This window comes from Mustela erminea, chromosome 7 (assembly GCF_009829155.1).
Source record: "Mustela erminea isolate mMusErm1 chromosome 7, mMusErm1.Pri, whole genome shotgun sequence".
NCBI lineage: Eukaryota > Metazoa > Chordata > Mammalia > Carnivora > Mustelidae > Mustela > Mustela erminea.
In genome coordinates, this window is record NC_045620.1 from 11,679,543 (window position 1) to 11,934,665 (window position 255,123).

Genomic DNA, 255,123 nt, shown 5'->3' on the forward strand with positions numbered 1-255,123 from the left:
GGAGAAGCAGGCCTCCTGCCAAACACAGAGCTCAGTGTGGGGCTTAATCCAGGACCCCGGGATCATGACCTGAGCTGAAGGCAGACACTCAAAGACTGAGCCACCCAGGTGCCCCTTAAAAATAAAATCTTTTTTTGTTTGTTTTTGTTTTTGTTTTTTTACGATTTATTTATTTGACAGACAGAGATCACAAGCAGGCAGAGAGGCAGGCAGAGAGAGAGGAGGAAGCAGGCTCCCCGCTGAGCAGAGAGCCCGATGTGGGGCTCCATCCCAGGATTCTGGGATCATGACCTGAGCCGAAGGCAGAGGCTTTAACCCACTGAGCCACCCAGGCGCCCCAAAAATAAAATCTTAAAAAAAAAATTCATATACCAATTTCCAGTGAGGTTTCATACTTTCTCAATTAGCCATCCTTCCTTCACCTCACAGTCTCCCTTATATTTATTTAATATGAATGGCATATACCACTTATCTGACACAAAAAAATCCTTTATGCACATGTGACAACATGCATAAAAAACTTTGTCGTGGTTTGTACGACTTAGAGCTCAGAAACCAGTACTGCTTAACTCAAGCAGGGAAAAGTATTGACTAGAAGGGCATGAGATATGTGGCTTGTTCTATTGGAAACAGCTCCTTCACTTAACAAATGTGTGTTCATCTTATGCAACCGGCTCAACCACTCTGTGCCTCAGTTTATGCATCCATAAAATGGAGGAAATTATAGTACCTACTGCATAAAATTGTTGTGGGGATTAAATTAATTAAAACATATAAAACACTTGCAACAGTGCCCGACACATCGTAAGTGCTTTGCAAACGTTATTTATTATCATTAACTGACTTGTCCAAAGAAGCTGATGAGTGGCCAGTGCAGGATTTGAATCCAAGTCCGTTGGAAACCAAAACCTGAGCTCCTACCGTGACCACCCTTCTCACAGTGTTAACTCAGCACGATTCTCCCCCTTTTCTCCTAAATGCTGGTCAAACCCAAGGGATGTTCCTTCTCCCATCCCACTAGCAATTACTTCCTTGTGCATCCTCCTGGGGTTTATAAACAAAAACTTGTCAAGCCGGCTGGTCCCTCTGAGAAGCAATTTAGGCTCACACCCTGCAAAAGCTTTTGCCTCACTGGTAGACTTTGTTTGCTTTGGGGAATGCTGTCCTTTTAAGTCGGGAGGACATTTAATCTAAGTAATAGTGTCCATGGTCTTTGATCTAGGCATGCGGCAGCTGCAGCTGGGAGGGAACGTGCTTGCCTCGTGCAATCTGTCTGCCTTGTTTCTAAGCATTAACCCTTCCTTCTCATGTTTGATATGAAAATATTAGGTCCATATCTGAAGGAGTAATGCAGTTCCCTGAAAGGTGTTGCATTAATCATTTTTTAAAATTTTCTGTGTTTTATAATGTTTTGACATCTTAAAAAGCTTGTCAGGGGAGAGCCTGTTCCTCCCAGGGCTACTCTGTTCTTAGAGACAGACAGCAGAGGGCTCAGCTGGGAGCACATCTTTCATATACAAGCCAACCCATCCCTAGTTTATAGCTCCAATAGTCCTCTAACTGGAACTCACTAAGCCAGTGCTTCCCCTGCCCAAAATCATCCCAGAGCCAGGCACCAGGGGACTAGAGAGCACCCTCTATAGCCCAGAGCCCACTGGCATTATTCAGACTAGCTAGTCCTAAATCCGGGCACTCCCCTCTCCTCTCTTCTGCCACCAGGTGACATCAATACTTGGTGCTTCCTCTGTGGCTTTGTATGGCATGGTTATCCCCACTCTAAGACCTGTGAGTACAATAAACTCCCTTGAAGATGAGCCTCGTCCTCATTTCTTCCTGTGGTTACACCAACTTTACCATATATCTCCAACATTTACACTCTCGGAACAAGTATTATAAATTGATAATTTTTCACAAAATATACACTTGATTTATATTTATTGTTAAAACACTATTAATGCATGTTAATTATACCTAAATAAAAACATATCATGCAGAACACTGTTAGACTCTAGTGAAAATTTAAAACGAAATATAATACATATATCATACCATTTCAGTTAAAACATCACTTTCCTTTTCAAGCCTGCCTTTCTAATTTTGTTCCATATACTTTCCTCTTTGTAAGATTAACAAGAAAATATGAATGATCTACACTAATTACAGTGCTCAGGTTTGTAAAAACACTTCCTTCTATGTCATTCTGAGACCTTACGAAGGAAAGGAGTGATCAGAGAAACAGGATGGAAACTAGAAGAGAGTCGTGTCCAGATGCCCAGGAAGGAGAATATTTCTAGAAGGAAGCGATGCGCCATGTCAAATGCTAGTGAAGGATCCAGCAACGAGAGATCTGAACATGCTTATGGGATTTAGCAACAGGTTTTAATAAAGTATTGGCAAACCTTTCAATCAGTCTGGCTATGAGAAGGGAAGGAAAATAAAGTGCTGGAGCTGGAGACACAGTGAGAATAAGAGATGTGTTTGTTTGTTTGTTTGTTTGTTTTTAGATAAGAAAAACTTAACGAATATTTAATTTTTACTTATTATTTATTTATTTATTTCTAAAGATTTTATTTATTTATTTTTGTGAGAAAGAGAGCATGAGTGGTGGGGGTGGCAGGGCAGAGAGAGAAGCAGACTTCCTGCAAAGCAGGGAGCCTGATGCGGGCAGCCCAACGCAGGGAGGACTTGATCCCAGCATGGTAGGATCATGACCTAAGCCAAAGGCAGACATTTTAACCAACTCATCTACGTAGGCACCCTGACTTACGAATGTTTAAATAAAGATTGGGGGCATCTAGTCGAGAGCAAATACCTAAATATCCAGAAGAAGAAATGAATCATTGGTAGAATAAGGTTTATATGAAGGAGAGGAGGAGATAAGGATTGGTTTCAATAAGAGGGACACCAACCACTCCACTGGCAACAGGAAGAAGATTGGTTCAGATGTAGGTGGGTTATTGTTTTTGTTTTGGGAAGATGCCTGAGTTTTTCAATATAGACATTGACAAAGCAGATAGCTGGAATTTTTTTTTTAAGATTTTATTTATTCACTTGACAGAGATCACAAGTAGGCAGAGAGGCAGGCAGAGAGAGAGAGGGGAGAAGCAGGCTCCCTGCTGAGCAGAGAGCCCGATGCAGGGCTCAATCCCAGGACCCTGGGATCATGACTTGAGCCAAAGGCAGAGGCCTCAACCCACTGAGCCACCCAGGCATAGCTGGAATAGCTGGAATTTTGATCAATAAGTACAATCAAAATGCAAATGGTCATCGGAGTTTACGGTATTGGAAAGAGTGTTCTTGAAAAGATGGACTATAATGTTTGCTGAGTATAGAAAGGCATGAAAGATGGAGAAGGTTGATGGAAGGGGAGAAACTAGATGGGTAAATAGATTGGAGTCCTGATGAGCTAGAAGAATAGTCTTCGTGAGTCATGAAATATGGAGGTTGGAAGGATTGTGGCCAGAATATAGAATGATGTTTTGTATATATTTATTTTTGATGTTGAGACCTAGTATATGGTCTTAAGGAGGCATGACTCGAGTAGGACAGAAGAGACAATCGCTAGAAATGAGAAGGTCCTACAGCTGAATGAACAGGATCTTGGATTGGTTGTGTGTATGAATGTTGAGGTCACCGGGATAATGAGTGGAAGAGAATATGTGAGCCAGGTGCTCAAATGTGGTGGATAAAGGCAGTGGGGAGGGAAAAATAGGGTCATGACTGAATGACCTCTCTCCTGAGCTCTATTCTTGATTTTCCAGATGTCTAACTAATATCCCCACTTAGATGTGTAACAGACATCTTCAATTTAACAATGTGGTCATACCAAGAAACAGGGGGACTAGAAAAGTCATTTTTATGGTCACATAATTAGCCTAAAAATAAAGTTGGGGTTCTATTGCAATAAAAAAAAAAAGCGGATATCATGAGACAACAAATAGTCTTTTCCACATGGTGTAACACTCCTATTATCAGATTTTTACAACAGGGAAAATTCAGATTGTCTCAAAAGATAAGGGGAGTATCCAGAAACTCCTACAATTCAAAACTAAAAAACAAACAACCCAATTTTAAAGTGAGGAAAGGACTTGAATAGACATTTCTCCAAAGAAGATATACAAATGATCAAAAAGTCATTGTATGAAAAGACACTTTACACCAATAGTTATTAGGGAAATGCAAAAAAAAAATAATGAGATACCACTTTACACTCACTAGTAGCTATAATTTTAAAAAAAGGAAAATAAGGGACGCCTGGGTGGCTCAGTTGGTTGGGCAGCTGCCTTCGGCTCAGGTCATGATCCCGGCGTCCTGGGATCGAGTCCCGCATCGGGCTCCTTGCTCCGCAGGGAGCCTGCTTCTCCCTCTGACTCTGCCTGCCACTCTGTCTGCCTGTGCTCGCTCTCGCTCGCTCTCTCTCTGACAAATAAATAAAATCTTTAAAAAAAAAAAAAAAAGGAAAATAACAATTGTTGGCAAAGATATAGAGAAATTAGAACACTTGTTCATCACCAGTGGGAATGTAAAACGGTTCAGCTGTGAAAGATAGCTTGGCAGTTCCTAAAAAAGATAAACATAGAGTAACCATGTGACTGAGTAATTCAACTCCTAAATATATACCCAAAAGAACTGAAAATAGGTTTTTTGAGGGAATTTAGAAACAAATTCTTTTTTTTTTTTTTTAAGATTTTATTTATTTGACAGGGAGAGACAGCGAGAGAGGGAACACAAGCTGTTGTGGGAGTGGGAGAGGGAGAAGCAGGCTTCCCACCAAGCAGAGAACCCAATGTGGGGCTCGATCCCAGGACCCTGGGATCACGACCTGAGCCAAAGGCAGACGCTTAACTGACTGAGCCACCCAGGCGCCCCTAAAAACAAATCCTTGTACATGAATGTTCATAGCAGCACTGTTCATAATAACCAAAGGTGAAGACAACCCAGACAGCCATAAGCAGATAAGTGGATAAACAATTGTGACATAGCCATACAATGGAACATTATTTGGCTATAAAAAGGAATGAAGTACTAATACATGCCAAATATGGGTGAACCTTAACATAAAAAATGATGTTAAGTGGATGAAGTCAAAGGTCCCATGTTGTATGATTCCATACAATATGTGAAATCCATAGAAACAGAAAGCAGATTGATGGCTGCCAGAGTTTTGGGAGAGAAGGGGGAGTGGGGAGCAACTGCTTAATGAAAACAAAGTTTCCTTTTGGAATAATGAAAATGTTTTGGAACTAGATAGAGGTAGGTAGTGATAGCTCAACTCTGTGAAAGTAGTAAATGCCACTGAATTGTTCACTGTTAAATGGTTAATTTTATGAGAATTTCACCTCAATTTTAATAAAAAGAAAAAATTATGTGGCCAAGTTTTAGTATTAGGAATGACAGAAAACTCATTTATCAAGATACAACAAATTTTTAATTGATTATGTGTGTTCTCACTATATATAGTAATTCAAACACAGCATGAAGTGCCAGTGCCAAATTTCTTTTCTGCTATATGTAACGACAACCATGTGTTGGAAAAACTGTTTTGTGCTTTTTGACAGTTGTGGAGTTTGAAAACCCAATGATAAAGAGTTTTTCTCAACCACCATCAAGAAGAAAGAGAAGGGGAACCTGGGTGGCTCAGTGGATTAAAGCCTCTGCCTTCAGCTCAGGTCATGATCTCAGGGTCCTGGGATCGAGCCCCACATCAGGCTCTCTGCTCAGCAAGGAGCCTGCTTCCTCCTCTCTCTCTGCCTGCTTCTCTGCCTACTTGTGATCTCCGTCTGTCAAATAAATAAATAAAATCTTAAAAAAAAAAAAAAAGGAGAAAGAGAAAGTGGAGAGAGAGAAGATTGAAGATGGTGGAGCACCTGGCTGGCGCAGTTGGAAGAGCATTTGACTCTTGATCTTGGAGTCATGAGTTCAAACCGATTACTTAGATAAAAAAGAAAACAATAAATAAATATTTATAATAATTGCCATAAATAAACAATAATTTTTTTAAAAAAGGAGGAGGAGACACAGAGGAAGTGAGGGAGTAATAGAAAAGTTGGTTTCCCATCTAAGCGTAAAGTACTAAGAAACAGATTTTCCCCCTGCTATGAGACAGAAAAACTGTGTTCTAAAAGATAATGATTTCTAACCTAGAATTCTATACCCAGCCAAATTATCCATGAAGCATGAAGACAGAATAAAGACAATTTCAGATAGGCAAGATCTTGAAAATTTCTCTTCTAGGCCACTTTCTCAGGAAGTGTGGAGCATGAAGGAGAAAACCATGAACCAGGACCTCAGGGAATCCAAGAAACAGTATATGCAGCCCAGGAAAGACGCAAGAGAAAGTGTTGCCGCCACAGCTGCCCAGCAGGCCTGGAGAGGAATCAGTCCCAAACGGAGGAGGAAAACAGAGAGCTGCAAGGGAAGAGGGGGGGAATGTCTCTAAGAAACGAAAATTGAAAATCAATTGAAAGGTTACCTGACATGTTCGAATCTCTTGAGAGGAAACTTCAGTTTCTTTCAGAGATTTTGTGGATGAGTTGGTGGTAAATACACAGAAAACTAAGTGTAGCCAATTTGTTGAACAGGTGGGAACTCTGGGGTGTAGGAAGAAAAGAAGTTTATTCTTGGATGCAAAGTTTATTCTTTGCATATTCAAATTGTTCTTCCCCTATCCCCTTGAGTGAAGTCTAGGGCCATTCTCATGGCTTTTTTAGTCACTCTCAGGTAATAAAATTCTCTTGGTCATTTAAAACCTCCAAACAACCTCAGTTCAGTAATTCAAAAGTCCACTCTCATGCATTAAGCTGAACCATATGAAGTTGCCATTTGTGTAAGTCAAAAAAGGTTGAGGGGCGCCTGGGTGGCTCAGTGGGTTAAAGCCTCTGCCTTCAGCTCAGGTCATGATCCCAGGGTCCTGGCATCGAGCCCTACATCGGACTTTCTGCTCAGCAGGGAGCCTGCTTCCTCCTCTCTCTCTGCCTGCCTCTCTGCCTACTTGTGATCTCTCTGTCAAATAAATAAATAAAATCTTTAAAAAAAAAAAAGGTTGAATATTGGCAGTTTTATCTGATTCACTCTAATAAGAGTCAAAACTCCCAAATTTATTTAAAATAAAATAATCTCTCCCTCTACCACACAGACATGTTTTAGATTGGTCATCTGAGGTAAAAAAGGGAGGCCTGGTGGACTTCTTCACTTTCCCACAAGCCCTTCCAGCATCATTCTCTACCAGGAGACTGTCTCTGGTTCCTCCTGGATAGAAGGGCCTTGTGTAGACAGGAGAGAAGAGGCAGTATGGCACTCTCTGACCTTGGCAGGGGTTCACAGTGGACTCTTACTCTTCCGGCGTGCTTTTGACTTGTATGATTCTTCCAGGACATTCCTCCAGCTCTGATGCCTGAGCTCTGATCTGCTCTGTGGGAGGGACCTTGTTCAACCAGAAGACCCCTTGATTTTATGACCACTTTTAATTCTGGCCTCAGCCATCAGACAAGCAGCCTCTTTAGACTGTGGTCGCCTCACTCCTTGGGAAAAACCTCTTAGACCAGATCCAAGCTAGTCTTTGCCTAGCACAGCCCAGTCTGGTCCTCAGGATACTTTCTAGCACCCTGAAACAGTGCCTCTGCTTTCCTCTGCCCTATCAGAGGAGCTAGCCAGCCACGGTCCCTTTCATATACTTCTTAAGCACGAGTCAGACACTACCTACCGTGTCACCTGAGCTTCAGGAGACACATCAAGCTCATTGGGATGTCCGAACGAAGTGCCTTCCTTGTCTCATTCCCACAAATGGGTGGAAGTGTACTCATAGCTCATCAGTGCTCTCCAAACATTTTCTTTGATCTTGGGAAATTTCAGCAGTCTTTTCATGCTCATGAATGGGTAGGGGACCAAAGTAACAAAACCAGTTTTTTTTTTTTAATTTTTAAAAAATTTAATTTATTTTTAAATTTTATTTATATATATATATATATATATTTAAAGATTTTATTTATTTATCAGATGGGGGGGAAGAGAGCGAGCACAGGCAGACAGAATGGCAGCAGAGGCAGAAGGAGAAGCAGGCTCCCTGCTGAGCAAGGAGCCCGATGTGGGACTCGATCCCAGGACGCTGGGATCATGACCTGAGCCGAAGGCAGCTGCCTAATCAACTGAGCCACCCAGGCGTCCCAAATTTTATTTATGTTTTAATTTATATTTTATTTACTTATTTATCATTTTATTTAACTTATTTTTAGTTTATTTTTTTAACTTAATAGACTTTATTTTTCAGGCAGTTTTAAGTTCACAGCAAAATTAGAATAGAGCAGAAAGTACAGAGAATTCTCAAAAACCCCTGCCCCCACACATGCATACTCCACTATCAACATCCTCCACCTGGGTATGTATGTTACCGTCCATGAACCTACACAGACATGTCATTATCACCCAAAGGGCGGTGTACATTTTACGGGTTTGGACAAAGACATAATGACATCTGTCCACCATTGTAGTATCATGTAGAGTAGTTTCATTGCCCTAAAAGTCTCTGTGCTCTGTTCATTCATCCCTTCACCTAAATCCCTGGGGACCACTGATCTTTAATTGTCTTCATCGTTTGGCCTTTTGTAGAATGTCATATAGCTGGAATGGCATGGTATGTAGCCTTTTCAGATTGGCTTTTGTCACTTAGTAACGTGCCTTTTAGTTTCCTCCATGTGTTTTCGTGACTCAATAGCTCATTTCTCTTTAGTGTTGAATTATATTCCACTGTCTGGATGTAGTACAGTTTATTTAACCCTTCACCCACTGAAGGCTCTCTTGGTTGCTTGCAGGTTTTGGCAATTATGAATAAAGCTGCTATAACCAGTTTTTAATCACCTCTTTTACGAGTCTCGCCTAGGCGGGACTTACTTTGGAATGGGGAAGCATCATCCGAAACTGAGACTGAAATAGTTCCCTATCTATATCCTGTGACACAAGAAAATGAGAAAACAAGGCAACTAATAACTTTTTTGGGGGGGAGTTATAGATGAAATGAAATGTAATCATAAAACTTTACATGGCTTAATGGTAAGCACTACTTCTGTAGGCTTAATAATGTAAATATTAAATACTGGTTGAATCAATAATTATGATAGGAAGATACTGGAACAACTAAGAAGGGGAAATTATTGTGTTGGAGTGGGTGGGAACAGGATTAAGAGAACTAATTCTTATCTTCCATGGTAGGCAGTCAACAGATCTAAATGGAAGAATCAAGAAATGTCAGTATAGGCATGTCCTTTAGAATATGAAGGAAAGGGGAGCCTGGGTGGCTCAGTTGGTAAAGTGACTGCCTTCGGCTCAGGTCATGATCCTGCAGTCCCGAGATCGAGTCCCACATTGGGCTCCCTGCTCAGCAGGGAGTCTGCTTCACCCTCTGACATTTCCCTTCTCATGCTCTCTCTCTCTCTCTCAAATGAATAAAATAAAATAAACCTTTAAAAAAAAAAAAAAGAATATGAAGGAAGAGGAATGCCTGGCTGGCTCAGTCAGAAGAACATATGACTCTTGATCTCAGGGTTGTGAGTTCGAGCCCCATGTTGGGTGTAGAGATTACTAAAAAAATTATAAATAAAGTATTGAAAAAAAGAAATCTAGGGGCACCTGGTGGCTCAGTCTGTTAAGCTTCTGCCTTTGGCTCGGGTCATGGTCTTGGGTGTCCTGGGATCAAGCCCCTTGTCAGGTTCTCTGTTCAGTGGGGAGTCTGTTTTTCCCTCTTTCTCTCTCTCCTTCTGTGTTCTCCCTCTCTCCCTCTCTCAAATGGATAAATATAATATTTTAAAAGAAAAGAGAAATATAAAGGAAGATACCTGGGGAAAATAGTTAAAAGTGAGTGGATGAAAGTGTTCTTTTTCATGATAAGCTTCTTAAAACTATTTGTCTTTTTAAATGATGGGTGCAAATTACATTAAGAAACTTAATATTTTTTAAAGCTTTATTTATTTGAGAGAGCGAGAGTGCAGGGGGTTGGGCAGAGGAAGAGGGGACAGAGACTCTCAAGCAGACTCCCCAGTGAGCATGGAGCCCCGACATGGGGCTCAATCCCATGACCCTGACACTTGACTGTGCCACCGAAGGGCCCCAAGAAACTTAATTTTTAAAACTATATAATAAAACATAGACATTATCTAGAGAGTAGATAGCACTTAAATGTAACAAGAGCACTTTCGCTCTTAATGAGAAATAATTTGCATGAAGCTAAAAGCTATTTCGAATGACTGAAAAACTTTCTAACGTTCCAGGGAAAATGACTCCCTGTAGCCTTCTGCCTCCAGTATGATACAAAAACATACCCTCCTATTTCCAATTAACCTTGAGATAAGCAATGGATTCTCCTATAGAATCAATTTAAACGTATTGTGAGGAATTTGTTTTTCCCACTTACTTAGCTGGTATTAAATTTGAGAGAGAACCACGTCAGCTAAGCCAATAGGAGCTACCTTGTGGACCTAGAACTAACTAACTCATAATCATACTTCTCACTTCATCCCGGAGTCCGTAGTATCCCTGTACTAAATCCTATCAAGATTTTTTAGGACAGTCAGTAAGAGAAAAGGGCCAGTAGAGAAAAGCAGAGATATGTTCTCTATGTGACCTCCATGAGGGCAGAGGCCATCTTGTTCATTTCAGTATTCTCAGTGTATGACACACAATTAATGCTTAGTAGATATCTAAGTGTCTGTTGCATAAATAAATCGAATGACTGTAACTCCCCACTTTGCTGAGGTCTGTGAGCATTAAAATAAAGTTATCATTAATTATATCTATAGTTCATAGATATATTAAAAAATCAGTAGGTGAGACAGCTCTTAGAAAAGGGTGCCTCACTGGGTATTTTGGGAAACAGTCCATTACAAATATAGGAAATGTAAAATCTACAAATTGCATGAGGAGATACGCAAGAATGCTGGTAGTGGCAGTGCCTACAACAGCAAGACATACCTCTGACCTAAATGTCCATCATCAGAAGACTGGGTAAGTACAAGAGGATACACCCATACGATGGTCTATACAGAAGTGAAAATGAGCAGACGAGAGCCACGTATGTAAATAAAGATGAACTCCCCCAAAATGTAACATTGAGGGGCAAAAAGCAAGGCACAGAAGAATCCAAATAGTATGATACCACTTGTGTAAAATTTTAAGGGACGCCTGGGTGGCTCAGATGGTTAAGTGTCTGCCTTCAGCTCAGGTCATGATCTCCCAAGTCCTGGGATCGAGCCCCACATCAGGCTTCTAGCTTCTTGGGGAGTCTGCTTCTCCCTCTCCACCTGCCACTCTCCCTGCTCATGCGCTCTCTCTCTCTCTCAAATGAATAAATAAAGTCTTTAAAAAATAAAAAAAATTAAAATTCACAAAGTAATATTGTTTTAGGAAGACTTCATTGCAATGTTAAGTAAAAAAATTCATGGAAATAATAAACATCACATATTGAATAAGTGAATGAATGAATGAATGAATGAATGAATGAATGAATATGCTTTTAAAAACCCCTCAGGGCACCCAGCTGGCTCAGTTGGAAAAGCATGTGACTCTTGACCTCAGGATCATGAGTTTGAGCTCCACATTGGGTACAGAGATTACTTAAATAAATTAAGAACTTTATAAAGCAATAAATAAAAACTTCCAGCCCTCAAATGAAGATGTTTTCTTTGAACTATAAAGCACTTTATTTTTGTTACTTTTTTTTTTTTTAACAATGATTTTGTATTTTTAAGTAATCTCTAGGCCCAGCATGGGGCTCAAACTTACAACTCTGAGATCAAGAGCAGAATGGCCTACTGACTAAGCCAGCCAGGAGGGCGCCCCTGTTTTTGAATATGTGATTACATATGTACATACACATATTTAAAAGAAAACTGAAACTGAAAGGTATTTCACCAAAAAGTCATTTTCCCACCTTATCCCCAGCCACTCAATCCTTCTCTTCAAAGGAAATACTCTTACCATATTTTTATCTTCATTCAGACCCCTGGAATCTAGAGGTGGTCTGTTCATTAACAAACACACATGTTTTCTGTATCTGCCACAAATTTTCTGGCTCTTTTTTCTTGATGAGTCTGGATAGAGGTTTATTAATTATGTTTAATTTTTTTTTCTTCAGAAGAATGAGCTTCTCTTTTCATAAATTTTTCTCTATTATTACTGCTTTCCATTTATTGGTATCTTTATTATTTCTGTAATTCTGCTTGCTTGGGATTTAATTTCTTTTTCTAGTTTAAGGAAGAGATGTACATTACTACTAGTTTGAGACTTTTTTTTTTGCTTTTCCAATGCAAATATTTCAATTTAAAAAAAAATTTTTTTTTGACAGAGAGAGCTCAAGCCAGTGGAGTAGTGGGCAGAGGGCAAAGGAGAAGCAGGCTCCCCACTGAGCAGGGAGCCAGACATGGGGTTCCATCCCAGGACCCTGGCATCCTGACCTGAGCCAAAGGCAGTGGCCCAACCAACTGAGTCACCCAGGTGCCCCTAATGCAAACTTTTTTTAAAAAATTTTATTTATTTATTTGACAGACAGAGATCACAAGTAGGCAGAAAGGCAGGCAGAGAGAGAGGAAAGGAAGCAGGCTCCCTGCTGAACAGAGAGCCCGATGCAGGGCTTGTTCCCAGGATCCTGGGATCATGACCCGAGCCAAAGGCAGAGGCTTTAACCCACTGAGTCACCCAGGAGCCCCCAATGCAAACATTTTAGCACTACAAATTTCCCTCTAAAGATTCCCTCATCCCCAAGTTTTTGGTATGTTGTAATTTCATTTTCATTCAGTTCACGGTATTTTATATTTATCATCCCTGTGAGAAACACACTTAGCAACTAGAAGACAGTGTCAACGTGCAGTTCTTTTTGTCTTTAGCTTTTACCATTTCCAGTCAAAGCACTTTTCCAAAATTAATTAGTGTCAGCTTCTTTTGTTCCCATTCCTGCCAGTGGATTCATTTGTCCTGGTCTTTAACTCCATCTTGGGAACCTTGGCCATCTTTACCGATCCCTAAACATTTGCATATAGTAAAGTTTGCTCTGTAAGGGTTTGGGAAAATGCAGTCATGTATCCACCACCTCAGGAGCATGAAGAACAGTTCAGTCACCTAAATACCTAAATATCAGGTGTAGGACTTTAGACGACTACCCCCACCCCCACCCCTCTGACAACCACTGATTTGTTTTCTGTCCCTCTAATTTTGCCTTCTCCAGAATGTTGTATAAATGGAAGCAAACAATTTGTAGCTTTTTGGGTTTCGTTTTTCTTACCCGCAGTGATGCAATTAAGATTCATTTATGTTGTTTCATGAACATTTTTTTTTTAAGATTTTATTTATTTATTTGACAGAGCGCGAGATCACAAGTAGGCAGAGAGGCCAGCAGAGAGTGAGAGAGGAGGAAGCAGGCTCCCCGCCGAGCAGAGAGCCCGACGTGGGGCTCGATCCCAGGACCCTGGGATCATGACCTGAGCCGAAGGTAGAGGCTTTAACCTACTGAGCCACCCAGGTGCCCCTCATGAACATTTCTATACTTGTCGCTCCATAGGGTCCCATTACATGGATGGACCACGGTTTGTTTATCTGTTCCCTTGTGGAAAGACATCTTGGTTGTTCCCAGGTTTGGCTGTTACGAGGAAAGCTACTATAAACATTAGTGCGAGGGCTTCATGTGAACATAAGTTGCTGGGTTGTATGGCAAATACATGCTTAACTTTATAAGAACTTGTCAAGTCCTTTCCAAGTGGTCTACTCTTTTACACTCCTCTCAGCAATGAATAAGCATTCCTAATGCTCTTCATTCTTCTTCTCTTTCTTTCTTTCTTTTTTTTTAATTTTATAGCAGGCAGAGACAGAAGCAGGCTCCCAGCCAAGCAAGGAGCCTAATGTAGGACTAGATCCCGGGACCCTGGGATCATGACCTGAACCTAAGGCAGCTGCTTAACCGACTGAGCCACCCAGGTGTCCCACTCTTCATTCTTCTATTTGGTGTTGTTGTTTTATTTTTATTATTTTTAGCTATTCTAATAGCTAAGTAATGATATCTCTTTGTGAGTGTATATGTGTGTGTGTTTTCTTTGCATTTCCCAAATGATATCTTTTCACATGTTTATTTGACACCCATATATCCCTAAAACTTCTTTGGTGAAGTGTCTGTTCAATTCTTTTTTCCATTTTTCCCTTGGGTTTTTTGTTTTCTTTTGTCGAGTCCTCCGGGTTCTTTATGTATTCTGGATACAAATCCTTTTTCAGATACATGATTTGCAAATACTATATCCCAAGTCTGTAGCTTGTTTCTCATTCTCTTGGCAATGTCTCATCTCATTTTTTTTTAACTGCTGATTATTATTCCCTTGTAAGAATTTGTCATAATTTATTTAGCCAGTCTTAGGTCCATAGACATTGATGCTATTTCCAAATTTTTGCTATTACAAACTGTATTTCCATTAATATCCTTGAATTTATGGTCTTTCTTTTTTCTTTTTTTTAAGAGAGGGAGAGAGTTGGGTAGGGAGTAGAGGGGGAGGGAGCCCAGCGAAGAGCCTGATGAGGGGCTCGATCTCAGAAACGTGGCATGAGCTAAAAAACCAAGGGTCAAAGAACAACTGATTGAGCCACCCAAGTGCCCCTCATGGTGTTATTTCTTTCTTTTTTATTTTATTTCATTTATTTATTTAACAGAGAGAGAGAGATCACAAGTAAGCAGAGAGGAGACAGAGAGAGAAAGGGAAGCAGATTCCCCGCTGAGCAGAGAGCTCGAAGCAGGGTTCGATCCCAGGACCCTGGGATCATGACCTGAGCTGAAGGCAGAGGCTTAACCCACTGAGCCACCCAGTCACTCCTCATGGTGTTATTTCTAAGAACAACTTGTATTTCCTTTCCCATGAACTGTCTGTTGCTACTTTTACCCATTTTTCTATTGGGTTTTAATCTTTTTGGAATTCATAGGACATGTTCTAAAATTTGTCTTTCTAGGGTGCCTGGCCGGCTCCATCAGAGGAGCCTGTGACTCTTGATCTTGGGATCATGAGTTTGAGCTCCACATTGAGTGTAGAGTTACTTAAATAAATAAAATAAACAAACTTTAAAAAATAAAATAAAGTTCGCCTCTCTGTGCTTGAGATGCAATTTCTTTTCAGTTTGTCATTTGTTTCTTTATGTCCCATGATTATACTTTCATGAAGTCAGAAGTGTTGATCTTTTAAGTCTTCTGAATTTTGTGTTGTAGTCAAAGGGTCTTTTCCCACTTCTCTCAGAAATTCTTTTGTTAATTTTATGGTTTCCCTCATTCCACTGAAATTGTTGATCCATCTGGTATTTTTCCAGGTGTAATATATGAAATATTTAACTCTTTTTACCCCACAGACACTTTGTAGTTGTCCCAAATCATTGACTGCACGAAATCTGTTTTATCTTCATCAATTTGAAATACCACCTTTATGGAATACTAAATCCCTACCCTTGTTTGGGTCTTTTTGGGAATTTTGCTTCTGCTGATTTGTGGAACTAATTAGACACTAGTACTTAACAGGTTGGTGTGGTTTTTTTGTTTGTTTGTTTTTTTGGGTTTTTTTGGGGTTTTTTAGATTTTATTCATTTATTTGATAGAGGGAGCACAAGTAGGCAGAGGGGTAGACAGAGAGAGAGAAGAAACAGGCTCACTGATGAGCTGGGAGCCCGATGCTGGGCTTGATCCCATGACCCTGAGATCATGACCCAAGCCGAAGGCAAATGCCCAACGACTGAGCAACTCGGGTTCCCCCACCCCACCCTTAAGGTAAACTTCAAGCTCATTGTTGGGCTTGCATTCATGACCCAAAGATCAAGAATCAGGTGCTCTACTGAGTGAGCCAGCCAGGCACCCCAGTGCCTGTAGCAGTTTTAACTGGTACGACATGATAATATGTTTATTACTTGGCCAGGCACTTTCAGAGAAGTTTACTTTTTAGTTTTTCCACAAGAATTTTACACTGAGCTCATCTAGTTCCAAAATAAAATCTTGCTTGTTTTTTAATTAGGATCTCAGTAGGGGCGCCTGGGTGGCTCAGTTGGTTAAGCATCTGCCTTCAGCTCAGGTCATGATCCCAGTGTCCTGGGGTTGAGTCCACATTAGGCTCCTTGCTCAGCGGGGAACCTGCTTTTGCCTTTCCCTCCGTAGCTCCCCCTGCTTGTGCTCACTCTAGCTCTCTCTCTCTCTCTGTCAAATAAATAAATAAAATTAAAAAAAAAAAAAGGATCTCATTAGATGTCTGATATCTTAATGATACAGAGTCTTGCTAGTCAAGAACATATATTTCTATTTGTTCAAATCTTTTTCTGCATCCTTCTGTAGAATTTAAGTCTTCTCTTCATATAGATTGTGTGTCGTTTTTGTAAAATTTATTCCTAGGAATTTTCTTTTCTTGTTGATTTGTAAATGATCTCTTTTTTGGATAAAAATTGTCGTGATATCAAGATGTCATCATGATGTCATAAAAAATATAAATGTCATAAAAAATATAATGATGTCATTCCATCTTCTAAGATACAGTGCTGTCCCTCTAAGATGCTGAAAGAGCCCCAGGAGAGCAGTTTACCTCAAATAATCTTGAGAATTACTCATCTGGATGAGCAAGTAGTTCTCAATCATATTTGCCCTTGCAACATATACTATGGGTGATTTTTTTTTTTAAGATTTTATTTATTTATTTGACAGAGAGAGATCACATGTAGGCAGACAGGCAGGCAGAGAGAGAGAGAGAGGAGGAAGCAGGCTCCCTGCTGAGCAGGGAGCCCGATGCGGGACTCGATCCTAGGACCCTGAGATCATGACCCGAGCCGAAGGCAGCGGCTTAACCCACTGAGCCACCCAGGCGCCCACTATGGGTGATTTTGACATACACTAATCAACCCTACAGGTGTTCCTTGTTTTTTTAGGGACTCCAGCAGAGATGAGAGGCTGTGGTTCTTCAGTAGCTGATGGAAATGGATGTGTACCAGGCACTGTCTTAGGGGCCAGGGGACACCATCATGATCAAGACAACTTGAGTTCCTGCCCTCATGGAAGGTGATCACATAGTCCCAGCCGAACAGAGCAAACTCAGCAGATAATCGAATACTTATAAGAGTGCAGAGTTCTGCTAAGGAGCCGTGAGAGTGGAGCAGAGGTAATTGATCAGGTGTTAACATCCACTAACACTCACCCTGAGGCTTCAGTTTACTCACAAGCTGCCCACTCCCACATTACGTTTCCAGTTCTGACTCTCCTCTGAGCTCCAGACCTGCCATTTTCACTTGCCCAACAGGAGGCAGAGTCTAATCCCGCTCCCTTTGGATTTGGACAGGCTTACATCTTACTTGTAGCCAGGACACTACAGCAGATGTGACTCTGTATGCTGTCTGAGGCTAGGTCCCATGAGGCAAACGCAGTTCTGCCTTGCTCTCTGGGACACTCCCTCTTGAGGACTTGAGGACTTCAGCTGCCGTGTGAACAGTCCGACAGGTCTGAGGCTGCCGTGCTGTGAGGAAGCCCATCGCAGGCCATGCAGAGACCCTGAGGACAGCCTCTGAGGCTCGGTGAAGAGGGAGAGGCCCAGCCAGCCCACAGGTGTTCTCTTCCCAGTAGTCCAGCTCTACGTTAGAAGCCCAAGTTAGAAGAGCCTACCCGAATCCTTTCCAAATTCCTGACCCGTAGATCTACAAGAGATGATAAAATAAGCCACTACATTTGGAAATGATTGGTTTTGTAGTGATAGTAACTAACATCTGGGCCATGTGGTTTTGTACATCTTTTCCTCCTACTGGGAACCCTTCCAGCACCCCTTTTGCCTAGTTATCCTGGACATACCCTTCAGATTTTTGCTGAAGCTACTACAATGCTTCAGCACGTACCATCCTTAAACCTTCAAACCTGGGTTCATAGTGCCCCCATAATACCATGTACCTTTTCTTCCTGTACCCGTCACAGTAGCATCTGGAGATGCTTTGACCAGGGTCTGTCTTCCTGACAAGTCTTCAGCTTCACAGAAAAGTATGCAGTTACACAGTAGGCCAGGCATGGCAAACTTGAACGTCACCAGGAACGAGGACATAACATAAACGAGATACCTGGGTATGGTGGGGACTGCAGTGACATGAGAAGTATGTGCCCACCTATAGGGTGTAGCTGCCACTCCACAGGCTCTGTGCAGCCAGATCTGCTCCATTTTTAAAGCAAGCTACAAAGCCACGTTATTATTACTATTATTATTTTTTTAAGATTTTATTAATTTATTTGACAGACAGAGATCACAGGTAGGCAGAGAGCCAGGCAGAGAGAGAGGGGAAGCAGGTTCCCTGCTGAGCAGAGAGTCCCATGTGGGGCTCAAACCCAGGACCTTGAGATCATGACCTGAGCTGAAGGCAGAGGCTTAACCCACTGAGCCAACCAGGCGCGCCCTATTATTTTTTAGAGATTTTATTTATTTATTTATTGGGGAGGGAGAGAGAGAGAGAGCGCTTGTGGGTGCATGCGTGCACACATGTGCAGGGGGGAGGGCAGAGGGAGAAGCAGACTCTCTACTGAGCAGGGAGTCTGAAGCGGGCCTGGATTCCATGACCCTGAGGTCGTGGCCTGAGCCAAAGGCAGATGCTTAACCAACTGAGCCACCGAGGCGCCCCCCAAACCCAGATTATTATGTAAGTGTTAGAATCGCAGTAACTAATTAAAACTAAAAACACAGAGGGGCACCTGGGTGGCTCAGTTGGTTAAGCGACTGCTTTCAGCTCAGGTCATGATCCTGGAGTCCCGGGATTAAGTCCCTCATCAGTCTCCCTGCTCAGCAGGAATCCTGCTTCTCCCTCTGACCTCTCCCCTTTCATGATCTCACGCGCTCTCTCTCTCTCTCAAATAAATAAAATATTTAAAATAAAATCACAGATGAAAGGAAGAAAAACAACAAGCTGAAGAGTTAATACTCCTTGGGCTTTGTTTTGAGGGGGGTTGTTTTTGTTTTTCCGTCAGGTCAGCACAGATCAGGCACGGGGGTACAGGTTGTTCAGACAATACGTATGACCCCTTCAGGTTCAGGTGGTCCCCAGCCACCTGACCACAGGGCTGTTCTCAACATTTTATTTTTTGAGAATGACTCTGAACTTGCTTTGTGTAGTCAAAGAGTTATATTGAACTGAGGCCTAGGTTAGCTGTGGGCCTAGCTAGATTCAGGAGTGGGTCACTTAGGTTTGTTTTCTCTTTGTACTGTGAGTTAAATTCCCTCCTACGGGCCTGCAGACTTCTTGACTCTTGCCAAATAATAAAGGAATTATTTATTTTTCTTAGAGATCAAGGTGGAAATAAGAAACTGGGACCATTAAGTAAATTACATTAAATTCTCTCTGTTCCTTCCTAGAAGGTAAATTATATGCATTTTTAACAAGGAATGGGAATATGCAAATCACATTAAAACCCTGTGAGAAGTTGATTTTTATCTAAAAATTATACTTTGTGTTACTATGTATCTGTTTAAAAAGGGAAAAGGAGGGATCAAGCCATGAAAAACATGGAGGAAACTTTGCATATTAGTAAGTGGAAGAAGCCAACCTGAAAAGGCTACAGACTGCATGACTCCAACTACATATCGTTTCTGGAAAAGACAAAATACGGAGTTGGTATAAAGACCAGTGACTGCTAGGAGTTGAGGGAAGGAAGGGGGAGGCAGTATCCTAAGAACATGTGACCCCTGGAACCACACCTGATTGGTCACGAGCAAGAGCAGCTCTAGTTTAGGCGGCTCACAGCTGCACACTTAGAACTTAACAATTTTTAAGAGTCCTGTCATTCTGCAGATGGGTAAGATGAGACAGGGTATCAAGCTCTACTAGTTCCCATGTCCACTGGGTAATACAGGAAATTGCTCTTTCTTAACTAAGGGGGAAAACTGAGGCCCAGCTGTATTAGGATCCAAACTGTGGAGTGGAGTAAAATCCAAATTGGGATTAGGGGGAAAAATGGATCTCTCCTTCAATATATGAAAGGAGGGAAATAAGTTGAGACTGGAAGTCATCTGCCCATCACTTGGGTCCCCACAGATGATAGTAAAATGGGTCAGAACATTCTTTGAAGAGATTGATTGTGCAGGGACCTCAGCTTCAAATTTAGAGAAACCCCTCTGTGTCTGCTCCTTTACCCAGTGAGCTATGGGGACCAGACTTCTTAAGAGTTAGAGAAAAGAATTCTTCTTTAGCAGAGGGCTGGACAATATCTGACTGGTGCTTTACCACTGTCTTGGACTGGCACTAACCGGACAGTGAAAGTCCTTTGACTGTTTTTCATGTCCTGAAATTCAATCTTATTGTATTTTACAAGAAGCAGAGTAAGGAGGCCTGGTCCAGAGAAAAATGTCATCTGGGCCAGGAGCAAGGTCCCAAGCCATGTTTGGAGAGGCCCCTTCAGCCACAAGACCTCATATCATGAACTTAGGCAAATTAAACTGCCTTTCCTTGGGGCGCCTGGGTGGCTCAGTGGTTAAGCCGCTCCCTTCGGCTCAGGTCATGATCTCAGGGTCCTGGGATCGAGTCCTGCATCGGGCTCTCTGCTCGGCAGGGAGCCTGCTTCCTCCTCTCTCTCTCTGCCTGCCTCTCTGCCTACTTGTGATTTCTCTCTGTCAAATAAATAAATAAAATCTTAACAAATAAATAAACTGCCTTGCCTTGGCAAGAAAGAGCAATAGCTAGTTGAAAGATACTGGGAAAAAAAAAAATATATATATATATATAGGCAGAGAGAGAGAGAAAAAAAAAACCCAACCATTTCTAAAGAGTGGGGAAGTAGTCCCAGAGTGAGCAGGAAAGGGAACGCCTGAGCATCTACAGCTCTTCCCGTCACTCACTGTTTCCTGGACCTCCCACAATGCGCGCATTTTTCTTTGCTGAGTGTGATTCTGGAGGTTCAAAATTCCCCACCATTAAAGCCCACCCCCCTATAAGCGTGCTGCTAAAACCACTGAGTTTATCCAGCGCTGGGTGAAAGAAACAGCAACCTGGCACTCCTCGCCCTTAAACTGACTGTAAAAATTACTGATTTTATTATGTGCTTCACCCTCACTAGAACATAAGCTCTATGAAGGCAGGGATTCTTTTTGTCTGTTCTCTTCTATATTCTCAACTCTCGGAGCAGTAGCGTGCACATAGCAGGCATTTAATAAACACGGAAGAAGAAACTAGGGGAAGGAGCGAAAGAAGGCACGGAGGCGGCAGAAAGGGAAGGACAGCGAGGAAAACGGGAAGAACGACGGGAGGGGGGCGGAGTTAAGAAGTCCCGCTCAGCCTCGTCGCTAGTCCCCGGGAAGCTTCCCAACTCCCAGCAGAACTACAATTCCCAGCAGGCCCCGGGGGCCAGGACGGGCCGACGCGACCTAGGCTAGACCGGGTTCCAGCCCGCCAGCCTCCCGGAGTGCCTTGCGAGAGCGGGCGCCATCGCAGCGCCCGCCGGGACTTGTGGTTCCGGCCGCGGGTAGGGGGTGGGGCCGGGTATGGAGGCGGGCGGGGGCCGGGGGCGGGCGCAGGCCCCTCCCCCGTCACTTCCTGCCGGGCTGCGGGCGCCGGAGCGGCTCTTCAGCGTTTGCGCCCGCGGCCGCCGCGTCTGGCTCGCCTCCCCCTTCCTCTGACCCCCTCCCCCCGGCCCGGCGGCGCCCGCCTCCTCAGCGGCCACTCCGCCTTTTCCCTCCGCCGTTCCCTTCCTCCTCTCCCTTCTTCCTTCCTCCTTCCCTTCTTCGCCGCCCCCGCCGTCGCCGCCCAGGACCGCCGGCCGGGGGACGAGCTCGGGGCAGCAGCCAGGTGAGGCGGCCGGGCCGGGCCCGGCCTGGCGGGGCCCGCGCGGGCGCCGCGGCCGTGGGGAGGGGGGCGGCGGGTGGGGCCTAGGCCTCGGCGGGCCCGCGCGCCTGGCCTTCTTCCCCGGGCCTCTGTCCCGCCCGCGGGGCCTTCCCGGAGGAGGCGGGTCCTCCCGCGCCCCCCGCCTCTGGCGCCCCGCGGCCTGGACCCCAGGAGCTCCAGCTCCTCCACCCCCTGCTGGGGCCGGAAACAGGTGCCACGGCGCCTTTCCTAATTCCTCCTCGTGCGGGGGGGATGCTGAAGTTATGCCTGGGGCGGGGGGTGGCGTGGGGGTCCCCGCTTCGAGTCCCTGATACCCGGAGCGTCTAAATCGCAGTCACATCTGGAGCGTAGTGGTTACGAACACAGCCCAGGTGTCCAGCACGGGTACAAATCCCCGCGCTACTCCCTTAAGCAAGTCACTTAAACTCTTTGTGTCTTGGTGGGAGAAAAAAAAAAAAGGGGGGGGGCTAATGCGGTTCCTGCCTCTTCAGGCTGTTAAGGTTCCGTGAAATGGGGCGTGTGAAGCGCTTATCAGAGTGCCAGACCCACAGCGTGTCCCAATAAACCGTCTGCATAATTTATTGGCGTGATATTAAGGTATAACTTAGTGGGTCAAGTGGGATAGAAGTTGACCTACCTACCCGTTTGGGTTTTCTTTGAGGCAGAAATGCGTAGCTCGCCCACCGCCAGCGCCGGGCTTTGTTTTGGGTTGTTAACATCTGAAAGGGGCGTCCGTTTAATTGGGACACTCTGGAAGTGGGCAGTCTGTAAAAGATGCTGTTATTTCCATCTCCTGCGCTGAGCCAGCTACAAGATTTTCACCAGCTCCCTCCGTGTGAGCAACCTGTCCATTTTTTTTTTTTTTTTAAATTTTTTCCCCTTCCCCTGCCATCATCCGGCTTCTTGTTGTCATTTCATTTCTGGGAAAGTTGCTGGCAGAAGCTTTCCTTGAGTTCAGCAAACCTTTCTGGAGCACTTGCTCGGTGTGTCAGGCTCTGGAGGGGGCGATGTACGAAGCTGGCAAAAAGTATGTGTGTCCTTTCTTGCGTTACATCTCTAACTTCTAACTTTTTTTCACTGCAGCTTTGCTTTTATTCCCTCCGTCCCTGTTGGCCGAGTTTCCTTTTAAGCCCTTGCCCCACCTCCGTGTTGCAGTATTGCTTATGTGGAAGTTTTCTTCTGTTCCGGCGAAGATGTGTGCTTCAGTCTGTTCTGCCTCTGTTCTCTGGCTGTGGGGACGTTTTTAAGGTCACTTTCCCTTCTGCTTGTAGCTTTAATTGTTTAGAGGGTGGTGGAAAGAGAGTTAATCCGGGTTTTTGATTGATCTTGGCCTTTCAGGAATCAGTGTGCTTACCAAATGTAAATTACGTTGCTGCTTGTTGAAGTAAAAACTAAAAATACAGTTGGATTGTAGAGGGAGCAGTTTCCGTTCTCCTGGTGACAGGTGGGATTTTTAAAACAGCAACTTTATTTAAAGAGACTGAATTTCTTTTAATTCTTTACTTAGTTGTGTGTACCTTTCCTTAAGGAAATGCAACTCATGGGGGACCAGATTTACAAAAAAGTACTGTGTGTGTGTGTGTGTGTGTGTGTGCGTGTGTGCGCGCGCGCGTGCGCAACTGAATGATCCTCTTGCATGGCAGAGTTGTTCCAGGTAGTAAATTTCTTTATGAATTTAAAGCTGGTTCGATTTACACCTCTCTCTCAGTAACATGTAATGTGAATTGGACTGTTTTTGACATTTCCCTATAATTTTCTGACAGTCTTACCGTCATTTCTAGTTTAAAATCTTTGTTTGGATGACTCTTCAAAAACGCCTAAGAAATAGCTGTACAACAGCATGTCTTCTGCCACACCGAAAATTGTAGTGTTGGGGAAATGATTTTTTAATATTGCAGTCGATAACTTTTTTAAAAAAAACCTTTATTATAGAAAACATGGAAAAATTGGATAACTGTAGAGAACCCCCATGGATTGGTCACTTAGCTTTGACAATAATTAACTTGTAGCCAAGGTCATCTTGTTTCATGAGGTACCTCCTACCCGAAACTGGGTTATTTTGAAATAAATCCTAAACATCGTATAATTTTACAAGGTTATCCCAGACTGTTAATAGGTCACAAAATTTACTTTTAGTGGAATCATAGTTCTCATTTTGTTTATTGGTCTTCTCATCTCTGTTTACACAGTTATTCTACAGCAGAAAAAAAAAATGAGCCGCCGCATTAGCTCTTGGTTCAGTGCTTATCCCACTCAGTCATGTCCAGAATATTGCCTTGCTTTTTTTGTGTACAAAAGCAACAGTTCTTGAGCTGTTAGTGGCTATAACCGAAAAGGAATCAGAAATACAGATGTCCCTAAGCCTGTTTTGGTGGAGACCTACCTGTTAAACCACTTATAATGGAGAATAACTGTGTGTCAAAGTTAAACTGCAGTTAATAGTTCTTAATGAAACCTTCCAAGTTTCTTTACGGTAGTTGTGTAAATATGCTGCTATCACGTTAGGTTAAGAATTAAGTAAAGGATGTTTGATTTCAAAACTCTTGTAGAATTATGTTCAGTAAGTATGAATGAATTTCAGAACCTAGATGCTCATGTTTTTCTGTCTTGTCTGAAAATAGATTTTTGCTAGAATTGAAGTTGAGAGGAGTATTACATTTGTCACTGTTACTTAATTTTCATATTGTTGGTCATGTACTGTTTACATCTTTTCGACAACTGTAATTTGCTTTTAGATTATTGTAATTTCAGTTGTAGGGTTACTTTTGTGCTTGATCAGGTGTAGTGAAAATGTATGTTGTGTTTTACTACAATCTGGGTGTTGGAGAGGGATGTGCATACCTCTTAAAATTAGAAAAAAAATCTGGTATCTAAGAAAGACCACAAAATGTGCTTTATTTAAAAAAATGCTTGGTGCTTCCCAAGAGGCTTAAAGTCAAACTTTTTTAAGTATTTGGAATTGTTACAATAAATACAGTTTGTTCAGACTAAATTGCTCTCTTTTAAGATCCAGCCAGAAAACCCATTTATATGCAGATTATTTTAAGTTTAGAAATGAGAATGACTCATAGAACTTTCCCCCCCCTCGTTTCTGAAGTCTTATCCATTAACATTATTCTGAGTGTAATCGTTAAACGGTGGCCTGTACTGTGCTGTTTCATCCAGTCTCCCCTCAGTAAGACAAGGAAGATATTTAATATAGGAAGCACAGAGTGGCTCTCAGTCTGCAGGGCAACTTTCTCTCTTTTGCCCTTTTACTGGATGGAGTGAAAGTGAAATTCACCAGCATAAAAATGAAACTTTCATGAAAAAGGCATCTTCTCGTTGGATGTCATAAGTCAATTCCAGGGACCTTGTTTTTATGAGCCTCCACACTGGATTGTCTTATTGGCTGTCATATTTAGTGGCACAGAAGTGCTCAGTTTGGGGAAATGTAAATTCTTCCCCCTCAAATGAGAGCTTTTGAGGTTGCCTTCTTTCTCTCAGAATGGGATTCTGGAGCGTTCAGAAATGTTTAGAGAATTTTTTTTTTTTTTAAGATTTTATTTATTTATTTGACAGACAGAGATCACAAGCAGGCAGAGAGGCAGGCAGAGAGAGAGAAGAGGAAGCAGGCTCCCGTGGAGCAGAAAGCCAGATGTGGAGCTCGATGTGGAGCTCCATCCCAGGACTCTGGGATCATGACCTGAGCCAAAGGCAGAGGCTTTAACCCACTGAGCCACCCAGGCGCCCCTAGAAAATTTTATGACAGATTTTTGTTTCACACTAGACCTTTTGGTTCACTCTAAACCTGTAACAGGTTGTTTTAAATTGTAAACTTTTGGTGACTGAGACCTTTTTAGCTAACATCCTTCTGGTATAATTTTCGCTAAGCTTTTCCTTAAATAAAACCTTATTAAAATCAAGATTAAGCATTTATTCCGTTCCTTAAAGTATAATTTACGAGTTAGAGATTGAGCTAGAAGACATGTTATTTGCTATCCTTATTTTTCTCTGACGTTTTATTAATGAAAATTTTCAAACATATAACAAAGTTTAAAGAATTTGACAATATGCCTTTTTATCTACCACCTGCTTTCTGCCGTTGACATTTGACTCTATTTGTTTTATCATGTCTGTTCCATTTGTCTGTTTCTTTGAATTCATTAATCCATTTTATTTTTCAGTACATTTTAAAATAAATTGCAGCATCAGCACACTAAATACTTGAGCATACATAGCCACCACAGTGAATTTTAAATTGAGGCAGCTCTGTAAGGTGTTTCTAGACCTTTAAAAGCCAAGGGCTTTGTGGATTTTTGTTTCCAATTTTGCTTTGACTCCAGAACTTTTTGATTTTTGAAGAAATGTTTAATGAATTTTTGCAACAGCGTGTGCTTATGTATAAATCAAGTATTGCAAAGCTGGAATAATGTTGGCCAAATCCTTTGTTCTCACCTACTAAAGAGATAATAGGATTACAAATATATAGCTATGTTGATCTTAACAAATACTACTGGATGGTTGGCTTGGAGATCTGTTTTGCTGACAGTTAAATGCTCTGAACTAGAAAACCTTACCAAAGAAAATTGTTACTTAAAAAATGGTAAAATGAGGAAATTACTGCAAAGAGCTTAATTTTTAAAATATGTACATTCCCAAAGTAGTGAATAAGGTTGATGTAAAAGTGATTTATATTCTCTAGATAAGAGGAAGTAGAAACAAATTCTCTGCAGACTTAATTTATATTTTCTGGAATGTTCATTTATTTGTTAAAGGAGTATTTTCAGGGGACTCCTTCAAAGTATATTTACTGAAAGCAAAAGTAGGAAAATCTATCCAAGAAGGTATTTGCTTTCGATTAAAAATTAGTCTTATGAATATTAAATTTGTAGCCCATCTGCTTCTGTTTAATCTGGAATCTAATTTAGAGGAAAAGTGTGATGACTTTGTGAGTTTATAACAGTAATGAAGCAAACCAGGCTATTTTATTATAATATGATACAGAGGTCATAACTGTTCTGAAGATTTTTGTTATGTCTACCAGACTACAAACTCTAAAAAAAAATTTAAGTGCCCTGGGGTCTTTGCCTAAATGGAAACTGTTCATTGGATTGTCTCTGTAGTTGATATAGCTTTGGAACTGGTTGCCCAGTGAGTGGGTTGGTTTTAGTCAGCATGTTCTCTGTTCCCATTTAAAATGTTTTTTACAAGTGGTGTGTAGCTATAAGTTTATATTTATAGATGTTTATGTGGCTGAGGACAGGATTAGTAAATTTGCTGGATAATAATACTCGGTACTATTTATTGAGCTCTTAACATGTGCTAGGTAGGTTAGGATTACAGGGTGAGGGTTACTTGATGCAGGAAAGGAATCTGAAGGGTCAGATTGAATTTATCTAATGATGTAAAAGCTGCTGTTCAGCGAGCTCTTCCTTGGTGTTAAGAGTTGAAGTAGACGCTTTATGTTGTGTTTCTGATACTGGAAAATGTCTCTGTCGATGTCAGTTCATAGTGGCCATGGATACTGAGGCGTGTCTGGGAGACCAGGTAACTGGAGTGGGGTCCTGAGCTCTTTCCACTGAACCATACTTCGTCTCTAATTATGCTCAAATGCTTTTTGTCTAGGGCATTTTTTTTCTGTGTGTCACCAGTGCTGCTTCTTAGCTAGGATAATTTTTTGTTTACTAGAACATCAGACCAATTTGGAAAAAAGTCTATTTCAGTAATATGTTTTTAAAATGAACTCTACTCATCATTCCCGTGAAATAGACTTAACAGTGTACTTTTGTTGTGATTGCTACAGCCGCATTAAAACTTGTAGGTCGATTCAAAGGTTTTTTGTGGGGGGGGGTACTATTTAGAAGTAAATGGGGCGGAGGATACTTCAATAGCCTGTGTGTTGTAGGAGGCTCTCCTCTAAATTATTGCTATAATTCTTAATGAAGTTTGTTAAAAATGATTTATGAACTATATACAAGGTTGTTAAGAAAATTAGTTTCTTCAGAATTTTAATATTCTGCTGTTGGATATGCATTCACTAAACTTCCAGTTAACTTTATAGGACTCCGTGGTTGTTGCCCTCTTTGCCTCCCAGCAGTGTCTAACACCCGTTTGCTGGCTGATGATATTGGAAATATTTCATGTAACTTTCAGTTTGGTATTAAACTGCCTCCTGAACATTTTCTTTTGTGCTTTCTTTGAATCAGTGTTCACCTGAATAGGAAGCCTCTTTGGTTCTCCACCCAGGCAGTAGTCCTCTCTTATGGCTAGTTTTAAAAGGCTGGATCAGTGCAGGTACCTGGGTCGTTCAGTCTTTAAGTGTCTGCCTTTGGCTCAGGTCGTGATCCAGGGTCCTGGGATCGAGCCCCATGTCGAGCTCCCTGCTCTGCCAGAAGTCTGCTTCTCCTTCTCCCACTCCCCCTGCTCGCGTTCCCTCTCCGGCTGTCTCTCTCTGTCAAATACATGAAAATCTTTTAAAAATTAAAATAAAATAAAAAACAAATAAAAGGGGTGCCTGGGTGGCTCAGTTGTTTGAGCGACTGCCTTCAGTTCAGGCCATGATCCTGGAGTCCTGGGATCGAGTCCCTTATCAGGCTCTTTGCTTGGCGGGGGGGGGGGGGTGGGGGGGTGGGGGGGGTTGGGGGGTGTCTGCTTCTCCCTCTGCCCCTCCCCCTCTCATGCCCATGAGTGCGCGCTCTCTCAAATAAATGAATAAAATCTTTAAAAAAACCAAACAAATAAAAGGTTAGATCAGTGAAATTAAGCCTGCCCATTGGATTTGTGGTTTTCATGAGATGGTGTGTAAGTTTCCATTCTGTGTTTTAACCTTAACGGAGGTGACTGTGTCGTCTGGAATGACATACATACATACATTTCATTAACCATGAAAAGGTGTCGGAAATATGTCTTTTCTGGGGGTGAAGTGAGCACATTCTGCTTCTTATTGTCTATATTGGCTGCCCTCAGGCACGAGCTTTTAGATCTAACCAGATCTTGGCTGATTCTCTCACAGTTTTACTTTTTGAAGTCCGTACTTTTTATAAATTAAAATTAACTGAGGCATGAATTTTCTAGTCTTGCAGATTCCACCCTGATACAAACAGGGCCATTGTCTGCTGATGCCATTGTGATTTTGTACAAAATGCTAGGCAGTCCTTTCCTCTGTCAGAAAGAAGATAATTTATATGTAATGATAAGTCTGATTGTGCCTGCAGGCTTATGTTCTTTGTTGCACAATTTAACCAACCTGCTCACTGAAGCTCTTTGACCCTTCACCTAGATGACAGTCAAATAGAATTAGGTAACTAAATTCCCTTTTTGTTTGTAGTATAGTGAACCTTTACAGTCTGGAACATTTAGAACATAACTACTGCTGGGTACTGATTTCCCTCTTAACAGAATTTACCTGTTTAAGCACCAAACATAAAAAAAGAATAAAGTAAACATTTTTTTGGATAAAGTTCTTCCTAATTTTGCTGTTTTTTTCTTTCTTAAATAGTGTGTTTTGGACATGATTTATGTTATTTTATAAAACCAGTTATAGTATACCCTAAGAAAGTGACATCTAACAGCGAACTTTGATATGAAATATTCTGCTTTGCAAGCATTTCACCTGTATTACCAGCTAATCCATTCAAGCAGTACAGTTAATATTTTATTAATCATATGAAATTGGTGGCAGTGACTCCATTTAATACAATAAAAGGTTGAAGCCTCTTAACATATTGAATAAAACATTTATTATTCAGCTCAGCACCAGAGTTGGACCCAAACTCAGATCTCCAGCCAAGGCTTTTCTCTACCATAACCAAACAGCCCTATGCTAGCTGGTTTGCCCTTATCCTAAATCAGCATTTTGCAGCCAAGGGGTCTTTCTGTTCTTATGTGTCTTCTTTAGTTATGTTACTATGAGTTAAAATGCCACTGTGAATTATTTACTTAAATTTGTGTTAGGTTCAAGGGTATTCTTGTATTAGCATGAATTCCGCAAGGACAGGGACTGTATCTTACTTGTGCACTGCATTCTCCCTAGTGTCTAAAATACTGCCTGCAAGTAGTAGGTGTTCAGAAATTATTTGTTGAATGAATACAGCAATGAATGCAATTCATCTTTTGCATTCTAGTATGTTTTCTTGAGTGGGAAACTAAAGGAGTTAGGCATAACCCCCAGTATGTCTTTACCACTGCTTGGAGAAAATAAGTGCTATGTAGCTACTCAGGTAATAATCATAATGGCTTTAGATTATCCTTTGAAAATGGTTGGGGGTTTCAGGAACTGCGTTGGGTCAGGGGAGGTGAATGTGTATATGAGTGTCAGCTATCCTTGTTTTGTGTGAAGATGTCTAAAATCCAGGTGGTTACAAGCTGCTGTATTTCTTCCCTCTCTTCCTTTTTCCTTTGCTGTAAAGTTGTTGGTGGTTGTTTCTTACTGTTGTCATTGTCTGACTCGAGCAGCTCCCTTTTTCCATTCTTAATTAATTAATTTATTATATTATAATTTTTTAAGCCTCTGGGTTGGGCTAAAAAAACGTAGATACCCAAACCTTCCATAATTGTTCAGCACAGAGGGACTTAAATTGACAGAAGCCCCTAAGAGTAGAAGGCATGAGCTGTCCTAGGTGGTCTTAGAAATGTCTTTGGGCTGCTCAGAGGCCTTTTCCATGTTCCATTCATGCTAGTCTTGTGAGTGGGTGAGATTATGGAGCAACAGACTTCTAGACTGGGAAGTTATTAGTATACTGTTTACAAGAAGGACTCGAGTTTAAAACACCGTGAAACAAATTAGAGTGTATTGTTTTATTTCTGAAATTGTTTGGACAACGAACAGCTACTTTTATCTTCTAAGTCACAGTAACAGTGAGAAATTGAAATAAGTGAAATTATGTTGTTAAAAATGCAAAAGGCATCTCAAGGTAACGAATCGTCTTTGTTACTGACTGCAGTTGACCTGTGAGCAACGTTGGTTTGAATTGCGTGTGTCCATTTATATGCGGATTTCTTTTATAAATACAGTACAGTATTGTATATGTGTTTTTCTCTTTGTGATTTTGTTAATATTTTCTTTTCTCTAGTTTTATTGAAAGAATATTGTATATAATACATATAACATAAAATGTGTGTTAATCGACTGTTTATGTTATTGATGAGGCTTCCGGTTGCCAGCTAGGCTATAGGTGATGAAGTCTTTGGGGAGTGAAAAGTTATACATGGATTTTTGACTGTGTGGGGTCGGGGGGTTAGCAGCTCTAACCCCTGCATTGTTCAAGGATCACCCGTACTACCCTTTGAAAAGGAAGATAACTCTAGATAAATCAGATCTGAGAGTTTGAGAATTAAACTCTAATGTCGCCTGAAATCCAGTTCTAAAGAATGATTATGGTTTGGATTTACTAGAGGTAATGTGCTTTTTGTATTTTGTAATTTAATATAAGAATGTTTGTGTATAAAGTACATTTTATACTGTAAATTTTATAAATATAAATGTGAATTTTATACTGTGTAAATTTTCCCATGCAGTTGTATTTGCATGACCAAGTATATGGTAAGGACATTTATGAATAAAATATTTAACTGGTAGTTAAATGAGGGAAAAACCATGTAAGTTTAAAAACCATTTGTGTGATCAGACCGTGTATGATGCCCAGTTTCTTTCTTTAAAATTAGTTTCAGGGTATTCATCTCTCTCTTGTGGTCGTATCTCCACAAGTACTCTACCCAGTTCCCAGGCATTTGTGTCTTATGTGGATCCTACACAGTGTGTTGCTTCAAGCCCTGACAGCGTGTTTTCAGAAACCTCCCTACTTGTAAAGCTTAGGTTTCCCCAAAACTTGAGCAGTATATATCTTCATTGTCAGAAATTATCTACTCTAGTAAATTATTGTTTCTTATTTTCTAGGAGTTTCCTAACCACATAACCTCTCAGAACTGAACCAAAACAGCATTATTCCTGGAGCACTTCTTTTTAAGGTACACATAATTTGGCTCTGTAATTTCAAACCTGTTCATAATCTGTTATTTTTTAATTCTTGAATGACTTGTATGGAAAATTACTTTTACTTCTGGCTGGAATGTTAGAGAAATAGAAGAAATTGTATGCAGTCTGAATTTCTTTTTACTCTTGGGATTTAATTAGAAAGTAAATGCAGGGAAGGAAGGTTGTTGGCAAGAATGTAAAACCCTTTAGCCAGCACTGCCGTGTACTTGAAATGTCGAGACGTGAAAATTGGCCACTAGAGTTGTCATTAGACATAACTTGGTTGGTAAGTATCTTGCTCACAGCAGCTTTTGTAGGTTGCCTTTGATTTCTCAGATTGTTTATGTGAAACTTGGTTTTCAAACTTGTGGAAATAATCCAACATTGTTTTTTGTCATAAGATAGGGGTATGAATCAGTTCCATTTACTGCTGGCTGCTTTTGATCATCTAGACCAAATGTTTTTTAAGAGTTGAGGGTTTTACAGTTTTACACAAGGCACTGCAGAATACACTGCATCTGCCATTACTGCCTTGTGTCGTAGCACATCCCCTCTGAGAGCTGAAAGCGCAGCACCATACCATCACGGAGGTAGTGAGTAGTGGACAGCTCAAACCCAACTTTCTTTGGGAATAAGGAAACCGAAGCATAAGGAATCAGAGAAGTTGTACCAGGCTCAATGAATGGGTTTACACTGGGTTTATTTAGTGCTTTTCTTTTCAAAGGAATAAACTGTTACCATACCAAGCCTCAGGATTTCTTCACTATTTTAGCTCTGCGACTGCTACAGCTGAGGCTTTGCCTTACAGCCTTTTACAGAGTGTTCTGGGGAAACTGAGGCACCAGGCAGTGGACTGCCAAGAATTGGATAGATAATTGCTGTCTGGTTTGGGAGTAGAACTAAAAGCCACAACTCAGAAGTTTAATCTGATTTAACATTGTTGGATGCTACTTAGCAGCAAGGCTGGTTTCTTAGAAACTGGGTCTTGGCTCTAGTCTGTTTTGCATGAAGATGATGGTAGATGCAGTTGTGTTTCTAGGTAGATGGCACATGGTTACAGAGTACAATTTCCCTTTTCTGAAAGGAAACGCCAGTTAACTGTTACGTTGAACTAAGCCCCTTATTTAAGAATCGGTTACACAGTGCTGCTATGAATAGTCACTCATTTTAGTTGGTTTAAGATATTTCTCTGTATTTTTATAAGTTTAGATTTTAAAAACACTTCCATGTTCACAAAAAATAATATGTGTTTGACTTTAGTTATTTTTAAGATTTCCTCCTAGGGAATGGAAGAAGAGAGCTTGGTAAGGTCGCAGTGCAAGAAAAGCAAGTAAGGTTTGCAGCTCATTAGGCTGCAGAGGTGAAGTTTTTTCACTTTAGTATACAGTTTGGTGTGATGGTTTTTCCAGGATGAACAATTAATAATGAATTCTCTTTTAGGAAGTTTTTCTTTAAATGGACCACCCAGTGGTTCCATTTGTGTGGAAAGAAAATCTCCCATTGCCCACTTGGCACTGAGCCAGGTGTGAGACAGGGGCCACATTCAGTCACTTGGATGCAAAGATCTCAAGCAGCCTGGGTTGTTTGCAGGCATTATTTTTGGATGATTTTATTGTCTTACAAGTGATTGTGCCTCCTCAGGGCTACTTGTCCCGTCTTTCTTTTGAACACCAAGTACATAGTAATCTTTTTGTTTTGCTTTTCCTTCTATCTTAAGAAGTTTGACCATATTTCTTTTTAAAAAACCTTTTTTATTTTTGGGTAATTTGATGTATGGGCTTGCTGTTGGATATTATTTGCTTGACATTGCCATTGTTATTTCGAAATGGTTATGTAGGAGTATAGTGATTGCCATGTTTCTGTATTTGTGGCTACCCCGCTTACGGGTGTTTAGATAATGTTTGGAGTCAATGAATTGCTGTTCTGGGGATCAGAGCCAGGATGATGGGTGCTGGGCGGGGATGAAGGTAGGGAGGTGTGGTGATTGTGGGCACGGGGTGAGTTTGATTGTAGAAAACATAAAACCACATTGCAACCAGAAAGATGTGTCCAAAAAGGGTCTTAGAAGTAACTGTTGAATGTAAAGGAATGATGTGGGTATTTTAGGTGTATTTCAAGGCTATTATAGGAAATATGGTTTATTCCTTAGCTTTTTTATTGTTGGTGACAAAGTTTCTCTGAGAGAGGAGCCTCTTGAAACCTAGAGAACAGATTAATAGCTTTACATTTGGTTGCTTACAGATCTCTTTTTGTGTCTTTGAGGAAAAGTTTAACAAATAGATTTTTTCTAGCACTTGAGAATGTACAACGTGCCATACGAGGTTTCACATGTAGTAGATGCTTAATAAATTTTTGTTGAATGTTGAATGAATATACTGTCCTGAAATTGCTTTTCATACAGCTGATGCTTTATACTGGCAAGGAACTAGAGTGCTCTTGTGTCTGTGTACCCAAGCTACGTAAGATTTGATGGAGGACAAGATTTGATGTGGCTGTCTTAGCTTGTCCAGAATTGGGGTGACTTCTTTTCTCCTTTTTTTCTCTTTCTTTCTTTCTTTCTAACATATCATCACTTACTGCAAAGGGGAATGATGTGTTGAACACAAAAGTATAGCTACTTCATTATAAGTCATGTATTACTCTAGTTACAAATTAGATACTAAAAATGATGTTTTTCTATAATTGCTGAAGTAGTTGTTTCATATTACAGAGATTTAACATCTGTTAGCTGAAAGTGAATAAGACTAAGCACTCTTGCAGATAGTTCTGTAAACTATTTCTAGAAGAATCTTTCTTTTTGTTTATTAAACAGATCACTCAAATGGTGCACTCAGTATGCCCTAGTCTTGGTAGATCACCGCTGAGTGAGAAATTTGCATTTTTGTCTCATCACTTTTGCAGATTATCTTTTCTGGAGAGAGAGGGAGACAGCAAGCCCTCTCAAGAGTGGGGAGAGGGAGAGAGCATCTCAATCTGGCTCCATGTCCAGTGCGGAGCCCACGTGGGGCTTGATCTCACGACCCTGAGATTATGACCTGAGCCAAAATCAAGAGTTAGACGCTTAGTCGACCAAGCCACCCAGACATGCCTGTGCCTGATCATTTCTTAACACATTATGTATAATTTTAAAAAATGCTTAGGGGTGCCTGGGTGGTTCATTTAGCTAAGCATTCAACTAGGTCTCAGCTCAGGTCTTGAACTCAGGGTCATGAGTTTGAGTCCCACACTGGACTCCATGCTAGGCATAGAAAATACCTTTAAAAAAAGTGCTTTTGTAGAATTCATGTGTCCGTATTCCCCTTCCCACAACCCATTAAAAAGTACGTGACGCTTGTGAAACAGAAGCTGCCAGCCAAAGTGAGACTATTTTTATGAGAAGATTTTTGTGTCAACAAGCCGAACTTGGGACTTGGAATTAGGAGTCTTTTTAAAAAAAATGTGTGTATACACACACACACACACACACACACACACACACATATATTTGTAACTCTGTCCTCTCACCTCTGTGTTCCAGTGCTTATATATGCTATGTAAATATGAGGATTTGAGAATAAGATGAACATGTTTTCCTAGGTCGGTTTCTAAAGCTCTAGAGATAAGAGAAACCAAAAGCCCTCTCGCCTGTGCTGGAGGCAGGAGGCAGGGAGATAGCAGCACGGCACAGGCTTAACAGTTCACGTTGTTTCCGCTGTGAAGGAAAGCTGGTCTTTGTGTTTTCAGTTTTCCACCTGATTTTACTGTGTGTAAAATACTGTTCATTTCTAAGAAGACTGATAAATCATTTTAATCTCTTTGGAGTCCCTAACTTATCTGGTGGCAAGTAGTCCTTAAAGATAGCCTCAGAAGAAAAGATACATTTTCAGGTAAGGATTTAATCTTCAGGACAGGGTAGTACTGTTAAGCAACAGGTGCTAAATTTGTACAGAAGTAGGATCTCCAGAATTCCCTGATTCCCCTGAATGTTGCTCTGCACTCTATAAATAGCAGTAGTGAGAAGCTTTATTTGTTATTCAAGTTACGTGGGTAAATAATATATTTTATCCCATTTATAACTATATTAACTGCCTGGCTTCTCTTTGTCTGTTTGGATGAAATAATAGCCCCAGTTTTTTACAGCCTTTTGAAATAAAAAGGGGATTTTCTTTTCCTAAGAATATAAGCTACTTACTAGTGAGATTTTATTTTGTGGGTTTGTATATGTGTACTCAAAATAGCATCCATAGCTCCTCTGTCCACTAGGTAGCAGTAACTCCTGCCTCCCATCCTCCAGTTGGCAACAACCAAGTAATGTATCCAGAGCAGTCTTTGAAGAACTGAATTGTTCCCTCTTGAGAACTACTGCAGTAGCTTCTCTTTTCAGGCTTAAAGACCATGGGAGCATTCATGTGCTAATGGGTACTGTTTGTTGAATTTTGGTATTGGTTTATGGTGAGCATTAGAAATTTAAAGACCTGTAAAGCCTTATTAGGGTTTTAGAAAATCTTTACTTGCAGTTTTGAACTACTTGTTTCAACTAGTTATACAGACATAACTCCAGGTGAACTGAAGGTAACATTTTTGGGCAGTCTTAATTAAAGGCCATTTGTTCCCTTTTCAGCTTCTGGAAAATCTGTGTATTTATGTCTGTGACTGGAAATGCTGGCTGTGGGCCTGCTGTAGGCAGCATTAGCCAAAAAAGATCTCTTTGAGCCCCACCCTTTCTAAATTTAGTTCATTCATTGAGTCTCATACTCTCAGAGGCGCCCAGGGCAAGATTGGGTTGCTGCTTTAGGGATGCAGGTAGGCCCTGGGGGCAGACACTTTATTTTTGGCTTATTTTTTGACTTGCGACTAGAGGTTGGTGATGTGAAATTGTGAGTACACTGTAAATGGTTTTTTTTTTTTTTTTTTTTTTTTGGTAGAAAAATGCCCTCAAGACAGTTTAGAAAGAGAGGGGAGGAGGAGTACAGGAAGTTTTGGGGGCCATTGAGAGAGAAATATTTCTATTTTGGCAGCTGAAGGACATCAAAACAATGAAACAAGGTCCTAGCTGATTTCTGGAGTTGTTTCCTGATGTTGGCAACTTGTCCACCAGGGCAGTTATCTAGTCTTTAGTGGATCTCCACTGTTCCTTTGTGTTGACTCCAGAAGTGAACAAGGAACAACTGAGGTGTGGGGGATTTTGCTGAATAAGGTGATGCTCTGTCTCTCTAACCAAAGTCATGTTTGAGCTGAGGTGTTTGGGTTGTTGTTGTTTTTAGTTTTGCAGTTCTTTTTGCTCTCAGCAAGAGAAAGTGTGCCAGAACTCCCCAAGCAGCTGAATTGCTCTGGTCGTTCATCTCTTTCTAAAGGTCCAGTTTTAATTAAAAATTATTCTGAGACTTTATCAAAAATTAAGTAACAATTACTCTGTCATAGAACTTTTTTTTTTTTTAAGGATTTTATTTATTTATTTGACAGGGAGAGAGACAGTGAGAGAGAGAGCACAAGCAGGGGGATTGGGAGAGGGAGAAGCAGGCTTCCCGCTGAGCAGAGAGCTTGCTGTGGGGCTTGATCCTAGGACCTTGAGACCATGACCCGAGCCGAAGGCAGACACTTAGCCAGTGAGCCACCCAGGTACCCCAAAGATTTTTTTTTATTTGACACAGAGAGACAGCCAGAGAGGGAACACAAGCAGGGGGATTGGGAGAGGGAGAAGCAGGCTTCCCGCTGAGCAGGGAGCCCAATGTGGGGTTCAATCCCAGGACCCTGGGATCATGACCTGAGCCGAAGGCAGGCACTTAATGCCTGAGCCACCCAGGCGCCCCTGTCATAGAGCTTCTGATTTGTTTGCTGGTTTCTGTTTTGGTTATCTTTCTCTACTCTTTGTTGCTATTGGTTATTTTGGGGCTACTCTTGACTTGCTTAAACATTTTCAGCTTTTTGAAGGATGACCCTGAACATAAGCAGAATTGTCCTTATTTTTGACTTATGGAGAAATTTAAGTGTATTTAGAAATAATGCCTTTGGAACTTAGAAGAAGTAAACTGTCTCCTCTTCTCCCTGGGTTCCACTCCCCAGCCACACCAGTGAAATTACCAGTCAGATCTGTTCCTCTCTTCTTCATCTTCTCCACTTTCGCTTTTAATCATGAAAACACTAGAATGTTCTTTACTATTCAAATAATTTCTCAGGATCCTGCATGTTGATGTAGATGCAAATTTTGTTTGGGGCGTGTAACTAATGAGAGCATCTCAACAAACCTCATAGGAAAAAGATCTTTTACTGTCATAAGGAAAAAGAAACAACAAAAGTGAGAAATTTCTGTCTTTCTTCAGTCAGTCTAAAGGAAAACTGTAAGGGTGCCCGTCTGAGCACATGGCCCTTTGGTGGAAACAGTGGTGACATTCACCCATTAATGGTCTCAGGAATCCAGTGCGCTTTCAGCTTATGATACTTTCGAGGCCAGCAATCTTTACTGTATCCCATGTAGTATGGAAAGCCTCTTCCTATTTTTTTAATTGGCCATTTTGAACATAGGCTGTAGTTTGTAATTCTTAATATTCAACCATGAATATCATTAAACTCTACTGATGCTCTTTTTAAAAGAAATAATGCAGAACAGATGGGTATTGCAAGTCATTTAAAAGCAGTATCAGAAAATCACAAGGCCAGAGACCTTACTGTGTACCGAGAGGAAACCCACCTCTAATACATCAGCGGAGCTACAAGCTCAATGGGACTATTTTCATTCTTGAGTAGGTGATGCCAGTTTTGACTGAATATTGGCAATTACATATCTCCTCTATAATTTACCTTTTTATTTTCTTTCCCTTACAACTTTTAGGTAGAACTTTAGACTTCATAGCACTGAATTAACCTGCACTGAAAGCTGTTTACCTGCAGTTGTTCACTTTTGTTGAAAGTGACCATGTCTCAAGTTCAAGTGCAAGTTCAGAACCCATCTGCTGCTCTCTCAGGGAGCCAAATACTGAACAAGAACCAGTCTCTTCTCTCCCAGCCTTTGATGAGTATTCCTTCTACTGCTAGCTCTCTGCCCTCTGAAAATGCAGGTAGACCTATTCAAAACTCTGCTTTACCCTCTGCATCTCTTACACCCACCAGTGCAGCTGCAGGTAAGCGTATGAATCCAAGTGTCTTCTTTTTCAAATGTTTTCTTACCCTGTTTTTTGATCTGATAAATAGATTGGAGATGTAGGGAGCTCTCACATTACCTTCACGAAGCAGAAGAAAATATTTACACCCATGCTGCTTTATTCCAGATGTAAAACATCGGTTGTATACTGGTTTGTTGGAAGCCCGAGTTGACAGATCATTTCAAAGTGTTAAGAAAGGGAATTGAAAACTGAACTATAAAACCTAGCTTATTATAAAGTGGTGGCCAGCAGAAAGGATTGAACAGTAAATACCACTTTGGATTTGTATTGTTGTATGGAAAAATTCTGCTTTTTAAATTATTTCCCAGAACTGACAAAGAATTCTTGTATGTTGCAGCCCTTGTTTTAAATGTCTGTAAGATTATATCCCAAGCAAGGGAACAGCCATATTTACCGGAAAGCAAGAGAGTGCATTAGCATTTGTTAATTTTTATTTTGAACAAGTAAGTTTAAGTTGTGATTTCAGAGGTAGTTCAGAAATCACAGTGAGGACCAATTAGAAATTGAACGAAGAAGCACAGATTTTTGAAGAGGAAATAAGTTCAGAAGCATTTAAATCTGACTCTTAGGAAAATAAAGATGAACTAAATGTGCTCGTTGATGGGGCTTGTGGCTGGCTCAGTCTGAAGAACATGCGACCCTTGATCTCGGGGTTGTAAGTTCAAGCCCCACATTGGGTGCAGAGATTAGTTTAGAAAAAAAAAGTTTATAAATAAATGTGCTCGTTGATGAGAAAAGACTTGAAACACCTGAAAAATAAATAATCCTGAATACAATATTCAGCTTCCCAACCCTTCCCCAGAGTGGCAAAACCGATTACATGGGGTGCCAGCATGGGTGTCTCCATAGTAGAGTCACCTTCTAACAAATTCTTTCAGCCCCTTGTGCCTGACAATTTCCCTTGCATTTCCTCCTCCATTTCTCATTTCCTTTACTTTGTAAACCTGTTCTTAGAGTGTTGGCTCTCCCCCTCTGACCTGCATGGCATCTCTCACCCTACCTCAAGGCTTCCTTGGACGGCTCACCAGAGAGCCATCTTGACTTGTCATAATACCCAGCACGTTCAGTTTTCCCCAAATTTGCTGTTGGAGACCATCTTCAAAGGAAATGTCACAGACTGTTTCAGTCCTTTGGGATTTATTGCGTTTTCTTCTAATGTATTCTTATATCCACATCCTACTCACTTTGTAAAACTCCTGCCTGCCAAGGCCATTTTATTTAACTTGTGTAAGTCTCAGAAGTAGATAAAGTCTGAGGATGGCAGCCTCTGGAGATAAGACTAGGGGATGCCCCAGGAACGAGAAGGTAGCCGTGTGGAACACGACAGTCGTTGTTTGAGAAATGGCATTGGCACGTTGCGCTTTGTGCAATAACCGACAGGGTCGGGCTGACGGCTCTTGTGGTAACGAGTGTGTCTTGGCTCACAAGACCTCCGTGTTGTTCCCGTGGTTGGTTATAATAACCGTGCTTCATCTGATTTCAAATCTTGCTTGCTGCCATGGTTCTCTCTCTTTGGAAGACACGCTCTCCTGGGGTCCCTGGCTTGGGCCGGTTCAGAGCAGACCCCAGCTATGCCTTCAGGCAGGCGGCCCAGCGCGGTTTGCAGCTGAGCGTCGCTGCTGCCCTGCCTCCTTAGACCGTTGTGTTCCCTCTTCTGATCCCCGGGAGAGCAGCAGTACTGTACACTGCTAGTTGACTTTATTGCTCTGACGTTATTTTTCAGTTCCTTCTAGCATGGCACACCCCAAAGAGAAAACCCCAATGTGTCTTGTGAATGAGTTAGCCCGTTTCAACAAGATTCAGCCTGAGTATAAGCTTTTGCGTGAGCAAGGTCCAGCTCACTGTAAGGTAAATATTGTCCATACTGCTTGTGCATTTATAACCCACCAGGAATGTTTTCTGTCTTTATGTTGCTCCAAGTGGTGCTGTGACTCAGAATATGTACTTTCCAACCACTGAGGCTGTCTTCCAGAGATGCAAAAGTCTAGATTTTTGGCAAGTCACTTCTCTTCATCCTTGCAGAATGGGTCAAAGGAAGGCATGCTTCTTTTTGGGATGTATGGCTTTTAAAATTCCAGTTATTGTGTGGTTGTGTTTAGGACTCTGAATAGAGAATTCCCAAGCACCTGTGAATGATTTCCTGTGAATTTTCCAGGCTCTGGGCCTCCTGGCTATAGCCTGCCTCTGACTCCTTTCCTGCTTGTTTGCACGTGTACCTTAGACCAGGCAGGGAGAGGAGGGGAACAGGAAATCCATTCCGCCACTTGTTAGCAGTCCAGGTAAAAGGTTTGAAGATGAGGGTTAGAAATTAGTCTCAGAGGGAGTCCTTTGGGTAGTCTCTGATTTCACTTATCCTTGCCTTTCCTCATACCTTAGAGAATGGAAGACTGACTGTAATTTAAATTTTTACTATTTTTTATTCAGGACCTCAGTCTTTGAAGCTTGTTTGATATCTCTGCTAATGTAAATCTTGGAACTTAAATGTGTGTATATCTGGCTTTATCTTTGCAGCTGCAGTGTGAGAGAGGGTATGGTATCAGAGAGAAGGAATCGGATCTCCTATTTCTGATCCTAGCTTTGCAGTAAAGATAATATAATTAAGGATGAGTTATTGGTCTCTTTATACCTCATTTTTCTTGACATGCAAACCTCAAGCCTTGAATCAAGTTTCCCATTTCGTGTGACTAAAAGTAACATCAGCCACAGTCCTAAGTAGGCACCAAAGTGTGGTTAGGTGAGTCCCCTTTGGTGTGAGACAGATCTGGGTGTAAATCTCAGCTTCTTGTAGCTATGTGACCTTGGGCAAGCTACTAATTTTTTTGGAACCTCAGTCTCTTCTGTAAAATGGGGATAATGCCTACCCAAATAGGCCTACTGTGAGAATTAAATGAGAGACTGTATGTTAAAAGTGTGGAGCACAGTGCCTGGCAGTTAGTGAGTGCTTCAGAAATGGTAGTCATTATCATTACGCATTTAAGAAACACAGAAATTTCTACTCAGGTGAAGTTAGTTTTAACATTCTAAAGCATGATCATATTTGAAATGTTTCTTTACTTTTGGAAGGCAATTAGTGATTTTCTATAACTGTTCTGTTTCTGCTGCAGGATTTTTTTTGCAGACCTTAACTTTGGGATTCCCTTTATTAACTGTTTTTGGTATTTTTTGAAATATGTACTTATCATTTAAACTTTAGTGGTACTGTAGGTAATTTGGCTGTGTGTTCAACCTGTAACTGGCCTCTCCCCCGTTTTTTTTTTTAACCTTCAAGTTACTGAAAGAGGAAAAGTGACTCCCTCCTAGGTGACTGTTAGACTCTTTAAAAAGTCAGTGGAGTGATATCTTTTAATTCTATTAAAACCTAGATTGTAACCTCGCTACCAACCCTCCACGTGGGAGGCAGCAGAGCGGCAACAGCGCGGATGGGGAAAGTGCTGGAGAAAGGCAAGACTGTTGATAAAATTAACTCTTTGTTTTTTTAGCTTTTTCCCCTCAGTGTCTTTCCATGAAAGGATCATGAACTGCCCGGGGGATAGCTCAGCGCTGTGGGCATCTGCTCTTTGGCTGCTCGGGCTAGCCGCGGGTTTGAGTCCGTGCTCTCAGTGCTAAATGAGTAACCTTGTGAACTGCAGCATTAATTCAGGGGACCCCCTAAGGGTTCAGTGGGATGAGGATTTTTTTAATTTTTCCCCTTTAGTGGAAGCTGTGTACTGGGGGAATCCTGAAGTTAAGACCTACAAGAAAAATCGGCTGTGAAGGCAAGTCGCACCCATCCCTTTAGGTGCCCAGTTTCAATGATCTGGACATTTTCAGATGATGTGGATGTATTCACATCAGCGTTTCTTACGTAGATTATTTGTAGATGCAACAGGGTGCTAGTCAGTGATAAAGAGAAACAGAAAAATAAAAGCTCCAGTTGGTTTTGCTAAATTCCACACTAGTGAGTCTCCAACTTCACGTACGTCGGAATGATGAGGGGAGTTTACTAAAGATACATTTGCTCCGGTCTCCCCTCTTACTCCTCAGTCAAAATCCCTGGGCATGTGTATTTTACCAGGCCTCCTGGATGAGCACCGAAGTTAGAGAACCACTGTGGTATGATGGGTCGTATTTTTTGACCGAGTATTAATTCAGTTCTGATAGGATTAACATAACCTAATTTTAAGAATGGAATATGTATTTGGGTTACCTTTATGCTTAAAAAGGAATAAAGAGACTTGCCATTGTCAGCATTTGCTGAAGACAGAATTTGCTGTGTCGGATGCCTCCTTGAGTTCAGAAACGTTTCTAGATCTTTGCTTGCTGTGGATCAGATTTTCTTCGGAAGGTGGAGGGAGTGTCTGAATAATAAAGTTAGGAAAGTAGAAGGCAGCGTTTTAAGAGCCTGGGTGATGTTCCCAAATTTATGCCAGTTTTTGTCCTTCTGGGATTGTGTTTTCACACAAGAGACCACACATTCATGAGAACATCAAAACAAATGTCTAAATTTATATGAGATACTACTATGTGTCTAAATCAAGTTTGCTGTATTTCTTCCATGAGAAATAGTTGGAAGACAGTTTCTATTTGGATGACTTCCAAATAATCAGTGTCTAATATTTAATATGTAGGGAAACATTTCTTAATCTCTGTGCTTACCCCCATTTTTCAAAGCATAGTTTTGTCATAGAATGCTATTCAATCCTGGTCAATGATGTATATGTGTGTGTATATATATAGGTGTTTATAAAAACAACAAAAAATGGGGATGAAGGGATAAATTGATGAAGGGATAATGATCAGGCCTTTTAAACCAAGGCCCTAAGAAATGTTCAAGGTCCAAGTGACATACTGTAGTCAACATCAGGTATCATGAATTGAGAGCTCACAATTTTCATTTGTAGGTGTTTACAGTACAGCTAACACTTGGAGATCAGCACTGGGAAGCTGAAGGAACTAGTATTAAAAAAGCCCAGCACACAGCTGCTGCCAAAGCTTTGGAAGGAACAAAATTTCCTAAACCTATAGTCCGCCCTTTTCGTAGCGAAGGAAGGAATCCAGGTATTATGCGTGGGCCAAGACAGGTTCCTTTCAAAAGTGTGTTTAGAGGTACCCGTACAGTATGTATATGAATTCTTTCTTAACTAACTTGTTGACTTTGAAAGCACAGTTTCTACACTACCAGTGGCAAACGCTTACCTTTTCAGAATCCTTAACCATACTCAAAATCTAAAGCATTGGTTCCCAATCTCTGGTCCCGTGACTCCTGAGGATCTGGAAAGAAGGTCCTGAGGTGGAGGGTGTTACCAAACAGTTTTCAAGGTTTCAGAAAAGCTTAGCGAAAATATCTTTTGTTCCTCGATAGGGTTGTACCGATTGCCAAGCATGTAGGCCTTAGCTGGAATCACTTCAACCCTGTGTGGAAATACCAGTTATAAGACGTTGATCAGAAACCCTGATTGTCAGTACATGTCTCCTGATCATTAAACAGAATGAGAAAATAACTTGAATATTTATTACTTAAATACTTTTAGTAGATAATATCTCTTCAAACAAGGGATCCAAGCTGGGAGAAGACGAATAGAGAAGAGCGTCTGATAAACGCTTGGGAACCACTGACGTACCTCGGTGGGTGGGAGCGGCTCTGACCTGTCAGGCACACCAAGCCGTCCCGGGCCCTTTGGACACAGGAAGAAATCCTAGGGCTCTTGGCCACACCTTTCTTGTTGCTTTTAATTTCTTTGTGGTGTTTCAGATTCATTCTCTACTGCAGGTAAATTTTCTGGGTCTGAACTGCTCTTAAGATGACTTAGGTTACATTAAAATGCAACTGTATGAATCATATAAAAAGTAAAATTCTTATGTTAGGAAGAGAGAAGCTGGTTACTTCTGTGACCCTCTGATTTTGCAAACCGAAAGATACCCTTATAGATTTGATTCATGTACTAAATTTAGTTGAACCAGTTATAGTACAGAATCAAGTCATTTTTTATTTTCCTCTACATACATCCTAAAGAGGCATATTAAAGTGGATTTTTGTGTGCATTTAAGTTGAACTTTGCCATTGCTAGTGTTGTTCTGTGTTTGATGTGAAAGTGTTGTTTTCAAATGTGATTGTGCACTGACACTACTCTTTCCAGCCTGGGTTTTCTTTTTTACATGTGTTTTATGGTTTATGAACTGGATGAACTGAGAGGAAAAAAAGTTAGAGTGAACAGTGTGCATTTTTACAGTTGATAATTCTGAGATAACTTTACTTGCTCTTGTTTATATGGCAACAGAACTCATTTTCCTACAAGTATTCTCACAGGTCAAATCCCAATGTAAATACTGAGATTGGAAATACCTGAATATTTTGCGACCCTCATCTGTCTTCTCTAGATACAATTTACTTGTCTCTTCCTCAGTGATTCCACATCTTTCCTTATAGCACACATATCCTGTTGTGTAGTAATTTTTGAGAGTGTTTGTGTTATTTGAATCCTCTTGGGCAAGAATTATATCCCCTTAAGCACAGTGCTTTGCATCCAGTTAGTATTTAATAACGCGCATCATTCTGTGAAATAGTGTGCACAAACCTACTTCTAAGTGTAAGGCAATAACCCAGCAAGTCAGTACAGTCAGAGTTTTATTGGCTAAGGATTCCCAAACAGTAAAATGATCTGGACAGTCATAAGGGATTTTTTTTAATCGTGGATTTTGATGTGCACTAGAACTGATTTCTAATAACTGGAATGAGTGGCTTTCACTGATAACATCTTGTGCTAGTTGTTGCCCCTCTGGTAGCCCTTACGGTGTATTTTGTGCTGTTGACTGTGTATTAATATCTAGAAATCGCAACAGATTCTTGGATTTCCTGACGTGATGCCTAGCAGTGAAGTACTTAGATCCTTTCATGAAATGCATTATGAGTCCAGTTAGTAGAAAGCATGCTGTTCTTTCTGATTTTAGTGACCGTCATTCTCATGTCAGAAAACAGCCAGTTCTCTGTGTTGATTCTGTGTTGCAGAAAGCATAACCCCTACGGTAGAGCTAAATGCACTGTGCATGAGACTGGGAAAAAAACCCATGTACAAGCCTGTCGACCCATACTCTCGGATGCAGTCCACCTACAACTACAACATGAGAGGAGGTGCTTATCCCCCGAGGTATGTATCTGTTTGTTTTAAATACAGGTGAAAATGTAGCTCATATTTGCCACGGAAGAATAAAATCTGTAGATTGTGGAGCACATCATGATTTGGTCGTCTGTAGGCTTGCCAAATGTTAAAGTCAGTCTTAATTGTGCTGGTACTTTTTACTAGGGGCGCCTAGGTGGCTCAGATTTTAAGCCTCTGCCTTCAGCTCAGGTCATGATTCCCAGGTCCTGGGATTGAGCCCCGTGTCAGGCTCCCAGCTCAGCAGGGAATTTGCTTTTCCCCCTCCCTCTGGCTCTCGCCTGCCTATGCTCTCTCTCTCTGTCTCCCTCTCTTGCAAATGAATAAATAAAATCCTTAAAAACAAAACTATCTCTAGCAAGGGCCTGAGCATATTCCTCACTAGCAGTGTGGCTCTGACCTGAGAAAATGTGGTTAAAGATCTCCTTTTTAAATGTTTTGTTAATTTGAGCATGATTCCTAAAACACTAATTTTCTGCACCCATAGATTTGCTTTTTTTTTTTTAAGATTTTATTTATTTATTTGACAGAGATCATAAGTAGGCAGAGAGGCAGGCCGGGCGGGGGAGGGGGGGAAGCAGGCTCCCGGCTGAGCATAGAGCCCTAGGCAGGGCTCAGTCCCAAGACCCTGGGATCATGACCTGAGCCGAAGGCAGAGGCTTTAACCCACTAAGCCACCCAGGCGCCCCTGGTTTTTTTGTTTTGTTTTTTTTTTTTTAAAGATTTTATTTATTTATTTGAGAGAGAGAACAGAAGAGGGGGATAGAGACAGGGGGAGGAGAAGCAGACTTCCCGCTGAGCAGGAAGTCTGATGCAGGACCCAGTCCCAGGACCCCAAGACTATGACCTGAGCCAAAGGCAGATGCCCAACCGACTGAGCCACCCAGGCACCCCTAAATTTGCTAATTATTGCTTATTGGGTACTTTTTGACTTTGAGCTTCTGTGCTTTGTAATAGCCTTGGAGTACAGGTGCAGTAAAATACTAATTGAAACCCTGAAAACTTCACGTATTAAAAACCTCCTGTTGGCAGTCCAGACTTTAGTGGATAGACTGATGATCGGAATGGAAGTCTTCTTTCCCTGCCTGACTTGGATGGAGGCAAAGCCATTTAAAAAGTACAAGCTCTGAAATGTGAGATGCCAGGCTCTGCCAGGCTTCAGAGACTGGTTGGGGTTTCCAGAAATGAGGGCCTTTCTAAAAAAAACAAGAAACCCCCCCCTTTTTTTTTTAAGATTTTATTTATTTATTTGACAGACAGAGATCACAAGTAGGCAGAGAGGCAGGCAGAAAGAGAGAGGAGGAAGCAGGCTCCCCGCCGAGCAGAGAGCCCGATGCGGGGCCCAACCCCAGGACTCCAGGATCATGACCCGAGCCGAAGGCAGAGGCCCCAACCCACTGAGCCACCCAGGCGCCCTCAAGAAACTTTTGTTAAAAAATTCCCAGCCTTTTCTGGAGACAGGCAACTGTGACTCTCAGATGTGAGAAAGAGCAAGTTAAGTTTTCTACCTCAGGCAAAGCCTAATTCATTTTAGATTTTGTAAATTTGGTTTAGCATTACAAATTGAACTCATGTAATCTGTAAGCTAGTCCATTCTGTGGAACATAAGGTTGTTGCCTAAGTAGTATTTGCTCATCCTGTGTGCCAGTTCTAATCCGGTGTAAGCCTACGAAATCTCCGTGTGTACTGAGGAGGAGTCCTTAACGGCAAGGAAGCCTGATGTGATTTAGGACCCGTGATGAGGGCAAGACGCAGAATTTACCAGGGAGGAACATACAGGTGACTTAACAATCTAAGGTTGTAACTCCGCTAACCCTCTTTTTACTTTCAGGTATTTTTACCCATTTCCAGTACCACCTTTACTTTATCAAGTTGAGCTTTCCGTGGGAGGACAGCAATTTAACGGGAAAGGCAAGACAAGACAGGCGGCAAAACATGACGCAGCTGCGAAAGCCTTGCGGACCCTGCAGAGTGAGCCGCCGCCCGAGAGGCCGGAGGGGAGGCGGCTGGGCGAGCAGGTGCGTGGGGAGAGGCATCCTCTTGGGGGCTTTTTCTGAGAAGATGCATTGAGAGCTGTCTGTAATGTTTGCTGTTTGGTAGCGTACATGATTTTGTGCTCTGTAGCTTTCTGGCCTCCCCCCACCCCCTTAAGAAAATGTTTTATCAAGAAAGATGCCTTTTTTCCTCCGTGGTATAGTTTTGAGTGAACATGGTAGAAAGATTGCGACTCAGTTGAATTGCGAAGCCCATGTGTGGATGAATTCTTCGGTGCAAAAGATCATGTGTGTCCGAATCTATTGCAGTTTACGGTACCAGCTCAGAGAATTTTCTACAGCCATTTTTTGACCAGCTGCTCTGTTACGTTCAAGTGCTAGTTACCTCTTGCTGCATAACAAACCATTACAAAACCTAGTGGCTTAACACCTCTTGGCATTTATTTTGCTCACATATCTGCAGTTTAGGCAGGGCTCTGCACGGGAGATGGTCTCTGCTCCCCATATCTTTGGCTGAGGTGGTTCCGCAGGCGCCAGAGCATCCGTTTTCAAGATGACTCCCTCACTCAGCTGGGCGTTGGTGCTGGCGTCAGCTGGGAGCTCAGCAGGGGCTCTGGCCCGAGTACCTCTGTTCCTGTTAACCTGAGCAGAGGCTGCTTCCCCATCCTCATGGTATGGTGTTGGCTTCTAAGAGCGAGTATCCTAGAAGACAGGAAAGGAAGCAGCTTCCAATTTCTTAAGGGCTAAGCCCAGAAATCCCCATAGCATTGCTTCTGCTATATTCTATAGGTCAAGGAAGCACAGAGTCCAGATTCAAAAGGTGGAAATACAGAAACCTCCCTTTTTATTAATTAGATGAAATTCACACTGCATAAATTCAGCAGTTTTAACTGTTTTAAATGTACAGATTCAGTTGCTTTTAGTACATCGACAGTGTTAAGAACCCTACTTCTGGATAAAAAGAGTGTCAAAGAATTTGGGGGCCAGGTTTTAAAAATCTGTAACGCCTTGTGACTGAATAGGAACATAGCCTTAGAAAGTCTGACTTTTTCTTTGTGGTGTGTCACACATTTTAAAACAGATGATCTGTTTCCAGGGTCTACTGAGGACCAAGTAAAAGAAGGAACTGTAATTTAGAAGAGGGTGATTTCATGGAGTTAAAGGGACAAGTTTCTCACTCGTGAGCTTTGTCAGAGGCAGTAGGTAGTATAATCTGAGTCATTTTGGAGGCTTTGCATTTTTTGACTTCACTTTGGTGCTAATGTAATTGGAGTCAGATGGGGTAGTTATTTCTCAGTTTTTCGTAGCCAGCAGTTGTTAAACGATCGCTGAACACTGGTATGTGGGCTGTCTGCTTCAGAACCACTTGAGAAGTTTAAAAAAAAAAAAAATTCCTTGGTCCAACCCACATGATTCTAATAGGAGTCTGTCTTTTGCTTTTCTTTCTTTTTTTCTTTTTTCTTTTCCTTTTTAAATGTGCTCTTGGAGTAGCTCTAAACCTCGATCAGGGTTTGGGAACCCCTGGTCCTAAGTATTCTCAATGCTTCCCCCTCAGCCGGCCACCCCACTTTGAATCCTGCTTAGAAGTTCTCCCTGTATTGTTGAAAAGGGCAGGTACCCGTTGGGTGTCTCCAGTCGGACCCCGTGGCCCTGGAGCAGCGTGGTCAGCTCCCGCCTGACGGGGCGGAGGGGAGGGACGCGCTCTCCTGAGCTGAGCTTCACGGGCTCATCTGGCATGTGGACAGAGCTTTGCTGAGAGAACTGGTAAATCTCCTCGAGCCCCTGTTCTAGTTCTCTGTGGTTTGAGATAGAGACAGTGCCCTTCAGAATGGCTGAGACTGGTGTAACCAGTGCTGCAGAAACTAGAATCACTGAGTCCGATGAGACTTCCTTTGTGCTGATTAATGAAACACTTAGCCTCAGTGATTTACCAGGCCTCCTGGGTGGGTAGTAGGACGTGAAGAGAGACATTTTTGTTTTTTATTTTAATTAATTAATTTTAAGAGAAAGAAAGCATACGCACAGGTGAGCTGGGAGGGGCAAAGGGAGACGGAGCGAGAGAGAGAAAATCCCAAGTAGGCTGCACACCTAGTACGGAGCCCAACTTGGGCATTGATCTCAGGACTCGATCTTAGGGTCCTAAGATCATGACCTGAGCTGAAATCAAGAGTTGGAGTCCCACGTGCCCCAAGGGGGATAATTTTAGAAGGTATCTTTAGGGGCACCTGGGCGCCTCAGTTCGTTAAGCATCTGCCTTCAGTTTGGGTTGTGATCCCAGGGTCCTGGGGTCAAACCCATGCCTGGCTCCCTGCCCCACAAGGGGCCTGCTTCTCCCTCTCACTTTGCCTGCTGCTCCCCCTGCTTGGGCTCTCTCTCTCAAATAAATAAAATATTTTTTTAAAAAGGTATCTTTAAGTTGGTTTACTTACAGTTAATGCATGTGACCATAAAAATTTAAAAGTTAAACATTTTGGTGGATGTCACTGCATATTTAAGTAAATACATGCATCTATTTAACAGAAGTGGGGTGATACTGTATGGTAACCACTTTTTTTCACAGAACTGCTTATCATGAATATACTGTCATGCCTGTTACTTATAATTCCTGGGAGGACGCAGACTCAGCTGGCATCTGAGCACTTTTTAATGGCTACAGAGTGTTAGAAAATAGGTAGTGAAGAACACTGTTGTAGTTAAATCTTTGTGCAAGTCTGAGACTGTTTTTATGAGCCACGGACCTGGAGTGGAAATGCATGGCAGTGTAGATGGCCCCATTCCCCACTAGAAAGATGGTATCATTTTCGACCTCTGCCAACAGCGTGTGAGCATTGTGTTTGCCCCCGGCCTGCCAGGGTTGGAAATTATAATCTTAAGGAAATTGTTCGTTTTGCTGTTGACGGTTTGTAGGGCATGTGATTGTGTGTTGGATCAATTCATGTTCTCTAGAACTTGGATAATAAAGACAGCAGTTTCTGTCTACAAGGCAGATACAGTCAGGTCCCTTGACGATAGGCATCGTGCTAGGCCCTGAGGGAAAAAACCACAGCCGTATCACTTCCCTGGTGGGGTTTCATTGAACAGCTGACAAATGTTAACATTAGAATCATCAGGGTGCAGTGAGTGCTAGGGTGGGAAGTAGCAAGTATTATGAGAGTGTCAGATGTCTTATTTATTTATTTATTATTTGAGAGAGAGAGAGAGAGAGAGAGAGCGTGCTCACATAAATCAGAGGGGCACAGAGAGAGGGAAAGAGCATTTCAAGTGGACTCTGTGCTGAGTGTAGAGTCCAATGTGGGGCTCTATCCTGTGACCCCGAGATCATGACCTAAGCTGAAACCAGGAGTCAGTCACCTAACGGACTACACCACCCAGGCACCCCAGATGTCTCTTTTAAATTGGAGTGACAGTGATGTGTTCAGAGACGTTCTCTCTGAGGAAGCGGCATTGAAGCAGAGACCAGACAGAAGCAGAAGAATGGCAGCAGCCTGTGTAAAGGTCTTGCGTTAGGAATATGCTTTTTGGTTTTTGTTTGTTCTTAAATCTAAGGTTTATGGTAATAAGGAATGACTTATTCAGTGTGTGAGCTGCTAGGATCAAGATGGCTAATACAGTATTTGTAATAGACAAAACAGGAGCTAGCTTCGTGTCGGCAGGGCGTGGTGGATCTGTACACATAGGCATGAAAGGAGGCCCACGCTCTCAGGGTGGGAAGGGGATTAAGAACCTTAGAGCTGTAATTTTGTAGATAGTGTGATCCTGTTTGTGTTTAAGTCAGTAGAAGTGCCTTCTGTGTGTATGTATGTGTGCCTGTGTGTATGTTTGGTTGCACATAGTTTCTGTCTTGAAGGCTGCATCAAGTTTTAAAAGTAGTTTCTCTTGGTGGTGGTGGTAGGAGACAGACTTCAAAAAAAAAATTGTACCTTTTTTAAAAAAATAGTACTTGTGTAAAAATAAATACACATAGCTCTTCTGGTTTTGAGTCTTATGTTCATTTGGGCCAGGGACGTATTTAGGTGGGGCTTAAACTAAAATTGAAAATTGGAGACTTTGATTTTTATTGTTCTTCCTGGTCTGTTGGACCCAATTTTCATTTTTGAGCTGTGTGACTTGTATTCTTTTCTGGAGATCTTACAGAGAACAAAGAGAGAAAGCATACGTACTTTTTAAAGTAGAATAAAATCCATTCTGTCTTAAACACTGACCACGTAGGTCCTTTGGACACTTTTGTAAATCTTCACCTTAGGGAATCTAAGTTTTCCTTTGTCTTGAGTGAGGCCTGCCGCTGTTTGTCCTCCTACGTATCATTTCAGCACTCTTCGTCGTCCATTCCTACCCATGCTGAGCAAGACTCAGATGCAAGGACATGGAGAGATGCCGCCGCACCGGGCTGGCCGCCGCGGCAGGGAGACACTCCTCACTGCATCGCCATTGCTGTGCCTGCTGCACTGCCCGCTGCGGCGCCTCCTTCCCAGAAGATGCTCAAGACCGGAGACCCCATCTTTTTCCTGTGCTCTTAGCTTTCCTTGAACTCAGGTGTGAAGGCAGAATTTTTCTTTGCCTCTAATGGCAAAAGGAAGAAAGATGACCGAGGAAGACCTTCCCATTATTAGACAAGTGAGAACGTGCCCTAGACTCCAGTGGTGATGGTGGGTTCGAGAGTTTAAGCAAATCTCAGACTGTGAATCTTCAGACGGCATCTTAGATAAGCTCTCCCAAACGGAAGGATCGGCAAGTGGACAGTATATTTTTATGATGTATGAAAAGGAGATGTGTATTCTCTTCTGCCATTCAATAGAAAGGACATTGTCACACATTATTTTGTGACAAGAATCGGGAACATCCTGTTTTGACTTTTTAAAAAGTATGTGTAACAGCATTCTTTCAATTTTTGTGATATTTGGCCACCAGAATTTATTTCTCACCACTTACTGTCCACAAAATAAGTGGACAAATGCAAAAGGAGGTGTGTGTACAAAGGTCATTGGGAGGAGATAGATGTTAAGACCATGAAAAAACTCATTAGATCCTCCTTTGAGGGTTCACAGATCTAAAAATGAAAGCATTTTTTAGTTAGGGAGCAAAGAAGATAGCTGGTCTCTCTTTGATACAGTCATGAGTCAGTTTCACAAGTAGTGTGTTCTGATGATACCACTACCAGAAGAGTCAGAAGTCATGATAAGCTAGAACTCACTGGGATTGGAAAATGGCATTGCTGCAAGTGGGGTGTGCTCTAGGTTCAGACGTGCTGGGTGATGAGCCATTAGCTGCATTTAAAGGACTGTGCCCATTTGGGGTACATAAATGCCTTCCAGACTACAAACCTAGAATAGAAACTTGGCTTTGCTATTTTAATTTCTTCTTCTTTTTCTTCTTCTTCTTCTTTGTACATTTATTTATTTATTTTACAGAGAACAAGTCGGGGTGTGAGGTGGGGGAGGGCAGAGGGAGAGAGAAAATCTCAGACTCCCTGCCCAGTGCAGTGCCCAATGTGGGCCTCTGTCCCTTGACCTGAGATCATGACCTGAGCCAGATTCAGAAGCCTTGTCCCTAACTGACTGAGCCACCCAGGTGTCCTGTTCCACCCAGGTGCCCTGCTGTTTTAATTTCTTGTTAAAATCTCTAAGGAAAAGATTCTTGTCCTTTTATTCTGTATATTATTTGTAGAATCACTAAATATAGAAAAATAAAGAGTCTGTTGGAGCCAGATAGTAAATGGTGAGATGACTATTTTTTTCTGGCATGCTGAGGGTTAAGCATGGTTCAGAGTGTTTTTTTCTTTTCTTAATGTTGCCTAGATTTTATTGCTGAACCATACATTATGGAATTGATGTTAACAGTAATTCCCACTTCATGAAGGTAAGACTAAGGCCCACTACACTTTCCCCATTTTACTGGGAATGCTATTTGTGGATTTGTTTTTGACTCATTTTGCTGCTTTTTCATTGCAACATGTTGTTCACTCCAGATAATATCAAAATTATGTAAAAAGAGCAGCATATTCTCACTTCCAAGTAAATGTATATCTTTGTTTCTTGTTTTGCATTTTTATTTTACTGGCCGCTTTGTCCCTATTGAAATCCCTTGAGAAACAATGGCTTAGAGCAGTGAATCTCCACTCTGTTGTAAAATCAGCTGGAGTCTTGGGGGGGGGGGGAGTATAAATAGAATGAATCTTTAAGCCCTACCTGAAAAAAATGTAAGTTCCTTCATCTGGAGTAGGAATCTAGTGAGCGTCTGTCTGTCTTTGCGGAGCCCCCAAGGGGTCCTGCTGCTGCTGCGGTTAAGAAACACTGGCTTACAGTTCAGGTTTGTGCGGTGGATTGTTGTTTTCCATCAGGCTTATGTGGAAGCTCAGTGTATAAAATAGGAGAGTAGCATTTGATTAGTATAAACTTCCAAGTTTGAATTTTATAATATTTGGGAAGGTAATCATAGTGATAATGATATATGTGAATTTTCAGAACACAGAATCATACCATATATTGTTTTCAGCCTTGAAAAAAACATGGCTGAGCGCAATATACCCATTTAAAAACCATGAGTAAGTCTATCGTGGAAAGGAGAGTGCGAGGAGCTTCATTGTTTTCCTTAAAAAAATTAAGATTTCATGTCAGTAGTTCTTAATGTTGGGACATTTGTTCAATCCAGCACAGTTGCCTGTTACATTATTATTATTATTTTTAAAGACTTTATTTATTTATTTGACAGAGATCACAAGTAGGCAGAGAGGCAGGCAGAGTGAGAGGAGGAAGCAGGCTCCTTGCTGAGCAGAGAGCCCGATGAGGGCCTTGATCCCAGGACTCTGGGGTCATGACCCGAGCCGAAGGCAGAGGCTTTAACCCACTGAGCCACCCAGGCGCCCCTGCCTGTTACATTATTTATCTTTTCTTTAACTTCTCTGAATGTTTGAAATAAGTCGTAATTAAAAGCGAAAACTAATTGGGCTGGTAAAATGAACAACAGATTTGAAAATCGGAGTACACGCACGGTGGCTGAAGTCTTATTTTAGCCTCAGCACCCAGTTTATTTCCAGTTTTTGTTCTGGTTTCATGAACAGTTACTCAGCATCCGAGTGCAACCTTTGTTTTAACAGCTTATCTGCTTAAAAACCTCTGGATATCCTTCGAGTAAACAGCTGTCCAAAACCTGAATTGTGCACAAAAATGACCCAACTTGTTAGCATAAGTTAATGTGTTGACAGTCTCTAGTGTGTTAATATTTGGTACGGGACATACTTTTTTTAGTTGCTTTTCAAAGATAAACATAAAGGTTGCCATTATAACCATTCTTGAAGTGCACAGTTCTGCGGCCCTGAATGTATTCTCAGTGATGCACAGCTGTCACTACTGCTCATTTCTAGAACTTTTTTTTATCATCTCACGTTGAAACTCTGTGTGCCTTAAACAGTAACTTTCCCTCCATCCCCCACACCCTGGAACATCTCTTCTTCTTCTGTCTCTGTGCGCTTGCCCATTCTAGATACCTAATATAAGTGGATATTCATCTTTTGTTGTCAGGCTTATTTCATTTATCATGTTTTCAAGGTCCGTCCATGTTGTAACATGTGTCAGCATTTCCTTTCTTTTTAAGGCTGAGTAATACTCCGTTGTGGGACCGTTCCACGTTTTGTGTATCCATTCATCTGTTGTTGGATGTTGGGTTGTTTTCACTTTTTGGCTACTTGAATAATGCTGCTAGAAACATAGGCGTCCCAATACCTATTTGTATCCCTACTTTTAGTTCTTTCGAGTACGTATCTGCTCATGTAATTGCTGGATTATTCTGTAAATCTATGTTTAACTTTTTGAGGAACCACCACAGTTTTGCACAGAGGCTGGGCCATTTTATATTCCCACTGGGAATGCCCTAGGATCCCCACTGCTCCATCGACTCGCTAATAACACTTGCTGTTTTCTGCGGCCGTACTTAAGGAGGGGGGTGCAGAGTGGTGTCTCATTGTGGTTTTGACTTGCATTTCCCTAATGACGAATGATGCTGAGCTCATGTACTCATTGGCTTTCTTCATGTACTCGTTTCTGCCTTCTTCAGAAAATGTTTATTCAAGTCCTTTCCCAACATTTTCAAACTGGATTGTTTGTCGTTGGGTTGTTGGTATATTCTGGATATTAATTTTTCATCAGATCTATGATTTGCACCTACTTTCTCCTATCTGGGGGTCGTCTTTACTTTCTTGAGAGTGTCTTTAGATGCACAAAAGTGTTTGATTTTGATACAATTCATTTTATCGCCTTTTTCTTTTGTTGCCTGTTTTCTGTCTGCTATCCAAGACGTCACTGCCACATCCAGCGTCATGAAGCTTTTTCTTGATATTTTCTTCCAAGAGTTTTATGATTTTAGTCCTTATGTTAGGCCTTCATCCATTTTGAGCTAATTTTTATATATGGTGTAAGGTGGTTTTTTTAAATTTTGTTTTTGTTGTTTGCATATGGAAATCCATTTTTCTAAGCACCATTTGTTGAAATACTAAAATACAGGGTGGTTTTTTTGTTTGCTTGTTTTAAGTTTAAAACTTGTTTAAAAAATAAATTTTAAATCAAACCTCCACGGAGCTCTAAGTCATCTTGCTTGAAGATTTCTGGCTTTAAAGATGTTCTTATAAAAAGTCAGGCCCTCTTTCTGCTTACGATTTAAACAAGAATAAAAGTATCTTTAAGTTAATAAAGACACCAGAAATGCTATGCAAATAGTTCTGACCAGGCAGAGGGCGAAGTAGAACCCAACTGGAAAGAGAATGCCACCATCATGGCGGGAGAGATAAGTAGAGAGTGTTTGGGATGAATTCACTGGTTTAGGATTATATTCTTGATGGTATTAATATTTTCAACTTAAGAGGCTTTCTTTTTTCATTATAGTGTGAATAATTGATCCATTGAGGTGTAAGATCTATCTGATGAAGGTATAGAAATGCACAACCAATAAAATCCTGGATAGTTCTGCATTTTGCCTATTCTGCAGTTTTAGCCATGGGTTCTTTCAGAAAGTTCTAGTTTTGGAAATAGGATTTTACAAATTCTTTGATAAAAGAATCGCAATAATATGAAGAAAAATGCAGCTCTCTTGCCACGATTTGCGGCGGCGGGGGGGGGGGGGGGGGGGGGGGCGGCGGCATTGCTATTCCTGAACTCATCTGGATTCTTGTTTTCGCTGCCGCCCTAGAGAGTGCAGTTCACAGCTTGCACCGAGGAGCACTCCGCCCTCCCTCATCCCAGCCCGGGCTGGAGGACTGTAAATGAACCTTGTTAGAGAGTCTCAGCCTTTGTTGAGCAGACTTGATTAGTTTGCAGTTGCATTTTTTTTAAAGATTTTATTTATTTATTTGAGAGAGAGAGAGAGCATGAGAGGGGAGAAGGTCAGAGGGAGGAGCAGACTCCCCTTGGACCTGGGAGCCCGATGCGGGACTTGATCCCAGGACTCCAGGATCATGACCTTAGCCGGAGGCAGTTGCTTAACCAACTGAGCCACCCAGGCGCCCTGCACTTGCATTTTTGCCAGCAGCAGTGAGGATAAGGTTTTGTACACAATTTCCTAATTTCCATCGCATCCTTTTTTTTTTTTTTTTTTTCCTTTTAAAAAGTGGGTTTCCAGGGACTTATGTCCAAATGAGAAACCTGCATGCTTAGATGGAGAGACTTCTATTTGAACTTGTCATGTCCTACACAGCTGTCTGTATTCTGACATTTTCCAAAATGTGGCTTGCCAGGCCTCAAGGAAGGCTTTGGGAGTCGCCACTCTTCCTGAGCAGCTGTGGGCAAGTGTGGTTGGACCACAGTGAGGCTGATTCATACCCCCAAGTCTGTTAGGTATGGGGTTGTTTACGGTGAATCTACGAGGTACCAGCTGACCCAAGTGTGAAATAATACTTTTTTTTTTTTTTTAAACCTTTAAATTCACTGCCACATGGCACACAGGTGGTCTCGCTCCCTGGGGTAGTGCTCACTTCGTGAAGCCATGGTTCAGTGCTTAAGGTTTATCATAGCTGGGATGTTGACAGTTTTTCATAAGGATTAACTACTAAACAGTTATTTTTTCTTTAGGTGAATGGAAGAGAATCAGAAGAAGAAAATCTCAATAAATCGGAAATAAGTCAAGTGTTTGAGATTGCACTTAAACGGAACTTGCCTGTGAATTTTGAGGTAAGCTTGCTTCAGATGTAGGACTCTACTGTAAAATACTGTTGGCATTCATCATTGGGATGATTTTTATCCTAAATAACATTGGGATTTTCATCACAAACCTGTGAACCTTCAGGTTTAAGACTCAGATTTTATATTTAGCAAAGCAGTATTCTCTTCTTCAGGGCTGCAGTCCCTGGATGGTCCTGTAGGTCTGCGAGCCTCCTAGCCTTCCAGCATGGTTTTGAAGAAGATTGTGTTTGTGTTCTCATGTGTTTTCTGGAGAGGGTCCATTATTCTCATAAAACTCTCAAAGACTCTGTTACCCCCAAAACGTTCATCTTCTTTAGTCCCTAGGAATTGCCGGAGGTAACAGGGCATCAGTTTCGTCCTTGTCCAGCATTTGCCCTATAAGTCACCTCTCTAATAACTTCATTTCGTGTTGGAGACCTTACAGTCTTAAAAACCATAACTAATGGGTTGTTAGTTCAAAGTGGAAAACAAAGATACATTTAGTACGTGTTTCCTTCAAAGACCCAGTGGGTCCAGTTACATGGGGCAGGTGAGGGAAGTTAGTAAGTTTTGCGTAATGGTCTGACACATGGCGAATTCTTTGCAGATCCTTTTGGTTTCCACACTTGGTTATGCAAGGTTGTGTTTCAGTGTACATGCAGATATCTTTATCAATTCTTTGGTCTTTCAGAGGTGGTTTTTTTTATTTGTTTTTTTTTTTTTTTTTGAGAGAGAGTGAGGGAGGGCGGGGACAGTGGGCGAGGGGCGGAGAGAGAAGGAGAAAGGGAGAGAATCTTGTGGAGCCTGATCTCATGACCCTGAGGTCATGACCTGGGCTGAAATCAAGAGTTGGATGCCTAGGGGCACCTGGGTGGCTCAGTCTGTTGAGCGGCTGCCTTCAGCTCAAGTCGTGATCTCAGGGTCCTGGGATTAAGCCCCACGTGGGACTCCCTGCTCAGTAGGGATCCTGCCACTCCCTCTTCCATTCCCACTGCTTATGGTCTCTCTCTCTCTGCGCTCTCTCTCTCTCAGATAAATAAATAAAATCTTAAAAAAAAAAAAAAAAGCATCTGCCTTTGGCTCAAGTCATGATCCTGGGATCCTGGAGCCTAGGATTGGGCTCCCTGCTCAGCGGGGAATCTGCTGCTCCCTCTCCCTCTGCTGCTCTGCCCCCAACTCATGCTCTTTCTTTCTCTTTCTGTCTCAAATAAAAAATCTTTGGGGAAAAAAAAAAACGCCTAACTGATTATGCCCCCCAGGTGCCCAGGTCTTTCAGAGTTCTTAAGACTCTATGTTTAGTCTTCCAGAATGCTTTATGCTTCTACTTTGTTACCTAGGCAAATGTAATTTGAGGTGGAGCATTTATTTAGAACAGTTTTAAGTCCTCCATAAATTTCTTTTGGCCTGTTTATTTTTTTAAAAGGTCCCCCTGTGGGGCACCTGGTTGGCTCAGTCAGTTAAAAAGTCCCCCTGAAGTTTATTATCCTGTAAAACACCAATTTCGTAGCATTTTTGCAGTTAAAAGTGACCCCCAGACTTCATGGATTTATACATTATAAAATGTCTACCTGCCCTTATTAACGTGCTGGTGCCCTGAACTGGCTCCTGGGTTCAGTCCTTAATCCGTCCGCTGCGTGCTGCTAGTTTCTGGTCTGTAGCTGCCAGTGCTTCCCTGCCTGCCATGGGGCACAGGTGGGGTGGGTCATTACACGTCCATCACGGGGCCACGCTCCATCCCCCAACACCCATCCCTGTCCCACCCTGGCAGACGGGACCAGGTTTATACTGTCCCCTCCTCCCAGAGGGCAGAGCCCTGGCCAGGCTAGGGCTGTATCTTCTCAGCTGGCTCTGCATCCCTTGCACCCCTTCCCCTTCTGTCTGGACTGAGGAGGGAGGCAGCGAGATAGGAGTTGCTAGGTGGGAACTTCATCTCAAAAACCACAAGGTGTCTTCCTGGGTACCTGTTGCAGGAAAGGGAAGAAGAATCCTTTTCTTCTCGTGCTGAGGGATTGGTGTAGAGCATGAGAAAGGATTTTTCGAGGTTGGAGGGGTGCCAAGATGGTGGGAGTGGGAGGTGCCTGGCTTCCAGGGTCACCTCAGGGTTACAGAGCTGACTGCTGGCACCAGGGTCCTGGAAAGCTTGCCACCTGTTCCTACTAGTTGTTGCCCTGAGAGTCACAGAGTTTTCTGGAACCTCAGTGAAGGAATGCCATTTTGATTTTGCTCTGTGGGATTTGGAGACCAGATTCTTCTGTCCCACTTCCACTTTGTTTAGATTTCGGATTTGGGTTTCAAACTTGTGTTCAGGAACACAGAGCAGGAAATTCGTCACATAAAGGAAGTTTTGGGAGCGCCCTCTGGTGGGTGAATATCTTTAAGGTAATCATTTAGGACGGTCCAGTTTGTGCCTTGGTGGTGGCCTTGAGTTTGTTAACGTGAGTACTTACGTGAAATAGCTCATCTATCAAAGGGTCATATTACTTCCATTATGAGCTTGAGCGGGGGCTTTTATTTTTCCTCCCACAGTTCTGTCTCTGGCACCTGGAAGATTACCTGGCACATAGTGGGTCCTCAGGAAATGTTTGTTGAATAAATGAATGGAAGTTACTTATTTTTTTACTGAATTTTTTTAAAGAGGCAGTCTGTTCCTTTCATAAAAAAGGGAAGATTCTGGCTTTCTGTTTTTGTTTTTTTTTTTAAAGAGGCAGTCCTGAATTTTTTTAATAGTAAAGTCCATCACATAGAAATCTGGATTAGAAGTGTTTAATGGGAGAAGACAGGAGCCTTTCCTGTGGTTCTGCAGAAAGAATGTATATAGCTTGACTTTTGATAAAATACATACTTTTAGTTTAAAAATGTGATGGTGCAGATTGGTAAGGTCACCGAGAGGCGGTTGTGATGCGTAAGCGACCTTGCACTAAATCCACCGTAGGTGGAAAGCCACGTTTAGATCGGCAGGGCTGTGATACAAGTAGAGGATGGGCTCCTCTCCCAGAGGCCGGATGGAGCTGTGAGTGTGCAGAAACCAGGCTGTCAGGGTGGGGAGTGGCGTGTGAGTGGCGCCAGGAGCCCCATGGTCCACGTGTGGGGGCCCGAGTCAGCCGGGGCCTCTTTCTGTGGGGGGCAGAGAAGGCTGCTCTCCCAGGGGCCACTGGTTCTCACCTGGGGAGCACAGCACTGCTGTCTTGGGGGTTGTTTGGTTTTCCTAGCCATTTTTTGAGTATTTTATTTTGAAAAATTTCAGACTTCCAGAAAGTTGGAAGAATAGGACAGTGAATTTCTCCTTCGGTGAGATTTACTAGTGATTAACGTTTTACATTTGCTTTTTCTCTCTGTGAATGCACATAGTATTTTCTGTCTCTTCTTACCCCTGCTGGGTCATTTGAGGCTAAGCAGCAGGTATGGGGATTTCTAGTATTTCAGCATGTATCTTTTGAGGACAGGACATTAAATAAGCACAACTTAATGATCAAATACAGGAAATTGAGCATCACTAATTCTCATGTACATCCTGTATCTGTCCCTCTTCTGTCCTTTATGGCCCATAGTGTCTCGATCTCATCCTGCATCTGGGAGAGGCATCTCTGCGCTCTCCTTCGTCTGTAACAGTTTGTAGCCTCTTTGGATATTTTTTAAAGGTACTACAATTTGTAGAATGGTCCTCAGTGTGGTCTGATCGTTTCCTCATGATTAGTTTCAGATGATGCAATTTTTCCCTCAGGAAACTGCAGAAGAGGTGTGGGTTCTTCTGGGCATCACACGAGGGGATCCCCCCTACCCCCGCCATGTGAGTGACGTTTGTTTTGTTGGCTTACCCCAGAGCTTCACCTAAAGGAGACTTTCTTTCTCTTTGCAGTTAACACATATGCTGCCAGGAGATGTTTGAAGGTTATGCTCTGAGAGATTTCCCCAGCAATTCTCGTAGTCATTGATAATTCTTCCCAGCATCAGTCACTACTGGTGCATTTTCTGCCTTTCCGAACTGACATTCCACAGGAAATACCCCACCTCCGTACATTACTTTTTATTAGCAGTTAAATTTTATTAAATTTTTATTAATTTTTATTAGCGTAGGTCCACAGCTTCTTTTTGTATTCAGAGTGTTACTTCGTTATTGTCGTTCATGGGGCGCTGCGCCTGACTGACTTAGCCGGTCAGTCTTGGTCTGGAGTTCAAGTCCCATCTTATGTAGAGCTTACATTAGAAAACAAAGGAAAGGAAAAGAATCATGGTTCTCTTATTACTGTCATTCATTTTTATATTCAGATTGCCATTCAGCTGACTCCTGTGTCCTTTGCTGTTACCCCTGTGGGGATGTTTTTTGGGAGGGGGTAGTTTTTTTGTGTGTGTGTGTTTTTTTAATTTGTTTTTTTTTTAAAGATTTTATTTATTATTTACTGGACAGACAGAGATCACAAGTAGGCAGAGAGGCAGGCAGAGAGAGAGGAGGAAGCAGGCTACCCGCTGAGCAGAGAGCCTGACTTGGGGCTCGATCCCAGATCCCGGGACCCTGAGATCATGACCTGAGCCGAAGGCAGAGGCTTCAACCCACTGAGCCACCCAGGTGCCCCGGGAGGGGGTAGTTTTTTTGAGGTATAATGTACATGCAGTAAAACCCACCCTGTTCGGGTCTATGATTTGATGCGTTTTGATGAGTGTGTTCAGTGGTGGAACCACCAGTGTCAAGACCTAGAAGCTCTTTCACCCCCTCAGGTTGCCCTGAGGCCCTTTGCAGCCAGTCCTTTCCTCCATCCGCAGCCTCGGGCAACCACCGATGCAGTTTCTGCCCCTGCAGTTTTTCTCTTTCCAGAACATTACATAAATGGAATTACAGAGTTTATTGCCTTTCGTCTGGCTTCTTTAACTTAATGTAATGCAGGGATGCAGGTGGTGAGTTGGCCATGTTGAGCAGAGCAGTAGTTCCTGTCTTTTTCTTTAAGATTTTATTTATTTGAGAGAGAGAGAGAGTGTGAGTGAGAGAGAGAGAAAGCACAGGTGGGGAGGGGGGCAGAAGGAGAAGCAGACTCCCCACTGAGCAAAGAGTCCGACAGGGGGGACTGGGGCGACTGGGGCTCGATCCCAGGACCCTGAGGTCATGACCTGAGCTGAAACCACCAGCTGGGGCCTAACTGCCTGAGCTGCCTGAGCTGCCCAGGTGCCCCAAGCGTCTTCGATGTGCGGCTTTACCATCTGTACACCCGCTCTCCGGGAGCGTCTGTTCACATCTGCAGTTTTTTTACGGAGTTGTTCCGTTACTGAGTTTTGAGGGTTATTTATATATTCTGAATACAGTCCTTTCATCAGATCTGTATTTTCTAAATATTTGCTCCCATTTTGTGGCTTATTTTTTCATTTTTAAATAGTATCTTTCAAAGAGCAGAGAGAGTTCAGGGGGGTTGAATTTGCCTAATTTTTCTGTTTCGTGGTTGTTGGATTAACCTAGGACACCTTTGTCTCATGTAGTTCAGTCTACTTTTCTTTTTTTTTCTCCTAGAAGCTTTATGATTTCATTTTGAGTCACAGTTTTTATATATGCTGTGAGGTGGGTTTTTTCCTCTTCTGTGTGTGTCCCTCATCCCTGTTCGCTCGCTTCTCACCTCCCCTCTTCAGATGTTGATTGACCTTCTTACTTCCTGGTACAATGAAATGTTTTAGCCTTACCTTTACTTTTAACTTTCCGGGCTCAAGTTTTGGCACCAGTAGAAATGGAAATTCTAACAGAAGTAGCCTTAGCCAGACCTGCAGGAGCCCTGGTTGCCCCTCCCTGAGAGCAGCGTGCGGAGACCACAATGGGACACCAGGCATGCTTGTTGCTGCTGGAGGGTCACTGCTTCTAGGCCTTGTAGGCAGGTAGCATTGGAAAATATCTGTATTTTCAGAATTAGCGGTTTATACCTCTGATTTCTTTTTTTTTTTTTTTTGTTAAGATTTTATTTATTTATTTGACAGACAGAGATCACAAGTAGGCAGAGAGGCAGGCAGAGAGTGAGAGAGGAGGAAGCAGGCTCCCCGCGGAGCAGAGAGCCCGACGCGGGGCTCGATCCCAGGACCCTGGGATCATGACCTGAGCCGAAGGCAGAGGCTTTAACCCACTGAGCCACCCAGGCGCCCCTATACCTCTGATTTCAATCTAGCTTCACAAGACTCTTTGTCTCTGTTCCTAATTCCATGCTTAGACTTCCTACTGTCCTGTCTGTTGAGATATGCTTCCGATGCAGGAAAATAGGCATGTCTTCAGGGCACAGCCCATTTAAGCCCATAGTTCACCACCCAGGTCCAGATCTAGAGCATTCCCATAACGTGCAGCAGTCCCTGGGCCTCTTCCAAGTTAACAGCCACCCAGAGGAAGCTGTTTTCTAAAACCACTATAGCTTTGTTTTTTTTATTCTTAGAGCTCACATAAATAGAATGATATAATATGGATTGTTTAGTGTCAAGTCTCTAATCCTCAGCAGAGTGTGTGTGAGTCTCCTCCATGTGTGTCAGGAGCTAATTGGTGTGTGATGTTTCACCGTATGAATGTAAAGCTGAGCTTTATCCATTGTCCTGTTGATGGACATGCAAGTTGTTTCCACTTTGGAAACTAATAAAAATTGTCAAGCTGGGGGTGCCTAGGTGGCTCAGTTGGTTAAGCAGCAGCCTTTGGCTTGGGTCATGATCTCACAGTCCTGGGATGCGATTGAGCCCCACGTCGGGCTCCCTGCTCAGAGGGAATCTGCTGCTCCTTCTGCCCCTCCCCACTTCTCATGCATGCGCCTGCTCTCTCTTTCTCTCTCTCTCTAATAAATAAATAAAATCTTTTTTCCTTTTTTAAAGATTTTATTTATTTATTTGACAGGCAGAGATCACAAGTAGGCAGAGAGGCAGGCAGAGAGAGAGGAGGAAGCAGGCTTCCCTCTGGGCAGAGAGCCTGAGGCGGGGCTCAATCCCAGGACCCTGGGACCTGAGCTGAAGGCAGAGGCTTTAACCCACTGAGCCACCCACGTGCCCCAATAAAATATTTTTTTAAAAAAATTGTCAAGCTGTTTCCCAAAGTGATTGTATTAGTTTATACTCTGGCCAGTTCCACATCCTTGGCAACACTTGATACTGTCAGTTTTAATTTTAGCCATTTTGGGGTATTGTATATATTGCAGTATTTCGTTGTAGTTTCAATTTGCATTTCCTTGATGACAAATAATGATTTTTTTTTAATATGCTTATTGGTCATTTAGAGATCCAGTTTGGTAAAGTACCTGTTCAAGTCTTCTTTTAATTGGGTAGTTGACTTACAGGGGTTCTTTCAGTATTCTGGATAAAAACCCTCAGATACATATATTGCGAGTATTCTCCTCTGTTCTGTAGACTCCCTGTCTTTTCTAATTGTTGTCTTCTGATGAGAGCAATTTTTAATTACGTGGAGCTCCAATTTTGTTTTCATAAAGAAAACAACTTGTGTTTTCAAGAGCTCTTTGCCACATGCATACTCTGGGCCTGTTCCTCTTATGTTTTCTTTTCTTTTCTTTTTTTTTTTTCCTGATGATTCCAAATTAGTACCTCTTCAGAACTTTTTTTTTCCCCCTAAGATTTTATTTATTTATTTCAGAGAGAGTGAGGGAGAGAGTGCATGAGAGGGGGTAGGGTCAAAGGAGGAAGCAGACTTCCCACTGAGCAGGGAGCCCGATGTGGAACTTGATGCAGGACTCCATCTGATCCCGGGACTCCAGGATCATGACCTGAGCCGAAGGCAGCCCCACAGCTGGCCGAGCCAGCCAGGCTCCCCACTCTTGTGTTTCTTCTGAGAGCACTAGAGTTTGGCTTTCACATTGAGTTCTGTATTCTGGCTCTAGTTACCTGCTGTTTGTGGTGGAGTTTGAGGCTGTGGTTAAGCTTTTCTTCCACGTGTGTAGCTAGTACTTTTTTTTCTTTTTTTAAGACTTTGGGTTTAAAAAAAAAAGTCTTTTGATGCGCTTTGATGTGTTTGCCAGAAATCACAAGAGCAAATGTGTGCGGGTCTGTTTCTGCATTCTGTTCTGATATAGCGCTCTCTTTGTTCACCTTGAAGCAGTGTCGTGAGGGCATCGTTGCTATAACTTTATAGGAAGTCTTGAACTCTGGTAGTGTAAGTCCTTGTAGTTGTTCAGGCGTGTCCTAGCTAACCTAAGTTGGGTTCAATTTTTATTTTCCTTCTGTGTGATCTAGTAAGAACTTTACTTAGGTTTCTGTTCATATTCAGTTTTAGTATTTTTTCCCATTTTTTTTATTTTTATATTTTTGATATGTAAAACCCTAAATGCTTCTAAAAGTCAAAACTATACAAAAAGAGGGGCGCCTGGGTGGCTCAGTGGGTTAAAGCCTCTGCCTTCGGCTCAGGTCATGATCTCAGGTCCTGGGATCGAGCCCCGCATCGGGCTCTCTGCTCAGCAGGGAGCCTGCTTCCTCCTCTCTCTCTGCCTGCCTCTCTGCCCGCTTATGATCTCTCTCTCTGTGTCAAATAAATAAATAAAATCTTAAAAAAAAAAACTATACAAAAAGATACATTCAAAAGCATTATCTTGTCCCTGCTCTACCCCTCCCTCCCACATGCTGTAGGGAACTAATTCTCTCGGTTTCTGCTTCATCCATTCTGTGTTTCATTTTGCAAAAATAAGCATATAAACAAACACGTGTGTGTCTATATGTGTGGATATATTTAAATCTTTTTTAACACAGAAGTTAGGGTACTGTATAAACTCTTACAGCTTGCTTTTTTTTTTTTTTTTTAAACTTAATATGTATTGGAAATCACTGTCTGTGCTTAGAAATTCTCATTCTTCTTCATAGCTGCATAGCATAGCATTTAACAAGCTCAGGCTTGGCTGGAGGCTCAGAGCAATATTAAACTTGAACTCTCTGTGTTGCAATTATTTCTGGACTTCGCTGGGGCAGCTTTCTTTCTGCCGTTTGCAGTGGATACCCCAGAATCAGGACACTCTGTGACTGGGGAGACAGGAACCATTCTGGGAGGGAGGAGGCAGAACTTGTTTCCCTCCTTTTTTTCTTCTTTTTCTTTTTCTTTTTTTTTTTTTAAAGATTTTATTTATTTATTTGACAGAGTTCACAAGTAGGCAGAGAGAGAGAGGAAGAGAAGCAGGCTCCCCGCTGAGCAGAGAGCCCGATGCGGGGCTCGATCCCAGGACCCTGATCTCATGACCTGAGCTGAAGGCAGAAGCTTTAACCCACTGAGCCACCCAGGCGCCCCAATTTCCCTCTTTACTCCATGCAAACTGTGTGAGGGACCAACCAGACCTGAGAACATGAACCAGTCTGAAAAAGAAGGAAGAAGGGAAGAAAAGCATCCAGGATTATCACTGTTTCCCTTTGCTGACCTTTATGCTGCCTGCATTGGTCAGGTCTTGTCCGTAACTCCCCCTTCCTTGTGGCTCCTGGGAGGTAGGGCACTGAGCAGTGTGTTCTACCCCTGGCAGAGAGTGTCTGTCACGCTTTCACTCAGTCTTTCCCTCTGAAACAGGTTGCCCGGGAGAGTGGCCCCCCCCATATGAAGAGCTTTGTGACCAAGGTGTCAGTTGGGGAGTTTGTGGGGGAAGGTGAAGGGAAGAGCAAGAAGATTTCAAAGAAAAACGCTGCTATCGCCGTCCTGGAGGAGCTGAAGAAGCTGCCGCCGCTGCCTGCGGTCGAGCGAGTGAAGCCCAGAATCAAAAAGAAAACAAAATCCATAGTCAGGGTAAGAACATCTCGATCAAAGAGGGTCTTTCCGTTGCCTTTAGATGAGGGGTTGGGGAGGGGGTGGGGGAAGACATGTTAAAAGGCTCACTAGGTTGCTGACCTTAGTGACAGGATGGCCGTTGACGTGCCACCTGCCGGCCTGGTGCGGGGACCACCTCGGTTAGTTCCTCCCCGGAGCCCCTCGTTAGGCAAAGATGCGGATGTCGAGCGGGATCGGCGGACGCGCCTGCAGCTGTGCGCGTGTCCGCATGAGGGGCTGATCACGGGAGCCGCGTGCATCGCAGTGCCTTTTGCAGAGGCTGGCGAAAGTGTCTCCCTCCGTCTCCCTCCGCGCTGCATTGCTCCCTCAGCTGGGAGCGTGAAGCAGATTTGCAGGAGGAAAGGCGTCTGGGGGCAGGTGTAGGAGTGAGACACTTCACCAAATACCTCCTTATTCTTTGGGATTTTTTAAGCCATGTCAGTGGACCTGTCAAAGCGCCCTGCTCCCTCAGCTAGAGAAGGTTCAGGAGTCCATTTGGGCATGTTGAGGAATATTAGGGTCTGTTCTGTTACGATTGTCTGTATACAGTTGTCATCCTTGAACAGCACGGCGGTTAGGGTTGCTGATCCCCACCCCCACCCCACAGTGGAAAGCCTGGATTTGACTTTTGACTCTGGAGACACTTAACCACTGACAGCCTACTGTTGACCAGAAGCTTTACCATTAAGAGAAACAATTAACGTTTTATGTATTATATATTGTATTATATGCATGTGTGTATTAAATGCTGTATTTGCACATAAAGTAATCTGGACGAAAACAAACATTAAGGAGGTCATAAGGAAGAGAAGATACACTTACCATAGTGTACTGTAGTTACCGGAAAAAATCACTTCTAGGTGGACCTGCACGGTTCCGAGCTCTGTTGTGCGGGGGCCAGCTGTAGTTTCATGCTGTCAAGACCCCGTGCCCAGGGGTGAGCACACTATATACCCCTGCAGCTTCTTTTTTCTCTAAGTAGATCCCAGAAACCACCCCACACTAGTCGGGGGCTGAGGGTTCCTTGGTGCTAAAGGTGGCCACTGGGAAGGAACTGTGGGATTCTTAGGTTCTTTCCACATGGTGTCAGCTTGAGGTTTTGTGGTTTTTTTGTATGTGTGCTTTTTAAAATAGTTTTTGGATCTTGAGTCCTTGTTAAGAAAGCTGGGGACCATCTTACATAACACAACTTTGGGGGCAATTTTAGGAATAGTGTTCTGTTTTTTTTTCTCTCCTCATTGTCAAGTTGAAGTTTACTGTTAAAAAGCAGACCTTTCCGGGTTGCTTGCCCACCCGTAGTGGGATATTGATGTTGGTTTGCCAGGAGAACTTTTTAATGTCCCCACAGAGCAATCCTAGAAAATCATTAAGCATCTTTTAATTTTAAGAAGGTTTAAAAAAAGGTCTTATTAATTCTGGGCACTTAAAGGACCAACATAAAGGGAATGTTGTGTCGCGTCCTGATGTCTGCACTGGAAAGGTCCTCTCTGCGGCTAACACGGCACATGGTTTCTGCATTCACTGTTCTCAGCTACAGAGCAGCACAGACAGCGGCCCGGGGATGAACCCCATCAGCAGACTGGCCCAGATCCAGCAGGCGAAAAAGGAGAAGGAGCCAGAGTACATGCTCCTCACGGAGCGAGGCCTCCCACGCCGCAGAGAGTTTGTGATGCAGGTGGGTCGGGGTGGGTGGTGGGTGGCCTTTCTGTGACCGTGTCCCCACCGCAGCTGGACGAGGTCCACGGGCCGCGTGCTTTCCTGAGGAGGCCGGGTGCAGTAACTTGGCCCAGCGGGCCCTGCTCTCCGCCATCGGACGTTCAGAATATTGAGACCACGTTGCTTGTAGTAATTTGATGCCTTACGACGTGTCCTTGCGTGCGCACCACGCGTGCGGCGGAGTCGGCAGGTGGGCGCTCGGACCGCGTCCTGGGTCACGAGTGCTGGGGTGTGGGACTGTGGGTGAACATTTTCTTCATCACGTCTCCTTGAAGGTTTGTATTGTTCTTTTCAGAAGGTAAGTGTTGTAAGTTCTGTCAGAGGCTCTGTTCCTGTTCCTCCTAATCCGTGCGGAGAGTCTGGAGTCTAGGATTGGTCCTCCTTCCACTGGGATTGTGCGTCGGATTAGCGCCGAGTGTTTTCCTTGTGTTTATGAGACGGTCCCTCCATGGGCAGCCTACTCTGTGATTTGAATTTAATGGTGTTTTCTGGTCATCAAGCCAGTACTTAACTCTGGTGTAGCAGTTCACGACTTGGGAAGCACCGCCACTTAGCTGGGTGTGTTCTGCCTCCCCCGTCAGAAGGCGAGAAAAGTCATGGTTCTTCCAGGCTACAAGGGAAGATGGCAGCGTGCTGAGAGGGCCAGGAATTTGGCCAAAATCAAAGCTGCTAGATGGCAAGGCCAGGATTCAAGCCCAGAGCCCTCTTCACTGGCGAGGGAAGGTTCCCTGGGCTCTCAGTTGTGGGACATGGGGCTTTTTGGTCTGCTCTGTGATCAAGACTGGCTTGGAAAGGGATTGAAAACAGTGGTATGTGCTGGGAAGTGTGTAACACTCAGCTCTCGGCCGGGGAGGGGGGGGCGGGGGCGGTGCGGCTGGTGGGAAGTAGGGGGTTGTGTGTATAGATTGTACATGTATCAAATGCATAATGTTCTTTACTGTCCAGGTTCTCCGTCTGTCCCGTCAGCGCGGCGGTCACCGACAGAGTCAGGAAAGGAGAGTGCGCACAGCTGCGTGCTGCCGTCTGCCGCAGGCGGCGAGGCTGCGCGTGCCTTGGGCAGCGGAGCCGAGTTCTAGCAAGAGAATTGGCAGGGGTTTTTGTTTACATAAACAAGATGAAAGTGAAACAGAGACACATTGGCACTTCAGTTGTGAACAATGAGTGACTTGGTTGAATCAGATCATTTTCAAAGTTTGGATGAATGTTCCCATTTTTTCGTGCAGTTGCAGGGCCCTGGGTGCAGACAGGACACACTCGTAAGCTTCGTTTGCATCTCTGCCTCCGCCATTAACCTTTCCTCCGTGTCATAAGTCTAGAGGTGGCGACAGCCACCGAAGGCAGCATGCTGCTTGGTTGGTGTCTGCAGGTTTCTGGGGGGTAAATGCTCCCCTGTGGCAAAGCAGGCGGCCCCTGGCCGGGCGGCACACTCGGCGCTAGGAGCACGGACCCTCAGGAGCACAGATGAGTGTCAGCGCGAGGTGCCTTAGGAAGCGGGGAGGTTTTGGAACTCCCTGCTGTAGTCTGTTAAAGTCATTCTGAGCCGCTGTCGTCTTTTTTTTTTTTTTTAATGACTTTATTCATTTATTTGACAGAGATCACAAATAGGCAGAGGGGAGGGGGAAGCAGGCTCCCCGCTGAGTAGAGAGCCCAACGCAGGGCTCGATCCCAGGACCCTGAGATCATGACCTGAGCTAAAGGCAGAGGCTTAACACACTGAGCCACCCAGGAGCCCCTGTCATCTCCTTTTTACCAGCAGCTGTGGCGGACAGCAGCTCGAAGGTGCTGAGCATTTGTGGCGGCTGCCATGGGTGCCCCGGGAAGCTTCTGGCTGCGGATGGGTTCTTTTGCCCACACTCCGCTGCCTGACCCGTCTTCACTCAGAAGGCGTAAGCACTGGTCTGAGTCCGGACTTCCTCCTCCTGCAGGTGAAGGTGGGAAACCATACGGCGGAAGGAACAGGCACCAATAAGAAGGTGGCCAAACGCAATGCAGCCGAGAACATGCTGGAGATCCTTGGTTTCAAAGTCCCGCAGGCTCAGCCCACCAAGCCGGCCCTCAAATCAGAGGAGAAGGTGACTGCTCGGGGCTCTGTGTACTTGCTCTCTAATGGCAAGATGACCTCCTCGCCTCATCCTAGGGGACTCTGGCCGCCTCCAGGGCCAAGCTTCAGAGCAAGGCTTCATCCTCCTGGCAGGAAAAGCGCCCCGCCAGCGGCGCCCCAGCCGTTCGGAGCATTAGCACGTGGTCAGAAGGGGGGTTGCATGTCCGTGGCTCCGAGTGTGGTTCTGGGTTAAGTCGTTCTTGTTTCCCTATCTGTGTGGTCGGGGACGCTTTGCTGGAGGGCAGCTCCCTCCTTTCCACTTGGACGCGGGCGGGCGCCGTGGCTGCTGACGAACGGGCCTGCGCTGCCCTGGTGCTCTCCCAGTGAGGCTCGAGGGAGAGACCCGCCGGCCTCCGGCTTCTGCTAGCTGGGAAGCAGCCTGTGGGTTTTCTGGGACACCGACACAGTGTGATTGATGGAACGAAATTCGTAGTTTAGATTTGGGATTCTTCCTTCCTTTATGAATTGAACACTAGCCAAAAATTGCTGAGTTTGGTAAGCGGTGCCCTCAAGCAAGTCCTTGACTGAGCTTATTTGCGCTGAGAGGTCCTGGCGGGCCGTGGCCTCTGCTGTGGCTGTGGACATTCCTCAGAGAATCGGCACAGAGCCTGGACTTGGTGTTTGGGTTTTTCATTCCAGAATCTGGTAGAGGATTCGTAACATCCTTACCTTCTCAGAAAGGAAACCCATGTTGACAAAAAATTTTTTTCATCACAGTCCCCCCACCTGTTTAACTTTGGAAATGTCACGTTTTCTTTGAATTGGCTATTAGTTCCAGAAGAGTCTGTTTAGCTTCTGTCTAAAAGCTTCCTTCCCCACCTTGGGCTCCACCAGTCCAGCAGCTCTGGTTCCCTCTGGTTAAACGTTCCCCTGTCCTCCTGTGAGTGCCGAGCAGAGTCCGGCCCCCAGTTCAGGGGGATTGGTAGCCTCCTCTGGTGGAGGACAGGCCGAGGGGGCAGGAGTGGCTGGGGGGAGGGTCAGGAGGCTGCAGGGGGGTGAGGAGGGGGTGGGGGCGGGCTTCTCTGCTGATGACCTCTTCATATTTCAAATGGTTATAAACCAAAATTAATACTGGTTGGAGTGTGTATAGTTTCAGGGAGTAGGAACTAATTTTGCAACAGTTTGATTTACACTCATGGCCTTTTTTTATTTTTTATTTTTATTTTTTTTTTAAGACACCAGTAAAAAAACCAGGGGATGGAAGAAAAGTAACCTTTTTTGAACCTGGCTCTGGGGATGAAAATGGGACTAGTAAGTGTGATGTTCATACTGTCTTGATCTGAATGTGATTCTGGGCTTGGCGTGGTTCCTGGAATGACCAGCGGTGTTGAGCTCTGCGTCCTCCCCGGGCCTTCGGGAGCTCCGAGGGAGGGCTGGTGGGTTGGAAGATGTCTCCCAGCGGCGCTTGTGGCCTTGTGCTGATCTGTCTGCGCGTCCCTCCCTAGGCAGTAAAGAGGACGAGTTCAGGATGCCTTATCTTAGTCATCAGCAGCTGCCCGCTGGGATTCTTCCCATGGTGCCCGAGGTTGCCCAGGCCGTAGGAGTCAGTCAAGGACACCACACCAAAGATTTCACCAGGGCAGCTCCGAATCCTGCCAAGGCCACGGTAACTGCCATGATAGCCCGTGAATTGTTGTATGGGGGCACCTCGCCCACGGCCGAGACCATTTTAAAGAATAACATCTCTTCAGGCCACGTACCCCATGGACCTCTTACAAGACCCTCTGAGCAGCTGGACTATCTCTCCAGAGTCCAGGGATTCCAGGTAACTACGAGGCTGGAGCTGTGTGGTCTAGACCTCAGTGCAGTCCTCTTTTTTGGGTTTCTCTCAGCAAATGAGCCTCGGACCTCCTTTATTAAATCCAGGTCTCCGTGTGGAGGAAGGGCAGAGGCCAGGTGGTCCTGAGGTGGGTGGAGGGAGTTCAGGGAAGCGTGGGATAAGCCCGGATGGTAACAGAATCGCCTTGTCCTGTAATAATAAACTTAAAAAAAAAAAAAAATGCAAGCTCACCGTAGTAACAAAGCTCCTCATCTTAGGCATAGTTACAGCAGGAATGGGTTCAGTGTGCTGACCCTTCCTGCCGGCAGAAAACGATGTGGCTTCTTTCAGACCACGTGTTTGGTGTCCCCTGCCCCCCAGACCAGGATTCTGGGGGACATCTAGGTTCCGGGCAGGTGTAGGGAGCTGGGGCAGCGCCTCGTGCCTCTAGCAGCGGGCCCCTCGGGCAGCCTCGCTGACTGAGCAGGAGGCGCTGGGGCCGTGTCCGGTGGCGAGGGGGAGGAGGAGGCGTCCTCTCCGGTTGCTGGGCCCCTGCCTGCTCGCCGCTGCCCCACCGGCCTCACAGTGTTCTTTTCCCCTCAGGTTGAATACAAAGACTTCCCCAAAAACAACAAGAACGAATTCGTGTCTCTTATCAATTGCTCCTCCCAGCCACCTCTGATTAGCCACGGTATTGGAAAGGATGTGGAGTCCTGCCATGACATGGTACGTTCCCCGGTGCTCCCGGCGCCTGCCCGTTGCTGGCCGTGGGAAGACAGAAGGGCTCTCCTGTCGACTTCTGTGGTTTTACAGATTGCATGTTTTTGAAGATTTCGTCCTTAGTTTATTGGATTGCTTTTTCATTGTTAATCAGAATGTATTGGCTTGAGACACTCCCTCCTGTTCTGTGCTTTTCGCCTCCCTTGCTGACCTGGGGGGTGGACTTGGGACTTGAACCGTGGGCCGCCTCCATGCGCTGTGTCCATTCATCTCCTCCCAGAACACAGACCACAGGCCCAGGTCGGGCAGCTGTAGAAAGCCCCTTATTCCGGCTGCTGTTCAGGTGAAACACCCTAACGAGAAGCACAAAACTGAGAAAAGGGATTGATTAAATTAATCTGGGTGAACTCTGGTATGTCTTCCTGATGGAATATAATGCATCCGTGAAATTAACGTCTTTAGGGATGATGTGTTCTAACAAGGGAACACAACAGGCATTTGTTTTATAGCAGGATACAGAATGTGTGGTCTAGTTACTATAAAGTTAAAAATACTAGAAGAAAATACAAAATTAGAGGTGGCGATTCAGTGAGGTAAACATGGATAATTTGTTTTGTAGTTTGTACTTCACATTGAAAGTTCAGATAGTAAGGGAACGTGTGGTTTAGTGGGACTCGCTCTTTTGTCCCTCACCTCCCTATTCAAACAGTGCCCTGTGCTGTGGCCCGGGGTGGCGGTCGTGCTCTGACTCTTCCTTTCATCCCTGCTAGGCTGCACTGAACATCTTAAAGTTGCTGTCTGAGCTGGACCAGCCGAGTACAGAAATGCCAAGAACAGGAAATGGACCAGTGTCTGTGTGAGTGAGCTGATTTACTCGGAAAGGCAGTTCTGTTCTTCATTTGCATTCATTCAGACCTCAGGAGTGAGAGTTGTGCTCAACTCAGTAGTGGGACCCTCCCCTCTGTCACCTTTGTCCCTTTCCCCGAAGGGTTTCCAAGTGGTGGCCAGAGCTCTACTTTTTAAAAAACAATTAGAATAGGTGATACATACACAGGGTCCAAACCCCACAGTGATTTTCAGAGATGCGGGTGCTCAGTCTTGCCCCCCGCATAGCCCCCACCCATCTTACTTTCCCTGCCCCCACCCAGAGATCACGTGTTTATTAGTTTCTTACGTATTTTTCCTGGTGTTTCTTCATGCAAGTACAATCCCGTATTTCTTGTATTTGCCTTTTCCCGCAGAGATCACATTCTGCGCACTCTCTCTCCTCGTTGCTTTCTTCGCTCGGCCATAGAGCCTAAGCAACGCGGCACACGGGGATCCCATAAACTGGGGCTTGTGCTGTTGGGCTTCAGTGTCTGCTGTGTTCTTCTCATTGTTAACATGGGTTAAGTTTTCTTACATTCCAAAACTGGCATCATTTTCATTTTCTTCTTCCTTGAAGGTGTGGGAGGTGCTGAACCTTTTCTGGCCACGAACCGTTGTAAAACCCCAACATACATACTGAAAATACTGAAACTGCTTTGAGAATTTGGAATTTCTGATACCTCCAGTGGGCTGAGAGACGTGCTGGGTAAAGAACCGAGGCGGCAGTGGTGACAAAGGCGGGAACACACGGAGGCGGCCGTGGCTGTGCGCACGGGTGCTGTTTTGTCCCCACACACAGGCAGCTGCTGGGGGGCACGGCAGGGTCTGCTGAGTGGCCTCGGGCCCCTCTGTGCTCGGCTGTGGCTGCTGCTGTTTGGGCCATGGGAAGGAAACCGGGAGGAGAGCACTTTCTTGGAGTGGCTCACTCAAACCCTTGGGACACACCCTGGACACCCACGCCGGGGAGCGGGGCCGTTGACCAGCCCCAGAGCCAAAAGCACCAGAGAAAATCAGATGCTTCCTACTCAGCGCCAACTAACCATTCTAGCGTGCTCTGGCCCCACCTCCCGTGGCTCCCACCTCCCCACCACTGCTTTCTCTCCCAAAAGAGATATTCTTAGTTTTATTATTTTCTTTTGATTGAAATGACACTATATAAATTTTCATCTGAGAGTTTCTCAATTGTATCTAGTTACATAGCACAGTTTAGAAACTTGTCTGAGACTGACTCTATCCGTAATCTAATCAGCAAAGATCATATCCATGTGTATGTGGTTATACGTTTTGACTTTATTGGACTAATCCAGGACCATTTCAGTGATGCAAATTGTGTGCCGTCTGGTTTAGCTGAGACAGTCCTGGTTTCTCAGTCCTTGAAGTCTCCCACGGTTGTATAAATTGGACAGTTTAGGAATTTTAAACTTTAATGATCATTTGGTTCCTTTTCTATTTTATTTTTGTTAATGCAACAGGACTTAAACAAATGAACTTTGATCTTTGTTTTAAAGATTATTAAAAAAAATTGTGTGTATATACATATGGCTCTTGAGGACACGTAGCTTTCACACACTACAGGATATGGTCTCCGTGTAGGACGTGTACACCCGCAGATGGATTTCCTTGAGTGCTTTTGTACTGTTGATTACATCTCCATGTAGGGCTGAAAAGAATGGAAGAATGACCCATGTTTATCTCTGAAACTGTGTTGCTTTTGACGTTGTGTTACTGTGCACAGACGCGTGTGCAGTTAAGGTCCTGCGTGTGGTCCGGATGAAAAGCGCCGTAGCCTTGCAAGTTAAGTACTGCTTCGATTCATTGTTTGCGCTGGGATTTTTCTCCCCATGGAATGTAAGTAAAACTTAGTGTTTGTCACCAATAAATGGTAATACTAAATTTTTTTTTTGGTTAATTTATTCTCAAATGCCACTACTGCTAGCTTGGCCCCCTCCCAACCTGCCTCCTACCCTTTTTAAAGAAGGAAAGAAAAAAAAAAACACTTTGTAATGCTTGTGACTTCTGTTTGGGCAAAATTCTGAAGATCTGAAATAACTTTATATCAAACCATTGATCAATAAACAGCTACTAATGAATTGTTGGTCCTTTCGAGCAGTAACTAAAGAAGTGAGGGAAGAGGCGAGTGAGGGTGCGGAAGTGGCGCGTGGGCGCCCGGGCGAGGGGAGGTGCCTCTTCTCTGGACTGGACACTGTCACCCAAAGACAGGCGCCCGAGGAGGACAGACTTCGACACTCCGAGTGTCCTCGCTTCGAGCAGATGTTCTCACACTCGGAGTCCAGGTGAGACGCTGCATTCAGGCCTGGCTGAGGAGTGGGCTGGTGGCTTTCTGGTTCGTTTTTGGAAGGTGCTCATAAAGGTGGTTCACACGGACGAACCGGCCTGTGGGTTGGACTCCCAGAATGACGATGTGGTCAGAAGGGTGTGGAAAAGTGCTCAGTGACAGAAGGGGGTTTGTCAACATTGCAAGGATGAAACCAGTGAAAGGAAAAACGTTTCCCCTTCTCCAGTCCTGGAGTCCGCCATTTCTCCAAGGGGCTGGTCCCTTTTGGTGACGGCAGCATCCGAAAACCAAGGTGTGGGGGGCGGGCGCCTGGCTGGGCTCAGTCTGTCAAGCGCAGTGCAGTGGATCTGGGCTCCACGCTGGGCATAAAAGATGATTTTAAAAAAAAAAGAAAAGAAAAGAAAAGAAAAGCCAGAGAAACAAAAACCACCAAGATGTGGGCACTCGGAGCACTCACTTTTATTGGGTGTTCTCTAGGCCTTCTGAGCAGACAGCAAGCAAATACTTGTGTGCGTAGGCGTGCACGTGTGCGTAGGCGTGCACATGTACGTGTTCACGCGTATACACATGCGTGTTCACGTGTACACGCGTTCAGCTGGTTCGTGTCCATGTGCTTGGAAGCTCTGCATTTGTACTGCTACCGGCACCCGGGGTTCTTCGCAGCCTCCTCTGTTCCTGGGACCTTCCCCCGGATCGAGACTGTAGCCAGTCTCCCGGCCTCGCCAGCTGCCGCCTCCCCTCTTGCCACCCGCCACTTCTCAGTGGCCTCGCAGGCCTGCGAGGAGCGTGCTGCGCGCCTCTGCCCAGCGCTGTCCCCTGCCTTCCGTCCTCCCACTGGCACCCGCCACGCTGCAGGACGATGGGAGAGGACAGTGCGGTCTCCAAAGTGAATCACGCCTTGTAGTTAGCTGCTCAGCCCTGACTGCCAAAGCTGCAGGAGGGGGAAATTTCCCCTTGACCTCAGCGGCGGTGCACGGATTTCCAGCCTTCTTGGAAAGGCTGGTTTTCAAGGGTGGCGCATCTTTGTTGTGGAGAGCTGTCCTTGAATGTTTCACAGATTGTAAACTCTCACCAGTCTGGCCGCTGCCTGCAGTAGGTCCCCCCTGCCCCGGCCCCAGTCTCGACAGGCCTGGACAGAGCTGCCTGGAAGGGGTGGTGCATGCTTTTAGGTCCGTGTGCTCTCTCAGAGCCACAAGAACCTTAGAGCCAAAACAAGGGGCTTCGGCCCTGGGGACAACCCGTGCGGTTCTGGTTTCCACACCGCAGGCACAAAATGAGACAGGAAGGCACCGGAGGGGCGCCGGAGGGGCAGGTCTGAGATAACCGCAGGTGCTGTGGGTCGGCCACGAGAAGACTGTGGGACTTGGGATTTGTGGAGCGTCGATCCTCAGAGGGGAGAGGCTCTTGTCGTCCTTGGGACAGACAAGTGTGGGTCTCTCGATCACCTGGACGTTAGGTCTTGACTTTGCAAGGTGCCTCTTGTCAAAGGGAGGTTTCCCCAGAGCTGCTGTTTTGTTGCTTTTCAGAGGCCTTCTTGAGCCACAGGAACATGACCTACAGTTCTTAGAAGTGTCCCTTCTGACACTGGGTTTCCTTCCCCTGCTCGCCGAGCTGACGTGTGTCGCTTTGCAGGGTGAATGTCTAGTGACAGCTGCCTTGGTCCGGACGCCAGGTCCTCCTAGAGGGGCTCCGGCGACTGGAGCGGCCCACGGGAAGGCCGCCCACGTTCCTAGCAGCGGGCCGCTGTCCGGGAGTGGCCGAGAGCTCAGAACAGGCCCCGGGCGGGATGGACAGCTCTTGCTTGCTCGCATGCAGTTTAACGTCGGAAACTTCCACCACTACCATCTCTGGCTTTAGGGCTTAAATAGTTCTGTGTGCCCTTAAATACAGAAAAATTATTACTTGAAATTTCCAAATCCATAAATGGATTTTTTAACCACTTGAACATTGCTGCATCGGCAGGGAGAAGGTAGCCGGTTTTCCGTTTTTGTTTTTAATTAATTTATTTATTTGACATAGTGCACTAGTAGGCAGAGAGGCAGGCCGGCGGGGGTGGGGGCGGGGAGGAGCAGGCTCCCTGCCGAAGCAGAGAGCCCGATGCAGGACTCGATCCCAGGATCCTGGGATCACGACCTGAGCCGAAGGCAGCAGATTAACCCACTGAGCCACCCAGGCGCCCTCCTCAATAGGTTTTTAAAAGAAATGCGGGTTCTAAGTGGCAGTGGCTAACTCAGGGGTAGGGGGGGCAAGGGGATTTCGATTCACGAAAGCAGCGCAACTGTTTTCTTGGAACTTCTTGCTCCTCTCTCTATTTGCTGTGCTGCATTTAGTGAATACAGAGCATGTGTATATAGAGAGAGAATATGTGAAACTAAATGTAAAAGCAACTTACTCTAATTTGTAATTTCAGTGACATCCATGTTTTATTAGCAAAATTATATATAATTTAGGAAATTTGTACTAGTTTGCTTAAGAGTCCGAATTTTTTTTTTTAAGAGTGAGCACACGTGCACACATGCAGGGGCAGAGGGAGGCTCTGCAAGCAGACTCCCTCCTGAACGCCGAACCTGACTCCTGACACTGAGGCTGTGGCAGGAGCAGCTCTGAGTCTCCCCTGATCTGACGCTGCTGAGCGTGGACGGGTGAGCGAGCAGCTGGTCCCCTTCTGGAATGAGGACCCGACCAAATCTTGTCATTCAGACTGTGTTCTTCTGTGCTGTCTGCCTTTTTAATCATGTACTTCCTCTGGCTGCCAGAAAGGCCTCCCCGAGAAACGGCCAGAGATTTTTTAGGGTCTGGAAGCTGCATAGGCCTCTGTTGTTCTGTGCAACTGTCCCCTGCAGGTCTGAGCCTCCATGTCCTGGGTGCTGAGCAGGGGCTCTGCGGCTTGGGAGGGCGGGCCTGAACCTGCTCTGGGCCCTAGCGGGACCCTCCTGTCTGGTTGGCTCCTTGGACTCGACAACAACAATGAAAATGGGGTTGGAGGGCGCCTGGGTGGCTCAAGCTGCCTCCTTCGGCTCAGGTCATGATCTCAGGGTCCTGGGATCGAGCCCCGCATCGGGCTCTCTGCTCGGCAGGGAGCCTGCTTCCTCCTCTCTCTCTGCCTGCCTGTCTACTTGGGATCTCTGTCAAATAAATAGAATCTTAAAAAAAAAAAAAGAAAAGAAAATGGGGTTGGAGGGTGAGCCAGACCCCACCTCAGGAAACCAGAATGGTACAGACCTCCATTAACCTAGGGCAGGGGATATGCTGGTTTGGGGCTGAGTTTGGGAGTTAGGCCTAGAGGATTTGTTGGCAAGTCTGTCCCCTGAAAGTCCCAACTCTTTCAATGGTGTGACCACCTTTGTCATTGCTCGCCTTGGCCAGGTACGTTTCCAAGGGCCTGCCCGAGGAAACTTGGTAGAGGGCAGACAGCCTGGGGGGAGGCGTCTGTGCTGTGAGGACGTCGCCTCCCGAAGGAGCAGGGTTGCCACGCAGGGGGACGAGAACTTGCATTCGGCAGAGGAGCTGGTTGGTCTGCGCCTTCTGAGGGGGCAAGGCCGTGTGCTGAATCGTGAACTAGACCGTGAGAGCTCGTGACAGGCACAGCTACCGGCTGGGCATCAATCCTGACCTGTCACCGCTTTGCTGAGACCTCAGAGGATTTCACCTGAGTGAGGAGGTCCCTTCTCTCACCCCATTAAGACAATACACGTCAGTGGCTCCTCGTAGCACCTGTGCTGGAAGTGCCTCGTACCTCCCTCCTGCGTCTCTTCCTCCGGACACTAGCCCGCGGCTCCTGGTCCGCCGGCTGGCAACCACTCGGGGCTGGTGGAGAGGACTTTGCCCAATTCTGTGCCCGAGTTGTGGAGTCCGAATCATGCTCGTTCTGGGCTCTCCAGCTCTCACGTCTTCCACGGGGATCCAGGCCCCGGGCTACCGCAGTTTTCCCAAGAAAAGCTGTAGTGATCGATTCCGTGAGAGCAAGACTTTGTCTCTTTCTCCGCTGGAACTGTAGCGAGTGGGTGAGTTTTGGGAGATCCATGGAGACCCATGACTCCTCCTATCCTTCTGTCTCCCTTTGTGCAAAACCAGAGCTGTTCGTTTCGCACCTGTTAGTTCTGAGGCCAGCAGGCGTCCGGGTGCCACTCCCCAGCACAGCACACAGCTTTACCAGGCGCACGTCTCCGGTCGATTCACTTTTACTTCCCTTTATCCTCCTCACTGCCCACCAACTTAAGCACGGAGCATCCTCTGACATGGGGGAGGGCTGTTAAAAGGTTGCTGGTCCCATTCCATAGTTTTGTGTTTTTTTAAGAATTTATTTATTTGGGGCGCCTGGGTGGCTCAGTGGGTTAGGCCGCTGCCTTCGGCTAAGGTCATGATCTCGGGGTCCTGGGATCGAGTCCCGCATCAGGCTCTCTGCTCAGCAGGGAGCCTGCTTCCTCCTCTCTCTCTCTCTGCCTGCCTCTCTGCCTACTTGTGATGTCTCTCTGTCAAATAAATAAAAACCTTTAAAAAAAAAAAGAATTTATTTATTTGACAGAGATCACAAGTAGGCAGAGAGAGAGAAGAAAGCAGACTCCCCACTGAGCAGAGAGCCTAACGTGGGGCTCAATCTCAGGACCCTGGGATCATGACCTGAGCCGAAAGCAGAGGCTTTAACCCACTGAGCCACCCAGGCACCCACTCGTGGGTTTTTTCTAATGTAGACTACAGAGCTATAGTCCTGATAGTAATAATGATAGCTGTTCCTTTCGATAGCATCACAAATGCTTTGGATCATGTTGAGAAATGCTGCCTTTGAACTAAAGAGAGGGCACCTCCGGCCCCGCCATTACAGATATACCCTTCTCCCCTGGCGCTGGAGTCTAAGTTCAGAGCCAGTCTGTCCTTGGGACTGAAGGCAGTTTCCTGTGAAGCCTGTTAAGGCCACTGGGAGGACTGGTGCGGCGGAGGATCAGAGCGGAGGGTGAGGTGTTCGTGTGGCTGGGGGTTTGGGACGCACAGCCCGTGGCGGACGGCTCCGGTCTGCCACCCCCGGCCCTGCTGCTCCTCGGGAGGCTCGTGCAGCCTCCGCCGACCAGGATGCTCAGCAGGCACCGGAGCAGCGATTCTTCCCTCCTCTTGGGGGGCTGCCGGCCTTCCTAGGACACTAAGCCTGCTCTAAGGGGCAGGGCTGGTGGATGCTGGGCCTTTGCCCTGTGGACTCACCTGGGAGACGCCATCGGGAGGTCCTGTCAGCTAATGTTCGCTATAGAAAGCCAGCTCCCTGGAAGCGGTCATCCCATGCCCTCTAGACCCAGAAAGAGTGACCCTAACTTCTCGCAAGGAGATGGACCTTTTTCTGATGCGAGGTAAATTCGCTGCTTTTCTCCTCAGCTTTCCCACTTCCCCATTAGATGGACTCCTTTATGTAGCACCGACCGGCCGTTGGGGCTCGCTCTTCGCGTGGACCATGCTTTCCTGTTGCCCCATTTTTCTCTCTCGTCTAATTGAGAAGGGAGGAAACCCAGAAATAGGTAAATGACTTCATACAGTTTATAGTTTATGACTCCCTTCTCCAGCCACATGTGAGCATTTCAAAACAGCCTTTACCACCTGTCACGCAGCAACCCCACAGCAGGTGGGTGGCCGGGGGAGCTGGCCCCCAGGGCAGTGTGTTCCTGTAGCTGTAACCAGGGCTCCTTAGCTCTTGTGGAGAATCCACTGGAAATGACCTCAACGGGTCATTTTCTCAACGGGTCCATGAAGCTTCTTTGCCCTACAAAAGGCCACCCCTCACCATACCCCAGAGCGGCCCCAGGCTCAAGTACCGTTTCTCATTTTTCCCCCCTTTAAAAGAGACATACAGATAAAGCCCAGGGGACAAGGGACTACTGCACGTAACGGGAGTGCCCTCTCCTGCGACAGCGTGACAGTCACGGGAAAGTGGCCGCATCAGAGTGTCCTTATAATCAATACTGAGGAGCCAAGAAACAGCGGCCAAAGTTGAAGATAGAATTAAAAAAGTGTCATTACTGGGATTAAAAAAAAGGATACTAGAAGTGTGGCTTAGACACTCTTCTCAGCAGGGAGGGTGATCTGTTGATTGAGATAGGGAAAAACTAACGGCCCCAGGAGCTGAAAGCTGCTGCCTCAGAAAGTGGAAGGTGGGAAGCTGTTGCTCCACGCGCACGCGTGTGTAACAGCTGGATTAAAGCCCAACTGGTTGTGGCACACAAGAGACAGAGGGACCAGTGTGGGTCGGGCTGTGCTACAGGAACTGGCATGGATCTTTCCACAGGACAACTGCTTTGTAAATTCCACCATCGGGAAATGGACTGACGTAAATGTTCACTTAAATAATTATAGGCTGTTAGAAATGATAAATTAGTCTTTGAATTTGGTAATATTTACCAAAGTAAATATTAAGTGTTTGTTATCATAAATGATCTCACCTCTGTTGGGGGGGGACCAAGATTTTTAAAGGTAGGAATATGATTTTTTAAATTTTTTTCTGTATTTACCAAGTTTCCAACAAAGAAAATACGTTTATAGTCAGAAACGTTATTTTAAAAAATCAAGCTGTTGAAAGGGGAGATGCACGCAAACAAAGAATCCATGGGCCCAGCAAGAGATTCTCATGATGAACTTTGCAGGTTAGATACATTTCCCCGTTATCTCCAGCTACCCTGGGAGTGAGTGCCTTACCGGGGCCAGGACTCTTCCGGAAAGTCTTTCCACCTCTGCCCTCCCAGGACGACAACACTGGGCAACACTGCCAGTAAGACAGGGCAGTGTCCTGCAGTGCTCAGTAAAAACACTTCCTCCAAGGCAGCCCCACTTGCCCCCAAGCTCACCCTAAACAAACACTGCTTTTACTTATTAATACGCACTGTGGGGGCACCTGGGTGGCTCGGTGGGTTAAGCCTCTGCCTTCGGCCCAGGTCATGATCTCAGGGTCCTGGGATCGAGCCCCGCATCCAGCTCTCTGCCCAGCAGGGAGCCTGCTTCCCCCTCTCTCTGCCTGCAATCTCTGTCAAATAAAATCTTAAAAAAAAAAAAATTCTCACTCTGCATATGTCTTTTTATATCTCAACCATCTGAAGGGGATTATTCTCATTTTGCGAAGAAATCAAAGTGGAGAGGCTGAATCATCTGCTCAAGGTCACACGTGTCAGGTGCAGAATAATTCAAACCCAGGTTGGCCCGATCTCAAAGTATGAGCCCAGCTCTTCCTGTCTGCAACGAACTGGTATCACCACCGAGAAAGTCACTAAGGCCTGTCAAAAACTCACTGCACACCAGCTCTCAAAATCTTTAAAAGCTGGGTAAACTCTTAGATGATGGAGTAAGAAACCTCCATTTAAATCATTTTTAAACCTCAGCAGAATTAATGACTTGTGCCAAAGAAAAAGGAAGGTGCCAGTCTCTCTCTTCAGAAACTATTTGAAAAGGCGTTATTTACAAAGACGAATGGTCTTCTCCGGTGTATGAAGGAAAAAGTCCACAACCTCAGTCCTCCGGGGCTGAGACGCTGAAGCAAGGGTTCTCTGCGGCAGCATCTGCGGTGTAGGTACTGAACTGTTCACCCAGAGCTTTACCTGAACCGTGCCACTCTGGGAGATCAGGTAGGCCTCAAACAGAAACCCTCATCACCAACTGTTTTCCATTGTGGATTTCTTACCTGTATTAAATTATACTTCCAAAGTAGATCCTGGGATGCCTGGGTGGCTCAGTTGGTTAAGCAGCTGTCTTCGGCTCAGGTCATGATCCCAGTGTCCTGGGATCAAGTCCCACATCGGGCTCCTTGCTCTGCAGGGAGCCTGCTTCTCCCTCTGACTCTGCCTGCCACTCTGTCTGCCTGTGCTCGCTCTCGCTCTTTCAGACAAATAAATAAATAAATAATCTTAAAAAAAAAAAAAAAAAAAAAAAAGTAGATCCCAATACTATCTCCGTATCCTGTCCTGATCATTTAAATAGTAACATATGATTTAATGCTTCCATTACTATGGCAAGACAAAAATAGAGTAGACTAGTACAAAAACACTTTGATTGGCTAAGCTGGAGGGTTTCTCACACACTACATGTGTTGAGAAAAACATCCAAGTCAGGTGCCTGATTTTTAAAAGAAACCACTGAATTGTGCAGAATGAGATTTCAGTTTAATCTGCACCAAACGGACAATTCCAGCAGAAGTAAACTATGCCCCTCAGTTGTGATAGTCTGATTACTTCCTAAAAATGAACTGTTCTAGAACCTGCCCAGGTAGCCTTGTTTGCTAGTGTATACCCACTCCCACGGCTCATCTCAGACCTCAGGTTCTAACATGCTAACATGACAGACACTCTCGAAGGGGCAAACACCTGTGCTGCCCAATGTACGCCTCATGAAGTCAGGCAGGGCCTTTCTCCCCAATCACAGAGGGAGCCATCTGGCCCAGAGTTCATGCTACCTCCTAGAAACAGGTCCAGAAAAGTTGAAACAGAAAAGTCCCAAACCTATGTCAATGTTCCCTTTCCCCTGGTAAGGAAAGACTAATCTGAGTTTGAATTTCAGTTATTTAAAGAAATTCATTATAATAGTATCAGCACCAAAAACCTGGTCTTCAAGATATTTTTAGATACATATTTGAGGGCTTTTTAAAAAATTTTTTGATTAGGGCGCCTGGGTGGCTCAGTGGGTTAAGCCGCTGCCTTCGGCTCAGGTCATGATCTCAGAGTCCTGGGATCGAGTCCTGCATCGGGTTCTCTGCTCCGCGGGGAGCCTGCTTCCTCCTCTCTCTCTCTCTGCCTGCCTCTCTGCCTACTTGTGATCTCTCTGTGTCAAATGAATAAATAAAATCTTTAAAAAAAATTTTTTTTTGATTAGATTTAAAACTATGAAATATGCATTTCTTGGCAAGTTACACCAGTGATTCTTTACTTACTTCCCATTTCCAATAAAAGCTTAAGGAAACAGACAAAAATACAAAGAAGAAGAAACACAAATGATGCCTCAAAACAAAACGATTTAGTAACAGAAAAAAGTCTCCACGCTCAGTGTCCATCAAAATTTTAAAGTTAACCCAACAGTGCAAATGCTCAACTCATGGTCATATACTGAACTAACACCTGTCCCTGGAAGCTGCGAACTGGAAAGTCCCCCACTTCTACTTATGATCACACAAACCATCTAATATGTTCACGGTCAGCTTAAAGCAACATTTAATATTCTTTAGAAGATGGAATTTGTGACAAGTTCAAAAGGAAAACTTGCTTTAATGCAGCTGTGCTCAGACGTCTATGTGATTTCCTCAGAAACCATCCTCGGCTTAGCCAATATGGAAAAGGCAGTTCAAAGCAGCGTCACACTGGCCGCCTGAAGGTACCCTTGGAGATACTGGAGCGCTTCCGCATTGAGGCTGGTGCTCACCATCGATGGAACCTACGAGAGATTGGAAACACGCTGGTTGTCGGGAGATCCTAACGAGCCAACACAAGCCCCCACCTTCTGGAGCACTGCCAGAGTCGGGGAAGGGCGGTGAGCCACCAGGCCCTCCCGCAGGGATGCTTGAGATCTCAGCTGCTTTATGCCTTCATATCTGGACAGGTCTAAAAAGCAGAGCCGTAGGCCATCACTGCTGTTCCGTTTGGTAGTGGCATTGTGGAGATTTAAAAAAACAAAGTCCTTACTGGTGAGGGATGCGTGATTAAGTACCTACAGGTGAAACCGGTGCAACAAGAAGGGCGGAATACTGGTGATGTTCAAAGGTCAGTGTGTGAAGGTTTGTTACGTGGTTTCTAGAAGTCTGAATGCTGCCATAATAAGAAACACTGAAAAATACACGTTTTTCTCAGATACTCTACAAGGCTCTGTAAAAGGTGCTGGATAATGCAACTCTCCAACCATTATGTTTACTCCATAATCCAGTATTTGAGTATGCTGCAGTTAATTTAAAAAAAAAGCCTAGATTTCAGGCGCCTGGGTGGCTCGGTGGGTTAAGCCTCTGCTTTTGGCTCAGGTCATATCTCAGGGTCCTGGGATCGAGCCCCGAATCGGGCTCTCTGCTCAGCAGGGAGCCTGTTTTCTCTTCCCCCTCTGACTGCCTCCCTGCCTACTTGTGATCTGTTAAATAAATAAATACAATCTTTAAAAAAAAAAAAAAAAGCCTACATTTTAACAGAAGAATTATTTCACTCTGGGAAATAAATACATTTCTATTCAAAGACTTTTAGAGTGCCTGGCGGTCTCAGTTGGAGCATATGTGACTCCTGATCTTGGGAGCTGTGAGTACAAGCCTCATGTCAGGTGTAAAGATGACTTAAATAAATAAATAAAACTTAAAAAGTGTAGAGAGGTGAGGGGCGTTGAATCTCTTGCTTTGTCCTTATTCCAAAAGTCATTTGTTTAAAATCTACTTATGGCACACATCATTTTAACTAAAGAAAATTAAGGCCTAATAGTACCTTCTTGCCTTCCCAGAAAGGGGTTCGTTAATCAGAGTTCTTGGACAACACACTCACCCTTCCGGGACAAGCAGTAGAAAGCTTGTGAAGCGACTGTGCCAGGTGAATTTTGGGGTTGTTCACCAGCTGACCGACAGGATCATGCTCTTTTTTCCCAGCAAATGCCAGCTGGGAGAAGGCGGTCTGATACCCTGGTGTATCTTCTATGTCAATAAAGTGTTCTTCATCGGGAATGGTATCATCTTCCGGTAACTCAAAAAGGCCAATCAGAGACTGTAATAAAGGAGTCCTGGATTTGAAGCAAACAAGCAGACAAAAGATTAAGCGCACACTTCTGAAGATCTAAAGCAGCAGCAGCAACTCCTCAGAGACACAAACCACAGAGCCACAGTCTCAAGAGGTGGAAGGGACCTTTGAAATGGAGGACGGACACCGGTTCCCACACCATCCTCCAACACCGCTCTGCTCTTCTTTTTGGCCACAGCACGCCAATTTCCCTTTTGGAAACTAACACCGTCTCCAGAGCTGTCCAGCTGGCTGTGTGACTGCCCAAGCAGAAGGCCGTGTGACTGAAGCCAAACCAGGGATTCACTGCTGCTAAAAGTTAGAAGAAATGGGCCTCAAATCATCAGATCCCTTTCTGGAAGAGTGTGCTTGAGCGAACCCAAAATGAGGCAAGGTTCTAGCAACATGTCCAGAAAAGTCAGGAACACGGGGCACAAGCACGTAAGATCTTCTTTTAGCCTATTCAATTTCTCCACTTGAAGATTTAAGCCAATTAGTTGGGCGTCTGTCATGAACACTCCTAGAGATCATGCAGACCAGCGACTTTCACCAGATTCTCAAAAGGGGCAAATGAACCCCCTCCGATAAAGTTAAGAATCAGGAAACCTCTTTCGAGGCCCAAAAGGACCCACATGTCCTGTCTTGGATCTGATGGTTGCTAGTAGAGAAGCTGTAATCAGAATCGAATTCTCAGGGCGCCTGGGTGGCTCAGTGGGTTAAGCCTCTGCCTTCGGCTTGGTCTCAGGGTCCTAAGATCGAGCCCCGCATCGGGTTCTCTGCTCAGCGGGGAGCCTGCTTCCCCTTCTCTCTCTAACTATCTCTCTGCCTACTTATGATCTTAGTCAAATAAATAAATAAAATCTTAAAAAAAAAAATCGAATTCTCAGAATAAGCTTGTTTTATTTTGCAGTCTTAAGGGAAGGAAGCTGTAATTCCCCAAAAGTTTAGAGTACTTACCATAGCTTGGTATACTCCGTGTCCATCATTGGGGGACATTCCGTTAGCAATTTCGTTATGCCAACTGCACAAATCTTTTTCTCTACATTTCCAGATACCTTCTGAATTTCAGGAATAATGATTTTTTCCAAAACCATTCCAAACATTCTATTAAAATAGAATATTAAACTATCACTTTGATTAATAACTGAACTGCTTAGATGTTATTTACACTGACTCTTTAGGAATAGAATAAAATCCAAAATAACAGGGCTACTATTTTTGATCAGCTGAATGGCAGAGACCTGGAGATGACAAAGCCACAAAGAAACCTCAAACCTTGACCCCGTGGCCGAGTGCTGCCAGCAACTTCTGTGAAATACTACAGTCTGTGCTCATGTGAAATCTTTATAGCCACTTTTCTGTCTCATGGTTTGTTTGTTGCTTAATTACTCAAAAAATCTTTGAAAAATTAGTTAAGAGAAAGAAGAAAAAGAATTAACCATCACACCACTATCCAGTAATAACTAGTTTTAACATTACTGGATTATAAACTTCCCAATATCCTGTACTTAACATATGTATAAGGATATAAATGTTAATGGCTGTATTATAAAAATTATTTAGCCAACAATTCTAATATGTTGTTGCAAACAATCCTAAAAGCAAAGTTTTTCATGATACTAAACAATGTAAAATCCTCAGTTTCCACTTCACTAGAAGTACCTGAAGTGGAAACAGAGGGTATCGAAGATACTGGACATTTTAATGCTCTAGGTAAAGAGTGCATGTTTTTTGCTTTATATGAGCACACCAATTTACCTTACCCACTAGCAGTTCCTGAAACCAATTTCCTCACAGACTTCTGCAGCTGGAAACCATATTTTCTGGTACTACTTTATCAGGTTAGTTCATTTTTTACATCTCAGTCGATCTGGTATTTTTTTTTTTTATATAATACCAATACATGGATCTCACTTGTGTTTTTTCTCCAAGATTTCTCTTGTCATTTTTTTCTAACTTTCCTTTCCCTATGAAATGGGAAATCCCACTTAACTAGATTCTTTGTATATACATTAAGTGAAAAGCAAAGACTTTCATCTGCAAAATCGCACTATGGCTTTAACAGAGACAGGCTCCTGGAGATAGTCCCAACCATCCCAAATCACGCAGAACACAAGCTGTGTAGAAGGCAGGGGTAGGAGTTAGAAAAATGTTGCAGGGGTTTTCTTATTTGCAACTCAACAGTCCTAAGAATATTTTGAAAACCACAAAGATACTGTAGCTCCACCAAGAACTATAAAACCATCAATAAAGTAGAAATGCTGGTTGGTGCTAAAAGAGGTCTATTTTTTTTTTTTGGCTTTACAAAACAAAATACTGTAAGTAATAAAAACAAACTTACTTTGGTTGTATGCCATCAAATATTTCTTGCAGTGCCAGTGCCCCGTATTTTATGCAATACAAGTTAATAAAGACTAAGAAACCTGTTGAAAGGAGATGCAGAACTCAGAAACTAACCTTTGGAACACAATATATTTGAAAGTGACTTAGTATTTGGAGAATACAAACATCTTAAAATATTTTACAGAAAAAGCTTATAACTGATAAAACGTTTATATGTAACCATAAAGGCTAAAGATTTTAGCTACTTTCCTTCATTATTTCTGTAAGAAGAGCCAAATGGTCTCACTTCTTTTTTTTAAAGATTTTATTTCTTTATTTGACAGCAAGAGCGAGAGCACAAGACGGGGGTGGGAGGCAGAGGGAGAGGGAGAAGCAGGCTTCCTACCAAGCAGGGAGCCCGATGCAGGGCTCAATCCTAGGACTTCAGGATCATGACCAGAGTGGAAGGCAGATGCTTAACCGACCAAGCCACCCAGGGGCCCTGCTTTTACTTACTCTTAATAAACTTTGTTGTTTTGGAATTCTGAAGTCTTTGGAATAGTAGAATGAAGATTTGCTTCCTGTACTGATCAACGGACTCACTAAAGAAGGTATAAAAGCAACAATATATAAGTCAGCATCGTCTGAGTAACCACAGTCCTTGCTAATCAGACAGCAGGGGTTGGACTCATACTCACGGAGGCATGTGCTCTATGATACTGTTTAGAAGATAAAATCCTTGGTGGTCATTGGCTTTGGATGCAATTAGCTTCTGGAAGACACCTAATAACCCAGGCTACAACAAATTAGATCAAATTATACTCAGTTAAAGAGGCAAGGATTAACTATTCCAAAAGTGACACTGTTATTTGACAGGCGATGTTTTGGAAAAGGTGCATGCTACAATGATTAACGTTTTTGCTTTTGTTCCTACTTCTAAAGTGGAGAGAGAAAATACCCCATCACTATAAGCCTTAAAGTTAAGTTCTTGAAATTAACCTATCTGGCTCTACTTCTTTATTTTCTACCATGGAGATAATTAAAGGATATTTAATTGTAATAAAATATACATTAGTATTTTCTACTAACTACTTTGTTATATTTTAAAATTAAAAATTTTTAAAAATCTGCATCCTCAGTTTCTCTCTGCTACCTTACAAAATGAGTTACATCAAAACAAGTCCCACTCACAATTTTGTCAGCCGCAGCACTTGCTATCGTGTTTGAACCACGTTCTAAGAACGCTTGGAGAAGCCTCACTAGAGCAGGGATATTTCCTGTTCTTTCCCAGAGCACTGGCTGAAGGAGATGAGGAAATAAGGCCATATAAGAAGACGGGATCTCATTTTTGTGTGTTTCCAGAAGCAAAGACATCACTTGAAAGACGTATGGAATAAATTCTGTTGATAAAAGTAAAAACAGCTGTCAGCTTTGTAACTAATGACTCCCACAAAAAGGCACATACCTCAGAGGCAGGCTGCATTTTATTAGCCACTTTAATAGCTTTATTCAGTAAGAAAGAAAATAACTTCTTTTAACTTACCTTGTACATCATTCTGTAAAATTTCAGTAAACACCAGAAACAAAGCCTCCTCAAAATTTACAACAGCAGCAGGGTTAGCTTTACAAGTTATTCTTATGGACAAACATATCGCTTCAAACATGTAGTGATTAAAGTGAGGTTTGCTTGGGTTCTGAAATTAAAAACAGAAAGCTTACCGCTCTCCAGTAATTCAAATGACTATATTAAATATCCCAACACACACACCTATCCTTTCTAGAGCGCAATGAGAGGCCCTCTTTTGAAAAAATTAGTATTAAAAAAAACATCTATTATACTTGCCTGCATATATGTTAAAGTTTTATATGGACTTTAAAATTCAGAAAATAAACAATACACACTAATGCCTCTTTCTTTGGATTTTTTTTTTTTTTAAATGGGTAAAAGTCCACTATGAAAAATAACTTGAGTCACAGGGAGATGACCACACAAGCTTCAGTTCCCAGCGCTATGAGGAACTTGTCTTAAACCCATGTGCTCTCCTAGAGCCATCTCTGTAAGCAGTGGTGGAAGAAATGAGCAGGGACATGTAAGTCCTGGCTATGCACGAGCCTTATGTGAGACCTTAGGCAAGCCTTAACCTCTGTAGGTCTCAATATCTGTATCTACAGGGTGACACTACTTTCTATCAGTGGTTTTCAATTTTTAAGGCAACATAATCCTATTTTCCATCAAACAATCCTTCTTGGAAGGCTACCATACGCAGCTGATGAACTCAGAAGATTCAGGTGGGGGACAGGGGAAGACCCAATGTCTCTTCTCTCTCAATCACCCATGGTTCAAAGCAGTCCAACACCCTTACCAGAACTCAGTGGGAAAATGATCAGTTATCCAAAGTCCCTGTAATAGTTCTAAAAATTTATCTCTTTTTCCATATTTAGGAACAGGTCTCTCAAAAAGAATTTTGGCAACCCTAAGCTGACTTTAATTTTCTAAGTCTTAGTATTAATGAATATGAATCAAAATATCTATGATATTTTTGATCAAAGGAATGGACTTTACTTGGGGGAAATAAGAGTAAAGGAGACCCAGCACAAGGGACGGCACCATTTTATAAAAGTTGGAGTAAGCCCTTTTTGTGTCCACTTGGTACAAAGCCTGCTTTCCTCCATCTAAGATCATATCAGATCAGTTATCTGCATTTTCTCAATTTTATTCAGTGAAACATGTTACTTTTTAAATAAGAATAATTCAAATGAAACATTTTAAAGTTTCTGGGCCTACACTTAATAAAGTGTATACTTAATAAGTGCTGCAATGTCTCCAATCTAATACCTCTCCAAACTTTTAAAGGTACTTAACTGTTGGTCAGCAAGAATCCAGAGAACTTTTCCTAAGCCTGACCCACTGCCAGAGAGCTCTGAGGCTCAAACAGTTGAGAGTATAAGTTAAAAATCAACTGTACTTTTAAAACTGGTCTTGTTACCTTACTAACAGCTAATAGCTTCTGTGTAAGCTGAGTGATGAGGGTAGGAATGTAGGGGATTATGGCTTCTTGTAGGAGGGAAAAACTTCTCATGATAGCTGTAAAATATAAAAACAGCAAGAATAGTTAAAATTCAAAACAAAATAGTGGTTAGGAAAAAACAAACACAAAAACAGTCCACAAACTCATCACCAAAATTTTAAGACCCTTAAGCAATCCCCAGATAGCTCTCTATATTTAAAAACAATCTAAATTGCCTTTCCTTTCAAAATTGCGCCAATTAGCTTTCAGAAAGCCTACGGCTTAATAGGAAAAGGGACACTAAGAAATACTGAGTGACCAAAGAGGCAAACACTGAGCAAGAGGAAGTAGTACACTGGGGAAGGGGAAGGGAGGAGCTGCAAGGGAGCACAGTCCCCAGCCGCTCTGAACTAGAAAATCGGTGGCAAGTGATGTTTAGCCCTGGCCTAAAGGACAACATCACAGCCTACCAAAACCTGAGAGAAGACCATCCGCCCGTCTCCCTCCAAAAAGAGAGACTGGGAGCCCGAGAAAAATCTAAAAATACATAAAAAGCTACAGAGGGTCCACACTACAAGAACACAGCTCATCAACAGAAGCTTAACAACATTCGGCATGGGCAATAGACACATTACTCAGCTAAAAATGTACATAATTGTTCGGCACAAGTAGAACAGATATTTACCAAGTACAGCAGTCACTGCATGTCAGGCACAGAGGAAAGAAAGTTAGCCTCTTTTGCCTCCTAAATTTGAGCATGTTTCTTCCACCTGAGCCAGACTCCTCTCCCAGCTAGCTGAGCACGGGGCATCCCTCCCTAGAGAAAACTGTCCCTGAGCTGGGTCAAGGGGTTTGAGGATGGCTCAGTGCCCCTCCTCGGCTGGCAGAGTCCGTTCACTCACTCCTCCAACGGTACCGCTGAAAGGGTGTTACCTCTGGGTGCTCTCACACACCCCAGGAGCACAGTAACGAGACTCGTTAACCCCACAGAAACAGACGTTAAACAACAGCAGTCACACATCACCGTCGGAGATGTATGGTGCCGAAGACACACACAAATACACACCGAGACACACTCTTATGCACACATATAAACACACACGTGCACACACACACACACCCCCCATACCCCAGGGGGCCGGACCCGGCATCAGGGACAGTTTGTTTGATTTGCATTTCCTGAGTCATACACAAGCTACTGCAATGCGATAGTGACTAAGACTTGCCCCCAAAGTCAGAGCTGTCCCCACGACGCTCTCCCAACGTAGCAGCAGGAAGGTGTTTACAGCTGCCTGTGTTCTTGGCAGTAGCTCTATGGAGGCAGGATGCCTGTGGAGCCTAGCACATGCACCCAGGTTTCACGCCACGACCTAGCCTAGCATGCCATCAACGACTGTCTGATCTGCTCTCCACCCTCAAGAAGTGAATTTAGGTAAAGAAAAAGGGAGTTTGCTACTTTTTCTTTAACAAGAGGAGCTCTATATCAAACTAGGGTAATTTTTTTTTTTCTGAAAACACTGTTAACAATAAACAAAAAATTTTTCCATTTAAAAATATCTAAACCAACCTAATGCTTAGCCAGCAGTATCTGATTCATTGACTACATAACCTGAAGTACAACTCCGAGCATTCACCCCTGTAATCGGAGATGGGATTCTTATATTCTTTACACCCGGGAAATGGCCTACCTTTCATAATATATTCATTTTCTGAAGAGCCAGGAAGTGTGAGAGCTTTGAAAAGGTTTGTTAGCAGAATCTCAACAAACGGTGCGATTTCTGCGGCTGTAAAGCTATAGATGAAAAAACAGCTTTCAGTCACTGCCACCTCTTGAGCTGATCACTCTGGAATACTCTTGGGCAACCACTAAACCACACTTCTTGGCATAAAGCGAGCCATCTCCCACCACTCACAATCAACAGATACCTTAAGAAAGTAACTGTTTACATGTGTTTATGTTAAGTTCCTAAAAAGGCACATCTGGGATCAAACACAAACCGAAATCCAGGCAAACCTGACATCATCTAAAGCTGTTCAGGTCACCCTTGGGTCATAACTGTCACCACCGAGAACACAGCGCAGTCATCTCCTTTTCCTGGAGCAGGCACATAAATTCTGCATGAGTTGTGGGCCTGAAGACAGGTACTGGTTTGACTCACCTCAAAGGATGTCCTTTCAACCCTTAATTGGCTCTAAGAATATCTGCACTTCAAGTTCTTGATGAAGAAAAGAACCTAGAACTGTTTTCCATCTCTTAACAAAAGCTCAGTTTCAAGAAATAACACTGCTTCAGAATGGCCTGAAAGATATGCGGACCGTCCATTCCTCTACATTTTCTCCTTGGCTCAGGCCAGAAGAGCTACTGTCTGGGACCCTAGAGCATTACTTCCACTCAGTTGTGAGCAATCTCCACACAGAGTAATAATGCAAAAACAGCCACATAAAAAAGTTCTGTCGCATGATGGTACTAAGAATACTCCCTTAATGAAGGCCAGTTTCTGAGCTGCCTTCTGAGTTACTATTTCATTTTAATCTCAAGGACATTGAAAATTTTAACTCACCACGTTGCCCTTGATGCCTTGGTTGCAAGGAGATGCACAAATTTCAGGAGTTTCCTTGACTCCTGTACCCGATCCTTGGATACACATTTCTTTTTAGAATCTCACCCTATTATTTTCCTTTGCTCCAATTTCCTATTTAACTTTTTGTCATAATGTATCTATTTTTAGCATATGGCCTCATCCTTTTGGACTGAGACACAGAAATAATTAAATGAGGGAAAAGTATACATTTATTTTCCAACTACTAATGACATTATGAATACAGTCAAAGAGAACTTTGACCAGGAAGTTCCCACCCTAGCTGAAAAAAATAACAACTGCTTGGAGTCAGACACTTACAGAGTCGTACTGTTAGGCCCTCTCATGGTAAATAGCCTCTCCAGAGCATGTGCTGCGTAAGTATGAACAACAATACTTTCAGCTTGAAGGTGATTAATCAAGAGAGGAATAGAGACTAAAAGATGTTCTTTTGGTACCTGAAAAACAGAGTAATATGCATGCTTTAACTCAATGAGTTGAAGGCCTTGCTGATCTTGGAATGTGTGTTTTTTCAGCTGTTACAATGGGAGACCAGACGGCTGAGAAATAGAAACTTCTGCCTCCATGTAAAGGCTCAATTCACAGTCACTTTTACAGTTCTCTTCCTCTGAACATTAAACTAGGGTCAGAGGAAAATCTTGCAAATAAAAACATACACCATAGGGGCGCCTGGGAAGCTCAATGGGTTAAAGCCTCTGCCTTCAGCTCGGGTCACTATTCCAGGGTCCTGGGATCAAGCCCTGGCGGGCTCTCTGCTCAGCGGGGAGCCTGCTTCCCTTCCTCTCTCTCTGCCTACTTGTGATCTCTGTCAAATAAATAAATAAAATCTTTTTTTTTTAAAGATTTTATTTATTTATTTGACAGAGAGAGACACAGCGAGAGAGGGAACACAAGCCGGGGGAGTGGGAGAGGGAGAAGCAGGCTTCCCTCCGAGCAGAGAGCCTGATATGGGGCTTGATCCCAGGATGCTGGGATCACGACCTGAGCCGAAGGCAGAGGCTTTAACCCACTGAGCCACCCAGGCACCCCAAATAAAATCTTAAAAAACAAACAAACAAACAAACAAACAAACACCAGGGGAGCCTGGGTGGCTCAGTGGGTTAAAGCCTCTGCCTTCGGCTCAGGTCAGGATCCCAGCATTCTGGGATCGAGCCCCGCATCAGAATCTCAGCTCAGTGGGGAGCCTGCTTCCCCCCATCTCTCTGCCTGCCTCTCTGCTTACTTGTGATCTCTATCTGTCAAATAAATAAATAAATCTTAAAAAAAAAACAAAAAAAAACACCATAAAGTAATGTAGTATTATGGACAGGCAAACTAAGACTTCACTAAGAACTACTTTTCACTGGCAGGCATTTCTTGGAGAAATCACTTAAGCCATCTGTGCTTCATTTTCTCTTCTAAAAAAAAAGAGGGGGTGGTACAAAAATAGTACTAATCTTCATTAGAAACTTCTAGGGGTGCCTGGGTGGCTCCGGCAGTTGAGCACCCGACTCTTGATCTCAGGTCAGGTCTTAATCTCAGGGTTATGAGTTCAAGCCCCATGTTGGGCTCCAGGCTGGGTATGAAGCCTACTCTAAAGGGAAAAAAAAAAGAGCAAGAGAGAAAGGAAGGAAGGGAGTGAGGGAGGGAGAAACCTCTAAAAATTTAGAATTCCCGGGCACCTGGGTGGCTCAGTTGGTTAAGCAACTGCCTTCAACTCAGGTCATGATCCCAGAGTCCCGCATCTGGCTCCCTCTGTCTCTCTCTCAAATAAATAAATAAAATCTTAAAATTTAGAATTCCCATTCATTACTCTTTAACATAAAACAGCTCTGGGGCACCTGGGTGGCTCAGTGGGTTAAGCCTCTGCCTTCAGCTCCAGTCATGATCTCAGGGTCCTGGGATCGAGCCCCTGCAGAGCTCTCTGCTCTGCAGGGAGCCTGCTTCCTCCTCTCGCTCTCTCTGCCTGCCTCTCTGCCTACTTGTGATCTCTGTCTGTCAAATAAATAAATAAAATCTTAAAAAAAAAAAAAAAAAAGACAACACCCGTAGGCCTTTTATCATATCATTTATATAAATAGTTTTAAACCTATGGAATACTACAGAATTTTTGTGGAAATAAGTATGTAATAAAACCATAAACACACTTGAGAATTCAAGCAGCTAAAAGTACAATGTGAGAAACTACATGATAAATGACAGGTTTCTCCAAAAATTAGAGGCATATGAAAGGGGAAGGAGGACCTCTCTGTCATAAAATAAAGAGACAACACAGGGCGCCTGGATGGTTCAGTAGGTTAAGTGCCTGCTTTTTGGTCAAATCATCATCTTGGGTCCTGGGATGGAGACCCCCGTTGTGCTCCCTGCTCAGTGGGGGGTCTAGTTCTCTTTCTGCCCCTCCCCCTTGCTTCTGCACACTTTCTCTCAAATAAATAAAAATCTTAAAAGAAAGACAAGACACATAATCAACCATAAGCAATGTGTTTGTACCTTGTTTGGATCCCAGTTTTGTTTTGTTTTGTTTTTTTAAAGATTTTATTTATTTATTTGGCAGATAGAGATCACAAGTAGGCAGAGAGGCAGGCAGAGAGGAGGAAGCAGGCTCCCTGCTGAGCAGAGAGCCCGATGCGGGGCTCGATCCCAGGACTCTGGGATCATGACCTGAGCCGAAGGCAGGGGCTTTAAGCCACTGAGCCACCCAGGCACCCCATGGATCCCAGTTTTTTATGAAAATCACTGTATAATGATTATTTCTAAGACAAAGGAGAAAATTAAGCCTGGTCTGGAATCCTAAGTTCTTAAGAAGTTATTATTCTGTTAGACGTGGATTTCGTGTAGGATTGCACAGAAGGGAAGAGAAGCTGGTATACAATAAAACTCTTAAGAGATTAAGTGGCATATAACATATAAATCAAAAGCTACTTACTTGATTCCTAAAAATCATAATGTATTTGATACCATCAGCTTTAAGGACAGGAAATTCATTCACTATTAAAAAAATAAAACCATAGTTATTTAAGTGCTAGGGACTATGACTCCCAGAATAGTGACATTATCAGATTTTTGAAACAGTTTTGGTAACCAAAATGTCAAGTAACTGAAGTTAATTATATAAAGCTCTACTATGTAGCTATTTGTTCCGATAAGATTGATTAATTTTGTTCTTTCCCCTTGTAAAGTTTCATTACAAATGAACATGCATTTACGGCTTACATTAATTGAATAGAAATGATTTAGACTACAAGCTAATGACCATGTGTCACCTCTAAACTAGAAGTGAAGCTATTCCGAATCAAAAACATGTCTCTCAGGCTGGGATTTCCTTATTGTATGTGCTGCCAAAGCAAGCACTGGCTGGGATTTCCTGTAAAGTGCTCTAATGGTGGGAAAATCAATTAGTAAAAAAAGACAGAATATTGGTCAATTACTTAAAATTCTTAAAGCTCAAGGACAGTAAAGCATGGAAGTTCATTATAATATTCTCCCTTTCAGTTTAACATTTCCATACAAAAATGGTTTTTTTTTTGTTTTGTTTTTTTTAAATAGGTCCCATGCCCCACATGGGACCCGAGGCAGGGCTGGAAGCTCATGACCCCGAGACCAAGACCTGAGCAGAGATGACGAGACAGACACCTGACTGAGCCACCCAGGCGCCCACCATAGGTTTTTAAAAAGGGAATAAATATATAATGTATCTTGACCAACATACTTTCATAAACTTAGGAAGTTATCCTTAATTAGAAGTTTGAAGTACTTTAAATTTGCTTCAGTTTTTAATTTCATTTTCTCTTCGAATTCATTTTTCGAATGAGAAGGGAAAAAACCTGAAGTTTAATTCCTAGAGTATGCACCAGCATAACAAAGCTGAGCTACAATTTCGTCTTAATTGTTCCTATTTTCCTTCTACACAAGCAACATCTTTAAAGAAAGTTAACTGCAACCAGGTATGACCTGGGGAAACCATCTGAGATTTTATTCAACAAAAGAAGTAACTGCAGGGATGCCTGGGTGGCTTATTCGGTTAAGCATCTACCTTCAGCTCAGGTCATGATCTCAGGGTCCTGGGATAGAGCCCCACGGTGGGCTTCCCTGCTCAGCAGAGAGTCTGCTTCTCCCTCTGCACGTGCTTTCTCTCTCTCTCTGATAAAGTCTTAAAACAAAACAAAACAAAACAAAACACACACACACAGGAATAACTGCAACAAGGATAGCAACCAATTTTCTGAGTATCATGGTGCTATAGAGCCCCTATGACTTTTGCCATAATGTTACTTATTTTGTAGTATAAAATAGCAATGCGGGGATGCCTGGCTGGCTCAGTCAGCAGAGCATGTGAATCCTGATGTTCACGGTCTTGAGTTTAAGCCACATGTTGGGGACAGAGATTACATTAATATATAAAAAACAACAACAAAACAAATACCCTCAAGTAAAAAGTGTTGTAAGTGGCATAAAAAATTTTTCACAAACTCACCATTAGCTGATTTTAAATCAGGGAGAATGTGATTCACAAAGAACTCAGTCAGGTTTACAAGTTCATTTGCTTGTGTAATTCCATGCTGAAAAACAAATTTTTAACAGCGTAAATGATATGAAATACCTGTACACAATTAACACAACCTAATACATAGGAAATTTAGGCAACTTTTATGTATTTATTTTTAATTTATTTTTTTTATTTTATGTATTTATTCAGTTGAGAAAGATACAGGGAGAGCGAGCACAAGCAGGGAAGAGGCAAAGGGAGAGGGAGAAGCAGACTCACTGCAGAGTACAACTCGGACCAAGGAATCTGACGCGGGACTTGATCCCAGGACCCAGAGTTCACGACCTGAGTCGAAGGCAGTCACTTAACCATCTGAGCCACCCAGGCGCCCCAGGCAACTTAAAAAAAAAACAACAGGTTATAGGGGCACCTGGTTAGCTGAGTTGGTTGAGCATCTGACTCTTGATTTCGGCCTGGGTCGTCATCACAAGGTTGTAAGCCCTAAAGCCTGCTTAAGAGCTCCTCATCTCCCTCTAAAATAACAGGTTACAAATGGAGATGAACACTTCAACTCACAAACCGCTTAAATATAAAAAACCAAGACTATTTTAATAGACAATAAAGAAATCTCCCTAATTAAAGCTAAATTTAAATTTAGCACATTATATACACTGAGTCTCAGCTAAGGAAACAACTGTGGTATCTATCAGTTTTCTGTCCATAAGAAAATTAAGTGCTTAATATACCAATGTAAAGTCATCTTGGGAGACTACGTAAATTCTAATCAGAACTAATACATTATCCAGGAAAGTACGCTGTATCATCAGAAATGTATTAGTTCTGATTTCTGTGGTTACCACACCAAGTCTATTTTAGAAAAAAAACTATATTGAAAAGATTCACCTTCTGTGTTTGGGCTTTTGATGCCAAAGATGTCACTAGGTAAATGGCTGCATCTTTGTGTTTCCAGTTGACAGACGGGTTTTTTGCATATTCCTGCAGCATGGAATTAACATAACCAGAGAAGATTCCTGTCACGGGTCCCTCAAAAAACTTGCACAATCCTCGTACTAGATCACAAGCAGCTCTGCGCCTAGTATCAATATCTATAAAATGAAAGGGAAATATATCATAGGAGAAACATCCACCAACCAACTGATCAAAGATTATAAGGCAACAAATTGTCACCTGATCGCTCTTAGCAACATCAACAATGAAAAAAATCTTAAAAACAAAAACATTCTTTTGTTCACAACAAATACAAAATGGGAACTAAAAAGGTTACAGTAGTAGTTACACACTAATAAGCATATTAAAAAAGAGAAGGCAGGTGATTAAACGTTGAACATATGCTTAAGCTCAAACAACAGCCACTCTTTAAGGTGTACAAGGTTACAGGAGGAAAGGCGGTTGTGCCAACTCCCACTGCTCCCCAGAGTAACCAGAAAGAGCAAGTTTAAAAGAGCTTTGCTGTCAGACTAAGTTAAAAACAAAATACATACCAGATCCTTCCAAATCTCTTCTTATGTACTCCTCAGAATTGTCTTCAAAGGCTTCCTCATCAGCAGCTTCAAAGAGAGATGGCACTTCAAGTAACTCAGCCAAAGACATAACAAGTCACTGTACTTTCACAGCCAAGTACACAGAAGACTATATAGAATTGCCATGTTTTCCAGCAAAATGTTCCTTCCCAAAAAAAGACTGCTTCGTGTATGTGTGTGTGTATATAATATGTATGTATGTTAAGATTTTATTCATTTATTTGACAGAGAGAAAGAGAGAGCACAAGCAGACAGAGCGGCAGGCAGAGGGAGAGGGAGAAGCAGGCACCTTGCTGAGCAGGGAGCCCAATGTGGGGCTCGATCCCAGGACCCTGAGATCATGACTGGAGCCTAAGGCAGACGCTTAACTGACTAAGCCACCCAGGTGGCTACTTCATATAGTCTTCTTTTTTTAAGATTTTGTTTGTTTGACAGATAGTGAGAGAAGGAACACAAGCGGGGGGACGGGAGAGGGGGAAGCAGGGTTCTTGCTGAGCAGGGAGCCCGATGCAGGGCTTGATCCCAGGACCCGGGAATCATGACCTGAGCCGAAGGCAGACACTCAATGACAGAGCCACCCAAGCACCCCTACTTCATATATTCTTAATCATTACTTAAGAACAGCAAATGCTGCCCTAAAAGGTGAGGTAATAGGTAAGTCACACAGCTCACTTGTTCTAATGTGACCATGTCCCCAGAATTAGACTTCACCACCAACTTCAAAAGTTGAATGTTGGGGCACCTGGGTGGCTCAACTGGTTAAGCAACTGCCTTCAGCTCAGGTCATGATCCTGGAGTCCCAGGATCGAGTCCCACATTAGGCTCCCTGCTTGGCAGGGAGACTGCTTTTCCCTCTGACCTCTCCCCTCTCATGTCTCTCTCTCTCTCAAATAAATAAATAAAATCTTAAAAAAAAAGGGGGGGGGTGCTGCCTAGGTGGCTCAGTGGGTTAAGCCACTGCCTTCGGCTCAGGTCATGATCCCAGGGTCCTGGGCTCAAGCCCCACATCAGGCTCTCTGCTCAGCAGGGAGTCTGCTTCCCCCACTCTCTCTCTGCCTGCCTCTCTGCCTACTTGTAATCTCTGTCAAATAAGTAAGTAAAATCTTTAAAAAAAAAAAAAGTTGAATGTTGCGCCCAACCTAGGGATGTCTACTTTTCTGAAAGGACATTAAAAAAACAGGGCGCCTGGGTGGCTCAGTGGGTTAAGCCGCTGCCTTCGGCTCAGGTCATGATCTCAGGGTCCTGGGATCGAGTCCCGCATCGGGTTCTCTGCTCCGCGGGGAGCCTGCTTCCTCCTCTCTCTCTCTCTCTCTGCCTGCCTCTCTGCCTACTTGTGATCTCTCTGTGTCAAATGAATAAATAAAATCTTTAAAAAAAAAAAAACAAAAAACAAAGAGCCTAACAACTATAATCACTATTACTTCATAAAAATCATTTCAAACCACAAAAAGTAAAATAGACAACATCAAAATGATTTGTCCTTTATAGTTTTACGAAAACACAAAAGGCAATAAAACTTCACACTGTATTATTCTTGATTCCTTTTAGTTCCTGATAATTTGAGCACCATTGACCTAATGATTACTTTGACGTAAAACACAATTCCTTCCACATTTACTATCTGTTCTTCCCAGCTGTAAGGAGGCAATTTGTATATAAATATAGTCTTGGGACTCTCTTAACCTTAATCAGAAACTAAGTGGGCTTCAGCTCTGCATTTAAAGGTTATCAATCACTTCCACACTCAACTATTTCACAACAGCTATTTACCTCAGTGAAACACTAAATCAAACAAAACCAAATTCTTTCCTAAACCGAGATCCTAGATGGTTTACTTTCTTCTCAATGTAATAGATTTTTTTTTTTTACCTTATTCAATATTTCTGTGAAAAACGCTCTACAACATAAAACAAAGCTCATTACAGCAACACTCACAAATGTCTTTTATACCACTTTTTTTTTCTTCTCTTGGTTTAGAAAATAGGGAGTAAGTGACCTACAGGAAGTTTTAATTAGCGAAAAAAAATCAGACTGCATGTACAACATGGGGCAGACTTAATAATAAACTTATACTAATATATGCTTTAAAAAAACCAAGTTTTTAATCTCCTGAAAAGGCTTTAAACTTTGCTATAATTACCTCTAAATTCCATGTTAGGCACAATAACCTTCTCGCAGATGCTTGTCAGCGTGTTCTGGTCCTCAAACAGATTCTTATAGTGGGGTCTCTCACAGACGGAAGCCAGAAACTGAATTGCATTACTTACCAACTGGAATGAAACACAAAAATAGGCATTTTTTTTTTAATAGGCATATTTTTAACAGCAAAACGGAATCATTTATTTCTTGGGGGAGGTAGGGAGAGAATGTCTTAATTATGCATCTCCACCGTCATCTTACCAAGTCATATTTAACCTCTTGACCTGTTGTAACTAGTAAATTCCAGATGGCTGTGACAAAACGAGGCAGGTACCGCTGAAATTCCTCATCATACTTCTGTGCATAGAGTGCAGCATTGTCACAAATCTGGGATTTTAAGAGCTCCAGTAAGCCTGCTTCCTCTTCATCCTCACATACGAGAAAACAGAAAACTCAAATATAAAACTTTAAAATTACCATAAATACACAGTAGCTGTAATTCCTGAAACTAAAAATAAAACCTAGGGTTGTAATCTACAACTATGCCAACGTCAATGGATTCACTTAGTATTTCAAATACATAGCAAATGAAATGCTTATCATTTATTAATCATGGAGCGATTAGAGACTTTTCTTTTGTTAGCTGAATTATGAGATATTTACATATTCAATTGAAAATAACATATTCCTAGAGAAACCTGAATGATAAAAGACCATATCACACTTTCCTTTGTAACATGGTCAGCTATACTGTCTTGTATCTCCTCCCAAAAGGTTCTCATTTCAAATATGTTAAGATTAAATAATGCTATAGGATGGGGTGCCTGGGAGGCTTAGTCGTCTAAGCGTCTTCCTTCAGCTTAGGTCATGATCCCAGGGCCCTGGGATCGAGTCCTGCCACTGGGCTCCCTGCTTGCAGGGAGGCCGCTTCTCCCTCACTCTATCTCTCAAATAAATAAAATCTTTAAAATAATAATGCTATAGGATTCTCACCCACAATATTCTGGTTATAACATATTAAAAAGCAAGCTAATTTAAGGGTCAAACTTGTGGTCTGTAGGCCTGCTGCCTATTTTTGTAAGTGAAATTTTATTGAAACACAGCCATTCCTTCTTTACATTGACATCATTCCTTCTCTACGTTTACAAGATTTATAGCATTGCCTACAGCTGCTTTCATTCAACCGCAACTGCAGGGCCGAGCAGCCAGAACAGAGACTGTACAGCCACAAAATCAAAAATATTTACCACCTAAACCTTTAGAGGAAGAGTTTGCCAATCCCAATCTAAACCATGACAGTCATTTATGTAACGATCTCTACTGTAACAGCAATCCATAAACACTTCCGGAGTTGTGCTATATGCCAAAGAACTCAAATTTAGAAGACAGAAAACAGGACGCTCTTCAAGGCATAACGTAAGGGATATTCCGTAGGGAGAGGACACAAGGTGGTAGTACCTGGATAAATGAGCGAACAGCTCCCTGTAAGAATCCTAGGTGAAAAACTGCCTTTAGATAGAAGTGTGAAGACTAGCTTTGTTTTCTGAGGGCATTGCTTTCTCCTACTACACTGAAAGAATTATTTCATGGGAGCTCTATTTTTTATTGTTGTTGCTTTTTAGTTGGCAAATCTGACAAAATTTGCTGTACACCCACAAAAATAACTCTCTCTGCATCCCACTCCTAAAAACTGATTTGAATCACCTTTCCTAATTTTATCCAAAATGGAAGCATTCTTAATATTTTGCTTTTATGTTTTTTTGTTTCTTGGAAAAGAGGTAGATCAAAGTCTATTAATAAATAAGCAAATGGTAACACAAAGAGCTATAATGAAATGTACATATGATTATAAAACCCAGACCAGAAATTTTAACATATTACAAACCTTCACAATGCCCCCACATTCCTATGCTGCACTGATTTTTTAAAAAGAGCCTACTGGTATAAAGATTTAAGTTTTCTTTCTTTTTTTTTTTTTTTTTCTTTTTTTTTTTTTTTAAAGATTTTATTTATTTATTTGACAGAGAGAAATCACAAGTAGATGGAGAGGCAGGCAGAGAGAGAGAGAGAGGGAAGCAGGCTCCCTGCTGAGCAGAGAGCCCGATGCGGGACTCGATCCCAGGACCCTGAGATCATGACCTGAGCCGAAGGCAGCGGCTTAACCCACTGAGCCACCCAGGCGCCCCGAAGTTTTCTTAATATCTTCAACGATAGCTTTCTGTTTCATAAAATGTTCACAGTGTGAATACTCTGAGGATTTACTTTCAATCCTGTAAAGAAATAGCCTTCTCTATAAACTGTGAACCTACCTATGCCAGGCCACAATAAGAGTAATTCTATGTGCTAAAAATAACCAAATATAAACTGAATTTACATAAAAAATAATTTAAAAAATAATAAACGTAGACTATGCCACATAATCAAATATTACTTATATTCTTGGATTCCACCTATTAATACTGTAAGAGTAAAAAATTTTTAGGAACCAAAATTTAAAGATTTTTTTATTTTATTTATTTGTCATAGAGAGAGAAGCGAGAGCAAGCACAGGCAGACAGAGTGGCAGGCAGAGGCAGAGGGAGAAGCAGGCTCCCTGCCAAGCAAGGACCCCGATGTGGGACTCGATCCCAGAACGCTGGGATCATGACCTGAGCCGAAGGCAGCCGCTTAACCAACTGAGCCACCCAGGCGTCCCAGGAACCAAAATTTAAATGTTCAGTAGAATGTGCAACTCTCAGTCTCTGAGCCCTATGTTGGTGAGAGTTTACTTAAAAAATAAATAAACAGGAGCACCTGGGTGGCTCAGTTGGTTAACCATCTGCCCTCACCTCAGGCATGATCCCTAGGTCCTGGGATTGAGCCCCACATCAGGCTTCCTACTGAGTAAGGAGTCTATTTCTCCTTCTCCCTCTCCCCGCTGCTTCCCCGGCTTATAAGTCTCTCTCCGTCAAATAAATAAGTAAAATCTTTTAAAAATAAAATAGATAAATAAACGCTCTTGGGACACCTGGGTGGCTCAATCGCTTAAGCCTCTAACTCTGGCTCAGGTGATGATCCTGGGGTCTTGGGATCAAGTCCTACATCAGGCTCCCTGCTCAGTGGGAAGCCTGCCTCCTCCTCTGCCTGCTGCTCCCTTGTATGTGCTCCCTTTCTGACAAATAAATAAAATCTTTAAAAAAATAAAATAATATATAAAATGTTCTCAGATAACTATTTCATTTTCTGAAGTCTAACTATATTCCAAGGCTTTGAAGGGAGACTTTATTTTACACTTTTAAAAATGGAGGTTTAATCAAAATCTAATATTATATTTCAAAACAATTCTTCATTTAAAACAGAGCTACCTGTGAAACATTTTTAAATACTTACATCAGTTTGTAGAAGCTTATTATCTAACGTCAAGAGGGTATGGAAATTGTTCATCCAAGTTTCCATATTATCTTCAAAAAACTCAGGGAGGTCCTAAAGAATAAACAATGACTTGAGACTTTTGATTAAAATTAATGTTATTTTAGTCGGCTTTGTCCCCATCCCAAAGAGGCTTAAGTCCACACTCCTCAGCCTGAGCCAACCATTAACTATTTAGACAAGAATTCTTTATTCCAGGGGAACCCGGGTGGCTTAGTTATTAAGCATCTGCCTTCGGCTCAGCTCAGGTCATGATCCCAGGGTGCTGGGATCAAGACCCACAGGAAGTCTGCTTCTCCCTCTCCCACTGCCCCTGCTCGTGTTCCCTCTCTCTCTGTGTCTGTCAAATAAATAATAAAATCTTAAAAAGAAAAAAAAAAAATTATTTATTCCGGCCAGGTCTGGCAGCTGAGTAAACCACTGTCTATCTGGTTTATACACTTCCAACTACAAATGATACCACCTAGTTCCTATCCCAATCTAAATTCACTTATTCCTTCAAGGTAGCTAAGACTGTTATGAAGCCTTTCCTTAGAAAAATTCAAGTGCTCACCAGTATCTTTCTTCCTTTTCCTTTCTCAACTATCGCATCTATTTTGAGATGAGCACCAATTCAGACTGTCTTATACAGCCACTGACTTCCTGTGTGACCATACTGCCTTCTTAATGAGGGATAAGTCACTCCAAGGATAAAGATTATAGCTCCTTTCTTTGGTCTTCCAGACTATGCCTAACAAGTCATTAAGAGCCTCATCCTAACTGATTTCTAGGAAGTAGAATTCAAAAGAAGATGCAAGCAAAAACAGTGATATCTTTTAAGTAAAAATTTCTCCAACTGGTGCCCAGCTGAACAGCGATGCGGGGATACCATTTTGCACTGTTCATCTCCTATTTTGCCTGTTCCTTTCAGAGAACGCTCCTCCTACCACTGTGAGTATAATCATGTTATGAGGAGGAAGTCCAGGTACTTGGCCCTGGCTGTGAGCAAGGAAAAGGCCAGACTGTTCCTCTTGCATCGCAGTACAGTAATATGCACCGTAAGACCCCTCTTCCCGTTCCTGGGGCACTGAATCTTAGAGTAATGATTCAAGAACAAAAAGAATGGAGGCCACTGTCTCAGTAGCAAGACGGTGACCAGGCATTTTCTACCAGAAGTCTATGGCTGTTTCCTCAGAAATGCCATTGGTTCTTATACCTTCCCAAACCTGGTTTTTTAGCATTTGGTCTCCCAGGTGTCAATAAAAGCCTTTTTGTATAAGTTAGCCATAGACCTCTAACCAAAACACTGTTCTTCCAGTGTTAATATCCACTTAAATGAGTTAAAGAGAAAGGCCTGAGAATATGATCTCTCCGTGTCTTCAATAATACAGTATATAGGGTGACTGTCCAAAACAGTGGTTCAGGAAGTAGGGTCCTCAAAGTTATTAGAACATAAGAAAATGCTACCTCTCCCCGTGAAGTGTCCTAGAAATATCTCTAAGAATGACTATAAAATGGAACACTACTTATAGACAAAAAAATGGGACGGGAGTCAGAAAAACACTAATTTCTTTCAGAAAAATCAATGCTGGCAAAGAAGTCTTTATTAATTGAAAACTTGTATATTTGATATCAAAGAATCAAAAGCAAGAAATATAAAAAAAACTTACCTGAAAGTTTAAACTGTAGAACAATTTTGAGATAAGGATCAAGGAAGAAAAAAGAATCCTTAGGGCAGAGGCATCATTTGCATGGGTACTGCAGAGTTCAATAGTGGCCTTAGGAAGGAATTTAGGGACATGGTTTTAGTGTACTGTAAACTTAAGTGAAACAGGCTGATGCTATATATCCTCTCCAAAATTTGGCTTTTAAATAGTAGTATACTGTCATTGAAAAGATTCTGAAAAATATGTTACACAACAGTATATATTTTTAAACTGTCCATAACAGCACTACTAAAAGTTCAGTGTTAACACTTGGACTAGATCCTTCCACTCTCCTTTGTGTATATAAATATATTACAAAACTATCTTTATATGCTCTCTTAAATGATTCCCCTGGCATCTAAGTTGTTTCAAATTATTTGTTATTCTAACTGCAATAAACAGGCTTATCTATAAAACTTACACACACTGCTAATTTTCATAGTAAATATATTAACTAAAGCAGATGAGAATGCTAAGAGCACTGATTTTGCAAGCCAGATGGACCTAGATATAATCCAGACTCTGTTGTTCATAATGAACACTACTTTAAGCAAGTAAGTTATTTTATTGAGCCCCAATCTCATGTATAATCTGAAAATAATACCTGCCTCAGGGAGAGAATGTGAGAATCAAGAAATATACATGTGATGTCCAGTACCTTTGAACACTATGTATAAGATACACAACAAATGATACTTCTTATATTGTGGAGTAAAGAAATATGAATATTAAGGTTTTCTGAATGAAATGTCAAACTCCAGACAGTACTATTTATAATATGATGGACAAGACACAAGAATGTTCAATTCATTGCACTCTAACACTTTTAACACCAGTGGAAAGAAATGAAGAATCTTTATCAACCTAATAGGTAGAAAATATTGATTATATATATTTTGTCCATTTTTTTTTTTTTAGGTAAAAATGTACCTTCAGTAAGACATCCTAACAATGAAAAATGTGATGCACATTCCACATCTTAGAAAGTTTTGAAAATCAGAAAACTTTCCTTTTTGAAAAAACGAAATGAGCAGCTTTTCCAGTTAGCAAAACTGGGCTTGACGCTTGGCTCCTTTTTTATTAGCTGTGTGATACTGAACCTTCTTTACCTATCTGAAAAAAGAGGTTAAGAATGTATCTACTTCAGGGGAGACTGGGTGGCTCAGTGGGTTAAGCCTCTGCCTTCAGCTCAGGTCATGCTCCCAGGGTCCTGGGATCGAGCCCCATGTTGGGCTCCCAGCTCCGTGGGGAGTTTGCTTCTCCCTCTCCTCCCCACTCACTTTCATCTCTGTCACTATCTCTTTCTCTCTCAAACAAATAATCTTAAAAAAAAAAAAAAAAAAAAAAAGAAGTAACTCTTTTGAGGCCCCTGGCTAACTCACTAGGGAGAGCATGTAACAAAATGGGGTAGGGGGAGGATCTGGCCGGCTCAATCAGTGGACCATATGACTCTTGATCTCAGGGTTATAAGTTTGAGCCCCAAGGTGGATACAGAGATTACCTTTAAAAAAAAAAATTACCTCTTCCAATCTTATAGGATTCTCACAGAGATGAAGAACATGTTTAAGAAAATAGCCTATGCAATATAAAACAATGTACAAATATATAAATCAGCTAAACTACACAGTCGAATCAAAATGGGGAGCAATTCCTTTAGAGATGCATACGCAAATACCTGAGCAAAATATAATGCCTGGGATTCCCTTTTAAACATTCCTACAAAATGAGGGGAAGGGAAGAAAAAAAAGTAATACTGTTAAACTTGTATAATACATACATGGGGGGGGGTCATTAGATCGTCTTCTCAGTTTCTGTGTAGGTTTGGAATTTTTCAAAAGCAATGTTGGTCTAAATATCACCTACCTAGATTTTCAAAGCATTCTCTTATAATTTACACAAATAATTAAGCAATTTAAAATGTTAAGTAATTTTAAAGTATCACCAAGATTGTTATTCCATTACCTTAAAAAGATTAGTCAAAGGCAAAGCAAAGGCATCCAGAACAAGTTTAATTTCAGTCCATAACTCATTTGACTTAAATTCATGGCGATATCTAAAAAATTAAGGTAAAAAAGGTAATATATTTACAAGTTTCTATGTAGTAACTTTAGGTCTTCAAGGACAGATTAGAGAAAAACCCATGGCTACACAGCTTTCTGAAATTCAAAGGGATTTCTTGGTTTTCTTTTTAAAGGAATCAAGCAGGGGCGCCTGGGTGGCTCAGTGGGTTAAGCTGCTGCCTTCGGCTCAGGTCATGATCTCAGAGTCCTGGGATCGAGTCCCGCATCGGGCTCTCTGCTCAGCAGGGAGCCTGCTTCCCTCTCTCTCTCTCTGCCTGCCTCTCCATCTACTTGTGATTTCTCTCTGTCAAATAAATAAATAAAATCTTAAAAAAAAAAAAAAAATAAAGGAATCAAGCAGTTTATTAAGACCTTATTTCACAGTAATATAGCTACATGAAATAAACATCCCACTTAAGAAACACAATAATGAACTGAGAAGCTTATCTCTTATTCTAAGACTACCAAATTCAAAGGAATGACAATAGTCACTATCTATATATATAAAACAAAAGCATTTGAAAAACATGAATTTTTGAGGGATCTGGCAGTCTCAGTCAGTAGAGCATGTGCCATTTGGATCTTGGGGTCCTGAGTCTAGCCCCAGGTTGGGTGTACAAATTACTTAAAAATAAAATCTTTAAGGAGCACCTGGGTGGCTCAGTCATTTAAGCATCCAACTCTTGATTTTGGCCCAGGTTACAATCTCAGGGTCATGAGATCATGCCCCATGGCAGGCTCCTGACTCAGCAGGGAGTTGGCTTGAGATTTTCTCTCCCTCTCCTTCTGCTCCTTCCCCAACATGCACGGTCTCTCTAAATAAATAAAATCCTAAATAATAAATGGACTCTTTAAAAAAAGAAGTGTGAATTTATCAATACCTTTTAAATAAAGAATGTGCTGTACGAAGGACTCCATTAATAACGTGGAAATCTCCACTCTGAAACCGATTCACCATTTCTGTCAACAAGTCAGGCCACTTCTGTGGAAAATCTTCTCTGCCAATAATGCTAATAGCATCACTTAACTGGGGGAAGGAAAAAAAATGAATTAAATGAAAGTTCCACAAACAAGCCTCCTTCTTAAACAATTGGGACTTCCATTACCTGCTTCTGAATTTGCTCCGGGCTGCTCAGCATCAAGTGCACTATGTTGGCTTTAATGGCTACTCGGTCAGCTTCACAAATCTTATTCAGTTCATCTTCAACCTAAAAGCAAAACACCAACAGCAAGTAACATAAGTCCATATCCATGACCATGGATATAGGTTTATAGAGAAAATAGAACCAATTTCCTTTTTTCTTGTTTCCTAAGAAAAACTATAAAGGAAGGCAGGGCCTTCCCTCTACATGAATGGGTCACAGATTCCTTTAATAATCTGATGAAAGCATCAACTCTTCCACAGAAAAACATACACACTCTGATGCCCATTAAGAGTCTCAGTTCCAAATGTAACCCTGTCAAAACATGCAGTGAAGATCTTTACAGACCCACTCTGCCCAGCCCGCATTCATCTTCAGGACCTTCGATCTGACTCTCACTTTAGGTCAGAGGTCTTTTCAGTGAAAATTCCTGACCATTACCAGTTTAAATGCATTCCTCACTCAAAGAGGTTCTCAAACTCTCATTAGTTTTACAAATCAAGAGAAAGGAAGAGGGCTAGCTCGTCAGCAAGTAGAGGGATGGATATGTAAACAATCTTCACTACGTGAAGTTAACACTTGACTACACAAGCTTAAAAACAGTATTTACTACTTCCTGAACTCTTTCACAAAATGAAGACAAAAGAAGAATTCTAGGGGCACCTGGATGGCTCAGTTGGTTAAGTGGCTGCCCTCAGCTCAGGTCATGATCCCAGGGTCTTAGGATCAAGCCCCATGTCAGGCTCCTGCTCAGTGGGAAGCCTGGTCCTCCCTCCCTCTCTCTCTGTGTCAAATAAATACATAAAATCTTAAAAAGAAAGCGGGGGGCGCCTGGGTGGCTCAGTGGGTTGGGCCTCTGCCTTCAGCTCAGGTCATGATCTCAGGGTCCTGGGATCGAGCCCCGCATCCGGCTCTCTGCTCGGCAGGGAGCCTTGCTTAACCCCCCCCCCCCCCCGCCTGCCTCTCTGCCTATGTGATCTGTCAAATAAATAAATAAAATTTAAAAAAAAAAAAGAAGAAGAAGAAGAAAAAGAAGCATTCTAAATAAATATTTAGGCAGATTTAAAGTTGACATTTTAGAAAAACTGATGATTCTTCTCAACTTTGTTTCTAAATTTCATTGCTGCTATCACTTCAAAACAACTGACATTTTTTTTCTTTATCCTAAGCCAGGGTTTCCTCGGCCTCAGCATTACTGGCATTCTGGGCCCAAATCTTTGCTATAAAAATGGTTTCGTACACTGTAAGATGGTTATTAGCAGCATCCCTCGTTTCTACCCACTAGATGGCAGTAGCACTCCCTCCCCACACCTGTGACAACCAAAATGTCTAAGATTTCTGTGGGCAAAATTACCCCCCATTAAGAACCCCTGAGCTAGGGGCGCCTGGGTGGCTCAGTGGGTTAAAGCCTCTGCCTTCCGCTCAGGTGATCCCGGGGTCCTGGGATCGAGCCCCGCATCGGGCTCTCTGCTCATTGCGGAGCCTGCTTCCCCCGCCCTCTCTGCCTGCCTCTCTGCCTACTTGTGATCTCCATCTGTCAAATGAATAAATAAAATCTTAAAAAAAAAAAAAAAAAAAAAAAAAAGAACCCCTGAGCTAAGATAGGGAAAATACCTTAATTTCTTAATTCCTAATTTTATACCGTCATTAAACTTGCAGTACAGGGGCGCCTGGGTCGGTTAAGTGGCTGCCTTTGGCTCAGATCATGATCCCAGGGCTCTGGGATGGAGCCCTACATCGAACTCCCTGCTCAAAGGGGAGTCTGCTTCTCTAATCTCCCTCTGCCTGCCCTTCCCCCTGCTCTGTCTCTCTCTCTCAAATAAACAAAATCCTAAAAAAAAAAAAAAGAAACAAAACTTGCAGTACAATGGAATTCACCTTAAAATTAGAATATATTTCTATATCCCTTATCAAAAACTCCAACAAATCTAAATTATTTTGCATTCTACAAATTTTTAATATATTTAATGAGGTTTTTCTACTGTATTTAATTTTCTTCCCATCCACAATAGAAACTGCTTCAATTTCAGTAAGGTGTGTTTTCCCACACAATGTCTCTTTCTTTGACAATGAGCTAACGTTTACATTTAACCACAATGGAAGCAAAAACCAAGTCTCAAGCACTAGCAACCTGGGTTAGGAAGTTCAAGTAATCTGTAAGAACTCAAATAAAACAACAGGAACTTTGAAAAAGCATCCTATTTAATTTTTACCAAGTCTTTCGGAATTCCTATATAGACAAATCCTGTCATCTGTGAACAAAGATAGTTTTAGGTTTTCCTTCCCCATCAGTAGCACCTTTTACTTCCTCTTGTTATTCAATCAGCAAGGACAATTACATCATCCAATACAATGTTGAGAAGGAGTGATGAGAGAGGACACATCCTTGCTTTGTACGTATCTTAATGGAAAAGCTCCAACTTTCTCACCATTAAGTAGGTTATTAGCTCTAGGCTGTTCGTAGATAGTCTTTATCAAGTTAAGAAAGTTCTACTTGCATTACTGACAGTTTTATCATGATGGGTGCAGGATCTTGTTAAATGCCTTTTCTGTATCTATAGATATGATCATGTGATTTTTCTTTTGTCAGTTTATTAACAGTCTTACATTAACTGATTTCTGAATGCTGAACACACCTTGCATTCCTGGGATATATCCCACTTGGTCATGGTGTGTAATTCTTTTTAACATCATTTTGGATTTGATCTACATCTACTTATTTTGATGAGGAGGTTCTACTTAATTTTATCTTTAATCTGTGTCTGAATCTTTCAGGAGCACTGCATATAAATCTTATAAAAATGGAGGTTGTTAGACCACGTGTTCACAAAATACTCACAATTCTCCAGTTTCTTTTAATGTAGTTCTTGAATGTTACCGAGGCACAAACTTTGATAACATTATCCTGGGACTTTTCCAGCAATGTTAAAAGCAACAGTGGGTAGTTCTGATTTCCTTCTACAGATTCAAGAAACTTCTCAGCTGTAAAAGAATTTCTATGTTAGAAGACCTGACATTATAACCAAGTCTTTCCATTTTATATCTATGTAGATCTGTGATTAAAAAATCAAGAAATCAGGGTGCCTGGGTGGCTCAGTTAAATATCTGCCTCCAGCTCAGGGCATGATCCCAGGGTCCTGATTAAGCCTCAAATCAGACTTCCTACTCAGTGAAGAACCTGCTTCTCCCTCTCCCTCTGCAGCTTCTCCTGGCTTGTGCTCTGTCGAATAAATAAGATCTATAAACAAACAAACAAATAAACAAACAAGGTCCCTACATTAGGTAACTTGTCTAAAGATGGCACAGCTAGATTTCATCACTGAAAAAGTTGTAGTCCAGTCCTCCTTCTATCACACTAGCCCCCAGTTTTTGTCTCAAACTAAACATTTCTAGTATGAGCAAAAATTACTATTCAAAGATTTTACCCACATATTTTCAAATCCTACCACACTTAGAGATAAGAAATCTCCCAGGTTTAGGGGTGCCTGGGTGGCTCAGTCAGTTAAGTGCCTGACTTGATTCGCTGCCCCTCCACCCGGCACCTATGCACACATTCCCTCTAAAACAAAGCCCCGCACCAGACTCCCTGCTCTCTGGGAGTCTGCTTCTTCCTCTCCCTGGGCATGTGTGCTCTCGCTCTCGTAAAATAAATGAAATCTTTATTATTTCTTTAAGATTTTATTTATTTGTCAGAGAGAGAGAGAGAGAGAGAAAGTGAATGAGCACACAAGTAGGGGAGCTGTAAGTAGACAGAGAAATAGGTTCCCCTGCTGAGCAAGGAGCCTGATGTGGCACCTGATCCCAGTACCCTGCGATCATTACCTATGCCGAAGGCAGAGGCTTAACTGAACCATTCAGGCATCCCTAAACAAAATCTTAAAAAACAAAACAAAACAAAACCTTTCCAAGGTTTACTGATCATACAAGTGAAGGTTTATAGCGTTTCTTCTTCATAAACTTCACTGAAAAGGTCTGCCATTAGCATCTATTATTTTCTACAGTATTATGACTTAATATCTCTCTTCTTTCTGAACTGAATCCCAAGAGTTTGACTTCCATCCTCAAATCTTCCCTGTTTTGTGTCCATCGTGTCTTTCTTAAAAGATGAGGAGTGCTAAATTTAAAAATACTTTCCAGGAGGGTACACACTATGGTTTTGTAGGAGTCTGGAAAGTTTTGGTTGTTTCCTCTTAGTGGTCAACACTGCATACAGGGCAACACACTAGATCCATGATCTGGGGGAAAGCCCGTGTAGTGTGCCAAGTCTCTTTCTTAAATTGTAATCAATATCCTGAAAGAAACCTCATGAGTTTAAGTTGAATTATTTCTTTCTGTGTTCATTTCCTTCAACTTGCTCACAGAATATTCATACAGACATGTTTCTGTACATTCAAGGAGACTCAAAATGTTTTCCAGTTCATTTGGACCAGTCTCATCTCAATAACCAAGAGAGCACAGCGGTGTCTGTAAGCTGGATCTACTACATATTTCAACTTCCAGATCATTTTCTAGAAACATTGAGTCAGTCTAGTACCAATCCCTGAGAAATGCTATGTTCGTAACTCAATCCAGAAACATCAATTTATTCCCACACTCTGTCCTGAATTCGCATAATAGTAACACCCTCGCCTTACAAAGACAAAATTATTAAAAATAATTTTAATAGAGTTTGCAGAAGCTTTCTGGGTAAGTCTAAGAAGATTAGAGCCATTAATTTCCCTTCCTCCAAGAACACGTTACCTTTTTAAGCACTAATGGGAAAAGCCACAATTCTCCCTCTCAGATATCACAAACACTGTTCTAGAATAGAATGGATGCATTAACATGTTTACAGTTCTATTTATTATATATAATATATAATTGCAACACACACACATTCACTTGTGTCTCTGTGGAGGCATTCTAAAATCCTCTCTATGAGCACGAACATTGGTTAGTTCTGAAGAAGCAGGTCAATACCTATTAATAATGGCTCATATCAAGAATCATCAACTGACTACCCACCCACAAGACACATCCCTCCCTCAGAAGGAGTTTGCTTGGCTTGCATGGTATTTCAAATTTTTTGAAGTTAGATGCTATCACTTAAAAATGGGGACATTTCACAGAAATGTCTTATTTTTCAAATAGAGCTGGAAATCAGATTTTGCAAAAGTGGTTTGAATCCCCTAAAGCTATCATATAAATCAGATGAAATTACCAATCCTCACTTCACCTGCCTCCCTCATTTTTACCTTCACATTTGAGTCCTGTGGACATCTGAGCTTACAATTCTAAGCTACCACTAAGTTTCTAACAGAAACTGGTCAAATACAGGAGGGAGGAATCCTAGGTCTTAAAATGTATTAATTAAATCAAACCCAACATGGGGATTAAGAGACAGGATCTCATTACCTGGTTTAATTCATTTAATCACTTTTTAGACAATTAACTCTCATCTTTATGTCCTAATTATTTTATCTCTAGAACAGGCAGGTGTGAGGATTTTCAGAAAGGTGAAGGGACAAAGTATTTGAGACATACTAGTAATTTTTAATCCCAGAAGATGCCAAACTAAATCTATTTTACTTAAAAAACAAAACCAAACCAAAAATACACCACATCACCATATGTTATAGCAGCTGTAAGCAGCCAAGCCCACACTTTACAAGCAGAGAATGAAAAAGAAACTATGCCCAAGAATCAAGTGTTAAATCTTTTTTTCACTTTATAAATACAGATAGATTATGCAAAGGTTTTCATCACCCGTTAAAGAATAAATCAAACCACAAAACAATATTCTCTTTACCTGGACGTCTGATGGCAGGATCAGGATCAAGAGTTTTCTTTAAGTATTCTGTTAGTGTTTGCAAATTTGCATCGCTGAGCTCCATTGCCATAGAACCTAAAACAGAAAGTGAGCTTTGGTAAATTGGTCACATTGGGAAACAATGATTTACATAAGAGAGTACTTTTATACAGTGGGTTCTCCCCTCTCTGAAAGTCATCCATTTGTTATGTTTTAAGGTATGGGCTATAAGCCTAACTCAGCTGAGGCAAGGTTCCAGAAGATAAGATGGACTTTTCTGAGACAACAGTGAGCTAATTTTGAGATGAAGAAGAAAAAACATACCACAAACTCAAGAAGAGGCACAGAAAAACAAAGGTGAAGAATTGATCAAAGTCATCATAAAGTTTATCAGATTTAATGCTTAAAAAAAGGGCCAATGAGGGGTTTAAATAAAAGACTCACTAGGAACTTTTTTTTGTAAGGCCCACCATGAGAAATGACCATTCTAAGCAGTAAATAAGGATCCCATAAAGAGTTCTGAGATTAAAGAAACCAGAATAAATTTCTTGATGTACAACATGCAATCACAGGACTGACAACAAACCAGATGCTGAGAATTTATACCTACGGAGAGAATTCTGCGATTCAGAAGATGATGGCTGTGATTATGATTAAAAATCAACTTTCAAAACCAAAACCAAAGATAAGCAAGTGGGACTACATCAAGCTTCTGCAGAGGAGTGCCTGGGTGGCTCAGTGGGTTAAGCGGCTACCTTCAGTTCAGGTCATGATCCCAAAGTCCAGTCCCACATTGGGCTCAGCAGGGAGGCTTGCTTCTCCCTCTGCCTGCCAACTCTGTCTGCCTGTGCTCCCTTTCTCTAACAAATAAATAAAATCTTTTAAAAAGAAAACAACCGGGACGCCTGGGTGGCTCAGTTGGTTAAGCAGCTGCCTTCGGCTCAGGTCATGATCCCAGCGTCCTGGGATCGAGTCCCACATCGGGCTCCTTGCTCTGCAGGGAGCCTGCTTCTCCCTCTGACTCTGCCTTCCACTCTGCCTGTGCTCGCTCTCGCTCGCTCTCTGACAAATAAATAAATAAAATCTTTAAAAAAAAAAAAGAAAACAACCTACACAACTAAAAAAGCAAAAAAGTACATAAAAATTATATATATATTATATATATAACATATATATATATATGAGTTAAAAATGGGCAGAGGATTTGAACATTTTCCAGAGACATACAGATGGCCAACAGGTACATGAAAAGGTTCTCCGCATCACTAACCATCAGGGAAATGCAAATCAAAACCACAATGAGACTTCACCTCATTCCAGTTAGAGTGGCTGTCATCAAAAAGATAAGAAATAACAAGTATTGGCAGGGATATGCAGAGAAGGGAACACTTGTGCACTGTTGGTGGTAAACTAGTGCAGTCACTATGGAAATCTGTGAGGAGGTTCCTCAAAAAAAAAAAAGAACTACCACATGATCCAGAAATTCCACTTCTGGCGGCACCTGGGTGGCTCAAGTGGCTGAGTGTTGGACTCTTGGTTTTGACTCAGGCCTGGGTCCTCATCTCAGGGTCATGGGGTCCAGCCCTGCCTCCAGCTCTGCACTCGGCTAGGCTATGCTTGTTCCTCTCCCTCCACCTCTGCCTTCCCATCCCCCCAAGTCCTGTCCCCGCACACACGCTTTCTTCCTCTCAAATAAATACATAAAATCTTGGGGTGCCTGGGTGGCTCAGTCAGTTAAGTGTCTACCTTTGGGCAAGGTCCTGAGATCAAGCCCTGCATCAGGCTCCCAGCTCAGTGGGGAGCCCGCTTCTATCTCTCCTTCTGCAGCTCCGCCTGCTTGTGCTCACTTGCTCGCTCGCTCTCAAATAAATCTTGAAAAACAAAATAAATAAATAAATAAAATCTTTAAAAAAAGAAAAAATTGCATTTCTGGGTATTTATCCAAAGGAAATGAAGCACAAACTCAAAATGATATCTGTACCCATGAAACAAATAATACATTCTAAGTTTAAAAAAAAAATAAAGAGGAAACTGGCTGTAGGCTTATCACAAGGAACAGAGGTCAGAAGATATAGTGAATCAACCCAGAATTCTGTAATAAACTAAGGTTTTATTGGGGGGGGGGGAAGATATCTGTACCCATATGTTCACCACAACATTATTTACAACAGCCCAGACATGGAAATAATCTTTATAACATGTTCACCAGTGGATAAATGGATAAAAGAAAATGGGATATGTGTATACAGTGGAACATTATTCAGCCATAAAAAGGGAAATCCTGCCACTTGTGACAAAATGGATGGACTTTTTTTTTTTTAAGTAGACTCCATGCCCAATATGGAGCTTGAACTCACAAACCCCAGAGATCAAGAGTCACACGCTCTACTGACCTTGAGGTTATTATGCTAAGTGAAGTAAGTCAGAGAAAGACAAATACCATATGAACTCACTTACATGTAGAATTTAAAATTAAAACAAAACCAAAAACAACAAAAAGACACATCACACTCAAAGACACAGAGATCCAAGTGGTGGAGGGTTAGAGGTGCATGAAGTGGGTGAACGGGATCAAAAGGTACAAAATTTCAGTTAAAAGGAGGTAACCCATGAGGATATAATGTACAGCATAGTGACTATAGTTAGTAATACAGAGGGACACCTGGCTGGCTCAGTCAGGGGAGGATGCAACTCTTGATTTTGGGCTTGTGAGCTCAAGTCCCACTTTGGGTATAAAGATTACTAAAAATAAACAAACAAAAATTATACTGTATTACGGGGCACCTAGCTGACTCAGTCGATAAACCATGTGACTCTTGATCTCGGGTCTTGATTTCAAGCCCCATGTTGGGTGTAGTGCCTACTTAAAAAAAAAAAAAAAAAAAAAAGTTGTTCTGATGACCAAAAAAAAAAAAAGAAAATCTGGGAGCCTGGGTGGCTCAGTGGGTTAAGCCTCTACCTTCGACTCAGGTCATGATCTCAGGATCCTGGGACTGACCCCCCACATGGGGCTCTCTGCTCAGCAGGGAGCCTGCTCCCTGCCTCTCTGCCTACTTGTGATTTCTGTCAAATAAATAAATAAAATCTTTAAAAAAAAATCTGTAAGTATGTGTAGAGATGGATGTTAACTAGACTTACTGTGATCATTTCACAATATATACACATATATTATTATGTTGTACACCCAAATCTAATGGTAATATATCAATTGTATCTTTAAATCTCAATAAAGCAGCAACTACTTTTTAAATATTCAAAGCTTAAACAACACCAAACATAAATCATAGAATACACTGCCACCAACCAAAAAAATTTACATCTTAAAAAAATTTACATATATTACAAATTATAAGCTATATATATGGCTTCTATACACTTAAGTGATATCATAAAGCTAAGAAACACACAGAAGAAATAGTGCATATGTATAAATTACAAATTACAAGAGTGTGGGCACACATCATTTCCCATAAACAAAAAAAACGAGAACGCTATAAAATAGGACGTCGTGATCTCTGAGTTCTTGGTGAGTAGATAAAATTAAATGCAAAACAACAGAACTTTCTGGGCAATAAAAATGTTCTAAAACCGTAATGTGAGTATGGTGATAGATGCACAACTGTGTAAAATTAATGACAGTCACCAAAAAGTACACTAAGATGAATTCACAGTAAGTTATATTTCAATAAAGCTACTTTTTAAACCTGTACTTCTTTTTTTGAGGGGGGGGAGGGAAAGAGAGGTGGACAGTGGGAGATAGGAGAGAGAGAATCTTAAGCATGCACCACGCCCAGCACAAGCCCAAATAGGGCTTGATCTTATGACCCTGAGATCATAACCTGAACTGAAATCAGGAGTCGGAGGGAGGCTTAACCTACTGAGCCACCCAGGTGCCCCTAAAACTGCACTGGCTCCCAGGGAACCCAGGGAAATGTAATCTCAGGGCATCCATGCATCAAACTTAATTTAGGGTTTCTATGACAAGAAAAAGATTAAGTATGTAATAATTTTTGTAAAATGTAATAAAACTAAGTGGGAAAAGGTCAAATACACCACAATTCAAATTATGTGAAAAAAATTTAAGGGCACCTGGCAGGTTCAGTTGGTAAAGTATGCCACTCTTGATCTTGGGAGTTTTAAGATCGAGTCCCACAGTGGGTACAGAGTTTACTTAAAAATAAATTCTTAGGGGTGCCTGGGTGGCTCAGTGGGTTAAAGCCTCCGCCTTCAGCTCAGGTGATGATCCCAGGGTCCTGGAATTGAGCCCCTACACTGGGCTCACCGCTCAGCAGGGAGCCTGCTTCCCTTCCTCTCTCTCTGCCTGCCTCTCTGTCTACTTGTGATCTCTTGTCTGTCAAATAAATAAATAAATAAAATCTTTAAATAAATAAATAAATTCTTAAATTCATATATACCCCAATACATGGAAAAACTAAAACTAAACTCCAAAATGTAAAGTCGATGTGATGAACACTGGATATTTTTGTTCTTTTCATATTCTACTAGATTCTCCTAATATCTTACAACTACTATATATGTGACATTTGCAATGAGAAAGTTATTAAGGAAGCAAACACCATGGCGAAGGCCCCCAGGGATAAGAGCAGCAGCGGAGGAAAGACAGACCTGAAACGGAAAGCGACCATTGGAACCTCAGGAGGCTACAGTTGCTGAGGATGGAGTGACAGAAAGCGGGGTTCAACCCCCCAAAGTGGCCGCCTTCCCCCCAGGCTTCAGCATTTCAGAAATTAAGAACAAACAACGGCTACATTCAATGTTCACACGGTGGAGACAGCAGCAATGTAAAAGTTGGCAATTAAGAAAAAACTTAAGAGAGAAAGGGGTGCCCGTGGCTTAGTCGTTAAGCGTCTGCCTTCAGCTCAGGTCATGATCCCAGAGTCCTGGATCCAGCCCCACATCAGGCTCTCTGCTCTACAAAGAGCCTGCTTCTCCCTCTCCCATTCCCCCTGCTTGTGTTCCCTCTCTCAATGTTTCTGTCAAATAAAGAAATCTTAAAAAAAAAAAAAAAAGAAAGAAAAAAAGGAGGAGAAGCTCTTGGTAATAAGGCTCCACAAAGCCTACACCAAAGACCACTGACAACCAGAGAGCGTACGATGAAACTGTAGTAGACCCTAATGATGAAGAGGTTGCTTAGGATGAAGCTACAGATGAATCTGCTTCTTATTTCAACAGACAAACTTCTCCCAAGATTCTCATCGCATCATCAGACAGACCTCATGGGAGAACAGTACGACTCTGTGAACAGCTCTCCAGTTTTACCAAACTCACATGTTTATTACAGAAGAGGACTGGCTCTGAAAAAAAATTATTCCACAGCGCATTTCAAGAGACTTCACAAATCTGATCGTTATTAATGAAGATTGTAAAACACCAAATGGATTAATTCTAAATCACTTGCCAAATGGCCCAACTGCTCATTTTAAAATGAGCAGTGTTCGTTTGCGTAAAGAAATTAAGAGAAGGGGGCGCCTGGGTGGCCCAGTTGTTAGGCGTCTGCCTTCAGCTCAGGTCATGATCCTAGAGTCCTGGGATGGAGCCCCACATCCAGCTCCCTCCTCAGCAGGAGGCCTGCTTCTCCCTCTGCCACTCCCCCTGCTTGTGTTCCCTCTGTCACTGTCTCTCTGTGTGTCAAATAAATTAAAAAAAAAAGAGAGAGAAGTAAAGAAAGAAATTAAAAGAAGAGGCAAGGACCCTATAGGACACATACCTGAAATAATTTTGAATAACTTTACAACGAGGCTGGGTCATTCTGTTGAACGTATGTTTGCATCTCTCTTTCCCCATAATCTGCAGTTTATAAAGAGGGAAGTTGCCACATTCCACAATCAACGGGACTGTATCTTCTTCAGACTTCATAGGTATATATTCAAGAGTGAAAAGAAAGGGGGAATTCAAGAACATGGACCACGTTTTACCATAAAATTAAGATCTCTTCAGAAAGGAACCTTTGATTCTAAATATGGAGACTATGAATGGGTCCATAAACTCTGGGAAATGGATACAAGTAGAAGAAAATTACATATATAAATTACTGAAGGAACAGTATTGAATTGTGCTAAACAGGCCTATCCTGGATTTATGACAGAAGACCCTTTTCAAAATATCATTTATTGGTTTCATAAACCTTTTTATGTGTGGACAAAAATCAAGAGCCATGAATTACCATTCACTGTTTATGTAGCAAATTCAAATAAAAGTCATTTTGGTGAATTAAAAAAAGTTATTAAAATTCTATTTTTTTTTAAGATTTTATTTATTTGAGAGAGAGAATGAGAGAGCAAACACAACCCAGAGGCAGAGGGAGAAGCAGACTCCCCGCTGAGCAGGGAGCCAGACGCAAGGCTCTATCCCAGAACCCTGGGATTATGACCTGAGCTGAAAGCAGATGCTTAAGCCACCAAGGCGCCCCTTTTATTGTATTTTTAAAATGACTCTGTTGGGGTGCCTGAGTGGCTCACTCAGTTAAGCAGCTGCCTTCGACTCAGGTCATGATTCCCAGGGCCTTGGAATGGAGCCCCACATCAGGCTCCCTGCTCAGTGGGAAGCCTGCTTCTCCCTCTCCCTGCCACTCTGCCTGCTTATGTTATCTCTCTGTCAAATAAATAAAATCTTTAAAATAAATAATTAAATAAAATGAATCTGTCAAAGGTTAATTAAATTCAGGCTCTCAAAGGAACTTCTTTACATATTAGCTGGAAGACAAAACACAACTTCGATGCCAGCTACAGACTATAATCCCTTTCCTGCAGTTTTGAAATCCAAAAGTCTAAAACTGAAAGTTACTGTGTTGTTGTTTTTTTAAGGAGGTCCCAAGCTCAGCATGAAGCCCAGTGCTGGGCTTGAACTCACAACCCTGAGCTGAGATCAAGAGTCAACTGAGCCACCCGGTGCCCCTTGTTGTTGTTTGAAAGTTTGACAAACTCGTTTTGCAGCAAAACCTGGCCAAAGTGCCTGAGGCTATAAATAAAGTATTTAACTTAGTATATAAACTTTTTTTACTTAAGAAATATTAATGTCGGGGTGCCTGGATGGCTCGGTTCAGACACTGCCTTCGGCTCAGGTCATGATCCTGGAATCCTGGCACTAAACCCAGCACCGGGCTCCCTGCTCCAGCGGCAGGGAGTCTGCTTCTCCCTCTGACTCCCCCCCTTCCCCTCTTCATATGCTCTCTCTCACACACACATTCTTTCTCTAATAAATACATTTTTTAAAAAATCTTAAAAAAAAAAAAGAAATATTAATGTGTTTGATTGCACAGTGCTACCCCGCACCCCACAGGAAAGTTGCATAATCCACAGTATGTGCATCCAAAAAGAAACCCTGACACATGTTTGTTCTCTAGAGTAGAGGTGCCAAATGAATCACAAACAGTAACTTAACTGCTAGGAAGTTATTAAGAGAGTCACTTGGCCTACATTTGCATGTGGGCCAAGATATCTAAGAGGCTGTCTTTAGCTAAATTTGAAGGATACATAGAACTGGAAAGGTAAAGTAGAATGAAGACCCATCTCATACAAGAACTAGAGTGAGCAAAGAAACAGGAAGAACACATAGCTCCTGAGAACAGAGGAACTGGAGGCTGAGATCAAATCATATACGTTCCTCAATAGTTTGCTGTAGAGTTTCATGACTTAATGTACAACAGGAAGGTACTAAAGGATTTTTGAAATGAGTGAAAACTTAATGAAAATGGAGTATATGAGGGGCGCCTGGGTGGCTCAGTGGGTTAAAGCCTCTGCCTTTGGCTCAGGTCATGATCCTGGGTCCTGGGATCGAGCCCCACATCAGGGCTCTCTGCTCAGCCGGGAGCCTGCTTCCCCCACCTCTCTCTGCCTGCTGTGAGCTCTCTCTGTCAAACAAATAAATAAAATATTAAAAAAAAAAAAAAAGAAATAAAGGAAAAAAGAAAGTGGAGTATATATGAACGTTGGGCTGGCAATGATTTCCAGAATGGAGCTGAGAAGAACAAGTGAAAATATGTTAGGACACTTTTTTTTTTTTTAATTGGGGGAAGGCAAGATGGGATCAGGAGGGACAGAAACCATAAGAGACTCTTAATCTCACAAAACAAACTGAGGGTTGCAGTGGGGGGCGGGGCGGAGGGTGGTGGGGTTATGGACATCAGGGAGGGTATGTCCTATGTGCTCATGATTCACAGACCTGTACCTGTGGGGCGAATAATACATTATATACGTTAATAAAAAAAAATTTAGGAGTGCCTGGGTGGCTCAGTGGGTTAAAAGCCTCTGCCTTCGGCTCAGGTCATGATACCATGGGTCCTGGGACTGAGCCCTGCATCGCTCTCTGCTCAGGGGAGCCTGTTTCTCCCTCTCTCTCTGCCTGCCTCTCTGCCTACTTATGATCTCTGTCTGTCAAGTAAACAAATAAAATCTTAAAAAAAAAATTAAAAAATATAAATTGGGGGAAGAGCACAATGGCAGATGGTTTGTACAGTTTATATTATTTCATATGATAACCATTTTACATACAAGGAGACTCAGATTAACTAACTTGCCCCAAATCACACATAGTTATAAAAATCAGATTCAAATCATTCTGATGCTACACTCTTCCTATTAACTAAAACTATCTCTCAGGGGGAAATAATAATGACAGGGGACTGAACTAGAGTGGAAACACTGCGGTTAGCGTAGAAAGGTCATCTTGACTGGAGGGGCGGTCAGCTAATGCTATAGGTAAGGGCCATAGCTAATGCTGTGCTTGTACAGCATATCCCTCCACAGCCAGAAACTACAAACTTCTGAGGAGAATGATTTGTTTGAAACTATCCGTATTCTCCTTGCTTATCTTTTCCTTTAACTGAAAAACGTTTCTATCATAAGGGAAGCCAATATTCTTTATTTTTTTTAAGATTTTATTTATTTATTTGGCAGACAGAGATCACAAGTTGGCAGAGAGAGAGAGAGCAGGGGAAGCAGGCTCCCCGCTGAGCAGACAGCCTGATGCAGGGCTCGATCCCAGGACCCTGGGATCATGACCCGAGCCGAAGGCAGAGGCTTAACCCACTGAGCCACCCAGGCACCACGGGAAGCCAATATTCTTATTCAGTAGATTCCTCCATCTATGTATTCATTTCCTTTGACCCAGTGCAAACCACTCTATGGCATGAATATCAAGTACCACTCAACCATACACATACTTCATGGAGAGGCTACCCTTTCTGAGTTTGTTTTTTTTTTAAAGATTTTATTTATTTATTTGACAGACAGAGATCACAAGTAGGCAGAGAGGCACCCAGGCGCCACCACCCCCCACCCACACTTTCTGAGTTTTAGATCAAAACTTTGGAAAATAGGGCACCTGGGTAGCTCAGTCATTAAGCAGCTGCCTCTGGCTCAGGTCATGATCCCAGCATCCTGGAATAGAGCCCCGCATCAGGCTCCCTGCTCAGCGGGAGGCCTGCTTCTCCCTCTCCCGCTCCCCTTGCTTGTGTTCCCTCTCTCTATCAAATAAATAAATAAAATCTTAAAAAAAAAACAAAAAACTTTGGAAAATGCAGGGGCACCTGGCTGGCTCAGTCAGTAAAGCATGTGACTCTTGATCTTGTGGTTTTGAGTTCAAGCCACATGCTGGATGTAGATATTTCTTAAAAACAAAAAAAATTTTTTTAGATTTCAAGATTTTTAATATTTTATTTTTAAGTAATTTCCACACCCAACGTGGCGCTCAAACTCACAACCCTGAGATCAAAGAGTCACGTGCTCCTCTAAGTCAGCCGGATGCCCCTTAAATATAAAATCTTAAAAAGAAAAAGTTCAGAAAATGCTACACATTATATTCCCCCTCTTTTGGAGATTCACTTTAAAGGTTTCAGGAACTCAAATAATAAGTTATCAGTTTAATGTTGTTTAATCGAGTTCCCCCAATTACTTGGCCACAGAACTACTTTATTATATAAAACTTTGGAAAGAGGTGCTTGGGTGGCTCAGTGGGTTAAGCGTTTGCCTTTGGTTTGAGTCATGATCCCAGCCAAGGTCCTGTGATGGAGCCCTGCATCGGCATCCTGGCTCGGCAGGGGAGTCTGCTTCTCCCTCTCCCTCTGTCCCTGCTCCTGTACTTTCTCTCTTGCTCACTCTCTCCCAAATAAATATTAAAGAACAAAACAAAACAAAAACAACTTTGGAAAGTGATTTAATTAATTCATTTCCCATTCTTTTTTTGTGCTGAAATGTTTAATCTATTATGAAATCATGAAAGTTCGCTATTGCCGAACAAAATCATTTATATCAGTGTGTGAGAAAACAAACAAACAAAAAACCTCCCAAAACAAAACCCTGTCTTTCTTTGCCACAGAAGTTTGTTCTGCCTTTTGAAATTTATGCGAGGCAACATGCTAGAATCTGTGTGTATGTGTTGGGAGGATTACAGAGATTAACTGAATCTATTCTGCTGAGTTTTAAAAAATATATCCTTTATTTTTTTAAGTAGGCTCCATGCCCAGGATGGAGCCAAAGCAGGAGCAAGATTTCACTACGCTGAGATCAAGACCTGAGCGAAGATCAAGAGTCCCAACACTTAACCGATAGCCATGCAGGAACCCCCATCCTGTTGCGTTTAATACACTCCTCAGTAATACTGCATTTCACTAACTTTCTTTTCTTTTAAAGATTTATTTACTTTAGGGAGAGAAAGAGAGCACACACGCTTGAGAGCAGGGGATAGAGCAGAGAGAGAGGAACAGAAAGAATCCTTAAGCAGATTCCTCACTGAGCTCAGATCCCCACACAGGGCCCGATACCAGGCCCCTGAGATTATGTCAAGCAGAAATCAAGACCCAACTGCTCAACCCACTGAGCCATCCAGGCACCCAGCTAACTTTCTTCATTATGTTCTTTTTTTTTTTAAGATTTTATTTATTTATTTATTTGACAGAGAGAGAGAGGTCACAAGTAGGCGGAGAGGCAGGCAGAGAGAGAGGAGGAAGCAGGCTCCCCGCTGAGCAGAGAGCCCGATACGGGACTCGATCCCAGGACCCTGAGATCATGACCTGAGCCGAAGGCAGCGGCTTAATCCACTGAGCCACCCAGGCGCCCCTCTTCATTATGTTCTTAAAGCACTATACATATCTTAACAAAATCTCTTATGTTCCTCATAATTATCTATATTAAAATTAATCCAGGGAGCCTGGGTGGCTCAGTCATTAAGCATCTGCCTTCAGCTCAGGTCATGATCCAAAGGTCAGGGGATCGAGCCCCACATGGGCTCCCTTCTCAGCGGGAAGCCTACTTCTCCCTCTCCCCCTGATGTATTCCCTCTCTTGCTATGTCTGTGTCAAATAAATAAATAAAATCTTTAAAAAAAAATCCAAACTCTTGGGGCACCTGGGTGGCTCAGTTGGTTAAGCCACCGACTTATAATTGTAGCTCAAGTCATGATTTCACGGGTCATAAGCTCAAGCCCCAAGTCGGGCTCCACAGAGGGGAGTTTGCTTGAGTTGCTTGAGATTTTTCTCCCTCTGCCCCTCCCCCCACGTGTGAACTCTTTCTAGCACATGCACTCTTTCTTTCTTTAAAATAAATAAATCTTTAAAAAAAAAAAAAAAAACCCACACTCTACTATGGCAGAATCCCATGCAATCTGACACCTCTCAACCTCATTTAGCTTCTTTAGGCTCCTTTTTGGCTCTAAGTTCAAGCCATAAAAGCCTTCCCTCTGTTGCATGAACCAGCCAAGACTGTTCTCCAAGCTGTAATAATGCTCTTCCCTCTAATTTGGGTATCATTCAGCTGTCAGCCCACTGTCAACTCAAAAAGGCCTTCTACCATTACCATCTATCTTGTTCCCATTAAACTATTTTTAAAAAAAAATTTTTTTTTCTAAGATTTTTATTTATTTATTTATTTGACAAAGAGAGATCACAAGTAGGCAGAGAGGCAGGCAGAGAGAGGGGGAGAAGCAGGCTCCCCACTGAGAAGACAGCCCAATGCAGGGCTTGATCCCAGGATCCTGGGATCAGGACCCGAGCTGAAGGCAGAGGCCTAACCCACTGAGCCACCCAGGTACCCGCCCCCAATTACACTATTAACAGCAGTAACCATCATCTGAAATATCTTTGATATACTTGTCATCCTTATTGTAAGCTCCTTAACGCAGGGACTTTGCATGTCTTGTCTCTGTCATGCCTGGCACACAGAAGATACTCAGTAAGCATTTGTTGAATGAACTAAAGGATGAGTCAATATGTGGTTCATCTAAGTAAAACAGGAGTTCTCAGTGTGTATTACAGACTATTCTTCAAGAGTCACTTATGAGGAGCCCCAACTTAACATGGGAACTCTTACATCTGCAAGATAAAAAAATGACAACGTACCCACCATAAGGAACATCAGTTCATTCCAAAGTTTTTCAAGAAAGAAGTGAATCTGAAATTCACCTTATATTACTGTTCACATATGCCAGTGCTTGTACTCTTGTCTCAGGGCTTTCCACTTACTCTTCCACCTGCCTGAATAGCTCTCACTATGGAGAGCTGCATGACTCACTGCCCACTTCATTCAGGTCTCTTTCCAAGATCATCTCGTTCCAGAGATGCCTTCCTGGACCACCCTAGCTAAACGAGGACCCATCCCAGTGATTCTCCATTCCCTTACTCTATTTTTCCAAGTTCCAAACTTTCAAATTTTGTAAGGCATACCACTTTGCTTTATTGTATAGGCTTTGTGTTTTGTTCACTTCAGTCTCCCTAGTGCTTTACAATAGTGATAGGTAACTACCACGTATTTCTTGTACTATTTTCAAAAGCTGCACTCCCTTAATTTTTTCCATCAAAAACATTCCACCAGGGGCACCTAGGTGGCTCAGCGGGTTAAGCCGCTGCCTTCGGCTCAGGTCATGATCTCAGGGTCCTGGGATCAAGTCCCGAGTCCCACATCGGGCTCTCTGCTCAGCAGGGGGCCTGCTTCCCTTCCTCTCTCTCTGCCTGCCTCTCTGCCTACTTGTGATCTCTCTCTCTCTGTCAAATAAATAAGTAAAATCTTAAAAAAAAAACAAGCCTTTTTTTGTATCTCCCTAGTGATAATGTCTAAAAAAACAAATGGTAGGGGCGCCTGGGTGGACCAGTCAGTTAAGCATCTGCCTTTGCCTCAGGTCATGATTTCAAGGGTACTGGGATCCAGCCCTGCGTAAGTCTCCCTGCTCAGTGGGGAATCTGCTTCTCCCCCGTCTCTCTGCCCTCCCTCCACTTGTGTGTGTGGTGCTTCCTAATAAATAAATAATAAATCTTTAAAAAGAAACTGTGGGGCACCTGGGTGGCTCAATCGTTAGGCATCTGCCTTCTGCCTTCAGCTCAGGTCATGATCCCAGGGTTCAGGGATCAAGCCCCGCATAGGGCTCCCTGCTCAGTGGGAAGGAAGCCTGCTTCTCCCTCTCCCACTCTCCCAGCTTGTGTTCCCTTTCTCGCTGTGTCTCTGTCAAATAAATAAAACTTAAAAAAAAAAAAAAAAGAAAAAATCATAAGCTTAACCCACATTTGGGAAAGCGTGAAAAATCAGGTAACTTTAGAGAATATTCCACAGGTATTCATAATATATTTGCAAGATCGATGTCTAATTAAGCGATCTAATTTGGCCACAGGTGAAAGTACTATGACTCTTGAAAATATTAGCAATATGTAAATGTAGAAAGTGTTATTGATTTTTTAGAAAAGATTTTATTTATTCATTAGAGAGAGAGAGAGACAGAGCACACACACAAGCAGGGGGTAAAGGCAGAGGGAGAGGCAGAAGCTGACTTCCCGCTGAGCTGGGAGCTCGATGTGGGGCTCAATCCCAGGACCCGGAGATCAGGATCCGAGCCAAAGGCAGATGCTCAACCATCTGCAGCACCCAGACACCCCGTGTTACCGATTTTAAAATAAAAATTCACACTTGACATGGAAAATCCATTATTTTGCCTTTATATGAGATACGCTACTTTTTCCACAGATCTTTGGAAATCCCTACCAATTCAGTTAAAAAAGAAAACACATGTACCACAAGAAATCAGTGATGACAGACTTATCTAAATTCCAAGTTCTTCTTGTTGAATGAATGGCTGGACCTATGTCTAGCCTCTTCCCACAGGCCCTCAGTTACGGATGAAGACTTTTGGAACAAAAACTTTGCTTTCCAAGGCCATCTCACAGACATCTGTGACATAAGCTGATCCAAGATCTGTGCTTTTTCCTTAGATATTTCCTCCACATTAGAGAACCATTCCTGAGTCCTTACATCTCGGGAAAGGGAAAGAGATCCAATGAATGAAAACTATCTAGCACACACATATCAAGAATATACCCCAACAGCTTGACCCGCACTCCTCCCAAATCTAATCACAGGAACAGACCACTTAGAATCAAATCTAAACTATACATAGTCTACAAAACCCTATGATCTGGCCCCTGGATGCCTCTCCTTCCTCCATACACTACTGTAGCAAACTGGATTTTCCTCCAATATTCCAGTATTCTAAGTCTGTTCCTGTCCTGAAGCCTCTGTACTTACTTTCTATTCCCTCTGCCTGGAATGCTCTGTCCCCTTACCTTTGCATGGCTGATCTCGGGTCAAATATCACCTCTTTAGAGAAACCTTTTTTTTTTTTTTTTGAGAGGGGGAGGCTTTGGGGAGTGAGAGACCGAGAGAAGGTGGGGAGAGAGAGAGAAGGTGGGAAGGACAGAGAATCCTAAGCAAACTCTACACCCAGCACAGAGCATGACACAGGACTCATTCTCACAACCCTGAGAACATGACCTGAGCCAAAATCAAGCTGGACCCTTAACCAGCTGAGCCACTCAGGTGCCCCCAGAGAAATTACCCAATTCATTTATTTGTATTACAGTTTCTTTCTCCCATTAGCATGTAAGTTTCCCAAGGGAAAAGACCTTATCCTTTTTTATTTCTTCAAGGGCCTTAGATATTTCTTCCACATTAGAGAACCATTCCTGAGTCCTTACATCTGGGGAAAGGGAAAGAGATCCAATGAATGAAAACTATCTAGCACACACATATCAAGACTCCCAGAGTGGGATGATCTGTAGTTACTAGATGAATGAAGAAACAAACTAATTCCAAAGCTAGAGTACTGCTCTCAAACACATCCGAACCTGTAGAGGAAACCTTCCGTCCCAGCCTCCAAGTAGCAGAAATCAAAGTAACCAAATGGGAAGAGAAAACTCCCTTGCACTGGTAGAAAGAAGTCGAAGTGTCTTGGAGGGAGATAAGGTGAATCAAGCATCCCAGGAACTGTGCGGATAGTGGAGACACACACAGAGGTAAAAAAAAAATCCAACTATGGGGAGGGGGCTTAGGGGAAGAGAAAAGTACACAGGTGGGATCCAAGAGTAAAAAGTGCCCCTTCTCTGCCTCCAGGGACTAACAACACTTGTGCATCTACCACGTGGTAAGCACTCATCACCAGAATTTAGCCTTGAACAGGACAGGCAAGGTTCTTGCTCTTGAAGTTCACAACCCAGCAGCTGAGAAAGACAATGAACAACGCTAAGTAATTCTACTTAAAGATAAATGCCATTACGTCTAAAGTTGAAAGAAGTCCTCAGAGAACTTGGCCAAAGAAGGTATAAGGGGGCACGAGACTTAAAGGACAGGGACCCAGCCTTGCAAAGCTCTGATATTAACGATTTCCGAGCAAACAGAAGGCACGCCCAAACGCTCTACGGTGGGCACGAGCTTGGAACACTTAAGAAAACAGAAAGTCAGCAGTGGCTTTGGGTGGTCATTCGGGCCGCTTCGGGTGGGGCTCTGCAAAGCACGGTAGTAACTCCGCGGATCCTCACGGCCACTTTGCGAAGCAGATGGTTTTCAACCCCACTTTGCGGATAAGGAAATGGGGAGACTCCGAGGGATGAAGCGACTAGCCCTACCCCGCACTCCCAGGGAGGCCAACTCTGGAACCAACCCAGGCCTTGTTAATTCCAAAGCTCATGCCCCGAACTACCACACTCTCGCGCCTCCCCCGGAGAGCGGGACCCTACATCCCTGGGCAGGTGCATGGACTAGAATGCGACCCTCAAACAACCCAGCAAAGTGAGATCACGACGCCCACTTACAGTCAGGGAGACTGAGGCACAGGGAGATTAAAGGCCTCCCCTTCTGATCAGAACGTGAGTCCCGGGGACCGGGGAAGAGACCGTCTGGGCGGCGGCTGGCTCCCGCCCCGCAGCCCAGCCGGACAGGCCTCGCCGCGGAACCCCGCTCACGTTGCGGGTGGCCGGGAGCGACGAGGACGGACGCGCGGGCGCGACCAATGAGAGGCGGCCTTCCCGAGCGGCCCGGCGGCGGTGCGGCCAATCCGCGCGGCGCTGGCGGGGGAAGGGGCGGGTGCTCGGGCGGCTCGCGTTAGGCCGCGCCTCGGGGGCCCTCGCCCCTCACAAGCCCCGGGGCCGCCCCGCTTGGGCCCGAGCCCTGCGACGCCGCGAGGTTAGGCGAGGCCCGTCCGCGCAGGCAAAGACCTCGCCCGAGGGCACCGCCCGAAGCACGGCCCGCATTCCGCTCTCGCCCAGAGGCGCGGTCTTTGCTTCTCAGCGCTCGGAAGTGTCAGGAGCGCGGCATCCCTCCCTCAGCGGGGTCCCGAGAGGCCACCCTGCTAGGCCGTGCACGCCCCGGGTCTCACCTCTTGGGGATACGGGAACGGAGAAGGGAATCTCAGCCGCGGACTGTAGCCGGCACTACCCACCCCTGCTGCCGCTCCGCCTCACATTCAAACCCCGGCAAAATGGCGCGGCGGCGAGGCTGCGGCCCGGGCGCATGCGTGAGCGGGGCAGAGGCGGGGGGCGGGGCCGGGGCGCTCAGGCCCCACCCAGGCTCGAATGGCCAATCGCGACCGGCTCTGTGTTTGCGCTGACGTCATAAGCGACAATGCCCTTTGGCTCAGACCGCGGGGTTGGGGCATCACAATCCCCATTTTCTGAGAACCGACGCTGGTTCAGCGAGTGGCCGCCGGAGTGCGACCTAGTCTGATGTAAGGCTGCAGGGAGGCACGTAGTAGGTCTTCTTTAACTGCTGAACGAACTCCTCAAAGTCACGTCCATAACCTCTCAGACCGAGGAGAACTTTCTGCCCCTCGCAGAGCGCCGCCTTTAGAGGAAGAGGCAGATCTTGATAATTTCAGATCTTGATACGCTACGAGAAAATTTAAAACGTTGATATGACAGGCAGTGACTTGGAAGGTCATTGGTTGGTCAGAGAAGACTCTGAACAAGTGACACTTGACCTGAATTTCAACAAGGAGACAGCTGTGTCAAGATCCTCCTGGAGAGCATTCCAGGAGGAGGGGTTGTCAACAGCCTGGGCTCCTCTCAGGCAGGAGTGAGCTGGCCTGGGCTTAATGAAGTGCCGAGAGGCCGGAGATGAAGTTAGAGAGGCCAGCAGGGGCCAGAAGATGTAGGCCTCTTAAGCCCTGTTTAGATTAGGTCTCACTCTCAAGGCATCCAAACCTACGCTTTAAAAGGCCCACCAGTTGCTGTGTGGGATGGAGTGTATGGGGGTGGGAGCGAAGAGCCTGAAGCAGGGAGCCTGGAGAGAGAGGTGGAGCCATGATGCCCCCGGATTCCAGTGAGTAGCTGTGCATAGGGAGACAAGTGGACAGCTTCAGGATATACTCTAGAGGTAGAGCCTGTAGGATCTTATGATCCATAAAGGGTGACAATGACAGGAAGCAATGAGGACTTAGAAATCTCAGCCCTCACTTTCAGCCACAAGCAGGCCCAGGCCCAGCTGTTTCGGAGCCCATCCCTTGCAACTGCTAGCTTGCTACCCGGGGACTGAAAGGCGTGTATCTGGTTGTCAGTCGAGGGAACGAATATGCTAAGAACACAGAATTATACAGGCACTGAGAACTGCAGCACTCTCAGCATATCATGACTCTGTCCCAACCTCTGCAGTAAGAGATGACCAAACCTGAACATGGCTTCTAGCAGTATAAGGCCCTGATCCTAGGATGACCCCAGTGGCCCCCACCCCCACCGCAACGCTCATTTACACACACACACACACACACACACACACATACAACTACTTGAGAAAGCTCAATGTCTCCAGGAGAATTTACTGTTTGTTCTAGTCTACACCAGAGTATACGCCCCAAACTTCCTTTCTTAGAGCATTTACTAAAAAGGATTAGAATTGTGAATCCTCCTTCTGTCCCTTTGAGATGTAGATATATCTCCTTCAATTCAGGATTATCTTTCTCAATGACCTGAAAGCCATTCCTTTGAAATACAGTCATCAGAAAGGTAAAGCCTGTTTCTCGTGTTGGGGGCAGATGGGAGCCTAACCTTGATAATTGCTAGCTAGCAGACAGAGCAGGCTGGGTGACATTTACACCTACTGACCCACCAACGCTTCAAATTTTCACCTTGGCCCTCACTCCCCAGTTCCCTCCTTCTCCTTTAAATGCCCAATCAGGGATGCCTGGGTGGCTCAGTCTTTGAAGAGGCACCCTTTGGCTCAGGTCATGATCCCAGGGTCCTGGAATCAAGTCCTGCATCTGGCTCCCTGCTCAGTGAAGTCTGCTTGAGATTTTCTCTCCCTTTGCCGCTCACATGTTCTCTCTCTCCAAATTAATAAAATCTTAATAAAATAAGGGGCACCTGGGTGGTGCAGTGGGTTAAAGCCTCTGCCTTCAGCTCAGGTCATGATCTCAGGGTCCTGGGATCAAGCCCCGCATCAGGCTCTCTGCTCAGCAGGGAGCCTGCTCCCCACCCCCCATCTCTCTGCCTGCTTGTGATCTCTGTCTGTCAAATAAATAAATAAAATCTTTAAAAAATAAAAAATAAAATAAAATACCCAATCCCTTCTGCACGGTCGGAATCAACTCTCTCGCACTGTGAGTATCTGAATGAAATCTGTTTTTACTTCTTCTTTTTTTTTTTTAAGATTTTATTTATTTATTTGACAGAGAGAGATCACAAGTAGGCAGAGAGGCAGGCAGAGAGAGAGAGGGAGGGAAGCAGGCTCCCTGCTGAGCAGAGAGCCTGATGCGGGACTCGATCCCAGGACCCTGAGATCATGACCTGAGCTAAAGGCAGCGGCTTAACCCACTGAGCCACCCCGGTGCCCCTGTTTTTACTTCTTTAATGATGTCCAACTTTATCTTTGACTGCACCCTGGCTATAAACATGTAAGAGCAATTCCCGAGATTAAAATGCAAAAATTGCTCTGTTTGAAAGGCTCATGGATGTAACATTTATTTATTTATTTATGACAGAGAGAGAGAGAGAGAGAGAGAGAGCGAGCGAGCACAAGCAAGGAAGGGGATCAGTGGGAGAGCAAACTCCCCACTGAGCAGGGAGCCCAATGCAGGGCCCAATCCCAGGACCCCAGGGTCATGACCCGAGCCAAAGGCAGACACTTAACGGCTGAGCCACCCAGGCACCCCTGGGTGTAACTTTTTGTAAAATTATTCAACATCTCTCCCTTCAGGCCACAGACCCTGCAAGTTCTGGCCCCTGCCAACCTTTCTGACCTCATCGCCTTCCTCCCGCCCACTCTCCACCCTCACTCAACCTAGCCGCCTGGCCTTCCTTTCTGTTCTTCCAAGCTCCAAGCTTATTCCCACCTCAGAGAGTTTGTACTGGCCCTTTGCTCTGCCTGGAATGCTCTTCTAGACCCCTGAGTAACTGGCTCCCTTTGTACATCCAGATTCCTGCTCAAATGCCATCTCTGCAGAGAGGCCTTGTCTGAAGATTGCTCACTCACCACACCCAATCACTCGACATGTAGGGGTTCCAGATTTTTTTTTAAGACTTTATTTATTTGACAGAGAGAGAGAGTGGGAGATCATGAGCAGGGGGAAAGGGGGAGAGGGAGAAGCAGACTCCCCGCAGAGCAGGGAGCCCGGTTCAGGACTTGAACCCAGGACCTTGGGATCATGACTTGAGCCGAAGGCAGATGCTTAACCAACTGAGCCACCCAGGCACCCAGGTTTGCCAGATTTAGCAAGTAAAATACAGGACACCCAGTTCAATGTGAATCTCAGAAAAGCAATGAATGCTTTTTTTTTTTTTTTTTTAAAGATTTTATTTATTTATTTGACAGAGAGAAATCACAAGTAGATGGAGAGGCAGGCAGAGAGAGAGAGAGGGAAGCAGGCTCCCTGCTGAGCAGAGAGCCCGATGCGGGCCTCGATCCCAGGACCCTGAGATCATGACCTGAGCCGAAGGCAGCGGCTTAACCCACTGAGCCACCCAGGCGCCCGCAATGAATGCTTTTTTAGTATAAATGTTGCATGGGACATACTACTAGAAGGCCATATATCATTTATCTGAAATTCACATTGATTCAGGTGTCCTGTATTTTATCTGGCAACCTTAGCCTCAATCTATCATTGTTTCTTCATAGCATTTATCACTTTGCAACTGTCTTTGTTAATTGCTCCCCCCTCCCTGCCATCAGCTTAACTCTATCAGACTATTAGACTATTAGGACTCTATTAGAACAAGGACCTTATTTATCTCATTTACAGCTGTGCCCCCAGCACCTAGCACACAGCACTTGCTCCATAAGTATTTACTGAATGTTGAATGAAATGCCCTATATGAATAAAGTCTATTGAGAAAGGTATGTTATTAGGACACTGGGGGAAAAGATAAATTTTTACCATTGAAACAACAAGTAATTGATCAGACTAGTCTGCTTTCCTAGACAAAGACTTTCCTCCAGTCCTGGTGAGAACAACCGTAATGATTTAAGAATTTCCCATCTTTGAACGCTAATTGCGAAGGAAGCTGGCTCGCATCAAGTGTAGGTCTACCATCTCTGCCAGGAAGCCCTGGAGTGTGCCAAGATTAACATGTCTGTGGACATGTCTAGTGGTGCCCACTCCCCTCGCCCTTTCAACCGGAAGAAGAACCATGCAGGTGAGGGTCACAGAAAGGTTGGTGTGTCCTCCTCCTCTAGTCTCCATGGGTGATACCTGAAGGCTCCCTTCGGAATCTCTACCACCTCACCCTTCCCCACCGCATCATGAGCACATACTCCCAGGTTTGCTACGACTGCCAATGTGCACATGGTGAAAAATTCACTTGGTACAAACATGAGAGGATTTGGTCCTTTGCTAATTAAGACATGCACTGTAGGTGATCTGTTATGTTCTCTCTGTCCTTTTCCTTCATTTTGCTTCATCAGATGTTCTCTTGAGAGGCATGTTGGTCTCTCACCATGATTCTGGCTTTGTCATGGTTAAAGTGTACTCAGTTGTCTTGTATGTTTTGAAGCTATCAGGTAGATTAGGCTCATGCTATTTCTTCCCGATGAAGTCTGCCTACCATCTGATGCTGTGAAATATTCCTCTTTGGGCCTTTCAGACCTCTCCTCTTCCAATTCTATTTGTCTGACATCAATATTGTTAGACCTGCTTTCTTTTGGTTAACAATTTCCTGGCATATCTTTTTATCCCCCCTGCTTTGTTGAGATAGAATTGACATATCCTGACACATCTTTTACCGGACCTTTACTGTCCCTCTTTGATCTGTTGTAGCATACTAGTTAAGAGCATGGGGCACCTGGGTGTGTCTGCCTTCAGCTAAGGTCATGATCCCGGGGTCCTGGGACAGAGGCCTGCATTGGGCTCCCTGCTCATCGGGAAGCCTGGTTCTCCCTCTCCCTCTGCCTGCTGTTCCTTGTGCTTGTGCTCTTTCTCTGTCAAATAAATACAATCTTAAAAAAAAAAAAAAAAAAAGCATGGACTTGACTACCTAGGTTAAACCTTCATGACATCTGTACGACACTGGGCAAGTTACTTAGAGTTGAGATCTCTGATATCTGCAGGAGTGTAGGCAATAGTAATTTGCTTCTCAAGGGGCCTGGGCAGATGACAGAGCCAGGAAAGATGAGGCCTGTGGAAGAGCATCTGAAAAATGTCAACCGTTTGATGATATTAGCTCTTATCTCCATCCCGAAACCGGGTGGCAATATATTTTTGACATCCTCCCATTGTCCCCAGTCCTGCATTTTCCCAGGTGGTACAGCTGTAGACCTGGCCAGGCCTTTGGACCTTGGCTTGGCCCCTATGCTTTAGAGGGTGTGGCTCTGGTCCGGCTCCAGCTGCCCACAGGTGCGGGGTCCATGCAACGAGTGGGTGGGCGTGCTCACCCAGAACCCTTATCACCTCCTTTCAGACCTTGTTCTGGTTTGCACAGGACCCTGGAATTCCCCACCGACATGCCCCAAACCCTCTTGTAGGGTCTGTGGAAACCTCTTGGCTGGGTCACTCCTGAGAGCCGATACACGGCTGCTGTGAGCACCCCTCCACTGGCTGTATGACTTGGGGACAGATGTGTTTGCAGGGGGTTCAGACAGGGCTGCATATCACACACACACATTCAGAGCCTTGTGGTACAGGTTGAGGCTCGGGGTGGGAAGAGAAAGGGGGCAGGACAAGGGCTGATTTCTTCCCATACTGCTGGGTTCTGGCCTGGAACTCTGAGGAGCTTGAGAATTCAGTGTTTGATTTCCAGGTGTTGCAAAGGTTTTGTCAAGGAAGGAGGATGGAATGTTTTTTCAAATATTTACTATTTTGACATATAACTTTGATTTATATATTTATTTTAATGATTTTGTTTTTAAAAAAGATTTTATTAATCTATTTGAGAGAGAGAGAGAGCAGGGAGAGGGACAGAGGAAGAGGGAAAAGTGGACTCCCTGCTGAGCAGGGAGGCCGTTGTGGGATTCGATCCTGGGATGTTGGATCCTAACTTCAGCCAAAGGCAGACCCTTAACCGACTGAGCCACCCATATAATTATATATTATAATATATAATATATTATATAATACATAAATATATTATGTATAAATATTTATGAATAAATATTTATTTATTTTAGAGAGAGGTATCAGGAAAAGGAGGGGCAAAGGTAGAGGGAGAGAGAATCCCAAGCTGATTCCACGGCTGAGCGTGGAGCCTGATGTGGGGGCTCAATTTCATGACCTGGAGATCACAACCTGAGCTGAAATCAAGAGTCGGACACTTGGGCAGCTGGGTGGCTCAGTTGGTGGAGCATGCGACTTGATCTTGGGGTCCTAAGTCTGAGCCCATATTGGGTGTAGAGATTAAGAAAGTGAATAAATAAATAAATACACTTAAAAAATGGGAGGTCTAATGCTATCTATTTCATACAGTTGCTGTATGGACATACAGGACTTCCTGTATGCAAAGCACTCACTACGGTGTCTGCAGTGCAGTAAACGATCAGTAATGTTAGTTCTTTAAAAAAGTGACGTTGATGGGCGCCTGGGTGGCTTCAGTGGATTAAGCCGCTGCCTTCGGCTCAGGTCATGATCTCAGGGTCCTGGGATCGAGTCCCACATCGGGCTCTCTGCTCAGCGGGGAGCCTGCTTCCTTCTCTCTCTCTCTGCCTGCCTCTCAGTGTACTTGTAATTTCTCTCTGTCAAATAAATAAATAAAATCTTTAAAAAAAAAAAAAGTGATGTTGATAGCCTACTTATTGCTGATGTCCCCCAAAGGGGCAGAAAGTTAGCACAAATCCTTCTGTACACAGTTATTTATTCCAGCTTTCATGAGCTGTCCCACTGGCCTCTCATATAGAATGGTGCTTGGTTTTTGCTTGCTTCTCAGAAACCCATAGCACTCTGGACAAGAAAATCAATATGCTATCATTTAAGCTCAAATTCACTCAAGCTAAGTTTACTAGAACACATGGTGCTTCTTGAACACGAATCAAGATACATTCTTCAAGCAAATCTAAATTAGGTCGGTGAAGGAGCTATAGAAGCTTTATGCAACGATGGGGAGTCTCTGGGAAAGATGAAAACTGCCTTATATAAAAATTATCTGCAAAGGCTCAATCTTCAGTTGAGCACTAGATAAAGCTGGCATGTGTTTGGAAACAGACATGTTTAAAAATATTAAAGTCATTTCTGCCAGAATCCTCGCGGAGTCCTCAACCCTTCTTTTGCTGTGGGTATGTTGTGGCATTTACTAAGCTGCCACTCCCAAGATGTGACACAGATAACTAACTAACTTAAGGAAAATTGGCAGGTTTCTTGAACTGGACAACAGGCATGTTACACGGCTTTGCAAAAATTCCGGGGAACTACTCTGGTCCTTTGAAAAAGGAAATGTTCTTTTGTCTAAAACGTGTTCTAGTCTGTGGGTAGGGAGGGTACCGCTGCACCATCATGATGAAATTACTTTGCAAAATGCTTACATAATAGCACTTTAAGTAAATTATGTGGAGTTGGTCCTTCCTCAACCAGTGACCTGAGCATGTCCTCCTTTCTAAAATGGGTAAGCAGAAGTGACTTTTTTTTTTTTTTTTTTTAAACAGGAAGGCCAAAGAAAGCTGACCGTATCTGCCACAGACTCACTCCTGGGTCCTATTAACACCAAAGAAGCCTTTTTAGATTCAGAGTCAGATTAGTTCAGGGGTTTTCAACCTCAGCACCAGTCAGAACTTGAGGCTGGGTAAATCCTCCTGGTGGAGGCTGTTTACCAGCATCCTGCCCACCCGCCTACCGCCTGCTGTGACAATCCAAAATGTCTCCAGACATTGCCAAGTGTCCCAAGTGCCCCCTGGGGACAGAAATGAAAATTCCTCGTGGCAGCAGGTTGAAAATGACTGTTCTAGATAAAACCCAGGCACTACCTGCTACGGTGAGATAAAGACTCTTTAGAGGGGCACCTGGGTGGCTCAGTGGGTTAAGCCTCTGCCTTCGGCTCAGGTCATGATCTCAGGGTTCTGGGATTGAGTCCCATATCGGGCTCTCTGCTTGGCGGGGAGCCTGCTTCCTCCTCTCTCTCTGCCTGCCTGTCTGCCTACTTGTGATCTCTGTCTGTCAAATAAATAAATAAAAATCTTTATAAAAAGGCTCTTTAGAAACCTTTTCTTTTTGTTCTTTGCCAGAAGGACCTGACATGCAGGAACACAGAGAGTCATCGTTCTACTCTAATAAATTAATAAGGAAGAAAAGTTATTAGTTCATTTCAGCAGGGGGAGTATTATAAGTACAATGGTGATTTACAATTTTAGGGTATTTCAGAAAGAATGGATTCTGAATTCAGAGGCAGTAAAGCCAAGTGGCACCCTTGTGAACCTTAGAATTGCCCTCCACTCAGTGTCCAAGGTGGCTACCCTGTCAGTCTTCCTTTGCAAACCTGCCCTCAATGCCAGCAAGAGGAGATTTTTGTCTTCTTTTGGGAACTCACCCACTGGTTAATTAATGAGTTAAAGTGAATTCAAGAGACTAATAAAAATCTTCTCATGACTGGGGAAGAAATGAACCTTACTTAAAGTAATTAAACCCCACAATTAATATTTTCCCATTAGAAATTATTTTCATTAACTATTGAGGCCAAATTTTACTACCAATTGAGAATTACAAGCTTATAGCTGCCACAAGAACAAATGTACCCAAAACTACAGGTTGAGAGAGATATATATACATATATATATATAAATTATTATATTAAAAACAGCTTTCCTTTTAAAACTTTATTGATTTACCACCTGATTAAAGCATGGGATTTTAACAGTATTATACATAATATTTTTACATAGAAAACTTTACATAGCATTTCATATTATATAATTCGGCTTATTCTTTCAAAAATGTATACATCCATTGGGCAAGGAATGCTTTTCATTAAATTACCAATATTAAATGCACTTAATCATCATGTATAGATTAAACAAAAGTAGCTATTAACTAACTTTTAGGCATTTTAAGGAGGTAAAACATACATTTTGCACATAAAGAAATATTTGATGCAAATATGAAGATAAAATTTAAAAAAAATTAGAACACTGAGAAAAACTACACCTTTGATGAGTGTCTTTTTTTTTGAGAGCAAGGATTTCCAGATAGACTCATTCTTTTAAATATTCAGCTTTGGTTTCTTTGTTTCTCCAACTGCAAAGCTGCTGATAGCAAAACTCCAAGATTTCACATGAGTTCAAGCTACGTCTACTTTAACACAAATGTTAAAAGAGAACTCAGAGAATGCAGTAGTAAGGATCTTGCTTCTGTCTCAGCCCATATCCATTTGCATCGTAACAACAAACATCTGAATGGGATAGTCGTACTTGCCTCCGTTAGCAGGTTCCTTCAGTAACTATAAAGACTATGTAATGGAGAGCCGTAATCCCAAAAGAACAACAAAAAGGTCTAGGGTTTTTTTGTGGGTTTTTTTTTTTTTTTTTTTTTGGCATTTTGTACAAAAGTCAGCTGTCAGAGGAAAATGGTTTGTTTCCAGATATTATGATACAATTTCCATAATGTAGTTCTTTGGTTGTACGTGAGGAGTAACAGGAAAAAGGTGTATTTGACTCTAAAGATGCATATTAGCAATCACATTTCCCATCCACGTTTGTTGTTAAGATGCCAGAGCTGGTGATTTCCCTAAAAGACAGCGCAGAAAAACAAAATTGCTCAAAGTAGCAGTGTTGTAACAAAAACTTCTCTAGAGACCCAGCACATATAATCAACACTTAAAGCATCCTGACAAAGAAATAAGGCCTTGGAAATGCTTCATCTTCTCTAACTTTGCTAGTGAATGGTGTCCTGGCCCCGGGCTGCCGTCACACACACTCTCCTCACTAGTGTTTCAGTGGCACAAGCCACATGTACCAGGAGATAGAACAGATTTATTCACAAAGTAGAATTTAGGCTGAATGGCTTATTAGTAGAGATAAGGAATTCCTCTGTACTTCACGGGCCACTGGCAAGAAAAATTACCCCAAATGGTTTGACATCCCGGTTTTTAAAAGGTTCCATGCTGGTATGATTCAAATGCCTCATTCAGAAAATCCAATGTTTTAAAAGACAGAGTTAAAAAAAAATTTAAAGCTGAATGTTTGGGCATGGAACAAAATGAGCTCCCACACTTCCCGCTCTGCAAGAGGTGGCAAGAATGAAGAGAAGGCAGGAAGACTCGGTGGCGGGGTCACCGCTGAAGACAACGGCGCGTGAGAACCTCAGAAGGAAAGCAAAAGTCTCCAGGTGGGGACACAGTGGCACGTTCCTGTGCATGCCACCAGGACAGATGTGGATGGAGAGCACGGACGTATAGAGGCTGTGACCGGCCACAGTACCAGGGAGGGAGTCTCGGCTGCAGCATAAGGACGTAACGCATTCCAGGACAAGGTAAGTCAAAGGTGCTGACGTTTTCCATTCACAGTAAAATTCTCCCACGGTCCTTTCCTCCCAAATTATATAGCTCCTCTTCTCCAATGTATGTAAGTAACATAAAAACCTAAACCTGCTCTTTTTTTTCTTTGGTAGAGAAATTAAAATACTTTGGGGGAAAGAAAAAAAAAAAAAAGAGTACTGCCAGCCCAAACCAAACATTCCTCAAGGCTGTAAAACACAAACAAATTTAAGAACTCAGTTTCTTAGGAAACAAAAGCACCAGAAATCCTTCTCTATGAAGAAAAAAAATATCTGATTTTAGATAGGTTCCCAACTTGCTAACTTCGAAGGCACCAGAGTTGCTATCAATACAACCCAGTTTCCAGGACTGAAGGGCACAGGCGGAGTCTGGGTGTGTTATGACTCCGTGTAACACTGCTTCCACGGGGAGCGGGAGCGCGGCTCTCAGGAGCCCTGGGTGAGGGGGCAGGGTCAAGTTCATGTGCTCTTCCTCAACCACCCAGAGTAAATAAAACCAGCTTCCGACCAGACTGCCTGCAGGCGTCAGGCCCCACTCACGGAATCTTTTACAGAAGCTGCTGCATCAGGATTCGGTCCTAACTCCAGTTAAGACTACTGCACCTTTGTTAACACAATAAGGGCCCCCAGAAGCCAACCCTTTCAAAGAATGCAGTTCAGAGGCTCGAGTTCTGGCACCTGGGCACAGGCCATCTCCCGCCACGGTCACGGTTCAGCCGAGGTGGCCCCACCACAGCACAGGCTGACTCTGGGTCAAGGACTCATGCCATGTGGCTGGGGAGTTTCGCAGGTGGCCCTTCTCCCACACAGCCGCCATCCCTCTCTGGAGGCCCCTGAATGGGGACTGTGCAAAAGCAGGGACGCTAAACTCACTATTCTGAGGTAAAAATAAAAGGTTTACTCAAATATAAATTAACTCTGTTAAATTACTTCATTTTTGTTACCACTTCATATATTAGATCAGAGGGTGTGAGATGGACAATCTATTTTGGATATTTTCATACCCATCCACAAATACTTACTTCCAAGGAAGGCTACTTGTCTTCATTACATTTTTTACTTTTTCCTACTGACTTTTTCTCCCCAGGTTACTAAAACATGGAGGGCGAGGAGGCACTATCTTTTTAAATTTTTTAACCTTGCAAGCTCTTAATTCTAACTTAATTACTAAACTCTGCTTTCAGTGAAATCTTCAATAATAGCTTTTCATAAAGTACTTTAAAAATCACTCAGACGTTAACAAAACAAAAACAACCCTTCTCCCCGACTTTCTCCAAACTAATCTAACTACAGCTGACTCACAACTGACAAAAACATTCAAAATTCTCCAACACACTCAAACGACGACAAAAAATCCAGCATATTTTAGGTGGCGTTTAGCCGTTACAAGAAATTTTATTAACATACTCTCTAATAATCACGAACCTCTACAGCTATGTTCAGTATTTTCAAGGAGAGCAACCTCCTCCGACAGAACACGTACAGCCGATCACGGGACTCTGCTAGGAAATGGTGCAGGCTTAACAGTCTAGCCAGGAAGATGGAATGACGGAGATGAAACAGATTCCCCACCTACTGTGTTAACTGGGTATGCAACACTTTAATGGAACAGCACGTCTCAGCCAGGGACTGATGGGACCCGTGTCTAGGTCAGCCTCCTCCAGGCGATTCTGAGCTCCCAGATGCCGACTCCATTTCTATGATCTGACCCTCCATGAGCTGTGCCAGGCAGAGGTGGCGTGAACGATCTGCAGAGCTGCAGCAGTGGCCTGCAGGGACCAGGGCTACCACACTGGGGACAGTGTCCCTGGTACCTGGGATGGCTCTTCTGGAATCCATATCTTATAGACAACACCTATCCGCAGGAAGAACTTGCGCAGAACTGCTCGGAGCTCAGGAATCAGGTCAAACTGCATAATTTCACACAAGTAGGGGTAGTACATAGAAGCGTGTGCTTTAAACTTGAGGTGGGAGAGAAGGAGAAAGATCAAATTAGACAAGGAGCTCCTTTTTTGGGCACTAGTTTCTTAAAAGTATTCATCTCGCCCTGGAATCTCCTGCAATACTGGTGTTTTTTTCTTGCTATTTAAAAAGTTGGTGGGAAAAATTTGCAAATTAGAATGACTTTTAGTTATGTCTACTCCAAACACAAATTCTTTGGGGACAGCTTTGCTACCAAAGTCAACGTTCGGTTCAGCAAAGCAGATTCCCTCTTCTGAACCACGGCTTTGCTATCTGGACCCTCTCTTCCAACACAGCCACACTCAAAATCCCTGCAGTTCAACTGCTGTGTGCATGGTTTCAACATCAGCCTTTCTCCACTGGGGATCTTTGAGAGAGAGAGCCCCAGCATAATACAGAATGCTTTGTAATGAATGAACTTTCCTCTGACGAATCTAGAATGCTGCTAGTTATGGAAGAAGTAAGGAAATCATTACTTTAAATACTGAGTAAAAAGGCACCCAAACCTAGGTCCTAGTGGGGACATTAGAGTTTCCTGGTGTTTACCTTTTCATCGTTTATTTTGAGGGTTTTTGTTAGAAGTAGTAACAGAAGACTTGTCCAGGCCTCCCGATGGCTCTCAGAATTCACGGTGATGAAGTAGGCAAGCGCCTCACTGCACACGCTGGAGAACAAGAGAGGGGGAGACACGTCAACCACACTGACCACTCACATTCTACTGGAGGGGAGAACCTTTTTTTTTTAAAAAAAATATTATTTATTTATTTATTTGACAGAGATCACAAGTAGGCAGAGAGGCGGGCAGAGAGAGGGAAGCAGGCTCCCCGCCGAGCAGAGAGCCCAACTCAGGGCTCGATCCCAGGACCCTGGGATCATGACCCGAGCCAAAGGCAGAGGCTTTAATGCTCTGAGCCACCCAGGCGCCCCTGGAGGGGAGAACTCTGTTCTTGCAACAAGTGAGTTGCTTCTCTGGCCCTGCCACCTGGAGCAAATCACTAAGCCTCAGTTTCCTCAGCTGTAAAACAGGGAGAGATGACTGTACCAAACTCAGGGGTTGCTGTGTAGTTGAAATGAAGCCTGCCTGTTGATGTCGGCTTGGCCCAGGGCCTGCTCACAGCTTAGGGCCCAATCAGCGTTTGCACACAATGAATACAGAGCCAATCATCCACAGTTGACCACACACTGCCTTTCTCTCTCTCCTCCTGTCCCATACAGTTGCTGCTACTTTTTCTTTTAAAGTAATCACCACCACCAGTGTGGGGCTGAAACTCACCACCCCAAGATCGAAAGTTGCAGCCTCCTCCAACGGAGCCACACAGGTGTCCCTCTAAGACATTTTCTTTTCTTTCTTTCTTTTTTTAAAGATTTTATTTATTTACTTGACAGAGACATAGTAAGAGAGGGAACACAAGCCGGGGGAGTGGGAGAGGGAGAAGCAGACTCCTCACTTGAGCAGTGAGCCCGATGCAGGGCTTGATCCCAGGACCCTGGGATCACAACCCAAGCCAAAGGCAGATGCTTAACTGACTGAGCCACTCAGGTGCCCTCTAAGACATTTTAAGTAGATTCCATAACAGTGGGATTACTGCGTCAAAGAGAGAGACAACATTTTAAGGCTCCTGATTTTAATGCCACCTGCTTTCTGGAAAAATCCCATCCCTGTACATTCCCACTAGCATTAGGAGCCAAGAGAGTGTATGTCTTATCACATGGCTGTCAGCATCGCATGTTAATGGTTTTAAATCTTACAAGAGTGTAAAGGGCTTAAACATAGCATCTGGCTCATAGGAAGCTGGGTGGCGAAGATCTACTTTTCTGTTGGGGGCTATCTCCACGCCATCCCACTGTCTCCTCATTGCTGCATTTCTGCGTAATCCAAGTCAGAGGACAGCCTGATAATCCACATGATTCCAATACATTTCTCTTGGGAAGAAGGGAGGGTGGGAGGTTAGAGCCGACATCGCCCTAAAGGGACTTCACTCCAGGCCTGCCGATTTTTTTTTTTAAGATTTTATTTATTTATTTGAGAGTGAGAGAGTGACCATGAGTGGGGCAGTGGGGGAGCAGAAAAGCTGGGCTGCGCAGAGGGAGAGGGGGAAGCAGACTCCCTGCTGAGTGGGGATCCAATGCGGGCCTTGATCCCAAGACCCTGAGATCACGACCTGAGCCGAAGGCAGACGCTTAACCAAATGAGCCACCCAGGTGCCTGCTGATTCTGAGCGCTAAGCATTTCTTACTGTCTGTGTTTCTGAGCCTTAAGAAACTTATGAAAGAAATGAGGTCCCGCCCTATTCAGGGCATTAAGAAAAGTGAAAAACAAGTGCCAGCAAATCGAAGGAAGCAGCAAAAACGAAAGTAGATTGTGAGGGGGCGACCACATAGGTATTTTTCTCTTATTCTTTTCAATTCAGAGTATCCTTGTGATGCATTTTGTGTCTTATGGATAAGACATTTAATCAGAAACCAGTCTTCTTACGTTAAAAGTCGCTGCTGTATTTCCTCCCAGGAATCCCTGCGGTTCTCGTCGACATACATCCGAAACAGGATCCTCAGACAACAGGCCAGGCTGCTGGTTTCTTGCTTCAGAAGATTAGGTTTAGATTTGCCCTTAAAACCTAGAGATTAGACAGTCATATAAATAGTGCACACTTCTGGAATAATGCTCAGAAATCACGCATTACCTAGTTACTTTAGGGAACACCGAAAGAAATATTCCACATTCTTTTTCAACTGAAGTGTAAGTGACATGTTAATCACATCGCCTTAAACAAAGCAATACGAATCAGCCTCAGAGATGTGTGAACCACTCTCACAAGAAAAGCCTTATCGCAGGCAAAGGCATAAATCATTTAGACATGTTAAAGCCATAAAGAAAAATGACATTATAAAATTGTGGATTAAAATAGGCATTTGGGAAGAAAACGAATGGTTATCCAGTAATGGTAACAAAAGTTATATAAAGTATCACTTTTGTGTAAAGTTCAGGACATGAGACTCCCACTGTCACCTTACATGTATCACTTACCTCCAGGGTTTATGTATGTATTTTTGGAGGCTGCCAAGAGAGAGAACCCCTAAAAGTCTCAGCTAATGCAGGACTGCTCTCCGTTTCTCCAAGACCACCAGAGTTTTTATATCATATTTAACTACAGAATTTTATTTAGTATTTTTAAAGGATTTTATTTATTTATTTATTTATTTATTTAGAGAGCAAGAGAGAGAGAACACAGTCGCGGAGGAGGAGCGGGCTCCCTGCCAAGCAGGAGCCTGACATGAGGCTCAATCCCAGGACCCCGGGATCATGACCTGAGCCGAAGGCAGATGCTAACCAACTGAGCCCCCCAGGCACCCCCAATACATAATTTTAACCTAATGTAAAAAATATTGGTTTGCTAGATCCATTCAGTCTCTATCTATCAATTCATTTTTCCAGCAAATACTTCCTGAAAGTCTCCCACGTGCCAGGCGGTAGTACTCTTGGTCCTGGGATGGAACGTTTCCAGCATGTCCTCCTTTTCCCCTCAAGCATGAAATATCTGGCAAGTTATTCCAGCTAAGTGTACAGTATCAGGAGTTTCCCAAGGCTTTAACATTTCAGGATGGTGACCAGTGCGGCCACCTGTCCTAGCTGCTGTGTGGCCTTACCTGCTCTCCACAGGACAGTGCGTTGCTCGTAATTGGAGTTGAAGGCCTTTGAGAATGAGTGGGACTCCTGCAGGCAGTCCAGCAGCTTGAAGAGGTGCTGGGAAGACATGCACTTGTACATGCCCTGATCCTCTGTTTCTATGTGGATCTCTGCATCCAGTGTGTCTTGCTAGAAGGGGAGGGCGGGAGAGCTAAGTGAGGACGGGCTGGCTCTGGACACTGAGGCAGCCCTCACTCGCCGGAAGTTGTTCTCTAAGAATCACACACCTCATTCCTCACCACCCTGAACATTTCTCTGTTAGGTTCTGCTCACCGGCCGGGGGAAGAATTACGCCCAGCTCCTGCCTGACGTCAGGCTTTGCGGGCCCAAGTTTCTGTTCTGTCAGTACTGCCTTTGCTGTGTGAACCTGAGTATGTGCTTCTCCAGTTACTTCCCACAGGACTGCACTGTCCTCTCTTTATATTTTAGAACGAAATCAGAAAACGAGAAAGTGGGCGCCTGGGTGGCTCAGTGGGTTAAGCCGCTGCCTTCGGCTCAGGTCATGATCTCAGGGTCCTGGGATCAAGGCCCGCATCGGGCTCTCTGCTCAGCAGGGAGCCTGCTTCCCTCTCTCTCTCTCTGCCTGCCTCTCCATCTACTTGTGATTTCTCTCTGTCAAATAAATAAATAAAATCTTTAAAAAAAAAAAAAAAAAAGAAAACGAGAAAGTCAAACTGTATTGTATGTGCTAGAAGGTGTGAGTCTCACAACACACTATGAAAGATGGAAATGGCTAAGCAAAGCCTGAGTGGGATCTTCAGCTTCACCAGATGATTAATGAATGTAGCAAGCTCGAAAACTGTGTTTTTCAAAAGTGAAGGGGGAAAAATATAAAAATAGGTATAAAATGCTAGAAATTTTTATTGAATATGTCGCCCAAAATGGGAGACACACTTAGGGATTTTATATTTGTTGAGCCTTCTAGGAATGGATCTATCCTTCGTAATAAGCCAGAGATTAAAAAAATAGTAGTTTCTAGTATTCCCCAAATTGATATATAAATTCAGTGCAATCCTTATTGGAATCCCAGATTACTACTTTGCAGAAATTGACAAGCTGAGTCCTAAAATTTATATGGAAACACACGTGACACAGAATAGTCAAAACGATGTTGATAAAAGCAGCACAAAGTTAAAAGACTCATACTTCCAATTCAAGACACTGTGGTACTGGCATAAAGATGGCCATATAGGTCAGTGGAACAGAACTGAAAGCCCAGAGATAAATCCTTATATTTAGGGTCAAGTGATTTCCCACATGGGTACCAGAACAATTCACTGGGGGAAAAACAGTCTCTACGATAAACGGTGTTGGGACAACTTGATAGCCATAGGCAAAAGAATAAAGGTCAATGAACTGAGCGAAACAAACATAAAGCAAACTAAAAAATGGATCAAAGACCAACATGTAAAAGCTACAATTATAAAACTCTTCAAGGAAAACAGGACTAATCCTTGTTACCCTGAATTAGGCCATGCTTGCTTAGACAGACACTAAGATTACAAGGACTCAAGAAAAAACGGAAACCCAGACTTCATTAAATTAAAAATTTTTGTGCTTCACAGGCCACCATCAAGTGACTGGAAAGACAATGCACAGAATGGAAGAAAATAGTTGTAAATCATGTATCTGATAAGGGACTAGTATCCAGAATCTATAAAAACTTACGATTCAATGTTGGAAAGTTAAAATATTTAGAAATGAGCAAAAGATTTGAACTGCCATCTCTCCAAAGATACACAAATGGCCAGTAAACACAGAAGATACTCAGTGTTACTAGTCACTAGGGAAATGGAAACCGACACCACAGTGAGATACCACTTCCCACCCACAGAGATGATTGTGATAATTAAAAAAAAAACAACAACCAAAAAAACCAAACAAACAACCATTGATGAGGATGGGGAGAACCTAGAGCCTTTATCCATTGTGGCTGGGAAGGTAAAACAGGATAGCTGTTCTAGAAGAGTCTGGCAGTTCCTCAAAAAGACAGGCACAGAGTTAATGTGTGACCTAGCAATTCTACTCTTAGGTACGTGCTCAAGAGAATTTTTTTTTTTTAAAGATTTTATTTATTTATTTGACAGAGAGAGATCGCAAGTAGGCAGAGAGGCAGGCGGGGAGGGAGGGAGCAGGCTCCCAGCTGAGCAGAGAGCCCAATGTGGGGCTCGATCCCAGGACCCCAGGATCATGACCCGAGCCGAAGGCAGAGGCTTAACCACTGAGCCACCCAGGTGCCCCCATGCTCAAGAGAATTAAAAATATGCCCACATAAAAACTTATATACAAACGTTCACAGCAGTGTTATTCATCATAGCTGGATAAGGGAACATCCGTCTGTCAACGATGACTGAATGAACAAAATGTGGTACCATACAATGGAGTATTATTTTATATACGAACACACATACACACTTACGGAGTAACACGGATGTTAACATGCTATAGGTACAGACTGCAACAGGGATGAACTTGGAAAACATTACGTTCAGTGAAAGAAGCCAGACACAAAAGCTCGCATTTGACATGATTCCAGTAATAGAAAATATATCCAGATTAGGCAAATCCACAGAGACAGAAAGGAAATTAGTGGTTCTCAAGGACTGGGCTGAGGAGGGAAGGGACAGTGACTGCTAATGGTTAGGGCATTCCCTTCAGCAGTGATAAAAATATTCTGGAATTAAACAGGGGTGATGTTTGCACAACTCTGTGAATATACCAAAACTCTGAACATTCATTCACAGATCTGCTAGCCCCTGGAGCACTGACATTTACAAGCTACGGTGTAATGTTACTGTCCAACTTTGGATACCTAATCCTCTGTCTCCAAAGATAATATATTAGATAAAAAGCTGTGCAAACAAAACAAAAAAGTAAACTTTAAATGAAAACTGGTATCTGTATTCATACATTTTTCTCTCTCATTTATGGTTAAACTGTATGCCAGTTATGAGGAAGAGTCCCCCTGATTAATAACACTCTTTTTTCAAAGCACCAAGGTGGGGAGGATGGCATGTGACTAGGGGATGCTAGTAAACTGACTTTCTGGGAAATTTAAAGAAAAAAAGCCCTGATTTTTAGTGTTTGCTGACTGCCGTGGTATAAATATTCCCACTGCAACCAATTTCTCAAGCCACCAATAGGGCACGACTGAAGGCAGGGCTGGGGAGAGGCGAGCACGACGGGCTCCTGTGAGCCACAACGAGCTGGCCCCAGTGTACCACCGCACCTGAGCAACCTCCCCACACACGAGGACTCCCCTCAAAGCTGGTCGTCTTACCTGGGCAGCAACCATGTGCTCTGCATCCTCCTTCTTGCTCGTGGCGGGGTAGAATACAATGTTGTCGATGGTCTGTATCAATTCCAGCTGGACCACACACTTGATGAGGAGGCTGGCAAACAGTTTCTGATCTATATTAGATGATAAAGATTAACCCTAATAATGATTCAGCCAGTGTTGGATAAGTACTCCCCGAGCTCCTACTATGTGTCAGGCAGGCATGGCTCTTGAGGCTGTGGCGGAACAGTGGAGAAGCCGGACAAAACCCCAGCGCAGAGAGACAATAAACAGGATCTTTAAGTCTAAGGTACAGTATGTCAGATGACGACGACAAAGGTAAGAATGGGGAGGAGGGAGAAGTGGTGTCGGGGTGGGGTTGCGAGTTTAGACGAGCTGGTCAGGAAAGGGCTCCCTGCCAATGGGATGCCTGAGCAAAGACCTGAGGGGAGGGGTCAGCTACGCAGGGACCCCATCTTCCAACCAGCTGCGCTGCCACCTGCCAGACTCCTACAGACAGCTCCGGACGGTGGCCTAAGCATCCCACGCCCCAGGTTCCTGCAGGAGCCGGAGTCTCCAAAGTGGCTGCCAGTCAGTCTGAAGGGCAGGGGCGGGGCTCTTTTCCGCTCTTAGTTCCCTACGGCTGTCTGTCTGCTGTGGAGGTGGTATCCTCTTTCTGTATCTGCTTCGGGTTTCCTCAAGAGTCCCCCTTCACCTCTTCCAGTGGTGAGCCATCTTTGACTAGCTAATAATTCTTTACGTAGCGTCTTCTCTGTTCAAATTATTGGTGTGGTTTCTGTCTACACTGGTTAATATTTCCTCCATTTTTGTCTTCCCACTCCCTGGGCTCAGGGGCGGCCCATGTCGGGCACGTCACTGGTGTTGATTGGATATTCTTATAGAATCAGAATGTTGAAAATATTAAAGCGTTCAGTGATGGCAAATGAAGATGGGTCATCTCATCTGTTAAACTGTGTGTGTGTATTTATACTAATTCTCCAGCAGAATCAGTTTTTTTTTTTTTTTTAAAAGATTTTATTTATTTATTTGACAGAGAGAAATCACAAGTAGATGGAGAGGCAGGCAGAGAGAGAGAGGGAAGCAGGCTCCCTGCTGAGCAGAGAGCCCGATGCGGGACTCGATCCCAGGACCCCGAGATCATGACCTGAGCCGAAGGCAGCGGCTTAACCCACTGAGCCACCCAGGCGCCCCAAGAATCAGTTTTAATTAAAGAAGAACATGGTGGAGTTGCAGCACATGTGCATTTAACTTATGCCAATTCAGTGACGTCACCTTGGGCCAAAAATGAAAAGGAAAGAAACAGTCCAAGTGGTGTGAGACTGTGCCCGCCGCCCCGCTCACTGTACTGACACCCACAGGGCGGGCTCGGTTGGGACAAAGTAAGCATGTTCCCAGGAGGAAGGGCAGGGCTCTCAAGTGCCAGGTCCCTCTCAGAGTACAGACCTCTCACTGCACCAAGAGTGGCTCTATTTCAAGAACTGTATGCGTGCACCGCCCTCCCTCCCCCCACAAGCCAAGCTTTTCTCTGGAGCTGCTGAGGCAGGAGACTTGCTCCCCGGCACCCGTGGCAGATACTGAGGAACAGCATGCGAGTGTCTGACGTGCCCTCTTTTTAATGGATTCGCGGGTGGTTATGCTGGTTGGGGACCACGCATGGCTGCGTCTAATACACTGCTGCGGAAGTTAACGGCGGCGTCAACGCTGACGGCCGGCACGAGGAGAAGAGGGTAGGACTGCTCTGAAGAAAAGCACCAGGGCCACAGCTAGAAAAAGAGCAGACCACGAAACCAGGAGTGTTCCAGTTTCTCAGTCCGCTAGAAGTGTGTCTGAGTCCCAGCCCTACTCATAGGGGCAAGTCGTGTTGTCTATCTCGGTCCCAGATCACACAAACATAAACAACAGCACCTCCTCAAAGGGCTCGAGGGACGATTACACGAGGTCACACACATGAAACACACAGTGCAGTGCCTGCCTCACAGCAACTGTTAAATGCATTTTTTTTTAAACAACAGTAAACATAGTAAACAGTAAAACATAACCACAGTAAAACATAACCTCTTTGCCACAAGAGGCAAAGTGATAGAAGTACTCTGAAACTCATGTCCAGAAAAGGGATCTCTAACACATAAAAAGCTCCCCCAAACCAATAAAAAGATGAACAGCCAATACAAAATGAGGACCAATTTGAACAGATGATGCAAAAACAAAGGTTCTTAAACACATGAAAAACTGCTCAGTTTCCCTTAAAATTAGAAAACCGCAAATAAAAATTACTCCAAAGATAGGAAACATCACCTACGTGTTCCTGAGGGTCATGTAAACAGGTTCAACCTTAACGGGCAGGAATCTGTAATTATGTGTCAAAAGGACAAGTGCACCTCCTACAGCTAGGAATTCATTATATAGACACACATATTAGGTGATTCAGGGTAGTACTGTTTGTAACAGAAAAAGATGGGGAATAATATAAACGTCCATTAGTAGGAACCCAATTAAGCACCTCATAATACATCTATACCCTGGGATGACATACAATAAATAGTATAAAAGAATGTGAAAGTTTTTTAGCTACTGATTTTTAATGGTCTCAAAAATACACTAAATGAAAAAAGAATACCACATAGTATTTCTGTAATTTGTATAAAAAGCACAGGAGGCTTCGTGTGTGTGTGTGTGTGTGTGTGTGTGTGTGTGTGTGTACATATGCATGTGTTTATGGCTATGCTATTTCTTGCATATGGGTACAATTAGAAATGCACATAAACTGGTAACTCTGGCTGGCAGGGACTGGCAGACTAAGGCATGGGATGGAAGAAAGGCTTCAAATATTCTGAATATTTGAATTATGTAAACATGGTATCTATTTAAAATAAATAGATGAAAACAACGAGAAAATGTGGCCTTACTTGCATAAGGTCTACCTTTCCAGCTGTCATCGGTCGGGTTAGAGAGTTGGCTCTGGCCTCTCTCAGAGGCGTTTTTATCTATGCTGCTTAGAGACTGGCGGTCCAGATCCATATCCTGAAAGTTAACCCAAAGAGAAATACAATGTTCACTTTCTTTATCCACAATTCAGTATCTGGGTAGAGATGTGCCTGTTTTGACCCTGTTGGCCCAACTTGAATTTAGGTGTTGGGTTTAGCTTGAAGTACAGTTATACTGCCTGCTTAACTAGGCTGCATAGGACAGATTACGGACGTAGTGTATTTTCTCCCTCCCATTAAAATTTCACATTTTCTTTTTTTTTTTTTAATCTTTTTTTTTAAGATTTTTTATTTATTTATTTGACAGAGATCACAAGTAGAGAGGCAGAGAGAGAGAGAGAGAGAGGAGGAAGCAGGCTCCCCGCTGAGCAGAGAGCCCAATGCGGGACTCGATCCTGGGACCCCGAGATCATGACCTGAGCCGAAGGCAGCGGCTTAACCCACTGAGCCACCCAGGCGCCCAAAATTTCACATTTTCTTATTTCTACTTTGAAGGTGTTTCTCTATGTATCAATGATTTTTTTTTTAAAGATTTTATTTATTTATTTGACAGGCAGAGATTACAAGTAGGCTGAGAGGCAGGCAGAGAGAGAGGAGGAAGCAGGCTCCCCGCTGAGCAGAGAGCACGATGCGGGGTTCGATCCCAGGACCCTGAGATTATGACCTGAGCCGAAGGCAGAGGCTTTAACCCACTGAGCCACCCAGGCGCCCCTCTATGTATCAATGATTTAACAATAAGTGTGACATGGGGCACCTGGGTGGCTCAGTCAGTTAAGCAGTCAACTTTTTTTTTTTTTTTTAAGATTTTATTTATTTATTTGACAGAGAGGGAGTGAGTATAAGCAGGGGGAGCAGGAGAGGGAGAAGCAGACTCTTCACTGAGCAGGGAATCTGATGCAGGGCTCGACCCCAGGACCCTGGGATCATGACCTGAGCTGAAGGCAGACACCTAACTGACTGAGCCACTCAGATGCCCCCAAAGCATCAGACTCTTGATCTCAGCTCTTGATCTCAGGGTTGGGAGTTCAAACCCTGAGTTGGGCTTCATGCTTGGTGTGGAGCCTACTTAAGAAACAAACAAAATAATGAGTATGGCAAATTAATGAGGACAAGCTCAAAAACAAACTAGTAATAGCTTTTTAAAAACATTGACAGATGACAGTTAACAAAAGATGTTTAAATAAGGTGCTTCATTTTTTAAGTTGCTATATCCCAGATGCCTTTTTTTTTTTTTAAAGTAGGTTCCACACCCAACGTGGGGCTCTAACTCACAAACCTGAGCTTAAGAATTGCATGCTCCCCTGACTGAGTCAGGCAGGTGTCCCCCAAATGTCTTTTAAAATCTGATGGCCAGGGGCACCTGAGTGGCTCAGTTGGCTGAGTGGCTGCCTTTGGCTCAGGTCATGATTCCAGGGTCCTGGGATCGAGCCCTGTGTTGGGCTTCCTACTCAGTGGAGAGCCTGTTTCTCCTTCTCCCTCTGCCTGCTGCTCTGCCTACTTGTGCTCTCTATCTCTCTGTCAAATAAATAAATAAATAAATAAACCTTAAAAAAAAAAAAATCTGATGGCCTTACAGTTATCTGGGAATAGAAGTTAATAATAAAAAACCCCTGTACACCAAGGTATTTAAAAGTGAGACTTGAATCAGAACTTCTCTATGTGGCCTCACACAGAAAATAAGAACCACTATCTTACAGGTGTGGAGGAAAACATTCTTTATTTAAGAGGATAATAAATAAGGATAATTATATCAAGGCATTACTTCTATCAGCAAAACACCAGAACTGAAGAGTTCGACAAGGGAGAATTCGTTAAATAGATTACAATAACATACAGTCACTGAAAAATATGCTCTCAAAGAATATTTAAGAATATGGAAAGGGCGCCTGGGTGGCTCAGTGGGTTAAGCCTCTGCCTTCAGCTCAAGTCATGATCTCAGGATCCTGGAATCAAGCCCCGCATTGGGCTCTCTGCTCAGCAGGGAGCCTACTCGCCCCTCTCTCTCTCTGCCTGCCTCTCTGCCTATTTGTGATCTCTCGCTGTCAAATAAATCTTTAAAAAAAAAAAAATCTGGAAAAATGCTCACATGCTGTTAGGTAAATTATATGCCAAGTATGCCCAAATTTCAAAAATGTGTGGGTTAGATGTGTGCCGTTACACAAAGAAAAAACTAGAAAGGCAAACTGTGGTTTTTACTGGGAGAGGTGACTGAATTTCTGTACTTTTTAAAACAGATGCTAACGAGCATATATAGATTTAAAGCTTGCCTTTTTTTGTTTTTGAAGTCATCTCTACCCCCAACATGGAGCTTAAACTCACGACCCTGAGATTAAAAGCTGCAAGCTCCACCATCGAGCCAGCCAGGTGCCCCTAGTTTTGTTTTTTTTTTAAAGATTTTATTTATTTATTTGACAGACACAGATCACAAGTAGGTGGAGAGACAGGCAGAGAGAGAGATGAGGAAGCAGGCTCCCCACTGAGCAGAGAGCCTGAGGTGGGGCTCAATCCCAGGACCCTGGGATCATGACCTAAGCTGAAGGCAGAGGCTTTAACCCACTGAGCCACCCACGCACCCCATGCCCCTAGTTTTTAAATCTTATAATCTTTTTTACTCACTTCCCATCAGAAAAGCATAAACTCTTTGGATTGCTTAATTTTATGCTCTAATAGGAGATCAGAGAAAAAACAACAACAAAGAATCCTACCAAATGTTTTTCTGACGAATCTTCCTCCATTCCTGCAGGTCTCCAGGTCAGCAAGCTGAAGGGAACGCAAAAGAAGGAAAATGATCCATGTGAAAGGCAACCTGGGAGTCTTAAGATGTCTGCCTCGCATGGAAATCAACAGCGAGAGGCACATGCACACTCACACGTGTGGGATGGTGGTTTTGAAGATATCCAGCATACAGATGCAAGTCTCATCCCAGACGTCCGGGCTGAATTTCTCCCCATTGGATATGACTAAGTTTTCTAAGCAATTGGTACCTGATCGAGCCAACTGCTCATTATCTGCAAAATAAAGTGATATTCATCACCAAACTTCCACTGCGGTTTTCATTCCCACCAGGGCACCAAGGCTTCCTATCATGGCGTGGAGATGACATGACGCAGGGTGGTGGTGGTGGGGGGTTCTGCAGGCTCTTATTTAAGGAAGCAACGATCCCGACAGTATTACAACCTTTATTGTTTAAGCAGGCTCTAAAGAGATAAAATTATTTATCACAGCTTTATTGCTAGGGGATGGAAGAAGGTCAGTTTGTGACTTAATTAACTATGACGAATGGTAAAAGATGGAAATATTAGACCAGCGTTTCTCTAAATTTCGTCCCTCAAACACTGCCATACTGGTATTAACTGTTTCATCCTTTATTTTAAAACTGAGTCACTTTTTGGAAAAACTTAACACACTGAAGCTTTGTCCTAAGCCAAACTAGCTATAGAATCCAGGTCAGATAGGCTAGTGGGTATTTTTCCTAGTATGCACTCTCTCAGCAAGTACTCAAATGGAAATGTCCACTGATGAAGCTGTTGCTACCTGACCCCCATTGTACATTTTAAAAGCATTACAGAAAATTTCAAATGTAGACAAAAGTAGAAAAAAACAGTATAATATATAAAGGCACATTTTCTAAGATATAATAATAATTACAACCTATATTTAAGAAGTGCTTTATAAACTGGCTTGGGGAGATTGTTTTTATGCTCCAATTATGTAAAAATACACATTTTCCCCAATTAAATTATATACTGTAATTCCTTGGGCATTACCTTCTTGCTTTTACATATTGAAAAAATTCAACTCCCATTAAAAATTAAGGCAATAAGAATGACAGCCAGAGACATAGCAAGTACCTTGTTTCACACACCACTGTAACTGTGCAAACACATCAGAAAGAAGTACTTCATTCAGAGCTTCATAAAACTGGGTGAACACGTCACAGATGGCATAGAGAGCGTGATTGCAAGTTGTCGTCATCCACTCAGATTTCTGAAGAAACAAAAAGGTACGTTGAGAGGCCACTCTCCTTGTGGGGAGACGGGCACTCTCCTACATGATGGGCACAGCTGTTCTGGTGTGCAACCTGGCAGTATCCGTCAATAGTCTTTATAACACTCACACCCACAGGTGTAGGAACAGGGCTGACAGGAACAGACTCTAAGAAAAGAATCAAAGATCTGGGGCGCCTGGGTGGCTCAGTGGGTTAAGCCTCTGCCTTCAGCTCAGGAAGTGATCTTGGAGTCCTGGGACTGAGCCCCACATGGGGCTCTCTGCTCAGCAGTGAGCCTGCTTCCCCCTCCACCGCCTGTCTCTATGCCTACTTGTGATCTCTCTCTGTCAAATAAATAAATAAAAATCTTAAAAAATAAAAAGAATTGAAGATCTGAGTGTGAAGGTCTGTGAATAAAGATGTTTACACCACACTGACATTTACACGCTGAAAACACAGATATGAACCAATACCCAGCAAGGCAGCAACTGAATTAAGTACATCTACATGAGAGGATATTAACACACTCATTCAAAGTGATACTGACAAAAAGTTGTAATGATTTGGAAAAAGTGAATATGAGATTATGCTAACTATACCTTTTTACACCAAAAATTTATCTCTGGTAATTTCATGGCAGTATTTCAAGTATTTAATATAGAGAGAGATTCAGAAAATCATCGAATAGGGAGGGGTGGGTACTGCTAAACAAGATTCCAAAAGTGGAAGCCATAAGTGGAAAGACTGCTAGATTTGGTTCTCTAAAAGCTAAAATTTTCTAAAATGAGAAGAAAATGAGCATAACAAAGGGGGCAAAATCATCTGCAATTTATGTAAGGACATGCTACTTTACGTATATACTGAAAAGCTCTTAAAACAATAGGAAAGAGGTGACTAACTCAAGAGATGGACTAAGGATGTGAAAAACCAATTCATAAAAGAAGAAATGTGAATTAGTAAAGTGAAAAAAAAGTATGCAACCTCATTAGCAATTAAAAAACTATGAGGCAGGGGCACCTGGTGCCTCAGTCAGTTGAATGTCTGACTCTTGGTTTCTCAGGTCATGAGACCGAGTCCCATGTTGGGCTCCACGCTGGGCATGGAGTCTGCTTAAGATTCTCCTTCTCCTGGGACACCTGGTGGCTTGGTCAGTTAAGTGTCCAGCTCTTGAGTTTGGCTCAGGTTGTGGTCTCTGGGTGTCTGGCTCCCTGCTGAGCAGGTAAGTCTGTTTCTCTCTCTCTCCCTGCTCCTCCCCCTGCCACTTCCTCTGTTCACATGTGGTCTCAAATAAATAAATCTTAAAAAAAAAATTCTCTCTGCTCCTCCCCACTCCCTCATGCACGTGCACTCTCTCTAAAAAAGAAAAACAAAACAAAAAAACTGAGGCGCTTGGCTAGCTCAGATGGAAGAAGGTGTAACTCTGTTTCCGGATCATGAGTTCCAACCCCATGTGAGGTGCAGAGAGCCACGGAGAGCCACGGTGGGCATGGAGAAACAGGGATGCTCACGCACTGCTCAAGTATAAATGGCTGCAAATTTATTTGGAAGTAACTTACAAGTATGTATCAAAAGCCTCAGTAATGTGCAAGCTCCAAACCTGATACACCACTTGCCCCAAGTAAACAAAGAAAAAAACAAGTACAAAGGTAGCTGCTAAGAACGTTCATTTCAGGGCTAAGAAAAACTGGAAATAATTTCTTATGGACCAGGGGATATGTGCGGCTAGAAATATTTTGCAGCTTTGAAAAAACATCATGGAAGACTCAGGATTGTAGAAAAGCACTCATGTCTTAAGTTGAAAAGGCAGTTTATGGTGTGTGTGCTGGCATTCCTTTTTTTTTCTTAAGATTTTTTATTTTTTATTTTATTTTATTTTTTTAAAAGATTTTATTTATTTATTTGACAGACAGACATCACAAGTAGGCAGAGAGGCAGGCAGAGAGAGGGGGAAGCAGGGTCCCCGAGAGGCAGAGAGCTCAATGCAGGGCTAGATCCCAGGACCCAGGGATCGTGACCTGAGCCAAAGGCAGAGGCTTAACCAGCTGAGCCACCCAGGCGCCCTGGCGGTTTCCATTTTAAAATACACCCCAGGAGCTTGAAGGGTAAGACCTGCATGGGGATCATGATGCAACCCTGCAACAGACGAAAGCAGAGAGCCCCCTCCCAGTCCCACCCCCACCGCTGTGTCCAGGGCACCGCTTCAGTCATCACCTACCTCCGACTGCAGCTCAGGGAGTTTCATATTGTCAAAAATCCTGAACACGATTCTGAACAGGTCCTGCCACCAGTGCTTTTCAAAGGTGTGACCGTAGCTCTTCATGATCTCAAACATGACCGTGAGTCCTCTGGAGGAACAAAGTCAGGCACAGAGAGGGAATGGGGCGGGGGGAGAGGCAAGAACAGCAGAGAAGAGGGGGTAGAGCATGGGGTCAGGGGAGCAGGTGACTGAGGCTCATTCTGTGGCGAAAGGGGCACCATCCTGGGACATGGTTACCTTGTCCGAACATCTAGCTTGCATCTGTTAATGATGCAGGAGAGCTCAAACAGGATGGGGAACCAGCCTCGGACCCAGACCCTGTCGCCAGGAGCCACATTCATGTCATCGCTGGTGTATTCTTGTAGCACCTGCCGGGAGAGTCACCTCTCAGATGCAGACTATGCAAGCAAAGGAAGAAACTAAAAGGGAACTACACGAAGATCAAGACCCCACACATTTCCCCCTCTAACAACAACCATTCAGCAAGGGCAGGATAGGAAATCCCCAGGAGGCAAACATAAGCCTCTCCCAAGGACATATCAGTTATGCCTACGGACCTTTGTGGGTTTTGGAATAAGCTGAGTGGGCAGATCACTGCTAAGTTAACTGAGGCACTAGAACAGATAGACATGAAGACAGAACAGACAGAACATGAAGTCAGCTGCCCAAGGTCATGCAGCTCAGAGCTGGCAGTCTTTCCCAGTCTGGATATGAAGCTCCACTCCCTGCCCTACCTCTGGGATTCTGAGCCCTTCGATCTGTAATCACTCTTGAAGCTAAGTACTGTTGTAATGAAATTTCTTTATCAGCTCTGATTACCCAACATGAGGCAATTTCTCTCTGAGCCTGTGTCAATGCCCCTGGTTCAGCGGGGACATAATTGCCAATCTCACAGGTCTGATGTGGAAACTAAACACATCGATACACAGAAAAGACCTGAAGGAGGGATCTGTTTCATAGTTTAGATGAGCTTATTTCTACCCAATTTCAGTGTCCGAGACTGCTACTTAAACCAAGTGGGCCTCTTCGGAAAGGTGAGACATAAAAGTCCCAAACATTTCTAGGAGAAAACAAAAGGTGATTTTTAAAAATGTAACTTCTTGGGGCACCTGGGTGGCTCAGTGGGTTAAGCCGCTGCCTTCGGCTCAGGTCATGATCTCAGGGACCTGGGATCGAGTCCCGCATCGGGCTCTCTGCGCAGCAGGGAGCCTGCTTCCCTCTCTCTCTCTCTGCCTGCCTCTCCAACTACTTGTGATTTCTCTCTGTCAAATAAATAAATAAAATCTTTAAAAAAAAAAAAAAAAACAAAAAAAAAACACAAAATAAAAATGTAACTTCTCAGCCATGTCACAATGGTAAAATCTCATTTCCTTAAGAGGGAGGTTTGTTTCCTTTCAAACAGAAACGTCTAGCTTCTTCAGCTTTGCCACAATTCAAAGCTAAATACTATTATCTTCTACAAAACCAGTTCACAGAACACTAGGTAGAAGTTCAGTAGGAGTAAAAGAAGTAATTTCATACATGCAAAACGAGAGAAGGGGTAGAACCCCAGTAACAGGCAGCATTTTGAAGTGAATGCCCAGTTTAGGGCAAACATGCATTTCTAAAAGTGTAGCGGGGAACGCTCTTTGTGATTCCTTTTCTCCTCAGTCCCCAGAAGGGAGGAGAGGAAGTGACGTACCCGAGGCCTCTCGGAGACGTATTTCCCACAGAAGCGGATGAGCCGGATGGCCTCCATGCTCGTGTCAGGGAAGGCCGCGTTGCAGGCGAACTCTGACAAGCACTTCACAGCGTCCTGAAAGGAATCGATGGCTGCAGGGAAATGGTGCTGGAAGATAGTTGCTGTGGAAACAAAGCCATGTTTTTCATAAGACCAGAGACTTACAAATGGGGATCCAACACCTCCCACCCTGAGGGGACTACTTCTGTGAAAATCTAAGAAAAGCATGTCACTCTCTCTAGGAGACAGCATTTCTTATTAAATTGTTCAGGAAATCGATTCAAGAATGAATCGACTGGGCACTGCCTGGGCTAAACTGGTTCCTGAGCTCCAGTACTTTCACTCATTCATTCATTCATTCACTCATTCATTCATTCATCCATCCAGCCAGCCATCAAACATTTACTGAGTGCCAACTAAGAGCAAAGCACAGCTGTGGGCCCTTGGGACAGAGGTAACCAATGAAATTTCCTGCTTCACGATACTCGTGCTCCAATGGGCAAGACAGACAATAATCGCCTAAGCCAATACATATATAAAATATAAAATAATCTGAGTTTGGGTGAGTGCTGGGTGAGAGGAAAGAAGGCAGCTGCGGCTGCTTCGGCTGGGGGTCAGAGAAGGACTCTCTGAAGAGGCCCTGTCAAGTGTCCCCCAAGGAAGTGAGAGAGGACAAGCCACGAGAAAATCAAGTTTCACCAGGATCCCAAGGTGTCCGTTTCAACTTCAGCTATTTTAGGTTGGAGGAAATGGGTAGGATAAACACTGATCTGTGTGTGAAGCTGGCCCTCAGTGGTCTGCCTGATGGAAGCTCTAGCCCTGGTTCAGTGACCCCGAGCACTCTCCTTTAACTTCCTGGCCGTCCCCATCCCAGGACCACACGGAGTGCTACCTGGGTGGAATGCTATGAAGACAAAAGGAGATAAAGAATGTCAATGAGCTAAGGGTGAAAGGCAATTCAGAAGTCTAAGGTCTTCCAAAATCCTACGAACATCACCTAAGACAAAATGTAAGTAGCAAGAAGCTTCTTAAAAGTTGGGTTAAAGCCTCTGCCTTCGGCTCAGGTCATGATCCCAGGGTCCTGGGATCGAGCCCCACATCAGGCTCTCTGCTCAGCGGGAGCCTGCTTCCTTTCCTCTCTCTCTGCCTGCCTCTCTGTCTACTTGTGATCTCTGTCAAATAAATAAATAAAATCTTAAAAAAAAAAGAGTTAAAAGATCTCGGGATGCCTGGGCGGTTCAGTTGGTTAAGCTGCTGCCTTCGGCTCAGGTCATGATCCCAAGGCAGATGTTTAACTGACTGAGCCACCCAGGCGCCCCCTTCAGGGCCATTTAAAATGGGACCAACAAAAAGATGATGGCAGTAAGTAAACCATGGAAAGGACATTTACTTATTTATAGGGAGAGAGCTGAAACCAGAAGGCAGAGAGTCGCCTTGTTAGCCTGGGCTGGGAACACGTGCTTGGATGACTCAAGTACATCCCCGCTAAATGCACACACATGTCCACAAACAACCAAGAAAGCGCCGGGAGCACTGGTTTTGTGGTTGCGAATAATGAGAATCGACTGTGCTTCCTTCACAGGGTTTCTGTGCACATGTCTAAGCACATGTTAAGAGCTCAGAACACCTCCTGGCACGTTATCGTATCACGGTAGACCTAAACAAGGAAGCCTCTTTGCAGAGTAAAACAGGAAATAAGTGGTCACCCTTCTAGGTCTGCAGGTGTGACATTAGAGTCACTTACTGACGATGTGGCCTGTGGTCTGGAAGGCCAGCTCCACAATGTTCCCGTCGTGATCTGAGGCTGCCTGGTGGAACACAGCAAAGATGTTCTTCCAGCCCGAGCGGATGTTGGCTGCTTGGGAGTTCACCATCTGCGCAACACAGCGGATCACCATGTCCCGAATGGTTGGAGACCTAAGGAAAGAAGGGGGCAGCCATGTCATTTGTACTCTGAACAGAGAAAGAGAAATGGAAAAACCTGCATTTTGGGGGCACCTGGGTGGCTCGGTGGGTTGAGCCTCTGCCTTTGGCTCAGGTCATGAACTCAGGGTCTTGGGATCGAGCCCCGCATAGGGGCCTGCTTCCCCCTCCCCCTCTGCCTGCCTCTCTGCCTACTTGTGATATCTCTCTCTCTCTGTCAAATAAATAAAACAAAGTCTTAAAAGAAAAACCTCATTTTTATTCTTCTATTTTTATTTTTTTGGAGCCAGACATGGGGCTTGAACTCATGAGCCTGAGGCAAAGACCTGAGCTGGTATCAACGGTGGGATGCTTAACTGAGCCATACAGATGCCCTCCCTCCGACAAAAAAATGCATTTTTAAAAGCAGATTTTACATAGTAATCCACATTCACTAAAAAAAAAAATTAAACTAGATACAACAACAAAAAACATTAAGACAATCACTGGGCAGACAGTCAGATGCTTTCCCAGCACCATCCTCCCACCTCCTTGGTAAGAGAACTTTGATTTCAAAAAAAAAAGAGAATTCTGATTTCAAGCAGGCAGCAACATGCCTGACCTCAGGGAGCCAGTCATAACCAGGATAAGACATCACGACAATCTTGTCTCATGTGCCAGGTCCACCATGCCCCAGTCCCCCTTGCAGCCAGGGGAGCTACATGACGTGTTCTAATGACTCGCAAAGAAAATCTGGGGGAATGTGAAGGGGAGGGGTTTCTACTATAGTTTTTTGTCTTGTAAAGAATACACATGGTAGGCTCTGCCCCATTTCTTGGTATCCGTATTTTGAACACAGTATGATGCCTGGAGCTAGAGCCTCTGTTCAGCATCACAAAACAACAGGCTCAAAGATAAAAAGTGATCCTGTGGATGGACAAACAAGGAACAGAAAGAAGCTGGGTCCTTGGGTATCTGGATGGCTCAGTAGGTGAAGGGTCTGCCTTCGGCCTCGGTCATGATCCCAGGGTCCTGGGAGCAAGTCCCTCATGGGGTTCCCTGCTCAGCAGAGAGTCTGCTTCTCCCTCTGCCTCCACCCTTCCCCAGCTCTCTCTCTCTCTCTCATAAATAAATAAATAAATAAAATCTAAAAAAAAAAAAAAAAGCAAAAAGAAAGAAGCTGGGTCCTCAATGACAATTTGGGCTATGGAACCAAAGTTGGGTCCGCCTGCCTCTGACTTATTACATAAACAATACACAGCCTTGTGGTCCAAGGCACTGTTGGTCAGTTTTTCCAGCTGAAAACCTTTACACTGATGATACTCATAATTTTGAGTCCTCAGAGATGAATATTCCTAAACTCTTGATGCCTATCTTCTTGGATTTTTAGGCAAGGGTATATGTGTAGGATAAACACATATAAATGGATGGGAATATACAAATGTTAATTTAAGATGCAAAATTTTAAATTTAATCATTACAAAACCAAACCTGAAGACAAAAAAATGGCCCATTTTCTGAAGCAGCTGCAAGGTTCAACACAGTGTTACTTGGATATTTGCAAAAGGCTAGCACATATGTCTTGCAATCTATTAAGACATCCGCAGTTACGGGGTGGGCGCTATTATCATACAAACAACAAGCAGCAAGGCTACACAAACTTATCTCTTCCACACACCACTAGCTTTGAAACCCATTAGCGTAGCTTTGGGATTGCAAACTTGATTTGCAAATTTTATCTGGCTTAGGGTAACATTCATTTTCATCTGTGGGATCCATAGTAACTGATAATAGATCATTTAGGGAAGACAAGGAGGAAGTCAAAAGAGTTAAAACTTAGCTAAGAGTCCACAAAGCAAATACGTCACCCACAGACAACAAAGGACTAACTACATACCGAGGTGACTTCAGTACATAAGAAGATTGAATTCATGACTGCATCCCCCACTGCGAAGAAAAGCAGCTCACTGGGGAGAACTACATGTACTTTTTAAAGATTTGGCGGGGGGGGGGGGAAGAACGTGAGTGGGACGGGGAGAGGCAGAGGGAGAGAGAGAATCTCAAGCAGACTCCGCACTAAGCGTGGAGCCAGTGCTGGGCTCAGTCTCATGATCCTGCATCCTGCGTGATCAAGAGCGATGCTGAAATCAAGAGTTGGGTGCTCAACCAGCTGAGCCTCCCAGGTACCCCTCTACATGTACTTTTTAAAAATGCTTTCCAGGGGGTGCCTGGTTGGGTCAGTCAGTTAAGCATCCAACTCTTGACCATGAGGTTGAGACTGAGCCCTGTGTTGGTTGGGCTCTATGCTCAGCATGGAGTCTGTCCCTCTCCCTATGCTCTACTCCCTGCTCACATATGTTCTCTCTCTCTCACACACAAATAAAATCTTTTTAAAAAAAAATGCTTTTTGGGGTGTCTGGATCACTCAGTCAGTTAAGTGTCCAACTCTTGATCTCAGGGTCATGAGTTCATGCCCTGTGTAAAAAAATAATAATAACAAGGGGCACCTGGATGGCTCAGTTGGTTAAGGGTCCTGCCTTCGGCTCAGGTCATGATCCCGGAGTCCTCACCCTGTTCAGTGGTGAGCCTGCTTCTCCCTCTGCCCCTTCCCCTGCTTGTGCTTTCTCACTCTCACTCTCTCTCAAATAAAATATTAAAAAAGTTAAGTTTACTAAAAAAAAATAATAATAAATCAAGATGCTTTTTGCCTGATTATTAACAGTAATATGTGATGACAACAAACATTTCGGGAAAGTAGAAAACACGTAATGAAACAAAAAAATTCCATTTTGTGACAGTATGATATTTCACATGGAGAGATTGATAAAACTGTCCTTATTATACTGTCCAATTCCATAACCTGACCTTTTGACTAGAGCATTAAGTATTTCCCGTGTCACAAACACTGTAAACATCTTTAACAGCTGCACAATATTCCATGTTGTGGCTGTACCAACACTGAGTTTACACTTTTATATTTAGGTATTAGCTGCTTTTTTTTTTAAATTACTTTTTGTGATTTACAATGTCTTGTTGTATTTCAAAGTTCATTCCTTAGAAGAGTTACATAAGTGTAGAATTAGTGAGTCAAAAGGCAGAGAAATGTTAAGGTTCTTGCACACTGCCCAAATGCTTTTGAAGATGTTATAGCAAGTTATAGTTCCATCAACAGCGTCCGACAGTGCCTGGCAATGCGTGATTCCAAACTCACTGTCTCTTTTCAAACGCTGGCTGGGATTCTGGCCATCAGCGCCACCACCCAAGCAGGCAGGCTGCCACGCCAGGCTTCCATCTCCTCGGCACTCCCAGCAATGTCCCCAAAGGGAGGAGGGTATTTCTGTGCATACACTAAAATCAGGGGTGAAGGGAGCCTGGGTGGCCCTGCCAGTTGATCATCTGACTCTTGATTTTAGCTCAGGTCATGATCTCAGGGTCATGAGATCAGCCCCATGTTGGGCTTCCTTGATGGGGATGGGGCCTGCTTAGGAGTCTCTCTTTCCTCCCTGTCTCCTGCTCTCTCTTCAATAAATAAAATCAGGGGTGATGCCAAATTCTGGAATGGGCTTTGTCTTAAAATGAGCAGTAAGAGAAAAACCGAGAGAGAGAGAGAGACTATCAGGAAGACTTTTCTGCTGCTGTTTCTGTTACCCCAAATGACCCATGTTGGCTATGGCCTTTGAATTCATAAGCTTTCATTTTCTTAAAAAACAAACAAACAAACAAACAAACCATAAAAAACCCACCCAACACACACACAGCAATCTAAGCAGATCTCATGGACACATTTTAGCGGTGGGGATAGACACCTGAAAGCCATGCTTGACATTTCCTCCTTTTACGCCCCACAGCTAATTACTCAGCACACAGTGTAGGCTTTCCATTCAGAACATACACAGAATCCAATCGCATGGCGCCTCACCCCCTGGTGCAAATCTGAACAATGATGGCGGCTTTTCATTCTCCACGGACAAACGCAGGATGATCCCATAATGCACGTCAGACCATTTCACTTCTCTGCTCAAAGCCTCCAGTGGCTTGTGTCTTTCACAGAGAACAAGCCCAAGTGCTGACAAAGGCTGACAACTCCACTGCCACAAGGGCTTCATCCACCAGGACTTCCTGCCTTATTGACTCTGCCCGCCCAGCCTGGCTGCCTTGTTCCTCCTGGTGATGCTGATGACACTGGGTCTCAAGGCTTCTGTTCTTGCTCTTCCCTCTGCTCCCAACACTCTTCCCAAGACCACGTATAGCCACTCCTGGCTGGTTCCTCACTTTGCTTAAGGGTCAACTTACCCAATGCATCTTGGTTGACTGTCCTAAACAAAGCCTTGATTTAAACATTTATTTGCTTATCTCACTGGAATATAAACAAGGTGTTTTTTTTTTTTTTTAGATTTTACTTATTTACTTGACAGACAGAGAGAGCACACAAGCAGGGGGAACAGCAGAGGGAGAAGCAGGATCCCTGCTGAGCAGGGACCCAACATGGGGCTCCTTTGACCCAAGCCAAAGGCAGATGCTTCACCGACTGAGCCACCCAGGTGCCTCTAAACAAGGATTTACTGTTTAATTTCATTACGGCAAACTTCAAACACACACAAAAGTAAAGAGGATATGGTAATGAACACCCACGTACGCAGCTGCCCTGATGATTAAATCAGGGCCAGATGAAAACAGGAATTTTTGACTGTTTTCTTTAGTGCTGTCTAGTCAGCACCCAGAAGGGCACTGGCTGCTGGCAGGCTCCAAGGATATAGGCCAAGTGAACGCAGGAACATGGTGAGTGCTTCAGAGGGACAGCTGTCCCCATCTTTTCTATCACGCTCTTGGGGCAGAAACGATGGGTCACATAATTCTTCGGTTTACGAGACCAACCCCTTACTGGGTCATATAATTCTTGGCCCTGTTTTAGGATGCCTCAGTGACGGCTCTTTCTCTGAACAATGTCAGCGCCCACCCCAGTAAGAATGCATGGCACATTTCCACTAGTTGTGGTGGTGTCATCTGTCCTTCTGGGAATGGTCACACACAGATCTCAGTGATGTACTTAGAAACGATGCATGTGAATCACAGTCTGCTCATCTTACCTATTTCCATCAACAAAGGAAGAAAATACATAATTAATGCATGAAAATGCATGATTAATATTAGGAGGTCTGTTTAGGCCACCAGTGGGGAATATGACAATGCACATACCTGTTTTTCTTCATGATATGCTCAAAGGGCCTCAGAAAATCTTTCTGGAAGCGGAAGTTGGCTAATTCTCCCTTCTCAAGAAACTTCATAGAGAGTTGCCTTAAGGAGTCAACAGCAAAGATCGCCACGTCTTCGTTGGGGTTACAGCCAACCTGAGCAGGAATGGGAGGCGAGGTGAGAGAGGCACAGTACAAGAGTGGTGGAGGCGGTGTTCTGGATGCCACAGACAGACAGCCTGCTTTCAAAACAAATGCTCTGGAAAAAACATACCTAAGGAGAAAAGAAAATGGTGTTTCTTGGCTATGACCTGGACAATTCTGTTTTAAGTTTAATGATGCAAGATGGGTGGCTCAGTGGGTTAAGCCTCTGCCTTCAGCTCAGGTCATGATCTCAGGGTCCTGGGATCGAGCCCCACATCTGGGCTCTGTGCTTGGTGGGGAGCCTGTTTCCCCCCCTCTCTCTGCCTGACTCTCTGCCTACTTGTGATCTCTCTCTCTCTGTCAAATAAATAAAATCTTAAAAAAAAATGATGCAAGATCAGTACTGCACATTTAATTAAAAGTGCTTTCAAATGTGCTATTTAATTTTTAAAGATTGTGGCAAAATACACATAAAACACAAAAGTTATGATCTTAACCATGTTGAAGTGTACAGTTCAGTCATCGTAAGGACGTCCTCACTGCTGGGCACCGCATCTCCAGAACTCCAGCAAAGCTGAAACTCTGTGTCAATTAAGCAATGTTGTGCTCTAATTAATTTTACCTGATTATATAAGAGAGGTCAAAAGACTTGAAAGTCTCTGTAAAGCCTTTTCTTTTTAAATATTATATTTATTTATTTGAGAGAGAGAGACAGTGACAGAGAGAACATAAGCAGGGGGAGTGGAAAAGGGAGAAGTAGGGTCCCTGCTGAGCAGGGAGCCCGATATGGGGCTCGATCTCAGGACCCTGAGATCATGACTTGAGCTGAAGGCAGATGTTTAAGGACTGAGCCACCCAGGTGCCCCTCTGTAAAGCCTTTGCATACTTGCCCGCATCTGTTGTCTGAAGCAAATGGTTATAAATGAGCGTCACTGGCCTCAAAAAATTCAGCACAAATATTGAGGTTTTTAAAATTTCCTTAAAATTGTACTTGTCAATAGTTTACCTACTTTTAGAGACTGGTATTATGGGTATATATTTAGTAGTTGCTTCTCAAACTTTTCCCTTACGAAGAATCCTTCAAGCAGAGCAAGGGGATGTTTCCTACCAGAACCCCTGCCAACGGATCTGGGGCATCTTGCAGTAGCCAGCTCCAAGAAAGAAACTTCCCTGGCTTGTGGTCTGACCTGAAAAGGTTTTATTTTTAATGGAAGTAATGTTGCAGTAAAAAATTGGAAACATCAATAGGAAATGGTTACATAATGGTATGTTCACAGGCATGGAGTAACATTTGGCAGTTAGAAAGAAGTATGTCCAGCCTTTAAAAAAAGAAGAGGAAGAAGAAGGAGAAGAAAATCCCATCACACGCTACAACAGGGATGAACCTTAAGGACATGATCCCAAGTGAAAGAAACCAGTCACAAAAGGACAGATACTGTCTGATTCCAGTTCTATGAGGTAGCTAGAGTACTCAAAATCAGAGAGACAGAAAGTAGAATGGTGGTTACCAGGGTCTGGGTGAGGAAGGAAAGGAAAGCTAGTATTTAATGGGTTTAGAGTCTGTTTTTCAAGATGAGAAAAGAGCTCCACAGATTTGTTGCACAAAACGTGAACGTACTTAACGTTAATAAACTGTACATCTATAGCAATAATCGCGCCTCGGATAAACCTCATTGGCTACGATACTGCCACTGCGCACATTTATAAATGGTTAAAATGAAAAATTTTATGTGTATTTTACAATTTAAAAAGGAATAAATTCATACATACTAATAACATAGTTAAATGTTTAAGATTCCTTGCTAAGTGGAGGAAGCAAGTAACAAAATGATATGTGTAATACTAGTTATGTTTTTTCAAAAAAGCAAAAGAAACCAGGACAATATTGTTTGCATTTCTATGAGTATATACATATAAACGTCCATAGAAAAATGTCTGAGAAGATAAATACCAAACTGGTAATAATTAGTTTGGGGAGGGTTCAAAAGGGAAGTGGTGATGGTCAAACGTGGCTTTAGCAGTACTTTTTTTCTTTTTTAAAGATTTTATTTATTTGACAGAGAGAAATCACAAGTAGACGGAGAGGCAGGCAGAGAGAGAGAGGGAAGCAGGCTCCCCGCTGAGCAGAGAGCCCGATGCGGGACTCGATCCCAGGACCCTGAGATCATGACCTGAGCCGAAGGCAGCGGCTTAACCCACTGAGCCACCCAGGCGCCCCAGCAGTACTTTTTTAAAAGGTGTTTATGTCATATTCATTAGCGTAAATACTAATTAAAAGAATATTCCTCCCCTAAACATCAGGATTCAGGAAATCCCGCAGCAGGAATACCACTCCAGGGCTTACCGTGCAGCTCTGCATACCCCAGGACACACAAGTGTCCTAATTTAGAAGAGAAACATGGAAACTGTTTCCAAGACTCTGCCAGAATGCCAAGAGCTAAGTTACAGCTGTCTTCAGCCACCCATTTCCTCAAACCTACAAGATTCTTCTGTGTGGCAGTTCCCGAGAGGAAGCGGAACATCTTCCTGGGGTAGTAGAAAGAATGAAGAGCCCCGGAGGGAGCAACTGAGTTTTCCATAACTTTGTGCTTAATGGCTCTGATGAGATGGAAGGGACAATGGTAATGAAAGTGACGGCCATAGACTGTCTCATCACTATGTCGGCCTACATCCCGAGCTGCCCATAAGTGGTCCGTAGGTAACCGAGAACTGGCATCTAATGAGCCTTAGCAACAGAACTGCAGGTGGGAATAGTGACTTGTTCAAACTGATGTTCTCTCCTGAAGAAGGTCCACGGAACATGAAATCTAGACTCTAGAAAAGCTGGGAAAGGTTTACTGAAACACTTTTGGATTATCACTTCTGAAAGAAAAAAGGATCCCACGGCTGCTAGTGGCAATATTTCACGGAATAAGTGAGCAACGTTTGCTCCAGCTTAGTGGTCCTGGCCTTGGGCGAGAATACAAGGTAAGGCACAGTGACGATAATGGTTCGCATTCCCTCTCTCAAGCAATTTCACACCAGTTAAGTTGACTGGTCCACTAAGAAGTTGTTACCCAGAATAGTGAGCAAGATGATTGCTGACTGCCGGTTGATGCCTGATGGTGGTGCTGACACTCACTCAGCAAACGGTGGGTCTGGGTCATGTGCAGGCTCTCGAGGCTGTGTCTTCCCTGAGGGTTTAGATGAAAGGGTCACCTGCTTCTTTTTGTAAGTTTCTTCCATTCAATGGAGGGACTGCAATTCTCTTTTGGATAAGCTGTTTTTTACTCAGAGTACTTCTAAGCATCTATACTATAATTCTTCAATCCAGGAATGAGAAAATTGCTTTGAAATCATGGAATATGTTTTGGTAGGAAACAGTGCTATTGAGCTATTACTTTTCCTTTAAGAAGTTAATGGCATCTCAAATGCATACACACACACACACACACACATACACACACACTACACACGTGTTCTGATTTTTAAAAATTTGTTAAAAGGCACCTGCGTGGCTCAGTTGGTTAAGCCACTGCCTTCGGCTCAGGTCATGATCCTGGGGTCCCTGGATCGAGTCCCGCATCGGGCTCTCTGCTCTGCTTCTCTCTCTCCCACTTCTCTCTCTCCCACTCCCCCTGCTTGTGTTCCCTTTCTTGCTGTCTCTCTCTCTCTCTGTGTCAAATAAATAAATAAAATCTTTTTTTTTTTTTAAAGATTTTATTTATTTATTTGACAGAGAGAGATCACAGGTAGGTAGAGAGACTGGCAGAGAGAGAGAGAGAGTGGGAAGCAGGCTCCCTGCTGAGCAGAGAGCCCGATGTGGGACTCGATCCCAGGACCCTGAGATCATGACCTGAGCCGAAGGCAGCGGCTTAACCCACTGAGCCACCCAGGCGCCCCAATAAATAAAATCTTAAAAAAAAAAAAGTTGTTTAATGTATGTGTGGATGTGCCTATATGTATGTGATGAAACCTCTAGTGGAGGGAAACAAGTGTAGTTTGGTTTTCTTTCAGTAGTTGTCAGTTTTAAAACACACAAATCTCTAGTTTCTGATGTAAAAATTAATGTTAGTTTTCTAGGGATGCCTGGGTGGCTGAGTTGGTTAAGCATCAACTCTTTTTTTTTTTTTTTTAAATTTTATTTATTTATTTGACAGACAGAAATCACAAGTAGATGGAGAGGCAGGCAGAGAGAGAGAGGGAAGCAGGCTCCGTGCTGAGCAGAGAGCCCGATGCGGGACTCGATCCCAGGACCCTGAGATCATGACCTGAGCCGAAGGCAGCGGCTTAACCCACTGAGCCACCCAGGCGCCCCAAGCATCAACTCTTGACTTTGGCTCAGGTCATGATCTCAGGGCTGTGGGACAGAGCCCCGCGTCAGGCTCCACGCTCAGTGGGGAGCCTACTTGAGAGTCTCTCTCCCTCTGCTCTTCCCTCAGCTTGTTTGTGTGCACTCTCTCTCTCAAATAAGCAAGCAAATCTTTAAAAAATAAAACAAAATAAAAGCTAGTTTTCTCAACAAAGGTTTCAGAGTGGCGGCAACAAAAGCCAGAATATAAGAAGCAGTGACATTAACAGTGAAACTACATAGAATGTAACTTGCTCTTTGGTCATTCAGAAAACACTCGAGGATTCTGCCATGCATTCAAACACCAATGTCTGTCCAGTGACTATAATGATTTTTATGGTGTTAGCCTACATCTTGACTATAGGATATATATTTTTTAAAAGATTTTATTTACGTATTTGACACAGAGAGAGAGATCACAAGTAGGCAGAGAGGCAGGCAGAGACGGGGGAAGCAGGCTCCCCGCTGAGCAGAGAGCCCGATGCGGGGCTTGATTCCAGGACCCTGAGACCATGAGCTGAGCCGAAGGCAGAGGCTTAACCCACCGAGCCACCCAGGCACCCTGGGGTATATATATTTTTTAAAGATTTTATTTATTTATTTGGTAGAGAGAGACATAGCAAGAGAGGGAACACAAGTGGCAGGGGGAAGTGGGAGTGGGGAAGAGAGAGAGAAGCAGGCTCCCGCCAAGCGGGAAGCCCCATAGGGGGCTCGATCCCAGGGCCCTGAGATCATGACATGAACTAAAGGCAGATGCTTGACTGAGCCACCCAGGCATCCCTGCATATGGATATTACAGTATTTTTAATACCACTAAGATGTTAATTTCATACTCCATGAGTTACCTACCAATATGCTCCAGAGGGAAAATGAATTTGACAATCCTCTGCTTCTCGCAATGTCACATGGCACAGCTTTGCTTTTTTTTTTTTTTTTAAAAAGACTTATTCATTCACTTGAGGATGGGGAGGGGGCAGAGGAAAAGGGAGAGAGAAAGTCTCAAGCAGACTTTGCAATGAGCACAAAGCCTGATGTGGGGCTCAATCTTACCACCCCAAGATCATGACCTGAGCTCAAACTAAGAGTTGGACAACTAGGGTGCCTGGGTGCTCAGTTGGTTAAGTGTCTGCCTTTGGCTCAGGTCATGATCCTGGAGTCCTGGGATCGAGTCCCACATCAGGCTCCCAGCTCCATGGGGAGTCTGCTCCTCCCTCTGACCTTCTCCCCTCTCATGCTCTCTCTCACTCTCTCTCTCAAATAAATAAAATCTTTAAAAAAAAAAAAAAAAGAGTTGGACACCTACCTGATTGTGCCACCCAGGCGCCCCATGCACCACTTTGCTTTTATTTATTATATATATTTAAAATATTTTATTTATTCATTTGACAGAGAAACAGAGAGAGCACAAGCACATGGAGGGGCAGAGGGAGACTCCCCACTGAGCTTCGAGCCCACCGTGGGGCTCGATCCCAGGATCTGGACAGCATGGCCTGAGCTGAAGGCAGATGCTTAACCAGCTGAGCCGCCCAGGTGCCCCACCTCTTCACTTTTATGAAAGACCTACCTTAGTATCTATTTAAGGTATGTATTTGTCCACTAACCAAAAAAGAAAAATCCAAAGGGGATTTTTGCTTTTACAAAAAAAGGTGAAAAGTGAAAATAACATCGAGCATTTGCTTTGCAGCGAGCTGTTACAGAGGCAGCACGCACCCCAGCAGCCAGAGTGGCGCTGCCAAGCCCCTTTCCCGAGAACTGCACTCAGCATCTCAGCATTAAGCCACCAGAGCTTTGAACGGTGTCAGTGAGCATCTGGGCTTTATCTTAATTCTGTGCACTGTCAGCAAGATGTGTCTGTCCTAAGATATCAGAAAAGGCTATAAAAGGTTATTTTTGGGGTGTGGGAATACTCAACAACTTTTCCATAGAAATTAATGGTAACTGCCTCTCTGCTTTACACCATTTCGGCTTATGAAAGGTTTCATAGCAATGTCCTACTTTTAGATAGCAGGGAAATCTAAGTGCCTAAACGCTCTCACTTCTTTGAATACAGTTGCCTGCTTTTTTCTGGACACTGATAGAGTGGTTTTTGAATCTGAAGAGTTACCTTGTTGAAGTGATCTCCAATCACATGCCATATCCGGGACCACTGCAGCCGGATCCGGTTCATGTTGTAGTACGATATCTCCACAATCTTCTGCAAGCTGAACATGCGGGGGTGGTGCGGGGAAGCCAGCTCGTCCATGGACACGGCGCACAGCCAGCGGACAAAGTCAACTACAGGCCAGACCCAAAAACACATGCGAGGCTTCATTAGTAATGGCCAGACAGCCACAACATGAGGATTCTGTAGTTGTCACACGCGAGTGACAAATACATACCTATGGCATTTCCATCCAGTCTGGTAGATCCAGTAAAAATTCTAGGAAGATAATTTCAGACACAATAAAATAAAAGTTAGATTTGGAAGCTGCATTTCAATTTCAAACACCGAAGAAAAGGCAAAAAAGAAGCATTTCAGGTCTGGAACCTCCACTAAAATAAATGACTGAGGCATCATAGGTACAAAACTGGTCAATGAACCTGGAGTATAAATGCCTATAATGGTAGAAAGAAAAAGTGACACATCAAAGGAGGAAGGGAGAGTAAAACGTAACATCATGTGATGTCAAAACAGTGGGGGTGTGAGAGTGAGGACCTCCAAAAAGCTGCTCCTCCATAAGATAAAAACAACAACAACAACAACAACAACAAAACCTAGCAAAAAAAAAAGTTATACGAACCAACTCTTTCAGGACTGAGCTGTGGAAATTACCAAAGGCTGGAAAAATGTTTGTTCAAGAAAAAAGGCTCAATCTTGGTATAAACAGAGACTATTATGGTGTTTTAGGCTGGCCTATTTCCATTACTGTCTTCTCAGCTCCACAGAAAGGCTGAAAACCAACAGCTTTGAAGTCACAGTAACTGTGAAACCAGTAACCTAGCTCCATGGGAGAGAAGACAACAGTCCTAGAATTTCCCCCCAAAACACCAGACTCCGAGAACTGACATTATTTGACCTGCCTGGCAGTACCCTGGAAACCCCCATTTTCAGGATTTGTCTTTGACTCAGACCTCTTTGGGTGCAAAAAGCCTTTTCCCTGGGACTTTTGTCAAAAGCAACCTGTAGTCACTACCTGAGGTGGCAGTTACAACCGGGACAAACAAGGACCTGGCCAAAAACCTGAAAGGAAAAGCTGGGAATGAGACACCCACAGGAAGCTTTATTTTATTCTTTTTAAAGATTTTATTTATTTACTTGAAAAAGAAAAAATGAGAGAGAGAAGAGCAAGGGAAAGGGACAGAGAGCGCAGAGAGAGAGAGGGAGAAGCAGACTTTATTTGACAGAGAGAGAGAGAGAGAGAGAGAGAGAGCGCAAAAGCAGGGGGAGGGGCAGAAGGAGAAGGAGAGTCCCTAGAGCAAGGAACCCGATGTGGGGCTCAATCCCAGGAACCTGAGGTCATGACCTTAGCTGAAAGCAAATGCTTAACTGACTGAGCCACCCAGGTGTATGGTAGAGCTTTTTAAAGCCTCCTGTGATAGGGGCTCCTGGGTGGCTGAGTCCATTAAGCATCTGCCTTCAGCTCAGGTCATGATCTCAGGGTCCTGAGATCAAGTCCTGTGTCGGGCTCTTTGCTCAGTCGGGAGCCTGCTTCTCCCTCTGCCCTTCCCCCTGCTTATGTGCTTTCTCTCTCAGTCAAATAAAAAAATAAAATCGTAAAAAAAAATTAGGAATTCTAGAGTTGAAACCTATGAAACTGGAATGGAAAATTCACTGGAGGGGCTCAACATCAGTTCTGAGCAGACTTAAGAATTAGTGAACTTGGGGCACCGGGGTGACTCAGTGGGTTAAAGCCTCTGCCTTCAGCTCAGGTCATGACCACAGGGTCCTGGGATCAAGCCCCTCATTGGGCTCTCGCTTGGCAGGGAGCCTGCTTACCCCCCCATCCCTGCCTGCCTCTCTGCCTGTGATCTCTGTCAAATACATAAATAAAATCTTTTAAAAAATTTATTAAAAAAAAAGAAAGAATAAGTAAACTTGAAGATAGGTTAAATGAGATTATGCAGTGTGAGGAACAGAAATAAAAAGGAATATTTAAGAAATGAAGAAAACGTCACAGACCTGTGAGACACTACCAAGTACATAGACATACACAGAAGGGGGAGTCCTAAAAAAAGATGAAAGAGGCTAGAAGAACTTTTGAAGAAATAATGGCTAAAAACTCCCCAAATTTGGTGAAAAACAACAACCTACACATCCAAGAAGCTCAACAAACTCCAGTAAGATAAACTCAGACATATAATAATCAAAATGTTGAAAGCCACAGAGTGAAAGAATCTTGGAAGTAGCAAAAAAGCAGAGACTCACCACTGTGTAAAGGGATCCTACAGAAAATTAAGTTGATTTCTCATCACAAACCACAGAGGTCAAAGGCAGTGGGATATCAGATTCAAGGTGCTGAAATAAGACTACAAACCAAATATTCTGTATGTACCAAAACCAACCTTCAAAAAATGAAGGAGTAACTAAAATACCCTGAGATAAACAAAATCTGAGATAATTCATTGCTAACTGAGCTGCCCTATAAGAAATATTAAACTAAGTTCTTCAGGTTGAAATCAAAGTTAAGATAATAAGTCAAAAGTATCTGCAGAAAGAAAGAACACTGGTAAAGATGCCTGGGGAAACACGTATTTTCTGTTTGTAATTCATTTTTATCCATCTGATTTGAGGATGGCAAAAGTAATTGTCAGTAATCTGTGTTGATGGGCAGGTATGTATAAACATGTAACTTATATGGAAACAGCAGAAAGGAGAGGGCAGAGAGCGGAGCTGTACAGGAGGCAAGATGTTTCATACTACTCAAGTTAAGTGGGCGCTAACTCAAAGTCAAATGTTAAAGTTAAGATGTTATTAATCATGATCCCCAAAGCAATCAGTAAGAAAAACTCTGAAAAAACACAGTAAAAGAAACGAGGAAAATAAAATAATACACTAGAAAATTTCTTAACACCAACGAAAGCAGTGATATTGAAGGAATGGAGAAAATGACACAACACGTATTTATAAAAAAAGAAAAAGCACGGATCTAAATTCTACCCATCAACAACTGAATTATGATTAAATCTAAATAGATAAAACACTTTAATTCAAAGGAAGAGATTAGTGGATGGACTAAAATAAACATGGTCCAACCATCTGTTGTCTAGAAACTCACTTTATTATTATTATTTATTTTTTTATTTTTTAAGTAAGCTCTACACCCAACGTGGGGCTTCAACTCCTATCTCTGAGGTCAAGAGTAGCATGCTCTACCGACTAAGCCAGCCAGGTGCCCCCAGAGAGACTTGCTTTAGATTCGAAGACACAAACAGGCTGAAAATTAAGGAATAAAAAAGACACAGCTTATCAAAAAAGTAACCAAAAGAGAACTGGGTGGTTGCACCAATGTAAGATAAGAGATTGTAAAATCATTACTAGAGTCAAAGAACATTTTATAACATAAAAGGTTTAATTTGTCAAGAAAACATACACATACATATGCACCTAACAACAAAGCCCCAAAATCACAAGGCACAAGAGATAAAACTAAAAGGGAGAAATGGACAATTCAACAATGCCCAGAATCAGCAAATCTATACAGAGAGAATGAAGATTAGTGGCCGTAAGGACTGGCAGGGGAGGAAATGGGCAGTGACTGATAATAAGTACAGGTTGCTGAAAATGCCATGAAATTCAATAACGGAATAGCTTCTCAGCCTTTTGGTTAAGACCAAGTATGAAATTTGATAGTGGTGCTGACCACACAACTTTGAATATACGAAAATCCACAGAGCTGTACACACATATTTTAAAGATGTATTTATTTGAGAGAGAGAAAGTATATGCAAGAGAGCACATGTGCATGAGGGGCGGGAGGGGCAGAAGGAGAGGCAGAGGGAAGGAATCTCAAGCAGACTCCCTACGAGCGTGATCTTATGACCCTGAGATCATGACCTGAGCTGAAATAAAGAGTTGGATGCTTAACTGGCTGAGGCACCCAGGCACCTCCTGAATTGTACATTTTAAAAGAATAAGTCTTTTGGTATATGAATTACATCTCAATTTTTAAAAAATGTAATGGCACACAAAATGATGCTGGGATAATAGTATCCATGAGCTGGCTAAGGCAGAGAAACAGAAAAGAAATTAGTGTGGTTAATGGAATAAACATTTTGTACTTTTAGCCTAAACCTAACTGAAAAATGTGAGGAAAAACTCATCAAAAGTATGGTACAGACAATACCTCTGTTGGAGAGAAGCAGGGAAGCAATAGGATCAAGGTAATCAAAATACACTGATAAAGAGTTTAAAATACGAAGAGGATTGTTCTGAGAACAATACAAATGATGCCCCAATTCTATACCGCTATCATCTCAACAATGTCTATATTTATTTATTAACTTTTAAAGCTCATTTTAAAGATTTTATTTATTTATTTATTTGACAGAAAAAAAGAGAGAGAGAGATGGTAAGAGAGGGAACACAAGCAAGGGGCGTGGGAGAGGGAAAAGCAGGCTCCCCCCTGGGAGCGGGAGCCCGATGTGGGGCTCGATCCCAGGCCCCTGGGATCATGACCAGAGCCAAATGCAGATGCTTAATGACTGAGCCACCCAGGCGCCGTGACACTGCCTGTATTTACTATTGTGGGAAAGTCATTAACCACATGAGCAGCAGTGTACATGATTACTGAAGGGTACTTTTCAGGACTTTGTTCATTTTGGAAAATTCATATATATTTTTAAGGGTTTTATTTATTCATTTGACAGAGATCACAAGTAGGCAGAGAAGCAGGCAGAGAAAGAGAGGAAGGGAAGCAGACTCCATGCTGAGCAGAGAGCCCAATGTGGGGCTCGATCCCAGGACCCTGGGATCATGACCTGAGCTGAAGGCAGAGGCTTTAACCTACTGAGCCACCCAGGCGCCCTGGAAAATTCATATTTTAAATACTGGTATCTAATGAATGTCTTTCAATAAGAATACCTATATTTCTTGTGACTGTTTAGTTTAAGGAAACGGGTATCATGGAAAGGTTCTAAGGAAAAAGAAATGCAAACTATCAACGTGGCCACCTCTCACTCATACACAGGCTTTATACCTTAAACCCTTTTTGAAATTTTTTAAAGATTTTATTTATTTTTTTGACAGACAGAGATCACAAGTAGGCAGAGAGGCAGGCAGAGAGAAAGAGGAGGAAGCAGGCTCCCTACTGAGCAGAGAGCGCGATGCGGGGCTCGATCCCAGGACCCTGGGATCATGACCTGAGCCGAAGGCAGAGGCTTTAAACCACTGAGCCACGCAGGCGCCCCACCTTTTTGAAAAATTTTAAAAGGTAATTTCTACTAAGGAAACAAGGTAATCTAAAACATCAACACAAGCAAAAACACTTATTTTTAAAAAGGTCAGGAATTCAAATGAACATGAAGGTTAATAGCAGCTGTGGACCACGTGTGCCACTTCCTAGTTCGAGTGATCTAGAGCTCACAACACTTACAAGAGTCAAACAGATTAAGAATCCATTAACCACACAGAGGATCTGCCAAGCTCCTGGACAGTCCAGCTTCACCGAAGAACAAAATCATTACCTGTCTACAGCTACAACCACACTCTGCGAGCTGGTCTCACCAACTGATTCCTGGAAGCTGGCCATCTGTCTTTTATCCACTCCACCACTCACCAAATTACCTGAAACACAATGCGCAAAATCAGAATCGCTTCAGAAACAGTCCAGTATTTAGATCAAAGTATTCTGTGGCATCGGTATGCAGAGACGAGAGCCATAAGAGAATGGTTTGCAGGCACAACAAAACAAAACAAAAACACCCTCAAGTGATGACAGAATAAAATTAAACGTAGGCTTTGGCATTTGAAATACATTCTTATTCTTAAAATACGAGCTCCCTTGCTTGTACCAACCACCTCCGTTTTGTAATAGTCTTGCTCATTTTTACAGTGTCAAATGCCTACATTTAAGAGAACAAATACACAATTAAGCAGCACCAGCTTAGAGCTTCTAGAAGACGGGATGGCCGATACCTGCTCCGCGTCCCATGTGCTCTCCACGACCTCACTCCAGCCATCCCTGCACGCGCCCTAAGCAGCAGCTGCTAGTACAGTCTCCCCCGTTCACACGGTCTGAGCTCTTACCCGCCACTCTGTACTATTCCAGTCCGTGTCCCTGGGACCTAGGAGCCTGCCCTCTGCCCTGAGACAGCCTGGGTTGGAAACCTGCCCCTGCCACTTGCCGCAGTGCGATCACTTCAGCCCAGCATCACCTTCCTCATTCACAAGATGAGGCTGACAACAGTGCCAATCTCACTGTGTGACTAAGAAAATTAAATGAGTTAAAATGAGTAAACCAAGTGCTTAGAATGTGGCCAGGCACATTTGTTTGTCTTATTTGCTGTCAGAGCCCACCAACGGGAGCTTCTCGATTCCACGAGAAACCATTCCAGATAACGAACATGGAAGTGACGCTGCACCTACTTGTCAAAATCTGGAGATACACACCCCCACTCCTCTAATACTAGGTACTAAAGCAGTACCCTTCTGAAGTAAATGGATTCTCCCCCCAATATACTTAACATGCACAGAAAGAAAAGTAATGCACCCTGCTGATTTTGATAAAACAGGCATTTACTCAACAGTTTAATCACAGTTAAGAGAGCCAAAGCAGCACTTCCACGTCCACTAATAAACATACTGTCAGCGGGCACACAAGGAAGAGCTGGTTTGTGTGACAGTCCTGAGAGACAGGAAGCGTTTCAATCCGGTTAACTTGTGACTCCGCGACGGCCAGCCGTGGGGCCTGGTGTCTTACCAAGGCCAAGGCCCATGAACTCTTCTCCCGCCAGTGTGTGGCCCTTCAGGCTCCCTTCTCTTTCACGCCCAGATCCAGACAGGTAGCGCGTTTTCACCCCGGTTCCTATCAGCTGAGCGAGCTCCAGCTGGCTGATGCACTTCAAGATCTAACGAAAAGGACATCAGGCATGAAGAAGTGAGTTCCCATTTCCGGCCTGCAAACGTCACTGCAATCTTAGTCCTTCAAGAGCTCTTTGAAACACACAGCTTTTCAGGTGAGAATGAAATCTGAGGGTCTTGGGGCGGTTTTCCTAATGCTGGCGAGGCAACCCCCTGACTACAGGCCTGGAAGACAGACGTCACTATCTTTTTTTCAAACTGTTAAAGAGTAGAAGAGAAAATGGCCAAAAGAAAAGTGGGTACGATGCAGTTACGCCATATGGATGTTTAATTATGCAAATGTCATAAGCGCTCGAGAAAGAGAGAAAAGCTGTCTGACTGGAGCAGGGCATCCCCCACTGTGCTCCCCAGGAAGTCGCCATCCGCTCTACTCAGCCCCCCTTGTCCCCTCTCTATTCCACCCCTCAGACGCAAACGCTAGCCTCCCTGCTGCTCCGTTCACTTGACACGTCTTTTCCTACCCCCAAAGCCTTTATACTTGCTGTTCCTTATGCTCTTCCCCACGGCTCACTCGCCGCTTAGATTCCCAGCTCACACATGTGTCCCTGAGACCTCTCTCGACTGCCCCGAGATTGCATGCACACCCTCTCTACTACCATTCCCTGGCCACAATTCCCCACCCCCCCAGCCCTTACCACTTTTGGCCTTATGCCACATATTTGCTTGTTCTCGGCCTGAAGTACCAACAGGGCGTCAATGCTGTCTTGTTCACTGCTGAATCCCCTAGCACTTAAAATAGCTGGTGGTTATTACTCGGTTAACTGAGTGAATCAGAACATGTCCTGGAATGGGTGTGCAGTTGGAAAAATATTGTAGCTTCCGGGCCCACGGGGTGGTTCTGGAGTGGAGAAGACATACCTACACACAAGACTTTTCTCAATGGGAGTTTATCTGAAGAAACAGACATGGGTCTTGACTTCTACTGGAGGAAAAACTGGTTGCCAGAAACTTTTCGAGGGACAGCATGGAGGTCTCCAGGTAAACCCTTCCTAAGGGATTTTCATGTGAACTTCTGACTAAAGCTGGGTTTTGCCTTTCATGCTGACGTTACGACCTGATCTCAGAACATGGGAGTCCACTATACTACTGAGTACTGCTTGGTACTGAGAAAGGTACTTAATTCTAGCAGACAGAGCCGTGCCCTGATTGCTCCACATACAACGATCCTACTAAATTATTACCAGTAAACTCATATTAACTCCCTCCCTTTTCCAGAAGCTGAGGATGGCCAGCGTCTCAAGTATGTCGACAACTTGCAGCCAAGGACTTCTTGGCTCTAGCCTGATTTCTGACCATCAAATAGGTGGTAATTCATTTTAACATTTCCGGGTGCTGCTATATCCATGGCAACCAGCAGGAACCCTACTGAGATCGTGCCTCTGAGGTTAAAAAAAGTTCTATGAGGGACGCCTGGGTGGCTCAGTTGGTTAAGCAGCTGCCTTCGGCTCAGGTCATGATCCCAGCATCCTGGGATCGAGTCCCACATCGGGCTCCTTGCTCAGCAGGGAGCCTGCTTCTCCCTCTGCCTCTGCCTGCCATTCTGTCTGCCTGTGCTCGCTCTCTCCCCCCCTCTCTCTCTGATAAATAAATAAAATCTTAAAAAAAAAAAAAAAAAAGTTCTATGAGAGAAAGCAGCTATTTACTCATTCAGTACGTACTGCGACTCCTCAGAAAACAGGAAATTACTTAAAAACAAAACAAAGCAGCAGCAACAACAACAAAATGGCTCCTGGCTGGTTCAGTTGGTGGAACATGTGATTCTTGATCTTGGGGTCCTGAGTCTGAGCCCCACCCAGGGCACAGAGATAACTTAAATAACAAAAACAAAAACCAAAACCCAACCGACCATCCCTCCCTACTCCGACCCACTCCATCTCTTCTAATACGGAAAACTCCAAGGGTGGGATGGAGGAAGGAAAGGCTGGGCGAAAGGGGACAAAGGTACATGCCGCGATGAGCGGGAGGGGGAGGGCTAACACCTACCAGGTCCTCACCACCTGCCAAATGTAGTTCTGGGCCCCGGACAGGCCCTCCTTTCACCTCATGGCTACCCCACGAAGGTGCAGCCCGCATGGGACCTGTATACCACACAGGCAGGCAGAACTGCAAACCCACACTGGACCACAGCGGTCTTGACCCCAAGGGGGAGGAGGCAGCCACGTCCCCTCTAGGTACCTATGGTCCCCACCACTCTGCACACTCACCTCTACTCTTACAGTTTTTCTCTCTAAAGCAAGAAGCAATATGTGCAGACACCAGAGAAATCAGGTAATGTAATTTAAGGGAAAAAGGCAGAAAATAAATCTGCATAATTCTATCACTCGGGATTTTTAACACTTTTCCTTATCCTTTCCCGGTATGATTAGGAAAGAGATCAGGCCCCCAGGGACATTATGAGCTCCCAGGAGGAGCCCAAGGGCTTGGGGCAGTGGAAGGAAATCTGTTGCAAAAGCAAACTCGTGCTAACCGGAGCTGGTGGTGGGGGTCGGGGGCGGGGGTAGTTGTGCTCTTGTGACATGGAGCATCTGGACGCACCCACCACAGGCCAGAAGCTGACTTTCAGAGACGTGAGGTATTTGTGGATAAAGAAAAACCCAGAGTTAAAGCGAGACTTGACTCTAGTTGCAGAACTGGAACCGACCCAAGACAGAAGATGGACACTGAATGAGAGGAATGCTGGGAGTTCTCCTAACTAACAAAAGGCAATGACCAGGGTTTCAAAGGAAATGCACCTCGTGCCAGGAGTTCCCAAGGTAGTTGCCATCGGTGTGCGCCACTGTTATGAGCGTCTTTATGGTGTCGATATTTTTCTGCTTCATTTCTGTGATGCTGGAGCTGGCCGTCAGCAGGGAGAAGCGAGCAAGAGCCTGAACATAAGCATCTCGTTCCAGCTGCAACGAAACCCAACCAGGAGGGCGTGCTGAGATGCCACCCTTAGCATGCCAGCTGGCACGTCCACGCGCCTGTGTGTGCACGGGGCTCCTGATACCGTCTGTACACACAGCAAAGTGCCAGTTCTTCCGTGCTGGTGTCTACCCAACATCCCCGTGAGCCACGTGGCTGAAAGTTGGCTCTCTCCTTTGCACCTGACCTCAAACTTAAATTCCATGTTCCCTTCCCTCTGGAGGGAGTAGGAGAGGAATCTGTTGAATGTTAAGAGTGCTACATACACTCTAGTTTCTGCAACACCCCTGCAAGGTAGGCCTATTTCCTCAACTCTACAGAAGAGGGACCAAGGGAGTCTTAGGAGTTGGCTGGGCCAATGTCATGTGGCTAAAGAAGCAGCAGGGCTAGGTTTTGCAAGCCAGACTGCCTGATGTCAAAGCCTGGGAGCTTGGTACAGAAGAAAATGTCTAACTGTAAAATACACAGGAATAGAACATTCGAGTTTTTCAAAATAAATGGGTGCAAGTTCTTACTTAGGAAATAATGGGTGGGACTGACAGCCTCCTAACTGGTAAGTTTGAGAATTGTACTCAATTCTCAAAGGATTAGTTGTTTGAATTTTTTCAAGATGCAAAGGTTTACAGACATACTCATTTTGCAGTAAATTGTTTCCCCCAAAGACTTGGAAATGAAGGACATTATAATAAAAACTGATCTTAAAAGGAAAAGTAATATTCTAGCACAAGGGCAGGCTAATTAGGCAGGCAGATAGGAAGTCTGTTTTGTGGAATGTAATCAAGTGGCTTAGACCCCACCTACCCGCTGAGGAGGGTTACAATCCAAATCTCCAGTTTCCCCCTAATGAGCCTGTTGTCAGCATAAATCCGTGGGCTTCTTCTCAGCAGGCATGAGTAGGTAGTTTGCTGAGACTTTCAGGCTAATTGGAAGTGTCTGATAGTTTCTGAGTTTTGCCAAATCTGAAAGAACACAGCCCACCAGGCTCTCTGGAGCCTTGCTAACTTCCACCCACCTGCATTCCAAAGATGCAGGCAATCCGGATTGCGCATCGGATGCCCTCCAAACACAGGGAGGCCACCTCCGTATCGTCACAGTTCTGCAGTCCGATGCTGTAGGCTGCCAACAGCGGCGTCCACACCAGCTGAAAGGAAGTGAGGGTTCCATCATGTCTAGGGTTTCAGCATGGAGAAAGCACTCAGAGGCGACGCTGTTCGTTATGAACACAGCCAGCATGCCAAGTTCATTGCTATTTTGATTTCAATCTATGCTGTTCACAATATAAAATGATTCCTCAACTGTTGTCAAAGGTATCACTACAGATACACTCCTCACTACACGTATGGTTCAAAAGGAAGGAAGAGAAATACGTGGGGAGTGTGCCACCACCACGTCTACGTGCATTCGTGGCAGACATCACTCATCAACAGGCTAGTCCGCTCCCTGCGAAGTCTACTCAGGGCAGAAGAATGGTTCTTGCACAGTGTATCGGGCAGGCAGTGCCCATTAGGCTGGCAGAGGGAATAAAACCTACACACATCGGGGTGTCGTACGTAGCAGAGCAGCTCCCTCGCTGTGATCTATTGAAAGTCAGCCCTCGACACAAGGGTTTGAAAATAAATAAATAAATAAATAAAATAAAAATAAAAATTAAAGAAATAAAATATTAAGACAAAAAAAATAAACCTACACACAACTCATACTCTATAGTTTTTTGAAAAGCTCCTAATTCAAATTATTTAGACTTTACTTTTCCTCCAATTTTCCTGTGAATGCCCTGGAAATAAAAGGTTCACAAGAATCTAGAAGTGTTCAACTAATAGGATATTGACAACTACTACAAAAATACCTTAGAGAAAAATTATGCGTTATGTCTACAAGGCACGTATCTGTTCTAGACTTTAAAAAAGGAGACACTTCAGGATATTGTCTTTTTACCTCCAACTAGTTTCATCTGGTAAACTCACCCGGAGGCCACAAAGGTGAGAGGTCAAAATGAAACTATCTGTTTACCCTGAATGACTCTTCATTCATTCAGTAGCCCCCAGCAGCCCCGACAACAACCCTGTGCTTGTCCCCATTTTACAGATGAGGAACACAGAGAGGTTGAGTAAGCTGACCAAGGTCACAGAGCTCCAAGGTGGCAAAGGCAGGATGCAAACCAGCCATTCTGACTGTGGGGCCCATGCTGGCACACGCCCCACGCCATCAAAGGGCTTCTGGGAAGGACTCGCTTAAGTTACTGTCCAGACAGAAGCACCCAGACCTGACCTCTCCTCTCCTCCACCTCTTCGCCATACAGAGTCACTGGTTGGCTTCTAGCCGGCCCCCTCCAGAGTCAGGCCGAGCCAGGTCCTGGCTTCTCAGGATACTCACTTTGAACATCGGGCGGACATGGTCCAAGTGAGTGGCGCTGGTGAACGGGGCCTTGGCGTGGCTCACGGCCTCCATTAGCGCTTTGGCCGTTCTGGCCATCTGCTCCATCTCCAGGTTGTACAGCAGCCGTCTCTGTTTTTCACTAGCTACGCCTACAGAGAAATGAGAATCTAATAGCAGCCGCTGATACCTACTGAGTGCTCGCTGTGGGCTAGGCATGGTTTTAAAAGATTTACAATGGTTAAGTCACAAATCTTCCTGAGCCCCTCCATGAGTGTGTTCCCAACAGTACCCTTTTACTGACAGGGGAAATGAGGCACAGACAGGCTCAGCTCTCTGACCAGGGACACACACCCAGTAAGGAGTGGAGGTGGGACTGACCCCAGCCAGTGTGGCTCTGTAGCCTGTGCTCTCGGTCTCTGCGCTCTGCTGAAGCCTAGAGTGTCACAGGCCTTCCCCTATAGAATTCTCGAAGTTAGCACCATCACCACTGGCGTTAAAGCAGTTTTAAGGAACACTGAGTGGGATAATTTAGCTCTCAGATTACTCATTTTAAATACCTTCTTGTAGCTAATCACAAATCTAGCAAGAAGATGGTTATGAGAAAATCAACATAATCACCCTGATTTAAACACATTAACTATTCAGATATCCAGATATGCAAATTAATCATCAGGAGACTTAATCATGCAATCTGATACACTTAAATATTAGGATTAATAGGAATAATTTGTCAGTAGACCTTACTCTGCTTAGCAGATTTGGTTGCGATCGTATGCTCCTTTGTTTCTTTCATGGCAATTTTCTTGCCTTCTATTTCTTCGTAGATGCTCGAGAGATACTCTTCCGGGAGATCTTTACTATCGTTGATACCCCGATTCATTTTAATGTATTGTTCTTTTGTCATTTTATTTTTTACCTGAAATTTAAAAAAATTAAAAACCATTCAGAAAACATCCAATGGCCCAAATAAAACTCCTCATTTAGCTACTACATCGTATCAATCATTAAAATACTTTACCTGAGGGCTGTGCAAGTCGGTGGTTAGCATGATAATTGAGTACGCTAGGACATATGCAGTGTCAGCGCTAGCAAACAGGGTTTGCCTGGAAGAGAAGGTTCCAGATGTAAGAACATGCGCTGAGAAGACGCTAGTGGAGACACGCTGCACTGTAAACAGGCCGACTGTTCCACATGTTGCCAAACTAGTCAAGAGTGTTCATGCTTTTAGCACCACTGAAGAGTAACTAATGTCCTTAAGTGTAGAAAAAGCTAATTAAGAAATCGTGTCAGGTTTTAGGTTTCTTTAAACAAAGCAGTTTTAAGTCAAGTTTTAATTTTTTTTTAAGGTTTTATTTATTTGACAGAGATCACAAGTAGGCAGAGAGGCAGGCGGGGGGGGGGGGGCGGGGGAAGCAGGTTCCCTGCTGAGCAGAGAGCCCAACGAGGGGCTTGATCCCAAGACCCCGGGACCATGACCTGAGCTGAAGGCAGAGGCTTTAACCCACTGAGCCACCCAGGTGCCCCTTAAGTCAAGTTTTATTTTTATTATTATTTTTTTAAAAGATTTTATTTATTTATTTGACAGAGATCACAAGTAGGCAGAGAGAGAGAGAGGGGAGGAGGCAGGCTTCCCGATGAGCAGAAAGCCTGATGCGGGGCTTGATCTCAGGACTCTGGGATCATGACCTGAGCCGAAGGCAGAGGCTTTAACCCACTGAGCCACCCAGGTACCCCTTAAGTTTGTTTTTTTTTTTTTTAAAGATTTTATTTATTTATTTGACACAGAGAGATCACAAGTAGGCAGAGAGGCAGGCAGAGAGAGAGAGGAGGAAGCAGGCTCCCTGCTGAGCAGAGAGCCCGATGCGGGACTTGATCCCAGGACCCTGAGATCATGACCCGAGCTGAAGGCAGCAGCTTAACCCACTGAGCCACCCAGGCGCCCCTTAAGTCAAGTTTTTAAAGAAGATTCTCAAGGTACAGCCAGAACCCTGGGTTACAGTGTGGCAAGCAAGGCACCTGGAGACAAAATGCAGAGACCCTCACTCTGACCATGACGGTGAGGCCCCCGGACAGTCTGCACCCTCGTGCTTCACCTGCCTCACCCTGGTCCTATTCCTGAGAGCATCTACTTTGTGCTGGGCCCTGGGGAGAAAGAGGATGAAAACTGTTGTTCACGGCACCTGGCCGGCTCAGTCAGTAGAGCGTGAGATTCTTGATCCTGCACTTTATAGGTTCAAGCCCCATGCTGGGAGCAGGTATTACTTAAAAAAAAAACAAAAAACAGAGAGAGAGAGAAAACTGCTGTTCAGTTATTCATTATTTACAGCTTACACTACCCATTGCAATACTGAACAGCAGAAATTTGAAAAAAAATATTTATGTTGTTCTATATAATATGCTGGTGAAAAGTCTGACTTTTTTTGCCTTGGGCAGGAAAAGATAAAAATGTGTGGCTATACAGCCTCGAAATACATGGATCTAAAGCTACAAAAACTGGTCTGTCCAAACCATCCCAGGAAGGAAAGGGAGAAACTCTGAAGAACGTAATAAAAGGTCTGAATTCGAACATGAAACAATCTAACATGTTTAGCCATTAAGAGAAACAGAGCAAGGTCCCCAGAACTTCTCCTCTGCCTTCACAGCACATTCTAACGTCTACTGGGTCAGTGACCAGTGCTGCCCCGATGACCATGCATCTAATGGGAACAGCTCGCTATGCACCTGGAGGAGCAGAACCAATTAATATGAAAACCAAGTTGACCGGGCAGGCAAACTGTTATTAAAAATTTCCACATCGGGGCACCTGGGTGGCTCAGAGGGTTAAGCCTCTGCCTTTGGCTCAAGTCATGATCTCAGGGTCCTGGGATCAAGCCCCACATCGGCTCTCTGCTCAGTGGGGAGCCTCTTTCCCTCACCCCCTGTCTGCCTCTCTGCCTACCTGTAATCTCTGTCAAATAAATTAATAAAATCTTTAAAAAAAAAAAATTCTTCATCATGTTCGCAGTACACTCAGACACTCTTCACTTCATGCCCAGGGAAAAGAGTGTGAGCTTTTGAGACAGACAATTCAACCCTGCTCTGCTACTTAACCAGCTGATTTACTCTGGTGGGTTGCTCAATCTCCCAGAGCCTCAGTTTCCTCTCCAAAAAAATGGACACACTACTCCCAGCTTACCATTAATTAAATGAAATGTATATAAAACCCATGGCATGGCTGACATACAGGAAATATGTTTTTTGTTTTTTGTTTGAGGATTTATTTCGTTTAGACAGAGAGAGCATGTGCATCACACGCATCGGGGAGGAGGGCCAAAAGGAGAAATAGTCTTAAGCAGACTTCCCACTGAGTACAGAGCCTGACACGTGGCTTGATCACATGAACCTGAGACCATAACCTGTGTTGAAACCAAGAGTCAGATGCTCAATTTACTGTGCCATTCAGGTGCCCCAGGGGATGTCTAATAAAGGTTAGTTCTCTTTTTAATTTCCACTTCCTACAAAATCATGGGATGCCTGGGTGGTTCAGCAGGTTAGGCATCTGCCTTCAGCTCAGGTCATGATCCCGGGGTTCTGGGATCGAGTCCTGCACTGGACTCCCTGCTTAGCAGGGAGCCTGCTTCTCCTTCTGCCTGCTGCTGCCTTGCTTGTGCTCGCTCACTCTCAATCTCTGACAAATAAATAAAATATTAAACAAACAAACAAAAAAACACGACGTACCCACCAAAAGAGGCCCTAAGATGAAATCATGCACTTAGGCGGGTTTTATTAGTCATGTAGCCATTTCTGGAACCTGTTCATCAGTATCTAACCAAAGAAAAACCCAAATCCTTGAGATCTACCCCATATGTTAAATCAAGGAGCTGTTCTTAATTAAGAAAGAGGTGCCCAAGGGCCTCTTCTCAACTCATAAAATTACTCTTATCAAGATAGCATGGGCTCTACCTGTGTGAACATGGACAAGTTACTTAGCCTCTCTGATTCTCAATTGCCTTGACTGCAGAAAGGGGACACAAGAGAAGCTGTGAGGTCTTACCTGAGATAATCCCTCAGCAATATCAGGCACATTGTAACGGAAACTTTAGTTGTTTGGTGCAGATTTAGAATGATTAAACTCAACTCCCAACCCAACTAAGATCAGGGCTCCGAGGCAGGCAAAAAGATGACATGGAAAGGACATGGACACAGCGCTCACCCCTGGTTGCATTCTATGTATCTCGCAGCAAATTTCTCCATTAATCGATCAATCTTCTGGGCTTCCCCAGGTAGACGGAAACCTTCTAGAAACGTCCGCAGGGCTGAGACAAATTCCTTTTCGCAGAAGTCAAGTTGATCCACATAGGCATACATCACTTCCTTGTTGAACCTTGTGCTGTCTCCCAGAAAATCACCTACTTGGGTCTGAAACATATACACCCACTCATGTCTAGAAACTGTCACATGTGAACCAACAGTAAGACACACTTCAGGCAGAGTGGGGAGGCAGAACGCACTGCTCTCAACACTGAGAAGAGGCTGGCCTGCTAGAAAAGCTGAGACTCCAAGCCTGCCCACCCACCTACCCATTCCAGGCTCAGTCTATCCTGTCTCAGAATAGGAGGAGGAGGCACGGGAAACTTAAAGATGAAAGAATGATGGGACATACTCAGGAAGGAGGTCAGCTGCAAATAGGCAGCCAGAAGTTTCTAGCAGTCAAGGGACACTTCAAGCTCTGACACTGTTCTAGCAAGTACACAACCAGCCCTTAGGAGCTTTTTGCGAAGCTGGCCAAAGGAGTAAGCAGGACTGCTATGACCAGGGGTGTGGACAATAGCCACTGCACTCGGCGTCAACCACACTTTAGGTTAAAGCTAGGGGGCATCTCGGAATCACCTGATAAAACCAACACGCAAGCGTCCAACCCCAAGCCTTACAGAATCAAGGCGCTCCTCCTGATGCAGGAATTGGGCAATGTCTTCAACTGATGTTCCCAGCATGCCTTGCTCCTGGAGAAACTGGATGCCTCTCTTGGGTTTCTTGTTGAAACTGTTTCAAGAAGAGACAGGACATGGGTTACTTATTTCAAAATCTGGAGGACAGAAAAAGCTAGCCTTTGAGGCACGAACAAGTCATCAGCTATCAGCTCAGGAAGGTCCTGTGTGTCCTGCCAGCTTCTCTCAATTTCACCTTCAGTTTCTGACCTAGCTACAGCAGAGTCTGATGGCCATCAGCAAACATCTGTTTACCTCCTCTCCAACACTAACAGAGCTCTAGATGTTCACCCAGGCACACAACGCCCTGAATTAAAAGCTACATTTTCCTGCCTTTAGAAAAATTAAACTCAACTCCCAACCAAACTAAGATCAGTGCTCTGAGGTAGGTATCAGTAGGTATCAATGCTCTAAGGAAGTATTTTCATACTTCCTTAAGTATGGCCATGTGATGTTTGAGCAGAAATAGTAATGGGTACTTCTAGGCAGGATCTTTAGTAAACAAAGCTGGCTTGGCTGGGAGGTATATTCCTTTTGTACTTTCCCCTTTATTTGTTACTGTATGTGTGATGGCTGGTGCTCTAGCAATCACCTTAGACCATGAGGCAATGCTGAAAGTGAAAACTGTGTTAAGGATGGTGAAACAGAGGTGCTCCTGGCTAGCTCAGCTGGTTAAACATCTAATTCTTGACTTTGGCTCAGATCACAATTCTAGGATGAGACTGAGCCCCGTGTCTGGCTCTGTGCTGGGTGTGGAGCCTGCTTAAGATTCTCTCTCTCTTCCTGCCCTCCACCGATTAAAAAAAAAAAAAAAGGATGGCAAAGGAGAAAAAGTAAATAGCCTGGATCTTTGATGTCCCTGAGAGCCAGTACAACAGCCCTAGACCATCCATGTTGGGATTTCCTTTAACAGGGCTTAATTAAGTACTGTTTGTATTTCCTGGTCAACATAGGCGTACTCCACTATGGATAAGCTCAATGTGCTATTTACCAGGCCCTGCACTGGAGGACGCTATGTGCTGGGGCAAGAGACACACAGGAAAGACATGGATCAGGCGCAAGCAAGGGCAGCCGCAGACAGGTGGCTACAGAAGGCCTCCTTGAGGAAGAGAGGTTTTGCCAAGCCTGAGGGAGGAAAAAGACCCAGGAGTGTTCCAAGCAGAGGGCACTGTGGTGAGAGGGGCTCAAGGTGTTCAAGGGACTGAAGCGCACAGTGTGACTCGGGTACTGGCAGGAGATGAGATCAGTGGGGTGGGGACCAAATCAGGCTGTGAGGAGGAGAGGGAAACCTGGAATGATTGTAGGCGGCGGAGGGATAAGACCTGATTTAAGTTTTTAAAAGATTAGCTCCTGTGGGGAGACTAGAAATGAGATCAACACTTCAATTAATAAGTACCGTAACATCAGCTTTTAAAACAAACTGAATTTACTAAGTCAACTGATCATTAAGAAGTTGGACAGGATATGAGACTGAGTTTAATATTTCTGTGTGTAAAAGACTGGGGCGCCTGGGTGGCTTAGTGGGTTAAAGCCTCTGCCTTCGGTTCAGGTCATGATATCAGGGTCCTGGGAGTGAGCCCCATATCCAGCTCTCTGCTCAGCGGGGAGCCTGCTTCCCCCTCTCTCTCTGCCTGCCTCTCTGCCTACTTGTGATCTCTGCTGTAACAAATGAATAAATAAAATCTAAAAAAAAAAAAAAAGACTGGAAAAAACACATTAAGATTTACTAATGCCTGTAATGACAATGCGCTTATGAGAAAATATCATTTTTCCAAGATACACAACTGAGGTATTATGATGGGAGCAGATTACTTTCAAATGGTTCAGAAAAAATTATACATAGATAACACTAATATGGCAAGAGTTCATTCTTCCGTATGTTGGAACTGTTCATAAGATATAGTCGGAAAAAAGTTACCAATGGTGATTTCCTTTAGGTAATAATTATATGAGTGATTAAACATACTTGCTTCATACTTTTATTTTCTAAACTGGTTTAATTTCTTACATTAGGTAAAATAAAAATAAAAAGACCAGGCATCAACTCTACAAAGCTCTTAAATTCTAATCTCAAACTGCCTCTCCTTCTCCCACTCTCTCAGTCTGGCTGGCTCAGTCTGGCTTGGCTGTGAGTGCCAGCACTGGCCTTCTGTAACAGTCCTTCCCCTAGTGGAGTCAGTCCCAGGTTCCCAGAGAAGATGTGGCTTTGTCAGAGGCCCCAAGAGATTCGGCTGGAGTAGCAGCCATACTCACAGCTCGATGCCATGTTCGATAATCTCCTTTTGTTGTTTGATGACCTCAAACTGTTCCGGATCATCCTGGACAGCCATCTGGGTCCCCGAGGACACTGTGGACTCCATGGACGTCACACTGCTCCGCCTTGCCATGTCAAGGCCTTTCCCGTCCCCCAGTTCCTGATCTGTGGGCCTCTCCTGACCTGCAATGACATAAGAGCAAAAGGAACCAAATCAACAGATGGGACACAGACACACCTGAGCTCAGGCCAGGCTCTCTGGTTCCCTTTTCCAGACCTGTAACAATAAAGTTTGTCCTTTAAGTCATAAGCATGAAAACTTGGCATCACTCAAAAATTTACTTTTTTGTGGGACTTGATGAGCTAATTCTAAAATTCACACGAAAGAACAGGAGTATAAAAACCGTCAGGACACTTGAAGAACAAAGAATAGGAAGACCTGCCTAACAGGTATCAGACTCACTAAGGAACTCAAGGCATCTGAAAAGTGTGGTATTGGTGCAAGAACAGACAAACCCATAGAATGGAACAGAAAATTCAGAAACAGACTTACACAGGGAAATCTGGCATATCATAAAGGTGGTGAGGGAAGAAAAGACTACTAAAAAAAAAGAATCAGAACTGTTTTTCCATTTGGGAATATGACATCAGAGCTCAACTCATACTATTCTCCCCAAATTCCAGATGAATTAAAAAGCGAAAGCTTTAAGGCATTCAGCAAACTACAGAGTTTTGCTAATTTTAAGACAGTAACACAAAGATGACTTTCCCAACAGTCCTGTTGAATGGAGGTGATGGTGTGGCAAGCCCTCTCACCGAGGCTGGTCTGGTGGTTGGGATTCACATACAGGTCTTTGCTCCATTCCACCATGCACTTGAGAATGGACACGAGGCACTCCAAACCTTTCTTCCTCAGACTGAGCTCCTGAAGGACAGAAGGGACATGGCACAGAGACTTAACAGATAAACTGAGTGCAGAAATCTACAGGACTATTAGGGACAATACCGAAACAAACATTGACAGTCAGTGTTATTAAGCAAAGAACCTAAGGAAAAGTTAACAGGTGACATAAGTATTAAGGGCTCATTGCAAAAACCCTGAAAATCTCTAAAGCTGTTCATTACAAATACCCTAGTAAAAAACAGGAGATGTGTGCTTTCCTAAAAGGAACAGCATTATCTGGAATTTTTTTTTTTTTTTTTTTTTTTAAAGTAAATGTCTATGCCCAACACTGGGCTTGAACTCATGACTCCAAGATCAAGAGCTGCATGCTCTGCGTGCCTGGGTGGCTCAGTCCGTTAGGCCTCTACCTTCGGCTACGGTCATGATCTCAGGGTCCTGGGATCGAGCCCCACATCATGCTCTCTGCTCAGTGGACAGCCTGCTTCACAACCCCCCTCTCTGCCTGCCTCTCTGCCTACTTGTGATCTCTCTCTCTGTCAAATAAATAAATAAAATCTTAAAAAAAAAAAAAAAAAGAGTTGCATCTTCTACCTACGGAGCCAGCCAGGTACCCCAAGTGTCATCTGGATTTCTGAAAGGAAGATATTCACTACTTATATAATTTAAAAAACACTTCTGTCACTTTCCTTTTTAATAAACCCATGAGTCACCTGAATGGCTCGTTGGTTAAGCATCCGACGGTTGGTTTCAGCTCAGGTCCTGATCTCGTGGTCATGAGATACAGTCCCACATCAGGCTCAGCGCTCAGTACAGAGTCTGCTTGGGATTCTCTTCCTCCCTCTTGCTCCCCCTCTGCCCCTTCCTCCCCTTGTGCATATACATGCGCACACTCTCGAATAAATATAGATCTTAACCAGTAACACCCCCCCCCCAAAAAAAAGAGAAAAGAATTTTCCATAATGCAACAGATGAGTGATTCTGGACACATTATTCCTCTTCAAACACTCACAAATGCATTACATTTTAAGGTTTGCTCTACAAATAAAAATACTAGTTTTTAAAAAGTAGCATTTCTTAAAAAAAAATTGAACATGAATCACAGATAATCTAAAGAAATGCAAATATTTTCTACTCAAAACAGCACCGATGGTGGCACAGATTTCTCTGTGAATCTAATGACGGCCACGGACCTTCTAGGGAAAATGCCCATTCACCAATATTCTACACGTAATGCCAGGCAGCTCATAGACCTTCTGACCAGCTCCTTCAGAAACCTTAGCTTAAGATCCTCTTCTCTGTGTGGGCACTCTAATGAGGCAACTGGATAAGAGACAATTTCCTTTGCCTTACTGGAGCCTAGGAGCCTGTTTTCATACAAGCTTTCGAAAGGTGACTGAGTAAACTGATTTCCTACAGGTCTCGGCTCAAATGTCACCTTCTCAGAAAGACCACCTCTGTGACCCCGTTAAAAATGACAGCACCATTTCTAGCCCTCTTTTATCTGTGCTTTATTCTTCTCTGTGGCTTACTCCTCCGTTGCTGACCACAGCAGTTGTACACATTCATGGGCACTGCGTTTTGTTCACTGCTGTGTTCCAGCACCAAGGACAGTGCCGGCCTGGAATACAGTGGCGCTCAATAAACGTTTATGGAGATGAATGCACTTTATTATTATTTTTCTCAAATGGACCCTTAAAAATAAAAATCCACGCTGGCCATGGAGCCTATCGCAGGGTTTGAACTCACGACCTTGAGATCAAGACCTGAGCTAAGAGTCAGACCCCTAATCAAATGAGCCACCCAGACACCATGAAGCAAATGCACTTTAAGTATAAATGCAGGAGGAGCACCTGGGTGGTTCAGCCAGTTAAGCAGCTGCTTTCTGCTCAAGTCATGATTCCAGGTTCTGGGAATGGAGCCCTGCATGGGGCTTCCACGCTCAGCAGGGAGTCTGCTCCTCTCTCTCCCTCTGACCCTCCCCCTGCTCGTGCTCCTGTTCTCTCAAATGAATAAAAAAATCTTAAAAAAAAAAAATACACACACACACACACACACACACAAATATATATACACACACACAAATATATAAATGGGTGTTTTCAGTGTTTTTACCTGCAGAGGAGTCATTCCTAGCTCGTGTCCACTTCTTCCCTGAGCGATTTTGGATAAATCATTCACAAGGCGCTCAAAAATGTTAGCAGCATTTAAATCACAGTCGTAGTTGACATAAATATCTACAACACACTGGGCGTCTTGGAAAATAACACAGAGATATTAGAAATTCTGATCCAACAGACACGGCAGTTACATTTTCTTATTAAATTATATTCTTTCTTCAAAACTGCTTCCCAGTGAATCACTTACTCAGGTAGACACGAATCCCTCAGGAAACGTGTGTCAGATGTACTACAAGTCTGGGGAGGCCCTCTTTTGACGCCTGCCTTGGCACTCACTGACTCTTGAGCAGCTTACTCTGCCTCTTCAAAGCTCTCTTCCTCATAAGAAAGGGATAACAATTGTCCAATCCACCTCTTGAAGTTGTGTCATTTGTGGAATTATGTCTGATGACAGACAAGTGGGAGGCTTGGTAATCAGCCACACAACTGTATGGTGATAAGGGAAATCCGAACTGACCTTGGGATTCAATCGAGGGCTGGCAGCACTAACACCCCAGACCCTGTGACTGACAAAGTGTTCAGTTTGTAGGTGGAGTGACCATGTATCCTGCTTTTGTAGGAGCAGGGGGCTTTCCAGGGTGTGGGACTTTCTGTGTGAAGACCACAAGGTCCGGGTCAACCAGACGGAGCTGGTCATCCTCTAAAGGAGAAGAGGAGTAGGACTAGATGTCCCCACTAATGGTTAGCATTGGGCTTTCAGGTGAGGCTTTCCCAGCGCAATATTAAAACTCTAAAAGCAGGAGGTAAAGTCTCAATCTGGATTTTAGAAAAGCATTTCTGGGTAAGTCAATGGATGAGCACCCTCAGAGTGAAAATACCTGCACAGATCCTTGTCAGAGTCTGAATGACCATCCACCTGTGCTCAAAAGAACTTGTTGATGTTTCTAAAATGTTCAGGAAAATCTCTTTGAAAAAGACCTACATGACACAGAGACAAAGGGGACACCAATTAATACCATTTAAATTGGGGCTCAAAAACCCCAAAGGCTGGAGGGGACCAGGCAGCTCCAACGAGGGAGGGAGCCTTGGGAGATGTAAAGGAGCAGCACGTACACACACACACGCACTGCTGAGGCATGTTGGAACCCTGGCCTCCCGGGGGAACAGCTAGCCGGGCAGGACCACAGCAATTGGAGGATGGAGCCCCACTAGAGGAGCCCCTCAGCAACCAGCAATAGCTGCCAGGCTAAGAAAAGGACTAGCATTACGGTTTTGAGAGAAACCAGAGATCTGGATTGTCATGTAAAATAAAAGTTACTTCTCAATTTGCCAACTAAATCAGATTACTTCAAACGATGTACAGGCTAAACACACATGTTCAGGGGACTGAGACTAGCCCTTGGGTCATTCGATTTAAACTTTGGGTTAAAATGAGAGGCACCTCAGCCATCAAAAGAAATGAAATCTTGCCATTTGCAATGACGTGGATGGAACTAGAGGGTATTATGCTGAGTGAAGTAAGTCAATCGGAGAAAGACAATTATTATATGTTCTCCCTGTGATGCAACATGGGGGGATTGGGGGGTAGAAAAGAAAAAATGAAAGAAGATGGGATCGGGAGGGAGACAAACCACAAAAGACTCCATCTCCAAAAACAGACTGAGGGTTGCTGGGGGGGAGGGGGATCAGGAGAGGGTGGTGGGGATATGGACATTGGAGAGGGTATGTGCTGTGGTGAGTGCTGTGAAATGTGTAAACCTGGTGATTCACAGACCTGTACCCCTGGGGATAAAAATACATTATATGTTTATAAAAAAATTTAAAAACTAATAAAAAAAAAAAAAAAAAAGAAAGGCAACTAACATCTGGGGGCAGGAACTTTGAGGAAAAGGTAGTCTCTCTCTCTGGGGTGCCAGCAAGTAGACCATGTAAGTCTAGTTCCTGATGACTATGTCACCAGGATTTAACTCTTTGTGTATAAACACTATACAAAAAAAGAAACAAAACAAAAAGAACCCCCCAAATCATTGTGGAGTCCATACCTCTATTTGCATTTTCAAGTGCATTTTGAAGTTTGAAAGAAGAGTAAGAAAAATGGCAAGAGAGAGTTCAAAGACATCAGGCACTGAAGAGACGCCATTTTTGGACAACGCCACGCAAAGATACTGCTTGATCGCGTTGATGAACATCTCGTGAGTCCTGAAGACCGGGCCAGCGTTCTGCAGGACGGACAGGAGCAGCTGCAGGGAAACCACTTTGGAGCGCAGCTCATGGGATCTGGCAAAGGGAAAGACGGCGACAGTGCTAGAAGATTCCATTTTAAAGAGTGCATTTCTTGAGAAGGCCTCACTCCTCTACCAGCGAGCTGAGTTTTCTGAGAGCCAATGAGTTAAGAATTGGCACCAGCATCTAGATGCCAAGAGTGTGAGGGCAGATGGCATGAGGTGGCTCCTCCGGGGACCCGTAAGCCCGTGAGGACAAGAGCTGGCAACTCCCACTATCCTTTTCCTCGCCCTGCCATAAAACAGGGGATGCAGCGGGAGCAGAGGAAGCATAAACTTACGGGCTCTGTTACTTTACATCACACCCGTGAGACTAACCCCTGCGTCCTGCTCTGTCTTTATGGACAAACAGAAACAGTGCTCTTTATTCACCCACAGGCCTGGAAAGAAGGAAATGTTCCTGAATCATCTCCTTAACGGTCATGATATCTCAACAGGAGAGTTGAAGATTATTGTTAGTGACTAACAAGAACAAGGACAATAAAACTCATGAAGTGCCGGGCCCCACACTCAGGATGCGCTGATACCACTTCATATCATGGACCCTGTAAGGCAATTTCCCACATCCCCACTTTTCAGATGAAGTTCGGTAACGCCTACAGCTGTGGAGGAGCCAGGAGTGAATGCGGCTCTCTGGCTCCATAGCCCTACCGGCTCTGCAGTAACTGGTTCACTATGAAGCAAGGTTTGGCTTCTCTGGGTTGCATCTGGGGCTTAAACCTATACCCAAGGAGCAGAGGTTTCTCAGCAGGGCAGGGAAGTGAGGTTTATACAAATCCTGCCCCTGCCCACCCTGCATTAGATTAAATTCGTTAGTCGGGAAAAAGAGAGTAACACATTCAGTATAGTAACACTTTCTCATATATAAGCCAAGGAAAGTAACACGGGGCAAAATCATGGTTGGTGTGGACGCAGAGACAATCTATTATAAAAGGGATGTAGGGACAGTAGGAGTCTGAAAACTGTAAATTCCTGCATTCACACCAATCATGGGACAGGGCACTGGGGTATCTCGGAACCCCCAACATCCTCCTGAGTCATCTCGGTCACACACGGCCAAGAACTGGTGTCTGCTTACTTTGGATCTGGGGGGCCTTCAGCAAGGGGTTTCATGGACAGCTTGCAAAGGGAGCGAAACACCAGGAAGGCATCCTTCTGCAGAATGTGAGAGAACCTAGCAGCCACTTGATGTCCCTGTGCATCTGATTCCTGAGGTTAGAAACAAATAAGAGAAAAATTAAGGGGTCAAAACAAAATTATTTTTCAAAAATAAAGAATGTAATTATTTCATGGAAATTTAAAATTCTGTTATTCAATGGGGAAGTGAGGAACGTGGGGGAGGGGACAATATGCCAAAACAGGAGCTATGGGGGAGTCATTCTGGCAATTCTAAAACCTTGTTCCTTGTTCTTCAAAAAGTGGGCATGGATGGCTTAAAATGATAAATGAGCAAATGTTAAACCATTAAAAATCTAAGACAAACACAGCTGACCCTTGAACAACACGGGTTTGCACTGCACAGGGCCACATTGATTTTTCTCGTGATTTTTTTCTCTAGTCTACTTTATTCTAAGAATACAGTATATAATACATACATGAAATACGTGTCAATCAATTGTGTATGCTATTGGTGAGGCTTCTGGTCAATAGCAGGCTATCAGTGGTTAAGTTCTGGGAGAGTGAAAAGTTAAACGCAGATTTTCGGCCACATGGTAGGGGAGTGTCCTTGCCCCTAGCCCCCGTGTTATTTAAGGGTCACGTGTACAAGTTAATTATATTAGTTTGGATAACAGTATTTCTGAGAACACTACTGTAGGATAGATGGGGGGAAAACAACAGGCATTTGAAAATACACTTCTTTAACTAAAAAAGTAAGCTGCTTTAAAAAATTTTTTAAAAAAATCTGTAACGTATGAAAAAGACTAGTATGCTCGACATACAAAAAGTTCTTATAATTCATTAAGGAAATTACAGAAACCTTCCACCCAAATGAAAAGCAGGCAAAAAAAATGAATAAGCAATTCACCAGGAAATGCAAATGACAGATTAACCTAAATAATGTTACTACTAATTATTACGGCGGGATCTTTCTCCCATCAGACCACCAAAATCTGGAATGAAGGCTATTGCCCAATTTTAATGAGGGAATGGGGAAATGAGCACTGATTGCCTACAAGTGGGCAGAGATTTGAGCATTACCTTCCCAGCAGGCTAATGTGATGTTAAGGAACAAAAGCCTGAAAGCTTCCAACTCGTGACCCAGCAATATCACTTGTAGGAATTTATCCTAAAGAAAGAATTAAGGATGTGCACAAGGTTTATCTATAAGGATGCTCATTATAGAACTATTTCCCGTGATTAAAAAAACCCGAAGTAACATAAAAACCTAACAGGGAATTGGCGAAAGAGATTATGGCAATCTACAGGACAAAATTTTACATGACCACTGAAACAGTTAGGTCTGTATGTACTGACGTGGAAAGATGCCCATAAAACGGTGTTGAGTAAACAAAGCAAGTCACAGCCTAGTACAAAAGGCAAGAGTCCTTTATGCGGACTGGAGTACATCTGTAAGGACGTTCTTAATGGGGATGACGTAATTCCATGGAGACTGCTATAGAATGAATGCTTATGCCCCTCCACCTCCATTCACAGGCTGACATCTAACCCTCAAAGTGATGGCATCTGGAAGTGGGGCTTAAGAGAGAGGAGTCCTCATGAATGGCATTAGTGTCCTTAAGAAGACAGCCACTTGGGTGCCTCGGTCGCTCAGTGGGTTAAAGCCTTTGCCTTTGCCTCAGGTTGTGGTCTCAGGGTCCTGGGATCAAGCCCCACATGGGGCTCTCTGCTTCCACATGGGGAGCCTGCTTCCTCCTCTCTCCCTGCCTGCCTCTCTCTCTACTTGTAATTTCTATCTATCAAATAAATAAATAAATAAATCTATCTTTAAAAAAAGAAAAAAAACAAACCAAAAAAAAACCAGCCATTTTATGAATCAGGAAACAGGCCCTCACCAGACACCAAAACTGCTGATACCTTTATCTTGGGACTTCCCAGCATCCAGAACTGTGAGAGATAAATTTCTATCATTTATAAGCCACCCAATCTATGGTATTCTGTTACGGCAACCCAAAGAGACTAAGACAGGGTCAGGTATTGGTTCCTGGTGGAGGGGTTAGGGGAGTTGGGGGTGGAAAAAATCTTATTCTTTGTATGTATAAAGTACAGGTACATGTATAATCATAAATAGATATCCAGTTTAGCAGTGGCTTTAAAATTCATGAAAGGGGATGGTGTATCAGGAAAAGAAATCTATCAAAAGGCTGGGGGGTTGGGCGCTGATCACGCAAAAGGCTGAGAAACACCCGTGAAAAGGTAGAGAGAGTGGTTTCAGGTGGGATGTTAACATCATATTTCTCCCTGTTCTGAATGTTTATATATAGCATTTTCAAGAAAACAACAAAGCTATTTAAAAAAAATAATGTGGCAGACACATCTATGGGTCTGAAAGGATATTCATAATATACACTAAGTTTCAAAAGCAGGTTACAAAACAGCAGTATGCCATGTGATTATATTTAAGTGGAAAAAAATGAGAGGGAGAGAAAAATCTAGAAAGATATAAGTAATAGTTAACGAGGGTTATCGCTAGGTTAGGGGATTATGGATGACTTTTATTTCCCTATTTTTCCTTCTCTCTATTTTCTGATTCTTCTATAATGAATGTATATGAGAGAAAAGAGAAAGGCCAGGAAATCTAAGTTTTTAAAAGTCTGAATAAACAAGGTTAGTAACAAAGGTTAGTAATAAACAGGGTTTAGTAACAATGCTATATACACCAGGAGCACTTCCAAGAATGTCACCTACTAATACGAAGCGCTTGAGGCAAGGACTGTGTGACTGACTGAGTAAGGTCTGCTGGTTTTCACTCACTGCTTCTGCTAGAGATTTAATGGTGCATCTTCTAAAAAAAGTAAAAATCCAAACGGGTCTGTATAAGAGGAGAATCACCAACATACCAGATTATCCGCTGACGACAAGGACTGCCTGTCATCTGCTATCCCGTTGGTCTGGGAATTTTCATCAGCTACTGGGGGAACAGCACCTTCCTGGCACTCCAGTTCACCCAGGACCTGCTCGGGTTCTGTCAGGCCGCGCTTCTGTGCTGCTTCTTAAAACACAGGTGCAAAAAATCATCACCAGGTTAGCACTCACCCCAAAAGCTCTGACACGAGGGAGCAGTTACTCACGTCATCTTCCAGCTCCTGCTTTTCCCCCTCTCCCTTTGCTACCACCCTAGGAGACTGACATAATAATACTGAGAAAGGCTTAACCAAAGTGGTGTTTAGGCTCTACATGTGTCTACTACCCACACACCCCAGAGGTTTCATTCACACTGCAGGCCATGTCAGTGCTGCCTCTAGAAATGAGCAATACAGTAGCCCTGCCCACCCCTGTCCACTTCTGGAAAAGCTTAGAAACAGCTCAGCATGAAAAGCACAGATTTAAAAAAAAAAAAAATGCTACTGATATAGGAGTTAGAGAAGAGCCATATAAATGAAAAGAGTTGGCAGTTATGACAGAAGACCTCAGTCACAAGGAGGAAAAAAAAAACAAAGTAGACCTGAGCTTCCTGGCAGCCGTGTGAAAAAGGGAAAGACAAAGAATTAAAATTATTCTATTTTAAAGACATTGCTACCAGGACATACATTTCTACATTCTATTAAGTAATCTTATGTAATTCTACATTAAATAAATAATGAAATCTATGAATACAGATTAGTGGTAACTTAAATGAACAAAAGAATAGGGCTTAGAGCAGTGGGTCAAACTTCTCAGACTGTCACCCACAGTAAGAAATACATTTTAAAAATCATGACCCCTGGAGCTCCTGGTTGGCTCTGTTGGTTATGCGTCTGCCTTTGGCTCAGGTCATGATTCCAGGGTCCTGGGATCAAGTCCCACATCAGGTTTCCTGCTCAGCGGGGAGCCTGCTTCTCCCTCTCCCTCTGCCCTACCTGTTTGTGCTCTCTCTCAAATAAATAAATGAAATCTTTAAAAGAAAGAAATAAAAAAGAGAGAAACACTGATTATAACTCTCTGCTAAATTAATGATTTTAGACCCATTAATGGTTTATTGCCACTGGAGTCAAGTATTCAACACACAGCCATTTACCCAAGATTTTGGGCAAAAACAACAACAAAAAACTCTTCCAATAGTCATTCTGAGCTCTACAAGTTTTGTTCCACTGAAACCACACCATAAAACCGAGGGAGCTATGAATGAAGTCTAAGAAAATGGACAAAGCTTCTCTGTGCATCTGATACCTGCTGACGTGGGGACTGTCCCCTTGACACATCAGTGGCTAGCCATGAACATTCAGTAGCAATGGACACCACCTCAGGATTCACAGCCACTCCTGGAAAAAGCTGGATATATCTGGGAGTGGCCTCTGTCTTCCATGTGAAACACCCAATTCTAGCATCGTCAGACTGCTTGAACCCAGCCCCAATGAGAATAAAATTAACGACTAAAAAGATACTTTTTTGGATATTTAGAAATATCCTTTTCAGATTTTTCTGAATCTCACAGGGAAGACAGGCAGATACGAGCAGACTCAGTTTCTATGACTTCACTGGGGGCTGGCATTCCGTCACTAAAAGTATCTGGCCGAGGACTTTTTTGGAGCAGCGAGGAGGAGGAGAGGCTGGGTTCTTGGTTCTTACCTTTAACAGCAGATGTGACCACATCTTCTAAGATCTCCTTCACCACCTCCTGGGCCCCGTCATCAGTCCCTACACACACCAAAAGACACAAACACGAACATGTGGGTATTTCCCAGGAAACCAAAGGGGGAGAAGGAGGTCACATCTCAGGAGGCAAAGGGGGCACACAAGTCCTCTCCGAAGCCCAATCTGATTATGCCGAAAGAAAACAAGACCTGTGCAATCTGGAAACTCTTAGGCAGCATCTGCTATGACTCTGAGTTTCCCTCTGTGGATCACTCTTCCTTGCTAAAGCCCTCTCCACCACCCCCGCGTTGGACGCAGGAGCTGGATTTTACTCAGCTATGCTTCTCAGCAGAACAAAGGATAGACCTTTCTCTTGCGCCTTCACCTCGAACACCCCAGGGCCTTGGGAAGTGACAAGCCTCCTGTTGCTTCGCTTCCTTTGCACTCAAAACCACCCAGAACTCAGCATGAGATGTCTAATGTGGTAACTGAGGATTTACTACATTTTAAATCAAATTGTTCTGCCAGCGGTTAACTGCTTAAGTGGGAGAGCTTCGGCACCAGTTGTTTTGGGAGAACAAGTCAATGCTCCTGGACTAGACTTTTAGGAGTCAACATGAGTGATTCCTCAAACATCCCATGGACCAAAAAGGCCACTACATTAAACCGAACCAAAATAAGCCTGCAAATTCTTTTTGAATTCAGTAAGGCCTTCCGGTCAAGTCCCTATTTTTATGAGTTCTGTGTTTGATCCACAAGGTCCCAGAGAGCAGTACAAAGTATTTTCATTTCCACGGAGCAGCTGACCCCCCCCAAACTATTTATTTGCCACCAACCCCCAAACTTCACTGAGGTACGACTGGCAAGTAAAACCACCATAACTATTTAGATGGGTAAGTCAATCTCCATGGAAAATATGGATGTTGCGTGCTTTCCTTAGAGGGCGGAAAAGAACTCGGGGAAAAAAGAAAGCCAGTGGCCACGGTTATAATCTCCTGCTCCCACATCTTCGTCTAAACAACGTGGTTTAGAATAGATGGGTGTGTGAGCACATTTCAGGTGCTCTCGGGCCATCTTCGTCATGTTTGCTGTTTTCACCATCACGAGTATCGGTACGTCACACATGTACAGTTACCACTGCTCCTCACACTCACTCACCTCAGGCAAGACCATTCAAAGGACCAGAGGATTCATAAGCCAATTACATTTTCTGAATGTATATTAAAATCAATGTGTCAATATTTATTTTTTTAAAAAAGATTTTATTTATTTATTTGACAGACAGAGATCACAAACAGGCAGAGAGGCAGGCAGAGAGAGAGGAGGAAACAGGCTCCCCGCCAAGCAGAGAGCCCGACTTGGGGCTCGATCCCAGGACCCCGGGATCACCTGAGCGGAAGGCAGAGGCTTTAACCCACTGAGCCACCCAGGTGCCCCAATGTGTCACTATTTAAATAAACACTGTTTAGCAAACGAGCCGCCTAAAACCATCTCCTCTACATGTGACAAGGTATTTCCAAGTTCCCTTCCAGGTCCGGCATTCTCTGATGCCACCATGTCATACAATGATAATGGCAGCTGCCCATCTCTACCATACATTCCAACGCCCGAGCAATGCCAGCATGCTGAATGCATGTCACTGGGGGAGTGGGGGTGGGTGGGAGCTGCAGGCTGGGGGAGGGGCATCAGAGGCTGTAAGGCAGAGCCTGCCGGGTATACCGGGCCTGCAGGTAGGCGCTCTCTAGCCTGTGCACTGCTTCCCTGGACCCAGCTTTACAGCGGTATCATCGACAAGTGAGACTTGTATATACTTACGGGGCACGACTCGATGATGTGATGTATGTATGTGTATACAAATCACACTATGAAATGGTCACCGCAATCAAGCTAATTAACACTCTGTCCCCTCACACGGTTACCGTCATCTTCCTTTCTTGTCTGTGGTGAGAACACATAAGATCTACACTCGGCAAATTTCTAGCGCACAGCAGTGCTGTAACTATGGTCACAGTGCTACATGCTGCATCATCAAAACTCCGCACCTTATGTAACAAACCGCACCCCCAACCAGTATCTCCCCATTTCTGTGACCACCTTTCTACGTTCGGTGTCAACACATCTAACTCCTCTAGTGCCTCATACACGTGGAATCATGCAGTATTTGTCCTTCTGTGACTGGCTTCTTTCACTAAGCATAATGCCCTCCAGGTTCATCTGTGTTGTTACAAATGGCAAGATTTCCTTCTTTTTAAAGGCTCGATAATATTCCAGTGTGTGCGTGCGTGTCTGTGTGTGTGCATGCGCGAGGGCTTTATCCATTCATCTTTTGACACTGACGTTACTTCCACATCTTGGCTACTGTGAATAATGCTGAACAGGGAAGTGCAGACGATCTCGTCAAGATCCTGATTATAATCTCTCTGAAGATATACCTAGAAATAAGACGTCTCTGTCATAAAGTAGTTCTATTTTTAATTTTCTGAGGAACCTCTGTACTGTTTTCCACATCGGCCGTACCAATTCAATTCCTGCGACAGGGCACAAGGGCTCCCTCCTCCCCACATGCTCCCTAGCACTTGTCCTTCACCTTTCTGGTAACAGTCATTCTGACAGGGGCAAGCTGGTATCTCACTGCGCTTCTGATTTGCATTCCCCTGATGATTAGTGAAACGGAGCACCTTTTAAAGTATGTGTTGGCCATTTGTATGTCTTCTTTGGAGAATTGTCTATTCAGGTCCTTTGTCCATTTCTCAACGGGGTTATTTGTTTTTTTGCTATTGAACTGTGGACGTTCCTGGTATATTTTGGATACTTATCCCTTCTCAGATAAATGGCCTGCAAAATTTTCTCCCATTCCATAGGATGCATTTAAATTCTCTTGATTGTTTCATTGGCTGTGCTTATGGACTGTATTTTCTTTTTATTTGCATTAGCTGTGAACACTTAAAAAACTGGGAGATGTGGGGCTCCTGGGTGGCTCAGTGGGTTAAAGCCTCAGCCTTCGGCTCAGGTCATGATCCCAGGGTTCTGGGATTAAACCCTGCAATGGGCTCTCTGCTCAGCGGGGAGCCTGCTTCCCCCCACCTCTCTCTCTGCCTGCCTCTCTGCCTACTTGTGACCGCTGTCTAATAAATAAATAAAATCTTTTTAAAAAAAAAAAAAAGGACAAAAAATAACAACAAAAAAATTGGGAGATGTGTTATAAAAATCCAGATCTGGATTATCTGGCAACACCAGGCCACGGTATCTAAAACTAGAAGCACCTGCTCCCTTTAGCCAAGGCATGAACTCTACAGATGTCCTGGTGCCTCAGTCCTTGCCACTGAGGACAGGTGTCATGGGTCTGTCAAGAGTGGGGAAAATGCGACACTGACGGGGCTGGGTGTTTGAAAGACATCAGAGCGAAAAAGCGAAAATATTCATTGTAGAAGTGACTTCAACACAGTTAGAAGAGTGAAGGCTCCAGAGCCAATGTGCCTGGTTCAGATTCCTGTTCTGCCACTTCCCAGTGTGGGGACTTACGTCACGTTACCTTTCCAAGCTTCAGTTCCCTCAGTAGTGGACAAGGATGATTTCAATAGCACTTACCTCATGGAGCTTTGTGAGAATTCAGTAAAACAATACCCAGAAAGCATTTAAAATGGTGTTTGTAGAGTGAGGACTCAAGTGTTAATTTTCTTTGGTCTGTAGGGTATGATTGGGCTAAGACATTCCTGATGCTCTCATGAGAGAGGCCCTCTCATTTCTTTCTTTCTTTCTAATTTAAATTCAATTACCCAACATATAGTACATCATTAGTTTTTGATAAAATGTTCCATGATTTATTAGTTGCGTACAACACCCAGTGCTCATCACATCACATGTCCTTTTAAAAGATTTACTTTGGAGAAAGATAGAGATAGAGTGCACGCATGAGTGGAGTGGGGAGGGCCAGAGGGAGAGGAAGAGAGAGAGAGAGCAAACTCCCTGCTGAGTGCAGCGCCTGACACAGTGCTGGATCCCAGGTCTCTGAGACCCGAGATTGTGACCTGAGCCGAAATCAAGAGTTGGCTCCTTATCCAACTGAGCCACCTAGGCGCCCCAAGGCCTTCTCACTTCTGCCACTTGCCTGGCCCTGGAGACTAAGTCCATATAGAGGTTTCCCAACTAGGGGCACCCGGATGGCTCAGTTGGTTAAGCCTCTGCCTCTTGATTTGGGCTCAGGTCTTGAGACTGAGGCCCATGTTGGGCTCCATGCGGGGCATGGAGTCTGCCTGAGATTCTTTCTCTTCCTCTGCTTACCACACCCCACCCACTGTCTCTGTGTCAAATAAATAAATAAATAAACAAACAAACAAACAAACAAACAAATTTTAAAAACAGACAAGACATTTCCCACTAACCACACAGTTTCAGTTACTTAAAGCCATCACTATCTTTCATTCTAAAGAGAAAAAAAATGTCCATTTCTACAGGGATCCTCCTCTTCCCTCACTGCCGTTTTCCCACTTAAAAAGCCCCAGGACCACCATTTTTTGGAGGAATAACAGTGTTTAACTCACTTTCCTTGACAGGCCATATCCGTAGCAGCCACTGTGCAATATCAAAATCTTCTCAGGCCAGGAAGGCGTGGGAGAGTCAGGAAGCCCCAATTCCAAAAGAAGGTTCCTGCGGAGGCAGCTGCCACTGAAGAGCCCGTAAAGAGGCCCAGAGGTAGCAGGACCCCCACGGTACCCCTGCCTGCTTCTCTGCTGACACATCAGCCTGCAGGAGGGCTGAGAAGAGGCCTTCCAATGCAATAATAACCACTAAAAAGTCTGCTGTGTTTAAGTTTCAAGCATGCTGTCAAAAGGTTAGCAAACCAAACCAAACCAAATCCTTGCAAGGTTCAGAATATGCTGGTTCCCAGGGATGTCCAGCAGTCACCACCTGGCCATTACTGACTGGCCATTTCACAAACTCTGTCCCTAAGCAAAATAAGAGGGTGACCTTGAAGAGGTTCAGATACAAGAAACCCTTGAGGCCATTCCCTCCTTAGCCAGCAGGAGAACCAGCCCTGTGGTGGGTATCGCCAGTCACTAACTCATACTCTGAATCCTCACACAACTCTAATTCTGTTTTGTAAGGGGCTGTCCCTGTATTTCCTGGCCACCCCAGCAGAAAGGTTGGCCATGTGTCCAAGTTCTAGCCAATAAGCGTAAATTACTGCGGATTGCCTGGGCTTTCGGGAAGGCTCCGTAGGGAGCAGCATGACTCAGCTGGGAGTCCGTGAGTCCCACCCTCTCTCCTTCCTGCAGGAGGACATGACAGCATCTGGAACCATGAGGTAACCTGGAGGATTAAAGTTACATGCTAAGAATAATCGGGGAAAAAATAGAAGGAGTCTGAGACACACCCTCCCATGCCTCTGTTTTCTGTCCAGTGAAGCGGGGACCATGGTGGAGGGAAGTAGGTGGGGCAGTAAGATGCATTCACTCACTCACTCCATCAAAAAGCTGAATGCCTGCCTGTTCGGCCCTGTTCCAGGCATGTGGAATACATCACTGTTTAAAACAAAGATCTTTATCTTCATGGTGCTTACGTTCTAGCTGGGATAATAACCGTGTTATGGGGCACACTACAGTGCTAGGGAAAAAGCAGAGGGGGACGAGGTGGATGTAGAATGGTGGGGACAAATGTGAGCACACGGTGACAGTAAAACGTGACATGCCTGTTTCCTAGAAACTAGGGTTTGGTTGTGCCCCATGTCCAAGCACTTGGTAATATGCAAGAATGCTAAAGGAAAAAAAATCAGGAACCAAAGCTGTTTGCTGTCACATTCCAACTACACGCCAACACAGTTCCTCGACAGGAAGGAACACTTAGGCAACCTACTGTCGCAAAGTAAGTGTCCATCGAGCAGCTAACACAGAAGTCGTAAACCCCTGAGAGGGAGCCGCCCAGCAAGGAGAGGGACCCAGGGGTACATTCTGTTATTTTTATAAAGTGTTGGTATGAGACAATTTTTGTTTTGTCCACAAAAAATACTGAAATTCCTAAAGCAGAGGATCTGGGATTGCTAACACGGAAAACAGGCTCCCTTTACTCTATGCACTGTTCTCACCACTTTCACATCTGATTACCATCTTAACTAATTGCTTTTTTAACTCATTTTTTTAAGTGGAAACTTATTTGAAAGGTAGTAATAGCAAACACACAGGTCCAAGCGCCAGACACTGCTCTGATTTAATTCTCACAAACCTGTACCATCTAGCTGTGGCCCCACCTTCAGATGAGGACCCGAGGCTCAGAGAGGTTAAAGATTTCCCTTAAGGTCACATAGCTACTAGACCCTAGAGTCACGATTTGAAACCAGGCTGTCCGATCAGAATCTCCATATTGGCTGGGGGAGGATAAGTTTGCTCTATTTTAGAATACTTAAGAATTGCGGGTTTTTTTGTTTTCTTAAGAAGGAGCTACAAGAAGAAAAAACGAGCTAAGAAATCCTTAAACACAAAGGTATTTGTGTACATACAGTAGCTACTCATTAGTCACAGAAATGTAAACGTGATGTCTCATGCATGTTGGGAGTCAAAAAGTCAGATTCTTAAAAATGATCTTAAAAACAAAAAAGAAAATGGGAAGTGACAGTTTCTGGGCACAGGATTTCTTTTGGGTGTAATTAAAACGTTCTAAAATTGACTACAGTGACGACTGCACAACTCTGTGAATGTACTAAAAATAATTGGATTGTACGTTTTAAAAAGCTGAATTTATGGTACACAAACTGCAGCTTAATGAAGCTGTTTTTTTAAAGAAAACTGACAAGAACAGCCAGGCATTGAAGAGGAGTGTGAATGGACACATGGGGTGGGGTCCCCTAGGGAAGACTGCTGGCTGTGCCCCCAAATTCACATAAGCTAAAATGTCTCAGGCTCAAAAATCCATTTTCTAAGTTTACACAGAGCAATTTAGTCCATGTCGTGGACAGGCTGATAAGACTGACGGACTGACTGTTGATTTATCAACTTAGGATAAAAACCAGTAAAGGGGAAGAGATGTTCAAGTCTGTTGTGAACTGTCTGCATCTATGCAAATTTCACTGGGAGGCAAATGATCCCAGGAAGGCTGTGGGGAGGGTTCTCAGCAAATTAAATAGGAAAATGTAGGGCGCCTGGGTGGCGCTGTCAGTTGAGCGTTTGCCTCCTGGTTCTGGCTGAGGTCATGATCTCGGGGTCCTGGGATCAAGCCCGGTAGGGTTCCACACTCAGCGCGGAGTCTGCTTGGGATTCTCTCTCCCTTTCCCTCGGCCTCACCCACTCTTGCACTCTCTCTAATATAGAAAAATACATCTTAAAATCAGTCAATAAATAAATAGGAAAATATACGTCGAGTGCCCAATTAGCAAACATGGTGCCCGGCACAGTGACTGGCTAGTTAGGGGCAGTTCTAGGACGTGATGACTACAGGATGGACCCCATAGAAGGGCAGGGTGTGCTCTCCCCCATCACAAAGGCCCTAAAGCCCAGGGCCTCAGTGGGCCTCAACAGCCTGGACTCCAGCCCAGGGCACCATCTCCCTGCGTGGACATCTCCATCACCTGCCTCTTGGGCTATCCTTCCCGCTCAGCTTCCAAGGCTACTCAGCCCCTTCTTCTGAAGAACGTATTTTTTCTTTACAGCTACATTTTGAGAACAAAAAGCCCCTCACTCTTTTTAAGGGTAACAGCACACCCATTATCTGTGGGTTTGCCATTGGTATTTAAAAAAATTTTTTATTTTATTAACATACAATGTATTATTAGCCCTAGGGGTGCAGGTCTGTGTAACACCAGGTTTCCACACTTCACAGCACTCACCATAGCACACACCCTCCCCAATGTCCATAACCCACCACCCTCTCCCTATTCCCCTTCCCCCCAGCCACCCTCAGTTTGTTTTGTGAGATTAAGAGTCTCTTATGGTTTGTCTCCCTCCCGATCCCATTTTGTTTTATTTATTCTTTTCCTAACTCCCAAACCCCCCATGTTGCCTCTCAACTTCCTCATATCAGGGAGGTCATATAATTGTCTTTCTCTGATTGACTTTTTTTGCTCAGCATAATACCCTCTAGTTCCATCCACGTCGTCGCAAATGGCAAGATTTCATTTCTTTTGATGCCATTTGATGATTAAAGGCAGTCTGATTCCCACATTCTTGGGAGAAACCTTGCAGGGGGCACCAAGCATTGGCAACAAAACCCAGAGCAATATACTAAGTACAAATCACTCTTTTACAGCAGAATTTTAAGTTACTGTGTTTCCGCAAAATGATCTTTTTAGAAGTCAAGTTTTCTTCCCTCGTTCATTCCAAAAAAATGTATTTACTGAGTGTCTGCCATGAATGCTGGGCACCATGCCAGTGTTGGGAATATAGTGGTGAACAGAGTGGTCTAGAGCTCCTCCCAGGAATAAGTAAACATGAACTCTTCAGGGATCTCAGGTAGCGATAAGCGCTATGTAGAGAAGAAAAGTGGCTGATAGGGCAGAAATGTGGGAGCTGCGGAGAGGGTGATCAGTGCGAACTGAGAGACATGAAGATAAACGTGGGGGTTGGGGTGGGCATGAAGTGCAAAGGCACCAACAGCAAGCATGGCACTCCCAAGGCACACTGTGTAGTCAATAAGGGGGAAAGAAGTGTAACGGGATGGGGGCAGGGCAGGAGTCAGGTCCGGTCACAGACAGCCTCGGCCTTGGAAGTCAAGGGCTGGGCGGGCAGATTTCACTGTGAATGAGAAATTACCAAAGGGCTTTACGCAGGGCGGGGGTCTGTGATCTAATTCATGCATTAAGAGATCACTCTGGCTGCCACAGAGGAAATGGGCTGTAGTGGAAACACCGATGCAGGGAGACTCGTATTTTTTTCCGCACAGCTATGCTTACTATGTACCAAGTGTTTAAATATTAATGTTTATTGACTGATCATGGCCTGATAAGGGTTACAGTAAAACCTGGTCCTTGCTCTGAGAGTTTAGAAAGTGAAAATGGCGACAGATCTAGAGGATGGGCCAGGAGTTTCTGAGCACCTTCCCTGAGACACAAGACCTCAGGACTGAGGACACAGCAATTCTGCGCTCACCCAGAGACTAGGATCATTTTTGGTGGCAACTTTCTCTTTTGCCCTTCCCTTGAGTAAACTGATATGGAAAAACCTTCCAGCAACAGCACTTGGTCTGTTCCTGTGTACGCCATGCACGCTAATAATGGAGGAACAAAAGCTGCTCACACACACGTCCTCTCACAGAACATTCTACCAACATAAACTGTTGTCAATAATGACAGAAGAGATGAGGTATAAAGACAGATCAGGTATTTCATGTAGACCAAGCAGCTAGAGTGAAGATTTACTGCACAAAAATCACTTGGGAAGGGACAGTTCCCCCAAAAATACGAATTTGGGAACTGATTCATACAGCCTGCCCAGGTTCATACAACATGCAAACGTTCACACAACACGCCAACGTTCACATAACATGCCAACATTCACACAACATGCAAACATTCACACAACACGCAAACATTCACACAACATGCAAACATTCACACAACATGCAAACATTCTGAAATAATATTATAATCCAATCTGCCATTTCTTGCCTAATGTTTCATTTACTTTAAGACTACATTCAGGTGTGGGATGTCTTCATTTAAAAAAGCAAACAAAAACACATAACATACTAGGTCACCGGAGAAGAAAACAAAGCTATCTGTCTGTCCATCTGTATGTCCGCCCACCTTCCCGCCTTCTTGCTCCTTTCACAGATGTCCGTGAGTGGCCACTAGCTGCCAGGCCGTGAGCAAGTACAGAGATCCCATGTATATACGACAGAGGGGGTCCCCTGGACCTCCTTGGGGCGAGAAGACAGACACTGAGTGACTAACTACCCAAACAATTAACTACAGGGAGATAACCCAATCCGAAGCCACCGCACGGAGACTGGCGTCAAGAAGCCAGAGCTTGCTGCATTCCAGACACTAGTTAGAGAAAAGCACCCAGCCGACACGGGACAGCAGACACCCTGCTTTAGGGGCTGTGCTCCTCAAATGACGAGCAACGGGGAAGGGGAAGGCCCAGAAAGAGACAAGCTGTTACCCCTTGAACCGCCCCTCAGCCACAGATGGGTCCCTCGCACGGCGGGAAGACGAATAGTGCCCAGGGTGTACCTGATAGTGATGCGCCTCTTTCTCTGGGTGCATCTCCATTTTCTGAGCTCGCTTTTCCAGAACCACTGCTGGCATGTTCGCCGTTGGTTAAATCTGTCTTTTCGGGAGTCGTTGGTTTGCTCTGTGCCTGGCTCTGCTTCAGATGACTGAACTTTGGGGACACTGTTGCAGCTTGGATCACAGGGGACTGGGGTTTTGACGGGATTGGTCTTTCCAATTCTCTGGCCTCCTGCAACTACAAGGCAACAAAAAAGGGATTCAGTCTAAATGCTCCCCAGCACTGGGGTGCCTGGTTGGCTCAGGCAGTGGAGCCTATGACTCCTGATGTCAGGGTTGTGGGTTCGAGCCCCATATTAGGTATAGCAATAACTTAAAAATATAAAATCTTAAAAAAAAAAATAGGTCCCAGCATTTTGAGAAGGACCAGAAAATTTGCCAGCCTGAAGGATAACGTTTTAAACAGAAGGATAACATTTTAAAAAGGAAATAAATTCTTTTGACAAACTCAAAGCAAAATCTGAATGCTGATTCCAAAACCCAAGCTAGATTCTTTCTCTGCTTTTTAAAGCAAGAACAAAAACAGAATTCAGAGGAAGAAGGGATGCACTTTAAAATGAAACTGTTCACACATTGGGCGTGCTATGCCCCCAGCAGCTGATGACCGCCACCACTCACCACTTGGTTTTCCATGCGCGTGAAAATGACGTTCAGCATCTGAGTGAGGGTAGCCTTGGCAGTGGTTTGATTGATGAGATTTTTGCTGGCCAAATAGATATTGTAACATGTCCTGACTGTCTGCAGGATAGTGCCCTCATGAATTTCAATGTGTGGGGATGTCACCGCTGTCAGAAGAGCCTAAAACAAAAATCCACAAGCTTCACCTTCACAAACGTCCACCTGCCTCCCATCCTCCCACAGCCAAACTTTTCTAGAGGGTTTGGCTTTGTTTGGTTTGGTTTTGTAAATGGTAAGAAGATGGCTCTGCAAAGCAAAACTCCCTATTGCTCTGAGCTTAAAGATAATTATTAACCTATAAAATTCAAATTATTTGCCATAATCAAGTTGTGTTGAAGAGGACTTTCTATCAATATACTTTTTTAAGAGGCAAAAACACAGTTCTCTCAGAAGGGAAACCGCTTTATCTTGGTCTCACCTATATTAATCATTGAATAGACAGGATTTGATAGGCAGTCAATGTCCCAGTTCCCTGGAGGGTTTTCAAGAGAGGTTCAACGGCGGCTAACAGGGAGCCATCCCGCACAAAGCTAGCAGAGTCAGGACTTCAGATCTGGAACGCTGGCTACAGCAGTCCCGATCCTGTTCTCCCGACAAGACGACGGTACTGTCACACGCCAAACCACTTCTGGCAGTGGAAATGGAACAGGGAAATGGAATGGGGGGTGGGATGGAGCAGGACAAGAGGACAAGGGGCACATCGGGGTAAGATTATCCAAGACCCACTGAGAAATGGCAGACCCGGAATCCAGGATTTCAAGGAGAAAAGCCCAGAGGATTTCAAGCCCACTCAATTGCCAAGCAATTTACATTGTTATTAGGGCAAATGTTTACTTTGGAAACACACCTGGTTCCACTTTTCTTGTCTCAGTCTGTGCTAATAAATTCTGACACTTAACAAAAGATCTAAGCGACGCTAACACTCTTCTGCTCCTGCTCAGGACCATCTGAGACAACTAACACATGGTAAATCAGAAACCCAAATTCCCAAGGGAGACTAGCTTTCTTATTCAAAAACCCAGACCAGGCCAACAAACAGAAATACCTTAATTATTTGTAACTGAACTCCTTCATCGGTCTGAGGGCCCTGAAAACAGTTGCAAATGGTTTCAACGATCCTGTCGATGAGCCGCTTCCCCGGGGCTCCACTGTCAGGGGCGTTGCCAGTGATGTGCCCATATGCGATGAGTTTCTAAATGCAGAAAGAACAGAGATGAAAGGTTTCTGCCTGGCCAGCACTGAGGCTGCCCACGGCAACAAAAGACAGGCAGCAGTAAGCTTGGCCTTAACTTCTGGTTCCCACAGACCCCTCGGCTCCCCTGGGGCATGGCAGGCACAGCCACCCTATGGCTGCAGAGTTCACACCCCTCCCACTCTCCCACATCTCCCACGGCAGAAGAGCCCCAGGCGAAAGCTTATCCAGTGGAACAGGCAAGGTGTAGAACAGTCACAGGTACACAACCACTAGTGTGAAAAACTGATGGCCTAAAAGCCATACATAACGGAGACAGGAAGTAGGTGGTGGTTTAGAGAGAACAGGGTAATGACTGCTGATGAACCCAGGGTTTCTTTCTCAGGTGGTAAAGATGGTCTACAATTAGACTGTGGGGAATGAATGCACAAGTTCGTCAATGTACAAAAATCACTGCCTTGTACACTTCCAATGGGTGACTTGTATGCATGTGAATTATATCACGAGCTGTTAAAACCATACATATGGGTTTTTTTTTCTCTTTTTAAAAGGAAAGATACATAAGAAACAACCCATAATGTGTTTTGCTGGAGGGCAAACTCAATTGTGCACCTATGTTATCAAACGTGTGTCAACCCAGTGGCGGAAGAAGTGGGGGGCTGCCTGGGCCACGCCTTCGTGGTAGGGCTACTGACTGGCTTGGACAAGTACTGCCTTTCCAAGGCCCGTGCCATCTCACTTAGGACCTGGATTTCACCGTGGAGAATCTGAAAGTTGGAAAGGAAGTCAAAGGTTAGGGGCAGGATGATTTCCAAGCCTGGCCACGTCTCAGCGTCACCTGAGGGAGCCCCTGACAAACACAGACTCCCAGACCTCAGTGAATCAGAACTTCTGGGGAACAGCCTGGTCATCAGTGTTTTTCTCCAAGCTGTCCAGGTTATTTTGAGAGTCGACCAGATAAAAGAATCACTCTTCTAACACAACCCCTCTAGGATATGTGAATTTGAAGGCATCCTCTGCTTCCACTGACTTAAAGACTCTTTAAAAAATGCTGTTCTGTTCTCTGTTCTTTATCCTCTTTGGTTCCTAGTTTGTCATCTCCTTGCTTCTACATGCACAAAGTGACATATGGGCCTGAGGTTATCTACGGTGCCACCACCACGATGCTGGGAAGACCTGACGCTTCACAGAGGCCCGACTCCATTTCTCAACAGCTTTCCCCCCATCATTATTAGCTCGGGAAGCACCACCATCCAGCAAGCAGAACAAGCTGGGTGAAGAGAGAGTGGCTCAGGCCAGAACCGGATCCTGCTAAACCGGGTGACTGAACGAGGAGGAGAGGTCTGCGCACCCTCTCCCGATCAAGTCCAATCCAGAGGGCACCAGCAGGGGCAAGGGATGGGAGCAGGGGTGCGGAAGATACAGACAGTGGGGACGGTGCTGAAATGTGTTTCTGAAAAACAGCTCAAGATGCCCTAAACTACCTCAATCCTCTCCCTGCTGCTGGACGTGCAGGCTTCCGAAGCAGGCAGTGCTGGCCACCTGGTAAGTGAACTCTGGTTTTTGACATTGCTTATGCCTTACCCCTAATGGTGCACAAGCCCGTCTGGAGCACCAGATTATGAGTGGGATGGTTCTGAACTCCTAAAATGTGAATGTTGAAAAATAGGCCCCGTAGAACCCAGCAACGATGTTGCAAAGCAAGGACAGAAGTGAACTACTATTGAATTCAAATATGAGAAAGGACTGGAAGGAGTCTCTCTCTTCTACAGGCTGAGAGCACCTGCCCCTTCAAGTGGGACAGGGTTTTAAAGTGGCTTTACTCCCTTGTCTGCGCAGTGACACAGGACCAGAAGAAAGCAGAGTTCCTGCATCCTCGGGTATTTCTACTTTGGCCCTCTTACCCCTCCATGGGCCAGATATTGGCCTGGGCACTGGAGGTACAACAGGGAATAAGACGGTCCTTCTTCTCCTGGAGTTTGTATTCTCCAGGGCAGGGGCAGACCAAAGCCAAAGGTCCTGGCTGGGATCTCCAGGGCCCTGTATGATTTGTAGACTCTTAAAAAACAAAAAACAAGTTGCAGTGATAATGCACAGCATTATCTCATTTTTGGAAAATAAAAACTACGTGACTGTGTATTCTTGTAAATGTACAGAAAAAAGCCCGGCAACATAGCTGAGGTCCAGCAGCGTGGTTGGCAAGCTCCCCTGAGGAAAGGGCTTTGCACAGTGAGTGGCGTGGAAAGTTACTGGCAGGTTTAAGGATTAACATGATGTGGTACATTCCTAAAGGGCCCCTCCAGTTCCTGCATGGAGAACTGCCTGGAGGGCCACAGGAGTGGGAGCAGGGGACCAGTGAGGCTACAGCAGCTGTCCAGGAGGGAGACGCTGGTGGCTTGGACTCTGGGAGGATGACATGGATAAAGGGTAGAAAATCCTGCTTTATTCCTTGTTGATGGGATGAGATGGGAAAAGGACAGAGGAGGGAGGCCTCCAGGCAGCGGGCTCACGGACCTTATGTCCAAGGAGGCTGCCTGCACACGGATGTTCACTTTACTCTATTTGTCAATGCCCCTCTACGGGAGAAGAGCTAAATAAAATGATGGCATAACATACCATGTATCAGTCAAAAGGATGCACGCAGCCATACAGCTAGATCGTAAAAACGCTGTGGAAAGCGAAAAGCAAGCTCCAGAACACCTGAAACTTACATACCCTTATATGTCAACTACACTCCAATGATAAAGACTTCTAAAAAATTATTTTAAAGAGAAGTATTGAATACATAATGATGAAGAGTGTAGATATGGGAGAAATTGTGAGGGTGAAACATGACTGACTTGTGTCTGAAAAACACGGAACCCTCATCATATTTGGTCCTCGTCATCGCCTATGGAGGCAAATGGCACTATTGTCACTCTATGAGGATTCCGGACTCCGGAAAGGTTAAAGAACTTGTCCCAGGTGTCTCAGTGACATGTTAAGCCAATATATAAATGCTAAGCTATCTGTGACCTGCCTGTGCTCTTTAGCCTTGACTTATTTTCCTCCTTTATGGACAAGAAGTTGTATTAGGTTGGGTCATATGAAGTTCCTGATATGTTTTTCACTCCATGAGAATGACAATTTCATGTGGTTCAACCTAAAATATGATTAAAATGAGAAATTCCTCATATCCAACTAACATTCTAAAGATGCAAGTAAATGAGGGAAACTTGTCAAGTTCATAAAATAAAAATCTACCACCCACGGGCAAGAAAAAAAACAAACAAGAAAGGAAAAAAGCAGATGACCTGACAGGCAACTGAGCTTGGGGCTAGTGGTCTAAGGGATTTCAGCCTTATTGTGAAGTTCTAAAAAAACTTTTAATAGAAATTGTAGTATATACAACTTTTATACAATTATGAATGGATTTTACAATGTACTTTAAAACCCCAAAGTTTTTTAGAAATAAGAACTAAAAGATAATGCCTGTGGTATGAACAAAGGACAGATGAGACCAGTGGTTTCCTACAGCCCTCACTGGGACATAGAAAGAAAATACTACAGTTCTATTCTTATTTTTTTTAATCTTTTTAAAAGTTCTATTTTTGTATGTTTATAATATATGTAATGTAATAGTAGTACAAGTATATAATGTTACCAGTGAAGAAATATGAATACATTAGAAGGCTATTCTCAGAAAAAATCTGGTTACTGACATATGCCCAGGGAACTTGGAGATCACGCACTGAGTAAGGTGAGACAGAACCTAATGCTCCTCCCCTGGGGGTGGGTTTGGGGTGGGGGAAACGTGTGGCAGACCAGGTGCTGAAAGGAAGGAATAAAGAAAATCTTTATCTTTTGGTAGAAGTGAGCTGCAGGAGAACTCTCGAGGTTTCTCTCAGTGGGAAGAGGGAACTCTAAGCTAACTGTGTTCCAGACAAATCAAACCCATAGCCCCTCTGCCACCCCATCCCCTCTCCAAGCTCAGAGAAGGATGCCTTTAAATGGCCAGAGTAGAACATGGATGTGCCTGCACTGGCTTCAATTCTGCTCAAACCAACCTTTGCCCCTGGACACTGGCCTTCCATTTCCAAGACGGAAGTCACCTCTGCCACACTGGGAAAAGCCGGTCGAGCAGGCTTGGCAAGGACAACGTCCAAGAGCAAATGAAATTTTCATTCAGGATTCCAGGGAGCGCTGGGTCACTTTCTCATGTCGTAAAAAGGACGACACAGCTTGCATTTTGTATAATGACCAAAGAAATCTGAGTATACCTACTACATCACAGAGAACTTCTAATCCAACCAAAAGAAAAAAAAAAAAAAGAGCTAATCTTATGTTGTAGGCCTCAAGACACTCTCATATTTATAGCTTGAATAAGGACAGTGGGCCGAAGTAGAGCAGGATATCAATATTTCTGTTCCAGAGTTCCAAAAACAGACTATTTCCAGGAAAATATAGAACATAAAATATCAACAGCACATTTTTAATCAAAGGGCCAGAACCACAGAGTAGCAGTTAAGAGTAGTGGTCAGCAACCCTTTTTCTGTAAAGAACCAAATTTTTAGACTTTCTGGTCTCTGTTCCAATAACTCAACTCATCCGTAGTAGAGGGAGAACAGCCAGAGATAATAAACAATGGGCACAGCTGTTGCTATGCACTGAAGTGTTTGTGTCCCCCTGTTCCTGTGTTGAAGCCTGGCTCCCAATGAGATGGTATTAGGAGGCAAGGCCTTTGGGAGGTGATTGGGTTTAGGTTAAGATCACAAAGGTGGGTCTTCATGATGGGATCAGTGCCCTAGAAGAAGAGAAGGTAGATCTAGTGTGTTCTCTCTGCAATGTGAGGGCACAGCTGACAACACTCAACCGTCTACAAACCAGGAAGAGCGCTCTTACCAGGAAATGAATAAGCTAGCACCCTGATCTTGCCCTCTCCAGCCTCCAGAACTGAGGGAAAGAAATAGCTCCTGCTTAAGCCACCTAGTCTGCGGTATTCGGTTATATTAGCCTGATTAGTTTCCAAAAAAACTTTACTTACAAAAGCAGGTGGCAGGCCAGATTTGGCTTATAAATGTAGTTGAACAAGCCCTGGTTGAGAATTCAGACGGCGTTGGCCGAGTTCTAGATATTCACCCCATTCGACCACTTCCTGGGCAGGGGGAGCTTGGTAGGGCTGGTCACTTTATTCTTTATTTGGAATTCTCAATTTCAAAATGAGGATGAGAGTTAAGTAAGTGTTGCTGGGAAGATTAAACATGATGCTATGGACAGAGCATTGAGCACAGGGCCCAGCACAGGCCAGGGACTCAACAGCCACTGTTCTTAGTACATCGGTAATGTTAACTGTCAGCCCCAGCTTCAGAACTAGACTGTAACATGAGAAGAAAACAACTAAATTTAAACTTATGCCAAATTTCCTCAGAAAATTTCACAGCAACAAATATTTTAGGATGGAAGGAGGACTTGGGCCTGCCATTTAAGAATTCTTGGCTCATTATATGTTTCACATAGGACAATCTGTACAGAATTATATTGAATGAGAAAATAGCTTTTCATTTGGAAGAACTGCTTCTGTGAAGAAACTGTCACCAACTTTCAAGTACAGATATATCAAAGGAGCAAGATTAATAGAGTAAATATTAGACTGGAGATGCCAAAAACGTGGCATGCCCACCGCCACTTGGCAGCCTGTGCCTCAGCAGACATCAGCAATCGATCACCGTACTTCCTCAAGAAACCCAGATGACACTTCAAATAGCTTTTCTTTTCTTTTTTTTTAAGATTTTATTTATCCATTTTTATAAAGAGAGAGTGTGCATGCCACACAAGCAGGGGGAAGGGCAGAGGCACAGGGAGAAACAGGCTTCCTGCCGAGCAAGGGATCAAGGAGCCTGATGCGGGACTTGATCCCAGGACCCCGGGATCATGACCAGAGCCGAAGGAAGATGCCTAATGGACTGAGCCACCCAGACGTCCCCAGATAGCTTTTCAACCCAGCTTCTGAGCAAACATAATATAGAACCTATTCACTATGCCTGTTCTAGAAAGTAGTGGTAAATTTTGGACCTCTGGATATAATTTTTTAATTTAGCAAGCTTTTTCCACTGATGTGTAGGTTTCCTGCTGCGGTTAGGGATAAAAGTGAGGTAACCAGAAACCTCAGGAGTAGATCTTAAAAAAATATATAAGAATGTTGGACCAGGAATTAAGAAACCCAAATTGTAGCCCTGTTTCTGTCTTTCATACCTGCATTATTACTGGACAAGTCATCTTAACTTCTCTAGTCGCTTCCTCATCAATCAAAGGTAACTTATCACAAAGTCACTGTGGCTCTCACATAGTCGATCCTTATCATTCCCAGATCCTGTATTTGCAAATGTACCCATTCAACTAAAATTTATTTGTAAGCGCCAAGTCAATACTTGCGGCACTTTCGCAATCATGTGTGGACACACGCAGAGCAGTGAAAAAAAATCAAATCACTTGATGCACACATTCTCAGCCGAGGTCAAACAATGAGACACTCTATCTTCTGGTTTCAGCTCTTCTACTGGGAGCAGTATCTTTTCTGTAGCCTATTTCCTTGCCACTTTTTTTTTTTTTTTAATTCTTTGCTTTTTTGTCCATTTCATTGTTTGGTGATTTTTTTTTTGCCATTTAAAATGGTCCCTAACCGGGGCGCCTGGGTGGCTCAGTGGATTAAGCCGCTGCCTTCAGCTCAGGTCATGATCTCAGGGTCCTGGGATCGAGTCCCGCGTCAGGCTCTCTGCTCAGCAGGAAGCCTGCTTCTCTCTCTCTCTCTCTCTCTCTCTGCCTGCCTCTCTGTCTGCTGTGATCTCTCTCTGTCAAATAAATAAAATCTTTAAAAAAAAAATAAATAAATAAAAAAAAATAAAATGGTCCCTAAGCACCATGCTGAAGTGCTGTGTACTGTCCCTAAGAGCAAGAAGGCAATGATGTGCCTTTACAGAGAAATTACACGTTAGGCGAGCTTTGTTCAGGCACGTGTAACACTGCTGCTGACTGTAGGTGTAACATTAGTGAATCAATAAGATATAGTAAAGAAGGAGTCTTTAAACAGAAACACACAAAGAACAAAGTTATGTATTGCTTTATATATTGATCAGCTGATGAACATGCTGACGCCAGAGGCTCACAGGCACCTTATCCTGTATTTCCTGTGGGAACAATGGTTCAGTACATGCTTATTCCACATTGACAAGGTCTTTAGAGAATATTACCACAAATGATGAATAGTGATTATATCTATTTCTCTATTTGATATTCTGAACTTTAGTACCATCAAGAAAGAGGTGGCATAGAAATATTGCACATGCCCACGTGTACCCCCATTTCCAACTAATTCTAAAGGTTTCAGTTAGAAAAACATACATAAGAGAGTACAACAAAGTACTTCCAGGGGAACACATTCTTGTTCTGGCTGAGGAGGTCGGACCCCTTACCCTTCCCTCCCTCATGAAACTTCCAAAAAGAACACGCTCCCTCCTCCATCAGCCTGGAGGCACAATCCTCTGCAAGGACTGCCAGTGGCTTGGAGAAAACCCTCTTTACACCACCAAGTTTCAACACGGTACCTGCAAGCAGTCGAGGGACGTGCTGACCACCCGTGGGGACTTGGACTGGCAAGCTAGCTCAAACGGAAGGAAATACTTGTCAGCTTCAATGAAGTTCGCCTTTGGTGGTGCGGCAGCGCCAAGCCTAGGGAAAAAGCAGAAGAGGGCCAGAGAGGGGAAGTGAAAAAAAAACACAAAAAATATGCTTTTCCTATACCTCTAACTTCCCATCCCACTTCCCAGTGCCCCTAAACTGCGTCTGCAGGGTGAGACCATTAAAAACGGAAACACATGTGTTAGGACAAATGCCCAAAGTGTCAGGCAAAAGCAAGGTCTCTGATTAGCGAGCTATGTCGACAGCATCCTGGACTGAATGCTGACATCAGCCATGTTCTGAAACACGACCAACTGGCTTTTTAACTATGAAGACGAGGAGCAGCCACTTCCAGGGCAAGCTGTCTTCCTGCCCAAGGAAGCAGGACATACAGGCCAAGGGTTTTGCCTCGCCTGTCAAGAAAAGCTACAGCAGCATGAACTTGATCTACTTTATCCTTTCCTGAAAATGTACAGTTATTGGGTTGGTAACCTACTAACCTAGCATCTGTTCAAACACATCCAGAGTCCTGCCCTGTGCTGGCACTGTGCTAGGAGAGTGTGTGCAACCTAGGAGCTATGAAATATGAGAGAACATGCACAGAAAGGGGTCCCCACAGCCACTAACTACTCCCTTTATACCATATTTCAGCAAGGAGAAGAGCTTACTTACCTCTGCTTTTCTATTTCTGCTTTAATTTCATCTGATGGGGAAGAAAGAAAGCCATGTTAGGAGCATGTAACATTTATATGAAAGAAAACTTTACTGAAAGATACTTAGAAAATATTAAAAAGAATGTTTATGAGCTTTTAAAGAATGAAATGCTGATATGAAATAATAAAAAGTGACAGTAATAATAGCTAACATGGACATAGAGGTTACTCTGTGTTAGGTATTGCTCTAAGTACTTTACATACTTTTATTTACTTAACTCTCCAAACAATCCTATGAGGTGGGTGGTATTTACCTCCATCTTAAAATGAGCAGGACCTCTCAACCGAGACACTACTGACATGGCGACCCCAGGGAACAGGTGACCCATAGGGCAGTCCTGTGCTCTGTAGAATGTTCAGCAACATCCCTGTCTTCTACCAAACCGGGTGCCAGGAGCAACCTCCTGCAGTCTGGGAAACCAAAAATGTCTCTAGACATGGCTGATAGTCTCCTGGGGCAAAACTGCCCCAGCTGAGAATCACTGATTTAGATGAGAAGCTATAGCACAGAAAGGTCAGGTGACTTGCCTCGTGTGATATATCAGGAACTAAGAAACCAGAATTTGAATCCAGGCATTTTGGCCCCATAGTCCAATGTTCTAACTATTTCCCCATTCTGTAAAATATATGTTAATGATAGCTACCACACTATTATGGTCATGGAATAACATTTCAACTGTGTAAAAATATGTACAGAAGATTGGCAACAAACAGAACAAAATCTGTGTTAAGAAAATGACTATTTTTTCTTTTTTCACATTTTCCATGATAAGCATATATACTTTGTTATTTTTATAGACAAGGGTTTTTTAACTTAAAAAAATTTTTTTTAAATTTAATTTAATTAAAAAATGTTTAAAAAGATTTTATTTATTTGACAGACAGAGATCACAAGTAGGCAGAGAGGCAGGGAGGGAGAGAGAGAGAGGAAGGGAAGCAGGCTCCCCACTGAGCAGAGAGCCTGATACGGGGCTCGATCTCAGGACCCTGGGATCATGACCTGAGCCAAAGGCAGAGGCTTTAACCCATAAGCCACCCAGGTGCCCCTTTATTTAAAATTTTAAATTTTAATTAGGTAACACCTAAAAATCTACCATCTTAACCATTTTTTAAATGTACAGCTCAGTATACTGACTGCACTCATACTGTTGTGCTAAAGCATATGTAATTTTTATGAATTAATTAAAAATTTTTTACCACGGAGGTTATAACAACTACCCAGTAAAGGTTATAGAAATGAAGTGTCATTATTCACAAATCACAACCTCAAAGATTTGGTCTCATTTCCAGGGGAACAAGGTTCTGTGCCCTGGAAACAAGAGAACACTCCATCCAGATACAGAGAGAAGCCTCCCCACCCCCTCCATCAGATGTACTCCTGCACACTGGGCTCAACATATTCTCAAAGTGCCACTGAAATAAGTCTGCAATGTATGCGATGTATTTAGATATCTCCAAAAGGGCAGCCTTTTCATAGTCCGTGGAGAACCAGTGGTTTGGATATGGCATTAGTTATCCCAGCAACACAGTTTGGTAATTACAAATTTCCTTTTCTTGGAGAACTCCTGTTTTAGACCAAGCTAGGAAGTGAACACTGAACTAGATAGACTCACTAGAGTTGGCAATTTCTAACCTTCAGGCCAACCTTCCAATGTCTTCTCACTACACGCATAAGAAAATGGGTGAGAAACACCCGGATGATTGATATCGAGTGTTTTGCTCGTGGACCACCAGGGCTGTGACACATGGGGTCTGTTAAAGAGAGCTCTGTGGCATGGTTCCTTGGGACAAGAATCCACTAAGGAAGTAGCTGCGGCTTCCTCTAGCGGAGGCCCCCAGGCTGTGGGAAGGGCCAAGGAGGCTGACAGCCAAGCCTGCAGAAATCTACATCCATAGTATCAAGGCCATGCTCCCTGATTAAGATCATGTCACCTTGTGACACGCCAAAAGGAAGCTGCTGCTCAAACTCCAAAGTAAGGTTTCCTTCCAGCCATGGTTACTCTGTCAGAGTTGAGATGTTCACTGTATCTGAAGCAAGGAGGCTTTCACTAGAGTCTGTGCTGGCCTCTGAGCTCCAAAATAATCTGTTCTGGAAGGTCACCGGCATGAACTCACCATTGTTGGCACCTGACCTATAGCAGGTGGCCAACAAATGAGGTCTCTTGCTCTTTTCTTAAAAAAGGAGCCAGAAATAGTGCAAAATCTCTAGTGCCATAGACAGAACCAAGCAGAGCCAAGGAGAAAAAGCAAATGAAGGGCATGTGCCCACTCAATCCTCACCACAACCCAGGAAGGCCAGAGCACTCTTGTACTGTAACTGTAATATGGCTGAGGACCCCAGGCACACACACGTGAAGTCACCTGACCACCATCATAGCCACCAAGTGCTACTGCGGAGTCAGGATTCACACCCAGGCTGTCTGCTCCAGAGCAATACTCCAGAACCCCTCAGTGAGGAGACAGAGCAGGAGGATGGGTGAAGGAAGGGGAGCATATGGTAGGGCACGCCTGCTCTGGTTTATCACTTCACATTTTAATGGGCACTGCTCTCCCAATAGCCAGCTGGGCAATCAGCAGTCATAAATGAGCAGGCTGGAAAGCAGGGAGACCTGAGTCGGGTGGGGCAGCTTCCACTGAAAAGCAGCACTATCTTCCTAGGAAGTACTTTCTGGGCATCGCTGCTACCTATGAACCCTAGTGTCAGACCCCCATTCACTGTGACTTGGCACTGACCTCTGCTCCACACCCAAGCTGAGTCCAACAGCCACCTTCACCAACCTCAACATCTCATCACCGATCCTGTTGCCCAAAGTCCCTGCAAACCTTCAACTCTCCGCCACACATCCAACCTGCTACATACCTGCCTCCTATACAAACCAACGCTGCCCTCAATTCCTTCAACTTCCCTGCCAACATCCTCCTCCCCTGCTCCAAGCCAGGCTGGCGTGGCTGGTCACACTTGGAACCTGGTCCCTATGTGTAACTGTGGCACTTCCAGCTCCTTCCTGTTCCATACTGTCAATCTCCTTTCCTTCCAGATGTCCTACTCAACTGACCTCAGCAAGGCCTTTCTTTGGCCTGTCAGATCTTGACGAGTCCAACACGTCAGCTTTCCCCAGTCTTCAGTTTCCAGGGTGGGTTCCATTGGCATGACCATTATCAGAATGACAGGCAATCAATAGCCATGACTTTGACCTTTAATTTCTGGCCAAATCCCAAACTTAGATTATACTACCATCTCCTTTTGACCTGTCTCCACCTAACAACCAGACCTCTGACAAAAGGGCAAGTTGGTAGGGCTAGAGAGCCATAATCACCAACCACAAACAGAACCCTAAATCATGCCCGGTGAGCCCATCTCCTCTACCTTCCACAGACGACTGCATGTTTCTCTGCTCTCCTCAAATCCCCCACCTCCCCTCCTAACCATCCCCCCTCTTCTTTACTCAACCCATGGGGTGATCTCCTATTTCATGTACAGATTAGAAGCGGCCACAAGGAGACCTCCTCAACTTACCACTAGAGAACCTACAAACTGACCCCGTTCTGTACCAGCCCCCACTCTCTCCTGCCAGAAGACAGGGTCCAATCCCTCCACTTCTGCAGTCTCCATCCCTGCCTCTTGGGAACTTCATGCTCTCCGTTCCATCTAGAATGGGAGCACTTTTCTCCGTGCCGGGCCACCAGCACTACCGACCATCCGCGCTACTCCAGCTCTCACCTACCTCCCACCCCACCTCTTTCTTCACACAGCAGCCAGACGGACTTACTTCAAATGTAAATGAGATCACATCTGCTCAAAACAGATGATCCATAACCCGTAAAATATAAATCAGATTACACCTGCTCCTTTCCTCAAAACTTCCCACTGGCTTCCCATCTCACACTGAGTAAAATCCAAAATCTTGACCTTGGGCTCCAAGCGTCTGTAAGATCTGGCCCCCGGCCATCCCTCTGATCTCACCTTCCACCACCCTGCCCCCCAGCCCGCTTGTTGCATGTTCCAGTTTCAGGGACTTTGCAACCCCTATTCCTGCTGCCTGGAATGCCCTCCCTCCCCCCAGAGAGCCGCATGGTCCCTTCCTCCCTTTCTTCCTTCAGTTCACTGTTCAAACGTCACCTTCCCTCACCACCTAAAACTGCCATCTCTACCGGGCCCCCAGAATTCTGTATCTCCTCACACGCTTTACTTTTTCACTTCACTCTGGTTTATTTTTCCAATCTCTCTTCACAGTATTTACTGCCCTTGACATATTATTTGTTCATTTGTTATCTGTCTTCCCCAGGACAACAGAGACTATGACAACAGAGACTTTTGTCTGTTCTGTTCACGGCAGAATTTCCATCACCCAGGAATTCCCAGGCAGAGAGTAGATACTCAATATTTGTTGAATGAATGAACTGTCCTTTCTCTTTCCTGCATTATTTAACCTCTCACTTAACTGGCTCCCTTCCCAAGTTTCAGCCTCTAAAGAAAGAAAAACTAAGATAAAAAAAACTTTCCAAGATCCACTCTCTTCGTCCCCTTTCCACTAGAGCCAAACTTGAGCAAAGAGCAGTCCACACTCACTGCCTAGTCCCTCACCCCCCAAACAGGCCTCAGCCCACTCCGGTCTGGTTTTCACCTTCACCACACCCCCAAAGCAGCTCAAGTTAAGGTCACAAATGACCCCCATGTCTCTCAATCGGATTGGCATTTTGCTACTCTCCATCTAATCTGACCTCCCTGCGGCATTTGACCTTAGTGGCCTCTCCCGCCTTGAAATGTTCTCTACTTCTGCCACCATACCCACACATTTGCCCGGGGCCTCTGTTTCTTGCCCCAAGTCCTTCCTACTGCCCTTGTAGACTCCGCCTCCTCTGCCCGGCCAGGCAGGCAGTGGCTCCTGCGGCCCCGGCAGACCTCCTCTGCCTCTCCTTCTCTGCCCACTCTCTCCCTAGGCCACCTGATCCTCAGTTCCCACCGAGGCTCTCTTCATTCCCAAATCATGACTTCCAGCCCAGGCCTGCCTCGTAAACAACAGTCGTACCTCCAGCCATTGATGACGCCACCTGTCCGACCGGATGCTCAAAGGCAGGGGCGCCTCAACACATCAAGTCCCAACTCAGATCAACCTCCTGCCCCACCTTTCCCCAGATGGTCTCCCCACACTCCCACCTTACAGAACAGCCCCACCATCCATCTAGCTGGTGAGTACCAATCCTCTTCCTTATCTAATGTTCTTATCCAGCCCATCAACAGGTTTTGCCAGTTTCATCTTCCGACGGGTGGGGAATGCATTCACTGTCTGGCTTCTGTCATCACCACTCAAGTCCAGACACTAACATCTCTCACCTCTCATGCTGTTCCCACATGCTGCCCCTGGGCCATCCCTCTGGTCTCTCTCTAAAATATTCTCAACACAGTGGCCCAAGTGATCTTTCCAAAATACAAACCTGGCTATCCTGTCACCTTCTCCCCTGTTCAGAACTCTTCAGTGCTGTCTTGCTGCTTTTGATCTGAAAACGAAACGCCTCACCAAGACAACCTTGAGGTCCTGCATGGTGGGGTGGGCCCTGGCTACCCCTCCGACCTTATTCTCCAACACTCTCCCCTCTCATTTACCATGCTCCAATCACACAGTGGCCTCTTTCAGTTTCTCTCATCATTTGTTGTTGTTTTTTTTTAAAAAAAAAAAAACACAACAATTTTTAAAAATTTATTTGACAGAGAGAGAGAGAGAGAACTCACAAGGAGGCAGAGAGCCCCATGCGGACTCCATCCCAGGACCCTGAGATCATGACCTGAGGCGGAGGCAGAGGCCCAACCCACTGAGCCACCCAAGCCCCCCTTTGTTGTTGCTTGTTTATTTATTTATTTATTTGTCAGAGAGAGTGAGCACAGGCAGAGAGAGTGGCAGGCAGAGGCAGAGGGAGAAGCAGGCTCCCTGCTGAGTAAGGAGCCCAATGTGGGACTCGATCCCAGGACGCTGGGATCATGACCTGAGCCTAAGGCAGCCGCCCAACCAACTGAGCCACCCAGGTGTCCCCCAGTGCTGTTTTTTTAATCACTCTTTTCTATTCTGAGATAACTGTCAATTGACATTTTAGTTTCCTTAACAGTTACACGCCTCCCTGCCACAGGGCCTTTGTACATGCTGTTCCCACATGCTGCCAAAATGCCTCTCACCCCAAACTGTTTAATTCTTATTTATCATTCAGATCTCAAGACTTCCTCAAAGAAATTTCCCTACTCTTTTGTTCAGTCCCCTGTAGGCTCAGGTTTCTCTCCTTCACAGGACTTTTTAGGTTGTTAGTATGCTCCAGAGGATGTGATCATTTGAATAATACGCTTCTTCCCCATTAAGTGCAAACTGCATGAGAACAGGGTCCTTGTTTGTTTCCCTTATAGCATGACACCAAATGTGACACCCAAATAAATATCTTCTCAGTGAAAGTCACCTTTGTTTAGTCAACAAACAAAAGGACCATATAAATAACAAATATGCACTGACCGCTCCCTGGGACCAAGGAAAAATTTAAGAATTTAACAGCACAAGAAGGCCGTTCTCCCCACAAATCTATAAAACTTAATAAAATACCTAATAAAAAAGCTAAATGGCTATTTACAACCAAGACAGTAAACTGAAAGAAGCTTCTTATAGGAAGACTCTAGGAAGGAGTCAAGGTTTTCTAAGATAACCTTGCTGGAAAGACAGTCAAGTATTTTCCTGGCAGGCCCCTGAAGCCTGGTGAAATTGGTGAGAACTAAATACAGTTCTGAGCTATTTATACAGGAGACTCCATGTACTTGCTGATTAAGTACACGTTTTCACAAGTCCGCTCTTTTCCATAAAGAATGGTCTTACTGTTTTCCCCAGCACTGCTTAGAGTCTCCCCTGAGATTTACAAGTACAGGACAGAGCTCTAAATTCATTCAACTGCTTGCTTCACCGGTGTCGAAATGTCAGAGACTAGCAAAAATGTCCATAAACCAACTTATACAGGAGGCAGAGAGAAGCAAGCATTCAGGTCCTGCTCCTCTAACTATGGTAAAGCCAGTGCCTCTGGATTTTAGCAGGTCAGCTGTCAGGCTCCGGGTATCAGTGACTTGACTGCACCCTTCACCATAATCCTGGGACATCGGTATTACCACTTTTATCATTTCAGGAAACCGGGGCTCAAAGAAGCTAACTTGCCATCCCAGGATCACAGGACTAACCAAGAAGCAAAGTTTCCAATTCAGCTCTCAGTGAATTTTCTGCCAAACCAATAAATAAATACTTTTCAGTGATCAAAATCCAACTTTTAGATAGATGCTGCTTCTAGGCAGAAGACCCCCTCCTAAAGAATCGTCATAAAGCTTTCCAACAAAAACGAATCTGTCAAGGTCCTGAGCCCTGGTATTTCTCAAAACCTTAATCTGGAGCATGTGTAAACAAAATGTCTAACCAAGATGCCAGAATTTGCTAAAATTAAAGGCTATTCTGTATTTCAACAGAAGGCTTACTTTACTTGCCATGAAAATTTAGGGATTTTTATTTTTTTGAAGATTTTATTTATTTATTTGAGAGAGAATGAGTGAGAGAGAGCATGAGAGAGGAGAAGGTCAGAGGGAGAAGCAGACTCCCCAAGGAGCTGGAGCCCGATGCGGGACTCGATCCTAGAAGTCCGGGATCATGACCTGAGCCGAAAGAAGGCAGTCACTCAACCAATTGAGCAACCCAGGCACCCCAATTTAGGGATTTTTTAAAATATTTTTCAAATTTTGCACTTAGGTTCTTCCTAATGGTGAGAATAATTATTTTGAACACATTAAAGAAAAAAAATCATCATCAAACGGAGGACAAAGTGATTTACTTTTTATCATATGGATATATAAATGTTAAAATTTTTTTGCACATTAATATACAACTAAGACTTATGAATGTACTCTCTCAACTGGCTCCTTCCTAGTGACATTTAAACTAGTTCAAGTTTTTTCTACTTTAAAAGAAGGAGGGAAAAAACCTCCTAGGATCCACATCACCAGCCTCCCCTTCACACCATGGCCAAACTCTGGGAAACAGCTGTCTGTGCTCTGTTTCCCCACCTCCCACGCAGGCTTCAACCACTCCATGCTGGTTTGTACCTTCACTGCATCACCTCAAGAGCTCCAGCTGGCATCACCGAGGACCCCCATGCCTCTGAATCCCATGTAGGAGACAGAGAAGCAAACTAAAACTGGATTTTACGATTTCTATCTCAGAACAGAGCATGTGTCAGAGCTCTTTCCCACCTGGCTGTGCAGATGTGGGCAAGATGTCCTCTGAGCCTTGGTCCCCCTTTGCCTGTGGCACCCAAAGACAGACACCAATACAACATCACAGGAAACCGGGGCAGTTTCCGGTTTTAGAATTAATCAAAGGCAGTTTATTGCGGATGAAGAGAGTTGTCCTAAATCAGAACACTTCATAACTGAAATGAAGCTTATGGGACTTAAGCTTTTTATTTATTTATTTATTTTATTTTTTTTGGGGGGGGGGGAGGACATAAGCTTTTTACCTTCATTTATTTCTTTCCATTAGTCCCTAAGTTAAAGTAAACAAAAGACATATGCAGCAAAAAGATGCAGGAACAAAAGCTGTCATCTTCTTGACTAGAGTCTTCAAATACACCCCAAAATTCAACTACAGAAAATACGGTCTCACTTCTTATCAAACGTTTTACTTAATGAAACTTCAAAACCTTCCTGCAGTGCAACTGTTTAAAGACTCCGTCGAGTATGCTGTATACACTTTCATTTGGAGAAGCAGTGCAGCATGACAGTAAATGGTTAAGGTCTTAAGATCTGGCTCTGGAGCCGGACCGCCAGGGTTCCGTCCTGGATCCGTGGCTTACTGGCTGAGTAATGCTGGCCAGCTTCTCTGGGCCTCAATGAGGATAATAATAGTAAGAACTAAACTGCATGTAAAGCACATGGCATTGTGCCTGGAACATAGAAAAGCTTAGTACATGGTAGAGAGCAATAGTTATTATATAACATGTGATTTTAAAAACTGACTCAATTGGTTAATAAATGATGTGTCAGGGTAGCTTCATCATGGTAATAAGTGTTCCACTCTGGTAAGGGATGCCAGGAATGGGACAGTCTGTGCATGTGTGGGGGCAGGGGCACATGGGAATTCTCTGTACCTTCTGTGCAACTCTGCTGTGAACCTAAAACTGCTTGAAGAAAATCTATTTTTTTTTAAATCACCCTGTTTCATATGAAAACATAAATTATGTTTACCATCTTTATATTTTCTTGATAATGACTAAGAATGACACCTACTCATTATAGAACACTCAGCCCTTGCTTAGCAATCCGTGCCGATTAAGTTATTAAGTATGATATTGCATCTCTTATCAAATATACATGAAAAGAATACCATTAGAACAATTCAGTTCTAACGCTTTCCAGATTTCCGGACAGATTTTTCCATACTCAACTTAAAAACCTTTAGATTATCTTGTCAAGTCTCCAAACTCCATAGAGTTTAAGAACAGTACCATCATTTAAAGAGGGATCATGAGAGAAAACAGCCCTGAAGACAGTTATGAAAGGGAGGTTTTAGTGCTTTTCACAAGTTTTCTGTGCCCCGATGGAGGGCCAAAAGGTTCAAGATTATTAATATATATCAAAGCTTCGTTAACAAGGTAAAGAGCAACAATATCGCTGGGTGATGAATCCTTTTACAGGTTATTTTGATATCTCCAGATAAAGGTTGGAAGGACACAGTCTCCTAACTGGGCATTCTGTATCTGCGCATTTGGCATTTAGTGCAGATAAACCACTGAGATTACTCCAAACCTGTCCATCCCAATCACCACTGTTTTTACAAGGGACAAGCCCTGTTTTCATTGAACTTAGCAAGTTAACGTTCCAATAAACAGAGCCTCCTAGTCGTGTAATTACATTCTTATTTATTGCATCTACAAACCACATAGAGCAGTAAGTCATTCCTAACTGAGGAACCCATGCAGGTGAAGAACATCAAGCCGGAGCGCTCAGTTTCTGTGACGTGTCGCAGCTTAAACTAATAATAAAAAACAACAGCAAGGCTTTACAGAGCAACAACTGACTACATGCCAAGTTCCTTAGAAATGTCAACTAACTTCACCTTTATAATAAGTCAATGAGGAAGGTATTAATACCTATCCAAGACCACAAAGATAAGAAGTGGAAGGCAAAATGATTTGAACTCAGGCAGTCTCGAGTCCAGAGAACACAGTCCTAACCTCTGTACTTACGATGCAGTCCCTGTATCCCTGATCCTGTCCCACAGTATCACAGCTGCTTCCTCTAAGTGCTCTCTATCATCTAAGCATTTCAACTTTGAGTGGTCATTTACGGTTCCTCTTATCAAAATGCACGACAATCTACACGTGGTAATCTCTAAAACGCCAGCCACACTGCAACACTTCTTAGACACAAGCTCATACTTAAGCTTGTTCCAGCTATTCTGGGCACAAGGGATGCAGAATGAACTATCACTGTGTACTTTGGTGTAGGTTTTCTATTGCTTATAAATAATAGCCATTTCTATTTAACAGCAATGACACAATTACTCTCTTAAAAAAGACGGCCAGTTTAGCTAACGCTGTGCATTAGCTAAATAGTTCCTATTAGCCAATTTGATGGCAATGATAACATACCCTGTCTTTTGGTTACTCATTTAACCTATAGCCAAATTACTTTTTATCAGCTCTTTGTTTGTTTAAGATTTTATTTATTTATTTATTTATTTGAGAGACAGTAGCATGAGCAGGGAGAGGCAGTCAGAGGGAGAGGGAGAAGCAGACTCCCGCGCTGAGCAGGGATCCTGACACAGGGCTCAATCCCAGGACCTGAGCTGAAGGCAGCCACTTAACCAACCAGATGCCCCATTTATCAGTTCTTTCTTACAATTCACTACTAAAACACTGAACATGCATTCCACAGTTTGGGTTGGAAAAACCTGAACCTCTGAACAAAGATATGATGCAAAAGTATCTAACAAGCTCTCACTGTTTTGACCCTTTATGACCCATAAGACAATTTTATAAGTAGGTTCCAACAATGGGATATACAGTTTGATGAAAATCTTATGTCAGGTCTTCTGAAGGAGGAATGAAAACATCTCTGTTAGATTACTATTTTTAAATTTCTGCAACAATACTCTTAAAGTAATATGGAGAGGCGAGAATCCAGGCAGATTTGAAAATGGAGTTATAAGTATTGGGTTTTTGTGTAACAAACTGCTTTGTAGTGCTTATCCTGCATTCCTGATAAAACAATATCCAACAGTTAGCCTTGATTTTCTGAACAGAAAAGCTTTACAAATCCAAATCTTAGTAAATTCCTCCAATTGATCCTGGATTTCACAGGACTAACATCTAAGCAACAACCACCTCTCCATTAATAGTTCTTGACCCTTGAGGGAGCCTCAGACCCTTCTGAGAACCAGATGAAAGCCATGGACCTTCCCCCCAAGAAATGCAGAGTTCACAAGCTCATCCCTAGGCCTCTAGAAAAGAATTCCAGCACTATACCTCATACCAAATGTAGTGAGAAAAGTTATGGCAACTCTCTGACAGAAAAATCAAATTTTCCATTTACTCAGTCAATTTGTTAGGAAAAAACAAGTCTTTTTACAGATTCCAAAACAAAGGCATGGGAAGGGGGGGTGAATTAGCTTGAAGCTAGCCCTGGGCAAATGTATTGATCCTAACTGCGCTGAACTCTCTCTTCTCCAGAAACTCCACATGATGGGTACTTCTTGCCTTTCAGGACTCAGCTCAAATGTCACCTCCTCAGAAAGAATTACTTTCTTGACAACCTATCAAAAGCAGTCATCAGGCCCTCTTTATCACATCTTGCTGTTTGACTTTCACAGAAGTATTTATCAGTATTCAAAAACGTCTCATTATTTTTTTGTTGTTGCTTCTCCTTTTAGAGTATAATCGCCACAAGAGTAAATACCTTGTCTGTCTTGTCCCCTACTGTACCCTCAGTGCCCATCACAGAGCCTAGCAGACAGTGGGCATTTGATAAATATTTCAATGATCAAAACTAAAAGACAGCATGTTGATGTTGTAATCAACTACCAAGGGTTTAACTAGCTATGAGTTAGAGTTATCCTCTTTCCGCAATCTGTGGGTCCATTCAATCAACACCTACCACGTGCCAGGCACTACTACAGGTGCAGGGGATCCAGCAGTGAATAAAACAGACAAGTCTCTTTGCCCTCACAGACCCTCTATTTTAGTGAACTGCCCGCAATAAGGAGATCTCTTGCACCTATCTAGGAAGTGTAGAATATGACGGAATTATGGGAGAGCCCCAAATGAAAAGAAAAACATTCTCCAATCCGGGACTTCGAAAGCAAGCCTCAGGGGTTTCCCTAAACCAGTTGAGCAGCTCTTCCCACCTGCTCTGCTCACGTGGGGAACCCTAACTAGAAGATAGCAAGTAAAGAAAAAACTTGGGGCAAGGGCTTCTGCTTCTGAGGGTGGTGAGGGGGAGGAACCAGGAAACAGGACGGCAAGGAGTCGTGGCAAGAGCCCTGGGCTGGGAAGCTGGAGAGCTAGTCCAGCTTGTCACTAACTTGCTAGGTGACCTTGGGCCAGTCCCGAGCTGCCAGGGCATCTGCTTCCCCCGGGTATCATAAGAGGGCCAGGAAGGTGGGATTCGAGGTCGGGGGAGGTGGAGGCCAGGAGGCCGGGCGGGGTAACGGCCGGCGTGGGGAGGCCGGCGCGGGGCCGGGCCGGAGCGGCTCACCCACCGAGCGCCACCTGGCAGGCCCTGCGCAGCTGGGAGTGCTGGGGCCGCTTCACCTCCTTGTCGGCTAGGATCTTCTCCAGGGCCCGGGACACGAACATGCTCTTGGTCTGGCTCTCCTGCATGGCCCCGGCCCGGCGGGGGCTGGCAGCCCCGCGGGCGGGCGGCGCGAGCAAGCGGGCGAGAGAGGCTGCGGGCCCGGCGTCCCGGCCAGCACCGGCCGCGTCCGTCCGCGCCGCCCCGTCAGGAAGCTACGCCGCGGCCCCACGGCGCCGCCATGTTGGAGCGCGTCACGTGACCACGTGACTGGCGGGGCCGCTACGGCCGCCGCGCGTCTGTCGACCCCGTGACCTCCTGCGGGGCGGGGCCTGCGGCTGGGGGTGGGGCCCGATGGGCAAGGAGGGGCGGGGCGAAAGAGAGGAGTGGGAAAAAGAAGGTGGGGTAGGCGAGTGGAGGTGTAAAAAGGCTGGTGGGGACGGGCAGGACAGGAGAAGGGGGAGAGGGAGGACAGGTGGGGAAGGGGGCGATTGGAGGTGAAGGGCTGAGGGGAGAGAGGAGGTGGGAAGAGGAGAGCTCAGGAGAGGAAAAGAGGGGAAAGGAGGTGAGGAGGAGAGAAAATACGGGGAGGAGGGGACATTGGGAGAAGGGAAGAGGAATGAAATGGAGGAGGAAGTGGGGAGGGGAGAAGTGTGAGAGAACGGCAGGAAAACACGGAGGGAGAAGGAGAGAGGAAAGGAAAGGAACGGGTGGAGGGAAAGAGGAGGTGAAGCGAAGGCCGGAGGAGAAGGGGTATTCATGGACGCTCTTAGACACAGGGTCTCGCAGTGCCTGTTTGCGGGGTGCACACCCTCCGCCCCACTTCCCGTCGCAGCCGTGGAGCCCAGGCCCCGCCATCCAGTTCAGTGAACTGTGCGTTTCGTGCCGCCTCCGTGCACCTCCCTTCGGAGTGTGTCCGTCCACGTTCATAAATCTGTGGTTCTCCTCGGTGGTGTGCACGGGGCAGGGGTGGTAGGGGCGTCTGGCAGGAAGAAACGGGGATCAGCAGTGTCCCACAGTCTTCAAGTGAGTGTAAGGAGACAAAAGTCTGGCCACAGGGCCCCTTGCCTTCGATCCTACCGCCAGTGATGTCACAACACCATTGCTGATGCCCCCTGGAGCCCTTCTTTTCACACCCCCTGCATCCCTCCCAGGGAGCCTTGGTGCTGAGCAGGGTTCCTGCAAGGACAGTGTCTTTCTTGAAAACCCCAGCAACTTCCCAGGCAGTCATGCTCAAATGCTCTGGTCTCAGCTCAAACATCTCAGGAGGCTCTCCCTGACCGCTGGGTGTGCAGGACCCCCCCCCCCCCCATTGAATGTGTTTTTACAACACTTTCTGTACTTATGCACTTACCGACTTACATGTTGTCAGACTAGGGTATAGGCCGCAGAGGGTCAGCATTCTCCCCAGGGCCTGGTCTAGAGCCAGGTAGAATGCTTCATGGCCATAAATTCCATAGGTGTAGTGCAGCATTGCAGCTCTTCTCATCAGGAAGTGAAGTTTGTTTCTCTACCCCCTTGGAGCAGTTTTGTGGCTTGTCTTGACTAATGGAATGTGGTGAAAGTGAGCCCGGGCAGCAAGAGGCCTCAGATGCTCAGGAACGTACTGAAGAAAGAGCACACAGAGAGAGGTCCTGTCCTCCCAGTCGTCCCAGAGCCCCCAGCCCCACCAACTCACCAGCTGATTGCAGCACCTTAAATAACGCTTGTGAGGCCAGCAGAACTTCACAGCCAAGCCACAGAATAACAGAAACCAACACATTTTTGCTAGGCTGACCCACTATATTTGGGGGTTGTTTGTTACACAGCAGTGCATCACTGAGACACCTCTCAATCCATACGTGTTGAATGAATGAGTGAATGAATGGATGTGTGAAACGCTCCAACAAAGCAGTACATGCCACAAACTAATATGTTTTGTGCCATCCCCCACAGTGAGGTCAGGCCATGCCACTTCCTGCTGAAAACCCAGTTACTCTCAATTGCCCTTGGAATGGACTCTAAGAATCTCACCATGTCTGACTTCTCTGCCCTCATATCTCTTTTCCCTTCTTCCTCCTCAGGACTCTGGTGCCGTTCTGGATTCGTTTTTCTTCCTATTAATGGCTTGGCTTACGTGCCTCCTAGTCCATTCTTCTCAATGAAGCCAGTAGCAACCCGAGGGACCTTTTGAAATTTTATTTTCATGAGTGGGGAGCAGATTGCTTGACAACATCCTCTAGAGAGCTGGACAATCCTATGTAGTCTCATGTGGCTTCAGTAGATATTCTTGGAGGTAAAAAGCCTATTAATTGTCACCTGAACCTAGAACGTATATCTGCTTGACATATAAACACAAAGCATTTTTCGTAGCCTGAATATATATCGAATTTTCCAGGAATGCAACTATTACTGTAGTTCAAGAGAAAACTGCATTTTGTCTGGAACTTTACCAAATGTTGCTCTCCATTTCAAAACCACATTACGACCATTTGTGCCGTTTCTGGTATTTGAATCGCCACAGCAGCACCTCTGACCAGTCTGCAATGGTCATGATCCAGGGAATTCTACTTTTAGGTTCCGGCATCTGACGGCTTTATTTTATCTCTTAGTGTAATTGTGCCTTGGCATTTATATACTGGAATGAATTTGCAGATTGTACATCTCTTTCCTTTTGTTTTGTCTTTGTTTCTTGTTACTTCTTTTTAAAAAAGATTTTATTTATTTATTTGAGAGAGAGAGTGAGCAAGAGAGAGAGAACACAAGCAGAGGAGGGGCAGAGGGAAAGGGAGAAGCAGGCTGCATACTGAGCAGAGAGTCCAACGCAGGGGTCCAATCCCAGGACCCGGGATCAAGACCTGAATCAAAGGCAGATACAACCAACTGAGCCACCCAGGTGTCCCTTTTGTTAACTTTTTAAAATTACATGTGTGGAAAGAATCTGTTATCTACGAATTTTGTTTCAGAATAGTCAACAGAGGGCTTGTGATTATAAAAAAAAGGGAGTGCAGTGTCTTTTGGGGTTGGAAAGCATATCTGGCTGACATCTTCCCGTCATTCTGTTCCCAGCTCCAGGGTCACCCACGAGGGAGGCGTTCACCAACCTCCCGCACCACTGGATTCCATGTCATCTTGATTTATTTTCTTTATCACACGAAACTCAATTTGAAATGGGGGTATTTATGTATTTGTGTATTAGTTATTTATTGCTGCATCATTACCTGAGCCTGTAAAACTACCTGAACACTTAATGGCTGAAACTCAAATATTTATTGGAGCACCTGGGTGACTCAGTCTGTTGGGTATCGAACTCTTGATTTTGGCTCAGGTCATGATCTCAGGGTCATGAGCTCGAGCCCCACATCAGGCTCTGCGCTCAGTGGGGAGTCTGCTTAAGATTCTTCCTCTCCTGCCCGTCTCCCCCAGCCCATTTGCTCTCGTTCTCTTTCTAAACAATATCAACAAACATTTATTGCCTCATAGTTCTGTGGAGTTTGAGAGCAGCTTGGGTAGTTCTGGCTCAGGAGCTCCCACTAGTGGTAGTCAAGCAGTCAGCTGGGGCTGTGGCCATCTGAAGGCTCGACGGGGGCTGCAGAAGCTGCTTCCAGGGTGGCTTACTCACATAGCTATTAGCTGCAGATTTCAGTTAGCCATCTTTGCAAGGAGCTGCTTGAATGTGCTTGTGAAATGGCACCTCACTGTCCCCCTGCAAGGGATCCAAGAGGGAAAAAAGAGAGAGAGAGAGAGAGAGAGCAGCCCCAGGAAGCTCCAGCGATGGTTCTATGACTTGTCTCTGAGGTGGCTTACCATGCAGACTGGTCAAGGTCTATTGGAGACTGGACTGTGGTTGATGTAAATGTCAGTGGTGCAGTTTTGTGATGGGGAATGACATTTGGCAAAGTTCTAGACAAAATACAGTTTTCCCTTGATTTGCATAGAGTTGCTTTAGAAGTGAATGACTAAGTCCAGCCTACACTGAAGAGGAGAAAAATTAGGCTCCCCCTTTTAAAAGAAAGGTCTATTTTCACATGAGTTTGTTTGCTTATTATCTCCTCTTCCCCAGGTCGAACATACATCCATATAGAGACATTGACTGTCTTGCTCACAGCTCTATGCCACAGCACGTAGGAGGTGCTCAGTAGCTATTTATGGATGAATGGAGGTGGGTGGTTTGGGGTCCACAGGATTTAATAATTTCATTAGCGACTTCTGTATTTCTATGGTAGGCATAGTAATGGTCCCCAAAGATAGCCATATCTCAATCTCCTGAACTTGTGAAGCTTACAGAGCAAAAGGGACTTTTTTCTGTTTTGTTTTGTTTTTTAAGATTTTATTTTTTTTTGCGAGAGAGAGAGAGCATGAGCAGGGGGTAGGGGTAGAGAGAGAAGCAGACTCTCTGCTGAGCAAGGAGCTTGATACGGGGCTCAATCCCAGGACCCTGGGATCACGCCTGAGCCAAAGCAGACACCCAATTAACTGAGCAACCCAGGCACCCTGTTTCTGTTTTGTTTTGTTTTTTTTACTAATCTCTATGCCCAGCATGGGGCTTGAACTCACAACCCTGAGATCAAGAGTTACATGCTCTGCTGACTGAGCCAGCCAGGTACCGCATGAAGGGAACTTTGAAGGCGTGATTAAGTCAAGGGTTTTGAAATGGGGAAATAATCCTAAATTACCTGGCTGACTTAAAAAATCATAAGAGTCCTTATTAGAGGGACACATGAGGGCCAGTGTCAGAAGAAGCTGAGATGTTGGAAGTGGAGGTGGCGGTGATGTGGGACGACAAGCCGAGGAACACAGGCAGCCTCTAGAAGCTGGAAAAGGTGCTCGCTTCGGCAGCACATATACTAGAAGCTGGAAAAGGTGGAGAAATATGATCTCTCTTGTGCCCCCACAAGGAACACCACCCTGCTGGGGTGTCTGGGTGGCTCAGTCGATTAAGTGGTTAACCTGTCTTCAACTCCCATTATGATCCTGGGGTCCTGGGATGGAGCCCCGCATCAAGCTCCCTGCTCAGTGGGCAGCATTCTTCTCCTGCTCACTCTGCTGTGTGTGTGCTCTCTCTCTCTCTCTCAGTCAAATAAATGAATAAAATCTTAAAACAAAAAAAAAAAAAGGAAGACAACCCTGCTGATCCATTGTACACCTCTGGCCTCCCAAACGATGAGAGAATAAATTGGTGTTAAGCTACTAAATTTGTGGTAATTTGTCACAGAAGTTAAATTTGAATTTCAGGTAAACGAGGAATACTTTTTTTGAGTGTAAGTATGTCTCATGCAATAACTGGGACATTGTTATATTTTTTTAAAAATCACCTGAAATTAAAATGCCTGAAATTAAAATATAGTACAATATTACATATTGTTAATATTAACAATATTAAATTATTAATTTTATAATTAAATAAAATTAATAATTATAAAAATATAAAAACAAATGTATATAAATATAAATAAAATTATTAATATTAAAGTATTAAACAATATTAAAATATTATATATAAAATATATAAAAATGAATGTATAATATATATAAAACATTAAACTATATTAAAATATTGTTATATTTTTTAAAAATCACCTGAAAAAAAAATGCCTGAAATTAAAATATAGCTGGAGGGAATATATACATATATATATATAAAAACTAGGGGGGTGCCTGGCTGGATCATTTGGAAGAACATGCAACTCTTGATCTTGCGGTCATGAGTTCAGGCCCCGCGGTGGGTGTAGAGATTACATAAAAAATAAAATAAATCAGGGCATCTGGGGGGCTCAGTCGGTTAAACGTCTGTCTTCGGCTCAGGGCATGATCTCAGGGTCCTGGGATAGAGTCTCAGATCAGGCTCCCTGCTCGGCAAGGGAGCCTGCTTCTCCCTCTCTCTCTGTGCTCTCTCTTTCTCTCTCACTCTCTATCTCAAATAAATAAATAAAATCTTAAAAAAAAAATAAAATGAAACAATACAATGAAACTGGATATATTGGGTTTTATCTAACAGCCAGAAGCCATATTGGACCCACGAGGCAACGTGAAACAGAAGTTTTCCACAGCAGAGCAACAAGAGCGAAGGTGCCTGGGTCCCTGACATTCTGGAGAGCCTTGCCTGTTCTGGGGGGCTTACCTATTGGCTTTTACACGAGGTAGACATAAGCACCTTTTATTTTTTAGTTCCCTGTCTCTTGCCTCTGAACGTAGTCCTACCTACTAAAACTGGCAGCCAGCAGAGTGTGTTTTGACTCCTGCTTTCCTCTGAGTAATGTCTCAGCTTTGTAGCGTGAGCCAGTCACCTGAGGCCCTGGTGGCTGTGCCTCCAGCTGGCCTTTCCAGCTGCTGGTCTAGTTTCTTCCTGGTACACACAGACTCTTTGTACGCCTCACTGTCCCAGAGGGCCTGCCCCTGTACCCCAAAGAGCTCCTGTGTGCCTCTGTTCCCTTTGAAACATTTATTTTCCATGTTTGCTTTACGGCAAAACCCAAGTGCAGCCTCCCCTGATTCCTGTCCCAGGGCTGGGGAGGGTGCTTGAGGCAGAAGTCCTGTTTGGTGGCAGCCTTCTATTTAGAGGAAGCCTCAGAGGTAGACTTGGAAGACTCTCTCCAAAAGAAATTATGTATGTGGCAATTGTAGTCTGTTTGTGTACCTGTGTCCAGTCGCACTAAATAAATAAATAAATAAAGTCAACTTGTTTGGTGTAAATATTTAAGATGCCACCGTTATGGGGTTTTGCTCTTTGTTTGTTTGCCTCTGGATCACAGTTTGGACTCCCTGAGAAGAGGACCCAGAGACAAGGATTTGAGTGTGTTTAGGAGGTGATCCCAGGACACAGTCTGGGGCGGGGGTGGAGATGGAGCCAATACAGGTGTGGTATCAAGCCAGTCACCCCCGAGGGTAATCTGGGGTTCCACCCACCCCCCCTTGGAGAACTCCAGGAGCCAGTACAGAGGGACCCAGAGAAGAGATGAGAAAGCCAGGCCACCCATTCATCTAGTTCCCATCTATTATCGCCTAAGGGCTGCTTTGGGGGTTGAATTCTGCACCCCAGACTGACCAAGCCTGCAGCATCCTCCAGCCAGGAGAGGTGAGTAGCCAGGGCAGATCGCTGGGCCCCTGACACTGCCTGCTATATGCTCTTTGGGTACTTTTTGTTTTTAAATGTACCAGACCCTGGCCTGAGTACTCTCCTGGGGCATGGAGGTGTGCTCGGCCAAGCACAGGGCAGACCGGAAGTGCCAGTGGGTTGGTACTCTTGGGAGAGGCACCTAATGATGACCAGCAATGTCTGAGGTGTGTTCTGCTATTTCCCAGAGGTCCTCAGGCTCCCTGGCCAGATTGCGCACCCCATCGAGGCTTCCTTCTCTTCTGTGTCTCACTTCCCCATTCACCTGCTGGTGCCTCCCAAATATAATATGGACACCCCAGTCCTTACTTCAGAATGTGCTGGGGAGCCCAACTGTGGTCTACAGAATGATAGCTGTCCTAGGACATCCAAGTCCTAATCCCCAGGACCTGTAAAAATGTGACCTAATGGGCAACAGGATGAAATTAAGGATTTTGAGATGGGAAGATTATTCTGGATTATCTACATGGGCTAACTATAAATCACGAGAGTCCTGATAGGGCGTTTGGCTGCCTCAGTTGGTTAAGCAACTGACTCTTGGTCTCGGCTCAGGTCATGATCTTGAGGTCCTGAGTTGGAGACCAGCATCTGGCTCTGGGCTCAGTGGGGAGTCTGCCTGGGATTCTTTCTCTCACTTTCCCTCTGCCCCTCACCCCCTTTCTCTAAAATAAAATAAGACAAAGCTTTAAAATAAAAAAGAGGGCACCTGGGTGGCTCAGCGGGTTAAGCTGCTGCCTTTGGCTCAAGTCATGATCTCAGGGTCCTGGGATCGAGTCCCACATCGGGATCTTTGCTCAGTAGGGAGCCTGCTAACCCCTCTCTCTCTGCCTGCCTCTCTGCCTACTTGTGATATCTGTCTGTCAAATAAATAAATAAAATCATAAAAAAAATTAAAAAGAGTCCTTATAAGTGAAAGAGGCAGAGGCAGAGAAGGGAGCAGTGATAGAAACAGAAGTCAGAGGGATGCTGTTGCTGGCTTTGAAGAGGGAAGGGGGCTGCGAGCCAAAGGACGAAGGGGCCTCTAGAATTTGGAATAGGCAGGAAAACAGATTCTCCCCTAGAACTTCTAGAAGGGAACACAGCCCAACCAGCACCTTGAATATGGCCCAGTGAGACCCATTTCAGACTTCTGACTTCTAGAACTGCCAGGTAATAAATTTACAGTATTTTATGCCGCTAGGTTTGTGGCAATTTGTTACAATTTACCCCCAAAACTTAGCGGCTTAAGACAACAATTTATTACTTCTCATCATTCTGAGCTTGCCCAGGATCAGCTGGGTGGTTGTTCTGTCGTGGGTGGTGTTGGCTAGATCAGCAGCTGGCAGGGATCACACAGGCCTGGGATATCCAAAATGGTTTGCTAGCACATCTGGCACCTTGTGGGGGACAGCTGAGGTCCTGGGACAGCTGGGGCCGCTGGCCTCTCTCCCCTAGTCTCAAGGTCTGTCCCAGTGTGACCTCACTGTGTGGTCTCCCTGCAGGGTATCCAGCCTTCTCATGCTGAGGCTCAGGGTTCCTCAAAGTGCAAAAAACGAAGCTACTAGGCATTTTTAAAGCTGAGTCTTCGGAAGGCCCAGCATCCTTTCCTTTCCGTTGCATCCTATGGGGTAAGTCAAGGCAGGAGATCAGGCCAGAATGGATGTTTGAAGAGCCACGCGGGGCAAATGAATACAAAGTCATGGCTGATGACGGTCATTTATGACAACAGCTGCCACACGGCTCTTTCCCAAATACCCGAGGGTCTCCTGGGACTGAAAACAGTGAAGAAATCCCACCCATTTGGCAAATCCCACCCATCTGATGCACTGGTAAAGAGGGCAGATGCCAGATGCACATTATCTGCATTTGAATCTTGTCTTCTACTTGCGGGCTGGGTCACCCCAGGGCCAGTTACTCATACTTTCCTGTCTCGGTTCCCTTATCAATGCCTTCATCGTGCAGTGCCTGGCTTGTGGCGTGTCTTGTGAGAATACAAGTCAATGTGTAGCAAGCCCTTCACACAGCACGTGGTCTGTAGCAGGTAGTCTGTGCTGGCCCCGGAGGGCCAGTTTTTTACTTTATCTGCAGATACCCGCTGGGCAGGGCCTGGTCTGCAGTTCAGGAGGGGATACAAAGAGGAAAAGGCAGAGTTTCCAGAATTGTATGCTCTATTATTGTTGGGGGGAGCTGCGCTTAGAAAATAAGACACAATCAAGGTTGAAATGACACAAGAAATAAAGTATGGCATAGGCAAATCCCTAGATACAGAAAGAGGGTCAGTGGTTTTCAGGCACTAAGGCGGGGGGGTGGGAGTGACTGCCCATGGCAGTTTCTTTTGCAGGCAATGAAGATGTTCTAAAATTAGATGGCGGTCATGGTTTCACAACTCGGAGTATACCAGAAAGCCCTGAATTGTACACCTTTAAAGGGATAAGTTGTATGACACGTGAATTCAATCTCAACAAAGCTGTTTAAGATCAAGACAACACAGGGGACAAAAAAACTCCACGATGCGGAAATCTGGGAGCTCAGAGAGGTTCGTTTACCCAGTGCTTCCCACTGCTCAGGACTCTTCTACATGCTTTGCTTCAGTGAATTCATCTAGTCCTCACAACTACCCCCGGAGGTGTGTATGAATATCAGCCCCTTTTACAGAAGAGAAAACTGAGGCTGTCTGAGCCCTCTTGTCCAAGGCCACACCATTTAGGGGAGCCACAGGGCAGGAGCAGGATATGGGCGGTGCTTTGGCTTAACTTGGGTGGAGAGGAGAGGGGCAGACCTTTGCTTCTGTTCCAACAGCTTATGGTTCTTGTATTCTGTTCTAGGTCCTGGGGACCCTGCAGTGAACAAAATGCCCGAGTCCCTACCTTCACTGAACTTAATTTCTACTGTGGAGAAACAGATGATAAACACTTAAACTAATGTGGGGTCTGGTTAAAGCTTTATGGGTGTATTTTGAATTTTTACCGGGAATTAGTTGGGTGGTAGGTTTTTTTTTTTTTTCTTGTAAAGATTTTATTTATTTATTTGACATAGAGAGAGACAGCAAGAGAGGAAACACAAGCCAAGGGAGAGGGAGAGAGAGAAGAAGGCTTCCCGTCAAGCAGGGAACCCAATATGGGACTTAGGACCCTGAGATCATGACTGGAGCTGAAGGCAGATGCTTAACAACTGAGCCACTCAGGCATCCCTGTGGTGGTAGTTTTAAAGTATGTCCATAATGTCCACACTCTGCTTTGAAACTCAGTGGGCTTTTAGGACCCTATCCGCTTATAAACTATGGCAGAAGGGGCGCTATGTGGTTTCTGCAGCTGGGTCAGAAAAAAGCGATCTAGGGGTGCCTGGAGGGGCTCAGTTGGTTGTGTCTACCTTCAGCTCAGGTCATGATCTCAGGGTCCTGGGACTGAGTCCCATGGCCAGCTCCCTGCTCAGCAGGGAGTCCACTTGCTCTGCTGCTGCTCCCCCTGCTTGTGCTCTTTCATTCGCATGTGCACGCTTTCTCAAATAAATAAATAAATAAAATATTTTAAAAATATAGAAATAGTTGCTGGAGGGGGTGGGAGGGATGTGGCATCCGGGGTGATGGGCACTGGGGAGGGTATGTGTTGTGGTAAGCGCTGTGTATTGGGTAAGACTGATGAATCCCAGACTTGTACACCTGCAACAAAATACATTATATGTTAATAATAAAAAAAAATTGAAACAAAAAACCCCCCAAACACACGCAAAACAACTAACTAACTAACTAACTAACTGACTAAAGTAAATGCCTGAGTAGCTCAGTCAGTGAAGTGTCCGCCTTGGGCTCAGGTCATGATCTCGGGGTCCTGGGTTCGACCCCTGCATCAGGTTCCCTGCTTAGGGGGAGCCTGCTTCTCCCTCTGCCTCTGCCTCTCCCCCAAGCCTGTGTTCACCCTCTCTCTCAAATAAATAAAGAAAATCTTAAATAAATAAATACACAAACAAACAAATAAAAAGGTGATTTAGTTTCCACCTTGTTCATGGGAACATTCATGCCTGAACCCTGGAGTTGCCCTGTAACCAGGCACACCTTGCTGGGGCCCCACACCATGAGGGAGCCCAGAATAGCCCAGGCAGAGAGCCCCCATAGCGAGAGGGAGGTGCCGGGCTGCCCCCCGCAAAGAAAGAGAAGGATGTTCTGAACTCCAGCTCCAGGACTGCACCTTCCAACCCATACCCCTCACAAGCAAGGTCAGCCTCTCTGAAACCTCTTGGTATATCCACTTGTCTTTCCCCAGAAGGGAAAGGACGACCCTGCACCCCACATCCATCCGCCGCCTCGATGCAATTTGCGTCTCGGCCACAAGAGCGCGACAATGTTCAAGAAGTTCAGAGGAACTCACTACGGGGTCCCTTCTACTACTCTGCGAAAAAGAGGTGCGGAAAAGGTTTTGGCCTCATCATTTTGCCTGAGACTCATTCTCATGAGCTGCCTGGCACCAGAATCAAGTCTGACAGCGATGGTACGGGTTCTGGTTTACGGGAGCCCTCACCACATTTACCATGAGCCCACCTCTCAAAGGACAGGGACTTTCCTGAATGTATTTTCATTGCCAACCTTAGGGAAAATCAGCCCTGTTTGATTCTGATACACCGGTACTTCTGCCCTGTGACCTCCCCATCACATCTATGACCTTCTCTACTGTCCCCTTTCCTCATTTCTGTGCCTTTCTGCAGTGGGAGCTTATGTCTTCCTCTGTGGGAAAATTTCTTAGCTTGAGTTCATCCACAGCCGCCCTTCATCTCTCTCTCCCCAAAATTCTCCACGAGGATTTAGGAATTTGCAGGGGGTTGGGGGTCAAGTTCTCAGAGCCTCACAGACCTGCTGCCCCAGGTACATTGTCCTTTCGTTCCTTCATGATGGCGCTCAGACCCCATTAAACCTCCTGACCTTCTGAGGGCTGCTCCTTCCTTCCCAAATATGCTTGGGTGACCCGTGCTTATGGGCTAATTTCCAAGCTGGCCTCTGTCAGAGGTGATGGTTCTCAGGGCCTCTGGGCGCAGGAGGAGAGGGGACCCAACCTACCCTCTGTTTTAGTTGATGCCCCAACCTGAAGAGATTTGGCAATAGAACATCTGTTCCTAAAGGTACGGAGACTCTAGGAATTTCAGACTCTCTCTGGTCTGGTAAAAAGGATCTCCCAGGCTTGTGGGCATGTAGAATTCACCTTGGCTTGCTCAGGTCTCTGCCTCCATCTGGTCTTCCCATGGTCAAATTGGTCAAAACCGATTTCTGTCTCTGAGTTCTCTTGTTGTTTGTGGCTCAGTTAAAGCCATTATCTTGCCTCCTCCAGCGAAAAGATTTTATTCATTTATTTGAGAGAAAGAGAGAGAGAGAGAGAA

At 43.9% G+C, this 255,123-nt stretch overlaps 5 protein-coding genes, 1 long non-coding RNA gene, 1 other non-coding gene and 1 pseudogene across 19 annotated transcripts; 3 read left to right on the plus strand and 5 right to left on the minus strand.

Moving 5' to 3' along the window:
• The first annotated feature begins 21,433 nt into the window (after nt 1-21,433).
• Nucleotides 21,434-77,162, plus strand: STAU1 (staufen double-stranded RNA binding protein 1). 11 transcript variants are annotated; one of them, XM_032350400.1, is made up of 16 exons: nt 21,434-21,783; nt 31,697-31,766; nt 38,581-38,871; nt 40,637-40,761; nt 43,794-43,998; nt 45,899-46,037; nt 47,878-48,064; nt 58,096-58,194; nt 67,658-67,888; nt 69,441-69,584; nt 71,551-71,697; nt 72,902-72,977; nt 73,172-73,332; nt 73,418-73,491; nt 74,089-74,211; nt 74,976-75,036. In XM_032350400.1, the coding sequence occupies exons 3-15, from the start codon at nt 38,667-38,669 to the stop codon at nt 74,165-74,167; spliced, it is 1,872 nt and encodes a 623-aa protein (XP_032206291.1). In that variant the 5' UTR covers nt 21,434-21,783; nt 31,697-31,766; nt 38,581-38,666; the 3' UTR covers nt 74,168-74,211; nt 74,976-75,036. The 11 variants fall into 11 exon arrangements, with proteins under 11 accessions (XP_032206291.1, XP_032206285.1, XP_032206288.1 ...); XM_032350394.1 differs by adding an exon at nt 75,650-77,162 and having other exon boundaries at nt 21,440-21,783; nt 73,172-73,491; nt 74,976-75,061; XM_032350397.1 differs by adding an exon at nt 75,650-77,162 and having other exon boundaries at nt 21,441-21,783; nt 43,794-43,950; nt 73,172-73,491; nt 74,976-75,061.
• Nucleotides 77,163-77,223: 61 nt separating this feature from the next.
• LOC116594846 lies at nt 77,224-79,386 on the minus strand. The gene is made up of 2 exons (XM_032350407.1): nt 79,030-79,386; nt 77,224-78,999 (listed from the first exon to the last, which is right to left on the minus strand). The coding sequence occupies exons 1-2, from the start codon at nt 79,177-79,179 to the stop codon at nt 78,127-78,129; spliced, it is 1,023 nt and encodes a 340-aa protein (XP_032206298.1). The 5' UTR covers nt 79,180-79,386; the 3' UTR covers nt 77,224-78,126.
• Nucleotides 79,387-86,322: 6,936 nt separating this feature from the next.
• On the minus strand, nt 86,323-135,007 carry CSE1L (chromosome segregation 1 like). 3 transcript variants are annotated; one of them, XM_032350409.1, is made up of 25 exons: nt 134,868-135,007; nt 118,221-118,316; nt 115,272-115,414; nt 112,397-112,498; nt 112,172-112,317; nt 111,193-111,283; nt 109,195-109,302; nt 107,507-107,599; nt 104,399-104,566; nt 104,139-104,268; nt 101,960-102,025; nt 101,361-101,563; nt 100,446-100,530; nt 98,898-98,959; nt 96,293-96,429; nt 95,081-95,184; nt 93,372-93,469; nt 91,928-92,078; nt 91,576-91,784; nt 91,083-91,180; nt 90,901-90,986; nt 90,404-90,485; nt 89,020-89,166; nt 87,835-88,066; nt 86,323-86,755 (listed from the first exon to the last, which is right to left on the minus strand). In XM_032350409.1, the coding sequence occupies exons 2-25, from the start codon at nt 118,309-118,311 to the stop codon at nt 86,666-86,668; spliced, it is 2,922 nt and encodes a 973-aa protein (XP_032206300.1). In that variant the 5' UTR covers nt 118,312-118,316; nt 134,868-135,007; the 3' UTR covers nt 86,323-86,665. The 3 variants fall into 3 exon arrangements, with proteins under 3 accessions (XP_032206300.1, XP_032206302.1, XP_032206301.1); XM_032350411.1 differs by lacking the exon at nt 134,868-135,007 and adding an exon at nt 134,305-134,496; XM_032350410.1 differs by lacking the exon at nt 134,868-135,007 and adding an exon at nt 123,949-124,033.
• Nucleotides 122,755-124,342, plus strand: LOC116594849 (annotated as a pseudogene).
• LOC116596143 lies at nt 134,100-142,881 on the plus strand. The gene is made up of 4 exons (XM_032353233.1): nt 134,100-134,241; nt 134,382-135,005; nt 138,899-139,113; nt 142,544-142,881. The coding sequence occupies exons 1-3, from the start codon at nt 134,100-134,102 to the stop codon at nt 138,943-138,945; spliced, it is 813 nt and encodes a 270-aa protein (XP_032209124.1). The 3' UTR covers nt 138,946-139,113; nt 142,544-142,881.
• An 811-nt stretch (nt 142,882-143,692) lies between these two features.
• Nucleotides 143,693-242,776, minus strand: ARFGEF2 (ADP ribosylation factor guanine nucleotide exchange factor 2). Its single transcript, XM_032350408.1, has 39 exons — nt 242,656-242,776; nt 229,851-229,881; nt 229,106-229,229; nt 221,379-221,525; nt 220,274-220,453; nt 219,599-219,833; nt 209,434-209,502; nt 207,726-207,877; nt 204,785-204,915; nt 203,467-203,701; nt 202,303-202,402; nt 201,420-201,559; nt 199,220-199,328; nt 198,403-198,586; nt 196,093-196,204; nt 195,375-195,580; nt 192,201-192,285; nt 191,927-192,098; nt 191,180-191,331; nt 189,819-189,947; nt 188,635-188,793; nt 185,742-185,889; nt 184,507-184,606; nt 179,223-179,263; nt 178,949-179,118; nt 172,375-172,526; nt 167,021-167,193; nt 165,238-165,398; nt 163,794-163,924; nt 163,515-163,644; nt 161,163-161,298; nt 160,181-160,319; nt 160,017-160,071; nt 157,234-157,348; nt 154,310-154,440; nt 150,990-151,158; nt 149,821-149,959; nt 147,891-148,008; nt 143,693-147,343 (listed from the first exon to the last, which is right to left on the minus strand). The coding sequence occupies exons 1-39, from the start codon at nt 242,774-242,776 to the stop codon at nt 147,167-147,169; spliced, it is 5,358 nt and encodes a 1,785-aa protein (XP_032206299.1). The 3' UTR covers nt 143,693-147,166.
• Nucleotides 158,533-160,009, minus strand: LOC116594850. Its single transcript, XR_004287442.1, has 2 exons — nt 159,869-160,009; nt 158,533-158,616 (listed from the first exon to the last, which is right to left on the minus strand). It is a non-coding gene; the product is annotated as an uncharacterized LOC116594850 (long non-coding RNA).
• LOC116596618 lies at nt 174,074-174,217 on the minus strand. The gene has a single exon (XR_004288207.1). It is a non-coding gene; the product is annotated as a U4 spliceosomal RNA (small nuclear RNA).
• Nucleotides 242,777-255,123: the final 12,347 nt, after the last annotated feature.

Bases quoted from the DNA above. Each gene is read 5' to 3' on its own strand.
- STAU1 (XM_032350394.1), top strand. From the start codon at position 38,667: ATGTCTCAAGTTCAAGTGCAAGTTCAGAACCCATCTGCTGCTCTCTCA. The intron at 38,872-40,636 runs GTAAGCGTATGA...GTTATTTTTCAG, and splicing joins ACCCACCAGTGCAGCTGCAG to TTCCTTCTAGCATGGCACAC. The intron at 69,585-71,550 runs GTGGGTCGGGGT...CTCCTCCTGCAG, and splicing joins GCAGAGAGTTTGTGATGCAG to GTGAAGGTGGGAAACCATAC.
- LOC116594846 (XM_032350407.1), bottom strand. From the start codon at position 79,179: ATGCGAGCAAGCAAGAGCTGTCCATCCCGCCCGGGGCCTGTTCTGAGC. The intron at 79,000-79,029 runs ACCAAGGCAGCT...AGACATTCACCC, and splicing joins TAGGAGGACCTGGCGTCCGG to TGCAAAGCGACACACGTCAG.
- CSE1L (XM_032350409.1), bottom strand. From the start codon at position 118,311: ATGGCAATGGAGCTCAGCGATGCAAATTTGCAAACACTAACAGAATAC. The intron at 98,960-100,445 runs GTGAGTTTGTGA...TTTTTTTAATAG, and splicing joins TGATTTAAAATCAGCTAATG to TGAATGAATTTCCTGTCCTT. The intron at 91,785-91,927 runs GTAAGTTAAAAG...TTTTATCAACAG, and splicing joins TTTACAGAATGATGTACAAG to AATTTATTCCATACGTCTTT.
- LOC116596143 (XM_032353233.1), top strand. From the start codon at position 134,100: ATGAAGCGACTAGCCCTACCCCGCACTCCCAGGGAGGCCAACTCTGGA. The intron at 134,242-134,381 runs GTGCATGGACTA...GGACCGGGGAAG, and splicing joins GACCCTACATCCCTGGGCAG to AGACCGTCTGGGCGGCGGCT. The intron at 135,006-138,898 runs GTGAGCGGGGCA...CTGCTTTCCTAG, and splicing joins GCTGCGGCCCGGGCGCATGC to ACAAAGACTTTCCTCCAGTC.
- ARFGEF2 (XM_032350408.1), bottom strand. From the start codon at position 242,776: ATGCAGGAGAGCCAGACCAAGAGCATGTTCGTGTCCCGGGCCCTGGAG. The intron at 179,119-179,222 runs GTATGTATTTGT...TCTGGCCTGTAG, and splicing joins ACTGGATGGAAATGCCATAG to TTGACTTTGTCCGCTGGCTG. The intron at 167,194-172,374 runs GTATGTGCATTG...TTCTTTCCTTAG, and splicing joins CATATCATGAAGAAAAACAG to GTCTCCAACCATTCGGGACA.